The sequence below is a fragment of the Pithys albifrons genome, chromosome 6, assembly GCF_047495875.1.
Source record: "Pithys albifrons albifrons isolate INPA30051 chromosome 6, PitAlb_v1, whole genome shotgun sequence".
Lineage (NCBI taxonomy): Eukaryota > Metazoa > Chordata > Aves > Passeriformes > Thamnophilidae > Pithys > Pithys albifrons.
This window is the reverse complement of record NC_092463.1, coordinates 46,195,654-46,484,011: the sequence shown is the minus strand read 5'-3', so window position 1 is coordinate 46,484,011 and position 288,358 is coordinate 46,195,654. Positions and strand designations below refer to the sequence as shown.

Sequence of the window (288,358 nt, the reverse complement as noted above, 5' to 3'; positions counted from 1 at the left end):
GGACTGCCACACCAAAGCAAGCCATTGTACAGTTGGCTGCAGGTATTAGCCCTGCTGCAGGACCAGGACTCTCCTTCCCCAACTGATATGCCCTTTGTGTCAACCTAGAGTTCCCTGCTAGGAAAACCTGCACTCCTGCAGTGAGTGCTGCCTCAGTTCCACAGAGCAATAGTATCTATTCCAGCACTGACATTTTACACAGAATGTAATTACCAAGGAATGTGTTTCATGATCACACTATTGGGTTTTTTTAAAAAAAAAGCTTCAAAGAATCAGCATGGATTTTTTTCCACAATATGATTTTCATTAGTAATTTATTCAGTCTAGCAGATGCCAGCATGAAAACTATGCAAAGACCAAATCTCTTCCTCCAACTGTAAACATTTACAGATCATATTAAATGGTATTTAGTACTCTGCAAACATATTGTCAACATTTCTATTGAGGTTCTTCCCTAATCACAGTCTGAGAGCTGGCACAGACACGTCCACCATGAAAAGATGGCTATCAGAAAAAATAATAGCAGGCTAAATAGGTTCCTGGCTTAATTAAGACTGGTGTTTATACCAGAGGTGAATCTGGCCTACATGAAGGTAAAACTGTTACAGCAGCTTGTGTGTACCACACACGGAGTTGGAAAGATGATGCTTCCCCAGGGGCACAGCTTTCCCAAGCAGGCTGGGAAGCTTTCTTGGCACTGGATGGAAAGGACCATTACATTGCCGGGCAGAGAGTTTCAAACTTTCATGTATTTAAAGGGATGTAGTTGCACCTTTTCTTAGACATAATAGGAGATGTACGACTATTCTTTAATTTGCATCAACTGGTTAAGTTTGTTCAAGTAGTCCAGAAGAGCAAATATTCCCCATCCAAATCACCATCCGTTCTTAAAACAGGAACGTGTTAATTCTTAAACACAGACCTGCCTGTTAGTCTCCAGCTCAGACAGTGCAAAATCCCTGAACGGGTTAATTTCTCGGACATAGCTTGATTATATTGAAGTCATTTCTGTTTAAACTAGTATCCTAAAATCTCCTTTTCTGTACTTCCAGCCCAATCCTCTTTCATAGCATTTCTTTATACCCCCTGGAATAAAAACAAATCAACTGAATGCTTAGCCCTCATTTATATTCTGTAAAAACCTGCTATTGCAAGCATGTCTTAGCACCCCAGCTTTTTACACGAGGCGTGTAAAGCTGCAAAGATCTCTAAACACCTCAAAATTATGTCCCCTGGGTGTCTGAAATGAAAGAACCGGACTGACTGACATTCTCCATGCATGAAAGGGAGACAGGTGGGCAAGGACACATTCATGACCTCCTATTCTCTTTCATTATATGATCACAGCTTTTTTCAGTGCCTGTACTTTCCCATTTCACATCTGGATTTCTCCATGTGCATTTATTTTCTGTTTTTCCACTACACCAACCTTCAGGGCCAAGCGCCCTCCTGCTTGCTCAACAGTTTCACATTATTTCCTCCATTCTTGTGCTTGGTCCTGCCAGATAATCTGTTCTGCAGCAGACAGTCCCCCCCCCACCCCCCCCCTTCAACTATCTCTTCTAATTCTCTTAAATGGCAGAGCTTCCTTCTCTCTTCCTCCTCCTCTGGAAAAGAGGGGAGGGAAGATTTCGGTAGATGTCACTATCCTACACGAATGATGGAATGATATATCTATACAACGTATACAGACAGACATGCTTTAAATGGGAGTACTCAATGTTGAGTGCTGGCCAGCTCTGTATTTTGTCTATTTTTAAATAACTGATGAACTGGGGTTTCAACTCCTCCGCCTCCTCCTTCTCATTGCTCATTTTGAAGAGCAAGTTTGTGTGTTCTAAAATTACATTGAGATGTGTGAATGATTTCAGCATTGCTTTCATCTATGGCCAGATTAGCAGTAGCAGACAAATCCATACAAGATTCGAAGTAACAAGGGTTCTTTCCTGACCTGTTCAATGCCACAGTCCCTATGTGAAGCATCTCACAATCTGGACTGTGCCTGTGTGTGCACAAGGCTGGTTTCTGCACCTTTTTAAATGACCCTTCTAATTTCATAGAATTAGAGAATGGTTTGGGTTGGCAGGGACTATAATGATCATCTAGTTCAATCCCTCTTCCATGGACAGGGACACCTTGCACTAGACCAGGTTGCTCAGAGCCCCATCCAGCCTGGCTGAACACTTCCAGAGATAGGGCATCCACAGCTTCCCTGGGCAACCTGTTCCAATGCTTACTACCCCCACAGGAAAGAATTTCTTCCTAATGTCTAATCTAAACCTCTCTCTTCTTTGAACTATCTGGAAAGAACCCAAAGGAGCTGAATTTAGGAGATAGTATGCTTGCTCTAAAATGGCAGTCATGGTTTATTGGAAGTCCTGCACCTGCTGCCATTTTAATGAGCCAGCTCCACACTTCAGAGTGCAGCTCAGACACATATATATTATGTATTTGGCTGTATATACATGAACATTACATGGTGTATAAAAGATTCAAAGCTCCACTGCTGCTAGGATATGTCCCAAGCAGCTGTGGGCTGCTGGTGCAGAAACTTTTAGTATGGGCAGCAACAGTAAAACCAGCAGAACAACAAGGAGCTAATTTCTGGTATTTGATTCAATATTTAATTCTGAACATTCTCTACTTAAACAATGCTGTGGTCACTTGTATTGGGTTTCTGTGGCCAGCGAGGGGGCTACAGGGATGGCTTCTGTGAGAAGGTGCCAGAAGCTTCCTCCATATTCAGTAGAGCCAATGCCAGATGGCTCCAGAATGAAGTCCCGGCTAGCCCAGGCTGAGCCCATAAGGAATGATAGCAATGCCTCTGTGATAACATATTTAAGAAGGAAAAAATCCAGTTGTTGTGCAGATGAAAACTGCAGCCAGAGAAGAGCAGTGAGAATGCGTGACCAATGCCAGGCACCGAGGTCAGTGCCGAGGAAGGGACAGGAGGTGCTCCAGGCTGGAGCGGAGGGTCCCTGCTCCCTGCGCTGCTCACCAGCATTCCCTGCTCCCTGCGCTGATGCGGGGAAGAGAAGAGCTTGGAAGGAGCAGGGGGGAAAGGTGTTTTCACGATTTACTTTTCATTCTCTTGCCCTGCTTCTGCTAGTAATTTATTTAATGAATATCCCTACTTTCAGTCTGTTTTGCCTGTGATGGTGATTGTTAAGTGATATCTCTCGGTTCTTTATCTCAGCCCATGAACGCTTAGTTATATATTCTCTGTTCTGTCCAGTTGCACTGGACTGGGCAGTGGCTTCGAGGAGGTTCAGGGTAACTTAACCCCAGTAACTGCAGCGCAATGACACACAGGGGGGTATTGCGGCACTTCCGCGGGCGGGGCCGCCCTCTGCCCCCGGCGCTTCCGGGGCCTTCCCGGGAGGGGTGGGCAGAGGGGCGTGGCCGGGCGGGCGAGGGCGGGGCGAGTCCCGGGCGGGCCAATGGGCGGGGAGGGGCGTGTCAGGGGCGGGGCGTGTCCGTGGCATGTGGCGGGGCCGTGGGGCTCCCGGAGCTTTCCCTGCCATTCCGTGCCCGCGGGGCCGCGCCGGCTGAGCGCCTCTCCCGCCCCGCGGCCGCGTCCTCCGCCGGACTCTGCCACGTCGTGAGTTGCTGGCGGGCGGTGGCTCGCCCTGGGCCTGGGGCGGGGCGGGGCGGGCGGCGGTGCCGGGGGTCCCCGGGCGGGACGCCGAGCGGACGGGGGTTCGGCGGCAAGTAGTCGCGTCCCGGGGAAGAACAGGAGCTCGGCACCCGCTCCCACGAACTGCCACGTAAGTTGGAAGTAAATTTGTCCCAGGAGTTGAGAATACATTTTCGGAGAAGTTGCGGCCCCCCCGCAGCAGTGGCGGGGAGGTGGCTCTGCTCCCCTGCGGCGTGCGGGTGCCTGTAGGTGGTTTTGTTCCTGGGCAGGAGGGAGCGGGGAAAACTGCGCTTCCTTGCGAGGGAGAGAGGTGATTGACTCAGCAAGTAACTCACTGCCCGAGCGCAACATTTTTAGGCCCTATGGACCACCTCAGAGATGCGGTGTCCGTAGGAGACGCTACCCTTATGCGTGGCATCACTGATACGTAAATACATCGTGTGCCTGAATAAATAACATTGAGTTTGTGCAGTTGGGGTTACCCCTGTAAATGGCATCCTGCTTTGTGTGGGATTGTACTGAAATTTTTACATATTTTCCTACCTTAAGTAAAGGTTTTCAGGAGGTCTGACTGTACCTTGGGCAATGTTAACAAGGTGTCAGCTGGAATGGTAGGAAGAATATATACTGCTCTTTGACCAAGGTCTCAAGTACAACATCCTGTGGAGATATCCTATCACAGTAGGTCGTATTCCAGTGGATTCAGCAAATCCTTTAACTTTTTCCTCTGCCTTCCAAACTTTGTTTTCTAGGATTGGTAAAGAAAACTGTCACAGGATCCTGTCGAGTAAAGTGCCTTGATGTTAGCTGACTGAATCCCTGCCAGGCTTGGTCATGCAACACCACTCCTGTTTCCTGATAAAGTGAGTTAGCTGACTGCTTGCTGGAGGAACAAATGCAAGAAATACTGATCGTTTCCACCTTAAGCTAAATTGCAATGCAGCATTGATGAATGAGATAAACTCGCTCATAGTGAGCATTTGGTGCCCTTTATACCTTAAAGGGTTTGTGATTGAACAGTAACTTTGAAAACTAGACTATAAGATGCGTGTTGATTAAGTGTTTCTCAAAAGTGCGTGTATTTTTGTATTAATCCAATCTATCTATTATAATCAACCACTGCTGTGAAGGTTAATGCAGCCCATGATATGGTAATGGGTAGTTTAGAATAAATCTATTTTTATTAGCTTTCATGTCTGTAGTAGATTAGTGCATGTGCTGTGCATGTTTGCTGCTTGGTTGTAGGTTTATTTATATAACATATGTATACACACATGTATTGCTTTAGTACTTTTCTGGGAGAAGTTCCAGACTACATGCCTCTTAACATGTTGGTTAGAACATCTTTATTTTTTGTTTAAATTGTGAATTCCCTGCTGGATTTATAAACGCATCTGCCAGAAAACAGACTTTTCATCTGGTTATCTGCTATTGAAATTCTAGTTGGCACATCCATACAACCTGAAGCCTCTGCCTTCTAAGGAAAGTCTCTTGACACAGACTTTTTGAAAGCTATGGGAGTAATTTGCAAGCAAAATTTCAAGCTGTGGTGGTGAAAAATGTCAGTGCTGAAGGCCTGATAATGTATCTAAAATGTCAGAATGCATACCCTGGATTACAGGGTTAGCTACTGTACTAACTTTGAACTACTAATGAACTACTTAGAAATGTACAAGCAGACTTTTTCAGTTGTATGTTATTGAGTACAGTTTTAAGGGAAAATATTGCAGGGACATTAAGGAATGGAGATGTTTGTTTAAAGCAGTGCACGTTGGAAATGTCCAAAGCTTTGCTTGAAGAAATGTGAAGAACTGATTTGTTTGGGTAGAGTTTCTTGCCCCTTTTTTTTAAAGACATGGATAAAAATTTTCTCCATGAAGCTTTAGTATACAGTTCTGCTGATGTTTCCCCATGCTCTGATACATAATATTAACTGAGTATGTGCTAGTTGTCCCATCATCCACACTTGAACACAGTTTTATAAGCTGAAAGTGCCATTAAGCAAGTTCAGCAAGAGTTTATGCCAGCATATTTTCAGTGAAAAACTGGGGAAATGTAGATGTAGGAGGAAAGAACTTGCTGCACTGCTGCGTACACACCAGCCAGGTGTATTGCGGTGTCTGCTTCATCCTGGCTGCTGTGCATGTTCTGAGTGATGCTGGGCCTATGGCTCAGAGCAGTGGTGGGGATGGCTGGATGTCACGCACATGCATTTCCTTGCAGCTCTCCTCTCCATATGGAGATGTACATCTCCTGTGTGCCTGTGCTGTACAGCCATGCTCAAATCCTTCTGCTTTGACCTGTTTCTACTCTCATCTCTGGATGCCACATATAAGCATATTCAGGCACTGCTAATGCAGTATGTTTTAGATTTATCCTTGCCTTTTTAATTGTTGTTGTATGTTTGATACAAATTTCTAGTACCAAAAGCAATTATGCACTGGGAAAGCTGGGAGAACAAGCAGTCAGTTCACTGACACTTGCACACAGATGCTCAGCTGCTGTGCGTTGCTACAACTCCCTTGCAGAGCTAAGACAATCCACACCAGCTGGCTGTTTGCCCTTTTAATTGTTTAAATTGAGATGAGATGCCTTTATGAAGGAGGTGTTTGTCCTTATGTACACAGCTGATACAAAGTTCATTTGTGTGGTAGATGAGATACCCTTTCTACCCCCTGCCAAACACTGTAATTGTTGGATGAACCTCTATGGCTTAAGCTGCACCCGGAGCTGGCCTAGAAGATCATTGTTTTTTTTTTCCTTTTGCCCTTAGAAGGATTGTGAGGGCAATGTCCCTGCTATGTGTGCTGTTGCTGGATGCCATCTGACACTGTATGCTCTGGCTCAGCAAGGTTGTTTCCCTTCCCAGCTTCCAGCCTATCCTGCGCGTGTAATCATTTGTCATAGCCCTCCTGTCAATGATTCCCAATGTGTCCGAGTGCAGAAAGGGCTCCCCCAGAGGGCTGTTGACTTTGTTGACTGAGAAGCCAAGAAGTCCTGTGAACTAAACTGTGACTGGACCCTTTCCTGCTTGATGGTAGCAAGCATTTAACACATTTGCTCTTCCAGTCATTTCTGGTTCTCTTTCTGTGACTTAGACTTGGAGCAGTCTGTGGGGTTTGTGAATTCACAGCTGTCTAAGGGTGCTGCTGGCACTGCAGGTACAGCAACAATGCTGAAATTTGGTGCAGACAGGACCAGTTGTGGACTTTGGAAATGTTGTTCACATCTCCTCCAGTTTTTGACTGCTAACAAGACAGTCATTATGTAGGTAAGGTGCCCAGGGTGCCTGTGGTACAGCAATTCATTCAGGAAGGGACAGCTTATCTCCAGTATGATATGGGGACCCCCTTCTTCAGGGAATGTCTGCATTGACATTGCAGCATGTTCCTGTGAATTACTTATCCAACAAAGGCAAGTGGAAAGAACTGGAGCAGTGGGTTTTAATGCACAGTGGAACCAACATGATTTCCTTGCTGGTGTGTAGAGAAGCATTTAGCTGAGGGCTCAGCTTTGCTGTTACTGTGATTTCACTGGAATGAGATTTCCTCAGGGCAGTTTTGAATGTCCATCAGCATAGGTGCAAAACTTCTGACAGTCTTCTGTTGCCTTTGCTCATTTTATTTTTCTTTGCTGTTCTAGGCACAGCCTGAAGGATCAGATCTTGGGTTTCAGTGCTGAGAGGTGGGTGTGCTACTGCACTGACACCAAGCTGGTGCTGTGCAGTGTTGTTGAACAGGATGAGACTGAAATGCTGTCACCAGTGGCTGAATTGCTATGGTGTAAAAGCTGGCCTTCAAACTCACTTGGCAGAATGTGAGATCTCTGGAATGACAGTGTGTGGATCTGGATTCTCCATCACATCTTTTCCTCCCATTTCACATGATAGCTTGTCAACTGTTTGGAAAGCACACTGGGCACTTGTTTGTTTGTTTTTTTCCTTGTAGGACAATGTGGTATGAAGAAAGGAACAGAGGGCAGAGAGCCAGGGATTTGGGTACTTGTTTATTTGTAGCCAGCTGGAGTGTCCCCCAGTGCATGCGACAGGACCACAATCCATTTGTACTCTGCTTGAGCAACCAGGTGGTCCTCCATTTGAGCAGTAAGTTAGGTCTGCATAGTCAGTACAGGTTACAGTTTTGTGCTGTTCATGGCCACAGCTCCTGTCGTCTTAGCTTGGGCAGTCTCAGTTGGCTTGTGTCCTCTAAAGGACAACTAAATGTGGCTATGGAGTGTCCAAGCCCCCACAGCTACCTCTGTTATTCCCTAAGAACACAAAGAGGGAAGGAGAGGTTGTCTGTGTACAAGAGCCTTTTATTAGTTTTGAGATGTTCAGAAAGTCATCTTCACAACCACCACTGCTTCTGCTAGCAATGACTGTCCAGGAGAGCATTGGGATTGCCTTCCCTGGGCCCTGTCTGACTCTGACTTGGTGCCAGGCCTGGAAAACTGCTTATGCAATAGTCCAGCAAAACACTTGAGCATATACTTCTGATGTGTCCTGGTTTCAGATTTGTTTTAAAAAAAAAAAGGAGGTGGAGGGGAGTGACTTGATAAAATTTGCATTGAATTTTACATGTGTATTTGTGTTGGATTTATATTTGTTTGGCTTGGGAAGACTTTGCAGCACTTTAACTAAATCTGGTTTCAAATCCACTTAAGTTAAACTCCTAGCACAACTTGTGTGTGGAGACCAGGATGAAATCTCATTAAATTTAATAGGATTAAGCATGTTCTTTTGCGAGTCTTCTCCTCTATCTTTTTTATGTTTGGTTTCTCTGTATTAAAGGATAAACCTTTCTGCTCTTCCACCTCTTTGTGAAAATGCTTTAACAGTCTCAGAGAAATGTGTCTCTGGTTGCATATAATAACAGTTTATACTTTTTTCCTATGCTTTCAGCTGTCGTCCTACTGTATCCAGGCTTTTATTGGCTTTTGCTTCCCCTAAAGGCGTAATAATTCCTGACAGCAAGAAAACAGTTACAAGTGTTTGCATGGTAAGTTTCTACACTCAAAACCATTATTTTTACTTTTGCTCCCTTTGAATGAATTTGAAACTGTTGTAAAACAAGTCAATTAGTAGACAGAAATTTTATATCAGTCAGCAAGAACTGAGCATGTGCAGATGGGTGAGGGCAAAATTAATCCCTGCTCATGAACTGGGAATAAACTGAAGAACAGGAAATAAAAGTAGAAGTGTTATGAATGCCAACTAGTGGAAGGGAATATGTGGGATCTAAGATGAAGCAAGTGGTTAATTGGAGAGAAGGCTACTTCATGCATTTGTGTTACCTCTTAATTTCCTCATTTCTCAATATACACCATGCCCTGAATATCAATATTGATTGTTTTGATTTGTATGTGATTTTTGTTATAGGAGCACTCCTCTTCCACTTCTCCTTCAGCAAAGACAGACTCCACAGCAGGTATTTTTGGATAATCCTGAGATGCTCTGAATGACACACTTAATAAGCATATGCTTTCATAGAAAGAGTGAACTGTCTTGTATTTATGTAATAAGCTGGATTTCGAGAGACTTGATTTTCATTTCCAGCTCTGACTAGTTCTATAACTATACACAAATGACTCAGTCATCTCACACCTATGAGATAAGGGAGGGTTGGTCTATCTGACCTCTACTCTGCTCTTTTGAACTGATGCCCTGTTGTGTTACGGGCGGGGGTCTTTGCAAAGGTTGGGCTGATGTTTTTGACTTAGCAAAGCTCCTTTATACCATCAGTCCTTTTGATGAAACTTTACGTCATCACTGTGTTGTCTTGCTGGCAGTAGCAAGTAGATTTAAATTCCTGTATCTAATTTAAAAAGGAGAACATAGTGGAAAAAAGCTTTCTATTCCTTTTTCGATATGATAAACAAGAAATTGACTTGTTAAGGGGGCTAAGGAAGGAAGTTTCTGATGGGTGAGAAATGCCTAGTGATACTGTGAAATTCTCCATGTCCAAGCAAAGAGTATTTATTCCCTTGATCATAGAATCATCAAATGGTTAGGTTTCAAGGGACCTTAAAGGTCATCTAGTTCAAAATCCCTCTACCATGAGCAGGGATGCCACCCACTGGACTAGGTTGCTCAGGTCCCCATCCAACCTGGCCTTGAACACTTCCAGGGCTGCAGCATCCACAACTTTTCTGAGCATACTGTGCCAGTGCCTCACCACTGTCACAGCACAGAATTTCTTCCTAACATCTAATCTAAATCTCTCCTTGTCCTGTCATTATCTATCTGCCCCTGTAAAAAGTCACTCTTCCTCTTTTTTTTATAAGCCCCTTTTAAGTAGTGAAAGACCAGAATGAGGTCTCCCTGGAGCCTTCTCTTCTCCAGACCAAGCAATGCCAACTCTCTTAACCTGTCTTCATAGGAGAGGTGCCGGATGCAGTATTCCAGGTGAGGTCTCACAAGAGCAGAGTAGAGGGCCAGAATCACCTCCCTCCACCTGCTGGCCATGCTGCTTTTGATGCAGCCAAGGATACAGTTGCTTTCTGGGCTGCAAGTACACATTGCTGAGGCAGGAATTATATTTTCATCTATGATGGGTGTTTCTTTAAGGGTTTGCCAGCAGTTAATATTTGTGTTATAGAAATGTTCTGGCTGTAATGGCCATCTCTGAGATGAATAGATATGTGCTGTCCTGAAATGCGTCACTAACAATGTCTAAGGTAGACATGACTCTAGTGGGCACATTTTGGGTGGTGAAGCCAGCAAGGGAATGCAATGTCATGAGCCTGTCAGTGGTTACATAATTCAATTTTATGCAGGTCACAGGTTCCACTAGTTCTTCTAGACTTACTCTCACACATGAAGTTAAACATGTGCTTTGTGAGTGTTTGAAGAATTACTGCCAAAGACAGATACGCTGATGTGGAAACAGCCGATAATGTTCTTCAGGGCCACTTGCTGCTTGAGTTTAAGAAGCATGTGGCCTGGGCTGAGCTGCAGTGCAGGTGTCTTTTGTTACCAGCTGACTTGATAAGCAAAAGCAGGAAGTTATGTTTGTTTCTATTTAGCAAACAGCTTTTGCTGGACCTGTATATTCATAGATTCCTGTTTGATGCTTTTCTGTCCATTGCAAAGAGAGCAAGTATTTCTAGGCTTTGAAAATCTTGTAATGTGTAGAAGCTGGATGTGTGTTGATGCACTGGAATATGTACAGTGAAGTAGCAGAAGTGGATTTCTGGTGCTGATAAACCATCTTCATACTCATCTGAATAAAAGAGTTTCAATATAAAATATAAACAGAAACTGCTGGTGAGATTGCAGGGTTGTGGGTTTTGGTTGCACTTTTTTTTTCCTACAGGTTTTGGCAATATTGCTAAGCTGTTCTTTCTGGGTGGTATGTTCTGAACTTGGTCCTTGACCCCTCTGAAAGTGGAAACAGATGTAATGCAAACTGTGGAGTAGGCAAGCTCTCCCTTGGGAACTGACTGAAAACTGCAAACCCTTCTACTGAATGAGCTCTTAAGTTATTGCATGACTTGCAACAAATTTGTTTGCAGTATATCAATAAGATTACACCTGCAGAGGTCTCTTCTGGAGTTAAAATACATACTCTAAAATTGTGATGCACAGCTGACTCAAGCGTTCACATTTACAGTTGTTTCTGAGCAAGATATGAGTGCCATCCTGTGAATGTACAGCTGTAACACTGGATTTCATACAGCAATTCATCTGCATGAAAGATGTCTGGATGAAGGAGAGAATTTGTAAATATGTGTAAAAATTTATTTCAGTATTTTGCTCTCATCTCCAGAAAAGTTATTGCTGGAGGGAAGCACTTTAAAAAGCAAAGACTGAAATGGTGGGCGTGCAGTTTAAATGGCTAGAGATTGTTTGATGTTGTAGATGTTAATATGCATCTGTACAGGTAGAGAGTTTTCTATTGTGGCTTGTAGGTGCTGGAGGATTTGCTAAGCAAGATGTGACATGTTAATTCCTCTTCAGGTGGCTGTCATGGAAAAAAAAAAGCAAACAAAACCAACCCCCAAACCCCTCAACACATAGTGAGAACACCTGATCCTCACTGCAGTAGTTTTTTGGCTCTGTTACCTGCTTGAGCAGATTTACCTTGTGCTACAATTTCAGGCATTGAAGTGAAAGTGCTCTCCTGTAAAGTGGTTCAGATGCTGGAGCAGCTGAATGCCGAGACAGAAGCTGGATTTTATTGGGAAGCTGGTGGAGACAGAAGCATTGTTTTCTAGGGCAGAGGAAGCCTTTAATTTTTCCACACTTGCAAGGAAAACTGAAAGTACTTGTCTGCTGGGTTACAGCCAGGCTCTCAGGAAAATTGGTGAATTTAAAGTGTCAGCTACTGTGACAGTAGCTTTCTTGAACCCTGCTGCAGGTGCTTACATTACTTGAGATGTAGTTGGCGGAGAAGATGTCTCCTTGCCTGGCTGAAGCTCATGCTCCCTGTGTATCATGGAATTATTGCTCTGAACTGGGACCCTGGACCTGGAGGAGAGCCTCTCTGATGGAGAGTCTTTCTTCTCCATGGTGGTTCACCTGAACACAATCTGCACTCTGCCTTCTAAACTTCTCATGGTTGGTGACGTTAGGGTAATAATTTGGGTACTGCACATGAAAAGGTGTCTGATACAGGATCGTAAGGCTTACAGCTGTGCTTTCAGGTTGTCTCATGCTTTTCCTAAATGCGTCAGTGTACTATAGCCAAGAACAACAGGTTGTGCAAGTGTTTCATTGATGGTCCCTAAAGCTATCAATAAGCTTTAGTTGCAGGCTAATCATGCTAGATAACAAGGCAAGTAGCTCACTCAGAACTTGTACTGTCAGAGAGGCACCGTCACAGTGTGCTGGTTGAAGCTGATTCTTCTGTACAGTCGTATGACAAGACTTTTCTCTGTTCTAAGTAAATAAACCCTTTTGTAGTACTGAGACAGGTTTTGTAAAACTTAGTCCTTGCTAGATTGTGATTTGCTCTGTTGGCTCTTCCGTTATAAGCCTAAAGACAGATTTCTGTGTGCGGGGCCAAAGTATGTCTTTTAAAGATATGTTTCAGAGCTTGTGAGAAAAACAAAAGAACAACAACAGCAACAACAACAACACAAACAAAAAAAAAAACCAAAGCAAAAAAAACCAAAAAAAAACCCAACCCCAAAACTTTGGCATTACAAAGGAGAGGTGAAAGAGATGAAGGTTGCTGCCCAATATCCAGTGGAAGTCTTGTTTCTTTTTCTTGTTTATTTGTGTTTGAAAGTTGGTGGCTTCATACTGCTGAAGCCTGATGCCCACTGATTGTTTATTTAGAAGGTGAAAACCTGGCCTTAGTTGAAATCTTCCTTCATATTGCCTTACAAGGGTACCTTGTGCCCAACCATACTTTAAGGCTAGGGTAACTAACCTTCTCTGCCTCTTTGGTTTTTGGCTTATTGGAAGTGAACATTGTCATTAGATTTACCAGAACCAACTTGGGAAGTTGGTCTTCCAGCTTCTTACCAGGATGATCACAGCCTTCCACAAAGGACCCTTTTCTGTCAGGTCCCAAGAAGATGCTGGTTCTAAACTGACCCAAAACAGAGAGAGGACCTGAAGAGAAGACTACTGGTCCCCTGACCCATGCAGTCACATAAAAATATCTCTGGACTTTTCTCTGATTACTTTTGGAAACTTTCAAGTTTCTGGATGATTTTAAGAAGCAAATACACTTCCTATTATTTGACAGTTACAATGCCAGAGATTCCTGTCCTTCTGTATGGATGACTCTGCTGCTATAAGCAGTTCTTGGTTTACTGCTAATTGCAGCTTTTGAGGAAAGCAGAATTGGTGCCACTTCACCTTGTGTTTATGTACCTGGCTCTAAAATGATGCAGTTTACTAGTGGGATTTACTGCTGCTTCGTTACAGTTGAACAGGAGCAAGAGCAGATGAGAGGACGGGTGGGTTTAGAGGTGTAAGGCCCCTACAACCAGCTGATAAGACTCTTCATCCTTCAAACTGGACTTGTTAGTCTGATGTCTAGTTCTGAGGATCCTAGACTTTCTTTAAGTATATCAGTGCTGGCCACTTGGGTTCTCACTCTTCTGCATTTATCTCCTTTTCTCACTCCAAGCTTGTGGAGACTGACTGTAAACAATTTGAAACAATTTTGTGGTTTCATAGGCAGGAGTGCATGTTAATTCAAGTGTGAATTACTTCATTTTTGGCAAGTTCTGTGTTTTGTATCTGATGTCTGTTCCACCTGTTGGTTCCTGGCCTGTAACAGTGTTCTGCTGTGATGCTGTGGGATCAGACAGGTTTGTACTAAGTTACGTTGGAGCTGAAGTCTTCAAGACACTCTTCAGAAGCAAGCAGTAGTGTGGCTTTCCCATGTTTGTCCTTATTCTTGTTTTTGTTGTCTGAGTTTGGACAGCCTCAGGCAGTATCTTGACCTAGATATGCTGAGCTCATTTTTGAACCAGGGTGGGCTTATCTTATTGGTAGTTTGACTTTTTTAATTCACTGTTCCTCTCATGACAGGATCAGAGCATCTTTGGCATAAAATCAGTAGCCAGAAGTTTATAATATGTCCAGTCTGTGCTGCTGCTTTTAGGTCACAACTTTTAGAGAATTAACAATAGCCTCTTGCTTTTCTTTTGAGTTCAGGTGTTACAATCTGAAAGAGAGAATGGTTTCAGCTTTGTTTCTTTTCCATGTTCTGTTGCTGTACTGCTAAGCAGAAATTGACTGAGATAAACACAAAGGCATCTGAGGGGGCTTCAGAAAATACCCGTATTCGGTCCCCATCTGTCCAGTAAAGTACAAAACATTTTTCACTTCCATGTCTTCGGTAAAAGTTAAATTGATGTTGTGGTAGTTGTAATTTTTCTTGGTGAGATGCCCTTCTGACTGCCTGTAGGTGCCCTTGATGTTCAGCTAGCCCCATAGAATAGTTTTGGAGTCCTCAGCAGCAGTGTCAGACAGATAGACTTTCTATATCAAGCTCAGAAAGGTTCAGAACCTGCTGCTGCCTGTGCAGTCCCTCTTCCATGAATGAGGGGCTCTTTGGTACAAAGACATTTTACTGGAAAAGCTTTGAGTAGCTCAAACCAAGCTTATTTTACTTTGACTTACTAATCTATATTTGGGCATCAAGACTCAAAACTCCAACGAGTTCCTCTGAAAATGAAGAGAGGGAACCTACAAGGAAGCAGGAGAGCATAGCTGCTGCCCTGCTGCCATGTAGGAGACAAGATACCCAAGAGCTGGGCACTTCTGCAGGTGCTCCCAGGGGAGCCATGGGCATCCATAGAAGTAAGGAAAGGGAAAGATGTTTTTCTTCTAGGTTCTGATAACCCACAGCTTTAAATTCAGGTTGGTGAAGACTTCCTGGCCGAGAAGAACCTACCACAGAGAAGGCCAGCAAGCATTAGGAAAGCTGGTATTGCATTTGGTTCTTTCTTTGCTAGAAGAAATAGACTTGGCTAAGCTTCCCCACCCACCCTGCCCTGTGATTTCCACGCTTTTCAAGCTGTCAAAATCACAAAGCAGGGAGGCACATGCCAACAAACTTGGTTTGGTATCACTATAAATGTATTCCTGGCTTGAGGACTTTAGGAAGAATATGTTGGTTTGTGTCGTGTATTGTGCTTTATGTATAGTGAAAAGCTCCCCAGTATCATATTGTATTGTGATAAGCTGTAGTGTCTTTTTGCTGCATCTTACCTGGGTGATGTTCCTTATGAAGCTACCTTTGTTTTTTAACCTGAATTGTTCACTTAAGAAGAAACTTCTGTAATCTAGTAGACTTCAGGTTGCTTTGCTTGTGAGGATATGGGGAGGTGGAGGCACATATCTTTTGATTTTTATTTTCTTTTAATTTGTATTTATTCTCCATATTCCAGGATATGCATGAAGATCTTACTTCCTTGCAAAGAGAAGAAATAACCAAAAATGCTTTCCTTTCTTCCAGTTCTTTTAGTGCTGAGCAGGAGTTCCCTTTCAGTCATTGCACTGGGACCATGTTTTAGCTGTTTCCAGACTGTCTGAACTTTTTTTTTAGTTTCTGAGCTCCCCACAGTATTGCCTGATGCTTTTGTAGCATAAGGTACCTGCTGAAAGCCGTGCACAGGCTTAAATTCCTGAGCGAAGTTGCAGAACCTTGTGTTCTGGATGGAGATGTCTCCTCTGTTTCTATGGGCCTACATTTAGTGTTACACCTACATGAACCTGCAGTGGAACATAATGATTTCTCAGAAATGTCTGGAGTGAAGGATGGTATTTCAGTGAAATTTAACTTGATCTGTCTTGCCAGGAATTTGCTGACTGTGGTAAAATTCTGCAGGGCAGGAGGTGGGTAGGTGGCTGGCCAAACTTCAACACATTGGCAGTTTTACTTGCTCCAAAAGTAATACTTGGTTACTTGTACCTTCAAGCTGAAGTTGCTGCTTGTTTAAGTGTCTGTTAGCTGCAGACTTGACAATTTGAATTTAATAGCACCGCAGGCACAATTTATTCCTGTGCATGTGCACTGTGCTGGTTCCAGCTTCTAATGCCATCTGTCAGCAAGCATGAGCCACTCTTGCTGCAGAGTGCCTGATTCTGCATGCACTTAAACCAAAATCATGAGTTTGCCTTTTACCCTTCTTGATCAACTTTGGTCTGTAGTAGCTCAATGGCTGCAGAGTTCATGTGTGAACCACTGGATGGTTCCTTTGAGGGTCTTGTTGAAAGCTGCTTAATTTGAAACACATAGTATGAAATGCCCTGCATTTGATCTCCAGTTTCCATGAGACAACACCATGTCTGTAAATTTGCTATCAGCTTCGGGTTCAGATCAGACTGGGGAAGGTTACAGTTGAGCCATAGTACACGTTTTTATTGCTTGGAGGTATTTTTGTTGACGGATTTATTGCTCACTCACAGCTTTATGCAGTTAGTCTTTGGCAGTTCACTTTTCTGTATATTAAAACTAGATTGTTTCAGATATTTCAAATCAAGGCAGAGTTTCATAGATCAAATAGTTGTCTGATTATTTTTCAAGGAAAAGTGTCCTGCTGAGTGATATTTCTCAGCACTGCAGTGGCTGCATGTGGCATTAATATGGGTAAGAAAAGATTGATGGATGGTTGATGATGATTTTGGAGTTTTAGGCTCTAACATTTATTTCCTTGGAGGCAAAGTGTGGTGGCCATGAAGCCTCAATAGTGGACTGTCCTCAGCTATATAATCTATCTGCCTTGTATCCTGACAGAGGAATACAGGTGGGGAACTGAATCAAAGAAAGATGGAAGTGGGTGAAGATGGTAATACTTGAAACAAAACTAACTAAGAAAAAGCACCTGTAAACCCCAGTGCAGATAAATGTGCCTGTTGGGGTTTAACTCCAGCTGGGAACTCAGCCCCACAGAGCTACTTGCTCAATCCCACATGGTGGAATGGGGGACATATTTGGAAGGGTAAAAGTGAGAAAACTCTTGGACTGAGATAGAGTTTAGTAGGAAAAACAAAAGCTGGGTGTACAACCAAAGCAAACCAAGGAATTCATTCACCACTTTCCATGGGCAGGTAGGTGTTCAACATCCCCAGGAAAGCAGGGCTACATCATGTGTAGCTGGGACTTGGGAAGGCAGACATCCCTCCCTTCCTTCTCCCCAGCTTTATATGCTGAGTGTGATGCCACATGGTCTGGAATATCCCTTTGGTCAGTTGGCATCGGCTGTCCTGGGTGTATCCCCCCTGACTTCCTGTGCACCCCCAGCCTCCTTGCTAGTGGGCTGGGGTGAGAAGCAGGCTCATTCCATGAAACTTGTAGATGCTGCTGTAGGTGTTGCAGTGACCTTTCCTGTGGAGTGTGTGTCATGCAGATTGATGGGAGATTCAACCATACGTGGAGACTACACTACAAACTGAAGGAAGTGGTTTATATTTAGGGGAGAAGAAGATGTATAACTTTATTGCTGCCTAATTAAAGTGATTTTTCTTATTGGGCTGTTGTTCTTAATGCAGTATAGTGTAATGCAATTTGTGTAGCCTTTTTGGCTTTGTAGGATTTTTAAAATCTTTTTTATGACTTCTGTTGGGAGAAAAGGCAGCAGCAGACCAAACCTATTCTGCCTGCTGCAGTGAGGAATGTGTTGCTAATGTGGAGGGATGTGCCAGCTTTTCTGTAATACATGGTCAGCTTTGCTGTGTTACACTTTGAAGAACAGTATAGGAGAAGGAATATAAATGATGTACTTCTGGACCTGAGCTGGCAATGTTTTTTCTCTGAATTGCCTTTCTGAGCATGTGTAACTGTGTCCTGCTGTTGAGGCAGGTCAGCCTCTAATGCTCTGCTGCACTTGTGTTAGCCCTAGGTGTTTATTAGCTCCAATTGATTGGTCAGCATTCTAGCCTGGCCAGTGTATCCATGAGATAAGATTCAGGATTTCTAGGCACATTTTCCCTCAAAACTGGAAATGGTAGGGGCATGGAGAACCAGTATTGGGGCAAAAAATGGACCTTTGACTATTGTATCCTGGTTTTCTGAGTAAATGGAAATACTTTACACTGTGTGGATACCTTGGGAAGTCAAAGGAACTGTGTCCAGACCAGAGACCTAGCAATGCATTTTCTCTCCTGTAATCTGCAATGCTTCTTTCTTCACAATCTGATCATTCTTCATTGTTAATAGCAAGTGACATGTTGCAGAAACTGCTTTTCAATAACTTTCTTGGGGAGCCAAAGAAACTTAATGGCTCTAAAGTTGCTGTTCAGAGAATCAAGTAACTTTCTCTGGTCATGCTCAGTTGATGTTGGGTCAGCCTCATGTGCCTTGGTGCTGCCCCTTCTGTCTCCAGGCCTATCTACGTGCGCATCCTGAGTCTTGGAGAGAGGCTTGGTAAGTGAAATGCTTCTTGAGATTACAGTGCAAATTCCCTATCTCCCATCTTCTTGCCTTGATTTACAAAATGAGATGAATTTGTCTTCCCTTGGCAAAATCTTGTTGAATCTTGTTTTTCTAAAGAGAGAAATAGAGCACTTGTTTAGAGGGCTGACAACACATAAGTGTTTTGCAGCAAATGCAAGTGGGAAACAGGCCTTATGTCTTCTCAGTTTGATGGGAAAGGACCATTGTTGTCTGCAAAAGCTGTTCCACCCTTGTTTTCCCAGCTCTGTCATTATACTGAAGCTAAACATTTCTTTGCTACTCTTTGCCTTATTTCATACCTCATTCATGCACACTTATAGGAATGAATTTTGAGGCAGTGTCTACTGGCTCTTTGATGACAGCACAGAAGAGCATGTGTTGTCCTAAATGATTTGCTTTGCACACTTGGTACCTGTGATCTCTAACACCCACACTCCTTCTTGACTTTTTTTTTGGTCTAGTTCTGTATCTCTCTTTTCACCCTGGTGCAGTCCATGCGTGGACCTTGCAGCTGCTTAATCAGCAACAACTGAGTCTGGCTGGGAGGGCATGGAGGCAAGGGGTTTACCTTCCAAAGGCTTCTCTCTGCTCTTGGAACACCACCCCAATCATTGTTCTTTGAAATAATACTCTGATTTTTTTTATTTGTACAAATTCCTTGGCTTGCGCACTGTGAGATCAGCAAGAAGGGAGGAACTTTTCTGAAACCCAGCAGGCAGTGCCCTCTGAATATGTGTGTACATTGCAAAGTCATCAGTCATTCAGTTGTTGACTCAAAGTTATTCTGTTTGTTCTCTGTGAAATTATAGCCACAGATGACAAAGGTGAACTTTGATTTTTCAGAGTGTAGTCTTTTTCCACATTTTATTTGTTGCTGTCTTTTGTGGCTTGGTTTGACTTCTAATTTCCTTGGGGGTGCTCTACAGGTGAAGAAGATAATCCTAAAAGCATGAATTTTGCCCCAATTTCTCAAAATTACTTCTGATAGGCACGGTAGCATCCATCTCTTCCATCATATTGTCCAGACAGAGGGTGATTTCTTGTGGGGATCAACACAATTTGGAGAAAGTTTAGTTAGTGCTGTTCTGGGATTTAGGTGTGTGGGGTGGGTGTTTAGTGGGGTATCTGACTACAGTTGGAGCCATATGGGACTGGCTGGAAAGTATGATGGGAAGGCAGAAATACAGCTTCTTGCTTGTAATAATAAAAGGCAGTTGTTAAGTCATGAAAAGTGATCTGTATAATTGTAACTCTTGTTCTGGATATATGGGATTAGCTAATGTGGAAAAGGCCAAAAAACCCCCCACCTTCTAATATTTAATAATATAATATTTAAATATACATTAATATATGAATAAATATATTAAATGTTTATTAATCTATTTATTGATATATTAATATATAATGTTAAACATTATATTATATGTAATATAATATTTAATATTAGGCTCTAATATTTAATTCAGCATCCCAAGTGTCATCTGTACTGCATTAAGGTATGACTGCATCTGGTTATCCCGTTGCTGGGCTTGGAAATGAGCTATTTGCTTGTCTGACATACTTATGGTCTTTGCATTGTGTTTTTTAATTCACACACTCACTCTGTAATCTGTAAAGGGATTTTTATAACTGGCTAAAGAGCACTGAAAAGTGTTTTACATTACATTTCAATGTAATTTTCTATTGACTGCCTTAGGGGAGATATTATCAGTTGGCTTCTGAGGAGACCATGTCTAGTGAGAGGGGAAGGAGAGACAAATCTCTTGTGTACAAGCTTGGCTAAACCAGTGCTGTCCTAATCCAGAAAAGTTGCCAGGCATTTAGGAAGAGATGCGTCTTTTACTGAGGTTTTCCTTTTCTCTGGAGTTGTCGCAGTCAAGTGGAACCACAATCAGCCATGATGGAAAGGACTTCTAGTGAATTAAGGTGATTGAGGATACAAAACATCTCTTTACATGGGGGACAGATAGCTATGTTAGTGCAACAGCTTCCAGACACTGAGCAGGATCAACATTTGATCTTAGAAATATATGTAATTCTTGGGTTGGTTCAGATTTATTTGTCCTAAAATACTGAGATTTTAACTATTATAATAATTATAGTGCTTATTCAGAGGTAGAATGCTGCTTTATGTGCAGTGTCAAAATGCAATGGAAGATGTTTATTCTTTGAGGGTGGTTAATATAACTACAGAATTATTAGTAAAGGTAGGAAAAAAGTCCTTTAATAAGTGTTTAGTGTTTGTTCTCATTGCTGTTATTCTTTACTAGCTTATTTAAAACAGTATATGCATGTTATATTGCACAGGCAATTCATTCTCAGGGTCACTTCTTAGGCTATAAAATAATGTTTCTTACAAACCCTTTACCTTGAAAAGGGACAGCCAATATAAGCTGCACTCTTTAAAAGGTAAAATTTACTATTAATGATGTATATTTTTTCTTCTTTTTCTGTGGGTCAAATATTGCTTTCTGAATCTCTGCCTGTGACTGGTGAAGTTTGCAAAAACTGCACTTATTTTGGCATGATGTGGTGGGAGTGCAAGTTGACAAACGGTGCTCTGAGGCAGGGTATCTACAGTGTCTGTGAGGGAACCCAATTCACTTCCCTTAACTTGAAGGATTTGGAGCTTACAGGAAATTTTTACTTTCTGTTAGCAATAAGGATCTGCGTGTTCTAGGAAAATCTCTTGTGGGCGGAGTGTTTCATGTCTTCCCTTGCTTTCCCCCTTGCTACCAGTCTTGTCAGCTGCAGTTTTCAATTGTTAATCTACAATATATGCTAAAAGTGACAGCAAGAGCATGCTACAGGCCAAGGCAAACTTGCAGAAGTGCCTTGTAATTTGGAACAGTGGGAAAAGTATTGACATTAGCTTGGCTGAATAACACAAATTAATATTCCCAATTCCCTGACAAAAACGTAGGGCTGCTTTCCTGAGCAGCCAATGCCAGTGTAGCATGTTGCAAAGGCTGTATTTGTGTATTGCACAGGTCATCTCCTCTCCTGTGCTGGTTCTTTCAACTCCTGCTGAGGTGCACTTGGAAGAGCAAGTGATAAGGAATGAGCAGAGTTAATCTGTGCTGTGCATGTATAATATGAAATGGAGAGAGACTGGTGAAGCTGGTGCTGGCTGGACATCAGGCATAGTCTCTGGTACACAGGGCTAGATGGGGCTGCTGAGCTGCCTTTCCCTGCCGAAACTTCTGTTGTCAGGTAAAACTTGGAAATATTTCCAGCTGCCAGGTGCAATCACACAGGCATGAACCTTTGGCTGCACTGAGAAACCTGCCTGCACGAAGTGAGCGTGGGTGCTGTGCACACTTGCTCTGGGCAGAAGGCTGAACAAGGGTGCATGAGCTAAGATCAGCAGTGCAAGTACCCTACAGGCCAGTCAATTTGGAGTTCCCTGCTTTCTGGGAAAGCAGAAGATATAAAAATGCTCCATCTATTTTCAACAGGTAAAATAACTCTTTTTGCTGGATTAAGTAGGCAGAAGGAGACTCTTGAGTTCCTTGTGGAATTTGTAGGGTGACTAGGAAAGCTGAATTTGAGGCACTGCATTTTAGCATTGAGTTTTGTCACCATCTTTGTCTCTTTGACAGTCCAATGTGGACCAGTATATTGTGTGTCCTCTCCAAAGCTTAAGGCAGCTGTTTGTATTTCACCCCTTTTCACACAGGGTTATTTTGAACCTAAAACTGTTGCCCTTTGGGGGGCTTCAGTATATAGAAGAAGGAAAAATTCTAAACAAAAGTTTCATGGTATGAGGCATCATACCATGCAATCTGTGACTCAAAGCTAATAAATGTTGCCTTAGGCTTTGTTGGAGAAGAAAAAGCTCTTAGTTGAATTCTTAAATTCGTAAGTGTAGTTGGGACTGGAGTTGAGAGCTCAGGCTGCATGGATGGCTAAATCAGGGTCTTGTGTGCTACTGATGGCTGTTAGATGTTCTTCACTATATTTATACCATTCACACATGCTGCTCATTCTGTGTGAGAGCTGCCTTTGCAGTCATCACACACATCTTGGAGATGTCACACAAAGTTGAATCTCAACACCTTTTGAAAGCTGGGACATTTCATAACTTCAGGATGAGGACTAAAGCTTGCTTCAGTTAAGAAGAAGAGAGTTGCCCTTGAAAATTACTTAGGGCATAGACTTAAAATTGGTCTGGTTCAGGCTGAACTGTTTGGAGGCTCATAAAGAGCTTTAAAAAACCTCAGAAAAAGGGGATAAATCCAGATAGAAGCCTATGATCTGCTCTGATATCAGTGTGAGTTGCTTCAGTGACTTCAAGGGTGAAAGCCCCTCAATTGGGACAGAGACTCGTGTGCATTGATAATGAAGGAAAGACATTGTCTACTATATTATGTGGCGAAATGAAGGCTTACTGTGGGCTATGGGTGTGAATCTTCATAACTACTGATATGTCTGTGTAATGGAAGACCTGAGATAGTGAGATTTGGTTGTTTTCAATCAAAGCTTCCTTTAGCTTTTTGCAATGAGCAGGAAAAAGCAGAAATCAACCTCAGTTGCATGGTTTTGACTGACTTGGTATAACGGCAGGGCCAGGACTACGGGTCCCCATATTATCAGTCTATTCAAGCCAGTGAAAGGCCTTCTGCTGAGCTTGGGAACAACATTAAGGGCCCCATAATGAGTCGAAAGGCATCATGTCAGTTCTGTCATATGCTTGTGGGCTTTAAGATTGACTTTGTACACATGGCCTTTGACTTAAGCTGTTCTCCATTGGGGCCTGAGGGAAGAAGAGCAGAGTACCTTTTCCAAAGAAAGAGCCTCTCTGTGAATTTGGGAATGGTCTTTACTCTTCCTGCCTCTGCCCCTGTGCTTGTTTGTAGTGTGTAATGGTACTTGCCTGCCTTTTGTACATTTTTTTTCTGTGTCTACTGATAGGAATATAAAATGTCATTTTTTGTTTGGTTTTTTTAATAGGTATATTGCAGTGGATCTGAAGTTGACATAAGAAAGAATTGCTTGTGGGAAGAGAAGCCTATCTGTAAAAGCCAACCCTGAAGATGTGGACTGCCCTTGTGTTCTTTCTATTGATTTCCTTCTGCATATCTGAACACAGTTTTTCTGTCATGAAAGGGAGAGGAGTCCATATAGTGCAAATAAACAGGCTTACAACTAAAAAATACTGCAGACAGGCTTGTCAAGGCCCAGGTGCTTCAGGTGAGGTTCTTGTCCCTTAGATGGAATTCCACCTGTGTTTTCTGTTCCTTGAAGGTTTCAACAGCTCCCTTGTCAACTTTGTTAATTCCAGTTGCTTACAGCCTTTTGCAGTTATGGCTTCTCTGTGCAGCACTGTAGTGCTAAGTAACTTTTGATAGCTTTGTTTAAATTGAATCCAGAACAACTGTTTCCCAGGGCCCTTCTAGCTTCTATAAGAAACAGTATGCATGTGCTCTTGGTGTGCACTGATAGCGTGCAAACAGTGTTAGGTCGCTTGAATTGTAGGATGATTGTTCTGTGCTGCCAGATGTTTGCAAGTAAACAGCTGTGTAGACAGCTGTGCTGGAACGAGCTGTCTTTGCTCCCTGGTATTTATGTGTGTGTTTTCTGCCTTAGAAGAAGCCACGTGCATCCTGCAACCAAGCACAGGGTTAATAAATCTGGCGAGATGAAAGCCTTCTGCTCAATACCCCTGAGATGTCTTTATAAAGCATTAAACTTCTAAATGAGTTTGAGTTGTCCTTATGAAGGTCCCAATCCTACCTAGCCACATGTGCAAGCTTGTAGCACCTAAAACAGGTGGTGATGTTGTGGAGAAGATGAGACCTTGGCTTGGGTGGATGAATATCTGACATTCAGTTGTTAGGAACCTGGTAAAGATCCATTTTTAATGCCCAGTGGTTTAAAACCCTTAGTTTAAACATGAGACATAAGCTTCATAGTGGAAAGAAAGTACCTTTATAAATTGTTTTATTTAGGAAATAAAATAAGAGTGAGTTTGTCTCCCAAGGCACCAGAGCTGTGATGAAAACTCCAGGTTCTGTTTTTTTAGGTGGTAAACTTTTGGCAGATGACACATTCACGCTGACTGTGCTGACACTTTAGGGCGTGTAGCGCTGCATGTTTGTCTGTTGCAGTGAGAGTCTCTAAACACTGTGCACGTGTAATCTTAACCTTCCGATGTCTTGGTAAGGGTAGAAAAGGTGTCATCAGCTGCCTTTCCAGAAGAGAAACGGAAGAGTTGTAGGCCAGGGTAGCACAGAGAGATGTCTTCATAGCTACATTGCTTGGAGAAGTGGAAAAATAACATTCCTAGCTGGTTGAGCACTCCTCTGTAGATGTACTTTTTACCTTTGCTGACATAACATTAGTTACTCTGAGAAGTGGTGCAGCTACCACAGCAGGAAGGGACCTTTTGAAATTCTCTAGTCCAAATTCAACAGATCTGTCTAAGACCTGTTGGAGAGACCTCTCTGGCCCTCAGGCCAATATTTGAGTGCCCTTGTGGTGGAAATCAACTTTTTGCCTTGATGTTGAGTTTGGATTTCCTGTAAATCACCTGCTTCAGCCCCACAGACATCTAGTAGTCTCCCTCGGACTCACTCCAGTATGTCAATACCACTCTTGTAACCTAGAGAACCCAAAACTGGGCAGTGTTTAAAATGTCTCTTCAACATTTCTTGGAGGAGATTTGTTCCTTCCCTCAAAGCTTGGTTATGTGTATGTAGACATGTAGAAAGAAGTTGGTGAGTTCAAAGGGATGCCAGGAAAGAGAGTTGTTGCTGTGATGAGTTTATTTACCTTGTGTTGGGATTTGACTTTCTAAAAGACAGCCTCTATGATGGTTCCCATGGCTAATGGTATCATTGTTCAATGAATGAAGAGTAAATTTCCATGTTAACTCCAAGCACTGACATAAGAGCTGTCTCCTGTGAGTGATGAGATTGATGTCTCCTAAGTTTTGGCTCATTTATTATTTCTTTGCCTCATTAAGACATCTAGAGGAATGCTAGTATTTACATGGGAACAAACTGTAGTGCACGTTTTGTCCTTGCTTGGGCGAGTGAGTGCTGTTTTTAGGAGATGATGGTACCAGAAGAAAAGCAGGTAGGTTGGCTGCAGCTGCTTTCCTGTTATTTTCCCTAAGGGTGAGTCAGGTTCCTTTAAGGTCAGACCTTCTAGATATTGGATGGTTTGGGGTGTTTTTTTTCTGTGGGTTTTTGTTTGTTTGTTTTGTTGTTGTGGGTTTTTTGGAGTTTTTTGTTTTAGTTTGGTGTTTTGGTTTTCTATTTAATTTTTTAATTAAAGCTACGAAGCAGCATGTTCAGTGTATTGTGTGTAGCAATGCATTTTCTCTGCTCTTTTCAGGAAACCGTCACTGTAATTGGTCTGTGCCCTACCAGAACCATTGCATCCTCCTGCAGTGTCACCAGCTGAGCGTGTGCCAGAATGCTGGGGAACAAGACATCAAAGACCTGCTTGAGGGTAAAGCCACGTTTCAGGATCCTGGTGAATCCAGGATCCTGGTTCTTTTGTTTTAAATATCTATTTAGACCTTGATAGGCTTTCAGCTGAGGGAGATGGGTTGTGAAATACCTGCAGGATAATCTGTAGGTACAGTTCACTGGAATAACTATGACCTAAGGACTCCGGCACCTGCATGTGCGGGATGTGTCTTTGAATAACTTGTGCAACTGTTACTGAGTAACAGTTTATCTCCATGTTGAAGACATCATTCATTCAAACCATTTGCATGCCACACACTGTCTTTGTGAAAATAAAGTCATAACATATGTGTTTATATTTTTTTCAGAGAAAGGAAAATGCATTGGCATTGTTTTTTCTGAGATTGCCAGGATTTTGTTCCAGAGTCAACATGCTGCTTCTATAATTAGAGCAGCAATTGCTCATGGTGACTTTCCAGTGCCAGGGTATTGAGTTTTAATTAAGTGATACAATAACAAAAATGGAGCTTATTCATAATTGGGGAATCAACCTTCTAAAGTTATGTTTCAACACATCACTGTACCCAAGTTTAAAAAAGAGTTTGTTCGTGGTTCCTTTGGATTGGCAAAGTTTTGTCTGCAACATTCCCACCAGCCCTGTGATAAGCAGATGGGGTTTATGTCAATATAAATCTAGGTCACTAGTTGTGAAGAAATTATCCTGATGTAAGGAGGTGTAAGTGGAAATTTCTGCTCAGTTTTGAGAGAATCTAAGCACAAAGACTTTGTCGATAATGTGTAACTTTGAAAGCATGAGTTGTCTTCTCAGGAGCTGGCAGTTGGAACGCTGTTCCTGTGGATAATGTGCTTTTGCATTGTAGCTCTCTGCTTGGTTACTCCGCTTTTGTAAAATTAATTCCCTGGTTGGGCAGATACTAGAGGTCTGTGGTAAAAAACCTGAACCAAACCAAAAAACCTTCAAAGAGATTATGTGCAATAAAGTTGGGGGGAGTCTGAGTTTTCATGTTCTTGCTGACTTCAGGGGTGATTTTTTTTTCCAGTTGTACTATGTCTACTGCAGAATATATGTTCTGGATTGCGTGTTGGGGGGTTGAGTTTAGATTTGAGCTTGAGAGTTTTATTCTTACAAAACTCATTGGTTTTGTCTTTTTTAAGAAATTGTCAGCGAGAAATGGAAAACAGTCCTGTTTCCCCACCAAAGCTATCCACAGAAAAAGGAGAGGATGCTGAATGCAGAGGTTGACCGATACAGTGTAGAAAACCTGTTTTCCTCAACTGCTCAGGCTCGCAAGATTCATTTGAGGCATTTGCTTGAGGTTAAGAATGGAGATGACACAATCCATACAGAAAAATCAATTGCAAGCAGTGATGCCACTGCCAGAGCCGTAACAACAAACATCACAAATGCAACTGTCTTCACTACCACTTTAGAAACTGCCAAAGCCTCAAAGGCCCCTGGAACTTCTAATACAGTTACTAAAGCCATGGCATCCACTGCCTTTTCTCCCATTTCTAGTAACATCTCTGCTTCCACTTCCAGCCATGTTGCCCAGAATGTGACCACCAGCCAAAAATTGGGGAGTAGTAGCTCTGTCTCAGTATTGTCCCCTGCTTCTACTTCTGCTCCCCTCGCTGTTATTTCTAAAGCAGTTACTCAAACAGAGCAATCTAACCCAGCTACCACCACCACTACCAATGCTCCCCACTCTAGTAGCCCCACCAATGCTCCCCACTCTAATAGCCCCACCACTGCTGAAGGTGACCTGAAGACATTGACCACCCTCATCCTGCAGGATGCAAGAACACCTTCCACTGCTTCCACTCATGCCATGGCACTCATCCCCTTGGAGAATTCTCCCTCTGCAAATCCACTGCCTGTCAGTACATTGCCAGACCTAAAGTCAGAAGCAAGTACAGCCACAACATCCTTGAGAGAATCAACTTCTCTTCTGGGCTCTACAAGAGGTGCCATAGTTTTAACTACAGCTTCTACAGTAGCAACTACAATAGGGCATGGGATAAAGTCAACATCTGACATTTCTTCAACAGCCATGGCTCCTACAGATGCACCCAAAACAACAGCTTCGGGCCTCACAGAAACTCAGGACAAAGACAATGAGTATCTTCTCATTGCTGCTGAGCCCCTGACTCAGTACTTAGTGGATAAAAGTTCGCTTCTTGCAGTGCTTTTAGTTGGTACGTTTTTTTTCATAACTGTTATAGTTCTTTTCCTCATGCAGGCTTATGAGAGCTACAAGAAGAAAGATTACACACAAGTGGATTACCTGATCAATGGAATGTATGTGGACTCAGAGATGTGAAGGGGTGGGGATAATACAGTGGGCAGAGAGATGGAAAGGAGATGCAGAGTCTGCCTGACTTGTTTTTCTTACCTCTTTGCCTGTAACACAAACTGAAAGTGCTTCCAAATTTACTTCCAGTGCAATTGAGGAGAAATGCCATGTACTGTATTAAGGGAAAAAATATTTTTTATTCAACTGTGCATAAGGTTGCTGTAGAAACATAAAAGAGGAATAATTTTTAACATTTCATAATGCACAATAGCTTTGGCCATTATTTTTCATTGCAAAACAAATCTGACAAGGGGTAAGCTATCATGCTCTGAAAATGCTGTAGTGCTTCTTCAGTGTTTACAGTGCAAGTTCCTTGTGTTTCATTTGTTTCACATGTGCTCTTCAGAAAACAGAGCAAAGGATGCTGTCACCTTTTTTGTGAAGTGCTCCCATATGGCCAGATAAGAAATGTGGAGTACTGTTGCAACAGGAAACTTTTAATCCAGTGTATGTCATATTTCAGTGTGCTTCTTGCTTGTAAAGAGGTCTGTTTACAAGGTATTGTAAACCCTTTTTACTGCTAACCTAAGATATCTTTTCACAACAGAGTGGATTACTGTGCCTCTGCACTTAAATGATCTTATTTTTGTATTCAGTTAATAAATGGGGCCCTGGAAGGGCATATCTTCTTGTGTTTCTGTTCTCACTCCTGTTCCTGCCAGTTCAGAAGCAAGCAAATGGGTGTTTGGGGCTTAAGCAAATTACCTCCACTTGAGTATTACAATTATGGGAGCTTTGAAGACCTCACTGAAAGCATGGACATGTCTGAGAAGATACTGATCATCTTCCAGAGTAGTGCTTCTGTAATTTAAGAGCAGTATGCTGCCAGTCTCCCAGGTATGCAGGCCCACTTACTGCTTATTATCTGCCATGCTTAGAGGATCAGGCTCTGGTTTGGTTTTTATTTTGCATTTCAGATAAGCACAGAGTTCATAGTATTTTGGAAACTTTGTTGCACATGCAGTTGCAACTTTCCTCCCAAGATCTGCTGCTGAAACAATGAGTAGAAAACACTTGACTTTCAGGCAGGTATTCTGTGATTAATATGTCTCATTTGAATGACGCGTACATACCAGTAGCAACATGCTGGATCAAGGTGTGTTCTTGTTTTTGGGTTTTCTTTTAACCATATTGATAACTTCTTTCTCACTTTGAATTAATTGGCTCTTCTTTAATCCTGCTTGCATGTAATCTTGAGTGAGGGTGATAAGTAAACATCTGAATCTGAGCAGCCAAGATTTGGTTTGATTATTTATCCAAATTCTTTGGCTGTTTAGAATTTGGAGGGAGCCTTTACCCTGGAGGATCTTACTTTGTAAATGACTTCATCATGAGCTGGAAGTGCTGTGAAAGGAGCTGCAAATAGCACAAGCAGCAGCAGAGCCAAGGAATTATTTGAACAAAATAGGCTGGAGAGAGTTTCTTGAATCTTACCCAACAGACATTTTGAGGGCAAAACTTCAGCAAGTAGAGTATGGTGAGGAAAGAGATTGCTCTGGAAGCAAGATGACTTGGTTGCAGCATCACGTTGCATTTTGCAGTACTTCCATGTAGACTGCATCTGCATGGCAGTAGATCAGAGCATCTCTCAGGGTAAAAGGATAGTGGGGGTTTGGGAGTCTCCCTCCTTGGAAAGCTTGAAGTGTAAGCCACAAAATTCACACCGTGTTTCCTGGAGGAGGAAAAAAATGTTTGCGGGTCTCAATTGTGTTATATTTTAACATTATTATTATTAGTTGGTTTGCCCTAAGCAGAAGGGAACTGAACCCTGATCACTGCCATCTTTCGGGAGCCATCCATGTACAGCATGTATGCATCAGGGTGCTGGAAACAGCTGGGGAGTTGCAACCTGTTGAGATGCTTGGGATTGTTTTGAGATGGTAGCAGATGTCTGGCAGATGCTGCTCTGCAGCCACAAAGTTTAGAGATTTTTCTTCAAGTAGGGATCTCAGGTTTCACCTTAATTGCAGGTGAGTCACTAACCACAGATCTAAGCATGTGGTCTTTGAGCTCTGCTTCAGATAACTGAAATAAGAGCTGTCTCCTCAGCTCCCAGCCATCTCCCAAGTAAGGAGGTGAGTGTTACTTCAGATTCAGCTCACTTCTTTTCCTCCTTGTTTAGGCATCGTGGTTAAATATGTGCATTTTGATAGGGTAAATCCAGGCAGTAGTGCTTTTCCTTCTAATTTATCCCTGTGAATTCCTGTTTTTAGGTAGTGACTTCCTGCCTAAGGGGTCAAAGTTGTCTGAGCCATTTCCACAAACACAAAGTATGATCATCACAGCTGCAATTGCTTATCCTGGAAATTGGGAAATTTCTGAATTAATTTTGCACTCACTGTGGCCTTCTTTCTTTTGGTCTCTGTGGATCTGTTCATAAACCCAAAGCTGGACACCAGATTCTGTGGAGTGGAAGTTTGCTAAGTTGCATTGATTTTTATTCTCTTCTTTGGAGAAGGGTTAGACTCCTGTACTGATTTCTTGGACAGAGTAGGAAGGGAAGGGAGACGAAAGTGACATTACTTAAAAAAACTCGGGTTTTCTTTTCTGAAAACAGATACTTTTCTAGAAGATTGGTTTATTAAAAACAAATAAAACCCTTCAGGGATAATTTCAGTATGATATAATTACAAGAGTTGGAATTGGGTTACAACTCTATTTACAAGATTCTTAGGGATTTTCTCATGGTCACAGTGAAACTATTACAACTACCTCATGGCTAAATGAAACTACCTCTATAAAATCTTTGTGGCTTCTTAGCAGGTTCTTACAGGAAGAAGAGTACTCATCAGAATCCTTATTTAGTTCCCACAGCCCTGGTATGTTTACATCTAGGTCTCCTCATCGGATACTGGTACAGCCTGTCTTTTTTGTTACTATTTGAGTTTTGTTCTATTTGAGTTACTGCACTTCCAGGTGTGAATTACTTTCTCGGCAAAAACTGAGCTTTTTACTGTTAGTCTGAGCACCAGAATGAGTCTTAGCTCAGTGCATTTCCACACACAGGGTGGAGACCTTTCACTGCTATAGAATCAGAATGATTTGGGTTTGAAGGGACCCTTATAAGTTATTTAGTCTAAGCTCTCTGCAATAAGCAGGAACATCTTCAACTGGGTCAGGTTGCCCAGAACCCTATCTAACCTGACCTTGAATGTTTTCAGTGATGGGACATTTGCCACCTCCTTGGGAAATCTGTTCAAGTGTTTCCCCACACTCATCATAAAAAACTTCTTCCTTATTTTCGGTCTGGATCTACCATCTGTTAGTTTAAATTTATTCTTCCTTGTCCTATTTCAGTGGTACTCAAAACTACAGTGCCAGCTAGAGAAATGTGAAGTAGATTTTTCTTTGCATCCCAATGGTTTTGTCTCATACTAGCTCAGCTGAGGTATCAAAAACCCCAAAACCTGCTGTTTTGGTTTGAATACTTTGGCAAAATGCCACGTATAAACCAAAGGACAAAGCTCCCTTTCTCCCCTCCCTGTCCCTGAGTAAAGGGAGAAGGAAAAAAAACCCTGGAAACTTGCACTTAACTAGTTAAATATTTACACAGAAAAGGAAAAATTAAAATAGACTACAATATAGCATACACCTACACAAGTTAGAAATAACAAACAATAACTCTCCACTCTCCATCGAACACAAATCCCACCATCACCCAGGGGAACTCAATCCCCTGACGGACAGACCCAAGCAGGGAGAAAACTGAGAACAAACATTTTGTTCTCCTAAGACACCACAGCAGCAAGCAGTGGTGGATCCTGGTCCAGGAGAACAACACAATATGTCTTTCCCAGATAAGCAGCCATGAGGAACTGAGAGAACTCCTCCTACTCCACTGTACTTATATTTGAAATGATGTCAGAATATGGTATGGAATACCATTGGCCATTAGAAGTCAGCTGTCAGCTGCCTAACCCAGCTTGAGTCAGCCGATAATCTGAGGCTTACTCTAAAGCCTAAATCTAGGCCTGGCTAAACCCATCACACCTGGGCTGAGCCTGGCCTCTGAAAGTCAAGGTGCATTTTCTGGCTTGTATGTTGAACCCTGCTTGTAAAGATTTGGCAGCTTTGCTGGTTCTGTTTCGTGTCTAGCTACTTGTAAGCATTGAAGAAGGAGAGCAGTGGGACTGTGGGAGGTGGGTTGCATATGCAGTTTTCTAAAGGTCTCTTCTGTAGTGATGACTTGATTCGCAAGTTTGAAGCAGTTATGATTTCTTCTCTACTGGCTCTTTGAGCTGGAGGTCACCAGCAGCAAACATACACTTGGTTGTTTCTTCTCTCAACTCATTGTTTCTGTCTGGGCTAAAATCAGCCTCCTGGAATGGCTTCACTTGTTTTGCTTTTGAGGCCTCAAATGGTGGCACATCATCTGCGTTTCATGGTAGAGTGTTGCAGTAGCTAATAGTATGTCAGGAGAGAAGATGCAACACCTTTGGAATTTTGCTTGCAGAATTAACAGTATAACAATAGATAGGGTCCTACCAAGTTCTCTAGCAGACATCTGCCAGGGACCTGCCAAGAACAACATTCTGCTGCTGTGAAGCATAGCATATCTGATGCATATTGCGTTTCAACCTGTTGCACGGCCTCTTTCTCAATAAAACAGAACATCCTGAAATTAAATTTAGATTAGGTTATTTCTATATGCCACCTCCCTCTTCTTTAATTACCTGTATTAGAAGTATGTTACTGCACTTCTAGAAGTGTGTTACTGCTCTAGACAAAAGAGAAAAAAGGAAATAATGGAATATTAAAACATTTAAAGGAATAATAGGAATGAAGAACTTTTCAACTGCAAATACTAGTTTTCAATATGATATGTAGTGTCCAGAGAATTCAAGAGCATATGCAGAGCTCTTAAGCATGGTCTTTAGAACAGCTAATGCATGTAGTTGGAAAATGCCCAGGAAAGTCTGGAAATGGAGGTATCACGGAGGTTGTTTTCTCTGGATTTGTAATTTTTGGCATCACAAAAGGAAACCTGAGCCTGGCTTTACTGAAACATTTCTAAGGGCTTTTTCCACTGTGGGTTCTCTGACATGGGAGAAAGGCAAGTGTCTTTGTTTCAGCTGGGGAAGAGTTAACTTCTTTAGTAGCTGCTACAGTGCAGTGTTTGGACTTCATATGAGAACAGTGTTGATAAACACTGATATTTTAGTTGTTGTGAGGGCTGCTTTGTTACTTTGTTGCCATTTAAGGTTAAACTGTGACAGCAAATTCATACTGCAACACCTCCACACCAGGGGCAACTCCAATTTTCTCCTTTCCATGGCCTCTAAGTCTCATGAAACTTAATTTCCTTTGTTGTACTTGGCTGAAGTTGGATGTGGGTTCAAAAGAAAATGCTTTCATCTTACACAAAGTATTGGCTTTTAAGATTGTGTTTTTCTAGAACAAACCAGGCTAAAGAACTGCAAAACCTGGAGTTGTACTGACTCCTCCCTGCTAGAAGGCCTGTGTAGCTTAGGGTTAGGGATTGCTTTGACTTTTTTGGTCTTGCTGGATAGCTGGTTATTGTGGAGAAAGCTGGTCTTTGCGTTTTGGTTCGATGTCCTTGTAGTTTCATGTCCTCAGATCTTGTCTTTCTGTGCTGCTGCGCTGAATGATGTATTCAGCGCAGTCCTGCCTTGGCTGAGAAATGCCAGCAGGTTGTGCTGCGGGGCTCCAGAAGAGCTTGCCTGCTCAGAGTCCCGCTGGCAGGGAAACCCCGGAGGATTTGGGAAAAATATCCTCTGCCTGATCTGGGGCTTCTTGGTTAGTCCTGGGTGATGTTCAATTTGTGCTTTGCCTGAAGTTATGTTTGAATTGTGTTTGAAGGAGAGGTCCTTTGCAAGCACGCAGAACTTCTCCAGCCTCCTGCTGGTCCCAATTAAAAAGACTAAAGCTGTTTGGACTGGATTGTACAATTGGTTTGAAAAAGCAAGCAAATAACTTGTCCTCATGAAAAATGGCTAAATATTTTAACCCTTTCACGCTTAGACAGGTGAAATCAATTTTACTGGTTTGAGGGTCACGGATTTATGCAAGTTGCTCCTGTGCTTTACTGCGTGCAGATGACATAGCCAAAGCTTGTGAGTGTAAATACTGTTACATCTTCCACATCAGTCTTATATGAGTAAGAAATGGAGAAGAAAGGAGGAGGGATTTATTCAAGCAGAAAATGATCACATTCAGAAATGACTAGTCATGGCCAGTTAAAAAAAAACAAACAATCAAGATTTAACCAAAATCTACAGTGAAATTAATCATAAATTCTGCTTGCAGGTCTTGAGATTATAGCAACTGTTGCAGAGTAGAAAGTGAGAATTTTCAAGAGTACCTAAAATCCCACTGTTGTGTTGTGATTTCTCTAAGTGCCACACTCACTATACATGTTTTTCTGAACAACATTGCTCATCCTAGGTCAATGCAGTTAACCTGAAGTCAGCAGCTGAATGATGATTAATGTAAGCTGTCCCATGGGACAGAAGTTCCCATGCTCTTGGGAAACTGAGACACCTGCAGGAGGCGAATGGGGACAGCTGGTCCTGCACCCTTGCGGCATCAGGCAATTGCAAGGATATCCTTAGTATGGTGCGGCACCTTCTGTGATCTAGGTGAGGCCAGTGAGCAGATGAGCCTGTAAAGTGCCAGAAAAGAGAGTTCGCTCAGGGAGGAAGCTTTGATGATATTGGTGCACAGGGCAATACTGTTAGGGACCAGCTGAAACCTTGCTGGTGACTTTTTTTCAGAACTAGGTAAAGCCTCTTATGTAGGTATGTGCTAATATGGCCATTCAAGGTGCTCAGGATAAATGGCTGAGGCATCTCATCTGGGTGAATGTGCTGTGTACTTCTGACCAGCTCAGATACAGGTACCTGTTGCTGGTAGAAGATGGCTCTAAACTGATTCCTCCTCTGTACATCCTCATGAATATTGCCAACACTGAGAGATCAGCAGAAGTGCTATGTGCTACAAGCCAATGTCTACAAGTTCTGATCTGTAGGATAAAAGCCAACTGTCCTATCACATTCTCTTGATTGCTGGGTCAAGGTGTATTGCAAAGATGTTGTAAGAGCTGAAGGCCAGTTGTGTTTGGCTTTTCTTCTGATTTATTGATTTTTACATATATCTACATATCTTCAGTATTTACACTGAAGTAGTATTGGGCTATAGACCTTCAGAAAACCATGAGCATCCCTGGTAATGGCACTCTGTAGTGGGTCAATTTTCACTGGAATTTTACCCAGGACCTGCTCCCTAGCAGGTTTTGAAGTCCCCAGTTTCTCACAGAAGGTCAAGCAGGTTCCTGTGGTCCAGAACTGCCTTGGGAATTTCTCTGGAAAGTTTTACCCTCTTCATCCTACTTCAGTCTGCAAAGAGAAGTAGAGACACATTTCTGCAGGAAGGAGCAATCTCGTAGCCCAGCAGTTTGTGACATGCAGTAAGCATCCCATTTTGAAGGAAATGGTGAGCCTCATGAACATGGTCTACATGCCTCTCCTGAATCACACACAGTCTTGGGGTCTGTTTGTAGCCAAACATAAAACTTTTTCAAAAGATGATCTCACCCATTGAAAATCACATCCATGTGAAGTGAAACAGGAAGGGGAGCAATGACTGAAAGGGATGGAAGGCTCCACATGGGCAACAGATGCACATGGCTTGCACTGGGACAACCCATGTGGTTTATTCCAGCTGTGAACATTGGTTCTGCCATCAGCGTGTGTGAGGCTTGGTAGAGGGTGCTTTTTGTTGACTGTTTGCAGTTTTGTTAAGACAGCGGGAAATTCTGGAAAATGTTAGTGAGAGCTGTCAAACTGTGTAATGATCTCACAAGGGAAGGAGTAACAGCCCCACAGGAGTTCAAATCCTTGCAGGCTAATGTAGTGCAGGAAAAATCCAGGGGATGAGCAGGATGACCTGAGAACTCTGCTGTGAAGAAGTAATGAAAGATACGAACTGTGTGCATGCTAAAAGTCAAGGAAGACAAGGCATTCCCACGAAGAGCAGTCCTTCCTTAACTGGACTGGGCTCTTAGTCTTTGTTTCTGAGTGTACAGGATTGCTGGCCAGATGAAGGAGAAATATACATTTGCATGCATTTGTGCAGAACTGTCTGCAGAGGGAATGAGAAGCCAGAATAGAAGCATTCATTGGGATACCTGGTGTTTGTGCTGGAGAGATGTTGTTACTCCATTGACTCAAGTTGCTAGCAGAAAATATTTGGCTTAGCAGATCCATGTAGCAGGGTCATGGAACCAGTTCCTGGTCACAGGGCTGTGTAAAGGTTTGCTACAGTATCATGTCTTTTTCCTAACTTGGCTTTAAACCTCTTCTGATGCCTCTTACTAAGGAGAGAGCCCCTCCAGCAGCAAGGTGAGATTGCCTCATGTCCCCAGTGCAGTGTGTGGATGCCCACTGTGGCTGCTCCTTCCAGCCCACAACATGTGTGTGTTCATGTGGGCATGTGTTGGTCTAGAAACTGTTGTCCCACAGCAGCTTTGAAGTGTATATACTTCACCCATTGCCCACGCAGATGTCACTGCTCTTTTCAAAGGAAAATGCAAGACCTCTCCTGTAAAAAAAGAAAAAGGCCATGTGTGAGATGTCTCTTCAACATTTCTGAATCTGACTTCAGCCCTGTACTCTGAGATTTAGTATTCCTTCATGTCTTGCTATTTCCTGCCTAAAGTGACCAGCAAGGTGCCACAGGGAGACTAATTTTTATTCTGAGATTTATTACACCACAAATCCCCCTTTAGCATTACTAATTAAATCTAAACTCCACTTATCAAATGACCATATACCTTTTGCAGTGCTGCCCTGTGGTATCTGTTTGTTTGGTCTCCCTGGGTTTCCTGGTCATTCCAGTGAGATGAGGAGGTCATAATGTAGATGAGACTAACAATAAACCTGCATTAAAAGCAGCTGCATTGTGGAGGAAGTTTAAACCCCTAAGAAAAGCAGGCTGGGACAGTTTTAATCACAATGTGCTCTTTAATTGAAACCTGGGCTGGAGCTGACCTGCCTACCTTGTGATGCCGTGTGGGTTGGGTGGGGATGCAGCCTGCATTGTTAAACTACTACTATTATATTTACATAGATAATGTTGGTCTCTGACAATGAGAATGATTTTTCTGTGGAATATTTTGGCTTGGGCCACCTATGTACCTGAGAGAGAGGAGATCACATGAGTCCTGGCATGGGTCCTTCTGGAATTTTCTCACGCTCCTGATATGTCTCTGTATCTGAGATTCACTGGGTAGGAGACAAGAATACCTCTGGGGAAGGTGGATTTTAAATCATCTCACTGTGTTCTTTTGTTTATTCCCTAGCTATAGCAGCCTTGTTGAAGGCAATTTTCAATGCAGATCCCTCTCATATTGTGCTTAGGTAGGCTTCACAAGAGAGCCTTGTCTTTAACAGCTGGCTTTGAATAGCACTACTGGAGCTGGACAAGGATGTGGGACAGAGGGAGCAACCTGGACTGCAAGTTGAGGTGAGGCTGAGGTGCCAAGGCAGGTCACTGGAAGGCTGAGACAGCCTCATTCTTTTTTACTCCAAGGTTTACAGTATGCCTGGCCGATACATTTTAGCTACAGCTTCCACTTATTTGGGATATGCTGCAGCATCACCTATTTGAGCCAGCAGAACCTGGAGAGAAAGGAGTGTCTTCAGAGAAAGGCCGTGCTAGTAAGGTCACTGAGCTGATATACTGAAACAGCTTGGGCAAATAAAGATTTGGGTGCTGATTCCATTGGGACCTCCTGAAGTGCTTCCTCATTCATTGTATCTGGACCACAAGCTAAAGCAGGTTTCCTGAGCACAGCTGCTGCTCAGCCCCAAGGAAGGGTGAGCAGGGGCTGCCCTAGTCAAGAAGCAGCTGTTTTGTGTTACTAGAGCCTGATAACAACTTCCTCTTCGCTGTGTGTGTGCTGGTGGCCTGGCACTTGTGGGGCCATAGCTACTGCCTGTTCTTGGCACTGCTCTCTGGAAGATCTGTGTGTGCAGGCAGCAGAAGGGAGGTCACTGATTTTCTAACTTTAGTATCAGGACAGGCTTTCTCCTGTTGGCTCAGAAGAGAAGGGGCTAGAACTGAAAATGAGCTGAGGAGCTGCTGCTGCTTGCATTTGGGTGAGGTGTTCTTGTTCTGTGGCTCTCAGAACTGCATTTACCAGAGTCATGGAGAGCAGGAAAAAAAAATGTTCAGCAAGATACAGAAGTAGAGAGCAGGAGGAAGAGAAGACGTGTACCTGAACTTTCATGTTGAGCACCCTGTCTGTTGAACTTTGGCTGCCTGCTCAGGAAGAATGGTCCTTGCACGGACAGGCTGATGAAGAGCACCAGGTTCTCACACTTGTGAGGCTGGCTGGAGGCATGAGCCTAGACAGCTGGCAAAGCAGCAGCTGTGGGATGGGTGAGAGCATGGAGGGGCAAGTAGCCACACCTAGTTCATCCCGGATACAGCACAGAATGACCAAATGCACTAGTGAACCTCCCTTCCTGATGGCACATTTGCCAGGATGTAGTGCTTGATGTTGTTGCCAGTCTAGATGTAGGTGTACCTGAAATTGTGACTGGTAAGCTGTGTCATGACACAAAGAATGTAGACTACTTGAAGCCAGAGGAGATGGCCCTACTGGCTTGGTGGGTTGGAGCCAGAGCCTTAGAGTCACTTAGGCTCTCCAGTCTTTCAGCATGTTGTGTTAGTGGCACTGACAGTTTCCTTTAGTGCAGGTGCCTGAAAAGGAGTGACTAGTGAATTCAAATGAGAAGAGGCAGCCTTGCTGTTCATGTGCTGAAACACCTTATGGTGGAGTTCCATTCTGCCTCCCTCTGTGGCTGTCACACAAAGGCCAGAGGTATTTTACATCTGGGGACTGAAGAGTAAGAGATGCTTCCTTAATGTTGCATTTTCCAGATTAGCTGATACAGGAATGTGCTACAAAGCACTTAGCCTTCAAGCCCATAAAAAGAAGAAAAGCTGACCAGCCCTCCTATACAATATGAGGTTTATTATTTGATATTTAGTTATTTAAAATATTTTAGTCATGCTCCTCATTGCATTGGGCTGGAAGCATACATATATTGAGAGGTTGCTCATGGCTCTAAGAGCTTGTGACCTGTAAATAGATGTCTTAGTGGTACAAAAGAGAGTGAATATAGAGAAGTGGCAACTAACTTAAGGAGGTAGAGCTGAAGAGTGGTGAAATCAAGACAAGTGGCTGGACTTCTGGTTTCCAGTTTCCTGCTTCCCATCCCAACCCTGACAACACAGCCTCTGTGGTAAGGGGGGATGGAAAGAGAAGCTGTTCTGCTCTAAAAGTAGTGTTGGTTCTGCTTTGAAGCTTTCCTTGAGGCATTGGCTTACTGTCAGAGATGTCAGCTCCAAACAAAACTGTTCAGGACACTTCCTCAATCACTGCAGCAGTCCACATTGGCTGTAAAGCTGAGCAGACTGCTCAGGGTGGTTTGGAAAAGAAACTGCCTGCCAGGAAACATGCCTTCACTTATTGTGAGACCAGGAGAAAATGTTTACAGTGTTGCTGTTGTTTTACATGGGTATTTCAAATTGCAGGAGAGAAAATATGGTACCAAGGCTCAGCATGCCTTGAAAGGACCAGAGATGATCTGCTGAGTACAAGGTCCTAAACCCCATGGATTTTTATAAAGATCTATTTCTAGCCTTCTCTGGAACATGGTTAGCCATGGCAAAATAAGGGGACTTTTCATTGTCTGATATCCCTGTCCTTCTGCCTTGTGTTCAACCTGTGGCTTCATGCTGCTGCTGCTCTGTCAGCTACAGGCCCTTCTTGAGGTGTCACTTCACCAGTTGTTTGTTCCCCAGGGGTTGCTGTATCATCTGTGGTATATTGACTCAGCTATTTCTGCTGCTCTCCTCTGTACTAAATTAAGAGCAGGACTTGTTGGGAGTGGGTCTTGCTTGCTTTTTTACTTTTTCAAACATATATCAGGAACAGATTTTTCTCCAACAGCATCTTCCTCTCTTCAGATGTTCAATACAACATTTCCTTTAAATAATATTCATTTGACCTGAAGAACAGGCTCTGAAAAATGACTTTTGTAGCATTCAAGGGCCCCCTAATTTTGAAAAACCAACAAGTGCGTGTCTGAGCCAGCTCTAAGGTTCTCTTTTCTTGGTGAAGTGCTGGATTGCTCAATACAAGGTGACAGAATATTTATTTTAACTCTTAAATCATGGCAACAGTTGTATTTTCCCCTGCCTACTCACTGGCTTAAAACTAAAAACCAGCTGAACCAAACTTTCCAGAAAGTTTTTTGGCAGAAACCAGAAGAGCAAAATTCCACCTGAAAAGGTTGAAGTTGCCTACAACTGAAAAAAGCCGTATGAGAATAGAGATGAGAGATGTCCACATGTGCTTCTCTTCTAATATTAATAGTAATAAGAGATGGCCAACAAGCATTTTATAGGTACTTCACGTACCTAAGAAGATGCCAAAAATCTGTCATGTTGATAGGTCTTAATGGTATATGGCAGCATTGCACAACAGTTCTTCAGAAGTGGAGAAAACTGGTTCCTGGTGGAAATTGAATTAAGTGAAGAAAACTGTAATTAGTCCAGCTGGAGCATGGCCTGGCCAGTATGATTTTTAAAACTTTGCTTGCTGTGAGCTGTGTCAAAAGTGGTCTATTCTCCACTTTGCATCTTATGTTAAAAAGGAACCTCTGAGAGCAAAGATTAACTGGCACTACGTGAAGGTACAGAGTTCAGCCTGGGAAGGGAATCATCTAGCAAAATTCAAATGCCACCTCTGGCAGCACAAGGTATTTTATTGGCAGCTGTTTATTCAAGTGTTGACTCAGCCTAGCTTTTGAGATCTAACAAAACTGAGAGCCCTAAGGGTTTATGGCCATGGGCATTAATAAAGCAATCTAATTAAGAGATAATTAAGTCACATTTATTAAATTCCTAATTAAGCAGCCAACTGTAAGTTTGTTAAGTAAGAAATGTTCAGTTGGGATTATTCACTTTCCACACCCTAGCAAAACGATAAAATGGGTGTGGAAAAAATCCACCACCAACAAAAAATCCCCCCTCCTCCCTTCTGAAATAGGATTTATATTTTAGGTAGGGTGCTGTGGAGGAAGCAAAGACTAGAGCCTCTGCCCTGCTTGAGATGGAGGGGAGAGTATCCAGAAAGGTACCCTCCTCCTGGGAGTGATTGCACAGTGGGAATGGATGTATCTGCATAGGTGCTGCTCCTTGGGAATAAAAGAAATGCAAATCTGAACACAGGAAGACATCTCTGTTTTTCTTCCTGGTGCCTTAAGAAGCTTGAATTAAACTCAGCTCTACTGTGAACTCAAGGTCTCCAGACTTAACTAAGACCATGGCCAGACCTGAATTGCAGAATACAGTATCTGGCCAGGAAAAAAAGGGATAGGGAAAAACAAGATATTTTGCTACTTCTGTTTCAGAGAGGAAAAATAGGACCAAAGAGGAACTGATGACATACCTAAGATAACCTAGGGACCTTGTAATGGAAAGCTCAATTGAAGACCTCTGAGCAACCCCCTTAAACAACATTTGTTCCCTCTGCACTGTGAAGGCTGCCTTATCCTCCATATGGGACAGTTCTCTGCTTTTACTTTCCATTAGCTTCAGCTATTCTTTGCAGAATCCCAGACAGGTCAGGTTTTCTGTGCTTGAAGTCGACAACAACAAAAAGTCCAGCTGAATTGATATTTACTGACTTGAGAACATGGGAATCCAGAAGAAAAATGTGCCAGTATTATCTTGGGGGTTTTTGTTTGATGATGCAGAGTGGAGGATGACAGGAGAGGACTCCAGCAGTGCCCATGAACCTTGCACAGAGCTGGCGAGGGTGCAGTGATACCGGTGGGTTTGGCCACACCTACGGGAGTGGATGGTAGGCAGCAGCATTTGGCCCGGGGCTCTAGGGCAGACTTCTAGGTGGAGCCTAATAATCTTTCTTTCCTGCTCCTCCTAGCTACTGACCGTAGTCCTGGAAGCTGTTCTGGGTTACTAATTTGCCTCACAAACTGTGTTTCTTTGCTGTAAACTCTTTTGGACCCTGTCACTAAGATATGTCTTGCCAAAGGGTTTAGCTTCCCTCTTTTGTTCATAATTGAAGGGGTGGACACACTCATAGCTGTAGACAGCTGATGTATTTGAACTGATCACAGGCATCTCTGAGATTTAGTTTCCATTGTTTATCTGTCTGATTCAAGCTCCTGAGTTTTCTAGAAGATGACAAAAATGCTGATGGAGTTACAGGAATGGTTAATAGTCCAGGGCACTGGCAGGTGTCCAAGTTTGCCAACTGCTAAACTGTGGCTCAGGGCAGTAAATTCCAGTCCAAGCTATTTGAACACCTGACCTATCTGAGAGAATTTTTTTCTTTCAGCAGTCTCAGAACAGCAGTTGGAGTCAGGAATATGAGATTTCCAGATCAAATGAGGATTATTTTCCTTTCATTCACTCACCATGTCTGGAGATCATATCCTGGGCTAGCATAGATTAAAATAGCGACTGAGGGATAAAAGTGTTAGGCATGTATGTGCAGAGCAATAACCAATTTAGGAATAGTTTGCGCCCCTGTTTTGTCCCTTCAGCCTTTCCTGGTGTCTCTGTCTTTGCCTCCTACTCTGCTATGCATTCCTCAGCACCTATAGCTTTAATGTTATTTTCAGCCAGAGCTGAGTCTGCTTCTTGCTGTCCTGTGTCCAATAAACTACAATCATCGAGTTTCAGACTTTCTTTGGCTTGCATAATTTTGAGAGGCCCCTTGATTCTCACTGGCTGGGGTTTAAGGACAGCAATGAGCTCAAGGTGCTCCAAGACTCTGAAACTCTTAATAGCCCACAGAAGAGAGCTAATGGTGTGGGTGGGCTTGTATAAAGCAGGCTGAGCTCACCAGTCTGGGGCTTTGGACCAAGTTTCCAGTTAGTTTTATGATTTTCAGTATCTTCTGCCCTTCACCATTGTAGAGTGTGCAGGTCAAAGGGGGTTGGCCATGCTGTTTTTTTCTCCCCTTGCCTAGCTCAGGCAGCCTCAGAGAAGATCTAGGTTATGAGGTGAGTTGTGAAGATGACAGTTGGAGTTGATGATTTTAAAGGTCTTTTCCAACCTGAACAATTCTGTCACTGTATGATTAAATTCTGATGATGGAACAGAGGCACTGTGGTGTGGAACAGTTTGTGCTGCTCTACAACTTGCACCTAGTCCAGCTCTAGATTCACCTTCAGACACTCATTAAGGAAAGCAGGTGTGGTCAGATGGGCTTGGTGAAGAACAGAACCTGGACTTAGGGACTGAGACTACGTATGACAGTTTCTGGAAGACTTTTGTTGTGGGATGGCTGTAGCTGGAGCTTCGTGGTGCCAGGTGTCACCCATTTAAGGTGACAAAGCTTGCACATAACATGTAGAGCTGGACTGTGCCTTAAAGCCATCCATTTCAAATCACTTCAGGTGTTAGCATCATTACAAGGTGGATGAATGTAGACAAGGAGGATGTTTCCTTTCATCCTGCCCCTTTTTCCCTTTCAATTATGAGGACTATCACTCAGAGCGGTACTTTCTTGAGCATCTTATATCTAGGTTACATTAGTACCCCTAGTACCTGTTTTCATTTCAGTCAAGCAGGAAAGCAGCTAACACAGAGAAGAGATTTCAGATCTCACAGCTGTTGAGAGTTAGAAATTGCTATAAGGATATGAAGTGCCTGAAAAATGATCTGTCAGTCTGGCCTCCTGTGATGAGCTGGGTCCATAGTTTGATAGGAAGAGATGGTCTTGGACAGCAGCCAGGGCTGTTTTTTACTATTCAACACTGAAACCTTCCTTCGTACAGGCTTGAATTTGCTGTTCTGAATTTGCACTTGCAGAAACTGAGGGATGCTCATCACTTTTGTAGATTTATATTCAGAAATACATAGTCATGAACACATACTAAAAATGCATCTCTCCCCTCCTCCCCTCCTCGCCCCCCCCCTTCTTTTCCTTTTTGTTAGCTTTGCTTTTCCCATATGAATTCTGATTTATAATGCTGCTCTTTCTGATTATTAAGACTCCTTTTCTCTACACCCTTATTCATGCCTCTTTCATAGCCTAAGCCAAAAATATTTGTCTACCACAAGTGATCAATGCCAGATTTGTTGTGTGGGAAGGACTAACAGTGAGGGATAACAAAACAGAGAAAAATTGATGCTTCACTAAAAATAGACCTGCTGCAGAAGGTAGAAACTGCTTCCTTATGTCGAAGCTAGAGGATAATTAATTGAGCAATTGGGATGAATTTGGAAAATTATTCTTGGTGAACCACATCCTTCCTGTGCTCAGTAAGGAGGCAGAATATGATAGAGATTTGAAGCAAGCACAGCAGTGGTGAGAGGATCGGTGTTTGTGGCTGTTAATGACTAAAGTTGCCTGTCCTTTGGCTTTGTTGTAAGCAGCTAGAGCATCATGGTCCAGGGTGATGCTGACAGTTCTTGAGATCTTCCTTTCTGAATCTGTGTCAGTCTCAAGTGAAGCAGGCAGACTTTGCAGAGAGAGGGGACTCCACAAGGTTTTGTTCTTTCTTGTCTGTTTCCCCCCTGTACTTTTCCTGTCATACCCACAGTCTGGGGGTCTGTCACGTATCGTGGCATTAGTCAGTGCCAAACACTGATTTTAGTGTTGAACATAGCAAATACTACTGATCTGGTCCAGTGCTGCTGAAAGTAATTTAGACTTAATTCAGTGTTTCACATACTGGATCAAGCCCTGAGACTTAATCCAGCTATTTTATTTCACATAATTTAATCTATTGTCCTGTAAACCATGCTCTCTGCCACATCTGACAGAAATTATTTTAGTAATATTAATACATCAGATTATTGCAGCCAATTCCCAAGGCAGCACCTGCTGTTTCATTATAGCTAATAGTTTGTTACCTACAAGCACCATGGTTGCCATCACAGGGAAGAAACCCATGTCAGAAATGAGCCATTCCTGCTGCTGGGAAACTGAAAGTGGCTGGAGGACGGGGAGAATGCCCAGCCGAGTCTGGTGCACTCTTCTTTGAAGGCAATTTGCAGTGAGAGCAAGGGAGAAATTATATAAAAAGATCTAGGATAAAGTTAAAAATGTGTACTCCTTTTCTAGTCAGGGCACTGGATCAGGATACTGTGTCCAGCTCTGGGGCCTCCAATATAGGAAGGACCTGCTGGAATGGGTCCAGAGGAGGACCACAAAGATCATCAGAGGATTGGAGTACCTCTCCTATGAGGAAAGGCTGAGAGAGTTGGGGTTGTTCAGAACGGAGAAGAGAAGGCTCCAGGGAGACCTCATTTTAGCCTTTCAATATTTAAAGGGGGCTTACAAGAGAGATGGGGATAGACCATTTAGTAGGGCCTGGTGCAATAGGACAAGGGACAGTAGTTTTTAAAACAAAAGAGGGTAGGGGTTTAGGTGAGTTATTAGGCAAAAATTCTTTAATCTAGGGGTGGTGAGACACTGGAAGAAGTTACCAAGAGATTCCCTGTCCCTGGGAGCATTCAAAGCCAGGCTGGATGGGGCTTTGAGCAACCTGATCTGGTTGAAGTTGTCCCTGCACATGACAGGGGTTGGAACTAGATGATCTTTAAGGTCCTTTCCAACAGAAACCATTCTATGATTTCAGCATGTGACCACTTGTGCTTATTATATCCTTGTCAGTGGTAATGGCAGGCCCTCTAGTTTGAAAAGTATACGCACCTAAACTCATGTCAAATCACCCCTTAATCTTCCATTCAATAGCTTAGAGGAAAACCATGTCCCACTGAAACCAGTAGGTAATCCAGTCACTATTTCAATAGCTTATTTTCTACAATGGTTCCAACTATGTCCGCTGATGACAAATTAGGCAGAGGACTTGTAATGAGGGCAGTACCTAAGTATCTATAAATTCAATGAAACCTCTGGGTAGGCAGAAGTGAAAAGCACAGATTTGTGCCCTAACCAGGGAGGAGGCCTGCAGAACTCAGCAGTGACACTGTCCCAGTATCTGCTGTGCCAAACCACCGTGATGTGGGCTGGCCAGCTGGTACATGTGCTAGACAGATGGTCAGCCTACGCACCATTCTCAACTAGCAGCAAATAATTATTTTTTGCTTGGTGGGCAAGAAACAGGGGAGCTCAGGGATTTCTAACTGTTGAGGTATCACAGTGAACACTAGACATATATCACTGGAAAGAGAGTTGTACAATCCTGCTTTTACCAGAGCAACTTATCATAATCAATGCAGATTTCCCTCCTCTCCTACTGTTGTATCTTTATCAAATGGGCTATAACAATTGTTTTGAATATTCTTACAAAGTTGTAGAAATACTAACTTGGTAAAATGTATAATTTTCTAGGGGCAACTTGGACTCCCCTTGTCTATTGTCTGGTCTACACTTTGTGTTCTTTAGTCTTCACTAACTTTGTGCTTGGCATCTTGAATCCATGGGAGCCCTAGACATGTAGGTTAGAAAAGACTTGATAAAATCATGCAATTCTCCCTGTGAACAGAGGTAACATTAACATGCCTGGACCATCCGGTAGGCTGTGTCTAGAGATCTTGACAATGATCTGTTTATACCTGTTCCTGAAGATCCTACATGAAGAGGATTCTGTATCAGTTGTCTACTATTAATCCTGAACTAACTTCATAATTATGAAATTTTACTGCAATGATTAACTGAAATCTTGCTAATTATAAATGTAGCCTTTTAGATTATTTTCCAGGCAGAGAACAGTTTTAAAAGTTTGTTTTTAAGGTGTTTTGCCATATAGTCCTCAATTTTTTCCCTCTGAGGCAAAAAACAAAGTGTGTTCTTTCTAAATTTTCTCTTTATCATAATTCCTAAACTATCAATATTGTTCATTTTCCTTTAGTTGGATCACATTTTGGGTGAGAGAGATTTGAAAGAGGTTAAAATTCTGCTAAGGTAAAGATCTATAATTGTAACAAACCACTTTAATACCCCTTCAGATGAAACAGTGTCAGGTGCCTTACATGTCCAGTAGTCGATAGGGAAAATATAAAGAATGGAGTATGCTCTGCTTCATAAGGCATACTCATCTTTCAGCAATCAGTGGTTTAAAAACTTCCTGAACTGGAGATTACATCTCTATCATCACATTTAATAGACCCTGATGGACTAATTCTATTGACTGAAAAACAGATTAGACAAATTTTATGGTTATTCTTCAAAGCAAGTGGCGACACTGAGTTCCTCAATTTACGTGCTATCCACATGAAAACATGTTTCCCACAGCTTGTCTCAGACATGTTTGCCTGGAAGTTTAACCACTGTTCCCATCCCCTTTATCCCCCATTAGCTTTTGCATTCTGAGAAATAGCAAGTGTTGTCCATATCATTCATGTTTGCACAGACCAGTGACAGCATATATGATTTTTTTTAAGAACCCAGTGTTCATACTCCTGAAGCCCTAGAACAAATTTGACCTTATCTAGAAAAATTAAGACAATTGGTCAGCACTCCAGGCTCTTGTTCAGCTTGTCGTTTAGCCCAAATCTGACCCCTTCAGCGCCTTGCCTAGTCAGTTGTTCCCCTTTTTGAATAGTTGTGCTTGATTTATTATTTCTCCTCTGTCTCTTTAGAGTAGCCTCTCAGACTTCTCTTTTCTGAACTTTGCTTTCCACAATGCAGGTATTTGTCCTGCTGGTGAAGACCACTGGAAGCAGTACTGTGAGTCTTCACCAAGGGCAGAGCCCTGTGCCCCAGCACTAAAGTCTGTCTCACAAGATATGTACCCAACAGTTTGCGCTGGAGTTGTCTGCTTCTGCTTGGACTTGTCCTGTATCTTTCTTTGCTGGGACAGAAGCAGCAGCCTGTCTTCACAAAGAATCTAAACTGACTTATTTCATCTATGCCACAGAATAAGAGCATGAATAGTTACTGCAGATCAGGTGTCATGTGGGCCATGAACTTTGAGAAGTTGTTATTGGCCCTAGTAGGCCAAAAACCTCTTTCATCCACTTTGATTGGTGGTTCTGAAAGAGAAAGAGAGTATTAAATGCTGGTCCTTGGCCAAATTATTCTGACAATTGTTGCCTCATATGTGGTATTTCACCTTAACAGTTCCATCCAGCTAAACAAATAAGATGATCACTTAAGGATCCAAGTTTTAATCTGAAAATTAAGGATGTGTAAATGTGCTGGGAAATGTGACCCTTAATAAAATAAAAAAAAAATGGAAATTTGTGTTTTCTTGAAAGATTAGGGAGGATTTAATGCAGCAATTTGAGTATTGCATTATAAATCACTTAAATCCTTCTTTGTAAGGACTTACTACCAGGAGCCAGCGACTGCTACCTTGGCACCTGGGCTGTTGGGTTCCAGCAGTTGGCTGTGAGTTTGTTAATCTGTCTCCTGGTACCATCCTCAGCCATGGTGTCCCTGTGCTGTGCTGTGCTGTGCCACCAGAGGAAGATGGAGGGCAAACATCTCGATGGACCTTGTTTGGGCTCTTCCAGCTTCTCTGCAAGCTTTTCAGGACACTGCTGTATGCTGAGGGCTGTTCCTGTGTGCTGCCCCAAGAATGGACAGGTTCTGATGCAGGTGTTGCATGTGTGTGTGCCTCTACATGCTAAGTTATAAAGCTAGATGACCTAAGATTATTAGAGCTCCAAAAAGCCCACAACACAGGTTATCGTAATCTCTTTTCTCTCTGCCAAGCATGACCTGAATTAATGGCTTTGGTAGTGACTGTATAATCTCTAGCATAATCTCCCCCCGTAGAGGGAGTTCTTGCATCTGAACAAAGTAGCATGGCAATCATTTAGAGAAATATAATGACCTCTTCCTGTTCCCCTTTCCTTTCTGAAAATGGTAGGCCTTTTCTATTGTTTTTGTGTGTTTTATTGTTCACTCTTACTTGCATTTAATATATACATTTTTCAAAAAAAGCAAAATGTCAAGATGTGGTCCAAGTGTTAGCAGGGATGGCTCTGCAGGGTTGTGGTGGACTGAAGTGCTACAGCATTCTATACCAGAACAAGCCCTGCTTCATAGACTGTTGTTGGAAGAGCATGTTAAATATATTCTATGGGATTTTGAGGTTTTAGAAAAGGGGTTGCACATTTCATAAGGGTAATGAAAGATCAAGAAGCATACTATGATTGCAGTTTGAAGTCACCAAACCTGGCTTTTATTTTTTGCCTTGACCCATTCCAAAACTTCCTGCAGAGAAGTGTCCCACGTGCTTTCCTCCCAAAATAGAGCACCAGTCACTCTGCTCTTGCCTTTCTGCAACCTCACAAGTATCCTGACAAAATAGGAGGTGAGATGCAGCAGTTACCTGCACAAGTTAATGGCAGATTTTTCAGCAGCTGAAGTAATTGCCTGTGAGGAGCGACAGCAATCTGAGAAAGGATTTTGCCTCCCCTACCAAGTGTAGTGGAACGCTGCCTTGGCACATATGCCCCATGCAGGGGATTCATGAGGGCTGGGAATTACGGCTTCACCTGCACTCTGTAACTTCTGTGGGTTCACATCATCCTTACACAGGCCTGCTTTCTCATTACTTCTTTCACTGCAGTTGTGTTACTGAGGATGCTGTACTGAACCTTTATTCTGAGCTGTTTACAATCCCCGATTGTTCCGTTGCATTAATGTTATCGGTCTGATTCAGTAAAAAAATGAGTTGCTGTACAGATGTCTCTATAAATATCATGAAAAGGTTTTGTTTCTCTTCCTACTTATACTATAAACATACATAGAGCAGCCTTGCATCTATATTAAAGGGTAATAAAGTTGTGTGTAACACACGAAATCATAGGCCAAATATTGGCAACCACATCCTATATAGATTTTGCTAAGATTGGCTTTGATTGTCAGCTGGCAGCCAGAAACTGTCTATGGTTCAGTTATTCCCGAAGGCCACCCACCAGGTGGCTCAGAGGCACTGCAGTAGGCAGATTGGTTGTGGCCACAGCAATGCTCTTGCCAGAGGTCAAGTGAGCATCTCCTGCCAACACAGAATGAGCTGTCCTGATCCTTTCTTATTGATAGATCTGTATTCAGTAAGAAATTAGGAATGCTCTGTGTGCTATGTTACTATAATATTGTCAATATTGATATACTTCCTTCTACTAGAAGAATGCAGGTATTGGGGATTGACAGTAGTTTATGAACACTTGCTGTGTGAGGGTAGGTAGGAGGAAGTGTTTCCAAACCAACCCTCTGGGGGCTTCTGCTAAGAGACTCATCAACTCGTTGCAGTAAATTGGCCAAGGACCTTGTTGGGAGGTGAAATTTGAGATGCTTGTGGATGTGGCTGGGATTGCTGTACTTAACAAAGGTATAGCTGCAGGTACAAGCTCTAGCGAGACCCATGAAGACTGATGTTTGCTTCTTACAGTCTCTAAGTACTCCAGTGAGACAGAGCTTCCTGGGATATCTAAGTGATTGTCTGATTGTCTGGAGCAAGGAGGATGTCTGAGGGGAATGACCTCTCAGATATATGAACTATTTTGTCTGTGTAGCAAAGCAGATGGACTGAGAAGGAGAACCAAGTAGGAATTAGAAGGCAGGAAAGCTTTTTCATTGGCTGTCAGGCTGACAGAAGACTTGCCTTTCTAAGCCTCAAGAATTCCAGTGTTATGAGAATTATTACCTGATGATAGCTTGAAGGAGGGCAAGCCTTGAGCCTTAATACAGCCTGGCTATTCAAGAAATAATGTCCTTAATAAAGGTCTGGTGGGAGAAGAGGTTGCTTTTTTACCTTCCTTTGCTTGTCTTTGATTTCAGACTCTCCCTCACTCTTTTGTATAATGTTGGATTATACTTTGTTAACTTAAATTGCTAGCCTGGAGCTCACACAGTTGGCAAAAATTGGTCACCAAAGCAAGTACAATGCTACTGTTTTCCCCTTGCTGGTGACCACTCCTTCCCGCTATCACTGAGGCTCTTGGTGGCTCAGGTTGCCCTTGTTTGCAGGATAGAAGGAGAACTGAGCAGCAAAAAGGCAGACAAGACCTCAGCTTCACAGTAGCATGTTTTAAAACTCAGTCCAGTCTGAGTGAGCACAGCCTATGTAAAAAACCTTCTCTGTAAAAAGCTGCACAAATCTTGTCAAATAAACAGCCCTGTGTCCCCATTTCCAGACTGCAGCCTGTGGCTGATGGAGTTGAATCATGTTCACAAGAAGTTGCTGCTAAGTCCTTGGCAGTGACTGAGAAGAGCTGGAGGTAAGGAAGAGGAACAGAATGGTAGTGTGGGTACCAGTTATCATCTATAAAAATAGAGCTGCAAAGTACCTCATGGATATCCTAGAACCTGTCTAGAAACCCTGTATGGCAGCTGAGGGCAGTGTAGGACTCAAGCTGGTTCATTCAGAGGTCATTCTAGTTCTTAGAGCCACTTCATTACAACAGTATGCATTGATATGTACTGCTGATGCCTAAACTCATCCTGTATGTCTTGGCTATGTCAGTAGCTTGCACACAGCTATTTTTTACTCTTGTGAGTAGCAACAATTACAGGTGATCACTCACCGGGATTCTTAGAGTGGTTCAGATCAATGCATGTTGCCCCCGCTTTTCTCAGAGTGCAATCTACAAAAATAAATTTAATTGCTTTTGTGCCAGCACAGGCCAAGGTCATGATGTGACTTTCACAGTCAAACTGAAGGGGTCAAATGTTCATTGGTTCACAATGGGGACTAATCACTTTTCTTTGTATGGAAACCTAAAGTGAATTGTCCAGACTTCTTCAGTTTGCAGAACTGGATCTGAAATATCCAAAGCCCAGATTTTCCCGTCTGAATTTTGCCATACTAGTTTTTCAGCAAAACTACCAGAAAATAGAATATAAAGTAAAACATGCAAGAGGAGTGGTGTTCACACTCTGCCAGTTTTTAAATAGTGGTCCACCTGGTGAGATGGTCTAGTACAGTTCAGACAGATTCTTGTGCCACAGTGATTTTCCTATCTCTACTTCAAACCACCCTCTGCAGTCTTTTTCAGAGAAGGAAGAATGTGCTCCTTTGCTGCACAGAAGCTACTTATAGCAATGTTCATGGTGCTGGAGGGTTGTCAGCTTTGCTAAGTGATGGGGCAGGGGGAAGCAGGGACTTGAGATAAGAATAGTAAGTGAAATCTTAAATTTGATGGGCCTGTCAAGAAAGAAATTACAGCTTGGAGGCGGAAAAGTGGTTGTGTTTTGAATTTTCTGTAGTAAATATAAAGTCTGGGGGTTTTGGCGGTAAGGAGGCAGTTCCACCAGGAATGTGTAAGGCTTTGTTTTGGACATGCCTGTCACAGCTGTTTTTCATTATAAGAGAGCAAGAGGAGAACTTGGTGACAAGGAAATCTTGTATATTATGGCAGAACTGGTGTAGAAGATGCAGGAAGGCAGGCAGAGATAAGTGTGGAGAGAGAGGATAGAGCCTGGAGGACACTGGAAATCACTTGAACAGCCCAGGTAGTACCTGAATGACTTTGGCATGAGGTTACCCCTTCTTCCCCATCTCCACTGAAACAACAAATTGCTGACCTCACCTGGCAGTAACTGCAGTGCAGTTCCCCACTGTGCCAGGGGCCGGGTGCTTCTCTTTTCATGGTCTGTGCTTGCTTTTTAAATTATATTTTAAGTTCTGCTCTCAGACCAGCTTGAACTTGTACTGTGGAAGAAGTGCTACTATTTATGGCTACTCTGATGGGTTCGTAATGATTTCTGCCAGAGGAAGTGGAGGGTAAAAGGGGAGTTGAGGGATGTGCAGACAAGTTCTGTGAGTCCAATCTACAAATGTGCCTGTGTTGGACTCTGTACTTCTCTGGATAAGCTGTCCCAGTCATCCACTGGTCCTCCATGTGGAGTATCAGCTTCTTGTTCTGCTGGACGTGTTCAGATAAACTGAATGCAATATGGAATTAAAATAGAAGACAGATACAGCTCAATCCTTTTCTTCCCAACAAGGCTACTGACAAGGTTTGGTGCTGTAACAGTAATACCACCAGTGATGTGTTGGCAAAGTGAGGGGCTAGTGCACCAAAAATGACAGTACTGTAGTCAGAGTCTCACCTTTGAGACAAACTCTTGGTGCATTATCCCAATGTTGGAACAAAGTTGTCCAGCAAGGCTGACAATGAGACATTTTATAACAGTATACTGTACTGTACAGTTTCCCCTGGATGGGACCCCTGTTTGCCAGATTCTGTGCAGCTGCTTCACTGGATTCCAGATGTGAGCCATCCTCACCTCATCAGACTTGGGCTGCTTAGGCTGTTGGAAGGACCTTCCCCAGGGGAAAAGGGGCCATTTCCAGACAGCGCATGTGTTAGTGGAGTGGGGTCAACTACCCTAATGTTATGAATGCAAAGCAGCTGGGCTTGCATTTCTCAAACATGTCCCCCAGGACCAGCCTGTCCATACTTAGCACACTGAGGTGTTTAAGATATTCATCCCTCTATTCTGATGCTTATCTAACTGCCAGTTTAATTTAAATACATGGTCTCAAGAAGTGAATGCTGAAGCACTTCTCAAAGTTGCTCATTTAACAACCTACTCTTAGATTATTCTTTTAGTGTGGCTTTCAGCCTGTGGTTTGTATAAGATCTAGATGCAGCTGCAAGGGCAAATAAGAAAATGAAGCTGTTCTCTTTTGGATCTTTTATAACTTGAGTCTTCAGTGCCTGTAAGAGGGAAGCTCTGTTTTGAAACATTACCTAGATATGGCACTCCTGTAATGGATCCTGTTTGGATTCTCTGGTGCCTAAGATGAGTTCAGGTCCTGCCTCTCCCTTCCTCTCTATGGGAATACTAGTAAGGTTTCTCTCCTCAATGAGCCATCTATGTCTATGAAACTTGTGCAAATTTGATATTGTTGAGCCCTCTATTCTTCTGTCGAGACTGACAAATATTTTTAAAAGATTTCAGGAGGAAAAAGAACATGATGACACAGGTAATTCAAACATACAGTTTTGTTTCTTACTACTTACATATTTAAGACGGCCATGATGTTCCTTGGATTGTTTGTATAAAAGATCAGGATGTTTCACTTTCCTCTTCCTAACTGCCCTCCTATTTTAGACAGAAGTGATGAATGACTTTTACTTCTTCTTGAAGTAAGACTCTTAGCAGTGATATTGATTAGCTTGGTCTTTGAATACAAAGCTGTTTGTTCCCACCTCTTCCAGAGTGGATTGTGACCACAATTTTTAAGCTCTGCCAAAGTCCTTTTGGATGCTTTCTTACAGTTACAAAGCAAATATAGGAGATTTCCTAGTGCAGACAGCAGGGAAATAAGAAGGTCAGAGCCAAAGGCAGCTCTGCTCCCTGTGGACACATTAGTGTGATAATGGGAAGCAGGACAGCCAAGGACTAACCCAGGGCAATGCCAGAAAGCCAGCCTGGTGGCCACCTCTCCTACCAGGGGTTTGGTGTTGGATTCTTATGATGCAATCATGGTGCCAAGAGCCTGGGTCGGGGAAGTCATGGAGCCAAAGTAAATATTTAAGCAAAGGCTGATGAGCTCAGACTGCCTCTCTAACATCATGGCTTCTCGGAAATCTGAGTCCTCAGACCTTGAACTTTTTTAACTTCTGCCATAACAAATAAGTCAACTGCTCAGATGACCTCCTTCTTTCCTCTCTCTTTTCCCCCATTCCCCCTATTCCACCTTTTTTTTTCCCATAGGTCTTGAATCATCTTTATTAATAATTTACAAGGGCTAAAAATAAAGGTGGGAGATGAGGACATTCAGTTTGGGCTGGAGCACAAGGTAAGCAGTGGGCTTTGTGTCCTAGCTCTTGGCAAAGACAGTGCAGAGAGGATGTACCAGCCAGGATGTCAAAGAAGGTGGTAATAAGGCATTGCTGAATTTCAGGAGGACATCTTGAGAGCCTGGTTGTTGCTTCTCTAGGTCTCTCTTCCTTTGGGCTCCTCAAACAGTTTGCAATTCTCAAGAACAAAAGTAGGTCTGGCTTCTGCTTCCCAATCAGCTAAAATGTCACAGGATGTGGCTTCTCTGTTTTAGCTCTCTAGTCCTCTGGGATGAAAACAACTTTCATATTCCAAATACAGACATGTCAGAGAGGAGGCATGGGCAGATTTCCCCACACTCATCTCTAAGCCAAGTGACTTGTGTTGTCTGCCTTTGACCAAGCAGCACTACACTGAGTCCTTTTCACAGTTTCTTGCTTAACTCCCATAGATTTATCGATCACTTGCCTTCTTTTAATTTCAAATTATTCATAGACTAAGACCTACCATTTGGTTTCAAAAACAGGAGTCCTGATATTTTATAGTAAGTAGACTCATGGTCAAATTTCAGCTTACAGTTTTTAGAGGTTTGCAAGTAAACATGTAGTTTTTCTCCAGGTCAAGAGGCCTTACAACTTCTTACAGCCTAGACCTAGTAATGTGTTTGGACACAGAGCTATTTCTCCTTTATAGTTGCTTTTTTCCCTGACGTGCCTTCTTGAGGTTGATTTTCCCCCCACACCCCTCCCCCACCCTACCATCCCAGCCTTGGCAGATAAAGCGCAAGCTCTTTTTTTGCAAGTAGCCACTTTCCACTTTGGCTTGTTATTGCCCACTTGCTAAGAATCTGAATTCCTATTGTGTTTTCTCTTTATTTCCATTTGGTTTAGGGTAGTTCCTGAGTGATGGTGTCTTCTCACAATAATAACAGATGTCAGCATGGCTTTTCTTGTGGTATAGACTTTATAGAGCCAGACAGTATTGCCCACTGTGCCCATTCATATGAACTGGCAGTGCACTGTAAAAGTCCTAGTCTGTTTTTGCCAAGGTCAAATGAAACATTGCTAAAGCCCTCAGTAAAGTCACTGTATGTGGTTCCCTGTGCTTGCCTTGTCTGTCTAAGAAGTCTTTGTCACAAAAACACACTTCATTGGATCTATTTGTGACAGATGTGGGTTGGCTTTTACTGACCTCCTGAATACTTGGGTAGATGTTCCCACATGGGTTGTTAGTTTTGGTTTTTTGGGATTGAAGTTAAATGAAACAATTCCTAATTCTGACTCCTCCCTTTCCCCTCTTCTAAGACAGACACTGTCTTTATAACATTTCTGGAAACCTGCAAGTCCTGCACAAGGTGTCAGATAGCATTGCTGATGGCTCCAGGAGTTCTTCTAAATTTTCCTGGATTAATTTCATCCAACTAAAAACTACGTAATTTACTTATTTTGTTCTTTATGTATTCTAGCCTGAGGTTATCCCTGATATTGCTGATACTAATGTTCTTGCTTGCCTGACCTGTAGTGTTTTTTTTATAGACACTGAAGCAAAAAAGTTCATTGAACAGTTCCCGCTTGGTGCTGTCTAATAAGACCTTTCAATGTCTCTTAATTGATCTGTTCATCACTTGTTTTCCTTTTACTAGCATTATACAAATGCAAGCTTTATCAATTTTTTTCTGTTAGGTGTATTTTACTTCCTGCCATGGCCTCTCTGATTTTCATCTCTATACACCTGTGCCAGCATTGCTTGTAATTTTTATTTCTTTTCTCATAATGCACATGCTTTCTCTCCATGGAGGAGGTTGTCAAAGAACCTTAAAATTTAGTTTCTTTTTCCATACCATTTCTACATTAGGACAGTTTGTGACTTAGGTTTGCATTGGTTAAGGACTGGAGACTCCTGTGAATTTCTTTTTCCATAGGATCTGAATTCTGTTAAAATTAATTCCATGTTCAACAACTTATTTTGCTCTTCTCACTTTTTCCTCTCGTAAGACTGAGACTTTACTGTTTTGTCCTTTTCAACCAGTTTCCTTTCTTGCTTTTGTTTCAGTGCATTTCACCGCAGTCACCATCAAATAGGGAGGACTTTGCTTCTCTCAGTGACTGCACAGATTTCGCCTCTGCAGCATTTCTCCTTGCATATGGCTGAACAACCTGCAGAGCACCACTTGCTCTGAGGCTTTCTTGTCTCAGTTCATCCTTTACTTCCCGTGACAATTACAGGTAATCATTATCATGTTTCAGTTTGGCTAAAGTTTTGCAATTTGGTTCCCAAATTGTTTTCTTATGGCCTGAATTTACCCCAACCATCTCTGCACTTTCTGTCAGATCTTATTCCAATTTACCAGCCACACTGAGGAATTAAAATGCTTGCTTTATAAAATCCTTCAGGGAAGACAGCAGCAAAGAAAACTCAGAAATGCTGGATGGGTGTGTGGTGGAGGGTGGTGAACAACAGCAAAGCTATCTTCAAGACTAGCCTGTTTCTGAAGTGAAGTCAGTAAACTGGAGACAGTGCTGTTAGAAGTTTCTTGCAAAGACCAGTTTTTCATCTGGAGCGAAGAGGGTGAAGATGAAGACATTAACTCAGTCACATCCTCCTTGTTGGCAGAGTATTCTATGGCATTGGCTGAAACAATTGTTTACATCTCATTGAACTCCCACAAGTCATGAAACATTAGGGTTTCCTAAGCAGAGCACGTGTTCTCTATTTTAATTGGATTGAGGCTGTGTTGATACTTCTTTAGTAAAACTATTAGCATTACATAAACTCTTGTGTGTAAGTTCTGATCTCCTGAGTGGTGCTTCAGTGTCACATTCCTGGGCTTGTGTGCAGCTGCTGTACCATTCTGTCCAAATTCTTGTCTAATATCTATTTTTATGGTGCAGATATTGTATTTTTGATGCATATCCATAGTATCGGAGGAAGATGAGTGAAGCTGTGCTGGCTGTCTTGAATCAGCTCCCTGTCCTCCACGTGCCTTAGCACAGCTTCTAGGAGGATCTGTTTGATGATCTTCTCAGGCAGAGAGGTGAAGCTGACCAGTCAGTAGTTCCCAGGGTCCTCCTTCCCACTCCTTTAAAAAAATGGCTGAAATGTTTCCCTTTTTCCAGTCACCTGGGACTTCACATGACTTCCATAACTTTTTAAATACAATGGAGCGTGGCTTGGCAATTACATCAGCCAAATTGCTCAGGACTCTGGGATGTGTCTTGTCAGGTCACATAGACTTATTTATGTTTAGGTTCTCAAGTGGTCTCAAACACAATCTTCTCTTACAGTGGGAGGACTTTGATCCCTGTCTCTGTCCTGCTGCACTCAAGATGGTTGGGAAGAGAGGTTGCCAGTGATGACTGAGGCAAAAATTTGAGTACATCAGCCTTCTCCTTGTCTGTTTTTACCAGTTTGCACCAATCATGTTCATCAGAGGGAGCACATTTTCTTTGACTTTCTTTATTGGCTGATATACCCATAGAGGCCCTTATTATCCTTTGCATCTCTTTACAAGTTCAGCTCCTTGAACTTCCTGATCCCATCCCTACACATACAGGCAATATCCCTATATTTTTCCCAGAATACCTGTCCCTGCTTTCACAGACTGTGCATTTTCTTCTTGCCCTTTACTTTGACCAGCAGGTCTTGACTCATCCACAGTGGTCTCTTGCCATCCTTTCCTGATTTCTTACACATAGAAGTCAGGAGCTCCTATGTTCTGTGGAAAGCATCCTTAAAGATTTGCCAGCTCTGCTCCGCTCCCTTGTCCCCAGGGGGTCTTATTGACTTGAACTTAGGAAGTTTGCTTTCCCAAAATTCAGGGGTCTGACTTTACTCTTTGCCTGACCCATATCCCTCAGGACTGAGAACTCCATCAGTGCATGATCAAGTCTGCCTCAGATCTTGACATCACTGTTTAATTCACTTGTGTTGGTGAGCGACAGGTCTGGTATCGCACCTCCTTTGGCAGACCTATTACCTGGCTTCAGAAGTTACCCTCAATGCATTCCAAGAGTCTCTTGGATTGCCTACAACTTACTGTGCTACTTTTCCAGCTGATGGCAGAGTGGATGAAGTCCCTCCGGCAGTGTGAGAACCCTGATTAAGACTTTCAGCTTCTCCTCTGGACTCTATAGGTTTGTAAGGTGCAAACTATGTGAAGAATTAAACAGATGCAGAAAATCTAGCCCCAAAATCAGTTTAAGATTTAATGTTGAGAGGATACAGAAGCTCACAGAAATAGTGTTGTTGTGTTCGCTTATCACTGTGGATACAGTTCAACTTGATCAGTTCCCCTAAGCTGTTTGCAACGCAAATTCAACAGCCACATGTTGGCACATGAAAGTTTGAAACTCAAATTAACTCTAAAGTGAGAACAGGTTTTGTAGTTCTGTATGACCAAAACTTTGTTAACTTTATAATTAAACTCAGACTCTCTAGAAAAGAAAATGGACATTCTTTAAGTGTTGACAGACCAGTAGGAGCAATAGGCATTTCATCACTTGATTCCTAACTTACTGTAAGTTATGACTCTTCCAGAAATAGTAGCAATGCTTGTCATAACTAGATCCTGCCGATCTCAGTGAGTCCCTTATCACTGACCAGAGCTGCTGACACAGCTGTGATTTGGTTCAGAGAACTCTTTCTGTTTCTGGCAGGACGATGTGCTTTATCCAACAGGAATGAGAGATAAAAACCTAACTAAAGATCCAAAATCGTGAAAAGGAAATTAATGATGAAAAAACGACCGTGTTCGACAATGAAAAGTGCTACACGAACTTGCTATGAACTGCAGGGGTCGGCTCGGCTCGGCTCGGCTGCAGTTCCCCGAGTGACGCTCACCAAGGCTGCCATCTGCAGGTTCTCATGCTATGTGTCGGACCGTCAGGCACACGTCACGCTGCAGCGCGACCAGGGAAACAACTTCATTTGTCTGTACAGGCAGAGTTTCAGCCTTCTGATTTGCCACATAGCAAACTCAGCATAGGCAATGTGCACTTGCAGCCCAGAAAGCCAATGTGTGTTGGGCTGCATCCAAAGCAGCGTGGCCAGCAGGGCGAGGAAGAGGGTTCTGCCCCTCTACTCTGCTCTGGTGAGATCCCACCTGGAGTGCTGTACCCACGTCTGGGCTGCCCAGCACAGGAAGGACACTGAGCTGTTGGAACGAGTCCAGAGGAGGGCAACCAAGATGATTAGAGGGATGGAGCACCTCTCCTATGAGGAAAGGCTGAGAGAATTTATTTTTTCAGCCTGGGAAAGAGAAGACTTAGGGGTGACCTGGTTGTGGTCTTCCAGTACATGAAGGGTCCTACAAGAAAGAGGGAGAAGGACCTTTTAACAGAGCATATAGTGACAGTACAAGGGGAAATGGGTTCAAACTAAAAGTGAGTAGGTTTAGACTAGATACTAGGAAAAAATTCTTTACTGTGAAGGTGATGAGACACCTGAGGAAGGGGTTGTCCGGAATTGTGGATGCCTCATCCCTGGAAGTGTTCAAGACCAGGCTAGATGGAGCTCTTAGCAATCTGGTCTAGTGGAAGGTGTCCCTGCCTATAGCAGGTGGGTTGTGACTACATGATCTTTAAGGGCCCTTCTAACCCAAAGCATTCTATGATCCCATACATTCTTACGTGTTAGAAACAGACCAGGTACTGTTCAAGAGAATGTTAAATGCAATAAATTTGTGTGTGTATTTGTTGGATGCCGTGACATCTACTGATGTCTAGTAATACATAAATCTTAAAGGAAAATTTATCAGAGCCCTTTTCCCCTCAATTACACTGGTCAGCAACTTTCCCCTACAGGTCACTTTGCTTTTATCCCCTCCCTTAATTTCCTTCTACTTTCTTTGGCAGCCACCAGGAGTATGCATTGTAATCCCAGCAAGAACCACTCCCAGTGCTGTCAGCAAGCAGACGGCAGGTAGAATTGATGTAACTGCATTCAAGATTGATTTCAACATCCACCATTTTAACATCTAGATAGTCATGGAATTGCGCCATGCCATAGGGCCTTTCCCACTGCACATGATGGAAAGATTCCCATCTTGCTGGGACGGAGCAAGTCTTGCCTGGTATCTTAACCACCCACAAAATTAGTCAGATGGTAACTAGTCAAGCATGGCTTTACCCCTGCTTACAACATTTTTTTTCCTGAGCAGCTTTTAAAAATAAAAGAAACTTCTAATGCTGAAAGTGTCAAAAAAAATCACCTCAGACTGTGACTTTGCCTGCAATCTGTTTAAGGGACTACCTTACCACCAGGTTGTTATGATACTTTCTACATATCTCAATCCTACTTGGCTGATGCTTTTAATGGTGGAAGTAAACTTTGGCATTTAGGTATGAATAAATAAAACAGTCATGTACTAGTGTCATGTACTACTATTTTCCATGTGTATATCAATTGCAGTTGGTTGGGGTGTAAAGTGAGGTAGAACTTGGCAGTTATATGAATAAACACTGTTTATTCTTCCTTCAAAAAACCTCTTGTTGCTCTACTCAGTACCCAGACACCTGTGCAGTGTAGGGATGTTTGGAGCAGTGCAGGGATGTCTGGAGCAGTGCAGGGGCATGTAAAGATAATCATAGTGTTTTTCCATGACCCATCCAGCATCTGTTCTTGCATCCTCACTATCTTGAGGGCAGTTCTGTCTCATTAATACTGCATTTGGAGAAGACTTCTTCTGTTACCCTTTTCCTCTGTCCTTTAGGTCCCTGTAAGCTATGGAGAATGAGAAGTGCCTTGTTTTACAAACAGGCCTGCTTTGTTCATTGTGCAGATGCAGCTCAGGCTAGACAATGACCTTGCAGTCTGGGGAAAGAAGGCAGCAGAAACAGAACATATTTTCTTGTCATGTTCAAGTTTTTGTTCTGACTTCTCTATAAGGAAAGTATTTTACAACATCCCTCTCTCCAAATGGGAGAGATATGGATTTGATGGATAGACTTCAGTGGATAACAAATTGGTTGGATGGTTGCACCACAGGGCCAATGGCTGAATGCCCAGATGGAGATCAGTGATGAGTGGTGTCCCTCAGGAGTCTATAGTGGGATCAGTGCTGTTTAATGTCTTCAATACTGACACAGACAAAGGCATCAAGTGCACCCCTCAGCAGGTTTGCAGACAACACCAAGATGAGTGGTACAGTTGGAACATCTGAGGAATGAGATGCCATCCAGAGGGACCTGGACAGGCTTGAGAGATGGACCTGTGGGAATCTGGTGAGGTTCAACAAGGCCAACTGCAAGGGGCTGCACTTGGGTCAGGGCAACTCATGGTATCAATACAGGCTGGGGGATGAAGGAATTGAGAGAAGCCCTGCCAAGAAGGACTTGCAGGTGCTGGGGGATGTAAAACCAGACATGAACCAGGAATGTGCCCTTGCAGCGCGGAAAGCTGAGCTGGGCTGCATCTGTGTGGCCAACAGGTTGAGAGAGGTGATGCTTCCCTTCTACTCCATTCTGGTGAGACCCCTTCTGGAGTGCTGCATCCAGCTCTGGGGTCCCGAGCACAGGAAAGACTATTAGACCAGTCCAGATGAAGACCGCAAAAATGATCAGAGGGTTAAAGCACCTCTGCTATGAGGAAAGGATGAATGACTTGGGATTGTTCAGCCTGGAGAAGAGATGGGGAGACTTTTTGTGACTTTGCAATACTAAAAGGGGCTTAAAAGAGAGATGGTGACAGACTAGTTGGTAGGTCCTGTTTCAATAGGACAAGGGGCAATAGTTTTAAACTATCAGAGGGTAGATTCAGACTAGATATAAGATTCCTGGTTTCAGCTGGCATAGAGTTAATTTTCTTCCTAGTAGCTGATACAGTGCTGTGTTTTGGATTTAGTATGAGAACAATATTGATTACACTGACATTTTAATTGTTGCTAAGTAGTGCTTAACGCAATGTTTTTCTGGTTTCCCATGCTTTGCCAGTGAGGAGGTGCACAAGAAGTGGGGAGGGAGCACAGTTAGGACAGCTGACCCAAACTAACCAAACGGATGTTCTATAGCACAGAACATCAGACTCAGTATAGAAGTTGGGGACAGTCTGCCTGGAGCCACTGGTCACTGCTGAGGTGATGGATTGGACATCTGTCAGCAGGTGGTGAGCAACTGTGTTGTGCATCACCTGTTTTTCTTGGGGTTTATTCCTCTCTGTCCTTTTCATTACAATTATTATTATTGTTGTTGGTATTGTTATATATATATTATTTTAATTTAATTATTAAACTGTTATATTTTCAACCCACAAATTTTACTATTTTTCCTGATATCCTCCCCACAGGGTAGTGGGAGGGAATGAGCGAACAGCTATGTGGTACTTATAGTTGTACACTGGGGTTAAACCATGACAATATGAAGGAAGAAATGTCTTACATTGAGGGTGATAAAACACTGGAATAGGTTGTCCAGAGAGCTGGTAGGTGCCCCATCGCTGGACACATTCAAGGTCAGGTTGGACAGGGCTCTGAGCAACCTGATCTAATTGAAGTTGTCCCTGCTCAGGGGCATTGGACTAGATAGCCTTTAGAAGTTCCCATCGAATTAACCATTCACTCAGGGATTTTTTAGTGTTACTTCACTGTTTATCTCTGTGATGACTTCTTTAATGTTTGCTATTATTTTGGACTGCCACTGAAATATTGATGTTGCTTGTAATAAAAAATGGTCCTTCACAACTTTGCCTTCACAGGTCAAAGAAGAGGACTTCTACTTTGAGAGACTGGAGATGGTAATGTTTTTCCTCGTTTGCAACTAAATTTCCATGCTCCCTTTCCTCCCTTTGACACAGAACCTTGATGATATATCTCCAATGCCAAGAATAGCTAATTTTGCAAGCAGCTTTGCAAAGGGATCTGTCATGGAAGTTTTAAAGAAAAAATCTAGCTTGTACAGTGCAGGGAAATACAATGACTGGTGTGGTGGTAGCTGTAGCAGGGAGTGTAGTTGTAACCAGAAAAGCATTCAGAGTCCAAGAATCACCACCCAAAAATCCCACTGAACTATTTTTATGTTTTCAACACTTTTTATGGTGACATGTTTCTCAAGCAGTGTCAGTCTCTCTGTTCCTGAGGTTGCTAGCCAGCAGGAGGCTTTGGGAACAGGCTCTTACAGTTGCTGTCTCGCTTAGACATTGTTTTAAATTATAGTAGTGGAGCATTTGTCATAGGTTTTATAAAATTAGTTTTCCTCTTGCAAACCTGTGTGAGCCATCTCTCTCCTTAAACTCATTTCTTCCAGGAAGTCTCTGTCCTGTAGCACTCTGAACCCTTGGCTTGCAATATCTCCAGATTTCCCTGTATTGGAGTTACTGCCATGTGTGTCCTATTTGTCCCTGTTGGAGCAGAAACTGTTGGCAGATGGACAGATGGGTATTGTGGAAAATACCCATCTGGGAAATGTTGAAAGATTGCCATTCTCTGTCTTTTTCTTTCTTTGGTCCCACCTAGATTACTTGCAGCACTGTCATCCCTTAAAATATGTCATAACTATTTGACAAAACCATTTTTTTTGCAAGCTCCCAGTCCTGTTTGCGGCTGCCATAACCAAACTCACTGTGGTCACTCTACTAGAAATGCTGGGGTTGCAGTTTCTGGTGTGGCATTTGAACCCCGTCTGTGCAGGAAAGTTCTCCAGCTAATGTGTAACATAATGAAATGTAATACAATAATGTGCATAATGTTCTCCAGTTATGTCTATAATGTACCTGTGCTCTTTCACATGGCTGCCTAAGCTTTGAAAATAGTATCTTTCCTTGATATTTAACCTTAAACTTTTACTGAGCATCCTAAACTTTTCAAGCTTTTTCAATCCTTAAAGCCTCCCAATAAGCACAAAGAGTTTTGTACAGAAAATTTAAATGCACCAAATTTTGGTTTCCTTTTCATTATTTCTTTAAGGAGTGTCTATCTTACAAGCCATGGGCTGAAAGACCCCTGATTTTAATCTAAGCTGAAAATTTTGGCGTGCATGGCAGATTGTGCTGGTTTAACTGTTTAATTCATGTTAGAATTGTTCTAGGGCAAGGGCAGAAGAAATGGGAAGAAAACTGCCACACAGACAAAGTTGGGTTGCTGAGATATTTTGGTAAATAATTAGTTTGAACAAATTAGGCTATTATCCTTGTGCAATGCCAGGAAAACTGCATGATACAAAGATATTATTTTTCTTACTGTCACCTTCTTTATGGACAAGAAGGAGGTGATTGGGAACACCTTCCCACTGCTTCAGGCAGCTCAGTGAGTGGCAGTGATTTAGTTTTAAACATTAAGTATTATTTGGCACCTAATAAACCACCTTTTTCAAAGCAACACCTAAAAGCCCCTTGTGGCCTCAGGCCACTATTGGACTAGTTTGTGCTGAGAAGGATGTTCTGAATGGGCAAGGCAGATAAGTGAAGAGTGAAAATACCTCCGGAACAGGACAAATGTGATTGCCTGATGCTGGGGGAGAAACCAAGTGTTTTCTATAGAGTCTGTGATGGATGGACTTGGAGACTAAACTGAGGTTTTCTCAAACTTGTCCTGGTGAGACCTTGACCAAACCCATCCCTTAACAAGACTACTTTGGATTTCTCCTCTGAAGGGGTAATCTTAACTATGGCTAGTGTGTGTATGTTTTTCTTAGTGTGTCTTTTTTTTTTCTTTTTTTTTTGAGGAGGTGAGGGAACCCGTACCCAGATAACACGTTCTTTTATAATTTCTGACTCATTCTAGATTATTTGTAAACATTTTGTCTTGTGATACAGGGTGATAAAGAATAGGGGTCCCTACACATAATTACGCTGAGACTGCTTTCTAGCTGAAAGCTGAGAGATTAAGGATGAAGAAGTGCATTTCACCCATGGGTAAAGGAAAATTATTTTGTAATATGGCCTTAGCAGTATCGAAGAAAAATATTTTGATGGTGTCTTTGTTTCTCACTATTCACTTTGTCTTTCCTTTGCAAAACACCAAAGAGCCTCAGCCTATCCAGATCTAGTAACTTCATCTTGACTAAGCTGTGCTGCCGCAGAGGAAACAAGATCTGTGTCTTGGTGCTGATATTCATCATGAAATGAACATGGATGTCAGCTGCAAAATGGTAAATTCACTTTAGGGGCTTTTGCAGTTGTCATTAAATGTTAGCTCTGCAGGAGTTCAGATACCTCTGGCAGCTGGGAGAGAAGAATACTGTAAACTAGAGTAGGAAGGAGAAATCCAGGAGGAGTAAATGTGCAGAAAACTTTTGGAGCACTTTGGTCAAACCAAGTTTCCCAGCTCTAGTGGGATGGTTGCATTATCCTGGAGGACATCTCTAGGGACTCAGATACAGCCAGGATCTTTGTTTTCTCTCCTACATCTCTGCATGTCCCTCCTTTCTCCATCAGGGATGGCAATGGCAGAATGCAAGAACTGACCTGCTTACCCACTGGCAGGGGAGGACTAGGCTCCCAGTTTGGATTTCTCTCTTTCCTGCTTCCCACAGAAAGGCTCCAAACTTGCTGCAGTTGCCATCACATTATACACAGAAAGGATGAAAGCTAGGAAAATTATTCCCTCTGCTCCTTTTATTGTAGGAGAAAATGAGGAAATGCTAGACTGTGATTTGCCCAGATTACACAAGAAATATTAGATGAAATGGGGTATTGGCTTTACTTTTGCAGTCTGACTTGGGTACTGTGAGATACAACAGTATGTAAAGAGATCCCTCTTTCTTCAATAAGAGGAAAGATAGAACCATGCTTTTGGTATGACAGTGAAATGGGTTCTTTCATTTTTTTCCTTGGTTTTGTTTTAGTTTTTTGTTTTGTTTTGGGTTTTGTTTTGGTTTAAACTGTTTTTTTACTTTCATGCAGAAATGTATACATCAGACATTTCAGGAATATCACAACTTTGCCTTCCCTGGTTTTGCTGGAGGAATTTTTGTAGGGCTGGAGGACAGGTGGAAGGCAGCTTTCACAGCACATGTGTAAGACTCCAGGGTTGCACAACTCTAATTTCCTCCAAACTCTGCTGCAACATATGAACTGAGTTTAAAATGCTATCTTCTGGAGTAATACTGTGTTCCTGGTTGCCAGTAGTTTTGCTATCACTTTACATGAAGGCCTTCAGAGTAATTTTTTTTTAAGGTGTTATGGTCAAAGCCCCAAAGATGTGTTCTGGGATGTGTTCTGGTAAGACTTTCTTCCCTAGTTGCCTGCCTCCATGGCCTGATCTCTCTTCTCATTTTGTTTTAGCTGTGAGTCAGTCTATTACCCAATCTTCTAATCGCTCACATGCTGCTATTGCTCCCTTTTCGTATAAAATGCTGCCAATCCTAGATTGCCCATACAGTTTGACGGGGCAAATAACGAGATAAACAATGCTTGGATGGAGCAGGGATAGCAGCAGCCATACTCCTAGTTTGGTACCTTGGGACCTAAGACCCAAGTGCTGGGAGCATCTGCTGGCTAAAAGAGAAGTTGCTGCTCCCCAGACTTTATAGGAAGACACACACCCCACATGGCTTGGTGCTGGCATTGGAACTACAGGTAAGTCATCTCAGCAACTGACCCCCGATCCTGTTAGGGGAAGGAGGATGGGAATCCAATTGCCCTGGTGGCACAAGGGATTCAGTTGGAGCCACTGAGGCCACCACAGGACAGGCCAGCTCTCCATGAAGGCACACAAACCAGTTTTGTATTATGGCCCCTGAGCTGATGGGGGTTAGGATGGGATACATACACTGCAGCTCCTCACTGCCTGCTGCAAGTGCAACTGTTTCATGTGCCTTTTCTCTGCCTTTCACTGTAATTAACCCCAGTTACTGTGATGCCACCACTGTTGGGTAATTTCCCCATGCAGGAGAGCCAACCCATTGAAAAGTCCAATCACTGTTTTCAGTAAAGAAATCTTTTTTCCCAGTTATTCGTTTGGTGGTAGGCAGGGTTTTTTTAAAAAGATCCAAACGAAACCCCTTATTCTGTTGTTGTTCACACAAAGTTTTGCTTTTAATTACTTACAGCAGCTTAGATTTGGGCTCCAGTTTAGCACAGACCTATGACAAAAGACCAACTTCTGCTTTTCATGTCTTCAAGAAAGTTGAAATTTTTCTAGGTTTTAAATGCCACCTAATATGAGCCCTCCTTAAAAAACATGTTCTTTATACGTTAAAGCAGCAGCAAGATACAGAAGAAAACCTTTTTTCCTTTTGCAGGTCATCTTTAAGGTCAGCACTATAAGCCTTTTGTAACTCCTTGATTTTTTTAAACTTCTTTCTTATCTAAGTTGAATACCACTGACTTTAAAACCAAACCAAACCACTAGACCTTTTCCCCTTGTAGGGGACATCTGCAATGGAGTAACCAAGAGGACCTAAACCAATTCTAGAATATTTGATCCTGGTATTTGAGTTGGGCAGGGATCCATGGAGCACCAAGAAAAAAATCTCAGCTGCTGCTCTAGCACCTACAGCAAGGCAGATAAATTAAGACATGGTCACTGGGAAGTCTGGAATTCATTCACCTCTGAAATGAAATGAAACTATTAAATATAAGATACAATTGTTAAGTACTTTCTTGTAATTTACAGCTCCTCCTCTGAGACTTGCAAAGATGGTTTAAGGGCATGCCAGGCAGACCCCTGTCAATGCCATCTCTGTAAAAGGCCATCTAGCATCTTTTTTTAATTATTGTAAAATTCAGGGGAAATGGAGACTCGAATGAAAATTCTTGACCTACTCAGTTTGTTTAAATCCCTGCGAGGGAGGCAGGGGCAGCATCTGGCCTGTGAAAGGTGCAGCAGTTTCAGTGTGAGTGAGCGCTGCTCTGCCCTGTGTACCTGCTCCCGCCGCTACTAAGGCCTCATGTCACAGGGCAGTCTCTGTGTCTTTCCTAGTGGTAATGTGTTAATAGGAGGAGGTGGCATCCTTAAGGGGCAGGGGGGGAAAGACAACAAAAGATTGTCGTTGAACACACTTTTCTTTGAAAACAAATGTTTTTTTATAACAGTGACTTTAAAAAACATTTGTTTTGGGGAGAGGAGAAAGGTAAAAGCGAACTTCCACCCTTTCTTCTGGAGACAGAAAAAGGGGCTGGCGTCCCCGCTCTTAACTTCCAAATCCCCCCGGGGAAGGTTGCTCTTTGAACACGCAGCGATCTATCTTCTCCACCCTTCCCCACTGGGTTTGGAGTAATTGCTCCAGAGGGAACGAGTTAAAAAAAAATAAAGAAAGAAGAACCTCCTGAAATCCCACCTCCTTCCCGCGCGGCCAGGTGTACCCACGCGTGGTACACGCCGCGGCGGGACGGCTCGCCCCCGCCTACTCCCGGGATGCGGTGCGAGCTGGGATCCTCCATCCCAGCCCCCTCCCTGGCGGCGGCGTGAGAAGGAGGAGGAGGAGGAGGGTCGAGTTGGCTCCAGCACCTCCCCCCTTCCCCGCCTCCCTCCTCGCCGAGCGCAGCGCCCTGAGCATGGAGCCTGCCTGAGACGCTCCGTGGGCTCCGGCGGCGGCGGCGGCTGCGGCGGCTCAACATGGAGGCGGCGGCGCCGCCGCTCCCGCTGCTGCTGCTGCTGCGGCTCCTGGCCGCGTCGGTGCTGCGCTGCGAGCCGGGCTCGGCCGGGGGTAAGTTCGCCGGAGCGTTGCGGGGCCCGGGCCGACGGGGAGGCGAGCGCCGCTGTCCCTTTTGTTGTCGGACTTGGGGAAACTTTGCTCCGCGCTGCGCCGGCAGGGGCGGGAGCGCGGCCGGGCTCCCGCGGGCGGAGGGGACGCGCACATGGGCGAGACGGGGTGGGAGGAGGACGGGAGGCTGGGTGCGGCGTTTACACCCCCCCCAGCCCCAAACTATTCCTCCTCGCCCGTCTTTTCTGCAAAAAGGGGGCGCAGGAAGAGGAGGCCTCTCCTCCCCCTTCCCTCGGGATATATCCCGCTTGGGGGGTCCGGGAGTGAAGCGGTGCCCCCCAGGGCTTGGTCAGGTAAAGGCGCACAGTTGCAAAAAGAGAGACAAAAGTCGCCCCCAGCCCTCCCGCCCCCATTCCCGTCCTTCCGCGGTCCCGGGCAGGAATTTCTCTGGAGTTTGGAGGGGTCGGTGTCGGGTGTCGCTCACACTCTTGGCAGGGCTGGGGAGAGGGTGGGGGGGAAGGCGAATTTGGTGTCTGTGTCCTGCGTGTCCCCCCGCCCGCCCCGGCTCCGTGCTAAGGCTTTAGGCGGGCGACGGCGGGTGGCGCTGCAGCGGGAGGAACCGGCCGGCCCGGCGACGGGCGGGGGTCCGGCCCCGGCCCGGGTCGGGGTGCGGGTGCCCGGCCCGGGTCCAGCCCCGCGGGCGCTGTCGGAGCTGGAGTCCGGCTGCCCCGGACTCCTCGGCTGCCCGCGCCCCGTCCCAGGCACGGAGCCTGACCTTTGCTTTCCCTTGCAATACCAATTCTAAGTGAGTGTGCTAATCCTTTTAAATCACAAATAAACGAGGCGGTGCTCTTCCTGCAGCATCCGCGGGGAGCGGGACGGGGTCCATTCTTCCTCCGTTTTCCCTGCGTGCTGCTCCGGTCTGACTTGGTCTCTCCCAAGACGGGAGGTTCGGGCACCGTGTGTAGGACTTCTGTTTTTTTGCTGCTGCATCTGGTCTGCCTAAATACATCACCCCGGTGCTGCCTAGTTGTTGCTATTTCCTAAGTAGTTTAGAAAACTCGGCAGTGTGGCCAAGGCTGTCAGAACATCACCTCAGGGCCTCTTTTTATTAGGCCACCCACCTTTTCAAACCTCCTGTAATTATTAGAACTGTCATTTAGAGCAAGAGAACCGACCATTTTCTGCTGGCATCATCATTCTATATTTTTAGTTGAAGCTCTCTGTGGGTGTGTATTATGTATTGCTTATTCTGTCAGGATTATGTGAAAAAAATGCCCTTCGTATCTCAGGATGCATCTTCTACACGTTGCCACATACTTAAAAATGTTTCAGAAAACCTGAAGCATGGCTTGTGTCTTTCTGAACACTTATGTTTCTGTAAAGATGTTCACATTCCTGCTAGACTGAATGAAGTTAATGTAGCTTTAGGGGGAAAAATCAACTTCTAGGAATCCTAAATGAAGGCTGATAGTATTCCTTAAGGTTTTCCTCACATTTACTTAACAGACTAATAGAAAGAGATATTTTAAGAAAGGAATAACTTTGCATTTGGAATTCTTAGGAAAATAAGAGTTCATGAAAGAATTAAGAAGTTGGAACTTGGAGTTTGGTTTTCATTCACCTCCTTTTAGAGACAAGTGATTCTTTTAACATAGTGTATGTTCGGCATGAATAATCCTTAGTTCCTTAACGTGCATGGAAGAACTCTTCTACAAATGTACCTTTTTTAATAATTAGCTAAAAAGTCTTGGTTATAAATCTTAATGACATTGCTTTTGTTCTGCCTACTGAGTAGGAAGGTATGTGATTCTTTTGTTGCACGGTAATTTTAAGGACAGCTCATCTATCGTTTTAGAAGGAGCATGGACGTACCATGAGAGGTGCTCTGGTTTTAGTTCCATTTCTGAGAACCCCCACTCTGTAAGCAGATGCCTGACTTTTACCTATTAAAAGTATTTTAATGTGCTTATCTTACAAATATGTAAATACATCTCTGCACATGGGAGATTTGCTGGAACTTCTGCAGGGCTAAAGCTTCTGTGAAGTTTCACATTCTGATATTGAATATTGCAAGCCCACGTAACTTTAGCAAACACAGAGATTGTTTCTGGGAACTTGTTATCCTTTAGTGTTAGTGTTAGGTTTGGCAGCATACCAACAAACAAAGGTTACAAAACCTTTTCTAGAATATAGATGATGTGACTAATTATAAAAAAGTGTCTACTGTAACTTTGCTTCTAGTTAAAAATTAACCAGCAGTGTACAGTTAAAAGCAGTTGTTCCTCTTTTTGTCACAGCAGAAATAAATTTCACTGTTGGTGGTGCTCAGAAACAGCTATAGTGATGAGATTTAGTGTCATGTTAAATCAGTATTTCTTGTGAACATACTGTATTGTATGAAAGCAGTGTGCCATCTTGAGACCGAGGACAATAACTATGTTTAAATTCCTTGTTAGAATGAAGAGAAATAAAGTTACCTATAGTAGCTTCTTTCAAGGAAATCTGCTTTTTTTTTTCCCTTTCATGTTTAACCCAAGGACTATTAAACATTCAAAATGTTTACAAACTTACATTTGTAAGTTTGGAATTTCGCTTGGGAGTTTATATGGCTAAAAACCAAAGCACAGCACTAAGAACACTTGAAGGAAATAGATGTTATTTTCTGCACAAGACCTTTGTGGAGAACTCAAACAGGTACCAACCCAAGACTCAGGAGTAGAGTAAGTATCCTCTCAATTTGTGGTGTTGCCTGAAATCGAGGAAAAAAACTTTCAAGACAATATTAGTATAGGTAAAGTAGAGAGCAGTTCTTTAATAAAGGCTTTCAGGTACACAAAGTATATAGGCTTACAACCAGTATAGGGTTCTTACAAATTTGTAACACTATTTAATTATCCTATCTAATGGCTACATCCAACCCAAGACCGTTTTGCCCCGGTACCACTCTCAGAACTGCCCCGTTCTGGAGCACCCCCAAGGGTTCTGGGCCTTCTGTCTTGTTTTGACTACAGTATGTCTTGTTACTCCAGTCCAGGTGCCTGTGTCCCAAACAAGATGTCCTTGCTGCAATCTTGTCTGTTGAGAAGACCATTAAACAGAAATTAGGAATGTGGCACAAACTGTGAGACTGTTAGAAAATGTTAGCTGCTACCTCAAGTGTGACAGACTATACAGTTATATACAAATCTACAAATATACAAAAATCCTAAGGCGTCAGTGGCACAGGCCAGCAATGATTCAGCTCTACTGTGCAGAATGCAGAACATTTTGTTTAGAGATTTTTGAGGCATGTGGATTATTTTCTTTTTCGCTAGTGTGCTTTCCAACAGGGCATGTCCAACAACACTGCAAGTTCATTTAGGGCAGGAGCAAATAAGATACTTGCTAGGGATGCTGGCTAGTCAAATCCATGTGCTGTTTGGACATTGGGACTTGCTGAAGAAGGCAAAGATGTGCCATCTCCTCACAGGTCACAGCTGAGACTTCTGAACTAAAAAAGTACCTCTGGAGAGTCCTACCCCTGTTGAGTTTGGCTATGGGAAAAATCATGATAGAGTCAAAAGATATTTTTAGCAATTCTTGAGATTTTGTATGATGAAACAGTTGTGGTGAGGGGAGAAAAGAAAATGGGAACTATGTCCCACAAAGTATTGTTCAGTACAGTTGTTTGTTAAGAGTTTATGGGCCAACAATTCTTTTGGTCTCTTTTCTCTTGAAAAAACCCAAATGTGGAACTCACCAGTATCTCATCTTTGTGTTTTCTGTTTACTATTGAAAATATCTGTCAAGCCACACAGTTCTACTGAGAAGCTCCAAAGAGTGTAGGGAATGGGTGGTCGGTTGGTAAGAATGTTAAGTATCAGGATTTTTAATTTATCTTTTCTTTCCTTTATTCTCACTTGACTCACACTTTGCCTACCAGCATAGGCAGATGTAAGGTGTCATTTTGTATTGATGTTGAATCTATGGGCACCTTTTGCAAGCATGCCAGTAACTTGACAGAGGCTTGATTTAAATTGGTGTGTTTGCTCCGGATGATAAAAGGGTTAAAGCAATTGAAACTGCTTTTAAAGCAATGAAGAATTTGTGTGAGTGTAGTGTGTTAGATTAGCTTAATGGGAACAGCCTACTGGGAGAAGGAATTTCTTGACTGAATCAGCTACAGAATTGTCTTCATTTCACAGTACGAAAACTTAGCAGTAAACAAGCGACAGCAGATGCAATAGCAAGTTCTTGGTGTGATTGTCAATGGTCTGAAGAGCTTAAATGTCGGCATGTGTATGTCAAAATGTGCCTGCTTAATAATGTAACAGTTGTTGAATACTGATTGGCACTTTGGCTTTCTGAAGTGCTGTGCAAATTGTAGCTACTTCTGAATATTATTGCAAGGATAGCAGCATCCCTTATTTAACTTTCACACATAAGAAAATTGAGTTTCCCCAGTTTAAGATCACTTACTTTAAACAGTAACAAAAGTTGTCTTTGTAGCAGGCAGAATTTTTGAACTCTGGTCTTCCAGTAGAGACAATAGAGATAAACCAGAGGATTGTTCATTAAATGAAGTGTGCTGTTGCTGAGCTCTGGTGAAAAGTGATGTGACTGGAGAAATGAAGTTGCAAGTGTGTTAGGGTGTAACTCTACCCTCTACTGTGAAAAAGTAGAAAGATGGAAATTGTATTTCTGGTTTTTATTTGCTTACACAAAGGTCTCTTAATTTTCATTTTTTTTTCTCATGGATTCTTGTTAAAGGGTATGTGTTGTTCTGTGAAAGTGTAGTGTTCTTAATTTGGTTGTTCTGTCCTTGTTACAGGATCCCAGTTGGCTTGAGTTTTGTCTGAGAGGGAGATAAATCATTGAGTTACTTATACCTTGACACCTCCTCATTTGGTTTAGAATTTGATAGTATTTTATGATGGTGATTCCAGAGGTTCTCTGTTGCCCTTTCTTAAAGTTGCCTTGACTGTATGTTTACTTTATTTCACTGTCTAGTTGCATTAAATGTGATTCATTCAACATTTATTAATACTACTTTTTGGAAGTGGCTTGTTACATGTGATTGTAAAGGTGATAAACTAGCCCTGGGGGACTCTTGATCCTCAATATGCAAAAATTAGATCAAAGGTAGGAGGAGGCAATCAGTAGGGACAGAAACTTGATTCTAGGTTTTGAATGAGGCACAGATTTTAGCTGACAGCAGTAATTTAATTAAATCCTTGTCAATAACTTACATGCCTTCTGTGGAAATTGCAGTTTTGCTCTGATTCCGGTTTCGTGGATGCTTTAATCAGTCCTTGTACTATTTTTCATTAATTTTGAACAAACACATTACTTTATGTTCTTCCAAAATGAAACTGTTCTAGCTGAACTTAAGAATGGGAAAAGAATCTTTAGGAGACTAGAAATGTAACAAAATGGTGTGGTTTGGAGGTTTTCTTGCTTCCTTTTTTATTGTAAAACTTCACACTATAGAATATGGTTATCAAGACAGTGATGTTGCTTCATTGTATACTTCTGTAAACGGAGAGGAAGATACACCCCCATGCCTGCTTGGTGTACTGGTCTGTGTATGAATTAAAACACCATGGAATGCCTAAGTGAAAATGTATCTTGTGGATCAACCAAAACAAAATGTTTTCCTAAGAAGTACTGCTCGGAGCTAACCAGCATATAGAATGTCCTCACCTACAGCTGCCCTTTGTTATGGCACAATTCTGCTCTTCTCAGTTTCTCTGGGTAATTCTTAAATACCTGGTTTTAGCCTTGCTTAAAGAGATGAAGTGCTTTCTTGGTGAACTCTCTATGGTTTTCAGAAGTACCTTGTTTTTGTTTAGTGTGTGCTCCTGAAGTAAATAGCTGGGTTGTGCCTGGTAGAGGTGAGTGTTTTGCAAGTTTCCCACCACGTCACATCTCCAGGAGCTTTCTGGGTTATGCCACTTGAAGCTTTATTTCTTTGTAGTGTGGATTTTTTCTTCTTGTTTCTCTGATTTCCTAAATAACATACTTTTTATATCTGTCTTTTCAGGTAAGACTGAGGGATGTTTTTTGTGACCTTGAGTGAGTGGTCTGCCAGCTACTTTATTGTTACGAGGTTTTGGTCTGTCTTACGCCCTGTGGTGGACTTGGGCACTTTGTCATGTTTTGCATCAGCCTGTGTAAGCTGTGACATATTGATGTGTAACCAGACTGTCTGATGAAGCTATTGAGGGTTAAAATCGCAGTGTGTTGAATTTTAGAAAGTCTTCTACCTGATTTCTCTAGTTGTAGTTTTCAAAGTGGAACATACTTAACATTTGAGACAAGGTGAGACCTTATGTCTTTACTATTATTATTATTATTATTGTTGTTGTTCAAGGATTATTTCCAAATAATTAGTAAGGGACAGTTTCTAGATGTTTTTGTACAGATACAAAAGTAAAATTTTTGGGGCAAATAATAATTGCTTTAAAAGGGCCATCACAAAGCTGTGCCACTTGGAGTAACTTAGGAAATGTTGTTGCTGCTGTGTATCTGTCTTCAGAATACTGGTTTTAGTTCTATGGTGGTTTGCCCTGGCTGTTTGCCAGGTGTTCACCAAAACTCCTCTATCATTCCCCTTCTCAACTGGACAGGGGAGAGAAAATATAACAAAAGGCTTGTGAGTCAAGATGACCACAGGCGGAGACCACTCACCAGTTACTGTCACTGGCAAAAGAAACTCAACTTGGGGAAATTAGTTGAATTTTTTACCAATCAAATTGGAGTAGGAACATGAGAACTAAAACAAAATTTAAAAAATACATTTCCCTCACTCCTCTTTTCCTCCTGGGATTAACTTTATTTCCAGTTCTCTCCCTTCTGCTCTCCAGTGGCACAGTGGGACATGGAAGGGAGTCTCAGTCACTTCATCACATACTGTCTCTGCTGCTCCTTCCTCAAAAGGAGGACTCCTTACACTCCTCTCCTGTTCCACTGTGGGTTCCATCCCATGTGAGACTGTGCTCCATGAACTTCTCCAATGTGAGTTCTTTCCATGGGCTGCAGGTCTTAAAGAATTGTTCCAGTGTGGGTCCCTTCCACAGGGTGCAGTCCTTGAGGCAAAGACTGCTCCAGTGTAGGTCTCCTGTAGTGTCACAGGTCCTGCCATCAAACCTGCTCCAGTGTGATCTTTTCTCCCCATGGGTCCACAGGTCCTACAAGGAGCCTGCTCCAGCATGGGCTTCCCACAGGGCCACAACCTTCTTTGGGCATCCACCTGCTCTGGCACCGATGTCCTCCTCAGACTGCAGGGAAGTCTCTGCTTAAGTGCCTGGAGCAACTGCTCCCCCTCCTTCTGTACTGACCTTGGTGTCTGCATGGCTGATTCTCTCACACATTCTCACTTCTTTCTTCCCTGCCCATGATTTGCTTCTACACAATAACTTTTTTTCCTTCTTCAATATGTTATCCCTGGAATACTTCCAGCACTGTTGAGGGCTTGGCCTTGGCCAGTGGAGGGCTGGCATTTGCTCTGTAGGACATAAGGAAAGCTTCCAGCAGCTTCTCAGAGGAACCACCCCTGTAGCTTCCTCAGTTACCAAAACACTACCACACCAATGCATCACAAGTTCAGTCACTTAGACCAGTGTCTTGGTGATGCCAGGAAAATACATTCTGAAATAGAGCTATCTTTTTATGTGTTATATATTTCATCACAGAAGAAGAGAAAAAACAAGAGTTTGCCTCTTGGATAACAAACTGTCTCTGCTGTTGACAGTGAATAATTCAAGGAAGAGAAGGAATGGAAGGTTATGAGCTTTATTCTCAGTTGTGTAACTACAGGGGATGTCTATATAACATGCTTAGTGTTTGTTCTTAGCACTTGTAGCTGTTTCTTGAACTTCCCAAAGCAGCAGAATTTAAAAAACAAAAACCTAATTGTTTGTTTTATAGCAGGTGTGACCTTTGACCACTGAATCATAAATTACCCAGTGTTAGATGTGTATCAGTCACTACTTACAGCATGCATATTCTTCAAAGAGCTTTGGAGGCTTTGTGTAACTCATTATTTCAAATGAAGTGTCACTTATAAATTCTGTCCCATTTAAATAAGGTTACTTGTGGCCACCAAGTTTCCTATTTTCTCTGTCACATTTTGCATTCATTTCAGTCATTGAAAATTTTCTGGTTCTAAACCAAGAAAAAGCTCAGAATAGAGTTGCCTGCCCTATAGGAATGAATGTTGACATAAAATATGATATAAACGATAAAAATAGTTTTTATCTTTCTTTACATTTTTCTCTGATTTCTTCCCCTGCTTGAGATTCAGCAGCTTGAATTATAATGTGTTTAATCATCAGTGGTTTTTTTTCCAGAGGGAAAATGTTTTAGCCTCAGAAATCTGTATTCCTGACTTACCTGGCAGTGTCTTTCCCAAAACATATGAAAGCAAATTAAACTGCTGAGTTATGTATGTTCCGAAGTGAGAGCTAAGAGAATGAAAATGCACATGGGTAGCATTTTCCACTTAGAAGATCTGTACAGCTGTGGATGATTTAAAAAATTAAATCTATGCATTATCTGCATCTTCAATAGCTGAGTAAAAGAAGTACATAGGCAAAATTTTTGTCTGTCTGAGTTTTAACAGTAGGTTTTTTACTGTCTGGGTAAAGTTGACTGTTACTTGTTCTAAATATCAAGTTTGCAGGTGTTCAGTGGCAGAAAGTGTATACTCAGAGTTAGACATCTGGACTTAAGCAAGCTGCACAGTGAGAGTAGGTAGGGTGTGGCTAATGCAGGCAAAATTATAGTGAAGCCTCAATAAATTGGAATTGAATTGTTTGCATCTTTCCCTGCCGCTAAAACCTGTATGAACTTTGATTTGCATCTCATCTGGTCTATCTTGAACCGACATTCCATCTAAAAACCCCACTGACACTCAGTGTCAGTTGCGACTTTGGAATCTGCCCAGGTCTTAAGCGAGCTCAAAACTAGTTTCTCTGAACATTGTAACTAGTGGAAGTAGAGTCCTGGTTCATGGCAAGTTGAATACGGGTCAGCAGTGTCCTGGCAGCCAGGAGGGACAACCTTGTCCTGAGAGGCATCAGGAAAAACGTCACCAGCTGGTCGAGGGAGGGGATTGTCCCGCTCTGCTCTGCACTGGGGTGGCCTTGCCTTGAATATTGTGTACAGTTTCAGGTGCCACAATATAAGAAAGATATGAAGCCCTTAGAGAGTGTCCAAAGGAGGGCAGTGAGGATGGTGAAGGGCCTTGAGGGGAAGCTGCATGAGGAGTGGCTGAGGTCACTTGGTCTGTTCAGCCTGGAGAAGAGGAGACTGAGGGGAGACCTCACTGCAGTTACGTCTTCCTTGTGAGGGGAAGAGGAGGGACAGGCACTGATCTCTTTTCTGTGGTGACCAGTAACAGGACCTGAGGGAATGACCTGAAGTTGTGTCAGTGGAGATTTAGGTTGGATATTAGAAAAGGATTCTTTACCCAGAAGATGGTTGGGTGCTGGAACAGGCTCCCCAGGGAAGTGGTCACAACCCCAAGCCTGACAGAATTCAGTAATCTTTTGGATGAGACTCAGTCACATGGTGTGAGTCTTGGGGAGTGTCCTGTGCAGGGCCAGGAGCTGGACTTGGTGATCCTTGTGGATCCCTTCCAACTTGGCAAATTCTGTGATTCTGTATAAAATTTGGATAAATGCACACACACCAGCAAAAATGTAAGTGAGCAGTGGATGATATTTGGCATCATCTGCAGGTGTTCTTGCAAGAGTTGCAGACAACTGAAGTGAGCTCTGTCACTTCTACCAGACCACTCAGTTTCCTGGAGCCAGGGGCAGATTTGCTCTTAGTTTAGAGAAGAGCTGTCCTAGACAGAAGTAATTTCTTAAAAGGTTCTGGCTAGTTTATGGTAAAGTATGCACACGTGGAGGACTGTGAGATTTTGGTGGGCATGGGGTGGCTGCTGGGGAAGTTTCCCACATATGTGTATATGTGAGCATGTCTCTATGTTCTTACATGCTTACACACTTGGTTAACCAGTTTCTCTTGCTGTGTTTTTTTCCTTTCATTCTAATGGTTTTGTCATTGAATAACCTTCCATTTCTGAAAAAAAACCCCAAAAACCCAAAACCACAACCATGCTCTTTATGTAGACTTTAACTCCTTGTGTTGTATGTCAGTACATAACTTTAAGGGGGAAAGTTTCACAGTTGCTAGGTAGGGGACTGGAATTCAGTATACCTGGAATTGTTTTTAGTGTTGTTACCAAAACATGCCTTTAAGTCTGTGAACTCCCAGCATTTGATCTGAGAAAAATGACAGTGATATGTAAATGGTCTCTCTGAATGCATCTTGGAGTTTTTGACACAAGATGCACCTCAGAGTAAATCTTTTCCTGTACATATCCTTTTAAAATAACTATCTAGTAGTAAACCTGCTTTGTTTGACTCCACTGTATTACTTTCTCAATGACTAGTGTTTCATTACAGAGAAATGAAACCTCAAACTAACAGGATGATAGATAGAATATTCATGAAGAGGGAGGGCAATATGCATTTTATTAATCAAATTTGCATGCCTGATCAGTTTTGTACACCTAAATATTTGGCCTTGAATAACCACTTTCCATACCTTTTCCAATCATTATTTTATAATTTCTGCATGTTGTGGCAGTCTCCTGTGTTGGTAGCATTTCTTCTTCTCTTGAAAGCTCTTCTAGGCAGGCATCTTATGTATTGTTTTTAAAACTTTTACCTGCTTACTTTGTGTTATGTTCCTCCCTGCACCACTCTCTCATGAACTAAGATTGCTAAAGGCTGAAATGTCTGTAGGTGGGTAATTAAAAACAGTGGTCAAGAGGGCTCTAGGAAACTTGTTGGGTCACTTCCCTAAGTAGGATGATGAGGCAGCATCACTGAATGAAAGGCAGAAAACTAAACCCTAAACTAAACAAACAAAAAAAACCCAATCCCAAAGCACTCTCCCATTTCTGGCAGTTTGGAAAGGCTGCCTGCTATGCCCTTAGCATGTGGCTCCACTAACATTGTCTGTCCATGACAGAATTGGTACAACTGAAGAAGCTGGAGCTTAGTGTTTGAGGAATGCTTCTTTGTACTCAGCCTAGTGCACAATGGAAAGAAGGTGAGCAGGTAGAAGTACTTTACCCTTTTGGCCTCTGTTGATATTATCTCTCAAGTTACATGGTCCAAATTCAGGTCTTCATTGTTACCTGCAAAAGATTTAAGTCATCTGGATTCATTTACATGGGATATTACCACCTTGACACATCTAGCCTTTCTCCATTCTGCAACAGTAATTGGAATTAATGGAAAATAACTCTGGTTGCTGATCCCCAGGTTGTGGAACTCCTGGCATCTGGACATAGAGCACATCTGGTGCTGGTCCTCAGAGGCAGGATGCAGCCAGCCCAGCGCTTATTGCATGTGGGGAATGATACAAGTGACTTGTTTTCTCTGAACAATGGCTATGGGATCTTTGTAAGCATTGGCCTTTTGCCTGTTTTTTTTTTTAATTTTTTTTTTCCTGAGGAAGTCTGTGTGCAGTGAGAGAGGATGTGGACTACTGTAAGTTCTTGATACAGCTGACTCAGTCCTCCAAGCAATCCTTGCTTCTTGACAATGGTGCTCTTATATATGCAAAATGCATGTTTAAAAGCAACTATAAAGGCTCTTGGTAGATACAGGTAAAGATTCTGGTGTCTTATTTTCGTGCTTTTCTGACTTGCAGGATTCTGTAGAGTCAATGTTGCAGGGAGATAGAAGGAAGTTTTCCTTTTAAAGAGGTTGTACCACACTGCTCAGCTTTGTGGAACTTTCTTGAAGCCTGTTGGAATCGTCTTCCTTGTGCGGTTTATAAGACTTTTGTGGGGTAACAAAACTTGCTTTGTTTGAGGTAGAATATGCATTCAAAACCTAACAGCTATTCCACAATTACTTCCCTGGTGTGCTTGTATTTTGGAATGGTTTCCCCACAAAGATTAGTTCTGGAACACTTTATTATAGTCCTTTCTCCGTCTTGGCCTTGGAACCAATTTCACACTGTGGGTATTGAGAGTGAGTTACAAGCTCATATTACTGAATCTGAGCATCTGCTGGTCACATCTTGATGTAAACTGTTTCATTGTTGTGGTTGTTTATAATAGGACACCTCTCCCCATCTACTTGTTGATAGCCTGTTAGGATCCTTTTGTCCACAGATACTGGTTGCTGAGGAAGGACATCTTCCAAGAGTCCATGAGAACATTTCAGGTCATGTGGCAAGACTGTCCTTCACACAGGTTTCTGGCCCTTGATTGGCAGTAAGGTGGAGGTAGGTGGGAGGACTTGTCCGAATAGACAACAGGAAAAATATTGGTTTGCTTGGGAGGCCACAGTGCAGGACAGGTGCACTCAACTAGTGTAGGATGGGGTAGGAATTTATTCTCTTACTTTTAAATTCTGCTGTTAAATTCTCCAGGTGTTTAGGTCCCTGACAATTAACTGGGAAGAAGCTGCTTTACAGATTTTAATGCTATGCTCGTTGGGAAACTCCAGCAGTGTCTCTTCCTGCTGCACAATGGTCATTGCTGTTGCAAACCAACGTGTTGACAAGATCTCATCACTGGGTCACTAAAATTTGTAGCAGTTGAGAGACGGTGTACCAGTGCTAATGAGAAGCCTTTGCATGGCTTCTGGAGGCTTGGCAAAGAGCTTGATGAGACAAAAATACAACCTGTCAGCCGCTGTGCTCTGAAATACAGCTGCATGCAGAGCTTTCTCCTGTGTGGCTTGTCTTCCACTTCATTGTGAGGCAGAAGCAGTACACCAAATTCTACAAAAACCTCCCCATTTTCTTCAGGAACTAGAGTTTTGATAACTTTTTAAAAAACTGAAATGTTTGTATGCAGGAATACAGCAGTCAAACACAGTGGGAGATATTTAAGCATTATGTGCACACACTTAAAACTCCAAAAGGAAACTTTAGCACCAGTTTGTTATTACAAAGTCTGAACTAATGTTGGCTGTTTATAAAAGGGAATGGACTTCACAGGGTTATTTTCGTATTTAAACTTCAGTAGGACACTGGGAACAGATTACTGTGAGTATTTGAGTAAGTTGTGTTTGCTTAGTCTGCTTGGCAACATTTCTTTTGACTAAACTTGAACTCTCAAGCTATTCAAGTTCAATTTCAAAACTTTGGCCTTCACCAGGGAGGTGTCTGGGGGAAAAAAAAAGGATATTTTTTAAAATGCAGTTATTGATATGTATGATGTCAGTTGGCAGATCACTGTTGTGTATGTGGCCAGAGATGACTGTGTTTTATTATCTTTATTCAGAAAGGCTTTGAAACATGGAACGATAATTTATTCAAAGTCCTGCCATAAATATTGCTTAATCTCAAGAGAAAAATTTTTGCTGGGATGATCCCAAAACATTAACAAATAAATCAGTCTACAGCAGATAGCATTCTATGCCTGTCTTTCTCCTGGCTGAGCATGTGCCAAATATGTATGATCAGACTCTTTGCTGGATACTACAGATCTCCCAACTTCAACTCCACCTGTTGCACTGGCTTCAGCAATCCACTGGCAAAGCAGTAATGGTTTCAAAATTCTTCCCAGTGTCTGAAATGGCATGAAACTTTCTAGTTCTGACAGCTGCAAGTTTATGTTAAAAAAGAAGAATTCCTGCAACTTTTCTATTAGTTATCTCAAAGCACATTTTTCTAAATAGTTATAAAATCTGCACTAACAGAAAAAGCTCTGAATTTCATTTAGCTGCAGTTTATTGTTTAGATTTGCACTCTTCCCCAAAGGCTGATTTGACACTTAAATGGAACTCATCAACTGGTTCTCTTGTTGCTTCCTAAATTCTGGAGAAGTGTTTTTATTGTTTTGTGTTGTTTTGTGTTTTTTTTATTGTTGTTTTAGTTTTGTTTTGTTGGCTTTTTTTTGTACTGTATTTAGTCACAGATCATGCACATGAAGTTGCAACAGTGTCATGCCGTTCAGTGAATTTACTGATTTTTTTAATATTCTAGAGTCTATTGGGAACTTCTCATGACTAATTGTGTTGCATTAAGCCTGAACAAAAAGGAGCTTGTTTGCAACACCTGGCATAGATTAGGAAGAGCCGTGTTTCAAATGGAGTGTTTTGTCCAGTGGATTTAGTTGAAGCAGCATCCAGCTTCATACCACGCTCCATCCAGTGACAGCACAAAGATGTGTGTCCATGTAGTACATTAGGGCTGGAAGTAGCCTCCTTGGTTACCTTGTATATTGTGGGATGTCTTATCCATGCTCAGTTATTTTTTTAACTTCTCCCTTGACTCCTTTTGCCATTCTCCCGCCCTCCATCAAACATATTATTAATAAATACCTGTATTGGAGAGGAGAAAGAGAGAAGCTGCTCTATGATACAGTGTAAAATGTAATTTAAATCGATTTTTCTCTCGGCTAATAAAACTATGATACTAAAAGTTCAAGGATTTAATGGGTCTAACATATTTGACTTTGAAGGAAGGGTAATGCCACATGTTTCTGTGCAATTCACATGTTGCACAGCCTATGATGTGATGATTCTCTGTGTTTTTTGTTTGGGGTTTTTAATAAAAAAAATCTAAACTAAATGTGTTATTTTTGCTAGTCTTTAATTGTTTGTGCTGCACCCTATTAGTGACAAGAATAGCATCTTGGAGAATCTTCTGAGCAATACAGAAATGGAGCATCTGTTCGCATTTATAGTGTGATGTGACGTGAAAGAGGGTTAATTGTATGGATTAACTGTTCTCTAGAGCAGATACATGTTTTCTTCTTTGATGTTGTAGTGTCCTTGGACAATTACTGCATGAGCTGAAGTTTTCGGTTTGAAAGTTTCAGCTTAAGGAGCCTTTAGAAATGTTTGGTGTCATTTGATGTCATCTTGTTACCTCATTAAGTGTGTCTATGTATGTGTGTGTGTGCATGTAATCATGTGTATATAAATATGTACATACATACATACATATATAAACATGCTCTGCATTCTAAGGTTTTATAAAGGAAACAACTTGATGCTATAATCAGTGAAGCACATGCTTGAGAGGTTTTAGATGCCCTAACTTCCTCCAAGTTAAACTTAAGAAAGTTGATGTTTCTCACATGTTGATAACATAGGGGAAATAAAGCACAGCTGCTCACTTCAGAGCTTCTCGGTGCAAAGCAGTGGATGGATGATAGTGACTTTGAGTTACTGGTCCCTCAGTTGATGATTTTGAATCTCGTTGCTGTGAGATGATAACTTGTATTGCACAGTAGTGGTCTACATTGCACGTATTGGTTACAGCAAAAGAGGAAAGAATCCCGGAGTTTTCCTCAAAAATTAATTACTTCCTGTCACCCAAGTGAAGTTTGTTGGTGTCAAGGCTGACCTGTATTGCTCACAGTAATTAATAGAAGACTACATGAGCAGGGAGTTCTGGATTTTAGGTCCCCTTTTTAAAGAAGGGGAAGTTTTCATTTTTATTTCAATAGGTTTTAGTTCATTTTTGCACTAGATGAGCTTGATGAGGGACTTACCTTTTCCACTTTGTACTACTTTCATTGTAATACTGCAGTACTTTCTGTAAGGAGAACTTGAAGGTTGTCCTAACTGAGCAATTATTAGTTACAGGAGCTGCCTAAGTTTAGTATAGCAGTGAAGGCTTTTGCCATCAAGTTAGTGCTTGTTTGGTGTGGGTTTGGGTGTTTTTGTTGTTGGCTTTGTTGGTAGACGTTTTTTTGGTTGTTTTTGAGGAGAAAGCTTTTATTCGTAAAAAGCAAGTGCTTTTGTGGTCTAGTTTACATATAGTTTTTTGAGAAGGCAGGTTTTTCCTCTAGTTTAACAATACTCTGGTTGTTCAGCCTTCTCTTTCAGACAAGTGCTTCAAAGGTTAGGTGGATGCAGGCAACATGTTCAATTTTCTTGGGTTTCACAAATGAAATTTAAGGTGTCTGCTGTTTCTTTTTGAAATTATTCACATAAGACTTGCATTTGGGGCATAATATATTTTCAAGCAAGTCTTCCATCTTTAGTACGCAGGAAAAACAGCCCTCCATTGCATGTAAATCTTTGGGTACTGGGTTCATAAAACTCCTCTACTGTATTATAAGGGAGTAGATGTTTACTTTTGTGTTTGTCATTGTCATTCATACCTGCAGGGAGTTAGTTAAATGCATGTGGTAATTTCTTGCATGTATTTCATATTTATTAACAGTCTGCTGCAGGGTCTTGATTATAAAACGTTGAAGTACAGTTGTTACTTTGCTCACAGTGTGGTAGTGTCTGACATATTGAGTATGCCATGTTTGTCACATTTCTGCACTGGAAATGTGATTTTAGATGTGGGTCATAGCTTTTTGTATTAATGGTTGTATTTTACAGTGCTTTAATAAGTAAAAAAATATGCACATGTTTCATAGGGAGGACAGGATCCAGGACATTTAAACTACAACAGCTGGAAATAAAAGAGGTGTAAAAACTGGTTGTAATAAGCTTACTATGCTTAAAAAGCTTTCACCAGAGAGTGGACACATGGCACTGATACTTAGTTAAGCTATGAATGTGTTAAATGCTGGGCAGTGCATTGCAGTGGTGAGTGTATTAAGTGTATTCTGTCTCTGTCAGACTCCCAGTCTGACTTCTGAAGGATGGCAGTATTTATTAATTTTTCTCAACTGTTGCATATGGTTCAAATAGTTGTTTGCAATATTATTAATCTGAAATGTCCTGGACGTTTTCCACACACCAAGAGAGAAAGGTTCCTGCTGTGAAAGTCCTGGGTCATGTCTTCATTGCTGAAACAGGTGTAATTATGACATTGATACTGCAATCTTGATATAAAATGGCTGATAGAGTCAGTACAACTCCATGCAGCTGATGAAATCTCAGGTGAGCAGAGAAATGACACTGACTTTTTACTTGGTGTAAAAGTTTCTCGTTCTCTTCTGAATTAGCTACCTCAATGTAATAATTACACCTTTCTTTTAGCAATGAAGGCACAGCCAAATAGTGCAAATGAAAGGTGGAGCAAGGGGATACGGTGCATAAAACAGAACGATCAGAGCACTCATGGCCACACATTGCTTGAGTTAATTTTTAGTATAAACAAGTGCACTTTGTTCTGCCTTCCATGATACTGCTTCCTTGTGTACTAATAGGCTTGTGTACTTTCTTCTACAGAATAATGAATAGCGTTTGGACAAAAAAGCATTTAGTTACACTTTTCTAGATGTGTTGTTTTGCAGTACACCTTGTCTGGGCTGCCAAAGGAATGGGAAGATTTGGGGTGGCTGGGACTGCTTCTAAATTGTCCATCATAGTAAAACCTATGCCTTTTTTTAAAAAAAAGAAAAGAATGGTAAGGTAGCTTGGTGGTATGAAAAAGATGTAAGTTACTCTGTCAGTGAAGAAATCCTGGTTATGGTTTTGCTATGGTTCTACTTAGCATATTGAGTTCTTCTTGTCTTGACTGTCCTATGGACTGCATGACCCTTAATACTGTGAGGGCTTACTTTTCATTCTTTGCCTTGTGTTTCTAGACAGCAAGTTTTTCAGCTGTTACAATCCTTCACAATGTGTCCATATTGAGTCTTTCAGGGTGCAAATCTCAGTTCTGGCTTGTAGGTGTTTCTATAATATGATTGACAACAGTTTGTGTTGTGTAAAGTCTGTAGTCTTTGATGCCCCCCTCCCCCACCTCCCCCCCCCCGTAGTTCCTTTACAGGGAGGTTCTGCTTTTGCTCCCCTTTTATAATGGATGTAAGGTTTTTTAGACATTAATTTCCTTTCTTGTTTGGGAAAGGGAGATATGTGTTGGGTTAAAACAATAGTTAGACTTGGCTGTTTATACAGGTGGGGAAACCATGTGTAAAAGAAAAAGGAGGAATAGAGTCTACGAGTGAGCTGGAAAGAAAAGAATAATTGTTTTTATTCTTCAGCTTGCTATTGAAGTTGAGGTGCACCGTAATTTTCTAGTACCTCTCCTACCTTGTGTTTCTGTAATATGAGAGTATGCGACAACATTATGACAGCTTCTCTTGTGTATGCAGTGCAGACAGGTAATTTCATATGGCAATGGGATGTTATTGGGACTCGCACGAAAATTTAAAGAGGTAAATAAGCTTAACTTGAAAAATAAAAGATAACTAATAATTTGTTGTAGCTCTACATGGAAATGTTTCAAAATCTTAAGTTTGGGAATTTGTGCATGGCTAGGTTTATGCTTAAAGCATACAAGTAAAGAAAACCTGTGAATGCCACCACTGTATTATTTTTTTCAAGCACAAAAGCACTTCTGAAGTTTCTTCCCCTGAGCACTGTGTGTGCAAGACACAGCAGTACAGAGACAGTGCTCTGCAGGTCTGTGAGTAGACAATATACTGTCTGCAGCTCAGATGAGCAAAGAGGTTGCCACAGTGCTTTTTATAAAGTCTGTGTGCCTTTTTTAAACCAAGATCCTTGTGTCAGGGTCAGCTGAAGGAAAGCAACTGTACGAACAGTCAAACTGGCAGATTTCAGGACACCAAAATGTCTGTGATGTTGTATGGGACAGGGGAATGGGGAATAATATGCCACTGGGGCTGGGCAGCCATGGGCGGCCAGTGCAACCGCAGAGCAGAACAAAACGCATCTGGCCCAGCCTGATATGAAGGGCATATGTAAATCCAGATCCCTCCTAACACGGTGTAGCTGGAATTTGATTCACACAGAGTTTATGGTTTGCTCTCGAATAGTGGTTTTGTCAGGAGTGTATGTACTACACCCTGCGCTGCCCTGGGAGCTTGGGGAACCCCTCCAGCTGCTCCTCATTTTGCAGTTTTACAGCCTTCCCTCAGCTCAGAGCACCACCACTTCTTTAATATTGTTTTTAGTCTCCTTTTTGGGATCTTTATCATTGCTTACATGTCACACTATCACGTACATAGACATCACACAATTCTGCAAACACGAGAATTCAACAGACACTCAGGAGGGTGACCAGTTAATAATCTTGAGGTGACACAGGTCAGTAATTACCCACAAAAACAACAGAAAAAGAAATATTAAATAGCTCTTACGTAACTTACCTTTTAAGGCCCCAAATTTCCATCATCTCTCAGATTTTCTTCATTTTCAAATAATTATGTGGACTCGATACCTTTTCAAAAGAGCAAATGAGGCATTCTGGGGCTGAATTCCAAAGCTTCTTACACACACACACACATACACACATACACACACACACACACACACACACACACACACACACACACACACACACACACACACACAGAGCCAGCCTATAAATTTAGGTACAGAAGACTGGTACAATCTGCTTTCTTTTGAATATTATCAACACAGCTCCAAATGTGGAGACTCTTTTATTCTGGAGGATTTAGGATGACAAGTGTGTTTTCTGGAAATGGCCTTAAATCCCACATTTTAGAGGGACAAATAACAGATGGTTGTTTTATATTTCTTAATCTAAGCGTGCATTTGTACTTTGTTGTTCCTTGCTAGGGACCATTTGCACTTAGGTAAGGGAAGGAACAATTTCTGCCAGTTTATAACTAATTTGCAATACAGTAGAATTATGAGCAAGCCCCATGCATCTCTATTTAAAGGGAAAATAGTTGCATGGGGAAAACATCACTCAGGCTCTTCTGTCCAACAATTACATGCTACCAAGTCTTAGATTGGTACTAAGGGTCCTTGGGACTTGGTGTTGAAGTAAATACGGTCTCTGTAAGACCTTACCAAGGATATTTGGACTCAGGGAGAAAAATGTGTCACAGCTGTAGATGATGGCAGCCAGATAAATGCTAATAGAATCTGACCTACCCTGTAAAGCAAGAATATCATCAGTTAATGAGCAATATTACCTACATTACTCAGATATAGTCAAGCTAACCATGCACTTTGCAAGTATGTGAACAGCAATCTCATTGAAGATAATGCTGGCATTAATTTGCATTAACAGCAGAGTGCAGGCATGCCCCAAAGAGCATCGCATCCTATTCCGTTACACTGATCACCAAAGGCACATTAAATGAGTTTATCAAAACAGCTGTATTAAATGACATTGTGACACCTCTTTAATTAGCAGTTCCCTCCAAACCTTGGAAGAGTTGATTCTTCAACTCAGTTTACAATATACCGTGATCATTTTAACTTAAAAATAAAGCAAGTCAGATTTTTTTTCTGACCCATATCAACTTTTGACAAAAATGGAAGTAAAATTGGTGGAATCCTGAACATGCTCTCTTTTCTATCTAATCAGCTATTTTCTTAATAGCTGTTTGGGATAAGGCTAATTTATGAGAAGTGCTATGTTTTTGCCTCCACAACATTGTAAACCAGATGATAATAATAATAAAGATTAGAGCATAAAATCTTCCTTTTTGTAGTTCCTGCAGGACAAATGCTCCAGATAACTTGCAGGACAAACACTGACCTTAAAAAGACAAAAGGTGCCATAAGGAATTGTTTTAGTTCGATCAATGTGCTTGGCTAAAGCAGAGTCATTTCCAGCAAGCAGTGATTTGAAAAGCTTGGAGCAGGTTACTCTGTTTATTTGCTGCATTAGAGGAGGTAAATTAAGTATTGTCAGTGATATAAATACAAGCACAACATTCCAGATGTCATTGTCTTAAATAATCCTTTTCACCTCGTCTTCTTCCTAACAAGCTCTCACAAAATCTCAATCTTGAATATTTGACTGAAACATAGTCATGAGACTTGCACAAAAACCAGAACCCCTGTCTATAACATCACACCCTTTAAAGCCAAGTATCATGTGGCAGGTTCCATTTAACAAGGTTGTTTAATTTGGGAATATTCTTAAATGTTAAAAGAAAACCATGCCAATTGTGGAACCAACATTTGAGTCTTCCACATCTGACTACACTTCTGTTCCAATGAATAACGTTTGCCAGCAGCTGAAGCCAGCACATGCTATTTCTGAGTCTTCTTCTGCAGTTTATAAATATACTATACAAATATATTAAATTTTCAAGTTCATATGCTTAGTGGAGATAGCTGAAAAAAGATTTTTTACTTCTTTCTTAAGATTTGTGTCTTTTGGAGTTAACATCTGGAACTGGAAATAAAAATTGGAAACAATTCAGATCAGAAACAAGCATACCTTTGTCAAGCCTGTATTTGTTCAAGTCCTGGAGAAAATTTGCAAGCCAAATTTTCCAAATTATGTAGAACCACTATTTTATCCATTAAAAATTTGGAACTCTCAGAGCTATGTAATTTACTATTACTGGCCAGACAACTGTTTGCCAGACCAAGGAGGAATAAAACAAACTGAAAAAGGAAAAAAAACATAAAAAACCCAGAAAAAACCCTTGCTCCCATTGACATCCAGATTCTAAATACGGGACACTGCAAACTTTTTTTCCGTTCATGGCTTGACCTGAACTGTGATTCACAGCAAAAGTCATGTTTAGTGTTCAAGTAAGTCACCCTTATGTCTACATTCTTCTAAACCAGTTTATGCAGAAGTAGGACAAATCTTCAGTTTCCTCTGCAGTTTTAAAACTCTTCTGAGCATATCATGGGGGTGAGGAGGAATCCATGCCTGCATTTGGAATAACAGCAAAATGTTTGTCATGTACTATGCATCACAGAATGTGAAATATCCAAGTATATTTTTTTCCTGTCACATCCCCCAACCCTATTTTTAAGCACTGCCTCGGTGCTTACGCATTTTGGCAAAGCTCAACAGCAATACCATGTAAGAGACTACTTCAGTGCCACTTCTGCTTATTCTAAAATCAGAAAATACCAAAAATCCCAATGGACTGGCTGTTTCCAATTTTTGCAGGCACAAACAGAGTGCCATTTTAACTCTCTCAAAGAAAACTGGCATGAGTCAGCTGAGAGCTTCAGTGTGGGTTGGATATGGTAAACTCTTTAGGGAATTGAAACTAGTGTCCTATGGTATTAGACAAAACACAGATGTGTACTTTAAAGAAGCCTTAATGAAAATGTAAAACCTTCTCACTGGCAAAGCAATGCAAGTTTGGTTTTGCAGAATCGATGCAAAGAGAAGCAGTATTTGAACAGGGTGGTCTGGTAGAATGAGAATCATCTTGAAAGGGCAGTTGGCATGTGACTGCCTTCCTTGTATCACACTGTTGTTAATTTAACATAGGGGAGGTTTGGAGGCTGGCTGTGATGCAGTCCAGTGGATCACCTGTGCACTGTTTTGGCACTGTGTTGGACTCAGACATCCCAGAGCAGACCTGTGAAGTATCACAGAATCACTGAATCAACTAGGTTGGAAAAGACCTCTGAGATGATTGAGTCCAACTTATGACCGAACACCACCATGGCACTGAGTGCCATATCCAGTCTTTTCTTAGACACCTCCAGGCATGGTGACTCTACCACCTCCCTGAGCAGCTCATTCCAATGCCCTATCACTCTCTCTCTGTAAAGAATTTCTTCCTAATGTCCAACCTAAACCTCCCCTGATGCATCTTAAGACTGTGCCCTCTTGTCCCATTGCTAGTTGCCTGGGAGAAGAGGCTGACCCTCACCTGGCTACACCCTCCTTTCAGGTGGTTGTAGAGAGCGATAAGGTCTCATATGAGCCTCCTCCTCTCCAGGCTAAACAACCCCAGCTCCCTCAGCCACTTCTCATGGGACTTACGCTTCAGTCCTGTCACCAGCTTTGTTGTCCTTCTCTGGACAGGCTTCAGCACGTCAAAATCCTTTCTAAATTGAGAGGCCCAGAATTGGACCCAATATTCAAAGTGTGGCCTCACCAGTGCTGAGTACAGGGGTGGTCCTGCTGGCCACACTATTCCTGATACAGTATTGCTGCCTCGTTGTTCTTAGAGAACAGAAGTTTTTACTGCCCTTGTGGGGTTTACTGTCTACATTTAGACTGGGATTTTCACTGTACCTTGTGAGGTTTGACCATCATCACTGAAGTTTAATGGAAGTTGTCAGTTTAACCTCCCTTGGAGTTCAGTGCAGGTTCTAATCTGCAACCAGCACCAAACTCAAAAGTTGATTTGTAAGATTGGAGAATGCTCAGTTTATCAGCCATTTACAAAGTATTAGTTTTCAAAGGTTGTTGTTGATATCTGTCTTAAGCCAAAATGCCCTAATCTCCAATAGATGGTATATTTGTATTTAAACTGTCACAGGCATTGTGGTTCTTGAATAGCTAATTGCAGCAGAATCCTCAGAACAAGCAAGTTGTTTGAACAGTATTCTGCTTTTGGAAAAAGCCCGTGTATATTTTAACCTCTGTAAAATGCTCAGGTGAGAACCTGGAAGTCAGGAAGAGGTGGGAGTTCAGACTGCAGAGATATTATCTGTTCAGCATTAGCTGGTCAGGATTGCACGAGGCTGCAGACTGTTTCTCTGAACAGAGAGAGAGATTGCCAAGAATCAGTTTTGCAATAATGTCTAGAAATTTCCCCTATCAAAACAGACCAAATGAAAATTGCTCTATGCTCTAGTGAATCACGTTCTCCTCCAAATAAAGTTTAAAGTGCTTGCAAGTGTTATCTGATGAGTATCTTTTCATAAGTTGATGTGTCTCCAAATCATGACTGATACTCTGATTTTGCTTAGTTTTTCAGCAGATCTCTAAATATGTTCTGTATGTTGCTTGGTGGTCCCTGTAGTGTTGGCGACTCACATGGACTTGGCCATCCTCCTTCCAGCAGCTAAAGCTGTTAAAATAAGATGGAATTTGTTATTCTGTGTAACCAGTTTTACTATTGCCACAGCAATATTAAGGGCAATCCGAGAGAGCCATTGCCTTGTGCTCCAGGAGGGGCATTCGTGTGGTGTCCTTAATGGGTGGTCTGTGGGAAAAGACAGAGAAGTTTGAGGAGCCCTCCTCTAAAATAATGTGTCCACGGAAGAGTGATCTTGAACACATGTAGCTTGCTTCAGGGATCTGCAGAGATGGAAGTGCACTGAATTGTGCATACTGAATCCAATAATTTCGCTTTTTTGATATGTGAAATTTCTTGAAGTAATATAACTAGAAACAGGACAGAACAATAATGAATAAGTTCAGATTGTGTTACTGGAGATTTTAAAAATACTTAATTGCCATCCAGATAAATTGAACAAATCCTAAATTTCATAATTTGTGTAAAGCACCTTTGCTGGACTCTTTCATAGCTTTCTCTTCAGAAGAATACTTTGTCATCTCTTGACTGAGAGAAATGAACTAATTTGTGCCAATGGAGTTGAAATGGTATATAATCAGAGTTAAAATTTGTTGTTACTGCTAACATGATTATTTAAAAACTAGGCAGCCAAACAAAATCGGTGGCTGAAGTAAATCTCTTGTCTTTCTAAAAACCCTGTCGTTATTGGGGCGGGGAACCTTATGCAATCAAAAAATGTATAAAGATCCTCAAGAGACTTGCTGCTTGTGTATTTAAAGAATAAAAGACAGCTAGCAGTTTATTTAACAATATTTTAATATTGCTATTGGATAAAGCTACTGAATTCATCTGCTTCAACAGGGAAGCAAAAACAGTGATGTAAGTTACTGGGAGAGTTTAAAACTATTTTGTGTGAAACCTGGCATAAATACAAGCAACTCCAGACCCCCTTAATGATTTTCAGTGAAATGGTGTGTGAAGTTCAGTCCACTGAGCTCTTTTTTTCCTTTTTCCTTTTCCGTTTTTGATTTCAAGACACACAAATGAAACTCTTTAGTTTAGGCAGGAATTAAATGTACAAAAGCTGTACCTGGGGAATGGCTATCCAACTGCTATTAAAAATCAACTGTTGGAAGCAATTCTGTAACTTCTTTAGTGTGCTCCACTATCTTCAGAGTATGTTTTTCTCTGCATCACGTCTGCATTCTCTTCCCCATCGATGGAAGCCACAAAGCCTAACCTGATACAGGTTTTTTACTGTGTTTTCTCCACTGGTTAAGAAGAAATGAACTTCAGCTTCTCATAAAAGCATTTGCTGATTGGTCTGTTGTTTTACTATTTTTTTAATCTCACATCCCAGCTCCTCTCCTAGATGAGAAGAAGCTTCATATGTTTTCTAAACCCACTTGAAATTTTTAAAGTATACTTTATATGGACCCTTTCCAGCTTGCTTCTGCTGAACCAGATGTCCTTTAAACTTACATAATTTATTTACATAACCTTCCAAAACATACTTGTGGCTAAAGCTGTGTCACTTCTTATAGGTACATTGATGGATGAACTGCCTTGCTTTTACTGTAGCTTGATGGCAAATAGATCACTGAGATCCTGTCTGTATTCTTAGCATTCTGCAGGGATGCTCAAGATAATACTTGTCATATATAAACAAGACTGTCACCAAATACATTTTATAATATGGAATACTAATGCAGATTAGATTACTTTGCACTGGTATATGCCTGGTGTGAGAATATAAATAATTTAAAATATGGGCTGATAAAGAGTAAAGTTTACAAAAATTGCCTGGCACCTGCTGCACACAATGTGTGTAAATGTTGGATATTCTTAGTGGTTTAAAATAACACTCCTGTCTCCCCCTGAATTTCTGACCTTGATTCTAACTAAAATCAGATAAAATGGAAATAAATCCCCCTTGTTGGATAACCAGAACACTTTTGGAAAGCGAAGTTCCTATCAAATGGATTGAGCTGGAGAGTTAGAGGAAAGGGATGTAATGTGGGGAAGTGGTGTATTTTCCTTGTGAAGTAGTACTGTAAACCAGCCATCACTGACAGGATCAACTCACAGAGAGAAGTCTTAGCCAGGTCAGGAGTGAAAAGCTGAGTGCACCATGGAGACTTCTGGCAAATGTCTTCAAGTGCTTTGCTCAAACATGAGGAGGCTTCACTGCAGTGCATTTTAGTAATTACTACCAGAAGGAAGGGTATGTTTGTAGTAGATGGAATTGTTTTTCAAAATCGTTGGGCTGAAGTACCTCCTCAAGTTCTTCACTAAGGGAGTGAAACCACAGAGCCCTGATATTTTTCGGTCTTGTGCCCTACAAACTGCTACCACCTACCTCTGTGTTGCAGCAAGAATATTCTATAATTTAGTAATTACACTGGGTATTCACCTTAGGCTCAGTAATGTGTTTTGAGGATGACAGCCATAGCCCTCTATTCTCTAGAGGACTCTACCTGGCAAGTTTAAACTCTGGTTGAGTATATGCAGTTAGTGCAGGAAGATCAACGTTTTGTCTTACCTTTTGAAGGTGATGGTTTCAGATTCTGTGCAGCAGCAGCAGCAGCAGCTGCTGCTAGTAAAAATGACAAGGGTCCACAATGCAGAGCTTAGAGTATTTCAGAGGTAATATTTTTTCCCTGCTAAATATATAACAGTTATATTATAAGAGTCAAACTTATGTGTGTCTGTGGGATTTGTACATGCCATATTCCCTTCTTGCCTAGGAAGTTGTCAAACTGGGTTTTTTGGTTGTGCTTGATTTTAGCAGACAGGTTTGGCTAAACTCTTGATTACCTTCGTCTCTCTTCTATGCCTGATTTTCTCCTTTTTTACATTCTTTCCTGCATCTTTATGGCTCCAGCAGCGTGTGTGTCTTCACGTGTGAATTTCTGGCTGCCATCAGCTGCTGTCTCTTTCTCCTTGAGCTAAGCCATTAAAGATAACACTCAAAAGGGTGACAGCATATGGAAGAAGCCTTATGCTGAGTGTTGTGGTTGCCACACCTGAATGATGGAATGCTGTCCAGAGGGACCTGGACAAGTTTGAGAATTGGACCCATGGGAATCTTGTGAGGTTGAACAAGTGCAAGGTGCAGCACCTGGGTGGGGGCAAACCCTGGTATCAGTATAGGCTGAGGGATGATAAACAGATTGAGAGCAGCTCCGCTGAGAAGGACTTGAGGGTGCTGGTGGATAAAAAACTGGACATGAGCCAGGAATGTGCACTTACAGCCCAGAAAGCCAAGTGTGTCCTGGGCTGCATCTCAAGTAGCGTGGCCAACAGGTTGAGGCAGGCGATTCTTCCCCTGTACTATGTTCTGGTGAGACCCCACCTGTAATGGTGTGTCCAGCTCTGGGGTCCCCAGCACAGGAAGGACATAGACCTGTTGGAGTGAGTTCACAAGAGGCCACCAAGTTGAGGCCTGTGAGGAAAGGCTAAGAAAATAGGGATTGTTCAGCCTGGAGAAAAGAAGACATCAAGTTGACCAAATTGTACGTGAAAGAAACATACAAGCAAGGAGGAAAGAGGCTTTTTACAAGAGCATGTAGTGACAGGACAAGGGGGAATGGCTTTAAACTGAAAGAGAGTAAGTTTAGATTGGCTATTAAGATGAAATTCTTTACTGTAAGAGTGGTGAGACCTGTAACAGGTTGCCCAGAGGAGTTTTGGATGCCCCATCCCTGAATTGTTCAATGCCAGGTTGGATGAGGCTTTGAGTAACCTATTGAAAGGTGTCCCTGCCCATGGTAGGTGGGTTAGAACTAGATGCTCTTTAAGGTCCCTTCCAACCCAAACCATTCTTGATTTTATGACATCCAAGATCTAAGCCTCCTTATCCTCCAGAGAGTTAGAGCTGGACAAGAGGGATGATTTTGTGTTGTAGAACTGGTTTTGCCAATTAATTTATAGCTGCTAGTCTTGTTTTTGCATAGGAGCTGGTTTTAAGTGCAGAAAACTGATGCATGCTTACTGCATATACTGTTTTAGAGTTTCTGTAAGATGGTATACCCTTGGGTGCAAAAGTTTTGACACATTTGTTTTTCACTATCTTGTGTGCCTGTGGCAGGGGTGTGGAGAGGTTTTTGGTCTTTGGTAGTAAATGTTTTTGTGATTTGGAACATTGACTGCTGCAAGAATTGTGCTATTTTCTCTGTCCAGCAGTCCAGATGGTTTAACCACAGAGGTCCCCATTGCAACTGTCCTGTTAAAAATTGAAATGATATTTAAAATATAAGCTGATGCACATACTGTAGTTTTGGATGGCTATTTTCACTTGTATGCTTATTAAAATGAGATCTTCATTTTATGTTTTGTACCAGGCTCCTGAGATCCTCAGTCACTTTTCTTAAAAGCACAGTTAAGCCTTTCCATGACCTTTAGCCTAGTTAACTGGTTTAAGAAATGTTAAGTAAGGCTTTTCTCCTGTGCTATACATAGGATTTGTGTTTGTTCTGTGCTTCTGGTGCTTTCAAGAATAGAAATCATGCATGTGCCTCAGTGTTCTCATATTTTGGCTTTAAGGGGAAGGAGACAAAATGTAGGCATATCAACAAAATATGAAGCTGTAGTATAAATATAACTTTTCAAAACTCTTGCACAACTTGTCTTAGAACTATTGCAGCTTTGCAGCAAACCAACAACTGATGACAAATGCACTGTTGATTATCATTTATGATCATCTCAGTCTTAATATGTATGTTGAGCCCTGTCAAACCGGTTTTTAGAAAACTATTAGTGAAACTAATAGCAAAGATCATATAGTGCATTTTTGAGTTGTTTGTTCCATGTTGCTTTGCTGGTGCTAGTGGGTACCCCTGAAGCAGTTCATAAAATTTAAGTTCTCTAGATTGGATTGCTATAATTAAAACAATGAAAGTTAATGACTGAATTCAGGAGCAATGTGCTGGCTTGTTCTTTTGGAAGGTAGTTAAAGGTGGGCAGTTGTCACTAGACTTGCCATACTTCTTTCAGTTTGTTTTTAGTGGAGATGGATGTAAGGCAGAGGAAAAGAAAGATGATTACTGCCTTCTTATGTACAGAGGAGCCTTAAGCCTCAGTGCATTAAAAAATGCTTTTTATATCACTTATGAATGTGATAGAGATGGTGGTAAGGGAGATACAGTAGTTGTACTAAAACTGATTCTGTTTGTAGTGGTTAACCAAATAAATGGTATGAAAGTGTACAAATCCTTCAGTCTTATATTGTGTCTGCACAAGACAATTTTCCCAATTCAGGAAAAACAATTAAAATTTAGTAATTGACCACAGACAAGGAACAGAAGATTTGCTTATGAGCATTCAAGAGATGAAAAGCAAAACTGAAAATTGAACCCTGGCTTAAACTCTTTCAAGTTTACTTCTTACTAACTGGGAAAGTTGAAAATTTGAAAAGTTCTGTGAACTTTTGTTGGGACGTCTTGGAGGTTGTATTTAGTCAAAGCTGCAGATTTACTTTGCCTGCTAATGAGCCATCACATTGTGACCTGAAGTGATAAATACAAGGTCATGGAAGCAGAGCATTTAATTGCTCTTTGGACTTTTGCTTTATTTCTAAAGATGGGGAACACAGGGTTTCTTCAGCAGCATTCTAGGCAAGAATTAGTATTGAGAGCAGTTACTTGTTTTGGTCACTGTTTTTTGTTGGAGTTTTTGTCTTTCTGTTGTTGGTGAGTCGTTTACTTGTTTGGTTTTTTCCCCCAACCAGTGTTGGTTTAAAAGGTTTCTGTAATAATTCTTTATAAAATTTGAACTACATATAATAGGCTGATGGGAAGTAGCAGTGAAGTGAATATAGTTTTCAAAATCAGAGTTCTGCCTTATCTTCTTTTTTTCCAAAGTAAATTGCATACTTACTTGTTCTTAAAGGAGGTAAAGTCTGACCAGTCTCAATAATCAATCAGTTTACATGAGTGTTTAAGGCAGTGTGATTTTCCTGCTGGGTATTTGCAGCCAACACAATGCGACTGCACTTCAATCAGGACGACTCTGAAGCACAGAAGTGACAGAGAACATGGTGGTTAATGCGTTGTCTGTAGGCTGTTGGCCTACTGTGTGCATCAGTGGGGAAGAAATCTCTTGAAAGGGAAAGGGAGCTGGGATAATGCTGATACTGATTGGATTAGACATTGCTCATGTCTGATCTATAGTTAAGAAGCTGTTGAGTTCCTCTGCTGTTGATTGGACTTGATATTTCAGGTTCCTTTTTCCTCTGTAGTAGCATTAATAATGGCTTCAGCATGGAAATGTCTAAATGAAAACTCATCTATTCATAGCCCTCTAAACATGTTTTGGGGACAATATTTTTTTTTAGAATTTCTACTTAGACTTTACAGTTTTGATCTTTGACTGAATATGGGGCTGGTTTTGTGAGGCAATGTGCATACCTTGAGAAGTTCTCTGCCCAAAAGAATTTGTGACTTAGAGGCTGCTAACATCAAACTTTCCATATGTTCAAATGATTTGGTCCAGTGCCCCTTAAAATAGACATCATTATGGGGAACCAATGAGTAGCAGGGAACAAAAGGAGGGCTTGGCATTCTACACATTTTTTTCGTCTGTTTTCAATAACTCACCTGTTGGACTTTCATGATACTATTCCTAATGCTTTTAGAGATGACTGAGAGAAGGACTTGGCATGTTGAGAAGTGCAGTAGGAAGGATACTGAGACTTCATTTCTTAACAAGTAATTCTCCTCAAGCTGTACAAACATTCTTGAGTTAAATATTGTAGAAAACAAAGATATGACATAAACATTGATGGTAACAGTTGGTTGTCTTTGCTGTTCAAGATCCTCACTAAAACTATGAGCTGATTTAAATTTTCCTTATTATATCAGCATAGTGTTCCTCCAAAAAGAAAAATAAAACAATCTTTTTCCTGACTTGGGGGCAAAAAAGTCTGAATTTTTATGCATGTTTTTGAGTTCATCTGAAGTTGAATTGTAGATTCTAACTGAGGTCCTTGGCCTGCACATAAATACATAAAATGTTCTCAAAAATGTATGTAGCTTTTGCTTGTGTGGTGGCACACACACTCTCCAGTGAGAACGTAGCCAGAGTCGAATGCACCAAAAAGGCAATAGCATTTGACAGAGTGCCGCCATCACAGACCTGCAACTGGGACCCTGTATAAACTGTCCTATTTTAAAAGTCCAGGAGGAATTGAATCTGTGAGTCAATATCAAGAGATAACTCTCACGTATTATATACAATAACATGAATTTGAAGCTTAAGGTACTCTATTCTGTGTGTTGTTCCTTGAGTTGAGTGGCAAGTGATTGAACCTCTGCGAAGTGTGTGTGCATTGGAAGGAGCATCACCAAGTGAAATGGTTATATATGAAACTGAGTCAGCAGTTGACTGGTGTAGAACTCCAGCAGCTACTGCTTGAGTTAGAAGAATTGGATGAGGATTGGGGAAGTTGGGGAGCCTTTGTCCTTTTGCTCTGGCTCCTACCTCTTTCAGCTAACAGCAGTCTCCACAGACTTCCACAACCCAAATCATCGTCTGTCTGCAAACTGTGTCTTGAATTTCTCTTTCATTGCGGTGCTGTAGAGAAGACAGTAGTTCTGAAACACTGTCACAGTTATTGCCATCTGGGAGGGCACTTGGTAGGAGTATTTCAGGGTCTTGTGTCTAACGCTATTAGCTTCCAGCCTGCTGCTAAAAGGCATCAGAACTTGATTTCTTTGTGTTGTTACTAATTCAATTGGTTGACTGCTGCTTTTACACCATGAAGACTTAATTTGTTCTAAATGTAGGATTATGGATCAATAGAAGGTATTATCAAAGGTATTATTGAAAGGTCTCAATTTGGACTCAATTATGTTGAAGACACTAGTCATATCCTATAAATAAAGAATCGGTGTTCCATCTGTCTTTTACCCCTTTGACATAAGGAAGAGGCTTTTGGATATTGTGCCTTTTTCTCTTATGTGAAACAACTTTTGTACTCCATGCTCTGCTAATCTGGGAAAAGACATCCTCCTCTGCCGCATACCGTCAGTGCTCTAACATCTCTAGATGCCAATAATACTAATATATTTTTATTTTTTTTCTTCTGTAGCATCTCCCCTTCTGCTTTTTGCCAACCGGCGGGATGTTCGGCTCGTGGATGCTGGAGGCACGAAGCTGGAGTCCACTGTGGTGGTCAGTGGTTTAGAGGATGCTGCTGCGGTTGACTTCCAGTATTCACAAGGCATCGTGTTCTGGACAGATGTGAGTGAAGAAGCCATCAAGCAAACTTACATTAACCAAACTGGGAATGTGGTGCAGAATGTCATCATCTCTGGTCTAGTTTCCCCGGATGGCCTGGCGTGTGATTGGATTGGGAAAAAACTTTACTGGACGGATTCAGAAACCAATAGGATAGAAGTAGCTAATCTTAATGGAACATCTAGAAAAGTCCTCTTCTGGCAAGACCTTGATCAGCCCCGGGCAATAGCTTTGGATCCTGCTCATGGGTAAATATTAATTCGGCTTAAATGCTTAAATGGATACAGCAGTGATTTATGTTGAGTTTTTAGTTCTGAAAAGAAAAAGAAATACAGCTTTTTGTTTCATTTTATATTTTCCCAATGTACTTTTCTCAAATTCTGTAACTGAACATATGTTTGATCTTAAATATTTTGTGGCAAGTAGTAGCAGCCCAGACACTGAGCCAAAAAGAAAAATGCAGCTGTTCTTAGGTGCCAAGCCAAATATTCACTGGGTATAATTAGGTAACTTACTCCATTGCACTTCTGAAAGGTAATTAATTTTCCAAGCATTTTTTGTTATTATTTTCTCAGTTGTCTTGTCTGGTAAGTGAACTTTGATTTGGTATGTGATGTCTGTTTAGTGTAGATAGCAAGTTATGTAAATCTGCATAAGTTCATACAAGAATTCTCACTTGCTATGCTCTGGTAAACGAAATCAGGATATTTGTATGTGATGATGTTGAATAACCATGTTTGTGCCAGCAAGTAAAAGAATCCAGGTGAAAACTGTTTTTTCAATACTGTAACGTGACCGGGTTAGGAAGTAATGAGAGCAGAATGGATGTGTTACTTCTAGTGCTCTTGAAAATACTTGTGTCCTCCCCACCATTTTGCATGAACTGTGTGCTGTCCCTGTGCACAAATAGTACTTTGGGCCTGGCATTCACTGCAGTGATCATTGAAGGTCTGCTGTGCTAGATGGACCCTGGTGATAACGATGGGAGAGGAGTGATGTGCACTTCTCTTGTGTGCACAGATCCACACAAGTGAGGTGGTTTGCCACTAATCTGCTGCCATTTTCACAACACTTTCTCAGAGATCACTTTATCTTCCTCTATGATATATGTAGGTAGGTTTCTCACCTGTTAGAAAATCTGGTGTCAGCTGATACTTTCACTGAGTCTGGCCTCTTTGCAAAGTGATGCTGAGCTAGTACAAGGGCTTAGGATAAGCTGCAAGTATAAAGTAGTTTGTGGTTTATCCTGCTCAGGGAGACAGAGAGTTTCTTGAGAAACTACCTACTTCAGATGTGTGAGAAGTGAAAATTGAAACTAAGCAACAAAGGGTAACTTAAAATTGCCGTGTCAACAACAGCCACGCTACAGACTGGAACTTTCTCCTGTTGTTTTTGCAGTATTTCCAGGATAAAACTTCCCAGATGAATGTGAGGAGTTACGGGTACATTTATGATTAATACGTAAAGGGTGTGTGAGTACTAAATGAAACTGTATGTACCCAAAGAAGCAAAATCCTTAGTTTTGTCAAGTGCTGGGAGCTGCCTGTATCCTTTGGATAACTGTGTGAAAGGTACAGCCATCATCAGTGAAAGGGAAAGTGGAACGCATTTTTGAACGAAAGGACTTTTCCTCGTCCTCTTAATCCTGCCTTCTCTACAGATGCCTTTAGGTGAAAAGAATTCTTCCTGTAGCAAATAACTGTATGAAGGTATTTAAAATAAATTAACAGGAATCCTGTGGCATGCAAGTAATCTATGCAGAATTAATTAATGCTGAAGAGTCACTTTAGATCTAGAGTTCAGTAGTATATTTAAAGAGAGAATATGCTGTTGAGTATTTTATGATGAGATAGATCAGAGAAGGTGGTATGGAACTTTCCATGAAATGCCAGTGCTGGGTTGACATCTTGAAAATGGATGCAGTGGATGCACAGGATCATCCCCAAGAGTCACACTGTGTACCTGAGAGTATTGTCCAAATGCATCTTGAACTCCGTCAGGCTTGGTGCTGTGACCACTTCCTCTGAGAGCATTTCTAAAATTTCTCTTCTTTAAGGCACAGTATGAGACACTTGAAGATAGATCATCTGTGAGTCTCTACTCTTCCCAGAGGTAGTAAAAATCATTAATTGTTCAGGATTTACTGATGCTCTGATACATTATCATAATTAACAGATGGCTGCTTAATATGTAACATGGCATTCCCATGCACATTAAAATGTTGTTGCTGGATCCAGGAACATGGATCTTGGATCTAGGAATCAAAGGAAGCAGAACATGCGATAATCCAATTCTTCTTCCCTGAAGTGAAGGGTAAACTAAGCAGAGCAAAATCGTTCTGCAAACTCGCTAACGTTTTGTTTTGAACATTCAGATCCTGGTCCTGGTATAGGTTATGAGAGGCTGAGTTCAGATAGTGGAGGACATGAGGCTAGAATTCTTGGCATTGTTTTAAAGAACATTAGCATTTGTATACATTCTTGCTAGGTAGACCACTGAATGGGAATTCCATAGTGTTGCTGGTTTATTAAGTTTGAGTTTGCAGCCTTTCTCAGTTTTCAGGACAGCAACTTTGAGCAAAACTGAATTTATTGTCAGTAAAGATTTTGCTCAAGCTCAGCTGAAGAGGTAGCTCAAATTCTGTGCAACGTAGTGCAAAGAACCTGAATATCATGAACAGGGAAGAAGCATGAATGCATTTCAGAAGCAAATTTTTATCATGTGTCAAGGCAAGCAGCCTTCAGTTTCCTGGAAAGAAATTTTCAAAAGAGTGAATGAATGACTAGCCAAAACAAATTACTTTATTTTCAGTCCTGTCCGGAGGGTCTTAGATCTGAGCAGCCTGGATATTATGTATATTGTCAAGGCTCATTAGATTCATGATGTATAAATCTCAAGGCTTGCTACCTTGTACATGTAACATGAGGCTCTGATTTTGAGAAGCTGTGCTATATCCATAATCCTCATGTCTGATTTTCACTAAGTGCTCAGTGAAGTAGTTAGTTCACAGTATTAAAGCCTACAATGTATTAGAAATACTTACTTTGGTTAATGTGAATCTTAAATTTGTTCCTGGTTGTATGATGGCTGCTGTGTTAACGTTTGAAGCAAGCTTACTGTTCAAGATTAGGTTGTATTTTTTGTAGTTTGGATTATTCAATAGACAATAATGCTTGAGAAATTTCTGCCCCTTCTGTTTGCTGAAGTACCAAGAACTGAAACAGACATCTGTGAAATGGTTATTTTTAAGAAAAACAAAAATTGCTTGCCCCAAGAAGAGGCATACTGTCTTGTGGGTTTTTTGGTGTGGGTATAACCACATTTATTGCTTGATGTAGTCACTGGGGTTGTTGAATTTGCCATACCTGAGCTAACTCTGGGCGGTTTGTAGAAATGATGTTCGTAGAAGAGAAGGTGCAAGGAACTTTGAATTGGTTTGACTTACCGAAGGAAAGCTGCAAACCTCTCTCTACACTTCCGCCCTCAATTTAGTTCTTAAAAAGTCTTTCATGAAATGGTGTGGGTCTGTTGGGCAGAGGCAGTGCCAGTGGACTGACTAGCAGTGGACAAGTGCTAGTTGTCCACTAGCACATTAAAAAATGAATATGGAAGGGACAGTTATCACAGTTAGAAAACTTTGAAATCAGAATCTAAAATTAAATGCTTCAGATGTGCCGAGTTGTTAATCCAGTGTTTCCTCAGTGTCACAGCAAAACTGTGAATGAGACCTGTAGCTGTTCTTACATAACTCACAACTGTGTTTTTAGCAGCACTTCAATAAAACTGCAGTGGTGTTTACTGATGATTCACTGAGACTTTGGTCCCACACAGCAGTATGCCATGGACTGAAGGTTAAGCTTGTTGGCTTGCTATGTTGAAATTTCTGGGATCTGTATGCTGATGCCTGATCTCCATGAGCTGCAGTGGACTGAGGCTTTGACTATTTTGATTCTAATAAGTGTGAATGATGAAATGTTTTAAACAGTGTCTCATCTGATCTTCTTTATTATAATTGAGAGGAGGGGGCGTACTGAATGAAAACTTAATACTGCTGCAAATAATGGAGGAGAAAAACATGAAGCATGGCATGAGTAAAGACTGCACTTTTTAACACTTCTTCCTCTGACTAATGGCTACTTGGTTTAAATGCAAAGATGCCCTGGTTTTGAGTGAAACATGATTATTGCTGCTTTGAAAGCTAGAGATTAGTTTATATCCTGTGTGCCTCTAGTAATTAATTGCAAGTAGAAAATTATATTGAAGCTCTTGGTAAGTTATTTGAAACTCTGTAATGATGTGAAATATATGAGTAGAACAGTTGTTTTCTTAAAATGGAAGAACAGTACTCAGGCATAAAATTGGTTAGGAGCTGTAGTCAGTATCTTGGTGTGGCTGTAATTTCTGAGAGTTGGAAAGCTTTTGGTATGCTGTGTGTCCAAATAGCTGCAAATGTTCTTATTCATAAGAAATTTGAAGTTCTTGAGGGAAGTGTTTTTTACTTCAATTTTCAGATGGGGGTCCTTGATGGTGACAGCCTTTTCCTAAATGTTTCATTGGTCTCTTGCTTATTTCTCCCTTTTCCTACTCATAGATACGATGGAAGGCCATAAATTATTCAAAGACCTTTTGCTTCATTTGAGAACAGAGTGGCCTGTATAGAGATGACAGAAAAAAAGGGATTTACTTCCCCCCAAAATTGCATGGGGAAGAGGTGGAAATATGTAGACTTCTTAACAACCCCGTTGAGCTCCCTCACCTGTTAGCACCCTTCGTTTGCTACAGGTTCTGTGATCTCCCTATCCTGAATTCTGGAGACTGATACTTGTTTGCCCTGTACATATTAAGTAGTTTGGGAACTGTGTTCTTACCTTTTAAATTTCTACACCATTTCTTAAGGGAAGAGAATGAACAACAGGATGGCTTTATTGATCAAAGTGCCAGTGTCTGTTGCAGTGGTTTCTCAGGTAAAATCAGGAATGTAGCTTTGAGTGAAAGCTGGGATTCTCTCTGATTAGATTACTTGAAGGGTGCAGTTTATAGCTGCACAGGGTGGAAATCATGTCATATACATGTTGGTCTGGCTGGACTGGCACCATTTTGTTTGTCATGAATGGATTGCCTGGTTTAACTCAAAACATGTTTTTAAATTTTTTTTAATTAAGCAATAGTATAAGCTCAGTATAAGCTCTGAATTTGCCCACATAACCTGTTGAAGGTGTACTTAGAGTTTTGTTTGTTACTGTGTTTAAAATTACAAGCATACAAATTAATGTGCTTAGATTGCATGCCTTGACAAATTCCTGGCTCTAGTCTGAGTGTACCTTTCCCTAAACATTGTTAAACTGCATCAGCACACTGAAATGTAAAATGCGTTGGCTTTGAGCTAAATGTTTAAGGAGTTGTGTGTTCTGTGGACAAGAGAGCCAACACCTGACTCGCACAATTGGATTACTGTTGTTCAATATTTGCTGGACCACATGTTCTGTTAAGTCAGTACAATGCGTAGATATAATTTCTTGGACTGTCCTGATATGTTTCAATTCAGTGTTCCTTATGGAGAGAGGACGAAATCTAGTTTTGAGTTGAGGTAAATGTGGTTAAGTCTAACTCACAAGCTGATGGAGAGTTCAGTAGTTCATTCTGCACTTTTTGATACGAGGATACCCTGAATTTTGAGTGTCTGTAGTGTGTCTTAAAAGGGGTTGAATGTAGTGAGATTTGGACCATTTTTCCCTTTCCTAAAATAAATCACGTTTTGTGAAAGAAGAAGGGGACTTGGGGTCACTCTGCTGAGTATGAGCCAGCAATATGCCCTTGCTGTAAAGAAAGCCAACAGCATCCTGGGCTTCATTAGGACTGTTGCCAGCAGATCATGGGACGTGAACTTCCCCTTCTGCTCAGTGGTGGTGAAACAACCCTTCTAGTAAGTACTGTGTCCAGTTCTGGGCTCCTCTGCACAAGAGAGACACAGGCATGCTCATTAAGGGACTGGATCATCCACCGTAGAAGGCAGGGCTGGTTGAGTTGGAATTGTTAACCCTGGAAAACAGAAGGCTCAGGGGATCTTATCAGTGTGTATAAATGTGTGATGTGAAGCAACTAAAGATGATGGAGCTAGACTCTTCTCAGTGGTATCCAGTGAAAGAACTAGAGGCAATAGAGACAAACTGAAGTAGAGAAAACTCTACTTAAGTGAAAGAAAAATCTCCACTGAGAGAGAATGATAAATCACAGGAACTGCTGGCCCAAACAGTTTCCAGCCTTAGAGATCTCAGAACATGACTGGATGAGTTGTTTTTCTGTTTTCTGTAGTTTTTGCATACGAATATGCTGGACATTGTTTTGGAGGGAAGAGTGCATAATATGAAAAGCATATGCAACTTCTATTTTTTTTTCCCCCCGGAAAATCCTACCAGTGCAGCTTGTTTTTCCTAATGTATCAGAAGTATCTGCAATAATACTGCATTTCAAGTTGAAAATTCTCTTCCTACTCCCCCAAGCAGTGTTGCAAATACCTCCTTACTGCCGTCCTCCTTCTCCAGCTTAATGGTTTTGGAAATGTTCTTGAGTCCCTTTCTCCAAGGATTTTTTAGCTTCATGCTGTCATGTAACCTGGCTGTTGAAACTATACTGAATGTGTGCTTGTCTAGCTTTGAGAAGTTACTAGGGTGTCTTACTCCTTTCTGTATGGGTGAGCAGGGAAAGATGTACTCTTTCCTTGCAAGCACTTCCAATAATATTTGAATATCCATTGGCTGACAGGCAATTATGTCTTTCCTTTTCATTCTCAGTTGCCAAATAGTATATATGTACTACATATGTGTATTGTATATGTTTTAAAAGAATAAATCACTCAGAATAAAAGACATTTTAGGAAAACTGTAGTGGAAAAAGATGGCTCTTGAGGGTTTAGTTTGTGTTGCTTTAAGTACATGTTTCTGAATACAGATGATTGTTTGTAATGGTTACCTGCTGTGGCATATTGTAGGATTTGATGTAAAGATTTTTGTCAGAAACATCCAGGTCTCAAAATTCAGTACTTGAAAAAAAGAGGTAATTGGAGTAAGTAATTTGCAGCTTAATGCCATGCAACACAGCCATTCTTTTTCTCTTCTGTAAACAATCAGAGCTATTTAATTTCACAGTGGAGTTTTTGTAACTTTAAAGGTGGGATGGGGGAAGTAAGTTTTAAATGTGCAGGAATCTAAACTTCATAGCAATTTCCTGTAAACTCCTGTTTTGTGCCATGAGCTTGTATAAGTTTTAGAACATTGTTGAAATTGGAAAAGTTTGTACTGATTCATATCATCTGTACAACTCACCCCTTTTGTGTAAGCAGGTTATGTAAGGTTTGGCAGCTGTACCGCATTTTGGGAGATGGAAAAACTGTTTGGGCAGTGTTGGCTGCTTTTTATTATGTCTGTGATACCTTCCAGCTCAGACAGCTGATCGGCTGCTCTTTGAGGGCACAGTGATTTCTAATCTTTGCACAAAAGATGACAAGAGACATGAAGCACCAGGAAATAAGAAATTACCTACAGCTTTAAAGCTGGTGGGAAATATGGTTTTCATCTTGGTTTTGCTCCTGCACCTGAGATTTCAAAATGAGTTAACCAAACCAAACTAAAACAAAACAAAACAAAAAAATCCCACTGGGGTGCAGTTTGCCAACTTCAAAATCTGTTTATTTTTGCTAGGTGGCTTTCAATCCCATTCTTCTGATAGGACTGAAGCAGCACTTAAGCCCTGATTCAGTGTGGTAACTTATATGCCAAAACTCAGTGACTTGTTGACTAGGGTTGAACTGCCTTTCTTTAATTAAGTTGTGATTGGACAGCTTGGTAGTGAAAATTTGCAGCTTCTGCACTCAGTAATAGAGCAGTAACTGAATTTTATGAACTCCATTGGGTCTAGTACTTCTGGCTACTGGATGATGGACTGGAAGGACTGTTAGTGGTTGTGTTCAGAAGGAAGTATTGCATCTTTGATGAATCTTTGGCTTTTACTCTGCTTTGTTCCTGCTGGTTTCTTTGGTGTAGGAAAGTGCAATTCAGTGTAGGTACAGAATTGGTGCAGTTGCTGTGGAATTAGATGTCTCTTCTTTCCCCTGCCCCTCCTTCCTTTTTGCCTTGAAAGTCTGGAGTTAAGATAAAAAAAAAACAGTAAAGGGAGGAAAGCACTTGAGCATCTCTGAAGACTGAATATAGTAGCCCATGAATTTGTCCAAGGTCTGCTGTTTGCTCAGTGCTTCTGTAGTGCTGTTTGGTTGGGGTTTTTTAAGAGTATTGATTTGTGATAGCTGCTTAACAGTGAATTTTGCTCACCCTGTCTTTTTAAATTATTTTTTTTAGCTCTTTAGGAATTCATGTTTTCATTTTCTTTTATAGCCTCAGTGCTGTTAGACGTTTTTAGACCTGTAGCAATCCAAGCAGGATACAAAACTCTTTAGATGCCAAATCTCACTCCTAAAATGTGATTGCTCTAATGTGTACAAAGATACTGGGTTTGATATTTTTAACTTCTTAAAATTGTTATGGTATACCCTGGCCCAGGGGTATTTAAAACTCTCTGATTTACATTTAAAAACACCACCACCACCAATAAAATCGACCAAACAAAAAAACCTACCCAAATACTTGCCTTAGGCTCTTCATTATTATTCGGTGTGTGTCTTTTCAACTGGCTTCCAAAACTGGGAGGCATAATAGCACAGGTAATACTGGACTGAGATACTTTGCATAGTCTACTTCTTTTCCTAAAACATTATCTGGCCTAAATACCCTTTTTTTTTTCTTAATAGTGAAATGAAAAGGATAGGAATTTTTAATGTTCTGGACACCAGCAAAAAAGGTTATATTTAAAAAACAAAAAAACCGGTCCTAAACCATCATCCATCTCAGAAACATTGATGATGTCTAGACTGTTTGAAAACGCTATTTTTTTGCTGAGGTCAAGAAGAGATATGGACTCTTGAGCATTCTTTAAAAAAATAAATTTCAAAAAGTCTTCCCCCTCCCCCCCCCAATAGAAATAATATATCAATTACCACTTCAGGCTCCCATATCAGGGGTAATTTAAATCAGGTTGAATTAAATCAGTTTCTCATATATAAACTGTTATGACATACAGACTGATTGCTTTCTTTGAGAAGCCACTTGGAGCTTTTGGCCGTGTTCTTTCCCTGTCCATAAAGGTCCAGTCAAAAGTAGGAACTGTATAAGAATTGATCTGCTTGGGTGAGAATTGATCCTGTGTCCTGGGAACTTTTGGAAGATGCAAGGCATAATGGTTTCTGCTGAACATTACTAAAATCCTTAATTGTTGTTTCTATATGGCTCTTTCTCTGATGAACCTGGCTAGTACAAGCAGATTTCAGTATTCTTGATAACTAATCACATCAAGAAATTGCCCCCAAAATTTTCACTTGTTACTGTTAAGTAAGTTAAGTTTTCAGTGCTGCTTTAGCTTACCATGTGTCATTCTTTCTGTGATAACCATGGATTTTTTTTCTCTAGGATTTATAACTTGTGCAAAAAAATGTCTGTCTTCAGCTTACTCTGAGTTTAGGGTGTCTCAGCCAGGACACTGTATTTAATTTGGTTTGAATGAACTTTGTCACTCAAAACAGAGGAGAGCAAAAAAAAAAAGGGAGAACGTGACGCTTTGTGCATTCTTAAATCCCTCATAGGCATGCAGTTACAGCATGACATTTTATGGCCTATTAGAGTCCGATGTTCAGTGTTGTGTTGTGCCTTGTGCTGACCAAAGAATGTCAGAACAGCCTAGATGTTACTGTGGGAGAAGAGGGGTGAAGAGAACTGCTCTAGCTAACTGTAGGGTCCAAGGTGAGCAACTTACCTAGCGGGAGTTGATGAGAAATGCCTCTTTCTCTGGGGAAGCTTCATAGGTGGCTTCAGCTGGATGGTTGCTGCCTCGGTTTGCTCCTTCTCTTTAAGCAATGCTGCTGGGGGACTGCTGGTCAGACTGATCATTTGGTAAGGTAGCTGAAAGGTTTTGGGTGTTTTATTTTTGTTTCCTTGTAGGATGCTAATGTCAGCACCAGGGCTAGGAACCAGGGCTAGGAAGTGCTCCATTTCGCAGTGACATGGTTTTAAATAGGCTTACATAGAACCAGAGATGCCCTCTTCTGATGCAGGGACAGTTGGTCAGCTCATCTCTTCTTACAGATGTCCAAACTCCCAGTTCAGGGTCTTGATCTGTTAAGACATCCCTAAACTAGAGCCAATTTCATATAATTCATGGCAGTTCAGCACCTGTTGCCTGATGAAACCTCATTGAAAAGGGAAGGAGGTTAAATAGAGACAAAAATTGTATTTGCATTCTATAGCTTAGCATGCTTTCCTGTGATGGACCATAGGGATTCTGTGTAGCACACAGAGGGAAGGAAACTATTGCCTCATTAGGTGCTTTATTACTGCAGAGACTCAATATACTCTGGGAAGTTCACCAGGAAGATCAGCTTTGGGGATTGCAGAGACACCCTGCAGTCAGGACAAGGTGATGACAGGGTATGTTGCTTTAAAAATGTCCAACTGAGAAAAGTGCTTTGAGAGAATGCTGCCTACGTTAGATTGTTCTGCATGTTGTCTAAATGCATATTAAGGCTGCTAACCTTCCTTTGTGGTGCAGTTACTTTGCTGATACCATGCAGTTTTAAACCTTTGAATGGCACAGGCACTGAGCTTTGTACCTCTGAATGAGCTGAAACGCGGAGATGTAATTTTCCTGTGACAAATTTGTGTATGAATTTGAAAGTACTACTTTTATGCAGCAGTCTTTGTGTGGCCATGGGTAAATGCACATCACCTATGAAATTAGGCAACAGAGTATTTTTGAGGAAGACATTCTTGAGCTGGAGCTCCTTTAATATCATAGAAAAGCCATGAGGACCCTTTAGCGTATAGACTTTTTTCCACTCTTCTTCATCTGAATGTGCTGAGCTTTAGGACAGGCTGCAATTTTAATGGAAGGCTTGAGGAGAGGAATTTTGTGCAATGGTAGTTTTGAGGATGTTTGGTCATCCTTTTTATTTCAGTTTACTGTAAAGGTTTAATAGGCCTTAGCTGCTTTTATGTCATTTGTTTTTTTTGCATTTAAATAACTGCCATAGGATTTTTTTTATTTTGGTCTAACCTCCTTCTTAGTCTGCATTTATATATTTCAATAAGTATATATTAATAAGTGTGGGCTTGTCATAGCCCTATGATATGATGGCACAAAGTAACCTTTGATAAGCAGACTTTTCTCAATTCAACTGTTTATCTTTTTCTGTCTTTATTCTTGTAGAGTTGGATGAATATGGTGCAAGCTAGTGCAGATGAGCTGGATCAGAGGACTGATTTGCTCTGACCAAAAAGAGTATTTGGCCACATCGGTTTCACAGTCTGATTCACCAGTTGGTTGCGTAGACAGTTTTTTTTATGTCTGCTTTTCTCTGTCTTCTGCTGTTTGTCAATAGCTGCTTCCCCACACAGTTTGAGTTGCCACAAATTACAGACTGACTTGTTAAGGAAAACCAAAATGAGTGGCAATTTACATTCATAGGTTGTCCTGTGAACTGGGACAGCTCAGTTACTGCTGCTGCTTCTTCAGGAGCAGTCAGTCTGTCCTGGCTGCCTGAGCTGAGAAACTTTGGGGAAATTATCTGGGGACATGATTCTGCCTCAGCAACTCTAAAGTGAGCTGTGTCAAAAACCTGAGGACTCATCTGCATGAAAACTTTACTATTTCAACTAGAAAACTTGTTTTACCCTCACACCCTCAGCTGTATGTGTATTGCGACTTAAGTGAGTTATTTCCATCTGTCTATCTGTATTGTTACCTCTATCCCCTCCTTTAGAGGGATAAACATGCTAGGGATGATATACAGTGCTATGATCAGAATGGTGTAAATAGGTTTTGTGACGGCCCTGAACTGGAGGTGTGCCTGAATGAGTGTGTACTGTGTCCATGGGGATCAGAACGTTTTAAGGTTGAGTGGGGCGTGTGCTGTGGGTAACTGTACAGCTGCCTGTCCCTCCTGGGCTGAAATGATGGCCCCAGCTGCGTGGAAAGCAGCTACAGAGCTACTGCAGTTTACAAGGGGGATCTTTTGTTGTGAAGGGGAGGCAGTCCTGCTGAGGAACATGACAGCATTTACAAATGTAGTCCCCCCCTTCATCCCCAAAGTGGACAGCATTCTCTTTCATAAAAAAAAAAGCATGAAGCTTTTTGTGTCTATATATGTTTTCACTATCCACATTTGTTTACTTCCTTTTCAGTTCCTACTGTGGTTGATTAGCCAGTGCTGCCTTCTTCAGGGGTTCTGAATGTCTGGGATAATCTAGGTTGTGAAGAATCTGGCTAAGCATGGGTTGTGCAAGGCTGAATAGATGCCTCTCTACCATGGTTTTCTGGTGCTCCAATGTTAGGAGGACTTAGCTTGGACGCAGCTCAGTGCACTCACTCAGGTGGTGCCAGTCTGGCACTCCTGTTGATCTAATACAGCTCGAGGAACCTGGTCCAGTCCAGTGCACATACACCTACTTTTGTTTGAGGGCTTGCACAGGTCAAAGGCTTCCTGACCTGTGCCCCAAATGGCTGTGTTGGCATTGGGAAAGCAGTATCATTTCTCTGACTGGCCTGAGGTAGCTGTGCTGGGAGTTGGCTGTGTTGTGTTTGCACCACTGGCATGTTGAATTTTCAAGCTGGATATATGATGCTGGGTAATGTTTACCAGCTGTGAACTGACTGTCGTCTTCTGACCAGACAATTTCTCTCTTAACTATACAGTCTTGACCATTCATGCAAATGTTGTGTGATTTGCCACACTTTTATCTGGTCCTTTGTGTTAATGTCTCTTCAGGCTACTTAAATTGCGCATAGGAGGGAAACTGGGACATGGATAGAAAAGGAAACAAAATCAAAGAAATTAATGTCTTTCTCTGCATGGATTAATTTATTTGTTGACAGAAACAAATTTCAGGGCACTTGATTTTATTATTTTTTCTCTGTAGACTTGCAGAAGGAAGTTAAGCTGTGGCCATTGCCTTCTTGTGTAGGTAATTAGTTGCTTCAGAATGTGATTTAGGATATTAACTGGCCACACAAAGATGATGGTTATGACAATCAGGTACTGCCCAACATTGAATACATTATACAGGAGCAAAGCTTGTGAGAGATAATCTCTTGATGGACTACTTTTGCACCCTGTGGAACTGGATTTTGTTAAAGCTTTGGGGACAAACATTGGTGTCTGTACACCGCTCTGTGTATATACCATTACAGGCTTTGCAAAGAGCTGCTATCCCCTCTGTTCCTAAAGCTAACCAGCATGTATTGTGACTTAATATGTCTATGTCTTTTTCAGATACATGTATTGGACTGACTGGGGTGAAACACCCAGGATAGAACGGGCAGGAATGGACAGCAGCATGCGAAAAATAATTGTTGATTCAGATATTTATTGGCCAAATGGACTCACGATAGATCTTGATGAGCAGAAACTTTACTGGGCTGATGCAAAACTGAGTTTCATTCATAGGGCAAATCTGGATGGTTCCTTTAGGTAAGTTTTCTTTAGTCAATAATATGGTGTAAGTTATTTCTCATTTCCTGCATTCATGTTGAACTGAGACTTGTTTTTCAATGATGTAGAATAATTATTATTTTTAAATGCAATTCTTAATAGCCTTGCAAAAAATAGCCTCGCATATTATAAAAGTGGTTTTAAAAGCAGGACTATTGGTATCAGTATTTCACGATAGAGTGATCATAGCTTTCTTATACAGCAGGATTCTTCATATCTAGGCTCTTATTTGTCTTGAAAATAGTTGGAGATGTTACCCTTGACCCTAGGCAATATAACATTTAACTAGTGACTGAGATTTTACGGTATTGTTAATGGGGTTTTTTCCAACAAAATACAGACTGATACACACTTGTCCTTGGCCCCATCCAAAGATGTCCTTTATGCCATGTCTATTAATTAATCAAATTCAAATTGATTCAGTCAGCAAGCACTTAGGAAGCAGATTTTTCTAAAGGTTGATGGAAAGCACAGTATGGGAGTTGTGTTTGGTGGCTCCAGTCCAAGTGTGCTGTTGAGTTTTGGCTTTTGTAGACACAAAGAAGTGACACTTCAGACAGGGCAGACTTAGACATTTGAGATTACTTCTTCAGTGCTGTGCAGCGTTCAATGGGCAAGTTGTGTTGGTCCTGAAGGATGAGTGTCAGATGCCAGTAAAATGTTCTGCCAAAGCAATCTCTGCATCGTGGTCTGGTTTTGGTCTTTAGACAGTTTAAAATGACATTTTCATTTTCATGATTTCATAACATTTTATGTGTTGATAACATCATTTTGCCATGGTGAAAATGTTGGAGGATTATTTTATACAGTTCTGTGTAATAAAATAATATGCCTCCCCCCAGAAAACACTGCATTTTCCATGGTGTTTTTCTAGGTTTTTTTACGGAGATGCATTCTGTGCCTGATTTTCACAGTCATAAAAGAGGAATAGCAATATTGACATCCTTTATAAAATGCTCTGAAGTTCCTTTGAGAGTACTATGTAAGAGCTAGATAATGGTGGCATTGTAAGTGACAAGTACTGACTGACAGTCAGAAGTACAGACAAGGGAAAAGGCCTTTACAGAAGGCAGTGGTAGCTCAAAGGCTGGCTGCACCTTCATAGACAGAGATTTTCATATAGCAACATGAATGTGCTTGTCTGATTTGGGAGTGAGTGGCAGAGTGTAAGGTTTCCAGGCTGTTTCTGCAGTTATTGTGCACATGTATGGCCAAACTTCACGAATGAAGATTTGAGAAGGGCTCTCCCCATGTGGGGGTGTGCCCTTCCAGCCTGCGCAGCAGATTTTTACACATAAAAATTGTATAAAATTTACTTACACAGATGTGTAAACCTTAAAGTTGTAATTGGCAAGTAAAATCTATTTCTGCTCATTTTAAGGCAGAGAAAGGCCACCTGAAAGGGAGCAAGCCTTTAAATACGTTAATTCCAGCATCTGTCCAAATTAATTTGGGATAGATCAGTGCACGTGCACCATCTTCCAAGCAACTTTTTCTGTTGAACTACAATTCAAATAGTATTTTATGAAAAAATAATGTATTTTGCATTAAAAAGAAAATTGGCTCACTCTTGCATATTTTGCTCAACTGCTAGAGTATGTAAATGCATGTTTGAGGTCAGGATATTCCTGTACAGGGTGTACTCTGAAAGCTCTTGTCTAACTGCACGTGAACATTCAGACATTTTCAAATATAGTATCTTCATGTCATGTAGATGTGTATATTTTGTTTTGTTGCCCTGTGATAAAACCTTCCTCTTAAAGTGTTATGCATGTTAATAAAATACTATAAGATTGATCTTAATTATAACTCCTTTTAAATGAAATTTTTATTTATTCCATTTTCCCTTCCACTAATCAATGTTTGAAACAGAGGTCTGTGATGTTGGAACTCTTAGATGCTGGTGTCAAGGTAGACTTCTGTAATTGTTCAGACTAGATGATAAATTTGGAAGTTGCTTCTGTTCCTTAAACGTGGAGTAAAATAAGTTTCACTCATATATGTCAATAAAGAACTATGTGATGTTTCCAGTGCTTCCACCCCTCCCATCCCAGAATCAGTTCAGAATTCAAATAAAAAGGAAATTTGCATTCTGTCTGGTGGATTAATGTTACTGAAGCAATCTGTATCTTGTATCTTAGCAAGCTTCAGTTTGCAAGCACATTGGCTGGAACTGTTTCAGGGGATGTAATTACAGGAGAAGGGAAGATTTGATATCTAAGAATGATGAAAATAGGGTAATACATAGTGGAAAACAGCTGTTATGATATTAGAATACAGCCACTGCTGTTATTAGTTAAGAAGAAGCAGCACAGGTGAGAGTGGGAAGAGAAAGTGAAATTAGTATTAGTATTTATTCTATTGTGTTTTATGGTGAAAAAGTAGTGATATTTGAAAGGCAGACATTTTAGAAGAGTTTCAATTTTATCTCTAGAAGAGAAAGTTTATTAAGAATTTTGTTTTCTTTTTTCTGTGTTACCAGCTTTGTACATGTGTATGCCGATACTTGCTTGCATGTGTCAGGCTGCTTTAAACTTGTGCGTGTCTGAGTATATATCAAGAATTTGGGGGATACTTTTTATTCCATTACACCCTGGAAAATACAAATAAGTGCCTATGCTGTTCAAAGTGAAACAAAATCCTTTTTCTGACAAATGTTAGCTGGTTTTTCTTTTTCCTTAAATCTCCAGTTGAAAAGATTGAATGCAGCTCTGAATATAGGTATAAGAAAAATAAGTTCATCACTTTCCTTCAGGATGACATGGAGACTTCAGCTTTCTCCAAGTTGTGTAATGAATAACTTTGAATACTGGATTGTTGTGTCATAACACTGAAAGGTGTGGGCATGCTTTGTGTATACATAAAATGGATGATTTTTGTGAAAACTGTATATGTCAGGTGTTGACTAAGGAATTGCCCAGTAACTTTTCTCTGACTTAATAAATGTCTCCAAAACTAGTGAATTTAAATTTTACAAGTTGGGGTATCCTGTGAAAATGTGTTGGAAATGTCATGTATTTTTTGGCTTTCAGTTTAGCTAATAACCACTGTGAAAGTATATGTGTTCTCAGAAGTATGGCTGAGTGAGGTCATTGAAATGTGTCTGATTTGTATTAATTATAAACATTTAGTCTTAGAAAAAGTATGTGTGACCCTTGCTCTACATTAAAGAATAATCTGAAAAATATTTGTGTCTGCTGCTGACAAAGTTAAAAAGGGCTAATTTAATGGCACTGTAATTTCTTCCTTTTTCTACTACAAGAGAGGACTCAGTGCAACTGAAATTCTGGGCAAAGATGTCCTATAATGCTCTAATGGGAGGAGTACTCTTCACACTTAGGTTTCTTTGAGAAGTCAGTTGTGTTTGGGCATTTGCACAGCACCTGAAGTTAAAGAACTTGAGAGGTCACTGTAGAACTGAATCAGATACTTTGATGCTTTGAAACCCAGTGTATTTGTGTCCTTATTGCTATGAAGGTATGAAGCCCTATTTTACATTTTTCAGTTTGCTGTCACTTTTAATTGCCAGGTGAACCTCTTGGTCCAGTGAATTTGTTAAAAGATGGCAGTTCCTATACGAGTTTTTACAAAGCCAGGTTTTATTCCATGTGGTAACAAGTGGAAGCAATCCATTTTTCATCCCTACTCTTTCTTTCACCTAGGCAAAAGGTTGTTGAAGGTAGTCTTACTCATCCGTTTGCTCTGACGCTGTCTGGGGACACTTTGTATTGGACAGACTGGCAAACACGCTCCATCCACGCCTGTAACAAAAGGACGGGAGAGAAAAGGAGGGAAATACTGTCTGCCCTGTATTCGCCGATGGACATCCAGGTCCTCAGCCCAGACCGCCAGCCATACTGTATGTTTCACTTCTCCCTGAAACTTTTTGCCTGATTGGTACTTGTCTGTCAGGAAACACTTTAATCATAAAAATGGTTAGTGTGAAGTTTTAAAGTTGTGCACACTTGTCAGGGGATTGGTTGCTAAAGGTACTGTACCTTTCCTTGAAAATTCCAGCCTGAATTGGGATGAGCTCACTCTTCATCCCAATTGGTTACAAAATCCAAAATCCAGTGCAGTACTTCAGTGACTTCTTTTGATTTGGAAAATCTGGATATCAATGATACTGACACACCTGGCGTATTTTCCATGCCATTATTTTAGACAACTGCAAAAAGTGCCTAATGTGACTTTTTTTTTTTTCAAGTAAGTAAAACTATCACAAAACATGTAATGTTCATATTATGCTTGCAGTCCAGACTTGATCATGTTTATCTTCAATATGTACCAAATAGAGTGTGAATGTTTTAGTATGGAAGGAATTTAGTTTTGACCTTCTTTATGAACATACATGTGCTTCTATTTTTTCTTTATGTTGTATGATGCTACTTCAAAGGAAGTCACATGTAGAGTATTTGAGTAAGGCTGCATGTATTTTGTATGTGCTTGTGATTCCGTGTGACAGTTGGTCTGAGGGTTTTTTTAAGATTGTGAGAATGGGACTTAAAAGCAATAGTGTAGAAATGTATAAAATTGAATAGCTCTGGGAAGAATCAGGTCTTATTGAGTGGAGATACTCTTGCCATTTGGATTGGCTTCTTTATTTATGCCAGCTGTAAATTATGCTTCCCTAAAGATAACGTTTGTTATTCCAATAATAGGATGTGAGTGTTTCAATATAGAATGTGAGTAAACAGGCTTGAAAGTAAGCAAAAGGAGTTTGGAGATTATCTTGGTGATGGAACACATGCAAGTTTTCATTGAGGTTGCTGGGCATGCTCAGCACCCTGGTTTATCTCACAGCTCCAGATAAGAGTTTGTCTATGCTGAATTCTTGTAATTGCTTTTAGCTCCAGGAATGTCCTAGCCTTGGGTCCTAGTATTTCTGAGTCAGTCACAAAGAAAATATGGCACACAGGGAAATAGTATATGCTGAGAATAGCTCAGATGCCACTGACTTCATTAAGATCAGTCTTGGATTCCTTCCTCACCCTTTTTTTTCCTCTGTGACTGTCAGTGGAAGTAACAAAAGTCAAATGAGCTGTAAATGTTGTGCTTTTATATTGAAGTAGTTTGGATGATTACTCAGACTGTAATTTTGTAGAGATCTTGCACAACTTGCAAATAGTATTTGTAATAAGTGACAATATTATGCATAATTATTTATGATTACAGTTTCATGTCTTGCTGCTATTTTTTCCCAATCTAAAGAGATACGAACATTCAGTTGTCATGTGTCCATGCCTGTCCTGTACACACACGCTTTTTTCCCAGCATGCAGCACTACTGTAATGTAGGAATTTTAAAAATTGTTACACAGAATCACACACAGAGACTGTTCTGAGTTGGAAGGCACCCACAAGGATCATCAAATCCAACTCTTAAGTCAATGGCCCACATAGGGGATTGAACCCATGACCTTGGCATTACTACAACCAAGTTTTAGCCATTATATTTTCCTTTTTTTCATTGAACTGATCACCCTACCGGTTGCTTACATCTCAATTCAGGTGCCCCGAGAAGTAGGATGCTGAGAGGGGGGTGGGAAATCAAGCAATGTGTGTTGTGATTCCTCTGTCTTTTAGCACTAAAGCTTGTCCTAGTTATTTGGGATCTGTAGTTTCTTCCTCATGGAGAAAAGAGGGCTTTAGGCCTTCCAGAAAAATGAAAATAAATCTTTCTGGTTTTTTTCAAGTTCACACTCCCTGTGAAGAAAACAACGGTGGTTGCTCCCATCTGTGCCTGCTGTCTCCAAGAGACCCATTCTACAGCTGTGCCTGTCCCACTGGTGTGCAGCTAGAAGATGATGGCAGGACATGCAAAGCAGGTAGGAGCTTGGCTTTTCTACAGTCATGGTGTTGGCTTGATTTGGGTTCACTGCTTCAAAGCTGAGCCTTGAGGAAGTGAGCCAAGAGGAGCTGCCTGATACACTGAAATGCATCCAAACCTCCCACCAACCTATGAAAGATGGTAATTTTTATGAACTAAATTAATGCCTTGTAGAAATCAAAGAATTTTGACTGTGTCTAGTGTTGCCACTTCTCTGTAGGAATGAAGTAATATGTGGAACCCATTGCTGACAAATTTTATTAGACGTAAGTTAGTGTAAGATATCTTTCCATTCAGACAGTGGACAAACTTCTGCTCCCTCCCAGTCACTGTCCAGTAGAATCACTGATACAGAAGTGGTGGCTGAGTTGTTGAGATAACTGAGCTAAAGTAATGTTGTTGGTGGCTATTGTGTGTTCCTGAGAAGTAGGACAGGCTTATATATTACCAGTAGAAAGCTGTTCAGAGAAAATAGCTAGAGTTATGTGCTTTAATTGAAAAGAACAACATACCCCTAGGTTGGATGAGCCTCCTGGTATACTTTGAAAACTTGGTACTGTCACTGATCAGGAAGCCTCTTTTGAAAGTGCATCTTATGAAAGCAGGCAATTAACAGTGATGCAGTGGTAGGACAGTGGCAGGCAAGGTTTTAGAGAATGTTCTGCCAACTCAGCTGCCTGTCTCCATTGCAATTTCAGATGTAGTCAAATACTGTAATCATTTTCTGATGTGACTTGATTCCTCTGTGTACTAGAGCAAGCATAAAAGATGCCTTTTATTTGTGAATTTGAAGCACAGTTTAAACACTGAACCTTCAGAGTTTAAGGGCCAGCTTTATTAACTCATCCTGCTGTAATTGGAAGGCGTATAAGGTAGTTCCTGCAGCTGCTGAAAGACCTTTCTCTTTACTTCTTTCAGCTTTGGAAAGTTTGCCTTTCAAACTTTTTATAAAAACCTTACTGAATGCTCAGGACAACCTTTTTAGACGTTCATACTGACCTCGTGTTTCTGGCAGCAGGAATGAAGGTCACCCTGCTTTTGGCATTTTGTTGGATAGCACAAGCAGGACCAACTGCTTATACTGTGCTTTCACCTTTCCATTGTCAGGCCAGACAATCTGCCAAAAGGGTGTTCTGTTAAAGAGGGCAAAAAAGTGGGATGAGAACAGGAAGTCTGGTTTTGCATAAGAATGTGGCCTTTTGATTCACTTTTATGGATTATTTCTTTCCCAAGCTTCACATTTTGTTGTCCTGTCTGCCTTATGCCAGCATCCATGTGCTACTCTTTCCCATCTTATTAATTAACTCTTTGCTTTCTCTGTTTCCTGTAAAACCTGTGGCAGATGTACTTTTAACAAATCAAACATTCCTAAGTGTTACACACATTTGTTAGGTGTAAATTCCTCTCAAACCATATTTAAGTCTCTATTAAGAGGAATCTTTTTGTGTTTGCTTCCACAAAAAACCAACCCAACCCAACCCAAATGTTTCTGTGACACTGAAATCTCTTGGAGATTTAATTTGACCCTGATTTATTGTCTTTCCATTTGTGTTGGGAAAGGTCATGATTCTGTTTCCTTTCTTGAACTTGAAAGCAATATGTGAAACCTCTTGGTAAGGCAGCATATGGGTGATTGAGGTATAGGTGTATTTGCATGCTATGCAAGCAATAGATGGTAAATGTGGCATCAGTGCAATTGAAACAAGTGTTTGGCAGGGGGAAGCTTTTAGTGGTAAACTGCATCAGCACTCCCTTGTTATAGCTAGACTGCTCCTATCTTCTAGTGCTAAATTGAGGCTCTAACACCAGGAAGAGCCTGATGTCCATCTATATGAGATAGCCCTCTTCTGTTCATGACTTCCAAGTTTACCATAGTTTCAGGGAAATGCTTCTGGTATTTTGAAGCTAGCATGAAAGAGTAATGCCTGGAAGTAAGGGCAGTGCCAACTAAAGTATATTCTTTTAATAGACTATGCATTGCTCAGTATAGATCTAAGTCAAGGGGTGTATGGACAATGTTCTTGGTCATATGGTTTGGTTTTAGGTGGTTCTGCAAAGAACAGAGAGTTGGACTCAATAATCCTTATGGGTCCCTTCGAGGTCAAGATACTCTATGATTGTAAGTAGACTGAGTAACATCTTCTCCAGGAAGGGCTATAAAAATGTAAATGATCTTCTGCAATAGCTGAAGACAAAGAATCTGGCTGCAAAAACAATAACATAGTAATGGTACCTTGGCTTCTGCTTACACTGATATTATTACTCAACTCAGAAAAAGTAAATGCCCATGTATTGTGGACAGATTTATAAGCTGATGCTATACTTGGCGGTGCTCAGTAATGGATTGCATCTGTCAGGGGTCTCTTCCTAACAGCTGTGCAAAAATTTCAGTAGGTTAATATATTAAGGACAAATATCCAAGATTACATTGACTCCTGCTAGTGACTTAAGATTTGACAAAGGGAAAAGTATAGGGCAGAAATAAAGGAAATTTGGATATTTGCATTCCTTTGAAGAGCAGGACATATTAGATACTGCAGTTGAATACAGCTATAGAAAATCCTCTGGAACAATAACAAGTGCCTGCTTCAGGCCCTACCTGGCTGAATGGTACTATTTTGGTTGTTAATATATCTCTTTTCTTCTGTGACTTTTGCTTCTTTCTGTTTTTGTCTTTTGTTTGTTTGTTTTTTTATCAGATGCTTTATTTTATACATAGACATGTATAATATTTCTTAGAAAACCTTTTGGAGTTTAAATTTCTTAAACCAAGAGCTAATCTTGAGATGATAAGTTGAGTGAAATATGCAGATACGTGATTTGTCTATTTCATACAACACAGCTCCCGTAATTTTCGCTGGGACCAGGAAATGCATCCAAGATACTATCTGGATATTTTTTGAAGCCTTTTAGTAACCCTAAAGTGTTTGTAGTTGTTATTTTACGCTCCTTACATTATCCCGGATGAAAGAGGACCAGCTTTATCGTCTTGGAGTAAATTTACCTAGAAGTTAGGATAAGAATTTTTTACCAACCAAAAAAAAAAAAGATATATATACACACACTCAGTGTTTGCTATAAATGCTCAGGTGCAGGAGCTGTTAGTGTTTGTATGTCCCAGGCTACCTGTGAATGACCTGCTGATGTAGCTGGCAAGTTTGACATTGATACATGCACCTGAATTCTGAATTACCTTGGTGGCTTCTTTACACCTGCAAATCTGCATTTATAGAAAAGAGGGTTTTCGCTGCTGGAGATGTAGAAATTAAACTCATCCTGTACATCAGTGTGAGCCTTCCTTAAAGCCAACATAAGAGCATGCCATATATTTAGCTTTAAGTATAGTGTGAGTCAAACTTTATAGAAGTTACTCAGTGTTAGAACCTTCTGCTAGTTAATCAGAGGCAGGAGGTTGGAGTAACAAGGAGAATTTCTTCCCTCTCTACTCCCTCTCCTCATATGTACCTCAATGATAGGTACTTCCTATAAATCTAGTTTGTTTTAGATATCTCAGTCCAGGTGTTTAACTAGCCAGCTGCTTTTTGCAGTAATCTTGTGCCTGGTATGTCAGAATATAAGTGGCCATTTGAGACATGGCACATTGACCTCAGCTCACCAGAGATGAATTTCTCCAGTTAAAAACAACCGTTGTTTGCTTGAGAATGTAAGAGCTTTGGCTGTTGAGTCAATCTCATGTGGTGGTAGAAGCTGAAGGGTTTCTGCCAGGAAGGTGTGACTGCTGTAGTTTCTCAAATAAAAATAAAAAACTGAAAAAGCCCTGAAATTTCATAACTGGAGAAAAATGTGTTAGTTTCAGTGTTTGAAGAGTCAACTTCCCTTATCTATCCTTGGTGCTGTTGTTGAGGCAGTTGATTGGAGTTGGCTAATATTCCCAGTGTCTTATTTCTCCTTTCCATTCTGCACATTCCAAAATAGGAAACTGTTTTTGGAACCTCCTGGCAAATACTGCAGGGTGATTATACTGGGAATTTTTATGCAGGAGATAGTATGGTTTTGAAGGAAGAAATGTTAAAGTGCTTCCTTCACATCTTCTGAGTGTTTCGTGGTGCATATCATATGTTTTAAAAGTTTTGTCTGCGGTTCCTTGGCTAAGCAATCTTGAGCTTATTACAGTAACTAAGCCTCCAAGCAAGACAAGCAGGCAGACAAATACTTTCATTGTGAAGTATTTATCTCATGCGAATTAACCACCAGAGAACATCTCTTTGCTAGCATGTTTTCCTGATTTATAAAGAGGAAAAGTATGGACTAATCCAGACTTTCTGATTAAGTAGATGAACTGCTAATTGGAGATGAACAGCATCTTTACAGAAGGGAAGGGTTAGGGAGACATCTGTTATCTGGTATAATTGCTATAGAATCAGCTCTTTCAAGTACCTCAAAAAGCTTCTGACATTGTGTGAATAACCTAAAATAACTGTCTGGAGTCTTCCAGCACTTGGGGGATGCTGGAAGAGAAACTCCACATCAGTAATTAAATTGATTATATTCTGGCATTGATGTGCAGCTGTATTGGAAAGCAGTATTTATGTCCTAATCTGTTTGTCATGAAATAAAAAGACAAAAAAAAGTATTTTACCTTATTTCTTAGAAGCTTGACAACTAACTGGATATCTCTGTCTCCCCCTTGCTAGCTCTGTGATTGAAATGGAACTGTGGGAAAACATGGTTTTTGGTTGCAAGATGTTTTTTACTTGGGTGTCTTCTGTCCTGTGTGTGATGTCTTGACTACTATAGGGAGGACTTTTTCTTCACTCCCTCTCTCCCTATTGCACTTTCAAAGGTGTGTTGTACTTGCTTTGCTTATGAAGAAATTGTCAAAACTGTAAGTTTATAAGTAAAAACTGTCTAGCAATTGGTACCTGAAGAGTCTAGGAAATCTGGAGACTACCTCTTCTGTTCCTACTCCATTTCATAAAAATTTTATGAGTGGTTTTTTTCCTCTTTCTTTTCTCTGTAAATGTTGTGTGTTTTCAGCCCATTTTCCCCTTGGTTTTTTTAGGGTATTATGTTGATGATTTTATTTGATTTATACCAAAAGATTGCATTGCTTTCTATTCATAACAACTTTTATACTTCTGAATGGAGCGTACGTTGTGTAGCGACAAAAGGAAATTTCCTCATTTGGAAATGTCCATATTTATAATTCCATTGGAAAAAAGCCAACATGCTGTAAAAGAAGAAAGAAGAGGAGCATTCTTGAAGGTCTGCCATATTATCTTCTAGTTCTGTTGGCAGTGGTTTTCCTGGGCTAGCAAATGAAACTTTATTTTCCAGCTTTGTTGGTACGTGTTTCAAATAGATGACTGCTTTCCAGGACTGAAACACTGTCTAGTTAGAGTTTATTTTATGTGTGTTTAGAATTTGGGTTTTTTTTGTGCGTGTGTATAGAGGAAAAAGGAACACTCTCCCTTTCTCAGCACTGTTAAGTCTCTGAATTGAATCTGGTTTTATGCTGCAGAAATACCACACCCTGGGTCTGCACTGAAAAGGTTTATATGTAAGTTTGTTATCTTGCATTCAGTATGTGCTAGCTACATACACACATAAAGTTGCCTAAGACCCAGTGATAACTTGTTAAGCTGCTGCAGTTTGACTGCCTCTTAAGCGCTGGGTGGCCAAGCTGAATTTTGCTATCAATGCAGCAACAGTAAGACTGAGGTGCTCCCTAGATTTGCAAACCCTAATTTGAGGTTGTTTGTATCTTTTTTGTTTGCTTGGTTTGGTATTTTTTGTTGGTTTTTTTCCTTGATTATGTCAGCTCAGGATTGAATTTTCTGTGGCTCTGTCATATTTGGAACGTAAATAATGCTTAAATTTCAAAGCATTTTACTGTTAGGAGCCGCAGAGAGGGCCCCGGGGTGTAAAGTATTTATTTCTCTTTGTGTAAAGGACAACAGTGCAGAGAAACTTAATATTTTCAAGGTTTCTTGGTGAGTGGGAGCTGTCTGTGGATTGTAAAAGAACTGCTGTATTTGTGCTCAGGTTTGGTGGGTTTTTTGTTTTGTTTGTTTGATTGGGGTTTTTTTATTATTAACTATGTATCCTGTTGAGTTGTAATGATTTTTTGATCATTGTCTGTATATATTTTAAAGTGTTACTGCCAAAACTCTGTTTAAGACAAAGTAGGTGGTAAAGTGGGTGTCACTTCTAAAGCTGGCGATTCCTTACTCTGAGCCAGCAGTTTTGTACCTCCAGCAGAGAATAGGTGCATGTAACCTTAAAACCCCATGCTTTACAAAGAAAAAACACCATCCAAAACCTACCCTTTTTCTAGCGGTGGGGATTTCTGACAGACTTTTTCTTGACTCATCCTTTTCCTATGGCTCGCTATGACCTGTTATTAAGAATTCTGTGCAAAGGAATGTTCATGTTTTTGTTAATAAAGAGTAGAAGCTGGGACTATGATATCCATAAGGTAACATTTAGATTTACCTCTTAACATTGACAGCCTTCTCTTCTCTTTTTTAAAGCTTCTAAAGTTATATATGTGTGTGTATATACACACATATATATACATATACATATATATATATGTAAAAAAAAAGCAGACCTCGGGCTGAGGGGCAGTGCGCAGTAAGACTTAGTTGTTCAGGTGCTTTCAGGTCTTTAGATGAAACCTCTGTATAAGGGCAGATTTTTTGCTTGGTACAGCGATAACCAGATGATTGTGCTGATCTTTCATTCTGGTACAATACAGTTATACTAATGCTATTTTGAGTAAGTCTTCCTAAGAGCTGTCTGATCCTCTGTTGGTAGTAACTTTACACAGCTTTGGGCTCACAAGTGTAGTACCAGGCATGTACAAACTCACAGAAGCTCTGTCCTAAACTAGAATAGAGTAACTATGATTTCTGTGTTGCAACAGTTTTTTCTGGAAGAAATGTTATTTTTTTCTTAGTCAGCCACTTTGTGCTAATGATCTTATCAGCTGTGCAGTTTAACTAACATTCCGTTTGTGGGATCTTATTTTAGTGGCTATATGAATGTGTCAAAACTGTGATTTGTAGATATTTTTTCTGGTTCAGGCAAAGCAACTGTTGAGAGTCTGCTACTGAGATAATGGAAGAAACAGTAGGCAATAGGTTTTTCACTGTAACATGCAGGCAGATATGATGTAATTTATGAGTTACGTAAGTGCTCTGGTATTTCCTTTCTTTGTCACAAGCGTTATTTTTCCTTATGCCTGCTTACCTTTCAATGAAGTCAAGTCCTGTCTGAATGTGACCGCTCAAAACATTTTTTCAAAGAAACTTTTCCTGTTTCTAGTTGTTGGTTGCATATTCCCACTGCCCTCAGTCCTTGGTTTTGAACTGGTAAACCTGATGTGCATTGCATGCTCAGTGTCAAGTTGGAGAGTACATCAGCAGCCTTTCACAGCCCACCACTATCACACAGGAAGAAGCAGTGCCGTCTTCCTCTCAGACTGAGAGAGAAATAAAGGCTTGAACTCGGATGCATAGTGCTGTTCATGTTGCAGCTGACTCCATGAAGGTATCCAAGGAAAATATAAAAAAAGAGTTTTCATTTATTTCTAGGTATTGCCAAAGTTGAACTCCTTAAGTATTGATGGTTTCTGAGGAAGTTGAAGGGCAGGAATGGGGTTTGACACAGTGTTGCTGATTTAAACCTCTCACGGTCAGTCTCATTATGTCATTATGCTTGTGGTGTGAAGAGCAGCAGATACTAAACCCTTGTGCAAGATGCCACAGTTCTGGAAAGCTTGTTAAATAGCATGGCACTGTTGCTAGTTTTCATATGCTTCATACAGAATAATGAAGTTTTAGCCCAGCTCCCTTTTTGCCATACACTGAAACTTTGCTAGGTAATTCACTGTATTACAGCAACCAAAAAAATCCCTTGCTTTTCTGTTAAATCTTTTTAGTTTTCAAGAGTGCTGTGATACTGCTGTACTCAAACAGCTTGTAAAAGAGTTGCCTGCGGTCAAAGTACTTTTAACACACTCTTTTAAAAAAGTGCTTACCATTTTGTTCTTCGGAGAAGAGCTAAAAGCTTTCCCATTTTTTACAGTTTATCTGATTTTCTCCCCATAAATGTAGAGATTTCTGAAGTTGCTTATGATGAGACTGAGTCTGTACATGCAGGTGCATGCACATGCATATACATAAATCTGGGGGATGAGTCCCACAGTAGATCATTGTTCTAGCCTAACTAGCAGGCAGACAAATGGGAAAGGAATAGCATGGCATTTTCTGGCAAAGATTAGCAGAGGCAGCCTCTGCAGTCTACATGTTAGATTGGGTGAATAAATTAGAGCATTTGTTACTGTATTATGGATGTCTTGTTACTTGTCAAATGTGAAGGGGGCTAAGGGAAGAATAAAAAAACCCTTGTCAGGCTGGTGAGATGGCCTGTTTTGCTGCTGTCAGCTCTGCAGTTAATTTTACAAATAGAATGCAGTCACCTTTTCTAGAACTGAAGGATGAATTTTTAATAACAAGAGCGCAAACCAGCCAAATCAAAGTGAAGACAATATCCTAGCACAGATAGTAAAAATAGTCATTACTGAGTGGTAGAGAAAAGCATCACATGTAAGAGTGATAATCTGTTTCTGTAGGATCTATTGATTGCAAATAGAACATACAGTCTTCAAGAAGCGAGAATAATTATCTTGAACAGTATTGTTTTGTTTCCTGTTCTGTTTGGGTGGGTTTTTTTTTAGTTTATTTGGTTTTTTAAATTCAGATATTGCTCTGATGCCCTATATCCCTGGAAGTGTTCAAGGCTAGGCTGGATGAGGTCCTGAGCAAACTGAGGTAGTGGGTGGCATCCCTGCCTGTAGCAGAGGGGATGGAAGTAGATGGTCTTTCCAACCCAAACCATTCTATGATTCTATATTAACCAAAACAGTTTATCAGCTTTTATGGATATTAGACCTGCTGAAAATGTCTTTTGAAGATCTGCAGAAATCTTGTGCTGAATTAAAAAAGAAAAAAAAGAGTAGAGAAAAATCATTCAAAGTTTAAACTGGTCGAAAAAATTGAAAACAATTTGAATTTATGTCTTTTAAAATGCTTTCTAAATTGAAACTTTAGAGGGACCTAGTTCCTTCTGAGTGTCTGTTCTGTGATTTGCATAGAAAACTTTGCATATGCTTTTTGCTGAAGTTTTTGGTTGCTGCAGTTGTGATGTTGGAATAGCTTACATTCCTGCTCCCCCCAGAAAAGGCTTTTGTTCATTGTGTGGTGTTCTGTATGACCATGTTGTAACAGTTAGCAATTCTGTTGAGAATCTCTTAATCATGTGATTAGAAAAGTGACTGCAGTGAGAGAGGTTTTTCAAGATGAGGTTAATTAAATATATGCCATAGCACTTTAGCACTAGGTAAACAGCTCACTGTAGTGTATTAGGCAGGTTCTAGGGTATCTAGGATAACACTAGGCAAGTCACAGCATAACATTTCTGCAGCCGTGAAAACATTCCTACCAACATTAATAATCAAAATACCTCCATGATACAGATAAAACTAATGAGCCAGACAAGCGTGTTTGTCCAGGTTTTTAGAGGGAACTAATGTCAAGTTCTCATCTCTTTATGATGTGCTCAGAGCCTGCTGCCAACTCTTTCTCTCTAGCAGAAATTTGTTAATGGAGTCAAATACAGTTATAACCAACACTTCAATTTTAAACTACAATGTAATAAAAGACAGAGGGTTTTGCACCTATCAAATTACCCACTGTAATTATCTTTTACCAACTTTTAAGCAGGTGGTGTAATGTAGTGATATATGCCATGGTAGCATTTTCTCTGTTCATGTGTTTTTTAATGTTCAAGGATGCATGTCTGTCAAGAGCCTTGTGTAACATTTGTATACTATTAAGTATCTCTACACTGGAAATTGCCAGGAAGCAAGAACTTTAAATTGGCCAGGTAGCTAATTTCCTTTACTATTTCTTTTTCCTGTAAGTCTCAGTTAGATGTATGTTAGAAAATAGAAGAAATTACCAAGAGGTATCCAGTTCAACTACCAATAAAATATTGTCAACTGAACTGAAGATTTAGGTTTTTGTTTGCTTGCTTGTTTGCATTTGTTTATTTGTTTTGTTTGCTAGCTCAGCAAACAGAAGTTTTCTTCTTGTTTATTTTTAGCCATGTATGTCCATGGGACAGAACAGAGGTTGGGAATATTTCTACAACAGTGTTTGCCTACAGAAAAAGTCAGAACAGCTGAATGTGTCAGAAACAGATTGTTTTTGTCTGTTTGCAGGAAGTTTGTAGTCATGGTACAGTGGATTCGTAGTGTCTGGGCTGTCATGGTCCTGGTCAAAATACTATTTTCTATGCAAATGAATGTGTGGTCTTATGCACATCTGAACATATGACTGAGGTGGATGAAATAAAGTTGAGTCTCATTATTGTTGCTGTGAGAAAGTTAAGACTGTTTTGGTATTACTTAACAAATTTTAGAGGGTATTAACAGTGTCTTTTAGCCTGTTGTCTAGTCAGTGTCTCTAGACATAATCTGGGCCTTAGACTGGGTTCCTTCCTCTGTCTCTGACCTTGTTCACAGTGACCCAAGGTGAAGCTGCAATCCCTTGTGTGAAGAGGCAGAACATATGCAGTTGATTCTTATCTGTTTGTTCCCATGCAATGAGGCTTGTAATGTTGATTGTCCTAGAAATACATGTAATATGAGTAATTGCTGTGTTATCAGTTGCTAGGCAGGTTTTTTCATGGCCCTCTGCTTCATACTACTTACACTTCAATATTAAGATCATGATTGCAGACACACAAATATGGTAGAAACTCAAAAGTTAAGGATGATATGAACTTAAGTGCTGTTGGTGTCTGAACAGCTGCTGTGCCATTTCTTGAGTATTAACCAGCTCTGTTGGACCCCTCTTCCCTCTAGAGTGTGTTCCCATGGGATTCTTTCAAGAAGGTCCCCGAAGAGGTCAAAGTTAACTCTTATGAGGCAGGACCTTATTCATAGCCCTGCTTCTTTATTGCAGGATCTTGTACTGCACCATCTTGTCCCTGCAGCCAAGACTGACCCCAACATTCTCATCCCCAAACAGTCCTTCCTTGTTAGTTAGTACAAGGTCCGGTAGCCCACCTCTACATGATGGCCTCTCCATATTGTCTATATTTTTACCTGTTTTCCAATCCAGAGATGGCGTCATAACCCCAAACTACTGTTCCTGGGGTGATCCTTGATGGAGAGAGTGAGAACAGCAGCACAAAGTATGGACTGCTTTTGTTCCCAAATGGCATTTTAAAATAGCTGCCTGGGAACTGTCTCACATTTGCTGTGCTCTAAAGTGCTTACAGTGAAGTAGTTAACAGTGTCACCTTTTCTTCATGCTGTTTGCTGTGATAGATAGTTAATCTTTCAAAGATGATTTGCTGGAATCTGCATCTAGTAAAGAAGCATGGTAGAAGAGGAGGTACAAGCTTTATATTAAACTTGTGTCCACCATGGTGTTTAAGAAAGTGAATGATTGATTGATTTTTCACTGTTCAGGAATTAAACCAACATAATTTTAAAATATCAAAATCTGGTTCAAGTATCCCATTGTTTTTATTTAGTAAAAGTGCTAAAATCCAGGACATTCCCAAAGCTTTTGAAAATGAATACTTTTGCTTGTAGTGCCTTCTATGGGTTGCTGAGGCCTGTTGTTCCACAATAGAAAGGTTACTAGTTTTGCTGTATCTGGAAGAGAGCAGAATTTTCAAGCATAAGAAACACTCTTCCTGAAAACCTGGTTTTATTTTGCAATCTTTGAAGTTAGAAAATCTGTATTATGGATGTGTGGTAGACGTCTCTCTTGCTTTGCTTTCATGAATATATGGGCTTCCACTCCTCCCTTTTTCTCCACAGGATTTGTGAGTTGTGAGTTGTTGTTTCTCTCCTTCAAGCCTTCCCTCAAAGTTTGTTGGTGCAAGTGATGCTGTAGTTATCAAACCTTGTTTGCTGACACTGTGACCAGAAGGATCATTCTTGCTGTAGTCCCTCCCTGTGCCAGAACAGGTGTTTGTGGAGCTCTACAGGTCTGGTTGTTAACCTGGGCCGATGACTTTATTTCTCTTGAGTTAGTTTTTGGTTTTTGTTACTGTGGTGTGTAACACACAGCCATGCTGTGCTTGCATGTGAGAAATGGCAATACAGGAGTGAGAATAAGCAGCCCGTGGCAAGGAGAAGAGCAGCGCTACTTCATTTCGGGAGCTGCAATAACTTGAGGAAGTTTAAAGTGTTCAGGTGATGTTAACAACAGTGCTTTTCTATATCCTTTCTTTTATTATACACTTGCAGTCTGGGCTCTATTTCTTTTCAGGGCTTCTGAGATATTATCTGGAAACTAAGCCCCAATTTCCAAACCCAAAAGCAAAGTCAGCACCCATAATTAACAAGAATTTGGTTTTGATGTGCAATAGATTCAACTTCTGAGTCTCCAGAACTCCATAAGCACATCTAGGTGTGAAATATCTCTAGAAGAGTATTCTCATGGGGCTCAAAAGATAGGTCTCATGTTGGCCATTCTCATTCAATCTGGGCTGTTGGTTGGAACTGGAAGTTGCCGCCTCCTACTGGTGTTTGCCGATATGGATGGAATGAAACAAAGGACTTCTATTCAGATTTCCAGTTTTGGAGTGTTGCTGAATAATAAAAACTTCTTGTCAGTTTTCAAGCTACAGGGCATCAATTTAATAACAGAGTAGAAAAAAACCATATTGCTCTTTTTGTACTGAAGCATATGTGGGTGAGTGTGGGGAACTGAATATTTAGTGTGTGTCCTTTTGTACTAATAAAAGAAGCTGCCACTTCAGTGTCAGACAACACTGAAGATTCCATTTGTCCTTGAAATGTACTCCAAGTTGTTGTTTGGCACCATTTCCAAAGCACTGAAACTTAGCAGCAGGGAGGAAGAAAAGAGGAGAGAAAAGAACAACAATCCTATTGCCTTAGAATTAGTTTTGCATCAGCTTTGGCCAGATGATAAATACTTGTTGTGGTTGTGCCTTGCTTTCTTGTTGGGCTGTCTGGAGCAAATCATTAATGAAATTTGTTTACAAAACATTCTAGTCTTCTGATAGCCCTTTTCATTTATTATGTAGGGTGTGTGTGTGAAAACTGTCTAATGCACTGATACAGCTAGTGGGAAATTTGACTGAGCAATTCTGTGTAATGTGATGATATGTTTGGACCTGCACCCACTCAACTTGTTTATTGATTAGATTATAGATAGAGATTGATATGATCCATATTAGATTAGGAGGCTGGGAGAAAGATGCTGTCATCGAAAATACAGACAACTCTATCTTTTAATGAAAAAGTTTGATGTCTTTATTTAAGGAAATCTCCTTTTCTAGTGACACGAGCTGTTTACAGCCTGCTGTGCTCTATTGAAATTTTCACATCAGTAGCAAGGGAAATGATACCGTGAATGGTTTTCTCCCCAGGTGCTGAAGAAGTCTTGCTGCTCGCTAGAAGAACTGACTTGAGGAGGATTTCCCTGGACACACCGGATTTCACAGACATTATTCTGCAGATAGACAATATCAGACATGCAATTGCCATAGACTATGATCCTGTGGAAGGCTATATCTACTGGACTGATGATGATGTCCGGGCAATCCGTCGAGCCTATCTTGATGGTTCTGGAGCACAGACTCTGGTAACCACAGAAATCAACCATCCAGATGGTATTGCTGTGGATTGGGTGGCAAGGAACCTGTACTGGACTGATACTGGAACAGACCGCATTGAAGTGACCCGGTTGAATGGGACATCGAGAAAAATACTTATCTCAGAAAACTTAGACGAACCTCGAGCCATAGTGCTCAATCCTGTAATGGGGTAAGTTTTGTGTTTGTTGCTAGCCCTGTGGGAGGTCTTTGGATCCATAGTATGGTCTCCTGAAACTGAAAACCTACAAATTGTGGGATGGTGTGTGCACTGTTTGTCAAATATTCTGGAAATAATTGGTTTTCTCTTGCTTCTTCTCTTTAATACTGTGCATGTAAAAGATGACTTTTAAATATAGTCTTCCTCTGTGAACCTACACATTGGGTGTTTGGTTGAATTTTCTTTTCTCTGCATCTTCAGTGTTACTATAACTAAGAAAGAATTGGGCCATTGCACATTTTCAATAGTTTAATTTATTTAGTGCTCAAAGTTTATATTGTCATTGCTGATTACAGTTCAAGTTGGCTTGTTTTCTGCTGTTGGGGAAACAGAAAGTAAGTTCTTCGAAAAGCACGACAAATCTTGACAAATTTTTGTCTTACATGTTGTGTACATGAGCTGTTTCTCCTTTTTTTTTCACAGCTACATGTATTGGACAGACTGGGGTGAAAGTCCAAAGATTGAATGTGCGTATTTGGATGGCTCAGAAAGGCAAGTTCTGGTGAATACGTCCCTTGGTTGGCCCAATGGCTTGGCACTAGATCTGGAAAACAACAAGCTTTACTGGGGAGATGCAAAAACAGATAAGATTGAGGTAAGTAACAGAGCACTTTTTGGGTGCATTTACAAAAAAACAAGTCCTATTCTCACATGTGGCTTTATGTCTTGGATGCATTTATCCATTTTTGGAGGAGTCTTTTGTTTCATTAATATTATCATGATAATTAGCATAACAGGGCATATTTGAGAAGAAAGGAAGTACATTACCGTGGTTCAGAAAACTGCAAGAAATTTAATGTTTCTTATGTCTACATTGCTCTAAGTGTAATTTAGAAATCTCTGGTTTTACCTGAGGCTTTTACAACAAATTGAGACACTTTGGTAAAATCTGTTTAAAAGATGTTTTGACTTGTCTGTGGTGCTTGGAACTACTATCTAAAGTTGCTGCATGCAAAAGACTTGATGGAAGGCTCACATATGGGAGCAGGTGGATGAGGGAGCCCTAGAGAGCCATATTTCAGAATGTTAATGATTGTGTGGTGTCCAGATTTATGGACAGGAAGTAATTTTTAATGTAGTGCCTGCTTTGAAAACAATGTAGGCATTCTGTGACTGAATTTGAAGAAGAAAATTTTTACTTTGGTCATGGCATGTGAAATGGATTGAGTTTTAATATTGTTCGGGGCAGCAGCATATGCAACGTTTTTAGATAAATAATTTAGGTAAATACATTTTGAGGAATGACTGCTTTCCAAAGGTTTTGCCCCCAGGAAAAGGGGAAACAAGACTGTCCGCTAGCTCCAGAAATTCAGCTTCAGTGTTTGGCAGTAGCTAATACTGGCTTGATGACTATCAGAGTGGTTCTGTGTCCTCTTACCTTTCAGCCTGCAGGACATTCCAGATGCCACCTTTTATAGCCTGGACCAAAGCTGTGCCATGTGTTTCATGGGGTTAAGCAATCTGCTCAGTCTGTCTCGCTCATTGTAAGGCAGCAAAGCCAGTGATACTATTTGATTTGACATCAAGTTTAGGAAAATCAGAGAAACCAAAGTAAGGGCTTTTTATTCACTCAGTTTTTCTTTTGCTTGTTATACTTCCTATTTTGCTTCTCTTCTATTTGCAAAAACATAGAGAAGAGGGTGGTTCACTTGGTCTTGCAAACAGAAGATACATTTTAGATAAAGTGGATTGTGACATCTGTAGATAATGTTCATTTCTACATACTGTGCAACTGTGTTTTAATTGCTAGCACAAAGAGTGACATCTCCATGCTCCTAGCAATGGATTCCACTTTTTCTTAGATTAAAACAGGTGTAAATATTCTCATTTTAGATATTCCCCCCTCTTCTTTTCCTTTTTTGCACTTTTTCTCCTTATGCTTGGACTTTACTTTTGTTGGCTATCACACACTCCTTCTGAGGCTGTAGTTAAAAATAACTCAATAGGCCCATTTAGGATCAAAAATAATGGGGAAAAAAAAAGGTGTGTCTGCCCAGTGTTAGGAAGTGTGCTGTGAAAAGAGTCTATTGTGATCTGTTCTGGAGTGGCATGAGTAAAATGGGACTGGCATGTTATCAGTAGAAATGGATGTCAGGTGTGTATTGCAGAACTTTCATTAGAGAACAAATTTTCATTTTCCATTTTGGAATATGTGCCAGTCACATTTGTGTATTCTACTCACTTGGGAAGGAGCTGTGGGACTTGAAATTACTGACACAGCTCAGGTACTGCTCAGTTTGAGGTTGGTTTCTGGTAGAGCTTGCTTTCATTAATACTCCTCTACAAGATGAAAAAACTGCTAAGAAAATATTTTAGAATAGAAGCATTGTCATGGATTGTATTTCACATTTATTACCCATCTTGCTATATTTATAACCTAACAGTCCTTTTCTTGAGACTTTGTGTTTGATAGGCTCTGTAAATACTCTAGATTTTCCCAGTAAACCGTAGTCTGGTGGCCCCAGTACACACAAAACCTCACTGCATGGTGTGTGAGGTGGGGCATTTCCACTTTCACTTGCTGCTGAAGTTATTCAGCATAAACTCATTTTCTCATGCTTGTGTTCTGTTGCCAAGAACATGCCATTTAAATGGCTTGCCAATGCTGTTGGTGTCTCAGTGATTTGTTCTGTGTGGGTATGTGTGTATGTTGCATCCACAGCTTGTTAGAAACAAAAATCAGCTGACTGCAAGTCAAGGAGACACATCTATTTTGTATACTATGGTTGACCAGGCTGAATACTGGGATTTTTCTTTTTCCCGGTGAGCGCCTAAAACTGCCTTGAAGGATGCTACTGGATAAATTTAGTTTATGTTAAAACCAGCATAAGTGGGAAAGTAGATAGTAAGCTGTAACTCTTATTTCATAACACATTAGGTAGCAATAAAAAAGAAGCTGCTGATGTTTTGGGTGGTTTACTCTCTTGCTACACTGCAAGGGGAGGGAGTTCTTGCTTCATCTAAAGCGACATTCAGATTTATGCTGAGTGCTCCTGAAGAAAGAAGTCTTCAGCCATTTGGCTCCTACGTAGTTCAGAAAATTTCACTCTGCAGCTGCACTCTCCTATAGAAGGCAAATAAGGTTCTGCCTTGTCTGTGCTGAAGGTGGGACCCCAAAGATATTAGATGGTAGTGAGAGGGACAGTGGCTGGGCCAGGATACTGCTCTGCATTGAAGCAGTTGGCTGTGAAGGTACTTTACTCCCATTGCCTTTTTTTGCAAAGCTGTTAGTTTCTCTTGGGCTTTTGGAGAGCTGTCACTTGGCAGTTTTCTCAACTGCACAGCCCCAGGTTTTCTGAAGCAACTGGAAATTTTCTAGAGACCAAAGGTCTGCAAAACATGTAAATGAGAAAATTCCCATCTCCACTGTTTTCCTCTGTCCCATCTACTTTGACCTGCTTCAAAGTGTCACAGCTCACTGTGTAGATATTGCAAAACAGAATAAACTGAAACCATCATCTCTACTGCTATACAGAGTACGGTTGGTCTTAAAGCCCCTCAGGAAAGAAGTAAAATTGAGAGTGATGCCTGATGACGTAAAAAGTGCACTCTGTAGGCTTTTCTGTAGCTTTCTGACAAACTGCTTTTAGGTGAGAATTGGTTTCATTACATGGCATGCCTTCAGCTGCTTTCCATCTAGAAAAAGAATGAATATAGCTTGTGCATATTTGTATGTATCTCTGCTTGGTGTTCTGCTCTGATTTCTGGTATTTTAGGTCTTCAGAGAGTCATCTTACTCTCACTGGAAAGGCCAGCTCATATATAAAGTTCTTAAACAATGACTGAACTTTATACAGCTTGGAAATTTGATAAGTTAAAGACATCTCTCCTATTCTTCCTGGACCTCAGGTTTGAAATGTACTTTAAATATCTCTGGTTTGGTTGGTCAGTTTGTTTCGGGGATGGTTTTGTTTTGTTTTGGTAACACATTTTGACACTACTTTTGGATGCACTCTTCTACAGTTAGAAAGTCACTTGTAGAGCTGTTCAGGGTACATCAGGCATCATCCTGTACCAGGAGGTTGTATTTTATGTGTGTGTGTAGAGCTTCACGGATTGAAAACAGCAGTTACCCTTTCCTGTCAAAACCCCTTTTCTAACCTTCCCATCTGCAGCATTCAGCTGCAACACAAAGGGCCCAGTCACTTTGCAAGCAGTTTGCATCCTGAAGAAACCATTTGGCAAGGCATGTCAAAATTTTGCGTGACAGGAGCCTAAGGGGCTTTCACTGCAAATTTGGCACCCTGTGGTAACATTGTTCCCAGGTTTTAAATTTATATTTTTAATTAATTCAACAAAGTATATGGTAGTGAAAAATAGATGGGAAATTTGAGTTGTGTCTGTCAATATCATGTGTCTGTCCACACAGTTTCAGCTACAAGTAAAGGGCATGGATTAATCCAACTGATCTTGGGGTTTTACTGACAGAGAAAAGTTACTTTCCAAGAACAAACAGGAGATTAATAAGGATTACAGGGTTCCAGCAGAGAGAGAAGCAAAGACCCACGTCTATAGTTTCCTAATTCTCCCTAAAAAAATGTTGTGGTAACCCAGGTTTTCCTATGTATTATTTCTTCAGTAATTGCTAAAAGTGCCTACGGTATAATTGCACAATGAGCAACTATGAAATTTTCAGATGGCTGTTATTATCTGTGCATTCTACTTAAGCTTGTGCAATATTCCTGGAATGAATGTTCTGCAGACTATCCCTTCTGGCAGCTTCCCCTCATCCCCTCCTCCCCTTCCCCTCTGTTGACAAATGTCCTTCATTTGTTTTTTGTGGAAGTTTCATAATCACATGCAGTACTTCTTTGCAAGTTTATGGGGTGTAAGTCAGCACCAGATGACAATCTTGGAGTTCACTGAAATTTTTTTTCAAGTTACAGTTATAAGGGCTGTCCTTGAAATTTAAGGAAACAAACTTTATTATTAGTTTGTTGTTGATTATATTATGCATAAATAGTCTAAAAGGGGACATTTGGAACAGTTTACAACTTAAATAGGAGTAGGATTTGTAGAAATCAGTTGTACTGGGGAGAAAACAATTAAACTAATTTAAGCCTGCTCATTCTAAACTAGTCCAAGTGTACTTCACATATTACACTTTGTTTTCCAGTTGTTTGACCTAAAAAATGCAATGTTTAGTTTATACATGAGACATTTTCTCATAACTGACACATTTTTGTGTGTGTGTATATCTTTGCATTGGCATTTTTCACCAAAGAATTTTACAAACTATGTAGTGTAGTAAACTACTTGGAAGATATTCTTGACTGATTTATTGAAACAGGTAAATCTCTTAGGGAGAACAACTAATTTAAACTTATTGCTGCATGCTAATTAGATACAAAAATCTCAAAGCATTATTATCTGTATTTCAGAAGACCTAGTTTATATATATATTAATGTTAGTAATCCCCACACCGCATGTTTGCATTACAATAAAAGAACAGAAAAGTTAAATGGATATAGAAATAAGAAATACAGGATCCCCTTGATCAAAGGAATGGATCTAAGATCTCAGATTGATCTAAGTAGGCAGGTGCATTAATAAATCACTTCAACTGATGATAGTGAAGGAGACTTAAATTCAGTGATTTTTTTTTTGAAACTTCTCAGTGACGTTTGATTTGATTTGGTTTAGAACTGTGGCAAAGAAATGCCAGCTACAGTAATTGTTATAAATATTATTAATTGAGGTTTATACTGTGATCCTTAGATGAATTATCTATCTATCTATCTATCTATCTATCTATCTATCTATCTATCTATCTATCTATCTATCTATCTATCATCTCTCTTGCTCATGAATGTTTTACTACATCCTATGCTTTTTACTGTTGATAAATTTATAAATTATACCCTTTCTGAATGCAAGTGCTACGTATCTAAAATGATATGTATCACATTGTGTCAACATATAGTATGTTAATGTTGAATAGCACATGTTGGAATTGGACTAGCAAACCATGTATTCTCCCCTGCTGTTCACATAGCTCCGTTCAGCACTGTGTTCCTGCAGCCTGGGCCGCTCCTCTGAATGCTGCCGTTGGTGTCAATTCTGGTTTTTCTGTTTGCAATGTCCTACCCTCCTGACTGGGATTATGTTTCTTGCTGGGGAGTGGTATGTGTACGTGTTTTTTACCATTGGGTAGTTTTTGTGTTGAAGGTTGTGTGTGAGGTGTATAAACGTTATATAACCACTACATTTTACTAACTTTAAATAGCTGTTAGGCCTCTGTATTGCTGTGTGTTTTGCTTGAAAAACCAACAAGCACGAATGCTGTTGTAGGTGGATGGGGTTTTTTTGTTTCAGTTGAAGAGAGCTGCTCATCAAACATTATCAAGTGAGACCTGTGTATAACCATCTTTTAAGGTTCTGAAGGGGAATAATCTTTGCTAGTGATCTTGGAACCAGATTTTTTGCCAGGAGCCACATAGTCATTGTAGAATGGATAGGAGGAGTCATTTGGAGAAAGGACTATCTTAAAATGTTGTCACAGGATTCTGGCAGTTCTTAGACTTTGGTAAGACTGTTGACAATTTAATTGTGTTTGCTTTTCCCAGAGGAACTTTAAAGGGTTGGAACACAAACCTTCTGGAAGGAAAGAGAGCTGTGTTTTTGACCAAAACAGATTCTACTTCTACAAAATTATATAAAGCCTCACAGGGTTGTGCACCTGTAGGAAGACAAAGGAAACCCCTGGCAGCTAGGGAAAGATGATCTTTTATTCTCTCTTATTCAGGAATCCCCACTCTCTTTTCTGCCTGTTGGCTGTGTTCTGCTTGCACCATCAGTCTCAGATTCAGGGTCAAGAACAGGCACCTTAGTTCAGACTGGCAGGGATGTTAGTGGATTCTCAGCTTCCTCTGCTGAAAGAATGAGAGTTTTCTGCTCATGCAGATTAGGAATTGCCTTTCCTGACTAACTTGCTGCCATAGAAATAATGTTGCAGTAGTCCTGCCTTGTACACACTAGCTGGTAGTGGGGAACAACTGCTGAGATGACATACAGTCATTGTGATGTTCAGCAGGTCAGATGCGATGATTTCAGATCTTAATGGTTTCTAATAAATTTAGACTCTTCTGGGTGTGTTACTAAACTCCTATCTCTGGTTCAGGGTTTCCTGGTGTGGTACTACCTCTTTCTGGGACACAAATATAGGCAGCCTCTGCTTGTCAGCAAACAGTGTCCATGTCCTGTTTAGAAGCATAAAGTTCCACTTTTCTAGTTACAAGTTCTCTGCTTACTGCTTAATTAGAAATTTCAATATGTTATTTTACACCTTGCACCACATGAGCTTTGTTTGCTTTTAAGAGGACTGTTACCAAGTGTGAGAGCTGTTGAAGAAAGTCAGATCCAGGTTCAAAAACGAGATGCGTTAGATCAGAACAGATGTGTCACACTTTTCTGCTCTAAGCTATGTAGAAGAAAGTGTTCACAGAGCAGAGAGACTCATTGACCAAATGGCAGAAGATAAACTTAGGAAGGGGAATTTCCTCCTTTTCCATTTCAGTGTTAGCTACCAGCCAATGTTCTGTCTGAGCTCTGAGCAAGTCAAAGGTATGACAGTATTGAAGAAGAAAGTATTTGTTAAAAGGAACACATCTGAACTGTGGCCAGTTCCATCTTTGTGTTTGGTAGTGCTCTTGGAGATATGTATAATTTTCCATTCTTCATCAGTCTTGAGTAAAACTTTTTATGCTGCGTTGGATGGGATAGGATGGATGGTATAGAATGGGGAGTGCCTCTGCAGGTGGATGGTGATGTAGGCTTAATTAGTCTTCCCTTTATCACCTTTTGGCTTAAATGCAGCAGCCTAGTTGACAAGGGTTGTGGAGACTGCGGTCCTCAATGCATGTTCCGTGTCTGCTCAGCAGCATGTGGTGCCATGAGCACATTCTAAATTATTTAAGCTGAGATTTCCCTGATAACTAAGTACAAATCAAATTCAAGATGCCAGTTCTTTTCTTCATGGTCTGGGCCATGCGCATGGAAAATGCAGCTACATGTCTGAAGTGAAGACTGCTGTCTGGGCTACCGTTGAGCATAAATGTATTTTCCACAATAAAGGCAAATCTTTTCTGCAGCAAAGAGAATTTTTTCTTAAGGGTTGTGCTGAGATACTGGATTTGCCTACCCTCTTACCCCTTCTTCAGTTTTCAGGAACTGAAAAACATCAAAAAGTTCTGTTTCTCTGTTCCAAGTGCAAGGTTCATATTAGCTGATGTTACCTTCAGCATCATAAATAATCAGAAACGCTCATTTGTAAAGAAGGAGGCCAAAACCAGCCTTGCAGCAAAGCCTCATTGTGTAGAAGCAGTTGCAGCTCCAAGCAGACGATACAGGAGTTCGTGTGGCCTTTGTTAGTCATGACAGTTCGTGCACAAGTAGAAAACTCTCAAATAATGTTTTGCTTGAGTGACCATCCTATGGAGATCCCTCCATAGGATGCTCTTGATCAGGGGTTCTCCTACACTTTTATATGCCCAGTTTCAAAGTAAAAAATCCACAGATGTTGGCAGCTGCTAGTTTAAATGCTCCCTTGAGTCTTACCACAGTCAAATTTGTACCAGTATGAACTTACTTTCATCTACAACCATTTGTGATTTATTAGGGTTGCTGTATTGTCATAAAGACCTCTAAATCTTGTGGATTTTTCCGGGAACTATATTGTTTTGTACTAGTTTTTTAGAGACAACTTAAAAAATGAGCAACTGACAGGCAGCTTCTAAATTTGGTCTTTGTGGAGTGCTCAGGAATGACTTCTGTATGTGCTGCTTTTGCCATATTTATCAAGAGGAAATCCTGAGGATGTATTAAACTATAAAGTTGAAGAATAATTTGAGTTTTACATGGTTGGGACTCTCCTTTCTCCCTGAAGAATTATTTTAGGCTATCTGATAACAAATCATCCTTTTCCGCTTGCTAGGGAGAGAATTCTATTTTACTTCCATTGCCGGGATCAGCTTCCTGTACTTAAAAGGGGGATTTTGTGGTGCAAAGGCTTATGCATCCATGAAGTGTGGAAATGAGCTCCCATTTATGAGAACCCAATGTATTTTCTGTAGCAGCAAAAGTAAATCTTTTTCCAGTTCCTGAGTAAAAGGTGGCTTCTTTAGAAATTGGAGTAACTTGGAGTTTCTTTGTAGCAGGTAGAATAGTTGAGAGAGGTTTTACCTTAGCAACTTTCTCAAGATTACTTGCTGTGTTGTTTGCCAATATGAGTAATTGTCTTTAAATAGTTTAAATACTGTTGTCTTTATGCTTTTGTTTTCCTGCTTTCTTTTGTTCTTTTCCAAGAATAACACTGTTTTGCCATACAGTTTACTGCTAACCTAGAGGGAAGGTGATTTTTGCTGTCCAGGATTTGTGATGCCATGAATATTATCTTAAAGCAGTGTTGAAAGAGACTTATTTCTCTGATATTTTGGGCATAGTTTGTCAATGTGCACAGTCTGCCCTATCGGGTAGGGTGGTTTGTCACCATAGTGTGGGAACTAACTTCACTGGGAAAAAGCCCTCCCCCTGCTCTTCTTTGAACCCACTGGGGAGTACATCTTGGTGTTTAGTGGCATTAGGTGTGTACTTTTCAAATGAAGAATGCAGAGTTTTGTGCCACAAACACAAATAGTGGGACCACAGCTGCCTATTCGTACAAATTTCTGCAGTTTTTGGTTGTGAAGCTTGTGAACCTGGATGCTGTAAGAAACAGGAGACTTTGTATGATGGGCTGGCTTGTTAAGGTTCCTGTGTTTCTGAAGAATGTACACTAAAAATAAAGGTGTAGAACTTGCTTTTCATGCCATGTCCTATTAATGAAATTGTGGAAGCTGTCAGTACCATTTTTGGATTCATATCATCCAGACCTAACAAGAAAGAAATCTAACAGACATACATGACAGCCACCACTAGCCTACCCTGGTTCTCCCAAGGTCGCCTGCAGTGGTGGGAAATTTTTCTGGTAAATGTCGGTAGTACAGATGAGACCAAAGGTTTTTGTGTCTATTTATCCTTTCTAAAATTTCTTCAGTGCACTGATGGGATAGCAGTCACTCAAAGGAAGACTTCCTTTGCTTGGCTTGATTGACCAGAGTCATTCTGTGGGAAAGGATGCTAACTTATTCTAAACTGAAGGTGACCCTTGCCTTTCTGTGAGCAATAAAGACATAAGAAGAGGCCCAGTTAGGGTTCAGTGGAACCCCCACAGCCATCTGCACACTTCATTGGCAGAAGTGGCTTTCACTTGAACTTGCATTTGACAAGTGTTTTCTGTCTCTTTCTCATTCAGAAGGGTCCTTCAAAGCCAAGTAATTGAAATGCTTTCAGCCCTCACTCCTTTTTCTCCTTCCCCCAGACTTGCTTAAATTGCAGGGCAACCAGCATTCAGTGTTAAATGAGTAAAAATGCATGTGCTTCCAAACTTGCACTTTCTTTCCTTCCCATAGGGAAGTTTCTAAGCCCCCCCCCCCCCCGCCCTTTTCCACACTCTCAGCACCAGCTTCATAAAGGAGAAGTTGGGGGGGAAAAGTGTTTCTCTTGCATGATGCATTGCCATTTCTCTCCCTCCCTCTTTTTTTTCTTCTTCCTTTCTTTTTTTCATCAGGCTGGACTTTTTGAAATGAAACACAAATCAGGTCTCTGGAATAAAAGGTTGTGAGTATGCCTTGTGGCATTTGGAATGAGGCTATTCACTGCCTGAATGACTATAAATAGAAAGCAAGGAGCTGCGTATTTCTCAGTTCAGACTCCCTGCAAAGAAGCGCCCTTCCCAGTTAAAGGGTGACTTTTTGAAAGAAACCTTGTTCCTTGAGCTGAATTGAATTGCTCCAGGAATTCTACTCCTTGCAGCTTGCATAAAAGATGTTAATCTCTAATTTATTTCTCCTTTTAAAAGACAGCGTCCTCCATCATAAATGTCTATTGTTAGCCATGTTGCCAGATATGCCTATCTTGTCTGTACAGAGTTGCATGTAAAATAATTCTGAGCGCAGAACAAACATTGTTCTCGGCAATTTTTGTGCCTGAAAGCTTTCATTTTGGCTCAGGGCCAGCTGTCGGCTCCCTTTTTATCTGGTATTCATTCTTCAGTGAGAAGGCTAAATTAGCAGCACTCAGGTTTTTGTGGGTCTTTTTTGAGGTTTTTTAGGGATTGAGGAACAGAATGGGGATTGCAATTGATTTTTATAATAAAAGATGTGATTCTCCCAACACACTTGTGATGTTGCCGATGGTGAGAACTCCAGTAGCTTACTGTTGCAATCCTGCAGACAATTTGTTTGGCTGATCTGGCTGTTAAAAAATGCTGATAAATCTCCCGTGTTGTGCAGTTATGCAAATTTAGTGCAATAATTTTTCTTCGGCCTCCCCTTTTCAGAAGAACTGTAGTAGTGAGGAAAGAAACATAGTAGATGGGAAGAAAATGTCTGACAGGTTTGTGAGTTGGCAGTGTTGAATATCCCAGCACTCAAGCCTTTGGATTGACTTTTTTTCTCTTTCCTCTACTTTTTCTCTTTTCTCCACTTTTTTCTTTTCTCTTCCTCTTCTCTTTTTTTTTCTTTAAATTTTTTTTATTTTTTGCTTCTCCCTTTTCTTCTTCACCTTCCCCTTTTTCCTTCCTAATGCAGTGGCATTTTGTGTAGTGTTACTGTGAGAACTGCTTCTTATTTTCTCCTTAGACCCTTTGTTTCACACTTTTTTCTGCCTTCAAAAAACTAGCAAGGACAGTCTTCTTTTCACTGTTCATAGTTTTGAAAGAATGGATCTATAGATTCTTTGCATTGCTCTTTCCATTACTTACAGATTTCTTTGTTTAACAAAAGAGTTAAAAGTTTGATGAATACCTAAGTTTTTTAAAGCTTAGCCTGTGCATAGTTTACAGTGGTTTTTGTGTTAGTGGTAATGTAAAAATGAGAACAACAGTGAACCAACAGGAAATAAGGGGAGCAATATGTGGTTCCTGTTTGCATTTCTAATATACAGGAGGAAAAGCAGAAAAAGAAATGTGCTCTTCTGCAAGACCAAGAAATCAATTTCTGAGAGGTCATCAAGCAGTCTAAGGAGATAAGAGATTATATATTTAATTTCCCTGTGGTTTTCTAAATTGTAAATTTTTTAGCTTAAAACTGATGGTCAGCGTCACTCAATGCGATTTTTCATAGCTGGATACGTGAATATCAAGCTTCATAGAGAAATATATTCAAGTTGACTGTTTCCTTCTCATGATTCCAACTACTGGGACATCTTGATCCTTGTCATTTCATCCTTGTCATTTTACATCTTGCCTGTGTGCTGGTTTCTGTCTGGGATGCTGTATGTTTTCCTTGTCACCTTTTGTATGACTGATGTTCCCTACGATGGGACTCTGCTGTCCTATTGTATTTGCAGCTGGTGGAGGTATTTCCCTTGGGAGCCTCACGTGAGCCATGGTATGAACACACTGGCCTCTTTTTCATCTTGCCTTGCATCTAATGATTTTAGTCCAACATTTAAAGCTGCCTTGAGATGTCACCTTCCATCCACTCACAGGTGTAAAATTTGCCTGCTACTGTTCCTTTCTTAGATTCTGTTTTTACAGTAATTTTTTTCCTGCTTCTTAATCTGAATTGACTTTGCTTTATGGCATGTTTTACCTTTATAAATCCCCTTGAGCAGAGCTCTTCATTTAGAAAGACAAATGATTGCTCAGATTATATTTTGCTTACTATTTATCTAACTTGCCTTTGAGTTCTTCACTTAAAGTTGCTTTCTAGCTAAAAAAAAACATGCAGTTTTTCTTAGATCAAATATTGCATTGACTTATTTTTAATTACGTTGCCCCCTAGCTCATGTTTATATGAAATTTTGGATCATGTACTTTTTTAACTTATCAGTAAGATCTTTTTACATATATAATTAGTATATTTAAAATAGTTATGTGTCTATCCTGTTGAAAAGTAAAACATCATGATTTGGCAAGCACAAAGTGCTCCACTCTCCTAGCTATGAGTCTGATTTTATTCCTTGATAAAATATCAGATGTTTTTGGGGAATTTAAGGCAGGAAGAAATTGTACAGGATGGACATAATTACAATGTAGATAATTGCTTCTAACATAAAACTGGCCTCTATTTAGTCTTATGTATTATTAGTATTTTAGTCTTATTTTGAATACCTGAAAACCCCATTGCTGTCACCGAGCAGGTAAAGCACTGGAGAGGCCCTAGTCATGAAAACTGTGTCCTTGGAGAGCAGGCAGGTGAGATTGTGTCAAGGAGAGTAGCACTGGTTTTTATTCCCCTTCCCTGAGGTTTCTCCTTACCAGGCTGGTTAAAGCAGTAAGGTTGTGGACCCAGCTCCCGTTTCTTCTTTCATTCCTACAGTGAGTCCAGCTGTTTAATCCCCTAGCAGTTAACATAAATCTACATGAGCAAAGTCCCCACTTAAACCCTTGTCCTTGAAATCATCTCAGAATGGATCTTTGATTTATCAGATAATCAGAATTAACAAACTCAATGCATCTGTTTCACTCATGTCTGTGATGAAAGATCCAGTTTGGTTTGAGGCCTCCTGCCCCTTAGTCAGGTAGCACTTAGGGGGGTTTTACAGGTTGTTGCTCAAACAGTGTGGATAGTCAGTTTGCACCACCAACTTCTATAAAATTGAAGATCGCTCATAAAAGGCAATGATGCTCCCTCAGATTGTTATATTGAGACATGTTTCAGTTAAGTGAACTGCTTGGAGAGGGTTAGATTTGGGACTTGGGGCAGGTCTACAATCTGGGAGAGTTAAGAGTGTGGAAGAAGTTCTGTCCCTCAGCCTATGCTAGAGCCAGAAAGGTCATTTGCTCCAGAGAGCCCCATCACTCCTCCTTCCTTTGGTATGAGGTGTTCTCTGCAAGTGGGTGTTTCTAGCAGAGCGGCACTGGGAAAACTTCCTGCATAAAGTGGATCTCCAGGGGTCAAAGTAGGTTGTACTTGTGCTGACTTGATGCAAGACCTTTGGCTGAGTGTTTTGGTATCATGTGTCCCTGCAGTGGAAGAAGGACAGTGTATTCCACCTTGCTGAGGCCTTACTAATTTAAGGTTTGTGAAACGCTACATAAATATGAGCATAGTGTTGCCAGGAAATGAGGAGATTTAAGGCGTCTTAGTAGAGTGCCACAGCCTCTCCTTCGGCCCCTGTTCTTTTGTCCCTATGGTTTGACTTATGGTTTAAGTGTTCTGATCTTGTGAATCTTCTGATCTTTGAGGAATTACCAGCAGACTAAATGTCAAAATTCCTCTTTGTACAAGCCTTTATCAGCAGGCTTCTGGCATGGCCATATAGGCAGCAAAAGCAATGTCGGCTTCTTGTTGGCTTTGGCATTTTGTAGTTGTGCTGTTATGGAATGTGGGTCTGTAGACTTTGAATGGTGATTATGCATGTACAGGATCTCCATGACAGTTCTACCTTGTCTGTGCCCTGTTTGTTCCCTCTATGGAGACAGTTCATAGGGAGGAAGAATCCTATGTGTTCTACAGAACCAGTGCACTTGATACTATCCTTGTGTAGTCAAAAACTTCTCAAACATGGTTTTTTTTGTCTTCTGAGATGGGAAGAATCTACAAGATAACTGGTCTTTGTTTTCCCTTTATTTTTATAGTTATCAATACCTCTTGATTGTGCTACAGTGTATGAAAATTAATGCTAGATGTTACTTACCATTTTTAAGAACATAGTAAAGGTCACATAAGTTTGTGCCTTCATTATCTATTTCCTGACTTTTGAAAGTTTGAACCTGTGATTGTAATAAGGCACCTGGTAGCACGGGACAGCTTTGACAATGCAAAGTTGAAGCTGTTTTTGTGGGTGAATATCCCATCTTATCAAAGAAGTTGAAAACTACTAACAAGTGATTCTCAAAAGATCAAAGATTGCCATTGAGGTTTGGGAAGGGAAAGATGGGCTGAGGTCAGAGATAATTTGCTGCTACAGATTGATAATAAAACACAAATCATTTAGTGTTGGAGCAACAGACTAAGTTCTTAAACATGTCAAATTAGGGTTGTCTCCACAGTGGAGTAGGATACCTTATGCTGTAAACTGAGATAATTTTATTTTTCTGCAAATTACCCTTGGTATGAATATGCATTTTTTCATGCCAAAACAAGTATTTGTACAAAAGGCATAGGATGAAGAGGCCCTATGAATCTATGTACTGTTACCACCAATCAAGTTTATGCCAACAGATGAGACGCGGAACAGTTTATCCTGATAACATCCAGGTCTTTGCTCATCTGTGAGTTCTTGAGCAACTAATCCATTGGTAAATCAACTTGAGAACCGCTGTCTTTTTCAGCCTTGGTGCTTTAAAGTAAATGGACTCGAGCTTCTCCATTAGAAACCCCAGCAAAGTGAAATGAAATTCATTTTAGTAAGTTCTCAGATTTCTTCTACTTTGGAGAGGTGAGTACTAGACAAGCCAAAGGTGTGTCGCTTGTCAGCTTCTCACCCTGGTATCTTTCCAAATATGTGTGTTAAAGTTTTCACTCTAGCTTTTTGCAAGGATTTTTGTCTCCATGTTGCAGCTTCTTCTGACAATTCCTTAGAGAACCAATGGAGTAGGCAGTGCCAGCTGTTCACGGTCAAGGGCTAAAACTCAAGATACTGACATTAGGATACAGGCAATGGAATGTCATGGGAAGTCTCATATTTATGAGCAAACCAGCTTCAGCTTCCTTTTTGAGAGGAGTTTTCTCTGAGTATCTAATAAATTACTATATAACAGCTGCATAGTCCAAGCATTCACAAAAATTTGAAATATTTTTCATGTGGAAATGGCAAATTCTTTCATAAGAAGAATTGGGGTTGGACATACTGAAAAAATCCACCACAGTATTTTAGTAAATTATTTGAATTTTTTACTCACAATTGACATAAAGTTGGCAAATGTAAACACTGTGATCCAAGTCAGGAAACTGTCTTATCCCTAATACAAACAAACAAACCAACCTTCCCTCTATCCAGAGAACCTTCTCAGATGATAAGCCATCAAGTCTAAATACAGTCCCAAATTTAAACAGGAAACTATTATTTTTGTAGTCACAGTGTCTGCCTCCTCCCATGTCCTTGTGCTCAAAAAACACGTAGGTTTCCAGTAGACCCATAGAACAGTCGTTAAAAAGGCTATTCTTCTATGTCCACCTAGTATTTAGGGGTAAAAAAAATCATTATTTTGGTCTGTTTAGGTACTCTGTCTTGTTTTCAGCCTTGTTTAATAAAACCAGGGGAAGAGGTCCTCCGTGAGTCTGTATCTCTGCTTACACACAGGATTCTCTGCAGCATCCCTGTGACTTGGCTTGTCATCCTTGCTGACAGTGAGCTGGGAACTAAGGCTCAGTCATGGTCTTAAGCCATTCTCTGTACCAAGTAAGATGGGCTCTGCTGGGGTTATCGCAGTGCCAGTCACATGGGGCTGGGTGAGTGTCCTTCTGTCCTTACCTTCAGCTCCAGTGAGGCACAGTGCCACCTCATCTTGGGCAGCTGGGTCACAGGAGAATGATATGCTTGAGTCCTGTCCAGCAGCAGTACCGGGAGGTTTTATTCAGATGACATTTGCATTCCTTAAATAAATGAGCAGTTGCAGTAGCTTTCTTAGTGTCTGAGGAGTGCTTAGAGGATGTTTTGCTCACTGGGTCAGAGAAAGGCACCAGTTTTCTCACACACACACATGTGAGTGGAGTGCAGTTCTGGCAAGCAGGAGCATCCAGGATCTTCATGTGTTAACTATGAGCCCAGCCCTCTTCCTTCAGTGGTTCTGCAGTGTATCTGACTGTGTTCAGAAAATGCTGAAAGGTCTGTAAAATTGCCTTTCGTACCATATCTGGAGTATTACACCATTGCTCTTTTTACTCTCTACTTTCACCCTCATAGTTTCTTTCCACTGTGATGATCATGAACAACTAAATCAGTCAAAACATAATACTAAATAAATGTGAAGAAACAAAGATATACTCCAAGCAGAACATCTCTTTTAAAAATGAAGCTCTATAGAGTCCACAAAGTGTTTTGAAAAAGTCTTCTCCCATTGCAAGTGGCAGATACTGTAATTTTTAAAGATCCTCATATTAAAAGTAAATGTTTAAATGATGCTAGGAGGAATTTATGAAACTATAATGATCATAGCCATTGCAGCACACTCAAAATATCAGCTGAAAAGCAAAACTCACTTTGGCAAGACAGATTTAACTTGCCAGCCTTTTGCATAGTAAGACCTGGTATGTGATTGGGCTTAAATTTGCATGGAAGTGAGGCGGATCAGAAACTTCATTTAAAGGTGGGTTTGGGGTTTTTTTCCAGAACAGTTATCTCTGTCTTGAGTACCAAGTCCTTGACCCTGGAGATTAGCAGTGAGGAGATACCATTTTTCTATATTGTGGAGATGTAGTTTCATTCTTGCCTCTGGCATAAATGCCTAATTTCAGGAGTCCACAATAATTTGCAGATGGGCTTTGAGCCTCCTGAAGGGAGAAAACAGTAGTGCTGTAGTTTTGTAGTCTTGGCATTTGTAAGTACAAGCAGTAGCAGAAGCCATACATATCACCTGGCTTAAATTTTTTGTATTCCTTTTAAAAATGTGTTCATCCAACCCTTTCCTTAACTTTGCTTTTTCTGCCCTCTTATGCACTGTCTGTCAAAGATGTAAAAGTTGTATGTCCTTATTTCTGGTAATTGCTGTGTGTTATTTTCAAAATGTGTGCGTGGCAGTATCAATCTGGAGGCAGCAGTGGGTCCTGTGACTTTACTAATGCTGCATTAACTATCCATGTGACCTACAGCAGTGTGTGCTGGTCTCTTGACTGTTTCCTTGCATGCAACGTGGGGATAAGTGATAGTTTTCTGTACAAAGTGTTTGGATCCGTGGATGGAAACAACTGAGAGAGAGGCTAAGCACTGTAGTTTGTGAGTGGAAAATTGACCTCTGGTTAGCCTCCCCCTTCTTCTAAGTATACACTGTGTTTTGTTTGATAGTGGAAATCTAATCCTTTGGGAAGCACAAATTCCTATAACAGCTCTGATATGTATAAATAAACCCATATTCCTCATTACAAACAACATCAAAGCAAACACAGTATGGATTAAAATACACAACCCACCCTCCTCCATACTAATATGCAGCAATGCAGAGTTCAAATGAAGCCATTAGCAGTATCTCCAAGTATTTGGCAAAAGCAACCACACTTGTATAGCTACAGGCGATGAAAGTCCCTACTACAAAAAGGGAGGGACAGGGGGAGTAGCCTGCATTGATCTAATTAGTCAATGAAGCACAAAGAATGTAAAATCTCATTAAATATCACCAGAAAAATTTGGCTTGAGAAGTAAAGAATATGTAACTGATTTGTCCATGGGTGGGTTATTCGGGTTTTCGAATCTTCCAACACCAAACACGATTCCTGAAAGTGTATTAGAACCACACACACACATATGCTTGCACACACATGCAAATAAATGTTAGTATGTACATCTCTGTGTTGATACATGTCCACATGCATACATGTAGCCAGATCCTGAAACTTTCTCAGCCCTTACTCAAAGTGTGTTTTCATGAGAAGGTTCCTGATATGGATAAATTGATGATTTTTTTTTATTTGATTGCCAGTCACAGCCTGAAAACACAGTGTGTGCCTGATCCAGGATTACTAAACTCACATCCTGGGTTTGTCCCACTGCCCCAGGCAGTTCAGCTCATGCATGTAACAGCTCTTCTTCCCAAAGATCTGCTTAAAAATGGGGACTTAAAATGACTTTTTGTATCTTGATTTTTGCTCTTATTGTTGAAGTTTTCAGAGATTCACATTACATTTTTTGAAGTTCTCTGAAACCCAGAACACTTGAAACATTTATATTAGAATTTATGCCAAGATTCCCTCCCAGTCAGTGTCTGTCAAGAGCTGAAGATTTAAGGAAAATGCCAAATAAAAGTTACAAACCCTCCTCCCCCCCCCAAAAAAAAAAAAGAAACCAGAAATACAAAAGCAAAAACAACACAGGAAAAAAGAAACACAACACCCAAGGAACCACCCACCAAGCCCCAAAGCTAAACAGAAAAAACAAAAGGGGAGAGGAAGGAATAGAGGCACTGAAACGAAGAGACTAGTTCAGTCTTGCAGGTGGCCAGTAGCAGGAACAAAGGAAGAAGTCTTCCCACTCTATCATCCCCCATTTCTTCCACACATAGAGTAGAACATAAGGTTTGTGAGTCTCCAGAAGTTTGTAGAATCAGGATGGCATTTGGAGAAAATTATGTGTGTTATCAATGCAGGTGCAATTAGTGATTTAGCTCAGGATTGCAGGGTTCATAATGTTGGCTGCGTTCCAACTGCTGAAGTAACAGTCTCATTTTTGTTGGCCACTTTTGGATCTGTCACCCTGGTTCTGCTTTGCTTCCAGTCTTTGAGCTCTGCTGTGACTCAGGTTCTCTACCCAACTCCATCTTTTACTGTGGTTGAGGAGGTAATGTGGATCACAGTTATATCAGCAGTGACTTCGTGAAGAGGAGAAAGATCTTGTGACCCTCAGAAGTCAAAGTGAGCACAGTCAGATCCCACAGTTCTGACTGCATGTTGCTTGCAGTAAACTGGCAAAAAAATCCTGTTCCCTTCTCCCCAAAACAAGAAACAGGTACCTGCTGGGCCCTCTCAGAGACGACAAAATATCCAGGTCCCATCTTGAGCTCTTCCTGAGATGTCACCACAACTTGCCATGTTAGAATAGCATCTAGAAAATGTCAAAACTCTGTATTTAAATTTGAGCCTGGATCTGCAGGAAAAAAAAAAAGGTGCATCTGTACCACTGACAGTGTCACTAAACTACCCAGGGGTTACTGATGTTCACCGCTGCTTTAAGAATTCTGTGCTCTATGGGGAAGGACACACTGGCACATAGAGGAGTTGTAGTGCAAGGTATTTTCTGGAACTAAGTCTCTGGGTCCTCCCTCGCCCTGTCTGATACATGTCCCTGTCTCAGATCATTTTTATGGGACATTGGGCAGCCATATTTCAAATACGTTTATCCGAAGAAAGTGTCCAAGTGTCAGCTCACACGTGTCCAAGTGTCAGCTTTATTCTTTTTTCTGAATATATGAGTCAGCTTCCTTTTTCCGAAACTCAGGGGATTGAAAATAACAATATCACAGTTGAAATTGCATTGTTTTTTCAGTCTGTATCAGAGCAGAAGTCTGTTAGGTGGTCTTTGGCTTGCAACTTGCCATTGACATTGTTCTGTCAGAAGTAGTGAAGGCACTAGAAGTGCCTCGGTGGAAAATACTGCACAAGGTAAACTGGTGAATTGGTGTATAGAAATGAATTCCTTTCAGCTAATTATAAATAAATAATAATAATAAATAAATAAACCTCCTAAACCAGATGTGCAGGTGGACATCCAAGGACCTGTGTTTTTGATGAGGCTGGTCTCATCCCTGGAACACTTATACCATTTCATTATGTGCTTTTCACAGCAGCTATAAAGCCAGGAGTTCTGTGCAAGGTATGAGATTAAAAGGATAGCTGGAGCTAAAACAGGAATGCTGAGCCATTTTTGGAACAGGGGTAGAATGCTTCACAAGTGTGGAGGCCCTGCCCTTTGAGCCAAAGCCTAAATCTAACTTTAGAAAAGAAGTTGAGTATTTGTGTTCTTTTTCAAGCCTGAAAATTTGGTGGAGATTATCATAAAAATAAAAAACATTGGCAATTGCTGAGGTTGCTAAATGAAAGATTACTAGCTGCCATGCAGGGTTGGCAGAGAACTCTGGTAAAGCTAGAAGGGGTGTCTTCACAGCGCAGTAATGTGTTTCAGCTGGTACTGGGAGCCTAATACTTAGAGCCCTGTAGGTGGCATGTTTTCCAAAACATGAACCTCTGCCATCATTCTCTGGAGCTGGACTTGATCCTTGAGTGAGAAACTGGAGGGAATGATTTATACTCATGAACTATGAATGCAGCACAGTGTCTTATTCTGAAAATCTGGTATGCTTTTGCAGCAGACTCCTTAAATGAAAAGGCAGAAGGTAGCTGTCTAGCCTTTTTATGAGCTGCTTTGTTTTAAAGTTGGAAGAATGAGTGAAATATTAGCCGTGGTATGTTGAGGAAGACTGCATCTTGACTACGCAATGAAAATAAAGTGTTTGAATACTTGCTCAGTACAGTTTGCAAAGAGGAAATAGTGAGTACAACACCAAAATCAGATGTTACGCTTCTTTTTTTGTTGTTTATTCCCTTGTAAAAATAGACCTTTTTGAGGAGAAACACTTTTACATTGTTCACATGTGTATGCATAGAGGAGGAGAATAAACTTACAAAGACTGGGGGAAATAAGTCCTGTAGTGCAGTGAACAGGGCACTGAAAGCCAGTGAAACCATGGTCTTTTGTTAGGAATCCCCTATCCCCAGTCATGTGCTTTTTCTATAATTTAGCTCACAGGGCAGCTAGGTAATTTGCTTTCATTAACCACAAGCACTAGGAAGGGCAAACATAGAGTATGCAAATACTTCCCTGAAATTAATGTAAAGTAAGAGGAGGATACTGATATATCTGAGAAATATTTGTTAACTAGTAGTCTGTTCTCTGACATTTCTGATACCCATGTTGCAAACTAAGGTCACAACAGTTTGCTGAACCCATGCAGTACCAGGAAATATATTTGTTTTTCTCTTTGGTAGCAGTCTGTTCTTGTCAAGAGGTTTTATCATGACAATGTTAACATGACTTTTAGATCCAGGGCATCCTTCTGTGAAGTATTCTACTGTTCTGATGTATGGCATGCAGGTTTGCCCGACTACTTCAACATCTCAGATTTTTCTCATGTGTTACAGTGAGTTTTTTAATTCAATTAAACCACACAAAATGAGAAAAAGTCTTCTTTAGATCTGTGATAGTACTGCAGACGTTCTTCCTCTTTACTACTAAATGATTCATCAAGCATATGAAAAGATGGGGAACCATGAAGAGAAATAAGATTTCAAGAGTGGGTTGTCACCTGTTGTTGCTTAAGAATATGAAGTGCAACTATTCTTTATCTTAATCTAATTAAATCAATTTAAAGAAAAAGAAACTGCAGATAATTTTTTGTTGCTCTCATAGTTATGCTTGAGACTTACTAAAATAATTGTGCCAAAACTGGGACTGAAGTTTCATGTTTTATAATAGCATTCCTGTTTTCAGAGCTGGCAGATTGTCTGTTCACAATGCATTCCATATGTGCTGGAGACCACAGCATGAAGGGATTTACAGGATATAAGTTGGAATACAAATAATGGAGGTGGGAAGCACCCATCTCTCCTTGTTTTTTAGAACAAAAGGGCTTCACAAAACAGCAGTTGCACAGAATCACAGAATGGCTGATGTAGGAACCTGTACCAATGCTTGGTCACTCTCACAGTGAAAAAGGTCAGAGGGAATCAACGTGTGTTTCAGTCTGTGCTCATTGCCTCTGGTCCTGTCACTGGGTATCACTGAAAACAGCTTGGCTCTGTCTTTTTTACACCTTTTCCTGCATGTGTTTACATTCATTCGTGAGATTTCCCCCTGAGCCTTCTCCGGGCTAAAGAGACCCTTCTCTCTCAGCTTTTTAGCATAAAAGATATGTTTCAGTCCCTTAATCATCTTCGGAGCCCTTTGATACACTCACACCAGCATGTCCAAAACTCTTTTCTGCTAAGGATCCAGGCACTGGGCACAGTACTCCAGGAAAAGCCTCACCAGTGTTGAGCAGAGAAGAAGGATTGCCTCCCTTGACCTGCTGGCAACACTCCTAATGCAGCCCAGATTCCCATTAGCCTTTTTTGCAGCAAAAGCACATTGCTGGATCGTATTCAACTTGTTGTCCATCAGGACCCCCAGCTCCTTCTCTGCCAAGCTGCTTTCCAGCTGGGTGGCCCCCAGCCTGTGCAGATGCCATGGGATTGTTCTTCCCTCAGTGCAGGACTTTGCAGTTTTCCTGGTTAAACTTTACATGGTTTTTGTCAGCCCGATTCTCCAGACATCATGTAAAACCTTGGAATGAACATCCAAACACAATTTAATTTCAGCTAAGGGATCATAGGATTGGCAGAAGGGAGTTGAAAGAACTTTAGACATATTCTGTGTAAAATTGTGTTTTATGTAAAGTGAGTGACCATGTCATTCACCTTACCATAGAAAAGGTTAAATAAAAAAGTAGTGTTATATGGGCCTCAAGTTTTACATGACTGTATTGTCCAAGAATAATCAAGAAAAATATGTTCATGTGATGCAGAATGCATTATACCCACAAAACTATTGGCCAATAGATTCAGTTCTTTACTGTATTTCTGGCATTTTAAACAGTTTACACCATTCAGTTGTTTTGAAAGTCCGAAACTGGAATGCAGAAGTGTGTGCAGTGCTTGTGTCTCAGAGTGGCTCAGTCTTAGGTTGCCTTTCTACATACAGTGTTTCTTTGACTAGACTTTAATCACACAACACTATAGCTGAGAGAGGACAGGAAAAGTTTCTGGTTTTATGCTGAATCAAATCCTTGGTCTCACTGCCTGTACAGACACAGAAATGAGAAGGAAATGAGAATGAGCTGCAAAGGCTGATGTGTGAGAAAGTTTCTTGAACCATCTGTTCCAGTGGTTTAAAATGATCCTGACGTTTCTGGGCTATTGTGTAATAAATTTATAATCTCATCTATGTTAAGAGAGGTAAATGAGCATCTTTAACCTTTACTTCTGGCTTCAGTTTTCTCAAGTATGGGAACCTACATTTACCTGGTGAAGACTTAGCACTTCCCATAGGTATCTGTTGAACAATGCGGGTTTTTGCAGCTCTTAATCCAAAGTAAGAGAAGAATCAAATTGAAGAACTTTTTCCTAGGCATATCAGATAGTTTTGCACTGGTAAGAAGATCCAGGAGAACCAGTTTCTTGTCTTCACATACCTCTTTAAGAAGTATGCAAAAGGAACTGAAAATCATCATATACATTTTTAGGGGTATTAACTTGAAAAGAAATAACACTGTTTGAATTACCATACTTCCTTTTTTTCTTGGCTGAAAAATGGTAAGATCTCTTTTCTTTTTACACAAAAATATTTTCAGGAAACATTCTTTGATTATGTAACTGTTTTCACAGAAGCAGCTGTTAGATTCATTTTCTAGTAGAATATGATTTCTTTTCTAATACTAAATATCTGATTCCTGAATGGACTTCTGTGAATACTCCTGCAACATCTTACATCTTTTAATTCTGCCACTGAAATCTTCTAAGCTGAGAATAGGCTTCTCTCTAATTCCTTGTTTAAAAAATGGAAAACAAAAGTTTGCATTGCCTTCATTCTGTGTTACTGAGATGAACTTTTTTCTTTTTGTTTTTGTTTGGGGTTTTTTTGGAGCCGTATTTGGGGCATGACTGGCATAGCTAGGTTGGAATTGAACACAGGAGAGATGAGTACTTCTCTGTTACTCAAGCAAGATCAGAAGTGATCCAGCCCTCCTCACATAATGACTAAAATTATGGTGTCCATCCCTCAGGACCAGATTAATGTTTTAGAATTCAAGGATAATTTTGAATATGTGAAGTTTGACTCCTTTATGAAGGATGAAATAATTATCTGTAACGTATGTTGATTAAATTGCCTTTAGGATCAAATTAAACAAGCATATTTTGTTTGTGAATCTAAGTATTTGTGGCCTAAGCCCTTGTTCAGAAGTAACCTTTTTTGTGTGATTATTTACTATTTTTGTTTCAAAATAAAGGCTTATTTCAGGAATTTCATGCAGAATTTTAGATTTTTTGTGTGTTCTCATAGGCAGCTTACCAATCATTTCTTTAAGCTTTTTTATTGTTGCCAGAAGTTCCAGCAACTTTAAATAAAGCTCAAGCATTTGTTTCTGATTAATTGAAAGCTTTCTCTTGCAGTATTGGGAGGTACACTGATAACATGACTGCAAATAATTTTGTTTAATTTAGAATACATGGTTGTATGCTGCTTAAAAAAAAAAACAAAACAGAGGCACTGTTGTGCATTTATTCTCAAAGGTTATGCCATGAGCAAGTGCAGTGGTAGGGATATGCCTCTATGTTACTGAATCAGATAGAAGTTGGTCCGAGTTGAATGCTGTTGCGCTCGCTGGTGCATATGCCTATCATACATGGTAGAGTTTCTCCAAAGCCTTTGATGTTGTACAGCATTGGCATTTGTCTCCAGTTCTCCCTTCCTTTTCACCTCTTATTATCTCTTATCTATTGAAAATATTATGAAGTAGAATTGTCATGTCCAGTCTAGATGCAAACTGTCTATACTACTAATGAGAGATACAGCTTTGGGTTTGCATTAATCAGTTCAGACAATCTATCTCTCTTCTTACACTTGAGACTTGCATTGTTTGAAGAGACATTTGCAAGATCTCAGCAAGGAGCAGTGAGTGTAGCTGATGATCTCCTGTGGTCCCCCTCTTTCATTTGAGAGCCTGAGTCCTGATAAAATCTCATACTTGAGTTCACACGCCCCAAGGACTCTAATTTGGGGATTCTTCCCTTCCTAATTAGGATCAGAAGGTAGGAAATACTTTCCTCATATGACCATTTCTAGTCTTTCTTTCTAAGTCATCTTTTATATCTTGTTCCTTTCAGGACTTCCTATTACATTATTGAGTTAGAACTTTAAAAAGAGTATCTGTGCTCAGGCCAAGGTCCATCTGCTCCTGGTTTCTATCTCTGACAGTGAACCAAAACACGTATCTACAGAAGAGGAAATATGTTAAAATGAGGTTTTGTCCCACTCCAGTGTTTGCAAGGTTAAGGGAATACAGGACAGAAAGACAAATCTTGGAGTGCAAGCAGGTGGAATTGTTGCCTCCTCCACAAGTTCAGGGTGAAAAAAATGTGCTCTTTGCCCTGTGATTAGTCTCCTCATCTTTGACATATAATAATTTGAAAATGAGCCTGGAGTTTTGGATTTTAGTTATTGCGGGATAAATTCAATAGTTGGCAGATTACAGATGAGATTGGTATTGGGTCCATTTTTGTTGTGTGGTTTTGCAGTCATGCCCTGTGGGTGACACAGTTGCATGTACGGATTTTATTTTGCCCTTTTTACCTGGGATTGAGTGTCTTCAAATAATGCTGGTTTCACAATAAATACGAGATTTTGGGATGTTTGCATAAGATTGAGAGAGGACAAGATTTATGATTTGTTTCTAATCTAATGTCTGCTCTCTTAGGTAATATGATCTGCTATATAATGTGTAAGTCATCCATTATTTATGTATTTATTATTTTAGAATATGTGCTTTGATTTTAAACATCAAATCACTCCTACTGTGTCAAAAGGAAGGAGTTCCTTCTGTTACCCAGAAAGGTGATAGATAGATAGATAGATAGATAGATAGATAGATAGATAGACAGACAGACAGACAGACAGACAGACAGACAGATAATAGACCCTTGCCTCTATTACATTGCTGAAGATGCTGTTACACAAGTTCTTTGTATCAGTGCCTGAAGGCAGTCCAGGCCCTCAAGAGGGTATTCCTGCTCTAGCATAGCAGTCTGTTCAGCCATGTGGAAAAACAGAGCAGGGAAATGATCTAGCTGAAAAATAACCAACCAAGAAGGTGTATATTTTTCAGTCTGATATGTTTTCTGCCACACAAGTAGTTGTGCTGACAAGGCAAGAAGGTGTCAGTGTGAACAGGAGAATGAGGGGCCAGAGACAAAGTGGCATCTGCTTGAACTGGACTGAGTAGCACTGCTTGTCAGGTTTTAATCTGTGCTCTGTAAAATATGGTAGCTTGGCTTCTTTCTTCAGTATTGAGGAGCAGTTTGAATGGACAAGGCGGGGTTCAGAAAAGAGGAAGACATTTTATTCGTCTTGTTACGCATGTGGACAGATAGCGTTTGGAGAAGTATGGTGACCTACATGAGGGTATATACTGAGATTCATCTTTGAGCTGTAAAACCAAACCATCTTCTTGATATCTGAGCTAGCTGCTCAACTTCAAATAGAAGGGACTCTTAGGTACTTTTCTTTTGGAGGAGAGCTCTTACTTGTGATCGTAGACCAGCCTCATAAAGGCAGAGAAGCAGCGTGCAAGGTGCAGTTGACTGTAGCTAGCTGCCTGAAGATGTTGTGTATGTCTGCTCTTAGCAGTAGATGCTAAATATACCTCTACCTCTTTTATTTACATATGTGGGGGTGCAGGGAATCATGCCCTAAGAATCTGTCTTGTAAGCTAACAGGTTATCCTAAATTTCAACTAAACTCCTCTGTTTAATATTGGTTTGACCTAAGCAGCTCTTCATGAGCAATCTTACTTGGATTTACTCTCAGGAGCCTTTAGCATTTCTCACCGTGCTGATTAGGTCTAGGGCCAAGAAAATAAACTGCATGATGTGGACTGAAGAATCTCTGTTCTCTTGAGTGAGATCAGACCTGCATATGAACCTTGCGGAAGTTATTTGTTTATCTATTTATTTGTTTTTCTTCCAGTAAGGGAAACATATTGCAGATGAGCCTCGCGTGAAGGGTTATTCCACGTGGCAAGTGCTCTCACTGACCTGAGCATGGGAACAGAGGCACTGTCACGTGGTGAATTCAGTGTTAGGTTGGCCCTAGAATCTCTGACACTTAGTGTTGCTTGGTGATTCAAGGCAGCTTCTTTCCTGTGCCTCTCTTGTCCAGGATGGTGTTAATTTTCCTTTTTCTTAAAGTACACTGAACTCATGTGATAAAAAAGGTTTCTAAGAACTGGGGTGGGACAGTTAGATCAATTGTGAGATTTAGATAAAAAATGTGATATTCTGGGCAATTCAACCGGTGGTCTGACCTCCAGAGAGGACTGATGAAGAGAGAGCAGTGTACTGGACCATCTTCCTGAGTTACGTTTGTCCCACAAGAGACTTTGAATTTTGGCTGCAGAAGTGGTGGCACCCTCCCAGTGTGACACCACAAAGCATGTTCTGTACCACAGTAATTGGAGACAGGGCCATCAGGTGTGCAGGACTTGGTGTCCCATGGCAAACCTAATGGGCTGAACTCCTGAATGCCTTCTGATGGTCTGTTGGTCTTGCCAGGCTTTGGCCTGAGAAGGAAGGGTAGCTATTTTTTAAAATAGATCAAGATTGTGCTGGACAAAAGTTAACTGTTTTGCCTTTTTAGCCATTTGCAGAGACTGGAGATCATCTGGTAACTACATTTTTTCAGCAAACTCTCTGAATGTTCCCTTGCATGACTTATCAATATTAATAGTGTCTCAAATAACTGACTGATAGTGTTGCTTATCCCAACACTGTGACAGTGGAATGCCAGCAACTTATCAAGGCATGAGGTCTTGTTATCTGTTCTTTCTGGAGACACATTTCAGTTGTGAGAGGGCTTGCATGTGTCAGCACTACCTGGCTTAGTTCTTCAGGAGCTAGCAATGGAGTAGTGTTAGCACAGTATCTTAGCCTGCCCTCTGTACAGCTCTTGATACTCAGCTAACTGGGCAACCTAGTCTGTGTTTCTGTGCATGGCTTTGTTGACGTGCACACTACATGGTAGTATGTAAGAATGGATTGATTGGATTAGAGTGTAGTGTTGTGTTCTGTAAACAGTACAAATAGAAGGGAATCATGATCACCATTTGCTATTTATTTCAGCCAAGAGGTTTTATGAGATGAGGAACAGAATGAATATTTGTAAAGACTCCTTAGACTTTCACTGCCTCCTTCCAAGGAGGCATTGTATGCCTTTTTGTTGTGTATTAGTATTTCATCTTTTAATGAGAGAACTTTGATTCAATTTCCAAGGAGTAACTAAGGCAGGTACATGAGACTTGGCTAATCTATTATTAAATGAGGATAAAAGCATTGCATTCTTCAAGGTGTAGTGCTGTGAATAGATGTCAACTAATCTAGGGTCTATTCTTTTAACCTTTGGCTTGCCATGAAATTTCCATGTGTGACACTTCTGGTGACTTAGAGCATAAGGAATTCATCACTGGACTCTTTACAGCACTGTATGTGCCTGGCACAGTGTTAAGAGGGTGTGAAGGGCTACAAGTGACTTTTGATAATTGCCACCATGGTGAGGTTAAGAAAAAGAATATGTTATGATTCTTCAGGGCAAGACTAAGAAGCTGAGTTTTGAGCAAGAGGTCCAACTGTGCCGGACAAAACACTAGCGGTTTAGTCTCAGTTTACTGTGGACAGAGGCTGACTGCATGAGACCCAGCATTGTCTGGCCATGAGAGGGGGTCATGATTCGATCAATTGTTCAGGGACCTCTCATTGTCTGTACCATAAAAGATTATTTAAAAATAAAATCTAAGTTCCATGTGGTTTTGGGTAAGCAGGCAAGAAGGATAGAAATAGGAGTAGTACATACTGCATTTAGCTTAATTTTTATTTCATTAGAAGTTAATGTTAGCATGGTAATATTGGACAGGATGCAAGTTTTTTCTTTGGAAAGATTGACCAGTACTGTTGCCACTTTCTACTTCATGATTCAGTGTAGCTGTTATTTTTGGCATCCTTTTGACTTTTTAAGAAATTCCAGTTGGGTACTGAAATTGCTGATTTGTTTTTTGGACTCAAAAGTTTACCACAAATTTTTTTCTCATATAAAGTTCATTCTGTTTTTTTTTCCTTTCCTTCATGTTGTATATATATGAAGCACCTTATAAATGTGCTTTCAGTCTCAGTATCATCATCAGGAGTATAACATAGTAAATATTTATATGATGTGCTATTTCCACAGACTTTTAGCTGTCTGCAGAGTTGGGAAGATACTTGGATTTGGAAAGGAGAAGGTAAAGATCTTACAGGATTATTCTAATCCATTTGAAGAAATGGGAAATCAGGAGCGAAGTTAGAAAGATTAAGATACATGAGTTTTAAAAATACGACAGTAACAAATTTAAATTCTTCTTCAGCTTTCCTGTATAGTTACCTAGAAGTTGGAAAGGCGTATTGTTTTCATAATGGGTGTTAGCTAAACTTCACAGTTGTTGCATACCCTTTAAACTTGTGGTGGTCAACATTTGAGAATGAAAAGTATTTACAGAAGGTAAAATTTCCCTAAAGCGCATTAAATAAGCAACCTCTGCCTAAAAATAAAACAAATTTTTCCATACTTTATAGTCTAGCCACCAGTTGCCATAAATGATTTTTGTATTTAACTTTCCTATTACTTTTTAAGTAGTTTTGAAGTATGTGACCATATTCCTGGTTATGAAAGATAAGTTACAGAATTGACCAGCTGCACCCTTAATCCTCTGATATTCTGTAAGCAGAAAAAGGTTCTGGAAATGTCAGGCTGATGTAACTCATGGAGAACATTTATGTTTACAAAACATGAGGTTCAAAATCACAATCATGTTAACACAGCTTTTCCAACAAGAACAAATTTATCAACTATTTCATTTTAAAAAGTCTGTCTGAAAACGCAGTGTTCTCTCTGGGACTAAAAGAATTTTGGGAATTCCTAAGAAAACAGTAGGTGTAATGGTGATTTGATATGGAAAAATTAATAGATCAACATTGCAAATAAATAACCTCTTCAAATGGTGGTGATGCGAGTGCAAGGATAAGAATATATTTTGTTTATACTATTCCCAGAGAAAATGGGAGATTACTATAGACTACTATTTTTTATCATATAGATTCATACTCTATTGCATTTGTCATCTTCATAGGTGGTTGGGCTGTTTCGGGGGTTTTTTTAGCAAGTTACTGCTTAACTGTCTTCCCTTCGTTTGTAAGTGTAGATTTTTAATTTAAATGAAACAGGCGAAAGTATTTAAGAAAGTGTGCTGGAGTGACTGCATTTGGAACCAAGTTTTAGAGTGTCCCATCAAGAAGCCAACATTGCTAGATTGTTCAAAATTTTATTTGTAAGGGTATCAGGAAAAGTTTGAGTGCAGGCTCTTTTAGCTCTTTGGTGTTACACACCACCTTCTTTGCTTTGCCTGTCCGAAGGACTGGCATGGCTGCCCTACCAGCCACAGCAGAGCAGCACCACAGCTGCAAGACAGAGCCAAGCAGCAGTGTGGTTTGCCATTGCTGTCGTGCTTTAGCTCTAGGAGGCTGTAAAGGTAGTTGTGAAGGAAGATTGCCAAGAGTACTGACATTCAATAATCCTCTTTGGAATTTTCTTTCCTGAGCATCTCAAAGTGGCTTTTGTATTATGAGTGAAAATATGATCCATCTGTGTAGCCATAGTGAATTAATTACCTGTCAGGCTATGTCTTCAACAAGCTAAAATGACATGTTCTACACTGAGAAATGAGAAAATGTCTCTTAAGAAAATGAAAAGAATATGTGAGAAAAGGGTGGCAATGTGTCGCTCACTACACAAATTTGCAAACAACAAATTGTTACTCACAATTCAATAGGGGTGTTGCACTCACAGTATTGTATAGGTGTATTCTCTGTGTTTTCTGTAGGTGGGTGATGATAGTTTGCAACTGCAACCAACCTAGCAGTGTAAGACCAACCTAGCAATGTCAGAATTCAGAAATTACAATGTAAATGTATGTCATCATCAAAAGTTGCTGAAAGAAGAGCCACAATAGCACATGTAGCAATAATCCATGAGATGTAATAGCAATAGAAGCCTGATGAATGTTATTTATGAGGCAGCTTTTACCAAGTAGCCAAAATATTGTCAAGGGGGATAGAAACTACTGACAACAATGAAGAATTGCTTTCTGAATTCTCAAGTCTTACTCAAGTGTTTGAAGCAACAGTTTGCTAAGACACTCAAGCAGTCTATCTTTGTGGAAAATGACCAGTAATGTTTGTTGTCCTACCATCTCCCTTTTTTAATATATGGGTTCTGGTATTGTTTGTTTTAATATTATTCATTTTTCTGCTTGCCAGTGTCTGCCATTACATGCCTAACATTAATGCTCTTCAGACAAAAACAAAAAAAAAGAGTGCACTTTTATCCCAAAGCATCGATGAAAGGTGGCTGTGTTTCAGCTGTTGGAAATGTTAAATGGCTTATACTCAGCTGAATATAGACTGTGATACAGACTGCTCACAGCTGTCTCACTCCTCTCTGTTTGGGGCAGGCTTCTTTATCTTTCAGAGTTTTCTTTGTCATTCCATTTTTCTTTGTCTTTTTCTTTCCCTGTTTGCTTTTCCAAGCCACCCACATAATTTGTCTCACAAGTTCTTTCTCCAGCCAAAGAAGACTGGGCTTTGTTCACTTGAGATGCCATTTTAGAGTCTGCTGATAAGAATTGTTAGAAGCCATTCACAGAATTCTCGATGTTGGATGGGACCTTTGGAGGTCAGCTGGTCCAAGGGCCATCTGGAGAGGACTGCTCAGGGCCATGACTTCTGAATAGCTCTAAGGGTGGAGACTCCACAACCTCCTTGAGCAACCTGCTCAGTTCTCAGTCACCCTCACAACAAAAGCATAGCTTTCCACGAGATGCACAAGAGAAGAATCACAGACCCACAAGCGCACCACAACTTTCCTAAAAATATGTCAGTCGTCATTTTACTGTTGCCAACCTCCTGTGTCTGGTGACTGCTCACATAGTAATGTGGCTCAGCCCAAGAATTGATTTCTGTTTGACTACCTCTTTGTCTGTAGCAATTGAATAAATTTTGTTTTATCTTAATGAATGAAATATATGAGGAAGGTCTCTGAGTTCTCTTTGTTGTTCTGTCAAAAGATGTCCTGTATCCATGCTGAATAGATGTTTTTTTCACAGAGGCACCTGAAGTATAACTTGACTACATGAATCATGCTGATGTGTAGAATTTAATTGCATTGTTTTACTTTAATCTTCTTCAAAGAGCCAGGAGCTTTTGAGTGTTATATTTAGAAATATTTGTTAATCATTTTGCATATATTGCAGCAGCATATAAAAAAAATCTCACCTTATCATGTTTTTTGTGTAATTCAGTTCATTAAGGCGTTTGATGTTGATTTCATTTTACCCACAACAGATTTTAGCTGAGCTTGGCAATGCCTCATTAGGAGATTTGTCATTGAAGTCTTAAGACTAATCAGGGGGTTTCAGTGTGTGCAGCTGTTCAAGGGGAGCTTTCAGTGTTTTGTATGTAAAGCACAGCAGTTTATCCAGTGTTGTGTTTATCCTTTGAGATCCGTTTATCGCTTAGAGAGAGAATGAAAACCCTGAGTAGAATAAAGCCTATTCTTGTCAATTTATGCTAAATTATAAGGACTGCACCTTAAAGACTTCCCTTTGTCTGCAGTTGGCAGATACTAAATGATGAGTTAATAATAGTATTTTATTATTTGTGCTGCTTTAGTGAAAGGAGTAGTGCTTTTGGCCATATTGTGAGGCCTATTAGTAGATTTTTATTTTGCATCCTTTTGGTTTCTGCTACTTTGACAGAGTGGAGCTGGATCTCTGGTAAGATGGGTGGCAGCAAAATTTGAAGTTAAGACTATGTACTTGTGCCTATATTGAACTTCATGTGACAGCTCGCTGTGCAAGCTTTGCTCTGGCTGCTACTAGAAGATAGGCTCATGGTTAGTGCTTCCTGCTTGTGTCACCATGAATTAACTACCACTAAGAAGACTTGATTGCCCATGGCACAGGAAAGTCCTCCAAGTCAGAGCTGCCCTTTCTGCATGCAAGGGAAACCTGGTTGGATTCGTAAGTGTTCTGCCCATAGTGTTGGGGGGAGAAATGTTTGGGAGAAGAGAGCAAACACTTATTCCATCATTTTCTTAGCCAAAAGTTAAGCTATTAAGCATTTTATTGCTGTCTGATTCCACATTTTGGACCTCCATTCCCACTGTGTTGAGCAGCCATATAGTTTGGGAGTGACACAATAAGGTCTCGACAGAGCCTTCTCTTCTTCAGGCTGAACAGCCACAACTCTTAGCCTTTCTTTATAGCAGAATTCTTCCAGCTCTCTGATCATTTCTGTGGCCCTCCTCTGAACCAGCTCTCAGTCTTCCTTGTACTGGGTCCCCAGAGCTTAACAGAGTACTTCAAGTGGGGTCTCAACAGAGAGAGTAGAGGGGGAGAATAACCTCACTCGACTGCTGGACATGCTGCTTCTCTAGGCAGCCCAGGACATGATTGGCTTTTGGGGCTGCAAGTGGACATTGCCAGCTCTTGTATTTTCTGTCATCCATCAGCACCCCCAAGTCCTTCTCAGCAGTGCTGCTTGATCCATTTGTCCCCCTCAGCATGTATTGCTGTGACCCAGATGCAGCACCTTGTACTTGGCCTTGTTGAACCTTGTAAGGTTCCTGAAGTTCATCAGCTTGGTGTTGTCTGCAACATTCACAGATGTGCATGGATTTAAATAGGTGTGTTTCTGCATCTTTGGATCCAATCTTTGCTGGTATACTTTAGTCAGCAGCTCTGACTAAAGTGTTTCAATTATACTTTTACTGTCCATATCTGTAAAAGGAGATGGAAATGTGGTAGTTTGATCAACATCCTGCTGATGCACTGTTGTAGGGGAAATGGTGTCTTGTTCACTTAGTGTGGCACCAGTTTGGCTCCAACACCTGAGTATGCATGATGAACTTTTGAACCTGCAATATTGCCTGTGGGATTGATAGCGTTCTAAATAAGTGAGCATTTGGGGTTTGCCTGAACATGATGTAATGACATAATTGCAGAACCATTTGGCTTTTAACCGCAGATACTGACTTTTTTTTTAATGTACTCTATATAGCTTAACAAAATAAAAAGATACTAATATTCAGTCTCTGCCACTCCATCAAGTATTAGAACAATCGTAAGTTGATGGGCTGACACAAAACTCCCCTGAAACTTAGTTTGCAGGAATGCCAGTGTTATTTTTAACTGTCTCCAGCAGGAGGCTTTTTTTTCTGGGAGGAATTCAGAGGTTTACCTTGCAGCCTGTGTTCAAATTCACATAGGCTGGAGATTTAGTTTTAGTGGAGATTTAGTTTTTAAATTTATTTGGATATCTACTGTGTGCAGAAATGTACTGAAATTCACATGCTAGTTTAGAGGTGGTGATCGTAATTGGTCATGTTGAAAACATAAATTTTAGGTGCTTCTGCTGTTTATTGTGTATGAACAGAGCCTTGCAACTCTATTTTGTGGTAAAAGTCATGGTTGATTTTGAATGCCCACATTATTTAGGCATTTAATGGTTAAATATTACATTGCATTTAAGTTATAAATATTTATAATAAGAAATAAATTTTGCTCAAACAGCAATTTAAAAGTCAGGGGAATAGTGTTCAAATTACCATAGTCCTTAAAACACAAGACAATAGAAGCACTGCATGATGAAGGCAATTAATCACCTGCTAGGTACAGTCTGAATAAAAAAAATTCCAAATAATAGTAAATAGTAAAATAATATTCAGTAATTTCTAGCAAGAAATAGAGTTGTGACTGGAAAATAAATTCTTCTAAGTTGTGGGTTTTTGGTTTGGTTTTACTATGGTAGTGAACTGATGCCCCTCACAGTATAAAATTTCAAGCATCTTAAAAATAATGTATATATATTTCAGCTACCAATTGCAATGGGATGTAGAGAAATCCTGAGATTTGTCAAATAAATATTTCCCCTTGATTTTATAAATACACACTACTTCTTGTGGGTAAGAGATGTCTGAATGATTGAAAAGTTTATTGCAGTTTGTATAGTAGGTAGAGGTGAGTTTAAATGTGTAGCATGTTGACATTTTAAATTCCCGTCTTGCCCAATGATTATTGATCAGAGTCAGACTATATCTCTTTCCTTTCGCCAAGCAAAATTGAGTAGCATAAGATCATTGTAGTAATTGGTTATGAAATAATTAACCAATAGCATATATACAGACACACACACATATAGTTGTGGAGCTTATCCCATCTCCAAGACCATTTTGCTTTTTCTATAGCTTTAGGAATACAAATTTATATAAGGTAGTACTTATTCCTCATCCTGCTTATCTCAAGAGTGAGAAAATGTAATTTTTTATGGTATAAACCCCCCAAAATTTCAGAAAGTGAAGATTTTACATGGCCTTGTTGTGCTCTGAAAGAATTCTGATGATCTCTATTCCCCATGATTGAGGGCTGGAGATCACTCCAGCAGTCCCTTGTTACTGGGGAGACAGTTGAGTAGTGAGACCAAGATATGACTGGTGTTGAAAAATCCCGACTCTCACTCCCATCCCCAAAAAGCACTCCCTCTGCAGTGGTCTTTGCAGGCTTGAACTGATGCAAGTTAAATTCAAGTTGCTTAGATTTTTCAGCGGAGACACGAACCACTTTCAGTCATGTCATTTCATTATATTTCACTTTTACCAAACCTAGAGGTATTTTCTTTTTAAAGGAGCATGCTGGGAATTTCAGGAGGTTCTTGCATAAAAGTTGCTGTTCCAAATATGATTCATATTGCCATGTTAATTGTATCCACATTAGAGAAGATTATTTTTCCCTATTTCTTGGGCATTCCACAGGTCATAAATGTTGATGGAACAATGAGGAAAACTCTCCTAGAAGATAAGCTTCCGCATATATTTGGGTTCACACTGCTGGGAGATTACATCTACTGGACTGACTGGCAGAGACGAAGCATTGAAAGAGTTCACAAGATAAAGGCCAGCAGAGACATCATTATTGATCAGCTGCCAGATTTAATGGGCCTTAAAGCAACAAGTGTTACCAAAGTGTTTGGTAAGTATGAGCAACATAGTAGTCTGTAATAGTTTCTAGATGGGCTCGGTTTCATGAAACAACTGTTGACCACTTGTAATGAGAAGAACTATGGTCTGATGTATTTCAATAATTTTAAAGGAAAATTGCACCTTCTGTTTCTAAAGTTTGGAAATCCGGTGTTGCAAAAAAGTGTGGGATTCCAGATTGTAGTGACATTTGACATGTCTTCCACAGCTTCCTCTACACTCTTTGTATTTCTGTAAGATTTTTATTTCTGGCTCTATGCTAGAGCAATCATTATTCACATAGAAATGCTCCATTTTCTGTTGCTCTTTTTTTCCAGTGCAAAGTCACAGAGATGTTCAGTTAGCAGAATACTTTTCACTGTATTGGACAGTATGGCAAAGTCACTCGACAACATTGCCCCGAAGCATGTGGCACTTAGACATTAACTCCAACACCTCAATTATACCTAAATCTTAACAATCAAACCTTGCCCTTAGCATGGGATCAGCAGCTGGATCTCTGCATTCTTCCACTGCATCTGCTGAGAGATGCAGCCAGTGTTTTGGGTCCTCTGCTGGCATTCTGCAGTGAGTGTCACAGGACCTCCTGGCCTCAGTAGCTCATGAGAGGTGTGTGTTCACCACAGATTTTTCTGCTGGCTGGAACACTGGAGTCTGGGCATAACAATAAACAGATTCATTGGTCAGCTGTTAAAATTACTGAGCATAGTTGCAATGGAATCATATAAAGGAGGTTGTCAAATGACACCCTGACAGTACATGGATTTCCAGCCTTTCAGGAAGCTGCACGTGAAGAATAATGAAGTCAAGCTGCAAGTTATGTCATCAGTCTGAAATATGTATGCCCTAAAAAGGGAAAATGAGAAGAAACCTGGCTGAGACTGATTTTGGAGATTTGTTGTATGTGTGGTAACAGTGTTTGAATACCTAAATCCTTGGTTCCAGCAGAAGGAGAAAGGCACTCATTTATCTGTTGATCCTTACTTTCCACTCCACATTCCCTCCCCATCACACAAACATATAAGTGTGAGATTGTGGTGATCTTGTTGGAACTGTTTCTGCTAATGAAACTTCTCAGCTTTAAATTAAACAGCTAGGAAAGAACTGCAGTTATCCAGCTCTTTTCTCATCCTTTTGTATCACTGAACATTTGTAAAAACTGATGGTTTTCAGAGAGATACAAAAATGGAGTACTTGGCCAAAAATAACCAATTGATTGTCTGCCTTCAATGAATGAATTAAATCTTTGGGGAGACAAGAAAGTTCTGTTTGTAGCTGATATTCATACAATAGGAGAGATCCAGCTTTATAATCCTGGGTAGAAGGAAAGAATCCATTTCGAATGCCTTTTTTTTTTTAAGAATTCCCTGATGACAACCCATAGTGTTAACTTATTTTGTAAAATTTTATGGTGTTTCTGCTCAACCTCCTATGCTCCCCTGTTCCCTTTACGTTGACAATGCATTAATATCTATTTTGGTTTGTTTGTATGTTTTAAGGAACTAATTCAATGCACTAATGCCTGTTTTGTTTTGGGTTTTTTGTTTTGTTTTTGTTTTTTAAGGAACTAATTCATGCGCAGAGAACAATGGAGGCTGCAGCCATCTATGTTTCTTTACACCCCAGGAGACCAGGTGTGCCTGTCCCATTGGCCTTGAGCTGTTGAGTGACATGAAGACTTGCATCATTCCTGAAGCCTTCTTAGTTTTCACAAGCAGAGCAGCAATTCATAGGATTTCCCTTGAAACCAATAATAATGATGTTGCTATTCCTCTTACTGGAGTCAAGGAAGCATCTGCTCTGGATTTTGATGTCTCTGATAACAGAATCTATTGGACTGATGTTAGTTTGAAGGTATTACTGACGTGTGAATTCCTTGAATATAAAGCCACAGAGCAGTTACTTTGATCTAACAAAGGTCTCTGTTACATGATCTGTCCTGCAGTTGCTAGTGTTGTCATTGAATTGCATCCAAGGAGACCCTTGGAGATGAAGACAGTTGCATTGCTGAATGCACAGTAGGGTGACAGGCATCTTCCTACTTCAAATAAAAACTCAAAAGTCGTGCCTGCTCGTACCGAATGCCTGAGTCTTGGATGCTGGATATGTTGCATCCATATATGTATCTACTCGTGAAAAGCTGTTTTCATGTCACATAGCAGAGTAATTTAAACGCTGAGCTTGGCAGACCTCTGAGCTTTCTATCCTCTTTCAGTTTTGACTTGAAAGACAGTTGTAGTCAATGTTTGGCAAGTGAACTTTGGATTGGTTGCTGTTAGTCTGTGGCTCCAGTTTGGCACAGAAAAGGCCAGGGAACTTGTCTAGTCTCCTTCACACTGTGTTAAGGGCCCACCTGCCCCCAGTTCTAGCTCAGTGTGTACAGCTAGAAGTTTCGACATTTCCTGTGATGTTTGGTTCACATCCAGGTGCGTGCTGAAGTGAGTGTTGTGCTCTTCATCAGTGTTACTTAGCTTTTTGAAGTGAATTATGTAGTGGTAGACAATTACAGATTCACTTCACTGTAACAACATTCTTCTATTTACACTCTTAACAGGTTTTCCAAGAGCAGTCTAAGTTTCCTTGCCATAGTATGGAAAAGCTCAGTTTTAAAGCCTGAAGGGCTTGTGCAGTTTCCATAGCTTTGCTATGAAATCTAATGAAGGCTGTGCTTCAGCAGTAATGATGCTGCTTGTGGTGTGGATACCTTTCTTTTGGAAGGGGGCCAATGTAATAAATTAGTGTAGTGCAGATACAGTTGTTAAATAAATCACACATAAGCAGGAGTTATGGTCATCTTAACCATTTGTAGTGGAAAACACATTACTTCACCTGTATCAGTGTGTGTATCTCAGTCTCACACTGTGCAGAAAACGTTTTGTTTGTGGCCTCCTGAATTATTCATCATACTGTATTTTCACATATCAGGTATGTCTCAGCACCTCTGGGTTCTCATTCCCTCTTGTTCCCCCACATCCTGCCTCTTATCAACACGTATTGTAGCTTTCAGAGTCTATTGTCATGTCCCTTTCCTTTGGTGACCACCACTTCGCTGATCTCGAGCCTCTGGGTTTTTTCAAAACCTGTACCATGTGGCTTCTGGTTTTGACATTTACCTTTAAAAATATAAAATGTCCTTTACTGTTATATATTCATTTATCAAATTATTAAGAAAGCAATAGCTGAAATGTTGGCAGGCATGTAGAATGATTGCTCAGTGTTGATAACATAGGTGGTTAGTCGCTCCTGCAGTTACTGTTTACCTGGGTATTGTTTCAGTGCTCCTTGTTATTTATATATGACCTATTTATATGTGTGCAGTTCTTGCCTTCTGACTTGCTTTGCTGAGTCTGCATAACTAAAATGTAGATGGCATCAGCAAACGCACTCCAGGTGACTGATTATGAGAAACAATTTCATTTAGAGGTCACCAAACTGAGTTGTGTTTCTGAGATTTAAAACATTACAGTGAATTAAATAATTCTGTGCAAATAGAAGAGAGGGAGAAGGGTGAAGGAAGAATCTGCAGCTACATACTTTTTTCTGAAAATCAGATGCTTTTGAGATGTCTTGGTCTGGTCATGAGAAACCACCAGCTTTCTGTAAATTCAGGTGTTTTTATCCCAGGAATTTCTATATATTTTTTGACAACAGAAATTAATTTTTTAAAATGTAACAATGGCTGTTTTTTTTTTACTGATTTCTTTTTGTACCCTAAACTTCATAATCATTATTCCTTTTTCGTTGCAGTTGGGTATCCATAAATGCTGTAATATTTTTGCACAATTGTTTTCCAGACCATAAGCCGAGCTTTCATGAATGGGAGCTCTGTTGAACATGTGATTGAGTTTGGGCTAGATTATCCCGAGGGAATGGCTGTAGACTGGATGGGAAAGAACCTCTACTGGGCAGATACTGGGACCAATCGCATTGAAGTAGCCCGCCTGGATGGACAGTATAGGCAGGTCCTTGTGTGGAAGGACTTGGACAACCCAAGGTCTCTGGCTCTTGATCCTACCAAAGGGTAAGGGACAGTGTTGTTTTTCAAAGCTTTGTGTGCACATTCTTGTATATGACAAGTTACTTGGCAGTTTATATAGCTCTGTTTCTTCAGAGTCTTTGAAAAGAGAGTAAATGTTCCACAATCCTGTGGGTTACAATGAAAAATTAATAATTGTAAAAAATATTATTGTTCTGCCTTTGCCTAAAAAAGTAGTATTATGATGCTGCACATAACCACCTTAGTTATTGGGTTTTTTTTAAGAGCTGAAAATAAATTTAGAAAAGTCCAAGCGTGCAGCTAAACACAATCATACTTAGCTGATATCCTCTTTTTGTTCCACTTTTCATTGCAGATACATGTACTGGACTGAATGGGGAGGAAAACCAAGGATTGTTCGAGCGTATATGGATGGAACAAACAGCATCACCTTGGTGGACAAAGTGGGGCGTGCCAATGACCTCACTATTGATTATGTGGACCAAAGGCTCTATTGGACTGACTTAGACACAAGCATGATTGAGTCATCAAATATGCTCGGTAATCTAGTGTTACAGTACACCAGCCAGTACAGAAGTAGGCACTGACCATAGTAAAGCAATTGAATAATACAGAATTTGAATGATAGAACTGCTATTAAATCTCTGTATGAGGCTCACCTGTCTGTAGTTCCCCAGGTCTTCCTTTCTACCCTTTTAAAAATAGGAGTGATGTTTCCCTTTTTCCAGTCACCATGGATTCATGGCTTTTCCTTCTTCATGGAGAGTGGCTTCTCAACTACATCAGGCAGTCTCCACAGGACCCTGGCATGCATCTAATCAGGCCCCATAGACTTGTATCTATTTGGTTTTATCATGTTGTGCAATGTCTTTTCGGTTAGTAGAATAAAAGGACCCAGGTAGACTTCTAGCAAGTGGGCTCAGCAGTTAAGAAAGTGTTGATGGAATTGGTGTGTGGTATGCAGTGCCAATGTACTTGCCAGGATAGATCTGAATAAGTGTTGCTGCTAGAAACATCTACCCCACCAGCCATGAATGAAGCAGTCCTAAGTGCATGAGTGAACACTGTTCCAGCTTAATCTTGGGCATTGTAAACATTACCCAGGAGGAGAAAAGTCACTCTTTGGTGAGATTTTCCTCCATCTGCTGACTATGAAAATTCAATTATACAGCTTACCTCCTTTCTTCAAAAGAATCCTTCCCCTAAATTCATCACTGTGGACCAGAATTGCTCTAAGAAGTACCTGAGAGTGTGAAGGATATCTCAACCCTTAGCTTGGAGAATTTAGATTCCTGAAAGTTACCTGGGGAGGTTGCCTCTATATTTAGTTCTGGTGGTTTATAGGGAAATGACTTCACGTTCTGGTTTATGTGTGTGTTATTCTTTCTCAAGCCTTAGTCAAATGGAAAGTAGAGCAGAAATAAAAAGAGGTGTTCTGTAGAATCTATCATTAGATGTGTGGTTGAAACAGAAGGACATGATGCTGACAAAGGCTACATTTTCATTTGATGGCAGAGATTCCACAGAGGTTTATACTTGAAAATGTCTAGGAAGGCAGTAGTTTACAGTAAGACTATACATCAGTGATGCATCTCTGCCAATGGCCATGCTCTAGAAGGTGTTAAATCTGTTGCAAATGTTGCAAACTGAGCCACTGAGTGTGGGAATATTGAGATTTCTGCCAAACAAATGGTTTGCTAAAGTCTCAGGATAACTATGTTAAATTACACTGCAAAAGATTTCTGTTTCTTGAGTGAAACACACTAATATCTCATAGCTGTTTCTCTGTGAATCTCAAGTTTGTTGTTGCTTTTGTGCGTAATAATTTATTGGCCAAAGTGATTACTGGAGCTGATAGTATTCTTGAATGTGTTTTCCAATGTCTATTTGGGACGATAAGCATGAGATATATAAAGCATTATTTATTTAAATTGCAATACACTATCACAGTTTCAAATTGCTCTATAAGCAAGAGGGTATCGGGAAAAGATTTTTGAATGCAACTGTTTACATTCTCTCCTGAGTAGATCCTGCATAACAAAGAATGACATGATACTGATTTGGGAAATGGGGTTTTATTTTGAAAATAAGAAAAAAAATAGTCTTAATGACAGTCACACTCTTCATTTTATATCATGGGAGTTGTCTTTTAGTTGCTTATCCTTATTTTTGCAGGACAAGAACGAGAAATCATAGCAGATGATCTACCTCATCCATTCGGATTAACCCAATACAGTGACTACATCTACTGGACAGACTGGAACCTTCATAGTATAGAAAGAGCAGACAAGATCAGTGGAAAGAACAGGACACTTATTCAGGGCCATCTGGATTTTGTGATGGATATATTGGTCTTCCATTCTTCACGTCAGGATGGCTTGAATGATTGTGTGCAAAATAATGGCCATTGTGGTCACTTGTGCCTTGCCATACCAAATGGATTTAGGTGTGGCTGTGCTGCTCATTATACCTTGGATCCCAACAGCAGGAACTGTAGTTGTAAGCCTTTTTGTTTGCTACTATGTACTTCAGTGCTTTTGGCTCCCAGAGGGTTAAAGGGAAGGGATCACAAGTCCATTTCAAAGGTTCTAGCTTTAAAAGTGATCTTTAAAAATGAGGGCAGAGTATGAAATGTTATGGCCATTTTTGTGACATGAAGTAGGCATGAAGATTTGTATTTCAAATCTTAGCACTGACAGTGCTGCCAAGTCTGATCTTTCTTGTTTTACGAGAAGTGCTTTCTAAGTGATTCAGCTGTGTGACTGAAGCTCTCCCACTCCTTACCTAAGTGTTTAGGTGGGTGGAAGAGGAATTATAATCCAAAAATGTCTTTTTCTCTTAAGTGTTTAAATTCAGCAAAAGTAACATCCAGTAAAACAGCCTCCTAAGTCCTGTTTAGTATCTTTGTCAGTGATCTGTACGAAGGGACCAAGTGCCCTCTCAGTTTGTAGACAACACCAGGTTGGGCAGGAGTGTTATCTGTTGGAGGGGTAGGAAGGCTCTGCAGAGTGATCTAGATGGGGTGAATCACTGGGCCAAGGCCAGTTGGAAAAGCGGTCGGAAAGCTGCCCAGCAGAAAAGGACCTGGGGGTGTTGGTTGACAACCAGTTGAACATGAGCCAGCAGTGTGCCTAGGTGGCCAAGAAGGCCAATGGCATCAGGGCTTGTATCAGGAACAGTGAGGCCACCAGGACTACAGATGGGATTGTCCCCCTGTACTTGGCCGAACCTTGAATCTTGTGTTCAGTTTTGGGCCCCTCACCACTAGAAAGTTATTGAGGGGCTTTAGGCCCGTAGAAGGGCAATGAAGCTGGTAAAGGGTCTAGAGAACATGTCTAGGAGACTCAGAGGAGTCCCTGTCACTCTACAACTACCTGAAAAGAGGCTGTATCAAGATGAGTGTCAGTCTTTTTTCTGAGGTAGCAAGGGATAGAACCAGAGGAATTGGCCTCAAGTTGCACTGGAGGAGCTTTAGATTAGGTTTTAGGAAAGATTTCATCACTGTAAGGGTTGTCAAACAGGCTGCCCAGGGAAGTGGTGGAGTCACTTCCCTGGAACTATTTAACTGTATTGCCCACGGTCACTGGTGTTACTTAAATTCCACATGGGGAACACAGTAACTTTATAATAACAAAAGGAAATACTTTCTGGATGAGGATGTGTGTATTACCCTCTGGAAGTACACAAAGAAACATTTTCAACTTTGTAGCAAAAATCTCCAGTTATGAGTTATCTTAATTTTTATTGTGAATATAAGTGTCTCTCTGAGATTTTGTTCTAAATATTTGTCTTCTGAGGGGATATATTTTTGTGAATTGCATTTTCTTATGCATTCTATTTTGGCTTGTTTCAGCCCCTGCCAGCTTCCTGTTATTTAGCCAGAAATCTGCAATCAGCCGGATGATACCAGATGATCAGCAAAGTCCAGATATCATCCTACCTATGCATGGTCTGAGGAACGTCAAGGCTATTGATTATGATCCCTTAGATAAGTTGATCTACTGGGTGGATGGACGTCAGAATATTATAAAAAGAGCCAAAGATGATGGCACTCAGGCAAGTTTACATCTTGTATATAATTTTGTGTCAGTCTTTTTCTGTGCTTTTTACTTTATGCTTGACATTCCCCTTCTATCCAGTGCGCCAAGGGATTGTCATTTTAAACTACTCTTGTCAGCACTTATTCATGTCTATTCTATTTTAGGATTGTGATTTTAATTTATACACAATGAAGTGTAACAGAATAGAGTACATCATATGTATCTGAAACATAAACCTTGAATTGCACTCTTCAGTTAAGGATGGACTTCCAAGTAAGGCAGACTCACTATTCATACTCAGGACAGATAGACTGTATTCAAAAATGAATAATGTGCATGCCAATTGTGAGATGATAATGTTGTCATCATTGTTAAGCTCTCTCAGAATGAAAACCCTCAGCTATCCAAGCTGTAGTTAAACCCTGAGCTAATGCTGAGTTGATGGCTGTGCCAGATATATGTGCATGGCTTATCCACATGCTTAATGGCTTTAATATGTTGGGGACATTCCTTTTTTGCACTAGATATTCAGTCAACAGTGGCAAGAAGTGAAATGTTCTTCCAGGCAGTGTTATGTGTTAACATAATTTAATTCCTAAATCAAGGTAACAGATTCTTTAAAAACTACAGTTTGAATAAGAATATAAAGCAACGTGGAGAATGGCCAAGTTATATTTTTCTATTTCTTGGGCAGTTGTATCTAAACAGTGTGACATATCAGTGGAAATGGACTGTTCTCTTTATACATCTAGCAACTCAGAGGTTTTAGTTGCCTTTAAAGGTAGAGATGACAGTTTTATTTTTTGGCCATTTCTTTTAAGATCAGGAGTAGACATGTTGGGGTGAGCAGCTAGCTGGGTTCCTGATAAATTCTGAAGAAGTTTTATTCTTGCTTTTTAGGATTATGCTAATTTTTCTAGTCTAGCTTCTCTTTGGTACTTCTAGGTTCTAATAGCAATGCAGGTTTATTTGCTCTGTGATTTCTTCTACCTTGTCCACACACCTTTGAAGACACAAATCCCCTGCAAGTTTTGACTTTTGAACCTTCACTAATTATATTTACTTAATTTAATTACACTGTGCTATTTGCAGATGATGCATATAAATTTCGTATCTGGTTAATGTTACCTTTGATTTCAGGAAAAGAATGATTTCATTGCTAGGCACACTGTCAAGACAAAATAGGGTTAAAGCCTTATGTAAAAATAAAAAAAACCCTGTATATCAGTAAGCTTAAAACAAAATTGTGGAAATACAACTTTCACAAGTAATACTGTGTTGGATGGTTCATTTGACTTAAGCTGAGCATGGAATGGTGTCTTCAGCTTTCTTGACCCATATGAACTCTTGCTGGTACTTTTTTGTGTTTGTAAGGAGAGCGCCACATTAAGGCACTTAAAGAAACCACCACTTTCCCCTCACCATTATCATGTCACCTTTGAAGGCTACTTTGGTGTTGGGAGTCCTGCCAGCAGTATTACTATCCCAATGGCACTGGGATGGGCTATATGCTGGTGTAGCCCGTGTGTTGTTAAACAAACAACTAAGAGATTATTTCCCTTAACGAATTTTTTTTATATGCTCTAGTGCTCTTCATAGAAATAAAGCATTGAAGTCCATGTTAGTTTTCAATATGGAGTTGAAAGGTGTAGTAAATTGTAGATGAGTTAGATTGAGAAGATTTGAGGGTAATGATTCCAGAAACTTGGCAAAAACATCAGTTTTTGTAAGGACCATCTTCCTGAAGACATGAGAGTGAAAGCAGGTAATGTTGTTAGAAGGGGAGTGAGGCAGAGCTGTAGCCATTTAGAAGATAAGCAAACAGAACCAACTTTCCTTTAAAGATTTTGGGTTTTAAGAGAAGATGAGAGTTAAAGAAAATGAGTATCTATGACACTACAAATAATGAACTAAGGAGACTTTGGCAAAAGATAGAGATTAGTTTACTAACTATATAACAGTGCAAGTCTGTCCAGAAGGCCGTCTGGTTTCATGCATTGCTTAATTCATGTGTAAACATTCACTATTGCTTTATGTGCTTATTCCAGCTCCTTAGCGTGCTATGATTTTATCATTCTTCTATCTCCTGATAATAAATAATACTTCCAGAGGTCCCCATAACTACCTTCTGGGGAGTTTTGCATTATGTTACAGATTTTGTCCAGATGTTTTCCATCTAATCCACAGTTTGAATCAAACCTCTTTTATTAAGCTTTATCACTTTATCATTTCTTATATTTGTTTCCTTGTGGGTGGGTTTAGGTGTTTCTGAACCATCAGGTAGGTAAACCATGCTTTCCTGTGCAATCGGTGTTCTTCAGTCAATAATGAGAATAATTACTGGAAATTGTTCCACATATGTTGTCTTGCAGCCTTTCACTGTGATGAGTACTCCAAACCAAAGTCAGAACCCGGAGAAGCAGCCACATGACCTCAGCATCGATATATACAGCCATACCCTGTACTGGACCTGTGAGGCCACAAATTCAGTCAATGTCCACAGGCTGAATGGCGAGTCAATTGGGATGGTGCTGCGAGGGGAGCACGACAGGCCCAGAGCCATTGTAGTGAACGCAGAGCGAGGGTGAGATTCCTTTCTTTACCTTGTGCAGCTCTGTGTGTGTGAATCTTGTGCTGTATCTATGTATTTTTAAAAGGAGAATTTTTGAATATTTAATTGTTCAGGATGTAGGTGACTGCTTGTTCGATTCTGGCTTTTGAAGGTATCCAGCTTTCTCTTCCTTTTTTCTCCTTTGCCACTGTTCACACTGCCATGTGTGAGCAACTAACAGAGGTGAGGAAAGCAAAGTAAGACTACCTTATCCTGTTGTCTGTGTGAATGCACAGCCCTGCCACCCAATAGGAAAAACAGGAGAGTTTACACTCTGTCTGTGTAACTGACACTGGGAATCTGTCTATTGATCATCATAAACTTGGTCATCATAAAACAGATGTTTACAAGGGGAAAAAGAAGGAACTTCGCACATGATGCAACTGTTCCTGCTAATGTAGTAGTATAATGTTTAAACAAACATTTAAGCTGCTTTTGGTCTATATGTTTTTAGGTTAATTCTGCCTTGGTGTGTATCTTAAAAACTTCTGAAATTAGTTGAAATAGGCAAGATGCACTAGAGTAATTTCCCACAGGAAGAAAATATTTTATTTTGCTGTAAAGCAGCTTTGTTTAGATTCAGCAGATGCCATCTCCACTTCTGGTAGTTAATAGCTTCATTCTTACATGTCAAAGATGGTCCTTTACTGTTCTCTTGAAGAAGTTAGATGCTTAAATCCTAATTTACTACTAAATGGCTTAACATATGCTGGACAGATGTTGAATGACAATATTTCACAACTACATGGATACAATAGTACCTAGGGACTCTGTCTGGAGCATATATAGGATTGGTCTTTTATACCAGTGTACTCCGCACAGTTCCAAAGCTGTTGTGGGGAGAAGAGGGATTAGAGGAAAGATTCTAATCTTACTGGGACTAAGTCATTTGGTATAGTTTGTATTTATAAAAGCTTATCTGCTTTCTCCATTAAATTGGGAGTTTGTTGATTTCTAAAACTCTCAACTTTTGTAGTCAGGTTTTCAAATTATTTAAAGCTAAATCCATTTATAAATTAAAGGAGGGAAAATGAGGGAGAGAACTATGCTAAACACTGTGACTGTCTGGGAGAGCTGAATGAGTGAACTGTGTACTGAGCAACTTCTGCCGTGGTTCCAGAAATCCCTCCTTCCATCTCTCCCTTGGCTGCAGGTTCTGACTGCTGCCTTCCCTCCTTGTGCCATAACGAAAGAATATGCAGCAGTGTAATCCACTGTGTTAGAGAGTTTGCCTGTGTCATTCACCACAATAAAAATAGTGGACTTTTCCCCTAGGGAGTTTTCAGTTCATCATGTGGGTGCACAAGCCTTTTTTCTCTATGCAGAAGGGGTGCAGAGACTGCTTTTGTTTGCAGCTGAACTGCCTTAGACAGATATAAAGAATTCGTGGAACTAAGACATCCTAATTTGTTCACCTCTGATCTTTGCTCCTCTCGAGTTTGGTAAAAACTTCTTGCTGAGGAGGAAGGTAACCCAGAAAGAAGAGGAGATGGACATTAATTTCTTTTGTCAGAAAGAACTTTTGAATTTTGCTTCACAAATGGGGACAGCTTTACCCAAGGAGAGTTCCAGAAAGTCTGTGTTAATCTCCTACAACCCCCACCTCCATGGATGAGCGGTGCTGCCCGCGCAGCAGGGCTGAGACATTTTATGGCCTGGTGACAAATGCTATTAATTTCAGGCTGTCTCACTGTGTCAGTTAGCAAATGCCTGTTTCTGCAGCTGACAGATCTGGATCTTTGCATCTGGTAGCAGCAGTCACCCCAGTAATGCCTGTGTAAACCATTCCCACTTACAACATAGAGCCTGTGTGCAAAGGTGAGTTCCCTCTGTCTGAAGGTCTCAGTTAAGAGTGTCTTTGTTTTCAGGTACATGTACTTCACCAACATGCAGGAGCGAGCTCCCAAGATTGAGCGTGCAGCCCTTGATGGCACAGAGAGAGAAGTGCTTTTTACAACTGGGTTGATCCGACCAGTAGCATTGGTGGTTGACAACAAACTTGGAAAACTTTTCTGGGTAGATGCAGATCTGAAGCGCATTGAAAGCTGTGACCTGTCAGGTATGTGGTATGAAGTTAAACATTTGCAGCAAAGTGTCTGCGTGTATAGGCCATCATTCCCACTTTGATGCTGACCCTGGTAACTTTCATCTCCACTGTTGCCAGTTCTGTGTAGGCAGTCAGGACAGCAATTGTGGGTGAGCTCCCATCTCTGATGTAATTGGAATAAACATGTCTGTAATGACTGACACTCTCCAAGAGAGCCATTTGGATTCTGTTGCGTTCTGAAAGCAGCTCCTGCAAGATGACGTTTAAATAGGTGTTGCCAGTCATGGAACCTCTAAATCATCTGCCTTGTGCCCTTTTTTGTTTTCCTTATGGTTTGAAAAGTTTACATACTGTTCAATTTTTCTTTCTCTGGAGTTTACAGCTTAGTAAATCAAGATAGCTTGAAAAAAACAAACAGAAGGGACGCCAATGTTTTTTTCTAATATGAGTGATAAGCAAGCTCATCTGGAATACCACAGTTGAAAGACAGTGATGTCAGCTCATTGCAGTTTTCCCATATTAGTAAAATAAAGCATTAATTCATGTCCATAGCAATAAGCACCTCATGGATCTTAAGAGAGCACCTTTCATCATTGACTTGATAGTGCTGAAGAAGTGAAGAAATTGGCTCCCTTATCTGGTAAACAGTATAGCACAAAGGATGCAATGGCCCTGCTTTCTGACTTGTGATTTATTCTATCATCATCATCATCATCATCATGATTCAAGAAATGAAACCACCAGAGGAAGTGCAGACAGAAGTGAACTCATGTGAGGGAATAGAAGCCACAGTGATTGGCATGTGTGATAAAAGGCTGATTCTGCAATTTTGGTGGCTCTTCTCTTCTTGCCACGTAGCCACATCCTTCTTTTCTATTGTAGTGTAACAAGGAACTAAGACAGGAGAAAATGGTTCAAGTTTTCACAAGGACAGTTTACTTTTGAGCACCAAAAACTGATTAAAGGTCAGACTGGGGTCTCTTCTGCTAGAGAGGGGATAAAAACACTAAGATGCAGATGGGAAAATAAAGCAGCCCATGTCTTTCAACAGTTATCAAGCTACTTAGGGGAGTATTGTCAAATTGCTTGTGCAGCCACAAAACGTCCAATCCAACAATTTACAAAAATTTGTAGGACAAAAAAAGGTACCAGGTATATAATACTTTGACCTACAAAACAAAGTACATTTGAGATGAAAAGGTTGACAGAGTGGGACACATAACATAAAATTCATCAGAAATACTGAGAGGGTTTTGTCTAATGGTAAAAGAAGTGTTGTAAGAGGACATTGAAAAATAAAATGACAAGATAGAAAAGCTTCATGTTATGCAGATATACTGAAGTGGTATGCAAGAGAGAGAGAAGTATCAAAAATATTATGTGGTCACGGCTAAAGAATCAAACCTTATGGTTAATGTAAAAGCAGTGGAAAGCTACGGGATTAAAAGAAAACAGAGTTTGTGAACTAGATGAAATATATCATGTAGCCAGAAAACTATGATTGTATTTGATCCAGCTGAGCTCACTGTAATTTGATTCACTGAGCTGTTAGTTTTTAAATGAGTTAACAGCATATTTTTATTTTAAAATCCTTTGCAGTCTTGCATCACAACGTCAGAAGACGTTTCACAGGCAAAGTGATGTTGATTAAATTACTTCCTCTATACAGTATTTTCTTAGCAAAATACTTTAAATTGGACATATGTCTGGAGAAGTTTTATAGCATAAACTAAGGCTGCTGAATAAATTGGACCAAACTTGCGTATAGTATCCTTCATGCCAGTTGGACTGGTCTAGATACCCTTATTTCATTGTAGACTTGGGGAGATGACATGGTTATGGAGATTTCTGGAGTTTGCACTGCACTCTGATTATCTGCATCCTGCTAAATCATGGAATAACCTGATATTATTTCCAATGCTTAACTTCCAGAGAGGGCTGAAAGAACTATAAACCTGTCTAACAGTTTTCTTCACAAAGTCTTTTTTCAGTTGGAGTTAAAGTTGGTTTTAAGCTCTTTTAGTTTAAAACCATTGCCTATTGTCCCATCATTATCTGCCAAAAGTCACTTTCCCTCTTTTTGTATAAGCCCCCTTTAAGTACTATGAAAGGCTGCTATCAGGTCTCCACAGAGCCTCCTCTTCTCCAGGCTGAACAACCCCAGCTATCTCAGCCTGTCTTCATAGGAGAGGTGTTCCAGCCCTCTGGTCTCCTTCATGACCCTCTTCTGGACCTGCTAACAGGTCTGTGTCTTACTTTGCAGGTGGTAATTTCATGTGCAAAACTAATAGAACCTGTTAATGTTACATTCTCATGCTTGGATGAGCTCTAGATAATTTATGCAGCAAATTAGTGGAATCTGGTTCTCAAAGCATTTTTATTGTGTATCCAGATTTTATAATCTCATTTTGTGTAGATATTAAAAACTTACATTTTTAAGTGCATTCCAAAATGAAGTATGAGGGCAGAAGCAGCACCAAGTTATGATTTTGTTTTGATTTTTCATTTTAAATCAACTATATCCAGTTATGTAAGCATATGCAGGGTCAAAATGGTTTCTGTGAATTAATAGAATAATTTGGAATCTCTCGTTCACCCTAGAAAAGCATAACAAAAGCAATGAAATCCCAGCAAGTATAGGGTATCACACAGTAGAAGACTGCAAGTAATTGAAATAAAAAGCAGTAATGAATGCATTTTTATTTGACCTGATTTTTACACATTGGCTTAGAGCATATTTTTACACATTTTTGTAAAGCAGAAAACCTGAGCATTTGATATTATTCCTATTTTAAGACCATACCAAGTTACATAAAGTTTGGTTTTTCTGGTTGGTTAATGAAGAAAAGGGAGAAGGTGAAGAAAGAAGTGTAGCTGATAGAATATGAGCTTTTCTTTTGTGATCATGTATCTGTGGTTGTCACATAGCCTATGACAAGGCTCTTGCTTTGCATGATGGATGTGTTTCATTTGAGTAATGGCAGTGAAACTAATTGATTGTATTTCACTCTTGCTTGTAGATTCCAACAAAATGAACTGCTCAGTGTCTGAATGCATTGTAAAAATGTTGGCCTAAGAGCTGAGTGTGTATCAGCTTTTAAGGCTGGGTCACAGTTGCACATAATGCATTTCAGCGTGAGGCTGATCATGTCTTGCTGACTAGTCAGCATGTGCAAGGATGAGCTGTGTTTCATATTGTATCTGCTTTGTCCACATGACATGGCAGCTGGTTGCGTTTACCTGAGAGGAGACTAAACAAGCAGAGCCTTGGAAGCAATGACCTTACAGCTAACTATTTGCAAAGGTTGGGTTGCTTTGGGTTGGGTTGTTGTTTTGTGATTTTTTTTTAACAAATTATTGAAAAGTTGACTGGTGTACAACTAGTCATTGTTTTTTGTTGATCTCAGGTGCTAACCGTGTGACCCTGGAGGACTCCAACATTCTTCAGCCTATGGGACTCACCGTGCTGGGGAATCACTTGTATTGGATTGATCGTCAACAGCAAATGATTGAGAGAGTGGAGAAAGTGAATGGGTACAAAAGGACTAGAATTCAGGGCCGGATAGCTCACCTAACAGGCATTCATGCTGTGGAAGAGCTTGATATGGAAGAATTCTGTGAGTTTATTTTAATATCTGATGTGTCTCACTCTTGGTTATTGTCTCTCAAAGTCCTCATCCAGCTGAATATTGTAATAATATTGGCCAGTGGGCTTCAATTAAGCCATTGAGTGCTTTCAACTTGGCCAGTTGAGATCCTGGATGAGGAAGAGAAACAAGTTCCTTGTTGTTCAGAGGAGTATTGCTGCACAGCTGGAATATGTGACATTGTAGCACTTAGCTACAGTCTAAAAGCTACTTACAGTTATGGTTGGTACTTTTATAAGTACCAAGTAAAAAGTCTTGGAAAAGCCTTTAAGAAGATACAAAAGGATTGTATAGGCTTTTTCTCCAGGCGTTTCAGACTTCTGTGTGAAATATGACTGATTTGACTTGGCAGAATGGATGATGTAAAAGCCTCCAGCGAGGGAGGGAGAATAGGAAGGAAGATCCTACAATGAGTTGTACCATGGATGTAGAATTTCCCAAAAGAGGTGGAACATTTTAGGTGCTCCCTTCTGAAAGGGATCATGCATGCAGAATGTTCTTTTTCTGGACTAGTGGTCCAAGTTTCTGTGTTCTGAGGGAGAGTACAGAAACCTCTTAAAGCAGTCACTCCTCAAAGTGACAACCTACAGCTCCTCATGCTTAACAGGAATATAGAAGGCAATATAAAATCACAAATAAAATGTGGGAGACAGAGGACTCTTTCAGCTTGTTGCCTATGATGAGTTGTCTTATATAGGGAGGGTACATTTGTGTATAGTGCTTTAATTTTCTGCAGAAATTTTTCCACTTCACAACAAACACTCTGTGTCACATACATTAGTGTCTGCAATGGCTGAAATTACCCGAACTTCCATATGTGGGTAAATTGTTACAAATAATGTAGTGTAAGTATTTAAACTGTGTTAGAGTCTATATGCTAATCATGACCTAGATGTTCTTTTTTTCACAATACCCAGTTTGTCTTTTTCTGTGCCATTTCTCATATTTTTTGTATATTTCAAAGGTATTACTGAATGAAGCAAGAATTTTTTCTTTAATTCTCAACACTGTTAAAAAAAAGTTTATTTTACCCCATTTGTTTGTTTAAAATTGGCATTTTGGGTTTTTTTATGGCAAGAGTACTGTTTCTTTTAAGTCACTTTGAAAGGAATCCTCTTTTGCAGCTGAAAACTCTTCTGCATAGGTGATTTCTGTTATAACAGGGGTGTGAAAATACATATGCACACGTAGGTCTATATGCATGCACTTCTGTGAGCAATTCATGCCTCAAACACTTTTAAATTAATAAATTTGTTGAAGGTGCAAGCAGGTTGCTGAGAAGCCTAGACAGGTGGAAAACAACTTTGGCAGAGAAATTATGATATCTGTACTATTACTTCCCCATGGAAATTCTTGGTCCTTAGCAGTAGTAAAGAATGTAGTGAAAAATTCAGTATCATCAGAAATAACACAGGGTATCCCTCCACAGATTGCTCCAGCAGATGCTCAACTCTCAGCCTGAATAAGCAGGCAAGAGACTGGGCATCTTCTTACTCTCTTGGGCTAGGGCCATCAGACAATGACCTCCCTTCTGTGGGACTGTTTCTTATGCACCTGATGGTCATTTACAATGGTGCTATCAGGAGGTCTCAGGTGCTCAGTGCTTTTGGGTAACTGAGAGGGAACACAACTATATAGCTTCCTATCTTTAAAAAAATAAACTTTATGTGCCTATATTGCAGTTTTGTGAGTAACAGGGAAATTGACAGGCTAGATATTAAGACCTCTTTAAAGCAGAATTGCTGAGAGTTTTAGGAGTTCTGCAGTGACTTATGTTAATTCTTGACACCTGTCCTAGAAATGCAGGTGGAATATCTAGGTACGATGTAAATGCAGCCTTCTCAAATCTACCTTTTAATTTCTCTTCACCTCACCTCCCAAATTTTTTTCAGAAATCCTTTAAAGATTTCCGTATCACAGAAGCATAGAAAGGTTTGGGTTTGAAGGGACCTTTTAAAGGTCATCTAGTTCCAACTGCCCTGCAATTGGCAAGGACATCTTTGACTTTATCAGATTGCTCATATCACTGTGACTGGGAGAAATGTAGTCCTTATGAAGTAGTAGATCAGCTTTTGAGCATCAAACTGAAAAATCCTGCGTTTATCTTCCTAATAATTTGTAGTGAAATTTTGGTTGCTCAAACAGAAGTTGTTTGCAAGTGGTTTTTGATTTTGCTCTATCTAGGAGTAGTGATTATTTCTTTTCTGCTATGTAATTCTCTCTTGTGTGTGTTTCACCAGCTGTTCATCCATGCTCCCGTGACAATGGTGGGTGTTCACACATCTGCATTGCCAAAGGGGATGGAACTCCAAGGTGTTCATGCCCTGAGCACCTTGTGCTTCTACAAAATCTCTTAACATGTGGAGGTGAGTTATGTTTGACAGTGTTGCTAATCAATTATATCAGAAAGGTGGGAGTTGATGTTTGCATTCCAGTCCAAAACGTGGATTTATACACCATTTTCCTATACATGTTGTGTTACATCATGTGTTAAATTAACCTTTGATTCTCGTATCAGCTGTTTTCTGCTTCAGGTTTTGGGCATATGTGACTTTTCATTGTGAGCAGAATATTCTTGTTTGACCTTAGAATACTTTAATCTTCTACTGAAGTTATTATAATTGTATGATGTGACAGGTTTGTACCTGAAACAAGTGCTTATAAGATGATGTTGCCTCAACCTGTGATGAGCTAGCAGCAGAAACTGTGCATATGATTCCCACAGTATGATATTCCAGTCTTTCAAATTAATTTGGCCTCAAAACATGAAACAGTGTACTGGCTAGTTATAAAATGTAGGCTCCATTGCAGCTCTTTTTAATTAAGGTAGCTCTCCTCTTTCCACATGGTGGACTTTTCCTCTAGCCTTCTCTTTCACGATCACAGGCTTTTTGAAAACTGTTACGCTTGCAGAGGCTCTTCAAAGCAAAACAAAACATTGCAGTTTCTTGGTAGGCATTAAATCTTAAATCATTTGACTCTGTTGGTCCTCTTGACTCGTTTCCACGTATTTATTTTGCTGTGTGTTTCATTTTCTGGCTGAACTCTGACCTCCCGTGGGACATTCATTTCCATGATAAACTGTTTTCTTTCCCATGACCACAACACACCATGTGGTTTTGGAGTAGTGGTGGTTACATTGGGGGCAGGGCGGATCAGTCTAATTATACTCCTTGCTGTAGTGTTGTTGCACAACAAGGCCAGCAAGAGGATCTTACATTCCCTTTCTTTGTATCTTCAGCTATAAATCTAAAAATTCAGGCGCCTCCATTTCAGTATCTGGGTTTTTTTATTCTAAACCTTCACTATGCCTGCAATTACTTTTTAGCCTATCTTGTCTGCCCTAGGAACAGGCGCTAGCCAATGTTTCAAAATAACTTAGCTTTTTGGCTGGATAACACTTGCCCATGTACCCTTATGAATGCTTTTGTCAAGTTTTTAAATGTGAGCTTGTGCTTGCCAGTTGCAACCATAATGCAACATTAAATGTGGCTTTAAATGCAGAAGTAGTAATCTGTCTGTTGAATTATCTAAACAGCACATTCATATCAAAATTTATTTTAAGAGTTATCTTAATGTGTGTATCTGGCACTTTTATGTTACCTACTGCTGCCAAGCCACTGGCTATATTTGTAATTCTTATATTGCTACTCCAAATAAGCATAAATGACAAACTTAAAAAATCATAATTTTTTCAAAACCCAAGCACATTTGTATTTTTATTGACATTTTGCTTTTCAAGCTCTTGATTATACTTGAGTCTCATTCTTGAACATTTCTCCCTAATGAAGGACACCAGCACTTTACAAATTGCTTACATGTAATTGCATAATTCTAGGATTTTTAACACCACCCTTAGAAGAAAAACTGCTCATACAGAAGTCTTGCCATTGGTTACAGCTAAGAAGCTTTCCTGAGGCTGGGTTCTTTGTCAAGTCCATTCCTGAGGCTGAATCTTAACAAAAGCTCTTTGTATTTTCAGAGAAGTGTTGCTATTCATTCAGTGTCAGAGCACACCTCCAGCTTGCTCTTATTGTTGTCATAGAGAGTATGTGATGTGGTACTTTGTTAATCCAAGTGGTAAAGCATCTACCGAGAGCATGAGCTGGCAACAGCAGCTCTGGGGACTGGTGACTGCCTCTGTTAACTGATTTAATTACATCACAGGGTTTGGACCCAGCAACTTTTGAAAGCAGCAGACGTGTGTCTGTCTGCTTCCGGGGTGGTTTGAGATGGCCTCATCATTTTGACCATAACTAATTGCTACTGATAACAACTGAATGGACTTACACATTGTCTGTTTCTTTCACTGATACTGAGGGTCAAAAAGTGTGTGCTAACTTGCTGTATGTAAGAATTTGGAGCATGTTTTGCAATAGATTCTGGATCTGAATTGTCTTTCCCTTCTGACATGCTTAAGAAAGCAGCTATGGGTGCCTTACTACAGCATAGTTGTTGCATCTCAGTATAGGGTTGTAGCTGCTGCCTAAAGCTGTCAGTGCATGAATGCAACTTAAGCAACAGTATGGATGTGAAAAGAATAATACCCAGGATCTTGAGGTCCAATGAAAAGTCAAATTTGAAGGAAGTCTCAGCTTTGTTAGGTCCAACAAACAAAAATGGCTGTGCACAAATTCCAATGTTCTGTCTTTATAGTGAAAGAATATAAATTTAAGTCTGCTCCTCAGACTACTCTCCAAACCTTCACTGCCCTGCTGCTCAGAGACTTTCCAGCAAGAGGACTTAGCTTAATGTGCAACAGTACTTGACATAATTTTTTTATCCATTCATGTTTATCAATTCATACCCGACTGAAATTTGTGGAGAAACCACAGAAAAAATAGAAAAACAGATATTGTACAAGTAGATATTATGTGTTTTAGGTGTATTCATTGCCAATTAACCCTATGTGTTAATTGATCCAGGCTAATGTAATTGTGGGGATTAGAATTATTTAGAATGTGACTTGCAGTCAGAAACTGAGCATTCATTTGAATTGATGTGTATGACAGTGTCTTCCAAAAAGTGGCTGGCTGTTAGATCCAAAGAAAGTATTTGTGGGATATTTGTAGTTCCTGTCCTTAGTTCACTGCTTGACTGCTAAAACAAACTTCTTAAATCAGCACACATCCAATTTTTGTTATGAAGTTGGTAAAATTCATTCCCTGGGCAAAATCATGTTTTCCTCTTTGCTGGAATCTTAATATTGTCACAGAAAAACTCCAGTTCAGGAATAAGTGTTCTTTTCTTGAAAAAAGTGTGCTTTTCTTGTCACATTTTTACTCTATTGTAAGGGCTAAACTTGAATATACAAATGTGATTTGTTTTCTCTTTGTCCAGAACCTCCAACTTGTTCCCCAGACCAGTTTACCTGCGCAACTGGAGAGATTGACTGTATCCCAATGGCATGGCGGTGTGATGGATTTCCTGAGTGTGACGACCAGAGCGATGAAGATAGTTGCCCCATATGCTCTGCGTCCCAGTTCCAGTGTGAGAAGGGACAGTGTATTGATGCACACTTGCGATGTAATGGAGAAATTGACTGTCAAGATAAATCTGATGAAGCAGATTGTGATAGTAAGATCAGTTTTTCCTGAACTCGTGGTTCTGACATAAGCATTCATTTGAAATTCTAACTGTTCTTGAAATATATAGCTACAAGTCCTTTTTGCTGAGATAGAGGTTCCTCAATATAGATAAGAAATTCAGCAGTTATTTAGCAAAGTTTTATTATACAGGTCTACATAAGATAGTATGGACTGCATAAGGTTTTATAATATGCCAAGTTACTTTATTTTCTTAACATGTCAGTTGATCAGCCACACTTTGTTAGTTACTGTGAGAGATTGTTGTTGATTTGATCTCAGTTTTGCCTCAGCGGAACTGATTTGATAAAGAATAGGGAGTTATTGGAATCAGAATTTCATTTTAGCCCCACTGAGTAGGATATATAACAAGAAGGAAGAATCAGAGATATGCAGACTTGCAATTTACCCACAGCAGCAAAGAAGGTGTTCTGATGCCTACCTGATCGTAATATAAAATGCACTGTGCCTTCATGTGTCACTTCTATCTGTTTTCTTAGGAGATTGAAATGCTCCCATGCTCTCAGTACTTAAATCTTTTCTTTCTTTCTGTGCAGCAATTTGTCTACCCAATCAGTTCCGATGTGCAAGTGGCCAGTGCATCCTCCTGAAGCAGCAGTGTGACTCCTTTCCAGATTGCATTGATGGTTCTGATGAGCTTATGTGTGGTGAGATGGTCTTTTCTTGAGATTTAAGTGTTGTGTTCCGGCATAACATCCTACATGCCTATGCAGACCCCTGGTCTTTGCAGAGTAATACCCTTTCAGGGAAGCCCAGTGAATCTCGGCCAAATATTCTGACAGTTGTATTTGCCTGCTAAACAGAGTCATGCTCTTCCATTGGTCTGTGCAGCAAAAGAGCTTGCAGCATGGTGTAGCAAGTCTGAAGTGCTATTCTGTGCAGGAACACAGTGGGGGTGAACTGAAATCCCAGTGCTAGTTCAGATTAGTTCTAAAATGCTGTCTGGGATACAACATTGTCTTTTTTAGATGGGTCTTCAGAACTATACTTAGGGGAGCCTGATTCAACTCTGCTCAGTGCTACCACAATTAGGTCTTAAATGATTGAAATGGGTCTTCATGTAGACATCAGATTGTCCACTCTGGAGTCTCTTTGTGGAACTGGGTGTTCTGTGGTTTCCCACTTGACAGAGGGAAAGAACTCAAGCAGGGAATAAAAATGATTGCTACCTTCTAGATAAGAATCTTGCATTCAACAGAAGCTAGGTTTGACCAAAATGAGATTTTTGTGTTTTAAAATAGGTATTTTGGGAATGTGTTTTAATTTTGGCTTTGCTGTTTTCTAGTATCATGGCTGAACTAATCTGACTAGTTGAAAGCTAAGACCCTAGCTGACATAAAAGCTGGAGGGAAAGCTTGAGTCTTTTATGAACTCTTTCTCTTCTTACAACTTTATTAGAGGGGAAGGGGTCTATAGCACATAAAATTGATAGGCTTTGGACAAGTTTATTTTGATTTTTTCACTTTTTGAATATATCTTTTTTTGTGTGTTAAAAAATAAAATTATGAATGTGTGAGTCACATGGGGAAAGTCATTTTCCCTGAAGAACATTGCATCTATGAAAAACACAGAGGTGTCAGGGTTATCTGGCAAGAATTTTGAATGTGCTACTCATAATCAGGGAGAGATACAATGCATAGCTCAACTCAAATACCTGCAGCATTTTTATTGCTTAATAGTGGGTATATAGGGGAGGGAAATGACAAGTAGAAAGAATTTGAGAGATTCTGGATTTCGTTTTCTTTCTAATTTGTAAGGTGGGTTTTTTGATACCAAGTTGTATTTTAGGAAGAGCTGTATTAGCTAGAAAGACACACCCTGCTTAATACATATTGTGGCTTCCTTACTGGTAATGTTTTTAGTTTTTTTAATGATACTGTTACTCCAAATGGCGTTTGAGAGAACAGATTCCTGATGAAGGACTTAATATTTATAAGCATTCTCTATCTTTGACTCACAGCCTTTGGAGGGGGGAAAGAAAAGGAAACTTGTAGGCTGTTATATCAAGATGATAAGGAATCCTGTTACCAGATTAAGTGCTAGACAAAAAGTAGAGTCCTTTGCTCATGCTGCTTTATGGAGGGGGAGAGGAGTCATGAAATCTTGCACATTGAATCAGAATATAAGGATGCCTGAGTGTGATGCAGATACTTTTAAAGATGCTGTGTGAATGACTGTGATCTGATTTGCTGCATGAGCTCCAGGACAACAGCATATATACTGCTTCATGTTTAATGACCTCCTTTATTTTTTTTCTTCTCTCTTTCCAGAAGAATCGAAGCCAGTCTCAGATGAGTCACAGCCACACAGTAGTGCCATCGGTCCTGTCATTGGTATAATACTGTCACTATTTGTCATGGGAGGAATGTACTTTGTTTGCCAGCGAGTGGTGTGTCAGCGCTATGCTGGGCCCAATAGTCCTTTTCCACATGAGTATGTCAGTGGCACCCCTCATGTCCCTCTTAATTTTATTGCTCCGGGAAGTTCTCAACATGGTACTTTTACTGGTAAGGATGCTAATCTTATTGTCTGGATTTTTACAGATCACTAAGAGATGTAGAGTTTTCGAAGAGCAGAAATAAGATGTTGTTCCTCTGCTCAGTGGTTTTGGGATAGATTTGTCATTTGTGTCAGATACCTCAGAACTATTAGACAGATTTGATTAGGCATCTTGCCAAATTTTCAAAAACAATTTTCGTGCTAAGCTGCATCTGAACAGGTGTCTGTCTTTTTGATAGAAAATGTACAGTATTTTGCCAGCAAAAACATCCTTTTTAGATAGTTTACTCAGGTGTATACAATGAACCTTGGTATTTGCATAGTATTTCTTATGTAAGGCCTAAAGTAAAATGGTATGAAGAGTAGTGAATCACATGCAATATTGGAAACTGAAAATGCATGTGCCATTCAGTGTTCTAGTGTGAGCTCTGTTGAATTGTTCTTTACGTCTTGTACTCAGTTGTCCTTCTCTCTGTCCTGTCCCTCAGAGGTCTTTACACAGTTTTGTCCTGTCTGCTTAGGATGGATATATTAATCCACAGTGGAAAGAAGCAGAGTAAAGAAGTGAAGCAGCTTAGCTTACTGTAATGCAAGAAAGTACAACAGCAAATGTGGAAGAACCCAAGGGGTCTGAGTGGGGTTTTGTAGTCTGGCTGCTCATTGCCTGAAGTGTGATGAAAACATCCCCTTCAGTTTAGCACATCTCTGAGACAGCTTTGCTGTTTGCTTTTGGACGAAGTATTAATTCTCTCTCTGTCTCAGTCCTACACCTGTGAAACTGCAAAGCTTCTCTACATTGCAAAGGATTCAAAGTATCCATTTGGTGAAGTCCATGCAGCTACAATGCTGGCATTGAAGGAGAACTGAAAGTATAAATAAAAGCTCAGGACATTCTTACATAAGAACCCAGAAACCTCATATAGACATCAAAGTAAACACTTAAATGACATACCTCAAATTATTTTACAAATGTAAAATATATTTTGCATAGAGGAAATAGCAAATTCCTAACTACAAAGCCCTGAGAAGAAAGACTATCTCTTCATATTGTTCAGGAAGCTGGAAAGTAAATATTTACCTGTAAACTTGCCAGACAAGAAATCCATACTTCAGAGTGCCTGGAGTCTACTTTTCATGTCAGCTGAAAATCAGGTAGATGATAAATACAATTAAAAGATGTGGCACTTCTTCATATTAAACAAGCTTTTGAGATGTGCTAATTGTTGTTTTCTTCTAGCCGTGGCTTTGAAGATACCCAGATACAACTGAGGTTTAGCCTTTCTTGCACTTTAATGGTGTGGCCAGCTCTTCCTGTTTAAATTATGTTACTCTCCTTCATATTTGTCAGGTTTTTTTAATCTATATTGCTGTGACAAGTTACAACAGCTGAAAATATTATTTATGTTACTTCTAAAGAAAAGGCATAATTCCTAATACCATGGCATTTCCAAGACAGAGATATATAGTCATGAATGATGATTACAAGTAGAGTTATTGTGCTTGTAATATGTATTTCCTGCATCTGAGAAAAATTCTGAAAACTTCCCAAACTATGCTTTTCCATTAGCTGAAAATGAATTTTCTGAATTGAGCATATATTGGAGTAAAACAGATTGGAGAATGTTCTCTTCCCTTTTCCTTTAACCCAGCTTTCCTTCCTTTTGTCTCTGCTGATTTTCAATTTCAGCTGTGATTATTTTCAATAAAAAAGTTGGGTTTTGCAGTTGTTCATGCACTTGCAGTTGAATTTCTCGGGATGGAAATGAAAACTTTGAAGGTCTGTAGCTTGTTTTTCTTGGGCAGTGTATAATGCTTTTGGAAATGCATAGGTTTGTTTAATCAAAAAATTTCTTAGTTAACAGTTTGGGTAAAAAGTTTGAATCAGCTTTTCAGGAGATTCCTTTCTTAGTGTGAGAGTAGATTGTGAGGAGTTCAGTGCTGCAGTGGGACAATAGGTGGTCTGAGGGTGGGAGGTTTTCTTTACAAAAAGTGGGTGTTCCTTGTAATCCCAAAGTCTTTCAATAAAACATTCTTTCCAAAGTGACAGCCATTATTATTGCACAGGTTTGCAAAGCTATGGATTTGGTTTATGTTTTGTATTGGTGGATAAAATTATGGTTTACTGAACCTTATTTTCCCCTCTGCTTCAATGCAGGCATCTCTTGTGGAAAGTCCATGATTAGCTCCATGAGTCTCATGGGAGGAAGCAGTGGTGCCCCATTGTATGACAGAAACCATGTTACAGGAGCCTCTTCGAGTAGCTCATCCAGCACTAAAGCCACTTTCTACCCACAGGTATGTCTTGAAAGTATACTTGTGAGTTAAGTATCTCCCACTGCAGAAGTAAAGAAAGATGAAGATTTGTGCTGCTAAATAGAATGTTAATAACTGTTATTTTTGGCTGTTACTGTTTATGATATACGGGCCCAGTTCAACACGCACTGAACCTCCCAAAAGGGCTTTGTTATAGTCTGTCAGGATTATACAGTTTTATATGGTGTCCAAAATGTTTTGTTATTAGAGTGATACTCAGCTAGTTTGTTCTTGGACATTTGTTCTTCCCTTGGAGATGCTACCTCTTTTTCTCTGTAAAGTCTGATGTCAGTAGCCCAATGACATTTTGCACTGCATAATGTTGCAGGCACACATGGAATAATAAGGCAAACAGGACGCAACGGGACTGGAATGCAAACATGTATGAAATAAGCTCGACTGGCTGGTTAGATAAAGTGTCCATTGTTGATTCAGAAAACCAAGTGCATGCACTGGGGGAAACACTGGTACAGCAGTGTAAAGCAGAAGTTACTGTACTTGCATTTTTCTGCTATAATTGAGCTCCATTTCTGACTTTTAAGTGTTTGTAGTGACAGAATTTCAGTCCCCATATCACAGTTTCATGAATTCAAAGATGTATAGCAAAACTGGAAATTCTCTGTGAATATGTAGGAGTGACATTAAAAGGTTACTGTTTGCCAGCATTTTGTAGTGATACTTTTTTCCTTAGTGCTTCTGAACAATACATTTGCTCTTACATTCACACAAACTGCCAGAGTTGATCTGCCAGCTATGCAGGTGATTTTTCAGTAGTATTGAGTCAGGAGCCACATGAATGTGTGGGTATACATGCATTTGTGTTTACATGTAAACTGTTATGCTATATGTGGGTATTTTGATTGATAGTGTTTCAACAAGTGACAAAGGTGCTCTGTATCCGCTTTAAGAAGCACAGAGTTGGAAAGGAGAGGCTTGTGAGCTTATATCTAGATAAGGTAAAATTAGTTACTTACTTCCCACATTGTCTTCTCTGTGAAGCCATCAAGAAGCTGCTCACAGCTAGCAGACATTTGGAACTCAGCAGCCCTCCTCATTTAGCTTGTCTCGTGTTTCACCAGTGTAACATGCTGAACAATTTCATGCTGGTACCTGATTGATATATCAGTGCTATACTAAAGAGGATGAACAGAAAAACACTTGTTTTAATAAAGCCTCAAAGAGAAATGAAGTCTAAGAGCTGATCTGCCTGTGTGATTCTATGGGATCTGTGTTGGCCAAAAGGTCAACTCTTCCATTTGATTTCTGGCCTAAGCTAATCTGGCTGTTGCTGGGAATTCTTCTTCCACACTTCACTCTGAACTCTGTCAGCCGTGGCCTGCAGGGATGGTATCAGCCTTTCCTTCATGTTGAATTCTTAGAAGGAAGCTAAAGTTACATTAAAGTTACTGCTTGATCCAAACCTTTTGGTAAGTTTTGCCTGGTAGCTAATTACGTGGATTTATGTGAATAATCAAGAGAACAGGTCTGAGAATCTAGTTGTCTTGGCTTTTTTGTTTTGCTTTAACACATCTTTGTGGTACTGAGGGATGATCCAGTGAGTACAGCCTGGAAAAGAACCAATGTCAGTGAAGTTATGCCAGTTCATATACATAAGAAGCTGGCCACAGGCATCCTGACTGACGCTGTTTTCTGTATTTAATCTTAACATGAAGTGGTATTGATTCAGCTCAGGGTGTTAGTAGTGGTGAATCCAGAAGTAGCATGCAATGCTCCTCCAAGGAAGAGGATTTCTGGAAGATACTGCTGGGGCAATTACGCATTCCTCACAGCTGGCAACAGGTGGTATTCAAGCTTGTCACCCCTCACATGAACCTGAATGCAAGGCTTGTCAGTATTAGTAACAATGGGCTAAACTCAATGGTCCGGAATCATTTTGCTGCACAGTGAAGACTGAAACAACTATCTCCACTCCAGTGATTTTAGAGTATTATAATGGGAAAAGAGCAGAGACAGAGGAAGAATGGGCACTGTGGCAGGCCATGACAGGCAGGACAGGCAGTGTACTAGGTGCTCACATCAGCAGTAAGGCTCGATCAACAGCAATGGAGCAATTTTCCACACTGGAAGGGATGAATCGTTCTCCTTGGGGTTAGGCCAGTGTCCTGCTGGCCATGTCAGGGGTTCTGCTTCCTCCTAGGGAAAGACAGCTAAATTATTTTGAATCACGCTAAACTTTTTTCTTGTTACCAGCAACCCTGCACATGCACACATAGGCAGGCTATAATTATTTTTCAGCTTGTAGGCTTTTTGCATTGTAAACTGTGCCAAAATGATATGTTTACAGAACAACAGTAAAAATGAAGCATTCAGGGGCGGATGGAGTTGTATTAGTTACAGTAAAGGAATTTGGCTTCCCGACCCTGCTACTGACTGGGGGTATGTTCAAGGGCTGGGAGTGAAACATACCTTTTTTTCCCATTAGCATCTGCTGAGGATGCTACCAATCCTTATGGACAAGGAAGTGCACTAAGGTTCAGGAAAACTGGGTCTACTTCCCAGCTTTACCGCAGTCTATCAGCATAATACTGGATGTGGCAAAGAAGAAAATTCCCTATACTGTGAGCACTTTGGAGACCTGCACTGTACCTAAGTCCAAAGTAAAGTCTTGTAATCAGCTGCTCTGATCTTTAAAAATGCAGCAAGGAGAATAAACTAGGATAAGGATGAGTGACAGGGCGAAGACATAAATTGAATTTTAAGTTGTATAACTAACTCAAAATTTCACACTTCTTTTTCCTGCTCTTCCTAGATCTTGAACCCACCTCCTTCCCCAGCTACCGATCGCTCCCTGTATAATGCAGAGATGTTTTATTCCTCAAACATTCCTTCAAACACAAGATCTTACAGGTACAGTTCAGATAAAAAAGGTTTGCTAAATCTTCTATTGATCTGCCTTTAGTTTTGGATCTTAAGCAAAATGTTCTTGTTCAGACTTTACTTTGTTTAAAAAATCCTTTCCCTCTCTTAATAAATGACCATTCAAATTATGTATGTTATATTGCTGTGTAACAGTCACTTATCATCCTGTGTAGAAGTTGATGTTTTCTGTTAATTTCCTCAAGCTTATCTTAAAACTCTTCAATGAGTCAACCTATTTATTAGTGACTGAGGCAAATGGTCATGGTGATCTCCTCTGGCTGGTTGGGGGCTGGAAGAATGTGCTGCTGGCTGAGGATAGGTATGCCATTCAAATCTCACACAGTTCAGATACTTGCTGTTGGCTTTCTCTGAAAGCCTGGATTAAGGCTCACATAGTATTAATGAGCAGGCATCTTAGCTGAGCAGACAGAGCTGTTCATTCTCAATCTCCTCCTCTTTTCCCCAGATTGCAACTCATGCCTGTGCTTTTTCTTTTTTTTTGTTTTTTTTTTTTTGTTTTTTTGCAGGCCATACCTTATACGAGGGATAGCTCCACCCACAACCCCATGCAGCACAGATGTTTGTGACAGTGACTATACTACCAGTCGATGGAAGGCCAACAAATACTATATAGATTTAAATTCAGACTCAGACCCTTATCCCCCTCCGCCCACACCTCGCAGTCAGTACATGTCGGCAGAAGAAAGTTGCCCTCCGTCTCCTGCCACGGAACGAAGCTATTTTCACCTCTACCCCCCTCCACCCTCTCCTTGTACAGACTCTTCATGACCTCAACAGAAAGAACTTTTCCTGTAAATATTTTAAAATATGAACAGATTGAAAATATATATTTTATGATTTAAAAATAAATCTGGGTGGGAATTAAACAAAACTAAATGTGAATAAAGGTGGGAGGGATGGGGCTGTGAAAAATTGTACAGAGGAAGAATATTTATAAAATTGATTTTTTTAACTTAATTTCCATTCTTTTGTGCCATATTTGCTTTTTTGAAGTCATGTAACTGACTCTGTCTCCAAAGGATTTGGGGAGGGAATATTGAGACTTTCTGCATTTTTAAATCACCTTTTTACATGCCAAGTGTGTGTAGTTCTTTTTATTAATGAGAGACAAGAAAACAGTGACTTGTGGAAGGAGGAGGCATCTAAAGAAAGATGCGGGTTTATTTGTAGAGAAGAAATACACATTTAAGTACAGTTGTCAATATCATCCCTTCACCACCACTGGGTGAAAACATGCATGATCATAACCCTTAGATGCTCCTGTTTGCAAGTAAGCTGAATGCTTGCCAGCAGAACTTGTGTGCCAAGACCTGAATTTCAAACCTCCTCTCCATTTGCTTAGCATTGAACTGAAAGAATGCTTCTTTTGGCCAAACCTTCCAGCTAATCTGAACCCACAGGCATCATGTCCTACCTCATGTCAGTACCACTCTGCACATGGCCAATTCTGTAACTGATTCAAGTTAAATAAGAGAACCAGTCCTAAAAAACAGTTTAGTTCCGATCAGTTCCCCACTTGCCTGGGTGAATGGTAGAAGAACCAGTTGTATTGACCTGTGGGTGAGAGCAAAGGTCAAGTTTAAAGTGGTATTTTAAGCTAAGAGAAATGCCCAACAAACTGCAGATTTGGTCAGACTCACCATTTTAATTGTAATGAAACCAAGCTACTTCATCCTTCCTTGTGAAGCTTTGATGACTGTCTGAGAAGAGCCTTTAATAGTCAGCTGCTTCTCAAAAGACAGTGCTAGTTCTCTTTTTCCCAAAAGCCCAGTAATCACTGTGCCAGGTGTCTGAGATACTCACCTGCATTGATTTGTTCAGAGAATTGCTTCATCTCTTAATGTCTGTTTTCCAAAGTGGAATGATATGGTCACTTGTATTAGCATCAGAAAAGCTGTTTGGGTTTTAATTAGTGTTTATAGAAAATGGTATCTGCATAGCTAAAGTTTAAAAAGCATTCAAACAGTTCAGTCATATTCCATAAGAATTTGCCACAAAATTCAGATTTGGAAATAGAAAAAGAGAATGAAGGAGGGAGAAAAGACAAATACTCTTCCTATTTGTATTGAAATAAAAAATATGAACTAATATAAATTGCTATAACTTAAGGACATCAAGATCAGCAAAGTGCTTGTGTTCCCAACTCCTACCAAAAAATCCTTTGGGAATGGGGGAGCTAGAATCAGTCCCTTTCAAATTCAGAAGATAAATTTTTGTTTTGATTGCTGTTTTGCTGTAGCAGAAGGGATTGGATATTGTTATGGCACTTTATAAATTCAGCACTGGTGATGTTAATGTGAGTGCCTACTTGGGACATCTGAGGAAAGTTCTAAATATGCAAACTTGCACCTGTTTCTGCAGCTGCTGAATAGCAGATGTGTTGGGCCTTTGACAGCTCCTAATATTGATGGCAACAATGAAAACTTTCCTTGTTTGAATTTAAATTGTACCTGGGTTTGGGTCTTGGAGAACACAGCACTAGAGTTTGAGAGTGGATTCTTTCCTCATCCCCTATCAACATTAGTAGTTTTGAAGTATGCCATGATGGGCAAGGTCATAGTTTGTTACTCCTGGAGTGATTTGGCAGATCTCTGAACTAATAATTTGGTAAAAAAAAGCAATTCTCACATGATCATGTTTCAGTTAGCTAAATTAGGAATATAGATCCACAGGATATTTTATGAACCACAGCAGGCATATAAAAGAGTATTTGTTCTGCATTAAAGCAGTTGGTAGTCCAATTTCATACCACATGTAATTTTTTGCATGATAACTATTCACTCTTTATAATGAATTCATTAGTTGTTTCAGTTACAATTCTAGCTTAGAAACATACCACATTAATTTTCCTGTATTCCTGTGACAACACTGGATGCAAAATTACTTCAATTTTTTTTTTCATTAAACCACTGATCTTTTTTAAGAGCCACAACTATAACAATTCTAACCACTTTATATGAAGATTTATATCCTGTTACAAACCTTAGAATTGAGTCCAAGAAAATTATCATTCTCGCTGAGAACTAAATTATCTTAAGAGTCACATTCTTTTGGAGCTTAGGTATTCAGAAGGAAGGAAGCACTTGCTGAATGGGGTAAATTAAGTGTACATTTTTATTTCAGTTGAACATTCATAGCCTCTTGGTGCTGATGTCTGCTGAGAAATTGCCTCTTCTGAGGTATTTAAAGTCTGGGGACCAGAATCAAAGCCCCACACTGCTCCATAATACTGGCATTAAAAGCCTCTTCCAAAAAAAGATTTTATACCAATTTAGCATCTTTACATTTAAATACTAAGTATTATTTTTGATTGCTGTAGACTATATACTTTAAGAGGATTACTGCACTCCTGGTAATAGAAAAGACTGGGAAGAAAATCTGAGTGACAGCAACTACTTCTCTCCAGAAATAAACCCACAGTATCCTTAGTGGGTTTTACCCTGTGAGCTTTCAGGCTAAAACATAGAAAATAGGTGCTATTTTCTAAGTCAGGATGAGAGAAAGAGCTTCAGGGAATCAGTGAATGTGTATGAGAAGTTGTGGCAGTTTAGGGATAAATAGGAAATATGTGGCGGGAATGTTATATTTTTGTGAGGTTTAGGCATAGTTTTAATAATGCAAAAGTTTTCTATGAGAAAGTTGGCCAAAATATTCTAAGAGTTTTACCCTAGGAACCTCCAGAGGGTGCATGTGATTTGAGTAGCTGTGTGAGCTTGTGAGTACTTGAATCAGTGTTTCCAACCACTATTTTCCAAGCCTGTTATGACTGCATATTAGCACTTGAAACAACTCAGGGTGTAGTACAGAATGGTGTCTGCAGAGCAGCTAGTAATGGAAAAATGATGTGGTTGATTCCATTTACATTTAACGGACAGATGTCCTAGCAGAGAGCAGCTCACCTCCCTTCCAGTGCAGTCATGAAAACAGCCACTTGTCATCTTCTCTGCAGAATTTGTCCTGTCTGTGGGGCAGATGTAGCAGCAGTGTGAAGCTGTAAGGTGAATGGACAAGTCATCATCTTCAACAGTGAAGTATTGTGTAATTTCAAGGAAAAGTTTTGTATAAAGTATCACAGAATTATAGCTGGACTTTACTTCAGCTCAACAGGTCAACAGCCCTGCACCTTTAAATTTGCAATGGAGGTCATGAATTTGTTCATTATTGCTGGATGAGTTTGAGGAAACTTCATGAACACTATCCCAGCACTCTTACTTAGATTTCTTGCTCAGATTTCTTGTCTGGACAGATCACTAAAGAGCATTTAGGCTAAGATTAAGACAAATCTGTATGTATGACAAATAATGTTTTCTTGAGGATAGTGTGATACAAAATGCTCCATGTCTAAAGATGAGATTATACCATTATCAGCATTTTCTAAAGAGGAAGGCAGAAATGAGTGGAAAAAAATTTCTTTTGAAATAGTGGGTTTGATTTTCAGTAAGAAACCTTCATTTCTGTGGTCTGCAAATGGTACAAGCACTTCCCTAAATGTTCTTATTCTTTTCAAAGTAACAAAATGGTCTCTTCCCTCAATACCTGGTCTACACACTTAGGATGGACTTTCTGGAAATCTCCATGCCTGTTTACCCTAGATCTATTTTCCATCTGATATCCAGGAGGTCATATGCAAGATCTAGGACTCACCATGTTGTCCCCGTTTGATGCCAACTGGAGCCTCTAAAGCATGTTGTAATACTTTACAAGTGTGCTCAGTTAAACTTCACAAGTGTTGTGTGTCCTGTTTGCTTCAAGCATTTTTGGAAGCAGATCTTTTCTGTCAGTCATGTTGTTGGCATTTATGTTGAGTCAGTCCAAATAAGTAGCTGTGTTTACTATTGTACCACAAGTGATATCCATTAATGTCAGGAAATGAAAACAGAAGGCAAGCATGTTCCCAATAATTAATAACACACAAGATTGCCTGGCATGGAGCCCTGAATTAGAAGTAACATATTTGTTGTTACAGTGCTGAAGGACATTTTATAAATGTCCATGCTTGGACAGAGCCTTAGACAAGCCACTGTCAAGGATGATAACTGTTTCCAGATCAGTCATTTGGTTGTTTCTATGTTTGTTATGACTCCGCTATGAATTTTGAGTTCAGTCCTCACTGTAAATTTGGCTTGTCTGTAAAGAAGATTCATCAAAGGCTGAATCCTAAACTATGAGAGGTGTCTGCTGTTTCTGCTGCTGTTCCCTTAGGTACTGCAACACTCTCTGATGATCATTATCTGTAAAAACCCCTTTCTTCAGCCGCTGTGGGGTTTAGCTAAACAGCTTAAGGAATTTACTACATGTTAAAAGAAATATGTAGAGATTTTTTCAATCCTGTCAGGTCTTCTAACTCTCCTTCCTGAGAACACTCCAGCTTTTGTAAAGGGTGTTTTTACTTCATTTGATTGTTTTAAGGTTGGCCAACTATGCTGTGAGTATTTTCACAAGGGATCATATCCCCTGTATAGAAAAAATTTAAAAAAAGGAAAATTTCTTGAAAATCTTTGTTAAGCCTGCTGATAAGAATGATGGAAACCAGTCTGATATTTCTTCTGCATTCCACAACAAAAGCCTTCAAAATGCCTTGTCCTGACATAATGACAGTACTCCCAGCTACCTGTAATGGCAAGCTGCCACATCCTGGCTGTTCCAGCATAAACCACCGCCCTTGTTGCAGCCCAGCTCTGGAGTCGGGCTAGGTTCTCACCAGCCAACACAGAATCCTACTGGATAGAAGACCACAATGGCAATTCCTAAATGGGTCATTTTATATTGACAAAATACATGCAGAGAATGTGCTTAGGAGTAATATCAAAGGAAGAAAGCAAGTTTGACTGCTACAGTGACAGACTAATTCATTGCCATTCACACCTTTGAAAAGCAAGTACTGCCACTGATGCACCTTTCTGTAAATAAGAATTATGCTACTCTTGGGACAGCATTCCTGGGGGAGCTGTGTTTGACAAAGGGAGCGATATTCCAGTTTGCTTTGTACAGAGATCCTGCAGTCTGTAAATAGTTGTAAATGGAATTCATCAGCCTGTGGAGATAAAACAAAAGCTGTTGAAAGCAGGGGAACTGCTTTGCTGTTGTACGTGAAATGTGGAGGGCATAGTAAACAAAAGTCTAACCCAGATCGCTTTCTTACTTACCTACTTGTATTGCAAGTGCTGCTATTGTAAATGTACAGGAATATACAAAGAGTATCAAGAATTTTATGATATAACCCACACATAATCTTTTTATATTTATATTAAAATGTGTATTCTGCGAACAGCCTAATAATTACAGCTTTATATGTGTATCATTTTGTAGCATTTGTTACCTCAAAAGACAACCAAACCCAATGTTTCAGTGCCTTGTGTATTTTAAACAGATTAATGTATAAACTGGAGAAAAGAAATGTGTATTTTACTCTGCTGGTTTTAACAAAGCTTTGTATCATTGTTAGGGTTCTCTTCAGTTAAAATGCATACAACCGCAAGTTGTGGAACTAACTGAAATCTTACAACTTCAGAGATTTTTAGAGCATGCATGTTTTGAATTTGTAATATATTGAAATTTCTCTCAAACACATTCTTTTAAGGTAACTTTGATTTATGTATTCATATCTATTTCAACAGAAATCCCTATACCTGTCTAAAAAACCGTAGCATTTTTAAAAATAAAAATGCCAGTAACTGATACTTACGTATCTGGGGATTAAATTAATGCTGTTTTCAGCATGTCACCATTTTCATTAGAGTCATACAGTCTTTGTTGCATTACAGAAATTCTTTATCAATTATTTTTCCAAGCATGGCCTTCTAGTATACAAATGACCTGGTAATACTGTCATAAAAAAACCCCTTGAAACTTTGAGGCTGTCATCACATCAGACTATTGTATGTTAACCATTTTCTGGTCATGAAACTGCAATGTTTCTTTATGTTAACAAAACCAAAGGCTTGTTTGAAGTAACTGGTATTTTGTATAAATATTTGTACAGATAACAGACTCTGTATTTGTACTATAGATTATGAGGATTTTGTTTTATAATAAATACTTCAAAAAGATTTGTTTAGCAGCCCTTTTTATGAGCTAAACTGTTTTTATCACCTACAGTAGAGACAACCAGCCTTAACACAATAGTTTCAGATATTATTTAAGATAAGGGTAGTGTTGCTTTCCCCTTGGTTTTAATTTTAAACTGTACAACAGCGGCAAAAAGAAGACTGGAAAACCAATCACCTTTAGAATTAACTACAGAACTTAGCATAAGTTTGTCAGCATCATGATCTCTAAAAATGGTTACACTCCTTAGACACAGTCTCAAGTGTTTTGACCAGACTACAGATTTGTATTTCTTTTTTAATTGTATGGTATTTTTTAAATGGAGACTATTGAATGTCAAAGTAAACCTTTAACTAATGGCTTCTCTCTCTCTATCTTTTTTTTTTTTGAACCTACTTGAAGACTAGTTTAGTCTAGCTTAGTCCTGATTTCTGCAGTTAATATTGGTGGTCTCAGATTTGTGAGATTCACCATTTAACCTGGAAGTCAAAATAATTTTTAAGGGAGATATCCTTTCTCCTGCATACTGGTTACATGAAACTCAGAATGAAGTCTTTGTGAGCAGGTATCAGCAGTCCTAGTGATGTCTACTTTCATTTCTTTGGGCTTTTCCAGGGTAGAAAAATATTTAGCATATAAATTCAGGGACATGCTTGTTTCCTACAGAATTCTCTCAGATTTTGTATTGTACTGAACCAGAAAATGTCCAAAGATTTTTCCTCTTAGCCATGTTAGCCTTGCTAATAATGCTTAATATAAATGGAGCCTGGACCCACTATATAATGATTGCCTAACCCTAGTGATTTATACCATCACTGTGATTAAGATGCATTTGTAGTAATCTGAAGTTCTGTTGTTGTGCACAGCCCAGAATAAGCCTTCCATTATACTACTGTGTTATAGAAGTTCGACCAAATTACCCAGAAGAACTGAAAGTTTCTTGGGATTTCATATGGCTTGAAGCAGAACTCCTGGCTTTAGCTGGGCTTTCTCTCCTGAGAAGATCTCAAGGTCTTCACCTCTTGGAGCAGATCCTGTCTGATGCAGAGGCTGGCTGCAGGGAGGTGTTTGATACGCGTATCCCACAGAAGGAATACAGATTTCTGCATAGCATAGCTATCATTCCTGTTCTTCAAGTGCCTTAATCCCAGATGATTCTTGAAACCAGAGAAGACAGTATTTTCTTTTCACTCCAGAAAAGCTTGCTCAGCTGTCTGACTGGATCTTTGTTGTAGTCTTCCACGCTCACTGCTTACAGATTCCTTAATGTGTTAATTTGGAAAAAAAGCTCTGATATATCATTGGTCTGAATGGAATCTGAATATGTTCCCAGGACCAAACCTGTGGTCACAGGGAAGGATGTCTGATTCTAAATCCCCTGGTCCTGATCTTTTACAAAATTGCCCCAGCTGTTTTTGTCCATGGCAGGGCAGGTAAGGTGTTTGGCTGATTTCATGTAGCATCACTGAGGAGTCAAGTGAATAACTAGTTTCATCTGAATACACTAGGAAGTGGCTCAAGTGGTTGAAATGCATTCTGCCACAGCTGCACATCAGAGCAGTGTTGAAGCTGGCTGTGTTACAGACCCTGAGAAGGGTAAGTAAGCATGAGTGTTACAGGTTGACTTTCGCTGGCTACCAGGTGCCCAGCTCTATCATTCCCCTTCTCATCAGGATGAAGGGATGAGAAAACAAAATAGAAAAAAACACTCATGGATCAACATAAAGATAGTTTAATAAAGAAAAAACAGGTTATATGCAGAAGCAAATGAAAACAAAAAATATATTCTCTACTTCCCATCAGCAGCCAATGTCCATCTGTTTCCCTGAAAGTAGTGTTAAAGTACACACGGCAGTTGCTCCAAAACACAAACATCACAAATGACTAGCGCCCTCCCTTTCTCCTCCTTTCTCTTAGCTTTTACTGCTGAGCAGACATCATAGGGTATGGAATATTCCTTTGGTCAGTGTGGGGTATACTCCCTCCCAAGATCTTACCCGCTCCCCAAGCCTACTGGTGAGGGGGAGAATGCTGGAGAGACAGCCTTGATGCTGTGGGAGCATCGCTCAACGTAACCAAACCACGGGGGGTGTTACCAATACCAATACCTTTGCAGCTGCCAAAGCAAAACACAGCACTGAGGGCTGATATGGGGAAAATTAACTCCATCTCAGCCAGATCCAGTACAGTGAGGTAACTGTGGCCACATGCTGCCAAAAAACCAACATAAGAGTTATGTGGAGAAGAAAGTTCTTCATAAGAAACTAATGGTTTTTAGGACAGATATTCCCCAGATATGTTTGCCTTCCAACCCCCCTATGCTCTGAGGGCTTTTATGCAGATCGTCCTTTAGTGAGAGGCCAGGATATGGTGGGGCAGCTTTTGGGGCAGCATGTGCTGCTGTGGAAAGCAGGGTGAGGGAAGGCCATCAAACACACAGGCTCCATGGTTCTTTCAGGAAGATCAAGCTGCAGCAGCCCACCCGCAGCCCTGCGAACAGCACAGAGCAGCACACACCACAGCATTCCACACACCAGTGCAGGTGGGCTTTGGAATCTGCTCAGAAAGCACAGACAGGAAGAGGGTTGGTGTGTACAGGAGCCAATGCTGTTGTGGTTTTAGGCATGACGAAAGGCACCCTGTCTATAATTAAAAGACTGGAAACAAAGGTAGCATTTGAGAAAGCAAGGCTTGATGAGCCAGGCTAATGGCTGGACTGAATATATTGCAGAAATGAGCAAGGATAGTAACTCCAAGGGGTATTGCCAGATCAGCTGGCTGAGATCATAGCTACAGCGAAGATTAAGACAAGCAATTTACTTGGGTCTACCCAGTTTGGGTTTTGATGGATTCCTAATCGAATACAAGAGCTGGAAGAGGCAAGGCAGGGTCAGGATAAGGTCTTGAATTTCCTCTTGCAGTTAGAGACTGGTCTTCTGTCTGCAATTAACGTGAATAGTAGGCTTGAACCTAGAGTTAGCTTCTGGGATAGAAAAATATCAACAGTTTACACATATCGTGGACAGCCTGTAAAGACAGGATCTCAGCTTGCCCTAATTGATGTTAATGCCTTCTGTTACAGTTTCCTGAAGGCAGAGCTACTGCGGCAATAAATCTGACTTAACAGATAGCAACAACTTTAACACTTATTTAGGGAGTGATGTTTTTTACTGAACTTTTCATGGACTAGAAGGGTATAAGAAGGACTCACAAGAACAGCGACAATGCTTTCTCCTGTATTTTAATTTGGCTTGGGCTATTGTTACAGGTTTAATTAGGACTTAATTCTTGGATGATTTCTCTCATAGAGATCTGAATTCCTTCTATGTTGTAGGGAAATAAAATCTATGGTTATGTTCATTTCACTGTAGGCATGTACATAGGCAGACATTAAAAATAAAAAGCATTCAAAATAGAATTTGAGAATCACAGACTCCAAAAGTTTGTCAGTTCCCACAAAATGTATAGGCTGCAGCATCAGGAAGGGTTCATATCCTTAGCTTCTCTTCTCTGTTGTAGGTTGTTGTACAAAAACCCAGGTACTGAGAACAATAAAGTGGCAAGAGTTCAGTTGTTATATTTCCTGGAGTTAAAGTAGGGAGAAATGCTTATATAGGTGAGATGAGGTACCCTCAGCTTGTCCTGCACAGCAGCTGTCTATCCTTTGCCTATAATTACAGGGAAATGATAAGGTTTAGCAAGTGAAATAATGAATCTATTGTTTGATTCAGTAGGATCCTGGAGCAGGAAGAGTGCTGACTGATAGTGCAACACATCCGGCCTCTCAAAACTTTAGTTTCCCTGGCTCGATATTAATCTAAATACTGAGAACTGATCTTAAAGAAAAAAGCCCAAAAAACAAAACCAAACCAAGCCCAACACCAAGCCCAACACCAACACCAAGCCCAACACCAACACCAAGCCCAACACCAAGCCCAACACCAACACCAACACCAACACCACCCCAAAAAAGTCCCCATTCAGCTAAACCCTTCTTTTTAACTCCTGGTATGCCACAGGAGCCAGCAATAAACTGAAGCCCAGGTGTTTCACATTTCTCAACCTTAATATTACTCCTAACCCTTACAGGAAGGCTGACAAGGAATTCTGGCAGAGATGTGAGTATTTTGTGGGCTCTAATCCTCATTCTTCCTCCTGTGCTCTGGAGTCTTAACAGGTGTATCCAGGAAATACTGAAGTATAAAGTTAGGGGCAAGGTATGCAAGCAGTCAGAGGACCTGTAGGTTGCACAATTCTACCTGGTTTCTGGAGAACAATGTTTCTTGAGTTTGTTCACATACAGCATTCATCCCCTGGGTAGAATTAAACAGTGTTCAGCAAAATTCAAAGTTTGAGAATCTAAAATGTAGAGAGTGTACTGCTGTATCTGCACAAGATGAGGCACTACACTTAAATTGAAAGCTAGACTAAATGGGAACCCTCTTCTATTTCCTTCTAGATCTGTTCAGAGGACCAGAACTAAAAATCAGGAATTTGTGGTGGATGAGATTGAGGAATATGTGTATTCTGTCCTAAACTGGGCCTTGTGAGAGACAGTGTTCACTGAGACAAGTATTTTGTCTTGTTGAAGTTGGCTTCTTGTTTCCACCTACAGCTAAAGGTAGGTTTTGTGAATTGAGCACTTGAAGATTCTAGTTTATTTCCACATCCTGCTGGATTTCTAGGGATGCAGACAAGAAGGAAGTGCTTAGAATCCCTGGAACCACCATCTTCAGTCTTTCTCCAGAAGTGCTTCTCAGAGGTCAGGTCTTGTAGAGACAGTGGTAGGTAAAGGAGCAGAAGCTTTTCACTCTTACAACAGAAGATTGGATTTCACTGCCATGACTGCAGTTAAGGTTGGGGAAGAAGGACCTGAAGAGGCATAGGACAGCTTTCCAGCTTGCTCACAAAATAAGGAGGATGACAGATTTTAAAGGAACAGCATCTCCTCTTCCAATTTTGCTAAAAAGTTACTTTTCCTCTGGCTAAAGAACAATAAATTGCAGTCATTTTCAAAGGGATTTTCACATCCTTCATATATTCCATGTCATTCAAGGTTGTTTTAAACACTTTGAGTTACATCTTTGGAAGGTGGATTTTTTTTGTTTGTTTCTGTCTATGGGTTTTTTTTATTTTTTAAATTGGAGTGGTATGTTCTAACCCACGTTTTTGTCAACCACTACTGGTTTTAAGAACCTGTCAAATTATATTTCTTAAGATTTACAACCAGATAGGATTATTCTGTGGTATTTCCACTGTAGGGGTGATATTCTCTAGCCTGTAATGTAAGAGATTAGACAATTCATACTTCCCTACCACATGTGTGAACACAGAAATATCCATCTTTCAAAAATAAGTCTTCAGTGTCTAGAAAGACTGCAGTCCTTGGTACTACCAACAATTTGCCTCATTGGAGTGAAGTGGTGTAGTTAGAATCAGCTTAAATCTTACATAATAACTGGTCCTCTTTCTCTCTTCTTTACAAAGCCAGTGTCTATCTGTGATCACAGAATCATAAAGGTTGGAAAAGACTTCCAAGATCATTGAATCCAACCATTACCCTGGCACTGACAAGTTTACCACTAAACCAGGTCCTTAAATGCCACACCTGCATGTCTTTTAAATACCTCCAGGGATAATGACTCTACCAATTCCCTGGGCAGCCTCACAATCCTTTTGCTGAAGGATTTTTTTCCTAATATCCAATTGAAACCTCCCTTGGCACAACTTGAGGCCATCTTCTCTCATCCTGTCACTTGTTACCTGAGAGAAGACACCAACCTTGACCTCATTACAATGTTTCTGGACTGATCCGACCCCCTCAAGCCTCCTTTTCTCCAGGCTAAACAATCCCAGCTCCCTCAGCTGCTCCTCATAAGATTTGTGCTCCACAGCCTTCAGCAGTTCCATTGCCATTCTCTGGACATGCTTCAGCACCTCAATGTCTTTCTTTCACTGAGGGGCCCACAACTGAAACAGTATTTGAGGTGTGGCCTCAGCAGTGCCCAGTACAGGGGGACAATCACTGCCCCAGTTCTCCTGGTCACATCTTATGGGGAAACATCCATGTTAAAATATACAAAATACTTTAGAGCTTAACGCTAAGCAAAGCCACAAGGTGGCACAGTCATCTGCCGTGAAGAGCTGCTCACCAAACTTCATTTCCCTAAGGAAACTTAGCTCCAGAGCTGCCCTTTTCAGCGAACTATCCTGTATCTTTCCTCCACTGCATTAGATTTCATAGAGTAAACATTGATGGTGGGTGTAGCTCTTCTGAGAGTGAGATTTTTATTATAGAATAAAGCCCTACTATGGAAATACTTACATGGCAATAAACATTTTGCTGCTATTGCTAATTATTATCAGCCCTAGAAAATGTAACTGTAACCACCTCTTTTTTGCTGGTGGAAGCAACATCGCTGCTAGGCAGCAGTTTATTTGGTGCCTGATTTCAGCATTGATATCATGAGACTTTGCCAGATTTTCAGAACTAAGTTAACCAATCTGTTTATCTCTTTATTTTCGTATTTGAAGGGAAACATGGAAGGTATGGAAATTCAGAGATGAGAATGAGGAAAAGACAAATTTCCAGAAGAAACAAATAATGGTTTGTTGGGCTTTTTTGTGGGGGGTGGGTGGATGTGAGGGGTTGGGGAATGTCCTTATAGTAGCACAGTAAAAGGAATTGTCAGCACATCTCTTTTCCTCTCTTCTTCTCATGAACCACAGAGTATGTACAGACACTTGGAGCTACTTTTGTTTGCTGACTGAGTACTGTTTGACAGCACTCTCATATAGACTGTTTGTTTTGCTTGTCTCTAACTTGAAATGTGCCAGTGCCCAACCTGCCCACAGACAGCCTGGTCCTTTGGCCTGAAGCAGTCCATGTTTTGCTGTCTACATCTAACAGAAAGACAGCCAGCAATGATGTATCTCTTATTTAGTGTTAAACAGTTCTCACAATAGATCCTTGATGTTGTTGAAAATAGATAGCTATCTGTCTATATACATTTGCTTCCCTGTCCCCCACTTCTATACTGTTCTTTTTATTTGATGTTATGTACATAAAATCACTTCACATATCTCTCTAGATCTTATTTATAATTTCTACATATGCTTAGATGTGAGTGCTTGGAAATCCTGGGGAATTAGCTAACTATCCTTGACTTTGTTCAATTGAAATCAATTTTTGCTTATATCCTGAGTCAAGCCAGAGTCCCATGTGGAAAATATACATATATTCCCTTGCTTATCACTTCTGTACTACCCCTTTTTCGAGCTTTGCTCCTTGCCACAGGCTTATATGGCTGTGCTGAGCCTCCTGTCTTTCCTGAAGGCTTCATTCAGGGGACAGATCAGGCCTCAGAAACACAAGTAAGATTCGAAGATTGCTGCAGGAGCTGGCAGAGCTGGAAAGAGCTGGACTTGGGGCTGGGTGCTTGCAATTAATCTGTTGAAGCAAAGCCTGCTCCAGATTGTGCTGTTTATCAGTTGCATAAGTCCAGAGTTTAGTTCAACAAGAACAAGATCAACTATCTGGAGCTGCTTTTCTTCTTTCAGAGAGCAAGGACTTGCTTTGGGTGGCTTTACTTTTTCTAATTAATGAAGTAACTGAAGACTTGCTCCTCCTTGCATGGGAAATCAGAAGTTTAAAGTGTCTGTGAACTTACACCCTGTGCATGAGGCATATGGGAATGCAGCAACTTAATACTTCAGTGGGAACATGTAAATAGATAGAACTCAGTGTTTACTCCTAGCCCCTGTTGTTAACTCCTTCTGTGTGGAGGCTTTCACCATCAAACTTCTCCAGAAGTCTAAAATGCAACCACAGTGTGTCAGCATGGTCGTATTCTCGCTCCATCCCATAAGCTGAGGTAGCTGAGCACCTCCACCTGGACTGCTGCAAGGGGAAATGCTACACTTTGACTCGTGTTGGACCATCACTAGCAAGAAGGAGCAGGAGTGCCCAGTGAGAACTGATCTCCTTGGCAGTGGCTTGGACTTACAATGCAATAGAGATGCATTTCACTAATTTTTTTATTATTTCTTTCCCAATCACTGTACATCTTCCCCTGCCCTCCTCAGAGTCTGAGACAGAGTGATTATATTCTTGATCAAAATATGCCACCTGCTGTTTGTCTGAAGGGAGACATGTATGGTCAATAAAGCCAGTGCATAAGTTAACCAAACTAGAAATATACTTGCATTGCAAAACCAGCCAAAGGTTCTGGATACTACAGGTTAGACTCTGCTCTTTGCCACTGTGCAAGAATCACCCTGCAACACCACACCCTTAGAATCATAGAATCATTAGGTCTGGAGAAAAACCTCCAAAATTAACTAGACTAACCACTAGCCTAGAACCATCATATTCACCATGCTTGGGTGGATCCCATCAGGGCCCACAGACTTGTGTATGTGTAAGCGGTGTAGCAGGATGCTGACAGTTTCCTCCTGGGTTATGGTGGCTTCATTTTGCTCCCCATCTCTGTCTTTGAGCTCAGAGGACTGGGTACCTGAAGAACAGCTGGTCTTGTTATTAATTACTGAGGCAAAGAAGGCATTAAGTGCCTCAGCCTTTTACTCACCCTTTGTCACTATTAACCTGCAAATCTGCCATGGAGCAGCAAGGCCAGAGCCTGGACAACCTTTCAGACTACCACGATACCATTCAGAGCCAAGACATGTAACTGGCACTCCCTGGAAGAGTCACAGTACAATCAAATACCTCTGCTGCCTCCAGCTGAATGTATCTAACACAGAGCACAGAAGGGCTTGGCCAGGACAGGACAAGCAGCTGTTGAAGCAGATTACAAGGCAACACTCAAGGTCTGCTTCATGAGAGCAGTGATAACAGAGGAGGCCTCTGGGAGGAGGTCCTGCCTCTGTCAAAGGGAAAATTCTGAGTGGAGAGACTATAACCTGCTTCAACTTTTGGTCAGCCCTAGAGTGGTTAGGCAGTTGTAAGCGGGCAGCAAGGTGCCCCAGGACTTTCCAGTTGGTACCTGGGTCTGGATGGCTTTTGGGACTCTACTGAGATGACCTTCTGTAGCACAGAGGCAGAACAGCAACCCCCTTTGATGTTGTGTGTGTAGTCCCACTTCAGCACCGCCTCCAGGATTATCTGCCTGTTGCTGCAGCGTGCTCCCATGGTCCTAAAGCAGCCTGCAGGGCAGCCACGGGGGCCTTGAAGGGCTGGGAGAGAATGTATGCTCTGCAAAGAAGGAAGGAGGGAAGAAGGGGTTAAAGGACAGAGTGGGGGACGGGCTACAGTTAGCAGATGTCCAGTGCTGAAAAGTAGGTCACCTATTTCTGCCTGGGGGGCAATTTGAAAATCAACACTACATCAATGCACAAACAAAGCCGAGTAATACAGCAAGAAAGTGCCTTGGAAGCCTGACAGAAATCCTTCAAGTACACACATAGCTCCTCTAACACACCATACACAGCTATTAATTATGGCTGTCCAAAAAGAAATGTATTTTTACCTGCATATACATATATACAGTCACATAAGAGGAGGGGCTAATGAAAAAAAAACCAAATGAAAAATATACAATAAAAGCAGAATTTCTGTTATTACCAATGTACAAGTCTCAGATAGATGTGAACTTAATTCCAAGTTTTTTTCAGCAGAAACCTTGTGCCCATTATTTAAGTCTAGACTCTCAAGACTAACTACTAACTCCTGTTGATGCCTTTATGAGTCCTTGGAAGAATGATCCTTGCAAATACTTCAGAGGTTTTGGTCCTTGGTGTGCCTGTGTCTCTCTTAATATAAAACGTTTAAACAGCATCACTGAAGCAAGCCAGGTCGTCTCTGCAAGGCATTCCCTAACTTAAATGTTGAAATTACATGATTAATTAATTGCAATCATGTACACTTCTCAGGAACCTAACCCCATGCTGTGGGGGCTGCTGCTGGGGGTCAGGACACATGGGATATGGAGGAGATGAAATACGGAAAGTCAGATGAGGTTCTCCAGCCAGATCAGGATAGAGTAATTCAGTATTTATAGTCTCTAGTTTATTCAGGAAAAAAAATTAATTTGAGGACAAGTTCTAATTGACATAGAAGCAGCGAAAGTATGTAATCAGCACTCCTGACTCTGCATTATCACCAAAGGATGAAAACTGTTGGACTCACTGCACCACAAACGATCTTTCAGGTAGGAAAAATTAGACTCATTACTTTGTACAACTTGTTCCAAATACAGAATATTTCTTAACTTTTAAGAATTTTTGAAAGTGTTAATGGGAAACTTCTGAAATATTTCAAATCCTGCAGAAAACACATGGGTGGGGTTTTTATTTGTTTGGAAGTATCACCGAGCAGTTATCAGACACTCTTCAGAGCTCTCTGAGACAGGATGTTCCAAGCCCACTTTGAAAACTCTTATTTATTGATGTCCTTCTATTTCTTTCACGCCAACAGTGAAAGTACTCTTTGAAAAGAAGCCATCAGATGAAAGGCTCAAGCACAGGATTTAAATCAGCTACTTAAAATCCAGAGTTGACAGGGGCGGGGGTCATGAGGTCTCTGCAAGGCAATTCCTTTCTCTGAGGTGGAAACTACCTGCAGTTAATTGCAATCACTTAGACTTTTTAGGACCCTAATCCCTTTAATGATCACTCCTCATCTTTGCATACGAATACCATACCATGAGGGCAGTAGGTTAGGGTACATAGGAAGAGAATGAGGCTGAAATAAAGAAAGCATCTTCATTTTCCCAGTACTGTGAAGGTAATTTCTCCACCTTGTTTTTAATTTGCTCATTTAATCAGTTATCAAAAGATGGGTTAGCTGATCATAGTCGTCCTTTCTGGCCTTGAAACAGGGAAACATCTCTTCCCTTTGTTCCTTCCTACTCAGTGGATCAATGAGTTAAAACCAGAGTTTGGCTCTGTATTTCAAGGTTGCAGTACTTAAACCGTGTACGAATTTTCATCTTGGCCAATGTAGGAGATGTCACATCCTTTCCTGCAGTGGAATTGAAGGGGAAGAAAGAGGAGAGGGAGAGAAGAGGAAGAGAGAAAAAGAGGGAGAGGCAGAGGGAGAGGAGAAGAAAATCATAAAGCAAAAATGAGCTGCAACTGCTGCCTGTGACATGCACCTGATTAGATGACTATTGCCTGTGTTTGCAAGTTTTCCTGGGTAACCCAGGCTGTTTCTATCACCTCTTTCAGTCCCATGCTACTGTTTCACAGAAGCTCAGTAGTTACTAGGCAGCTGTATCTTGGCTGGTTGGGAAATGACATGATATATGTACTTTGCATGCTTGGAAAGGACCTTAATTTTCCTAGGAGAAGTACCATGAAGGTAATTTCTGTAACTTGTTTTTCCTCTGTGCTAGTTTAATCAGCTTAGCTATTAAAAGATAACATGGGTTTAGGACTATCATTAGACTAGAGTGGTCATGTGGTTATGCTGGTAATTAGCACTGCTGCTGAACTCAGTGTTACTTTTTTTAATAGTTAACTACATAAAAAACCCAGTACCCAGTGCACATGTAATGAATCAAAAGAAAAATGAACACTTCCCCTCTTCCGGAATCTGTATTCCACTACTTGTCTACCAGCTTTCTTCTCTCATTTCTCATCTGTGATATTGGTATGTATATTAAAAGCATTTATCTGCCTGAAATGGGATTAAGACACTGTAGTCTAAAATTGCACTCCTGCAATCCTCCTGCTCAGCTGTTCCGTAAGCTTTAAGGTATCAAAAATCCCTGGGAGGGCTCTGAGAGGGCCAAACAGCTGACACCTGAATCATGACACAGAAACTCTGTGTTACTTGGCCTGAGTCCCCAGGAGTTCAGTTTGGTCAGCATCCCAAGTCCTAGGCTTACTTCCAGGATACTGGACTCTTCACAACTCGAGTCCTTGGGTATGTTTTCCTTTGAAGCACAGCTGTAGGGAAAAGAAATGGAGATGGGTGCTCCTTCTAGACCATGGTCATAATAAGGCTGCAGGATAGCAAGTTCCCATTCCCTTCACTCACCACAGGAATTTTAACCTGCACCTCTCAAATGTACCTATAACCACCAGATTACAAACTCTCCTGGGGTGGGAATGGGCTGCCAGCCTCCTGTCAGGTCAGTTAGGACCAAAGAATGATGAGTAGTGCCATATCCCAGTCATCGAAGGCAACTTCTCTGTATCTGCTCTGGGTGCTGCAAGTGTATTTTGTCTGGTCAGTGTTTAATGGATATTAAATTAAGTTCTGCTCTCCTTTACCCCTAGACTTTGATTTTAGCCTCAGATGTTTGTTGGGAACTAAAAATTATTTCTTCTGCTTATAGTACACAACCTGTTTTATTATTAGAGCATAATTCATTTCTGATGTTAATAATTGATGTGACCAGGTTTTCTACTGTTCCCCATAATTACTAAGTGCTATATTTGAATGGGAGATAAACATCCAACCCTTTTATCTAGACAAAACTACCCAAAGGCTCAAGGGAAACCATTCTACCTATATGTGGCATCAATGGTAGCATCATGATGATTAGCCTTCCATTTCTGCACCCTTTTTACCATATAATAAGGTACAGAGTTTCCAACAAATTATGTTGAATTTCCTAGTGCTGCACAAACGGCTTTTGACCACGCTCTCACTGGTACATCACTGTTTCCTCTGCTCTTTTAAAAAATGGATGGGAAGAAATCAGTGCTTTGCCCATAGTGCTGCCATACCTTGCCAGCCTTCAGCATCCCCTCGGAAAAAGTGAAAGCCATCCTACCAAGAGGAATGGGGTTGGAACAGCTTTTCTGTGCCACCACCCCACTCTTCTGGCCACGCAGCAGCCTCACACAGCCTGCATGCTGGGCTCACACTGTGCACTTTGCTGGCAGGTCACCAAAGCTAGTAAGTTCTGTCTGCTTTTTGCTCTCAGCTGATATAACAAGGTTGCTAGTGTTGAGCAGGTGGGAGAAAACATGTGAGGAGAGAAGAGGATGACCAATAGTGATAAAAGTGCTCCCATTGTGATGGAAGGGGGATGGTCAAAGTACTCAAGTAAAAATAACATAGATGGATACCAAAGTTTCCCTCCATGCTTATGCTCTTTCCATCAGGGCCACAGGGATGGTATGGAGGTCCTACCCTACTGCCCAGCAGATTTGTCTTAGAAGGGCTAATAGGATCAATGCTTGAAATGAGATTAGAAAACTGAATTTGAACATTTTGTTTCAACTAAAGGGATTAACTTGTGGGTCTGGTGCAGCCAAACATCCACGTTCACCCTCAGGAGCATAACCACGAAGTCATTGTTCAGAAATGCTCCTTCTCTCTTCTTAAAGCTGCTTAGTTTTCACAATTTTAATAAGATGTTGGGCTAAACATTCTTCTCTCCTGAACTATAAGAGGAATAAAAGATTTTGTAAGGTTTATGTTTAAACCAGAGGTGGTTTTGTCTTGGCTGACCCTACTCTACAAATATTAATTCAATGTTAACACAGTTGAGGACTCTGGTGCAAGGCACCCAGTTGTCCCACTTTCCCTGTGTCTGTTTCCTACATGTAACTCGTTAGTGCTCAGAAGACTGAACCTCAGGCAGATTAAAAGAGGATAGGCTATGATATAGTTTTCCACCTGAGATGATCAAACAGCCAGATGTCAGCAGTGGGAAGGTCCATCCTGAGATCTGTATGCAGGTGCTCCCACTGGTGCTCCCCTGTGCCTGCAAAGAAACCCAAGTGTGCAAGCTGGGCAAACTGGAAACAGATAACCCTTAGCAGCACTGCCAAGCTGGTTATCTGTCCCTCGGGGAGGTCCCTCCTGCCCTGGAGGGACAAAAGGAAGACAAAACACTGGCTACACAAGAGCAGCAGCAAGATAGTGGTGAAATGCTACTGAAAGGGTACAGTTCTGTCTCCCTTCCTCTGCTGTCACATCTAGCAGTTGCAGAGCCGTGGGATGAGCTGGCTTGGCAGGCTGTGCCAGTGCTTGGGAAGACAAGCTTGTTCTCCAAGGTGTGGCAGAGCTGCTGAGTCACAGACACCCCTAACAAACGCTCCCCCGGGCAAAAATGCAGTGGAGTCTACCAAACCCCACCAGCTTCTGGAGGCAGCAGCAGTTCTGGCTGAGGGGTTTGTGGTGCACAGTGTGGAAATATGCTCAGCATTGTTTGATGGGGTGATGGTGACTGAGCAGGCTGATTATTTTTTTTATTTGCTTTTATCACTTTATTCTGAGCAAGTGTCTTACTCGAGTGATTAGTGGAATCCATCAGAAGTGGCTGTCTCTGGAAGTGCTCCAGGCAGCAGACATCAAAAAGTTAAGATACTGACATTTGCAATGCTAGCAAAACCCCTGAACACCATCAAGTTCAGGTAACAGACTATGCCTAAAAGTTAGTTTCCCTGACAGCAATAAAATACTACAGCCACTCAAAGCAGGCTAGGGCTTTGTTTCTGATTTATCTATAATCACAGATATAAGAATGTTCTGGAGGTCTTCAGATTTGCACACAAGTCCCAGGGATAAAGGACTGGAATTTCACTATTTTGCCTCTGGTTCAGCTTACTTTGTGACTCTGGTCAAGTCACATAACCTCATTTCCCCTAACTGTTCAGTAGTGTTTTGAGATCCTCCTTGTAGACATGAAGTGTTTCTATCTTGATGTAGTAGTGTCCTAGCATTACCAACTTATATGGTAATAGTAGTATCACTTGGACAGTTGTAGTTTTAAAAAATAATTACACAAAATTAAGATTTAGAAATATATTGATAGGAACTCTTTAAGGTAAAAACAGGGCCTGTGATGTCCTAAACCTTTCCAGATTTGTGATGACAGTGATAAGACCCTTGAAAATCAGATATGTGCCAGTGCAAATATTATCCCATTCCTTCTGAGTTGAGATGCATCCCTTACTCTCAGGGCACATTTGCCCAGGACACAGAATGTGTCAACAGCTGCACAGTTTAACACTATTTAGTTGTGAAGGCAAGTTTTATGTTTACAGAAACTACACTACATAGTTAACTATTTTACTGTTGTAGCTGTTCTATGCTTACACTATTAATCCTCTCTCCAGATACCACCTCGGGTCATTGCTGAAGGTTATAAATCTGATCATCCTTTTAACAACCTACCTGCTTGTTCTGAGAGTGCCATTTAACATTAAACACTCCTTTATCCATTATTTAGAGCCATTCTTTTCTGTTAACTCTCTGCTCACAATTTCCAGTATCTTTCCTATAGAATGGCACTGACAATTGATGACACAACCAGAACAGCGTCTATACACTTTATATTGTGAACTCTCCATTTGTTGTGGTTAGTGCAGGTACTCACTGCTAGAATATGCAAGTGGCATGACATAAACAAAACCACCTCCACAAAAGGCAGACACAGTGAAAGGAAAGAAAACAAAAAGGAGACAGACAAAATGCGGAACAAATACAGTCTAGAGAGCTTTCTGGATGGAGCACCAGCTGAAATAATGAAAAAAGAAACAAAGTCCCATTTCAGGTTGATTGTTTTGAGGATAATTTTTTTTACATATTTTACTAAATAGATCTGCTTGCATGAAAAAGAAAACAAAAAGCAGGCTCTACACTCAGAGACCTAAGTGTGTATCTCTGTGTATCAGCAAATGCATTTCACGCTGCTGAGTTTTTCCTATGTGTTTGTGACACATTAAGATCACATGTATCCATAACTGCTTTAGCTCCACTAACTTATTCAGGCAGAATAAGATGATCATGTGTCTGAGCTGGCAGCCAACAATCTCCTTCTAATGGAAGCAACCCAGTGGGCTCACGGCTTGGGGAGGGCTTCTGTTCACACAGGTTTTGTGAAATAAGGATGTGCCATCGTATACTGAAGGGGAACATGTGCCAGGATAGCTCTTAGTAGGATAAGCAGGATGCAGCTCAGTGTTTGGGAAAACTAGGAATGCCTACAGAAAGCACAGGAGCCAAAGCTTGGTCAACTGGTAGGAAGGACTTAGAAACACCAAGAAAGTTGACACTGTGGCCAGCCTTTTATGCAATAGGCATTATAAAACCAAGCATCTGAGCAGCTGGCAAGAGTTTCTGCTGTGTAACTGCCTGGACAAAGCACAAAGGCCAGGCCATGTGTTAGCCTGTTTGCAGCTTCTGTAAATCTTGTAAACCTTTTCTTTAGAAACATGCAACTTAACCTATTTTTCTGTATTTAGAGGAACCCCAAGCTGCCTATGTCTTTGAAGTTCTTGGACAGAATACCATGGGGAAGGAGAAGATGTGCACTACCTCTTATGTGCAGGCAAAATTCAATCCTTACTCTGAAAAGGACACACACAGATAGGTAAGCACACAGCTTTACCTATTCCATTGTCCCTTTGTCCAAAACCAAAAATAACAGCCTCCCATTAACATCCTACTCTTGTAGTCTAAGATTTAAGACCACTTCTAGCTTGGCTCACTGTTTCTCTCCTGAAAATGATTCTGCTTTCTGCAGCAGCATCCTCAATATTTATGTCTCTTTGTAATACCAAAACCATTGTTTTAATGGGAGCAGATCCGCTGATTGATTTGCAGTGAGATGTAAATACAGCTGTACTGAGCTTTGTCAGGTGAGCATGTGAAAGATGCGATGATACATTATTCACAAGTGGAGTTCCTTTATCCTAGACTGCTGATATTCATTATGAAGCCAAAGAAACCTATTTTTTCCACTTCCTTAGGTATATGAAATAAACACAGCTCTACCCTTCAGTTTTCATGTGCTCTACATGAGGTGCCTGCAAGAACTACCCTGTCATGAAACTACCTTTTAGTGCTGTTGTTTGTTTCGCCATTGGAAATGAATAAATAAGCTCTTGCCTTAATCATAACAGTCCTCTGTTTCTCTTCTTAAGCATATTATAACCAGTAACTATCAGAATGAATATATGTAAATATAAAAAAAAATCCCCTCATATATGATTTACACTCATTATAAAACAGAGGTCTCTGCCACCGTTCACAGAAAGCACAGCTACACTCCTAATGGGAATGGAAAATATTGGCATGGCGGAAAACTGGCTTTGGTGAGCCACAGCTACACCATATCCCCCTCAGCTACTTGCTTATACACACTGATGAAGAGCTGCTAACACTGTGCTCTCACTGTGCCTTGATGGAGCAAGTCTCCAAGAAAGGGAGTGTTTTACAAGTCCACCATGTCAACTGACAAGGAGAACAACAAGCCTTCCTGGCTCTGTTACTACATTGGGAAAAGATGGAGAGAAGACTGGAGGCGTGGGAGCTGGAACTTGTGTTTTTTGCCAGCTGTGGGGCACAAGAGGCTGCCTATTCAGATATTTGTCACCTGAGTTTTTGAATAAAGGACCTTGCCACTGGGTTTGGCCAGCCAGGGTTGCAATGCTGCAGCCCCAGCCAGCACACTGTGGGGGACAACCAAGGAGGCTTGTGAAAGCCAAGGTGCAGTTCCTGTCCTAGCTCTAACACACGTCCATTCTGGAGCACTTTGGTCTGGTTTAAGTCAGATACCAGGGAAAGGTTTTTCAACCAGAGGGTGGTTGATGACTGGGACAGGCTCCCCATGGCAGTGGTCACAGCACCAAGTCTGACAGAGTTCAAGAAGCGTTTGGACAATGCTCTCAGGTACATGGTGGGATTCTCGGGATGTTCTGTGCAGGGCCAGGAGTTGGACTTCATGATTCTTGTGGGTCCCTTCTAGCTCACAGTATTCTATGATTCTATGTATCAGCAGTAGTGTGGCCAGCAGGACCAGGTCAGTGATTGTTCCCCCGTACTTGGTGCTGTTGAGGACACACCTCAAATCCTGAGTTCAGTTTTGGGCCTTTCACTGCAGTTGAGGTGCTGGACTGAGTCCAGGTCAGGACAACGGAGCTGATGAATGGTCTGGAGCACAAATCCTATGAGGAAGAGCTGAGGGAGCTGCAGTCATGTAGCCCGGAGAACAGGAGGCTCAGGGGGCACAGTATCGCTCCTACAACTGCCTGAAAGGGGTTGTGGCCAGTTGGGTTTGGGCTCTTCTCCCAGGTGACAAGTGACAGCACCGGAAGAAGCGACCCCAAGTTGTGCCAGGGGAGGTTTAGATTGGATATTAAGAAAAATTTCTTCACTGAAATAGTGGTCAGGAATTAGAACAGGCTGCCTAGAGAAGTGGTGGCATCATCATCCCTAGAAGTGTGGATGTGGCACTTGAGGACAGGGTTTACTGGCGAGCATGTCTGGTGGTGCTGCTTGACGGTCGGACTTGATCACCTCAAAGGTCTTTTCCAACCTTGGCGATTCTGTGGCTCTATAAAAGACACGCTGCCGGATTTTCGGCGGTGTTGGAGGCCCCGTGATCGGCCGCACGGACGGTCAGAACCCTGCGCAGCGCTGCGGGACTGCCCCTCCGGGCCCGCCCCCCGCCCCGCGCGCCGCCGCTCTGTTACCGGGCAGTTTAGAGCCCGCGCGCGCCCCGGGGGCGTGGCCCCGCGCGCGGGCCAATGGCGAGGCGCGGCGGGTGAAACTGCGGGACGGGCCCCGCCGCGGCCTCCGAGCGCCTCGGGCCCGGATTGGACGGAACGGGTTTATTTTTAAAAGGAACTGCCTTTTTCCATTGGCCAAAGAAGACGCCGGTCAGGGTGACGTCGCCCTGTTGCCAGGTCGGGCGGGAGGGAGCGCGGCGCACCCGCCCCGTGCGCTGACTGGACGGCGGCAGCCGAGGGCCCGCCCCGCGCGCGGCCCAGCCTATCGTAGCCGCGCAGCTGCGTGAGTGACGTTGGCCGAGCGGCCAGTGAGCGGCTGAGCTGGGCACAGCGCCCAATAGAGAGGCGCGGCCCGGGGCGGGGGCGGTGCCGGGAGCGGTGATTGGCAGGCAGGGAGGAGGCAGAGGAGGGCTCGCCGGAGCTGCCATGTCCGCCATCTTGGAGCGTCGGTGATGGTGGCGAGCGGAGGTTTTCCCGCCTGAGCGGAGGCACCCGGGGCCTGTGGCGGGGAACGCGCTGCCGAGGTACGGCCGGGACGGCGGCAAGATCTCCCCGCCGCCGCTTCCAGCGGGCCGGCGCTCCGGCGGCGGCTCCTCCGAGGCGGCGCGGGCCTGGCGCCCGCTCAGCGCCGTGCGGGGGCTCCGGGCGCTGCTCGGCGTTGCCGGGCCGGGGCCTGTCGGGGTCGCCGGGGCCGGTGGTGCGCGGCCTCTCGCCCACGCGCTGCGGGCCCGGAGCGGTCGGGGCGCGGCTCGGGGTGCGCGGGCCTGGGCGCGGCGGGAGGCCCGGGCCCCGCCGGGGGAGCCCGGCCCGCCCCGGCCCCTCTGCTCGGGGGGCTCCGCGCGGGGGTGGCTTCGTGGGACTTCTGAGGTGGTTTTTTTTGTTTTTGTTTTGTTTTTTTAACAAGGTAGCTTCTATTTAATTACAGTTTTTTAAAGAGCATAGCAGTGTTTGGGTAAGCTTTAACTGCTGTTAAACGCGTTTGGCAGAATCTCATTTAGAACCTGCCAGTTTTTCTGGTTTTGTTTTGCTCTGGTTGCTAAGAACTTTCCAAAGTGTAAGAGGGAATTAGTGTTACAGTCTATCTAGTGTCATATGACTCCGTCTTATATGACATAAGTGCATTTGAGGCTAAAGATCATCTCTGTCAGCATAAACGTTACTTAAGTCAGAACAGTGGGGTACTTTGAATGGGTGTGTTGCTATTTTAAACAAGTGTTCTGAGTGGAAGAGTGGAGAAAACTTAGGAGTAGGTGGATAGCTTTAGAAAGAGTTCCTTGTGAGATGTTGACAACTTAAAAGTGAAAGTTTGTGTTACTGCTGGGGGTATTAGGTTTTAAAACTCCTTCAGCAGATTGAGTTTAAACGTGCTCTTAACAGTACAGTGTCTTTGGGTTGCACAAATACCTGTGTGCTCCCTGTTTCAGTGTTCCAGAGAGATTGCTGAAGTTACTTGAACTCCAATGACTATTTTCAGTGCAACAGACATTCTAGTAAGAGTCTGATTGCTCAGCTCTGTGTTATGTTTTCAGTGGTAAGACATGGAATAACTGTGACTCACAGAAGTCTTTATTTTACAAATGTAAAATAACGCTATAGAATTACCTTTAAATATGTAAATTATTAATGAGAAATATTAATGATTAATGCCAATGTAGTATCGAGTCTGCATATTTTTCTTTACAGTTTGTATTTTTAGGTACTTGAAGTTCACTTAAATGATTTGTTTCCTCCATCTATGATGTGGTGACACTTACTTGCTTTCTGTGTGAAAAGCAGAAAGCATCTGCAGTATTGAATCTTGCACCTTCTAAGTTAGTAAAGGAATTTATTTTCTGATACTAGTAGGAGATTCTGTTCTGGCCAGAACTGCTGATGAGGTCTGTTTACCACGACCTTACGGAAAACATGGAGTTAAGTGAAAGTTGTAGTTCAGAAATTCCAGAAAAGCAACCTGTTTAACAGGAATGGCTTTTAGTTGGGTAGTGCATTACGGCTTCTTTACAAGCAAGTTAGAGTTGTATGTGAAGTGCTCTAAGTGCAGTAGCTTTTGATTCTTTTAAATATAAATCAACTGGCTGTTATTCCCTCATGGAATTCAAGATACTAAGTAGCGTGTTTGTCTCTTCGCAATACTGCCTGCAAACTGCTCCCTTCTGTTGACTTGCTGAAGTGACTGAAAGTGACTTTTTCCTGCAGAACGTTTCTGCCTTATCTGAGATGATGCTGTAGCCTGTGTAGCACTCAGAGAATCAGATCGTGTTCTAAGAGTGAAATTCAAATGAATCAATAGAACGGAATCTGAATTTAGCAGTATTAGAGCAGAAAATCATGTATGTAGTTTTAGTACAAACAGATGTTCAGAGAGTGAGCTCTGTTGTTATGGCTCAACAGCTTTGCTTCTCTGCTCAGCTTAAGCTTGACATGCACATGCTGTGAAATGCTAAAGAACTGTCTCAAAACAAACCAGCATGGTATTGAAACAGTCAGAAGAGAGAAATGCTTTGAGGAACTGTCTGGTCCACTCTCCTTTCTATCCAATAATGTCCTGTTTTGTAGAAGTGCTTAAAAGGCCTTGAAGTATTTACTTAACTCTGCAGTTAAGATTGCTCTGTGTTTCTATATGGATGTAAGACCTTGTTTCAGCTTCAGTGTTTCAGCATTACTTCAGGACATCTTTGTAGGCAGGAGGCTTGTACACTCCCTTCTCATATAACTGGGTTAATATATGGCCTTTGGAAGTTATGGTGGAAACCATGGCTTTTCAGCTTGGGCAGAGGAGGTGCTGGTATGAGCACAGTGCTCTGTTGTGGTAGGAGGGTAGGATGTCTTAAGCATCTTGTCTGCCATCGAAATTTGTCTTTCATAGTAGCACCTTCACCCGTGATCCTTGTGATCCTTAAGGCTACCGTGTCCTCCTTTATCTCATATGCCAGGTTTAGGAATAGCGTGTTATCTCACCTTAATGTCTCACATCCCAATTCTAGAAGACCAGATGTCTTGTTTGATTATCCTCAGATGTGGAGCCACTGTTTTTGGCAAAACTTTTCCCAGTAATAAAGCAAGTAATGGTAAATGAGAAATAATATCTTGCTTACGTCATCTAATTTTGTAAAGTTGGAGGAGGAGAACAAAAAAACTTAGAAACTAGTGATCACATTTAGTCCTGATATGTTCAGAGTGGGAAGCAAGCCTGGAAGATCAAGCAGAAAATATATAGAGAAAATGAACACCATGTTGAAAGCTCTGCACAGCATGTTTAATTGTTTTTGTAGCGTGTCAGTGTGCCAGCATCTGTTTTAGAAACTATATGCTACTAAGCAACTAAAGGAGCATGTTTTTCTACTCTTGGATAACATATAGAGCTCTAGAGCTAGTTTGGGACACCTCTCAGGAAATGGAATAGACTGAGTTGAGAGGATTGGGAAGACATTTGGTATAAGCTGTTATAACCTTGTCTGTTTATGGAATAATTCTTCACACAATATTGGCAAGATCTGTTAGTGTGAAATACAAGACTCTTCATGACCTTTTTTATTTAGTAATTTCCATAAAGTGCCAGGAAGCATCTTTGAAGTGGTATATGTGATCTCGAATGGGTGAAAAAGTTCTCAGTTAATACTTTGATCTTTTTTTCTTCATGCTGTTAGTCTGTATAGTCATCTCCTAATTCTGTTATATGGGTATATCTTTTTCTCTTAAACTTAAATTTGAAATGCTTGATGACAAATGTATGGGATGTGTTGAATGCCAGCAGTGGAAAAGATATCGAAAGGGCATCAGTGTACAGCTCTGTGGACTGGTGGAGCTGAAGGGGTGGTGTATCTTGTTAGGCTGAGTGCCTGTGAAATGCATAGTGGGGATTTGGTTAAAAATGTGAATGAAAGAAGGCAGAATTGAGTAAAAAAAGTATGTGTGCACAAGCAGAAACTACCCTATAGTGAGATTTGAGGGTTGATTACTTTCTTTCTATCGTTCTTAAAACCTTGTCCTATTTCATTTTGAATGAGATGCTTTTAAGCATTTATGCACAGTCTTAAGTTGCCCATCTGCAGGGAGCTGGAGTTCATGGCCTAATGGTCTCAGTCCTGTGGCCGTCAGGTCTTGTAGAAAATGAGCCCTGGAAGACCAAAGGTCACCTCTTGTCAGTTGTGCCAAAAGATGCTTGAAGAACACTAAAGCCTTTTATGATGGCCAGTTTCTGTGTGAGTCTTGAGAAATGGCCGTGTCGTTTCCCGTTTGGTAATGAAGCATAGTGGGATGGAGGATGGAAACTTCAGTAGTTTCTGAGTTAAGTATGTCCTAGGATATAGCTATTCCAGCACTGGAAGCATTCTGATTGATAGTTACTAAAGGGAATTCTAGGCCTCCTATCCCTCTTGTGCAGCAGCCAAGTTCCTCTCTTGAGTGACCATTGGCAGTATTTCTAACTGGATCCTAGTATATAAAATAACATCTTTGTTGGACAAATTTAACTTCTGCTGTAGATTTTTGGAGTGAATTCCATCATTTCCCAAACTGGTAATAAGGGAAAGGTGCTTTCTGTAAATGTACATTGTGCTCCTTTAGAAGAGCAAAGCGTAAAAGCCTCGTCCTCAGTTGGGTGTAGCACATTTCAAAAGCAAGTTTAAAAGCTTCAGGAAGTGCCTTATGCAGTGGCTGCAGGCAGTCCCAGTACAGGTGTGATTGCATTTCTTCATTGTACTCTAACTGGTTTGGGCGTTTGCATTGGAGCAGAAAACAAGGCAGTAACAGACTTTTCTAAAGGCTTGTCTGGCTACAAATTGATGTTACTTCGGTGCCGCTGGTGCTGTGAGAGGATTATCGGGTACAGCCTCCAAGGGGCAGATTTTTGCATCTTTGTAGCAGAATGGTTGTAAAGTTAGTCTTTCTCAGAGAAATGGTACAAATGCAATGCTATTTGCTTTTTTGTGTAAGTATAGTAGAAACCAGGTCTTATTTCTACTATGCTTAGTGGGGGGGGGGGGAAGTGTGTGTTGTTTGTTTTTTTTTTAATTTTTTTTGTTTGTTTATTACTAACAGATACATTAGGGCAAAAATCATAGGTAAGACCTCGGTGAAAAAACTCTTTCTGTGATGTGAAGAAGTCAGGCTCTCCATATTCTGGCTCTCCATATTGTGCTCTTACTTAACCATGTGCTTACTACGACTGGTCTAAAGAGCTCAGCTGAAAACTTCAGGTCTGGTTTGAACTGGAGTAATTCATGTTATTTCTTCTGTTACTGTCTTGACAGACTTGCTGGATATCCCAGTAACTCTGGGAGCTGACTCTTCTAGAAAATAGTAAGTGCTGGGTTACATTTGAAAAGTTCAGCTGCTGTCACCAACGTATTGGAAAAGGATGGAGAGTTTAGAGGCAGCTGAGACAAAGCTGTGGTGGTGGCCGGATGTGTTAAGTGTCTCTGCCCATGGCAGCTCTGAGGGGTGGTGGCATTTAAGGTGTTCTTTCCTGCCTGTGAGGGACGGCTGCAGGAGTTCGAGTGAGCTGCCTGTGAAGTTGTCAGTCCTTCCTCTTGGCTATGACAGGCAGACATTCATCAAAGGATCCTTCTCTGTAGGTACTTGATGCTGATGATGGGCTCTTTGTTACAGCTTCAAATCACATTTAGATAGCAAGGAGTTGTTCACTGAACGCTGTATTTGGTTGAAATTTGTTTGATAAAGGAGGTGGATAAAGGTAGTAACATTAATGAGAGGTCTGCATTTCTTAATAGCCAACATAAGAAACTAAATGTGCCTTTTCATATTGTTTGCCTGTACTTTAAGGGCTAAGGCTCTCCAGAGTCACTTACAATACAAAAGTTTGTATAAATTTTTCTGATGTGTGACTGAGGACTGAACTTGCAACTTTGCTCTTTCTCAATCCATTAGTGTTTGATTGCTTTAATTGCTCAGTAGTTGTACCAGGTGCAGTTATCTTAATATTGAAGGCAAGCAAGAATAATTCTGAATCTCATCTGGATGAGGAGTGTCTGTGGAAAAAAGATTGAAAGTCTGGAAAACCCGTAGGTGTGGGTGTGGGTTTTTTGTTTGTTTGTTTTTGTTTTGAATTTATTTTGGTTTTGCTTTTTGTTAGTATTTTCTTTTTGTTTTTTTTTTAAATACAGGAAATGCCAGCAGGTATTTTTCATTATAGGAAATATGCTGCTTTTTAGGGCATAACAGAAAGCAATGATGTTAATACATGTACAATAGTTGTTTCTTTGAAATACACTGGTCCTGTCTTCTCCACCTCTGGACTTGGGAATTCTGAAGTTTAGTTTGCAGTCCTGGCCGTAAGGCTGGAGATCAGAATGCAGTGGGGTTGCTTTCTGTCCTCCCATGTTGAAGTTGTAGCGCCATGCAGCCAAGAATAAAATTATTTATAGATGCAATAAAAAAATTTGTAACTGTGATGCTGATCTCATCTTTATGAGAGGATGGATTATAGGTTATCTAAATGTCTATTTTTGTAAAAAAAAATTGTTGGAGGTAGTGAAGATGGAGCATGAATGTTAATGTATTCTCTGGGAATGTGAACTGGTGCCTGTGGTGTTGAGTGGTGGAACTACTAAGCAGCAGAATGCAAGTAGAAATGGTAGATGTTTTACTGTTAAGTGGGTTCTTGCAGATAAAAATGTGGTCTCAGTTTTACTATAGGAGAAACTGCAACCAGCAGCCAGAGAATCTGCCCCTCCAAAACTAAAAGCAAACTGACAGTTGTAAATAAAGTAAGTTAGAGAGAGGTTAAAGTAATTTTTTCTGGGGTTTGGTGGGTTTTTTTTTTTTTGTTTTGTTTTGTTTTTTTTTTTTTTTGTTTTTTTTACGTTGCAACTAAACCACCTATCAAGTCTTTTTTTTAGACTTTCAGGCATTTCAAACTAAGTTAATTTCTCTGCCACTCGCCATAGTCATGACTTGACTTTTTGGAATGCCAGTAGGGCTGTCCTGACAAAAGTCTGCATGGAACCCTAAATGTTACTTGAAAGGATAGAAGACTCAAGTTCAGGTTTTAAGTAAATTGATTTGTAAGTTTTCAGCTCAGCCAAAAGCCTCCTTAGGCCTCTGTATGTAATGCTGTTATAAATACGATTTTAAGTTCTGAGCTTGCATTTGACATGTCTTGGTTTCTTTGAAGGTTCCTTCTTCAAATCCCTTGAACAGGCATAGGGCACAGAACTGTCACTGTAGTTTTGTGTAACTGTGATCTATTGGCACAGTTTTCAGCCTTGCATTTTAATTAGTTTTGACTGTGTATGTTCAGTCATTCCTAGTTAGTCAAGTAACAGCTGAGACTCTTCTTGCAGCAGGAGAGAACTGTTGGAAGGTATATTGGTAGTTAAGAGAAGGAACTTGTAGAGTTGCTCAAAGCATTGTGGTTAACTTTTGTGTGGTAGCCCTGTCTTGAAAGGGCACGAAGGAATGATAGAGGAAACAGCCAGTCAGAATAAGTCACTGAAAGCACATTGTGTCCCTTACCTGTGGCATATTGCTTGAATGGCTTGGAACTCGTAAGCGCAAGAATCTACTGGTGCACTTGTGATACTGCACAGCTTATGATCAATTCAGTGTAAAAATGCAGAATTAAGTGATCTCCCTTTGGAAACAGTACTGTTAAGAGATGCTGCTAAGGCTTTGAGGTAGACTTACCACTTGCAACTGTGAGAGAATTTTGAAAGGCACTCAAACAAATGTACTCCTCTTACAGTCTAGAAAGAGGCACTGAAGAGGAAAGAGAAAACAGTGGGTTTGGCTTCTTTTTCCCTTAAAAGTAGGGTTAGTGTTATGCTTGGAAGAAGGTGGCTTACTCTGTTAGGCAGTCTTAACTTTTCTAGTGTTGTCCATCCGAACAGAAGAGTTCCATGGTGAAGACATAATTCTGTTCAGTTGAGGCATCAGAGGCATCTGTGCCTGAGGAATGTGCTGTAATTTCTGTGTGTATGGCACAGTGTGGCAAAACTCAGATTACTGGAGTGATTTGCTCCAAAATATAAATTGCCTGGGTAACCAGGGAATGAGAAAGAAATTAAGTTAATACTATCTTAATAGCCACTTCAAACTTATGTGCAAAAAGCCTTCTCAGTGATCTTTCATTATTTTCCTGGGTTTCTAATTTCTTTTCTAGAACATAGTTTTGCATATGCCTAAATAAAAATCAGGGCCATTCATTAAACTTACGTAGGTGAGACTTGAAATCTTCTCATTCAAAGCAGTATTTTCTTAGTTTTGTTAGCTGAGTCTCTCAGGAAAGGAAAATCATGCCTTTTTAGTGCTCATTGTTTAAAAAACATTGGTTAGGGTACTTTTAGCATTCTGTATTACAAAAAGGGGGTGGTGAAATGTATGTGGAGGATATTGAATCACTATTCACTTGTCTTACTCTTTCAGTGATGCTTTAACCCAACTGGTTGGCATCAAGTACTTAATTCACATTTCATATGTATTAAAATATTTTTGTTTTCTAAGTACTCACCTTCATCCTCAGGATATCTGCAGGAGTGGGGGAACTGTTGTATAGACTATTTCCCCTGAATATATGGAGTATGTTTCATGAAGCAAAGTAGTGTGTTCTTCCTTGGTGAAAGGTTCAACTAAAGCCAGGACACTGTCACTAAACTACAGCAGATTCCGTGTGACACTAAAGCTTTTTTCTAAATGCAGATCCCAAAATCCAGGTAAGTGAGTATGCTAAAGTAGCATCACTTCCCTTATATCCAGGTGCTGCTACTGTATTTAATTTCTTTTGCTTGACATTGGAATAACTTCTCTGCTTTTGTCCTAGGAATTGTATTGAGAAACATGAAAATTCAGGGATTGTAGAAAAAAGTGTAGATGGGGTTAAGCTCTTTAGTAAGTCAAGTTAGTAAACTTTATTCAAGGGTAAATAAAAACAAAACATTTACTTTAACTTGCTTGAATTAAGGATTAAAAGAGGAAATATCTTCAACTTTTCTTTTCATACTGTTGGACCTGAACACTCTTCAGAGTGTTGGGGATTCCAGCTTTGAGTTTGAAAAGCACAGCATGGTTGTGATGCTGGAATTAGGGGAATATGAGCCTCTGTATGAATTTGGGGTGGGCTGATTAGTTCTGTCACTCTTTGCAAGATATGGAAGCACAGAAATCACAGGTAATATTGCATTTAGTGACTCATTTCTTGATAGCTGAATTAGAAGAAATTGAGAACTCGAAGCTGCCAAAACTTACTTTAGTTGTTCTGTAAACCTTAGTATGAGGAAAACCAGGAAGATAATCTTGCCCACAGCCTTTAAGTGGTGCAGTTCACGTAACTTGGAATGAAAATGCAGGTTACCTGAAAAACAGGTCCTGGAAACCTCTAATGAAAGCGAAGAGCCAGGCAAGAAGTTCCAAACTGCTTTGGTTTTAATTTTGCAGTTGCTATTTTAATGGGAGAGTCCACTCCAGTTCTGGCAGCAGCTCCAGTTGACCCCGGAGCTGCAGAGGCAAGACACTGATGGGCTCCGAATTCCACTTCTGAACTGCAAATGACCTTAAGTATTCCTTTTAGCAAGACTGTGATTTGCATGAAAAAAAGAAAGCTAATAACAGACATGAATGCACTGTCTATACAGAAAGAACACTGGTGTCCTGGTTAGAAATTGCTGAGGTAGCTTTCTCCTGCCTCCATGTATTTTTCATGTGCCTTAGAATTTCATTTGCGTCCAACTTTCAAGGTTTAATCCACAAGGGAAAAAGGAGAATGACCTTGGAAAAAAAACATAAATCCAAACCCGTGCTCTCTTTGATCTAGTACTAGTGAATAGAATGGAATGAATGCTTATAAAGAAACCTCTGGTAAGATTCAAGCATCTAAAGTTCAGACTGTGTCTTTAAGTTACAGTAGTTGTTTTTTAAACGTTCAAACAAAAAAGTTAAAACTTTACTACTACAGTCAGTCAGTATTACTGTTTTTTTTACATTTCCAGAGTTAGTACAGGAGTGCAGGACTCAGTTACCCTTGCAAATCATCTGGTGATTGAGACAACAGTAGAACTAAAGTGTAAGTAAAGCTTGTTAGCTAATACTTAAAACAGAATTTACCATGCTGTTGCATTTCATGTGAAGGTGGATCCTACACTGGATAGCTGTGCCTTGCTTTATTTTTTGGTTATATCAGATAATCGTGAACATGGATGTGTTCCTAGTTTATAATGATGAGTCTTCATAGTTTTATATTTGAATGAAATATTTATACATGGCAATACTTCCATCCTGCCTTTGCTTGTTACTTTCGGGTCTAAATTTTTGCTGTCTTCCACCATGGCATCCTTGCTCCATGATAGTACCGTGTTAATGTGGCTGAATTATTGCTGAATGTAAGCCATTCCTGGATAGAGGAAGGTCAGATTCAAATAGACTTGAACTTCATCTGGTTAGTTAATTTTAAGGAAAGCTGCTATGGTGGTGGTGTGGGTTTTTTGTTTATTTCTTTGGTTTGGTTTTTTTCCTTCTTCGCTTTATCCATAATGCAGCTCCTAATCTGTGCTGCGGAGGAACGGTCTGAGCCAGTAAACCATCTCTACCACCAAGTGGAAGTAATTCTTTAAACCATCCTGCAGGTTCTGAGGCAGACTGGAAAGGTCCTGATTGACCAGAGCAGGCCGAACACCCTTCACAGGGAGTGCTGTAATATGTGCACTGCAAGTATCTTGTTAATTTTGATTGCACTGTTGTTTCTAGTTACTGTGCAGTCCTACTGTATTGAGTTCAGAAGGCAGCTGTTCTGGTGCTAAACTGTGGTATTTAGACTCTGAAGTTTTCAAGCAAAGTGGAGTAGAGAAATAACAGAAAGACATCTTTTTTAAGGGGAGTAATAGTGGTTTTCATTTGGATAGTTCTAGCAATTGAAGTCTGTGAATAGTGTCTTAAGAATGTGTGAACTCTTTAAAAAAGTACTTTAAGCTTAGCAGGCTTCTAACTCTGTTTCCACATGACATGATTGAGACAGTGATGTTCTCTCCCTTTTTGGAGCTCTGCTTCTGACCATGGGTATGCACTTAAAATGCTGAAATGATAACTCAGGAAACTTCTGTAAAGCAAACAGTCCAGGTGACTTGTTTGCTTTTTCTACTCCAGTTAATCTCTTGACTCACAAGGGATTGGCAGGTCTGTCAGACACACAGACCGGAAGGTCTACAGATGAAAACTGTGTGTGACCTTTGTCAGTGTATTACATTGAACTTCAGTTCATGTGTATGTTGGTTACTAAAATAGCCTGAGAAATTATCTTTAAGATCCTTTCTGACCCAAGCTATTTTTTGATTCTGTGATCTTTAGATTGACAGAGACCATCTGTTAAATCATGGGAAAATATCAAAAAACAGCTTTGCAGACACAGGTCTTTAACATGGAAGGTGTAAAGTTAAATCATTGTTCTCTTTGGCAGGATACTTGAAATGCTTTTGAGGTGCATGGTTTAGTTTTTTTAGCTGAAGATACGTTTGTGACACTGTTGAAAGGCCTTCTCAGCCAAATATTGAGTAGTCACTGACATGAGTTAATAAACATGCTACTGATTTTACTACCCTTCTTAGTTCCTAGTACTTAGACTTTATTTTCCATGAGCAGTATTACCCATGATCCCAAAAGAAACCAAAGTATTGTCTGTCTTGCTTGGAACCTGTGTAAAAAGCAAAATTAAAAATCCTCTCAAAGTGGTGGAAAGTGAAGGTGATTCTTCTATTAGATCTTCATTCTGCAGCTGCTACAAACAGCTACATTGTAAAAAACATCAATTGATAAGATGCTTATTCTTGCCTATTTTGTGTTGATTAAAGCACGGGCAGGTAAGTGTCACTGAAGCCAGTTAAGGGTGTCTCATTGAGCTCTTTAGTTCTTCCAGCGTGAAGCAAAGTAACATTAAACTATCAGGGATTTTCTTAAGGGTGTCTAAATGCTGTCTTAATACAGCTGGTTACTTTGGAAGCCTGGATTTGGTCTGTATTGGGTTTTCCAAATTAGTCTGTTTTCACAGTGAACGCGATTGAATTGCTTACAGATTTATGCTGACATCACTGGCATTCTTAATGCTTATTAGTTTATTTCTGTGCAGGTTTGTAGATAAATTAATGTAAGAGAATAGTCATATTATGAGGATAGGGAAAAACCTACTGCAGAAGGATCTAGTAATGGGTATTTTAGATCTAGATCTGAAGATGTTACTTCATGGGTTGGCTGATAGTTTATAAAAAAAGTCTGGATTTGTGTTAGATTTCAGGCAACTGCAGATTATAAAGGCAGTTTCATTTCAGTGAGGCAATGAAGTTTCTCGAAGTGGAATGTTTAAAGTTAGTTTAAAAGTAAGTCAGTCTTTCAGATGACAAACTGCCTTTGAATTTATTTTCAGTGTATGCTCTACTGAACTGACTTCTTTCTAGCAAGTTTCCTTTCTCTGTTCATGTGTTGTACTTGCTGCAGAACAATCCTTAGTGTTCATGCAGTTGTTGAGCTATTGAATAGAACTTGTTAAAAGTATTAAATTATAAATTTTTTTTTGTCATTGTAGGAAGAAATCTGCTTCATCTAATTCAGTGCTAATTCAGTCCTGCTAATCTGCTAATACTGTAGATTGAAAGATTTTTTTGCTGTTGCCAGGATACCCTCTAATGGGCAAGGAGCCTGAGAGAATACAAAACATTCTGATTTTTTAATTTTAAAATCTTTTGTGTTTAACAGGTAAGAAACTATTCAACTTCACCTACAGCAATAGATCTAGCTTCTGCATCTATAAGGCTTTATCCTAAAGCATTTAGAAACTACTTGAATTTCAAGTTTTTCATGTTCCTGGTGTGCCACTGAAGTCTTACCTGATTTCTGTACATTCACATTTACCACCTTCTAAGCTACAGTTCCTTCTGCAGTTCAGGCTTTGTGATCATTCCTTACCTTTTCTTGCAGCTTTTTTTTTTCAGACTGCTTTCTAGCTGGCTGGTTTGAACTTTCTTTTAATCCACCCTGCTGTTGCACTCACTATGTTCTTTCTCCACCCTGCTTTGGTTTACTATGGCAGTCAAGGGTCACCGAGACACACTGTTGTGGATATTCTGTTTGTTTTACAGTGTTTTGCTTTTTGCCACAAGTGAATCTGCTGCCCAGCCTACTTTGGAAGAGTTTCAAAGCAAATGTGTTTATGAACTGTCGTATATTAGGTATGAATGATATTTACCACTATAGGTTATTATATTGAAGTACAGTAATACCATCTTCTGCAACTGAATTTCTTCTACTAAACTGCATGTTTAAGTGGAAAAGTGCCTTCTGGGTAGCCATGCGTTGTTTAGCTTGCTTTTTATATTATTATTATGGAACTCTCTGCTTTTCTTGGTGTGTAGATGTCTTTGTTTTCGTTTAGAAGCTAATTGGGAGAATTCAGAATAGGAAAAATCTTAACTGAATTCTGTGAGCAGTGAATATTTTTGTACTTCTGAACAGTTACGACCTCTTGAATTTTGGGGGATTGATATTTTTGTGTAAACATTAGTTTGGACTTACATACATCAGCATGTCAAAGCTATTGATTATTGGGGCATTTGGTCATAATGGGGGTGGTGGTGGTGTATGCACATGACCTGTGTGTGTATATATATATACATACATATATATATGCATATATATATATATATATATATATATATATATATATGTGTGTGTGTGTGTGTGTGTTAAAATCACCTAGATAGGTGACATTGGAATGTGTCCAGGTGGGTTTTGAATGTCTCCAGAGATGGATACTCCACGGCCCCCCTGGGCAGCCTGTTCCAGTGTTCTGCCACCCTCAACATAAGAAGTTATTCCTCATATTGAGGTGGAGCTTCTTGTGTTTTGATTTATGACCATTGCTCCTTGTTCTGTCACTGGACACCACTGAAAAAAGTGACACCATCCTCTTGGCACCTGAGATATTTATATATATTGATGAACTCCCTTTCAGTCTTTTCTTCTGTCTCAACTCTGAACTGTTCTGTAACAACAGGTGGCTCTCCCTTCTTTTGCCTGATAGGGGGATAAAAGTCCCATTTAATAACCTGCCTGGAGATGGAGTTGTTAAAGGGAATGTTAGGGGATTACTGTGTTCATATGGTTTTCTGGAATGTTTTTCTCACAGTCAGGAAAGTTTGCCACATGGTGTCTCCTACTAGCATTTCTCTCAAGAGGAAAGTACAGTAGTAGTTAGGAGAGGAGCACGTGTGCTGCAAATGAGTGTAATGTCTGGAAGTAATCCTGTCTTAAACTTCAGCATGCTTATTGACTATTGTGCAGTTTATCTCTTGTATTCCAAAGCATCATTTGTTTACCTAGGAATTCTTGATGGTATTTAGGGGAAGATGCAGTTTGTGAGACTTTACCTGCACATATTTCAAAGTGCTGAAACATTATTAGCTTTATATACAAGGAAGGCTCCCTCAGTTTGTGAATCTTAGAACTTATTGGTCATAAGGTCTTACTAATACATGTAGAGGATTGTAGAATGGTTCAGCTTGGAAGGGACCTCTAAAGATCATCTAGTCCAGCTGTCCCTGCAGTGTGCAGGGACGTGTTCAAATGAATCAGGTTGCTCAGAGTCACATCCAGCGTGACCTTGAATGTTTCTGGGATGTGGCATTCACCCTCATTGTTAAAAAAAGAAAAGTCTTCCTTATCTAGTCTGAATCTAGCCATTTTTTCATTTTAAAAATTAAAAATTAAAACCATTACCCCTTGTCCTATTACTATGGCCTTACTAAAAAGTCTGTCCCTCTTCTAAGCCACCTTTAAGTTTTGAAAGGCCACAATGAAGTTTCCCTGAAGCCTTCTCTTCTCTAGTCTCAACAACCCCAATTCTCTCAACTTTTCCTTGCAGAGGAGGTATTCCACCCCTCCAGTTGCTTCTGTGGCCTTCCTTTGGAGTCACTCCGACAGGTCCATGTCTTTCCTGTGCTGAGGTCTCCAGAAGTGGCCGTAGTACTGCAGGTGGGGGGGCTCACCAGAGTTGCTTTTAGTGCAGCTCAGGATATGATTGGTTTTCTGTTGTGGTTATATGTTGCTGACTCATGTCCAGCTTTTCATCCACTAGCACTGCCTTGTCCTTTGTCACACAAGAGACCTGCCTTTGGTGAAGTCATGCTGACTGTGTCAGATCACCTTCCTGTCCTCAAGGGGCCCAGTGTCCCTCAGTGTGCCCTTCTGTGCTGTGTGCCCCGGCCTCTCACCATCTTGAGGGTCTTGGCTGGTTATATATCCCACATAGCAGGGCCTTTCTTGGACTGGGAGGGCCAGGAGAGGACAGAGGAGTCCAGATGTAGTTGGCAAAGTGCCAAATAAGAGAGCAGAAAGCATTTTTACAGTTATTTTAAGATTGTTTATTGCCCAACTTTGAAAAGAGCTAACGAAGCAGCTAGAAAGGACCTTAATGGTTCAGGCCAGCTTGTCTTTCTGTAGGGCTGCCGTCTTCTGAGGGTTGTTGTGTTTGGAGGCTGTTCTGACAGGAGGGTGCTGACCTGGTGCTCCTGTGGTGCCTTGGTGGAGGGGAACCCTGGCATGATGTGGTGGTGGCAGGGAAGCCATGCTGGAGATGGATCCATTTCCATCTGTTCTTCTTGATCTTTGGGTGGTTCTGCCTCTATGGGTTCCACATCATCAGTCGCATGAGTGATGGCCATCCCTGCCATGTGGCTGATGGCGCTTCCACTGTGATGATGCCTCTTCTTCCTCTGCATTGCCTGCAACTACCCATCTTCCTTCCCATGTAAAAGTTGGCAGCTGCTTGCCTTGCTCCTGGGGGCCCTGTTTGTTTCAATCATCCTTGAAATCTGTGGGCCTTGAAACTTAGCAAAAAACTGAGGGCAAGCTGCAGAGGTGCCTGTATTAATAGGGCCTGGAACAAAAGGCAATGAGGGGCTTGTGACATCAGGAGGCCACTGTGGTGGTGATGTATGTGGCCAAGTATGGCTGTCCTGGGCGTTGGGGATGTTGTGACCTGCAAGATGTCCCCATGGAGGAGAAGGAGGGCTAGGTGGATTGAGGGCCCCTTTCGGTGGGATTGCTCCCCTGTTCTTGCTGCTGCTGCCCCTTGGGTGCAGGGCCTGCCCTCCGCCTCCCCTCATGTGCCGAAGTTCCAGCCTGCTTTTATCCCATGTTTGGGTCCCCTGGGTGAGGCAGTGGCAGCGGTTTTGCAGAAGGGTTGAGGATTCTTGTTAACCTCCTACTGTGCAGCCCCCTGTGCCTGACAGTGGCTGAGAGAGGGATGAAGCATCCAGAAATCCCACAGTGAAGCAAGAGGTGCAGTGAGCCTGCACAAGGTCTCCCAGCCTTCCATTAACAAATTGTTGGTTGGTTTTTTTTCCCTTTCAGTATCTCTTCTAGTTTGATATGCCCTTAGACTAGGAATGTGCCTGGTATTAGAAGTACGTATTAAATGGTTGAAATAAAGTGTTTGTATTTTCTCTTCTATTCACTTCCTATTGATTTCAAACCATCTGTTGGCTCCTTTCGCCATGAAGTTTCTTGAAACTTCACTAGCTTATAATAAGGTAAGTAATGGAGTATTTATCAGAATTTAATTTCTGCTAGGTCTCATGTTTGTGGCAAGAGCAGGCTCGTCTGACATGGAAGAAAGGCTACATCTTGTCTAACATTCACTTGAGCCTTGTATTCTGTGTCAAATTCATCTTACGTTTTGTTTAAGAATTGTAACAGCTGTACCATGAAAATTCTCCTGCATTACTGCTTTTATTGTTTTGTGATTGCTGGGTGCAATATAAAGAACTGTAACTAAATCTCTGGACTTTGAACAGCCACTTATATCTTTCTGACTAATAACACTGAATAAACCTCACTGCTTTGATGGAAAAAAAATTTCAGATAGGTTATTGGGTAAGTATGGTCTCGTATTATTTGAAATATTTAGAAATAAGACTAAGGAATAGTTAAGTGCAGAGTCTTTACACTATGTAAAAATCATACTATTTTAGTGGGATAAATTAGATGAAGAATTCCGTATTTTTCACCTGAACTCAGTGCAGAAAAAGCAATATCAGAGTGTTGCTATATAAGAAAAGATTTTCTTCCATTCATACAGTAGAAAAGTGGAAAATTGAATTACAGCATAACTATGTTCTTGCTATAAATTACCATTATGGAAAAGAACCCCAAAACTGAAATCCAACTAAATAGACCTATGGAGTAACTAGTTGAGTTATGTTGAGATGGCAGAAGGGCGTGCTTGGCATTTAAAATAAATCTCTTCATGTATTTAAATGTCTTAGAAGATAATTTACCAACATTTTTCATGATAAAAGCATAAGAATTTATCTTCGTCATTAGTTTGCTCTTACTCAAACCTGCCTACTTACTTGGCTTTTAGAAGGCAAGAAATTGTTGGGATTGGAAGTGCTTTTATCATTAAGAAATGGAAGACCATTTTAGAACCTCTGATGGCATCAAGGACTCCTTTGGTGCTTGCTCTTCTTGCATCCAGCAACTAGGTTGTCTTGTGAATTGCTAGATGGGATTTGTAAAAACCTGTTTTGCAGGAGTGGGCTACATCAATTAATGTGTTTTAGTCCTGGAAGGGTTTGTGGGTGCAAGAGTAACTGATGTTTTTCTCCATCTGTGTACTGAAATCAACAGTTGAGTTCTGAGTTTGGGCTTGGGTTTTTTTTTTCATTTTTGTTTTGTTTTGGTTTTTTTGTTTGGTTTTGTTTGGTTTTTGTGTGTTTGAGTGTTTGTTTTTTTCAGTAATGCAGTCCTTGTTACCACTCTGTATGTTGCATTTCTCAGACTTCCACATATCATGAAATTTTCAGCTTGACACTGATACACCTAAAACTTCTCTTGCTTGAAAAATGAAATGGGGTATTGCAGTAAAATCTATGAGGTTCCTACCAGAAGATGCTCTGTGTATATGCCTGTAGCATCTATCTGTGAGGTCAAACAGCCTTCAGCTGTCTGCTGAGATCCTTCTAGTTTCCCTTCAGAACTGGTTTCGATGCCCCTGGTCTGCTTGTAGCTACTAATACTCAACTGTTACGTGAAAGTGTGAGGTACAAAGTCAGAAGTAACTCACTATAAAGCAGGTTCCTCATGTTTGTTTGACCTAAGTATGATGCTTGAGAGTTTAACTCAAATGAGCAGCTTACTTTAATTTTCTTGTTTCCTGAAAAGACTTTTGGATGCCTTAAAGACTTGTTAGTCCATTTGCAAAAGGTTCAGTATAGGAGGCATTGTCCAAAATTAAACCATATGCTTTCCTGACTGGAATTCACATCTTAGTCTGGTAGCTTGAAAACAAGAATGTCTCTGTTCAGGAAAAGTGTTTGATAGCTGTGATCATTTGAAGCTACAGAGGAACTTACTGGTACAACTGTTACCAAGTGTGTTTGATGGAGGTGCCACTTAAGCACTTCACCTCTAGAGAAAGCCAGGGACTAGTTACTGTTAAAAATACACAGGGTGTCCTTTACTTCCCCTCTAGTAGGAAGAAGATTTCACTTTGATTTTTGGGCTGAAAAGATGGTTTCTAAGCTTTATTTCTTCCCTTTAGCTAATAATAAAAGTGAGGATTCCATTTACCTGTATCTCAGCAGTTGACAGGCTTTCTTGGCTTTGTTGAACTGCTCTTTTCCTTTCAGATATGAGTCCTTGGAATGTTACTCAGCATCCATTCAGAGGAGACTTTCTTCACAATGTTATTTTTCTGGATATTATGTGTTACTTAGGATCTTGAATTCTCATAGGTTGTGCATCAGCAAGTTGGTGTAAACTTTTGTAAATACTGTTTAATGAACTGGATGCCAGACTTACTTACTGGAAAAAACTGTCAGAAATTATGGAAAACTCGCTGAAGTTACAAAAGACAGTCAAGTACATGAAATGGCTTCACCATCTTTAACAAATTTTTTTTCCACATCTGAGAGTTTTTAACATTATCCTGGACTATTTTGCTTCTCGTAGTATTTAATCTTGAGCACATCTCGGTTTTGGTAGTCTTTTGTACCTTGCATTAAATCCAAATGTGTTTTTCTACTCACATTTACGGTGGAGTAACATTTGACCTGTGGAGTTTTTTGTAAATTTGCAAGTAGTGAAATTCTGGGAGGAGCACACTTGTTTTGTGGACAGAAAGTGTAATTCCAGCTCTGTTAATGGGACTGAAAACTGACAAAGCAGGATGATAATTCAGAATTTCAGAACTGGTAGATTTTTAGGGGGAGGGTAGAACAGTACACTCTTAGGACAATAGCAGTACTGTGTTTTGGTTTTAAAACTTCATTCAAAGCTATAATAGGCTGATTCTAGAATATTGCCAGTGGTAATGCCTCAGAAAATTCTCTTCAGGGTTCCTGGACTTTCCCTTTGGCACAGTTTATGTTGTTTATTTTTCCTTATTTCAAAGGACCTGTGCTCCTGTTGAGAAGTGATGGAATAATCTGTGGCCGGCACCTGACATATTGAGGGAACATCCCTAAAAGAGCTTTCCTGGGAGCCAGTTTGTGAAATAACGCAGTAACATGTTTGCAGTAGTATGCCTCTTTTTCTCTTGTTGCTATTTTCTGTTGTTGAATTTCTCTTGAAATAAGTAACTGAGAAATACACTGAATACTACTGAAATGAGCGTTAATCACTACAGAGATAATTTACATCTGGAATTAGTGTTTATAGTGGTTACTCAAAAAGATGGTATTTTCACTAATTGGGGCAAGGGGAAGGGATTTGATCTACTTTCTAGAAGTTTAAAAATTCCAAGCACAAAATATCATGGGACTTTAATAATGCATTACCTTCACTTGCTTACAGTAAGTTTGTGTGTAGCCTTGCATACCCACAAGCTGGTGTTTTTTGTAATAACTAATTTGATTTAAGCTGATTTGTGAGATCAGGTGTGTTAAACCCTTCTTGTAAGTTTACTAACACTTCTAGTACAAAAACGTTTTCTTCTGCTTTTTAACTGCTTAATACTTGCCTGGGATCTCGGATAATTAAAAGTACTGATACTACAATTGAATTTCCTTATTGATTTGGTTTAACTCCCATATCTTTAAACAGAAAGTGGTGTAATCTAGGGGCAAGTATGTATGCTACAACTTCCGAAAAAAGGCAAAGCAAAGTAAGGTGGTATTAAGTTATCAGTATGTGGTGGTGGTAAAAGCAACAATGAAAACCCTAAACACAATTAAATTTCTCCATAGTCAGTATACGGAGCGTTTCAGTATTTAGCCTGAATACGGGAAATCTTGCCAGTAAAAAGATTCACAAAGGTTTTGATGGATCCTTGGACCTGTATCTGTTTTCCAAACTGCTCAAGTCCTAAATTTGACATATCACTGCTATGAGTAGCTGTAGTGTGCATGCTGAATCATTTTTAACTTGGGAATAAGTGCTTAAATGCTACCTTTTAGTTTGCAAAAGAATTGGATATTTCTAGTCTTACTTTCAGGAGTTTTTTTGACTATAAGACTAAAACATAGCTGAATTATTGTCTTTAAGCTTGCTCCTGTATACAGCTTACAGTTTACAGAAGTGTTCTTGCTGAAATAATACTATTCGCCAAAATTCTCTGCCTTAGCTACATGTCCTCACAGCTGATGTTGCTAATGCAGTACCTAATATATTGAATTAATCTTTCACTCTTGGAAAGCAGTTACTAAAGGAGCAAAAGATGTGTTTGTTTCCTTATTTAAGAGTGCTCCTCAAAATCCTGCTACTCTCAATTGTGAGGACAGGAAAGATTTTTCTTACTGTTTTTTAATATCTGTAGTATCTCTTTTGAAGCCACTTGAAATCTGTGTTCACTGAAGACCAGTTAATATTGTGTCAGAGGTCAAGTGTCATGTAAGAGCCCTGTCCTTGGGGCATCAGGGAACTGAAACAAATGCATTTATTGAGTTTAATGAGAGGTGAAAGCAGGAGTTTATTGGAGGTATTGTATACTGATATGCTCTTTTCTGATAGCATAGTTGTCTCAGGAACAACTGTTTGCAGAATGTCAGAGAAACAGCATTAACACATAGATGGGAAAGCATTTCATAGGAAAAGGTGAAACTGCTCCTCCCTGTGCATCTCTGTTAAGAGCTTCTTACAATGATTCAGTGGTTGGGGCCACTGTCCTTTGACATGTTTGTGCAACACATTTTATTGTCCTGTGTTGTTCCTCCTGTGTCAAGTTTGTGGAGGCAGGTACACTGAGAGGAGATACTGAAATTAGCTCCTTCACTTTGATGTATGCTGCCTGCAAGTTAAGTTTATTCCTCTACCTTTATTGGTGTTTTCTTCAGTTGTGGGGATAGTACTGTAGAGCAGTTACACACTGTCCATTGGATCGTCTCCCAGCTCACTTAATTACTGAGCAACTTGTGCAGAATCTAAGACCTGGTGCACAGACTAAAAACAAAGATTGGGAAAAGCAAATTCAATACATTGAAAAGCAAAGTTATACTTTTTTTTAATGCAAATCAGTATGTTCCTTTCGTGTAAGTAAAACGTGCCTAACTTTATCTTTGGATGTTAGAATAATGGCTATTGCTAATACACTGCTATTCTTCTTAAACAGACCAGCATGTTTTGGAAATTTGACCTCCATTCGTCATCGCATATAGATACACTTCTAGAGAGAGAAGATGTAACACTGAAGGAGTTGATGGATGAAGAGGATGTTCTACAAGAGTGCAAGGCTCAGAATCGCAAACTTATAGAGTTTCTGCTGAAGTCAGAATGTTTGGAAGACTTAGTTTCATTTATTATTGAAGAACCACCTCAAGACATGGATGAAAAAATTCGATACAAGTAGGAAAACTTTTGGGGTGGGGGAGATTTGGAGGGTGAAAAGAGGACTAACTTAATTTAGTGGGTTTGATAGTGTACTTTGAATCTCTGCATAGTACAATACTGGTATCTTTTGGAATAAGTTTATTTTGAAGATGCTTTGTGGAACTTGTACATAAATCATTCCAATACTTGCATATTTTTTAAATGGAAGCTTCTTGTCCACAGATGCTTCCAGAACGAATTGCTGTTCAAAGGAGGTGCAAAAAAAATTCCAGCCAAAACTCACATGAAGAATCTTGTAGTTATGATTAATGAAACAGTTGAATGAAAATCCCCATTTGGGTAGTATAGTTCTGTGGTTAGGTTTGATTCATTGATTGGTGAGATGTTTTGAAGATGCTTATTAGAAGAACTGTAGTACTCCTTGGAAGAGTGTAATTACTGATATTTTCCTTTCCTGAGTATGGCCATGACTTCAGCCGGCCTGCTGAGAAGGTTCAAACTCAAAAGTTGATCTGGCAATTCATATAAAAGTACTTCTGCCACTTTTGATCCGTTTTAGTGTTTTCCTTGTAGAAAGCTGCTTTTTGTTTTAAAAACATGTGTAAAAAATAATGTGAAATAAGCTACGCTCCTAGTTGTACAACTTTATCATTTGTAGTAAACCAAGTGCTTCTAGTAGAGTTTGAAGTGTAAGCGTTTTTCACTTAGAAGCCTTAAGCTGCTGGTGCTGTCAAAAGGACCCTTAGTGTGAGTGGGTGACAGTACTGTCAAATACAGGAAGTTACTGGTGTTCGTGCCCTTGTGGTTTAATTACTCAATGTTCTGACCTGCACTTCTGTTGTGAAGCAGCGCTAGCTGGTTTTGCTGACTTTGTCAGATTTTAACCAGTTCACTGACTTTCTGTGTATACTGGAAAATCTGAAGATACACCTTTTGACCTCTTTAATACAATCCCTGTTTTATTAGAAAGGGGGAAACATACTCCTCCCTCACCACTGTTGGTCCAGTACTATCAGTCTGCTTTAGCGCCTTCATAACTTCTTTCCCTTTGAAAAAAAATGTGGCTTCTGAAATGAGAGGTCAGTACTTAAACAGATGGACGTAAACAATAGATCTTAAAAAAAAAAAGTTTGCACTTTCTCCACTTGCCTAGTGGTGTTCTGTTGCTACTGAAGAATAAAGTAGTCTATTTCTTGAAAGAAAACAGAGCTTTGTAGGCTTAATGTGCAGTTTTGTTACCTTGTATTAGTTTATTACTGTAGTGCTTAAAGGCTTGGTCAGAAGCCTTTTATTGGGTTCTGCATTCAGAGCTGGAAGTGTGACAACTCCGAAGTGATGGATAATTTTCTTCTTTTCCCCAGATACCCAAACATATCATGTGAGCTGCTTACATCAGATGTCTCACAGATCAATGATCGGCTGGGAGAAGAAGAATCCTTACTTCTAAAACTGTACAGCTTCCTTTTAAATGAATCTCCTCTAAACCCTCTACTGGCCAGTTTCTTCAGCAAGGTTTTAAGTATTCTTATAAGCAGAAAACCAGAACAGGTAAATGTTTACAAGCTCACCAAATTCACAAATGCTCTGACAAAGCTGTAGTTCTCCACAATTTGCTTTAACAGTACATGTTTGAGGGATAGCAGAGTTAAAAGAGCACCATCAGCTTCCATGATGCACACAGGATTAGAAAATACAGTTGGATTTGCATTAATTACTGTTAGAGGTGAAGGTAAATTACTTGAACCAGTGAGAGTGGGTCTAACTTGGTGTGAAGAATTATTACAGAACAAAGTGAGAAATGTTTGGAGACCTTGCTCAGAATTGCTGCTGTACCCTGTTCCTGTGGCCCAATACTGCAAACAACTGTAGTGACTTGACTTTCAAACCTGAGATATTACTTGTATTATGTCAAGGCTTTGCTGTGATGAGTTTTGCTTGCTAAGCAGGGTTGAGAGTGATTTATATCCAAAAGAGAAACTGACTCTGCCATGAACTAGAAGTAGGTTATGGTCAGTAAGTTGGGCTTGAGAGGAAACCCAGGACATACTGCATATAGTTTGGATCTGCCCCATGCCAGTTTTGCTACTCTCTAGCTGTATATTATTTTGTCTTGTCTTGTAATGCAAGCTTTAAGTAGCAGAAGTGTTTAAGAAGTTCTCGTCTATTTTGTCTGTTAGGTAGTAGAGAGAAACTAAAAGTAGTTGGTGTAATTTATCATGTAAAATACAGAGAAGCAAATACAAGTTTGCTTTTTAATTTCTAGATTGTGGATTTTTTAAAGAAGAAGCATGATTTTGTAGACCTCATTATTAAGCACATAGGGACCTCTGCTATCATGGATTTGTTGCTCAGGCTACTGACTTGCATAGAACCTCCACAGCCCCGGCAAGAAGTGCTAAATGTAAGTAAAATTTCTCAGAATTTTTGTCGAGTGGCTTTTCTTCTGCTGGTTTTACTACGTTTATTTCTTAAATGTGCTGAAATTAGCTGTGTGGGGGTTGGTTTGTTTGTGGAGTCTTTTTGTTGTTTTTTTTTTTTCCGCTTTAAGCTGCCAGTGCTTTTCCAGTGGAGCCCCTGTGCTGCTGGGCCCAACTTAGAATGCAAGTGGCTGGTCTCCTCCCCAGGCTTTAATATCTAACTTACAACTGACAGATGCAATTTGAAAATGTTTTGGACCTTGCTGAACATTCTTTGGCATTGAAGTGTGTTTTAAAATTATACCTAAGGCTTTGTTTTTTATTATGGCTCAGAAACACTAATTGTACTTTTTCCTTTTTTCTGAAGTGTTGTTAGTCCTTGTTTAGAAGTACTGACAGTAGTGTGGTTTGGGGCAGCTGTCAAAAGGCTATTTTCAATTTTGTAAATGGATTTATTTCATTCACTTGAAAAAAAATTTATACTAACATCCACAAACACTTTTACAGTGGCTAAATGAGGAGAGAATAATCCAGCGGCTTGTGGAAATTGTACATCCGTCTCAAGATGAAGATGTGAGTATTAGTCTGTCATTCTTCTGGGTCTGTCTATTCAGCTGTATAACATGCTGTTAGAACTTTCAGTTTTACTGTTTTCTGCTTGCTATTTTCAGGATTTAAATGTGGTCATTGGAGGGTGGGTGTGTTGTTTTGTGTGCCTCCCTGCCCCCTTTTTGAGATTCACGTCAAAGCCTTATGCATATTTGATGTTTGAAGAATCAACTCTTAATGTTTTGCTACCTTAATACTGGAAGTAGATTCTTGCCTCATACCTCAGTGGGGTTTTTTTGTCTTGTTAAAGTCTTAGTTATGGCAGAAAGACACTGCTTGAATATTTTTTGGGTAGGAGTTACTCTTGTCCATGTTGAAACTTTCAGGTGTTGTAATTGAAGAATTGTGGTCCAACATGTTATTACTCTTGTAGTGAACAGCTGTGTTCTTCTGTTTCAGAGGCATTCAAATGCATCACAGTCCCTCTGTGAAATTATTCGTCTCAGCAGAGACCAGATGCTACAAGTACAGAACAGCTCAGAACCAGATCCATTGCTTGCAAGTTTAGAGAAGTAAGTTGGTTTGAATTTCTAATTTTATTCTCACTTTGTAAAAAAAATAGTTTTTAACTTTTCAACTTCAAAACCTTCAGAAATGGCAAGCTCTGCTTTTAAGGTGAATTTTCTTGTCTACCCATAGTCTGTTTGTCTAACTTAAAATCACTTGGCAAGTAAGCAGACATCACCTGGAAGACTTTCTTGTGGGGACATGGGGAAAGAGATGTCTCATTAAGTATTTCCTGTGCTGCCCAGTTTAATGGGAACTCACGTATGGAGGTCAGCTTGATACTGTGCAGACTAAACGTACAAGACTTTGACTTTGTTCTGTTACTTGTTTTAAGTTAATCTAAGTTATGGTTCTGCCAGAGAAGATCCCCCTGTACTCCCTTCTCCCTTGTGCTGGTTATAGATTTAGGTTTATTTTGATATTACGACAAGCTGAACCAGGTTTTTGATCTGACTGAAAACTTGCTTTTTTATATTTTTTTTTTTCATTTTTTGTCAGATCAAAAAAACAGATCAGTGGAAGGAATAGAAAAATACGATTGAGGCATTGAGAGTGGGGGTGATTTGTCCCAGTGGTACCTGCCAGCCTGAAATGGCTGTGGGTTTTCTTGGTATTAATCCCAGTATTAATTTTACGTGGGCAAAGGATAGCTACTTCTGCTAACAGCTGTATCCTGAAAGTGGTGTTACCTGATGCCAATGCTTTTCTTTTCAGGCAAGAAATCATAGAGCAGCTCCTGTCTAATATTTTTCATAAAGAAAAAAATGAATCAGCAATAGTCAGTGCAATCCAAATACTTTTGACCCTTCTTGAGACAAGACGACAGACGTAAGTGTCATTATTTCCCTTGAATTGTGCCTGCAGCAGCAAAGTGTCTTCGTGTACCTTGACTGAACCATTTCTGTAGACTGTTGTAGCTGAAGGAGTCAAAATGCAGACCAAGTGATTGTGGCTGGTGTTACTGCACTTTCACCAAATGACTGGTCTTTCTGCAGTTTTTTCGGGAAGCTACTTTTAAGTACCACTTGACAGATCAGACTAATTACATTTTGTCAGTTTCTGATTAAAAGGATTAGTTTAAATATGTGTAGTGCCATGAGTGAGTATTGATTTCTTAAAAAGTTGTTTGTAATGTTATTATATCTTCATTTGGAGAAACTGCTGAACAGATCTCTCTGGTACATTCAACTTATGTTGTTTGGGATAGACAAATGAAGCTATTCATCTGCCTCAAGAGAGCAAATAAAACTGTTAATTTTTAATCTTAAAACTACTTCTGAGATTTCAAGTACAATAAACCTAAAAATAGGGCTAGTGTTGGGGAAAATCTTGTTCAACTATTACTTCACTCTTGATTTATATGTGTAACCCTATGTTTTGGCATTTTTTTGCCTCTTCATTGTTTTCACATCCTTTCAGAACGGGTATATACCCCAAAGATGTTTTGCAACTAATTTTGATACTAATTATTAGATTCTGCTTCTGTGTGTTTTAGATTTGAAGGCCATGTAGAGATCTGTCCTCCAGGAATGAGTAATTCCACATATCCTGTCAACAAAAGTGTTTTAGAAGCCATAAAAGCAAGACTTTCATCCTTCCACGAGCTCCTACTTGAGCCTCCAAAAGTAAGTGAAACCTTGTGTTACCAAATTAATTGAAGCAAGATACTCATTATGTGACTGTATTTTAGGCAGATTATAATAACAAACAAAACCGAGTCTGACAACTTTAGGGTGCCTCCATTTTTAACAGAGAGGGCCAAAGTGCACATAAAGACCAGAGATGTTTGGAAAATACCTGATAGGGGGTCAGGGTAATATTAAAGTTTATTTTAGCCTAGAGAAAATGAGAACTCAGTTTCTGAATCCACAAGAGAAATTAAAATGCAAAGAAACTGTCTTAAAATTGTTGTAACAACATGGCAACATACAGATCTGTATTACAGTAAAAGCAGAGTTGCATAAGAATAGCCAAGCAGTTTCTAATGGTTGGACTTACTGACTTGAATAAGTCAGCTAGTGAGGTTATCAAATAGGTTGCTCATTTTCAGCACTAGTTAAATGAGCATCCTTAAATATATTTCTTGTTTAAGAAATGAACTAAATGAACTAAGAGAATGTCAGTCATCTTTTTTCTGCTGCAGGGATGTCACTGGTCAGGCAACAATACGACAGCCAGGGTTACAGAAGGGAGTAGTGGTCTCCTTGCCAAAATGTGTTTGTGCCTTAAGATAGGAAGATATTTTCATTATTAATTCCCCTGTTCATTTCATAATTTCCTACTGATTCTTCTTTTTGACTGGCACTGTGACCACAGTTTTGGTTTGTTAACCAGCTAAAATTAAATAAGACACCAGAGATGTTGGTTGCTTAATGAAATTGTTTCCAAGGATAGGAAGTTAGGGTTGCTGAGGCATTATAATATATTTAGAGACTGTCCACCCAGCTGTTCTATGCATATTGTAGCAATCTAGACTATAGTTGGATTAATCAGTGAGAATCATTTCTTAGGAACTATGTCCTGATTCCTTTCAAGGTTAAATAGAATTCACCCACTTGACAATCATTTTTACAAAGTCATTGTTTTCATGTGGCTGTTTTTTAGTACTTCTTGTCTATAGTTTTTTGCAGGGTGAGGGTGAGACAGTTGTTCAAAGACTGGTGGCACTTCTCCATCACTGTGTGTAGTGAGGGTGAGGTGATTGTTTTAAAAGATATTTTAATGCTTTTATGTGTTTACCTTTCTTTTACAGAAAAGTGTCATGAAGACAACCTGGGGTGTACTGGATCCACCTGTGGGAAACACACGTTTAAATGTGATTAGATTAATATCTAGCCTTCTACAGGCAAATACAAGCAGTGTGAATCAGGAGCTTATAGAACTTAACAGCATAGGTGTAATACTGGTGAGAATTTAATGCTGTCTTATTTATTTTTAAGAATTGCTTGTTAAGATCTTACCTGGTTTTTCTGTCACTACAGATAATTTTCCAGTCTAACTTTTCAGCACTTTTGTATTGTGTTTCTACTGCTTGGTTTAAAAACTTTCAGTACTGGATTTTACTGTTAAATTAATCTATCTGTGGTCAGTGTTTTCCTATGGTCACTTGAATGGTTCTTATTTGCTGCACCTTCATAAATACATGAAGTTATTTTCTTAATAATCTTATTTTCACTTACATGTTCTCAAGTTTTCAGCCACATTCAAAGCTTTACTGCTGTTTTCATTCTTTACTTAAGTTGTTCTCTCAAAATGCCATTTCCTCACTTAATATGTGGCTCACCAAATTGTATCTCAGCACTGGCCTATAAATGAGCAGTTATTCTTGGTAGCTGGTATGCCTTAAAATCTCAAAGCAAGGCATAACAACAGGTAACTTGTTGCTCTGTGCTAATGTTCTTCGAGTACTTCCTACCTCATACTTGCACTATAGCAGATGTATTCTTTGTGTTTAGGTTCACACAAGAAATTCAAATGATGGTATTGATTAAAACGTAACTAGCAGATCATGTAGAACTTAAACTGGTTTCTGAACATGTCTTGGTTTGAGCCTATGACAGAACAATATGTAAAGTTTAAGTAGGCAGTTGCAAACTTAAAGCACTAATAATAGTGTTTCTATCCCAGATTCTTTTAGTCCAAAATCCTCTTTTCCTGCAACTGATTAATGCAGTACAATTGAAATGTTGTTTTCATCTCAAATTTTCTTCACAATTGGGTTTGCAGGTAGATGCAAACTTATATACAAGTAGCTAACTTCACTGTAGCCAAAGTTTTTCCTAGGTCCATTGTCTAAGGGAATGTATATGCTATGAATATTTGCATTTTCTTAAAATTAGATTGTTTTGTAAACAAAATTCAGTGAGGTTTGAACACACTTTTCTGTTGCATGTTTCACATAAGGAAGAAAGTAATTGTAGCTCTGTAAACTTCCGTACTTCATGATGTTTATTGAAACAGCTCATGTTTTACTGTGCAGACTTGCCTGTTAGGAAAAATTATGGGAAGATGTCATTAGTTAGTATAGGAGGACTGAAGGAAGATTGAACAGCTTTAGCTGTACTTGGAATGAGACTAAGATTGTTTAATGCTGTTCCTGTTGCTGCATGTATTCCCATAACTCATTTCACTTTACCAGTGACAGAGATCTTTTGCAGTAAGTAGCCTAAAATAACTAGGCCTAAAGCTTGAAAAAAAATCTTCCTATGTTTAAAACAAAGAAATGGGGAGAAGCAGAAACATGACAAAATGAATGATTCGTATTGTACCTCAACCTCAGTGTTTGTCTTGTGCCTTGTTAATAATCTTAAACTACATCTAGAATATCTGAGGTAGCTTTCTGTAATAGAAGAATAAAATCAGTAGATGATGAGTTCAAAACAGGTAGATGTGATTTTGGAAGGAATCTCACTGAAGTAAGAGCACATTTATAAAATGGTATTGTAGATGCTAGGAAGGGTAAGTGAACTCAAAAAAGATTAATTAGTCAAGGACTTCTAAGGTTGTAAATAACCCTTCTGAAATCTTGAGACTTTCTGGGCTGCAGGAAAATTTTAAGTGTGAAGCATCATTTCTCCCAGTCTTTGTAGTCTGAAAGTGCTTTACTGGTGACCCCTGCAGCAAACCCAGTACACCTGAGTTCTTACTTTGATCCAGTATAGTATTCCTTGAGTTCAGATAATGGCAAGGACAAGAATTAACATTTTTGTAGGTCACATTTTTTCTTGTGCAATAATATGTAGTTAAAACTTGAAGAATTTCTCCCAGTGTAGTCATTTCAAAAGATTTGGTGGGTTGAGACTGTTGGTTATGTTTAATGAAAAGGTCTTGGTTTGTGTAAACCTCTGTGAATTTTTTTCTCAGGACATGTTTTTTAAGTATACATGGAATAACTTCCTGCACACTCAAGTAGAAATCTGTATTGCATTGATTCTTGCAAGTCCTCTTGAAAGCACGGACAATGGCACAATTACAGATCAGGATTCCACTGGGGACAATCTCTTACTGAAACATGTAAGTTGTGTTTTTTGTGAATCTCTTGAATTTTCCTGTTTCCAGGCTATTGTAGCAGTTATTTTACATAAAATATACTCTAGTTTTACTTAAGGTGTAGAACGAACAAGAATATCTTTCTGGTTTTGCTTAAAAGTCAGTTCAGGGTGTTAAACCTGAAACTACCATTGATTTTTGTTGCCCCAGAGTGAGCATGTATGCAAAGCTGCAAATACTTATTTTCCTTGAAGAAGTTCCTCTTATTTTTAAGCATTAAAATTGCTATTTCAATAGCTTTATACTACTACAACTCAGCACTTACAGACAGGAGTAGAAATAATATAGGTTTAGCTTCTTGGTTTCTGATTGTGGTCTGATTGCTGCTTCTGAATTTTAAATCCACTAGTGACAGATCCTGAACCTGAAATTAGTTGTCTTGTGGACTTAAGTATCAACTGTAAAATGTATAATAGTGTTGCACTTTACCATTACTGAGCATATTTTGCTTTTTTGCCAGCTCTTCCTTAAGTGCCAATTAATAGAAAGAATACTTGAAGCGTGGGAGATGAATGAGAAGAAACAGTGAGTAATTAGTTTTCTCATTCCCTGCAATTGTCTACATAAGACTTGAATTATGAAATGAATGTATAACCAATTCAGAAGTGATCTGGCCAGTTCTAAACTCACTCGTATGTTGGTATTTGAATTAAAGCTTTCTCTCATACCTTTTGTAGCATTCTAATGCTTTCCCCCCTAACCATTTGAGAACACAATAGTTGTCATTCTTGCCATGTATAACATATTACTATGATCTTCAAAATTTACCCATGTTCAAGTACAGAAACATATTGTAAGTTTTGAGAGGACAAGGAAATACTTTTCCCCAGTAAGCTATTGAGAATTACTTGTGAACACATCAAGGCATAGCACATACTGGGAGCCATCCAGATGCCTAAGTAGTTAAATCCAAGTTCTGAGCAATGGAATAACTTCTAAAACTAAGTGTTTAAAAGGGTGTAAGTTTCAAGGAGCTAACATTGTCTGAAACAGCTTTTGTAACAGGTGAAAAAACCTCAAGTTTTCCCCCACGGGGCTGAAATGGTTCTGAAGGCTCATAAGTTTGGCTCAGGAGATACTGAACAGTAAATGTTAGCTCTGACTTGTCAAAATACAGAATTAACTAACTAGGATAGGGTTTCTGGTTTGCTGGTGTGTTACTTGAGACAGTGTCACTCCTCTTCACGTTCTTGTTCCTATCTTACGTGAATCAGATAGTAAATACATGGCTAGTGTAACTAACCTGGCAATAAGGATGCTGAAGAGGGGAGTACAGAAAAAAGGAATGTGACTTGATGTAACCATAGGAGATGTGCTCTCCCCAGGGTCTTCTTTTTCACATTGATCCTCCCGAGGTTATAGAGAACTGCCAACTTTTTCAGCAATAAGACTCATAAGAAAAGTTATTTCCATAACTCCAGCCGAAAACTTAACTTTTACTTGGATAAGATATTCTTGATTAGTGCTTACCATATGAATGATTTAGTTACACATTTAGTCTCATGTTTGCAAATACTAGTAAAGAAAATAGTGTTTTAAACCTTCATGCTTTTATCTGTAAGCAGATTGTTGTAAGTAATTCACTCCTTTATCCAATTTTATAGAGGTATGACCCCAACAGTTAAAGATAAATCTTTATAATATAATGGATTTTTTGCTTAGCTGTTTGAGGAAATGGTATTTCTTTAGTCCTTTTTTATTCTATCACTTAATATTATTTCAAGCAGCTCTAGAAGCTTAAGGGTGACTGCTGGTAAAAATCTGATGTAGTGCAAAGTTGCTTGATTCACAGGGATTAATAAACATTTACTAACAAGATACATTTGTATTCCACACTTTTTCGCTAGGCAATGACAAATCAGTCCCGTTTGTCAAATACAAACACTCTTTATGGCATATCCTGTATTAGAAACTATAACCTTTGCCATCGTCTTGGAGCTTTTTGTTTTGAATGTACTTATTACCTAAACAGTCAAGGGAATAAAACAGGAATCTCTGTCAAGTTGTTCCTGTAAACATTATAATAGTTGGATTTGTGATATCTTGCATTGGCATAACATAATTTCAGTTACGTCATGTTAGATGATGATGGAGGAAAATCACATCATGTGGTTTGTGTTTGCATAGCATAAGCTACTTCCTGAACTGCTGTCACTTGATGAAGGTTTCAGTCAAACTCATTGGAGGTTTGTGTAGCCAGTTGAGTGGGTCTTTCTTGGTTTTCATTTAAAACACAAAACCTTAAGGTGATGCAGCCAAAGTCTGGTTAGCTTGCAGCTAAGTGATAGAAAATCCGTTCAATTTGGACCTCTCATTAATCACTGTTTGGTCAGATTTAGAACGGTTCCAACTGATAGTACGTTCTATCATCTGATAATTCCTGTTTCTGCAAAGCAGTACTGTCGTAAGAAATATACAGTTAGTCATGTAATTTTACCTTTAATTAGCATGTAAATGACATTCCCAAATTTCAGGAAAGCAATGGTCGTAACTGGACATGCTTAATGCAATGTTAAGAAATTCGGAAATACTAAAGCACATTTAAGAATCGTTTTCCCTTTTGATCATGGGCTCAAAGCTCTGAGGGAACGTTTGATGTATTGGGGTTCTGCAAAATACTCTCAGCATCAGAAATTTCCTAAAAACTGTGGATCTGTTGCAAATTTTGTTGTTATTTTGATAATGCTGTACATTTTTCTTTCTACATACACACACAAACATTAAAGTATTTCTGTTTCCCTTCTGGTACTTTACATACTTGTTAAGTTGCCTAAACTGGCTCTGTAGTGACACCAGTTGATACCGTCGGTTCTTGTGTATTTTTATGAACCTTTGGTTTTAAGATGCAACTCTCTAGCTTGAGAATCCCTCTGCTATTTATCGTATGGAACTTCTTGACTGTGGTAGTGTTTTATAACAAAATACAGTTGCACAGTTACTCTGAGTATGGGCAGTTGAATTCCTTTTGTCTCTTGCAGGGCTGAAGGAGGAAGACGACACGGCTACATGGGCCATCTGACAAGGATAGCAAACTGCATTGTGCATAGTACAGACAAGGGGCCAAACAGCACACTAGTCCAACAGCTCATTAAAGGTACTGTTTAATGGTCTGAAGTTTCTTTCCATACCTTTCATTATCAAATGCTGAAGAAATTAAATTAAAAGGTAACTATTGAATAAAAGAAGAACATGCTGATTATTTCTGAACATTCAATTTAAAACCAACTGTCCTTGAACATGCTTAAGTTCTTGCTTTGTATTTTTTTTTCCAAACAGTATCAAAGCTCCCTGAAATAGATGCAAAGACAGGCCGACCTGCTTAATTTGGACTTGTTTGCTAGATGGAGTAATTTTTATGGATTTAGGAGGATGTATCTATTCTTACTAGTATTTTTGATTGAGCAAAACATTTGAAAAATTAAATGATGCTTCATTGTTGATAGTATTAAATTGTTTTGGGGTTTTTTTGTTTCCTGTGCTAGAGCTTCCAGAAGAGGTCAGAGAGCGATGGGAGACATTCTGCACAAGCTCTTTAGGAGAAACTAACAAGAGGAATACGGTGGACCTGGTAAGTAGTGATGGATAAAGTATGAGAATTGCTGCTGCTTTACTTGGGCTCTGTTTTCTTTTTGTCAGCAGCACTGTCAATCTTCCAAAATACTGTGTACTTAGGAGAAGGCCATCTAGTTGCTGAGCCATGGAATTGATAATTCTTTAGTTTATTTTTAAATAAAGCCATATCATTAATACTTTGTACGGTCATAGTACAGAAATTTGGTTTGTAGTAGCTAATCCCAGACAATCTCCAAAAATGAGGATTTCTTTACAGCTTCAAGTTAGTGTCCTTGAAAACTCCTGTCTGCTTGAAGAGTACAACTAAAAGTGCAGGAGCTGGTGTTAGTAACTTTATCTACAGGATGTACATGACTATATCTGTTTAATGGGAAAATGCTGCCTGCATTCTACTGCATGTGGTGCTGACCTTGCTTTAGTCACATAACTCTGTATACTGTTGTGCACCTGGCACGTTCACTCTGCACGCAGCTGTAGTGGTTACTTTTAGAAAGCACTAAACTTAAGTGGAAGTATGAAGAGGTTTTGTGTAATCATGTTAGACATACAAGTTTAAGAGTAATCACTTGGAGACTTTAATAAGCAGAGGCTGTTTCCAGTGTCAACAGACCAATTCATGCATTTTAATATACCTGACTTCTCCAGCAATGCAGTGCTTTGCAGGTGGCTTCATTAATTAAGTTGTGCTCCTCCTATATTAATTGGCCTATAAAACTAACAGATTGTTGCATTTGCAATTTCAACATAATATGGTAAATGGAACGTAATACTAACAAGTGTCAATAGAAACAGTAGAAAAGTCATCTGAAACTGTGCAATTGGACAGAACCAAATGATGTACATGAGGCATTTTTTCTTGAGTCTATGACTGCAAAGAAGTGCATGGTGGTTGTATGTTAATGTTATTTTTCCTCTGGTCAAGACCAAGAGAAGGATTACGTAAAGAGAAAGAATTTTAGGCTGACTTATAATAAATAATACTAATGAGCTCTTTAGATACATAATCATTTGCTTGGGTGTACTTGATGTAACAACAGTAAAACTTCATCAAAACTTACCTTCACACTCTACAATTTTCAGTAGAATAGAAATACGAAGCATTAAAACAGTTTCTTTTGTCTGAAATGCCATCTGGAAAACTTGGTCTTGGAATTTCGAAAGTCAGGATTTGTTTCTGCTTGCCTGATTGATTCTCATGAGTCTTGGATTATCATTTAGTTCAAGATAGTCAGTAATGGACAGTACAGTGTGGTGTGGAAGATGCAAAAAGATCTCATAGAAAGCTCAGCTTACTATTTTACTGAGTCAGGTTTAAGGTACGGTTATTAATTTGGTGTATCCTGAAAGCACAGCTCCACAGCATTTCTTCCCAGTCATGCTGTCCCCCATACTTTCAATCTGTGCTTTGCCCTCTGTGGATTTGTCCTCTCAGGTATAAACTTGGACAATTTGGTATGTCTGAGTGTTTTAAGTTCTTCGGCAAGTTCATGAAGACGTCCTGGGTTAAAATAACAGCTTAGCAGAATAATGTTCATACTTAAAAAATCATACAGTTCATGTAAAGTGCAGATTTGCAATGTCCCCCGAGGAAGATCTCAATCACATGTATCTTAATTTTCTATGAATTAGCCTTATATTTCTTGTTGGGTAGATGATTAGACCTATTAACTTAGTCCAAGGTTTTTCTGTGCTAAGCAAGATGTTGAGCAAAATATATCAGACATGACTAGAATAGTTTAGCACACAGTCCTGATCTCAATGATAGAACTGTGGTTTACTGTTGTACTTTGGTGTCAGCCAACTTACTGGATTTACTATGGTCTCACATACTCGTATAATGTGAGATTCATTAAAAAATATGTAACTGACTTGTCTGTGTGAAGGCTGTGGGAATAACTGGTCTTGGGAGTACTCAATGCTGCAGTTATTTGGTGAGTAGAAAAGAGAGGTATTTTACTATAGTGGAACAAGGTATGTCTCCTGGAGTTCCGTGTACAATAAAGTGCTTCTGCAGCCATGAAACTATTTTTCAGTTGTTTGGCAGAGGAAGGTAGGCTGTACTTCACTAGGCTTGCATACTTACATTTACCCAGATGAAGATTAAATAAATGTTGAGTAAATGTTGCTTTTCTCTTTAGACAAGGTGCATTAATGATGCTGGTACAGTAAAGAATGATACACAGCTGCTAATGCTGGGTTTGTACTAGAGACTCAGGATAACTTGGGATGCATTATAGCATCTTCCTGGTATTACTCGTGATACTGGAAGTTTGTGAGGTACACCTAAAGTCTAGGTGAGGAGAATGTACCTCCCGAAGCCTAAAAATAATAGCCTACAGGACAAGTTGTTGATATCTGCCTTAAGAATTGCTATGTAGTTCCTTTCACTTAAGGATATCCTTCTCAGTGTTACCAGAAAATAAGGCAAAAAAAATCACTAATAAGAATGAATTATTTGTGGGAAGTACCAGTGCTGTGTTAGTGTTAGAAAGGAACTGAGCTGAACAGTGAGGAGCAATAAGAGTTACTTGCTGCAGTTTTCAAGTGGGCATTCCTACTTCTTTCTGTGGCATCATTATGCCATTAATTTACTAGGGTGAAGTAATGGGAGTTTCTTTTCAGATGTATTCGTCAATAAATGAGCTGTCAGGGGGATTGTGAACAAATGATCTTTAAGGTCCATTCCAACTCCTTAGCATTCTGTCATTCTGTGATCTTAGGTCTTAATGTCCTTTTGGTTGCCAAAGGGAGATTTTTGGGAGAAGACACTGTCTAGCCAAGAGTCCTGATCTTGTTTCTTTTACAGAAGTAGGGGCAGGATTTTTACCAGAGGTGATCTTGTTCATTAGTGGTAACTAAAACTAAATAAACAGCTTCTTATTTGGGTGTCTTGTGATGGTAGAAGGATTAAGTTTATTAACTTTTGTCTTCTCAAAATGTTCCACACAACAGTAGCAGCATCTAAGGCAGCTCACATCATGGTATGGAATGCATAAGTGCCTTGAAGTATGCAGACTTTGACAGAATATTTCCATGAATATACACTGAGTGATGGCCTTCAATGGGCTTTGTCTGTCATTTGATGACAGACAAGAATTTGGTGCATTGCTGTTTCCTCCACTCAGTGACACTTTTAGTATTGATATATCAGGTTTTCTTCATAATTTCACTGTCTTGAAGTGAGAGTACTTGTAGCTTGCCAATTGCAGTGCAGGGCTGGATGGTAGATGTGCAAGATGTAAGATCCCAATTTTTTTAAAGTATTTTTCTTTTATGCTTTTTCCTCTGTTAGTGTAACATACTTCGTTGCAACTTTCTTCATTTGTCTTGCACATTCATCCTGACTGTAGCATTCTCCTTTAATGTTTGTCAGAGTATAGAAAGAAGTTTGCCTTGTATGAAGTCTTATATGTGTTTCAGTACTTCTTTTGAATAGACTTGTATTTAAAAAAATATAGGAACAATCTGTGAATCACCTGACATTGCTTGAGAATCTGTAGCATGAAATTTTTAGGAGTGTGAAAAATAATGCAGTGTATTATAGTGTAGTATAAACTTTGTCTTCTGTGCATTTATTTTTACTAGTTATCCCTCATAAATTATGTCTTAAGTATCAGCTGCTTCTGGTGTTGCTTTAGTTAATTGCTGTCCCAAACTAAAATTACTTTGAGTGCTGTTCTGATTGAAAATGAGTACTTCTTATAACACTTTGCTTGGGTGGCAGTGCCACTTAACAAACTATTCTCACTAGTTACTTGTCATATCATCAAAAAAGCCTCCTCTTCTTTCATTCGTAATGTTTAAAACAGTGGCTGCTGGGGCAACAACTCCAAAGTCAAAATGTAGGCTTTGTCTCAGTTTTAGAAAACTGTCAGCTGCAAGACTGTCTTTTTTATGTTAAGTAGTAATTTTGAAGTAGTCAAAATCTTTGGCTTCCTGTATGTGATAATGCTACGGAGATATTTCAGGGACTGTTTTATGTGGTATTACAGTTAGTAAAACTCAATAGTTCAATTTCTTGTTTTGATACAAAACTGAAGATTCAGCCAGATAGTGTGAGTGTACCTGAGTATCTGTTATATGCTATGCAAGTGACCAAATTTCTTTGTAGGTTACTACCTGCCACATTCATTCTTCCAGTGATGATGAAATTGACTTTAAAGAAACTGGCTTCTCACAGGATTCTTCGTTGCAGCAGGTGAGTTGAATTCTTAGAACAGCTTAAGTTGCCCTTTCTGTAAAAGCAAATGAAGAGATTTTTTAAAAAAGCAGAGGAACTTGTATTTATCTTGCAAGCAAATGTAAATCCAGAAAGTTTAAAATAAAACTTAGATGGGTGCATGCACACAACTGTGTCTTATCAAACTCTTCGATTCTTTCACTGGTGGTGAAAGGTGGGAGCCGTGTGGCACAAGATTGCCAGTAGGTCCCTCAGAGAGATTGCATTACTTGGCTGGGTAGCTAACCAAAATCTTTCAGATCACACTTCCAGCTGTGTAGTAACTACCTAATCTAAGACTGGCTTTGGTATTTTATGCATCTTCTATAGTTTTATAATAAGTAATTGCTTGTCTAAGTTTGAATTGTGGGTGGTGGCTCAAGTTTTAAGAATCAGATGCATTTTTATCTGACTAAGTGCTTTGTACATGTAAGGTGCACCTGAATGAAAACTTTTTAAGTTGGGTGCTATCTGTAGCAGCTCTAGTGAGAAAGTAAGATCTTCTAATATCTCTGTGCTTTTCATGCATCCCCTTAGTGACCTGCTGTGCCTAGGCAATCCCAGCAGTTCCAGGTAGTTAATCTGGAGAAATGCAGATGGTCCAGTGCTGCTTCTTTCAAGTTTGTCCTGCTGTATACCTCCTCTTTACTTTCTTTTTACTTCAGTTTTCATGGTGCCTTACTCTAAACTTGAGGTTTTGACCATTCTTTTCTTTTCTTTCTATATTCACTGTGTTCAACTTTACCACCTTACTGTGTCCCTTCAGCTACTGCGGGAAGAAACCAAGACAGTTGGCATGACAGCTTTATTCCCCATAATATCTTAGCATTGGCTGACTTTACACATGGAAATAACATTATTAAAAGTCCCTAGAGAATGTGCGATAATTTAGAATTTATAGTCCTGGAAATAAGAGACAAAAACTATTGTTATGGATAGGAGAAGATGCCTACATGTCCCTTAATGTGTATTTGTCCATCTGCTGGCAGCTGACACTGGCATCTTTATTTAACAAAACCAACAGTTGTCAGTGACACTGCATTGAGATGTAAAATGTTGAATGGTTTTGTTCCTCTAGGTATTTAATAGATGCTGCTGGTGTGTGTGCCTGAGACTGATACTGCTAGTGATAATGACATGATAAATATGCAACTGTGCTTTAGTATCTATATATAATCTACTTTTCTGGTTCTTACTATTTATAACTTCATGTTATTTTGAACAAAGACAGCTTTTTCTTTTATATAGTGTCCTGTGTTATTTCACTGTTTCTTTGGGGTATGTTTGGAAAGGTGCTCATTAACATGATTAAAATACAGATTTAACATTTTTTTTATTGAAAGCTGCTATTAGTGTTGCTTTCAAGTTAGTAAATGTAAGACAGGTTGTAGTTGATGTTACCATTCAAAATTCAAAGGTTAAGACTAGCCTTTCTCCTGTCCTTTTATGTTTAGTTTAGATAGACTTTATTTCTTTGGAGCAAAATGGGCAAATAAATTTTAGAGTATTATTAGAATCATTATATCACTGTCGTTGGTCCTGGGGTTGCCAGGCCTTTTCTGATTATCAGATGCAACAAATGACGTCCAATTTTATTGACCAGTTTGGCTTCAACGATGAGAAGTTTGCTGATCAAGATGACATCGGCAAGTGAGTATCACATTTTACTGGCTTTGGCTATAGTCTCGTGAGCTTTCTTACTCTCTTTTTGAGTGTGGTTTTACTGATGATAAATTACAAGCATTTACTAATGTGAGGCAGTTGCCAATCAGTCCTATCTTTTTGTACCATCTGTGTGCATTGATAGAAGCATCTCTGAAGAGCTTGCAGAGGAAACAACAGTTAATCTTTCTAATGTCCTAGTTGTCGCATCATTGAGAACACAGTGCTTGGGAATAAAAAACTAAATTGTATCTCTGCTTTTGAAAGCTATGGCTCTTCGTTGACCTGCTGTTGTTCTGGGGCACTTCAGTTTTCTTTGTCTCTCAAAGTAGTTTTTTTCCCCTGCTGAACCTACATACTGGACCAGATGAATATCTTTACTTCTATCTTTTCCTGGAAAAAATGATAGGAACAATATGTCTCTGAATGTACCTTTCTTTAGGGGACAGTAAGGAAGGGCTTTGTGAATCTACCTTTGTCTGTAAGGTCAAGGCAATTTAGACTTCCTTCTACAAATACCGTAAAAGATGAGGAAATGAGAACAGTCTTGGACAGGTTAAAAAAAACCCAAACAAGCAAAACAAAAACCAGCACACAATAAAATACACCTCCCACAAAAACTGGTATCTTTCCTCAGTTTTAAGTAAACTGATGCCATAAATGGAAAAGGGAACAATGGAGGTTCTTGCTGATGAGAGAGTCGATTGTTATTTTTTTAAGACTTTGTGGTTTGGGATGCAAGAATGTGCAGATAAGAGTGAAAAGCATTACTTCAGGATGGTTTTTAGAAGGGTGTTTTTATCATAAACTAAGACATGTTTAGAAAGTGATGGCTGCATGGAGCTTGTGCATGCCATCTGAGAAGCATTTCTGCCTTTTTATACCACATAGTCAGCTGAGATCAAGATAAAGTAGAGGGAGTAACTTGGGATACTCCTTAACTTTATTAGAAGCAAGTGGATTTTGGCAAGGTTAGGAGTTGGAATTCCTTTAAGTTCATGCCTTTGGAAGTCTGTCTTGGTAGAAAGAACACTTCTTGTTTAAGGAAGTCTCTTGGGATTTGTGGTAGGCACACTGATGATGTACTCATGACTAGAATTAAGCTGTAAATAAGGTTATTTTAAAGTTACGCCTTTTGTGCAAGAACCAATTACACTTCCAGTTACCTGCATTCTGCTGTACTGTAATTCAGATGGTAGCTGGCATAGCAGTTCAGTTGCACTTGAAACTTAAGTTCCTTTAGGCCACTTGGCTTTTTCCCTCCTTCATAATGCATTTAGAGGAAGAGTAGTACGTGCTCTACTGAATGTACTGCTAGACAAAGAATGTATTGACTCTTCTGCAAGTCTGGTAGTATTTTGTATCTTTTCATCCTCTGTTTCCTTCTAAAACACATCCTAGAGATTTAGTTTGCCTAATGACATATTTACTAAGATATGTTCGTAATTACTTTAGTGAAACTGATTGATAGCTTAATATGTGAAGATGTATGAAGCCTAATATATATTTAGTGTTAGGAAAAATATTTTGGTGATTGCTTAAAAAAAACACTTTGGAGAGGTTTTTTGTTAGGAAACAGAACTTCATATTACATTTTTCACTTTGTCACCTCCTGTTGAGAAGGTCCTTTGATAGAATAGTGAAAACAGAGTATATAAGAACTGCTAATGTGATATTTGCAGGATTTGGAGCTCTATCATGGTAGACCATAGTCAGGTTAAGCATTCTTTAGGCCTAGGCTTTTTCCAGTGCATAACAGTACAGTATTTGAGGTTTAGGTATATAATTTCAGTTATACTTGTTTAGTCTTGTTGCCTCTTTATGGTTACTGCAGGGTAGACATGGCACTGTTTTGTGCTCTTGATTAAAATATTTACAGTTAGAAAAATCTCATGAATGCCAGGCCTCCTCCATGTGTAATTTGACTGTTTTGTGTTGGAAACTACTGGCTTTAATCTTCTGTATTTAGATTATTGAAAAGCAGGAAACCAAAGAGAAATTTAATGTCTTCATGTCGTAATAGAAAATCTTGTTTTATTAAATACATCTGCTTTTTTCTTGTAGTGTTTCGTTTGATCGGGTCTCGGACATCAACTTTACCCTCAATACAAATGAAAGTGTAAGTATGTGTTCCAGTGCTGTCAGAAGAATGACTGTCTTAAACTTTGATGTGACCTCAAAGTTTTGGGGGTGGTAATATTTGCTCCTTTTATATGTAATCATTGGAAAATAATTACCCTACCCTATTCCTGTATCATGTGAATTTTTAGTTGGAAGACACTGTTACTGTTCTTGATAGTCAGTATTAAGTGGAATTGCTCCTAACTTGAGTGGCCAGGTTTGAGACCAGGCTTAGGTTTGATTTGTGCAAATTGCACACATGTATTTTAAGACTAGAAGCTATTTCAATCTTACAGTGAGATTATAGCGACAAGAAAGTAAGAAGAGAGACTCTAAACCTAGATATTCTTTGTTGGTTGAGCTGAAATGATACCCCTTACAGAAAATAAAGCTGGAATACTTGGTGATCTGGCTATCTGGGAAGCATTTCGGTGTCATTCCTATATCCTGTTCTTAAACTTGATGGAAACTCCTAACTGTTCTTTGGTCCGCTCACCTTGTTAATAGCCAAGTAAAACAAGCAGCATTGAGTGTTTTCTTGACAAACTTTAAAGTAAGACATTCTGGTTTTCTTCTGCTTTTAGAGAAATATGTAAAGTTCTCTTCAGGATAGTAATATATTTTCATGATGGTTACTAATGTTAAGTAGAATGATCAATCACAAATATGGATTTTACACTTTTGCTGTATGTAGGGCAATATAGCCTTGTTTGAGGCATGCTGTAAGGAGCGGATACAGCAGTTTGATGATGGTGGCTCTGACGAAGAAGACATTTGGGAAGAAAAACATATTGCATTTACACCAGAGTCCCAGAGACGTTCCAGGTAAGAAATGTGTTTTCATCCAAAGAACAGTGTAGTCAGCCTGTAATAATGTACCTGTCCTCTGGTTCAGTCTGGCTGTTCGTATAGATTGTCCAGCATAAATAGGTATTTGCGTTCTGTGGAGAAATGGCCCTCAGTGTTTTGCTTTCCAGCCGTAATTTGCAGAAGATGCACTTCAGCCTTTGTACCTTGTTTTTTTTGTTGTTTTCTTGGGGGAGGCAGGTGGGGGATTTGGGCTTTTATTGTTTGTTTGGGGGTTATTTGTTGTTTTTTTGTTGGTTTTCTTGTTGTTTCTTTTCTTTCCTGCTGCTTGTTTTTTCCCTCTCCTTTTAAACCTGCTTAGCCACTTTTGCCTCAAATGAGGCAGCCCAGCTCCACAGCTCTGTGCACTGGCCTGTCCTCTCCACAGTGTGGTTCTGGACAGAGGAAAATGCATTGAAGAGAAAGATGGATTGAGGGGAAGGGGCATCTGGTCCTCAAAGCTCAGGGCTGTGCAGCCTCCTTCAGTACCTGTTGAAAGCCTCTTTATGTGATCAAGTGAAAAATCTTAAACCTTGGGGTTTTTTGAGAGAGAAATGAGAGGGATACTAATAGGTAAAAATTATACCTCAGGTAATCTGTCAGAAAAAATTGTTGTGGTAATTCTCTTCAGCCTCAAACACTCCAGTATTTCATACTGCCCAGGGTATGATACTAAAAGCAGAATTTAAAATGTCTCTTTGTCTTTGAAGTTCGGGCAGTACAGACAGTGAAGAAAGTACAGATTCTGAAGAAGAGGATGGAACTAAACAAGACTTGTTTGAATCACACACCAATACAGAGGACAAAATGGAAGTAGACTTAAGTGAACGTATGTAGCTTTTTTTCCCTACTGCTCTGGGTTATAGAGAATTGTTAGATACAGCAGTCTGATTTTGTAGGAGTTTCCTTCTTTACTGTTTTTATTCCAACTGTCTTAAGTAGTCTTTCCCACTTGCAACTGGGCATGCAAATATTGGGAAGTTTGAATTCCTTACATGTCTTGAATTACTTACTGCTTTTAATATTCATGTTGCCGGTCTTCAGGAGGGGAAAAAAGAAGAGTAATCAGAAAGGGAAGGATTAAGTGTACTGATTCCGAAATACTGAATTCAAAACTAATAGATCGTTAATCTCCAAACCTGAAAGACGGTGGTTTTTATTGGAAGCCTTTCAGACCAACTTTTCATCTAACAATGCTCTTCGAAAAGATTTCCCACAGAATCTAAGTGGATTTGCATTGTTCTGGTTTCATATGTGAATGAAAGGTGCACATCAGGAGACTCTTACGTGGAGTCTTAACTGGTGTAGTTGTTTGAAAAGTTTTCACATTCACATCAGGACTAAACTGGCTTTAGTTAAATTGGCAGTGTCTGTAGGTAAAAGCCCTGTGTTTATCTAGACTGTAAGGAATTAAATGAAAATAGAAGGAAAAGTTAAGGGTTTTCTTTTCTTTTGTCAGATTGGTGTCGTTGGCATCTGTGTGTCAAACAAGTTTTGATCCATGTGGGTCTCCTCCCATATCTGCCTGGGTTGGAATTTCTAATTGCTAGTCAGAGCTTCCTTTTCAGCCTGTTTTTTTGTATGTAAGTGTTAATGAAAAACATGTTTCCCTTGGGTAGGTGAAGTATTTTGAATTGACCTATCCTAAATTAGATGCTATTAAGTCACAGTTGCTCCAAAATTTATAATACCAATAAATATTTTAAGTTGTAAAAAGACTTAAACTTTTCTGAAACTTAGCAGTGGTGTTAGTGCATGAGAAATTATTTAAGGAAATTGAAAAAGGGAAAACTCTTCAGATTTTTGTTATTATACAAATTAGTTTTGAAAAATGGTAACATGTCGATGTTAAAGAATAAAGTGGGGTTATACTTGTGATCTAGTATGATTTAGTAGGTTTGTTCTTCAGATAAACTTTATCTTTTTTTAGCAGAGTACTCCAAGTTACTGATCTTAAAATTCTGCCTTACTAGCAGAATTTTCCTTTTAGGGAATGCATCCATTTTTTAACAGGATAATAGAGGATTTTTCTGCATGTCCTTTGAAGCCTTTTTAGAAATTTTGCTTTCTCTTTTTGGAATGTGCAGAGAATCAGTGTTGTTAGGCTTATGTGCATTCATGATCTTTATTTAAATTTGTTCCTAATGAACTTCTTGATGGTTTTTCAGCACCTAACTGGTCAGCAAATTTTGATGTACCAATGGAGACTGCACATGGTGCTAGTCTGGATTCTGTTGGGTCTGGTGTGTGGAGTACTGAAGCACCTGTGCCAGCAAAAGAAACTGGCTGGGCTTCATTTTCTGACTTCACATCCTCTTTGAGGTAAGAAAGTTAGTTATTCAGGGTAAAGTTTGGTTTCCTTGGGGTGTCCAACTCTACACAAGCCTGTGTTGATGATGTTCTGGTGGAATTTGAAGTGGATGGAAAGTGTCCAAAGGGTCCCATGCATTCTAACAGCATGTCTTTGTATGATCTACCTCATAGCAGGCTTTTGTAGGATGGGTGAATATTGGTGTCATTGTTTAAGGGTTTTTATGAACATTTGGGTCCTTTAATATTGGTCTCTGACCAAAATGTGAACTGTACTTTTATTCTTTATTTTTTAGTGTAGCTTGAACATACTGAAGGGTTGACAGTGAACTGTTGAATGTAAAGGTCATAAAATATCTATGATGATTCTGTTCTATGGATGCTAAAAAGAAAATAGGTTTGAGTGTTTGGTTTTTTGGAGGTGGGGAAGTTTGCTTTTGGTTTTTTTGAAATTTATGTAGCTGAGCAGTTGTGACAACTGGGGTAGGCAAGTTCTGCACTATTTTGACAACAGTGGAGATAATGCTGTTCTTTCTTGGATTAAACTCTGCACAAAAAGTAACTGAAGTCTTGTGTACGTACCTAATCATGTAGATGTAAATTTTGAGTTGCCAAATATTAGCAGTCAGGAACTGATTTCTTCTCAAATCAGAAGACTTTGCTTTTCTACATTTGATTTTTGATTTTCTCTCTGGGCGTTTAAACAGCTCAGATACAAAAGTATGATTTTTCCAGCATGAAACAGTGTATTTTTTCATGCTTGAGGCAGGTAAATTGGTAACCAAATTAAGGGTTTAGAAAAAGAAGACCTGGAGTTGCCACATTACTGGTTAGAAAAGTTTTTCAAGTGGCCAAATCTTGTCTTTTGAGTTCCTTAAGAATGAAAGACTTGTAGCTGTACTGAATATACGGTTATGTAGTGGAATCAGTTTTGTAGTGAAGGATGACTGCATTGGCAGTCTCAACAGAGAACCATCTTTCAAGTTGCAAAGAGTGCATTTAAAAAATCAGTTAAAAATATTTCACTATTACTTATAATCTAACCAAATCAAACAAGTAAAAATAAAAGGACCATCCAACATCCCCAGCTCAGTTCTGGTGGATTGTGTGATACTAAACTTCTATTTAGCATGTCTCTCCAAGAGTCCTGCAAACAAATTTGCTGTCTTTTAGTTTCACTGGAGTTCTAGGCCTTACAGCTTTGATTGAGAACTAATACTGTTTTAAGAACACTTCATTCTGCTATTCAGATATGTTTCTAAAGCTTTTTTACTGTATTTGAAGCTCAAAAGATTCCTTAAGAAGTAATTCTCCCGTGGAAATGGAAACAAACACAGACCCAGGCGATCCCTTGAGTGCAAATGTAACTGCTATTGCAGCACAGCTGGAGAGTAAGTATGCTGCAGGCACAAATGGAGATTGCTGAATTGTAGGAGTTGTACCTGAGAAACATCTCCCTGAACTTTAAAATTTTAGGTTTCCAGAGGTCTCTTCTCTGGTTCTGATGTTATTCTGCCTGGTAATGAAAGTTACCTTTCAAAGAGTTTCTGAACTACTTAAAATAGATTTCCAATTTAAAACATGAGGCACTGTTAATGTTACCTCTAAAAAACCTACATATCACAAACAGAAATGCATTACAAAGAAGCAAAGTTTGTTCTGTCAGGGAATCCTCTCACCTCTGTCAGCACTTAGCTGAGCTGATGCCCAAGAAGAGTGGGAGCCTCCAGTCTTGTCCTGTGTGGCAATAGGGCAGTAGCCTCAATGTGTTCAAATTTCTCCTTCCTGCTCATTCATTTCCAAGCCATCTTCACTATGCACACACTAATTTTTTGTTCTATGTATATAAACTGGTTAAAGGACAAAAATATTTTAATGAACTTTTAAAGTTATATATCATTAACAGGCAGAACAAAAAGTGCAGATGAGAAGTTCAGGGAGACTGGACTTTCCAAAGGCTTGTCTGTGTCAAATTTGTGCTGTGTGGACTTGTTTCATGAATTTGACTGTACAGAAAAATAACTCTTCAGCGTAATCCTACTGAAGTCTTGTTTAGGCAAACCTGTTGCAGTAACCATTGTCAGTCTCAATCACTAACGTGGCTTGTAAAATGAAAAAAAAAGTTACAGACTGGCTTTTTCTTAAGCCATCTGTAAGTAGTACTTATGCTCTCTATATCTGTGTGTGGCACTTGCAGAAAGGTGACTCTAAAGAAGAATTCAAGAAGTGAACAAAATTGCAGAAATACTGTTCTGGTTATATTGGCTTACATGCTTGCTTATGAAATAGAAACATAGCTAGCCATGTAGTAAACTACTACTGTTTATACTTGTAGCTCCAGGAAGTGTTGCTATGGAGGCCAGCTCTGATGGAGAGGATGATGCAGAAAATGCAGACAAGGTAACTGAAACAGTCATGAATGGCAGCATGAAGGAGACACTGAGCCTAACTGTAGATGCTAAAACTGAAACGGCTGTTTTCAAAAGGTAAGAATACCTATTTACTGTGTTCCCACTTTGTGAAGTAAACACTGCTGATGGAACACTGTCCTTAGAAAAGAGTTCTTTGTATGTGGTAATTCCCGAGGCTTTACCTAGAAACCAATCAAAGTAATGGTTTTGAAATTTTACTTCTACTTAGTTACTGTAACATACAACTTTGTTTATCAAGCCTTAGTTTCAGTGGAAGGTTATTAGTGGAAGACTGACTCAACTTTTGACCCTGATGCACATTATTGTGCGTTTTTCGTGTACAGTTCTTAATTTCATATCAGAACGAAGCTTTTTAAATTTTGCACAGAATTCTTACATTTGGATTGGAATTTCATTCTTCTCATCCAGAAGGATGGAGGACAGAAGTTGAAGGCCAGCTGGGCACTGCTCTTGAGAGCAGCTCATCAGACACTTGGGGTGATCACTGTTGGGGTTATGCATGATGGTGTTGAATCTGTTCTGGACTATAGGTGGCACATAGAATTCTAGAATAACCAGAAGAACAACTCCTAGAATTTGGTATCTTCTGATACCAGGTGCATGATTCAGGAGTAAGTGTCTTACAATATGATTAAATTCTATATTACATATACCAGCATTTTGATCCTTTTATGAGAATAAAGCACATTTCAGTTTTGTCTACTTAATCCCATCTACTAACGTCTTGTGATTTTAGATTATTGATAAAGTGTTTTTTATTTAGTAGCTAATACTTATGTAGGGAATCAGAGACTACAGTCTGACCTGCAAAAGTTTTGCCTTTATTAATTGAAGCTGGTGTGTCCTGCCTCCACCTTGATCTTAAAATAATTGGAGCATACTTCTAGCATTTTGACCCACAATCCTCTTGTCATTCTTTTAGAATAACTTCCTAGTATCTGTCCCTCTTCTAGCTTTAAATATTGAAAAGAAATTGTTTGTCTTTCAAGTTTCTTAAAAAAGTCCAACTGTTTGACTTAAGTAGAAAAAGCTTTTCCAGTGTTAGACCTTAAATTGCCTGTCATTTCAATGAATTTTACTTTGTCCTGTTAGTGGTAGTAGATAATTCCTGAACCATCCAAAATGAATAGAACTTGAAATATAGCAGCTTCCGTTCACTCTTGCTTCCATCGTTTTGATTATCTGATTGACTTAACTTTGGATGTTTTTCAGTACAGAGGAGGGAGCATTTATGACTGCACAGTGATTATAAATCGAATGGCATTGATGGAGGAATTGAACCAAACCAGTTTAGAGAAGTATTGGGACTTTGTGCAGACTGATGTGACATGAAACCATAGGCCTTGCTGATCGAATGATAAATGATGCATCTGCTGTTCATTTTATTCTGTGTTTTGGAGAATGTGTTTATATGGTCTTCACTCTTAGATGTTAGATAGTTATAGTTTGATCTATTTATCCATGGTGTCTTTAAACTTCTCCTCAAAGTGCTTTAGCTCACATGCGCTTTGAAGTTCTGTGACTTCTTATACTGGTGCAAAAACTAATATGAGGAGACAGCATGTGGTGGGAGTTCCTGCCTGCCTTCATGGAATTACCTGGTTGAACTGTAGTTAAAAGGGCATAGAGGTGCAAAGGGAGGCAATATCATAGAATTGCCCAGGTCAGAAGGGACCTTGAAAGATTATCTGGTCCAGTCTTTTGTGGGAAATGGAGCCCAGATGAGATTATCTGGCACTCTGTCCAATTGCTTCTTTAAAACTTCCAGCAATGGGGACTCCGGGATCCTGATTTGGAAAAGAAATGTTAAGGAAACATAGAAGGGGGCTCAAAGATGAGGTCTTAAATACCGAGACTGTTCTACTCTGATAGAGAAGTGTGGCCTCATACTGAGCAATGCTCAAGTGGCTTTTTTGAATCAGTATGCTGGGTAAAGTCTAGATTAAGGGACAATTAGAGTAATGAGAGGAGGTCCTACTCTGGCCTGTTCACCTGGCAAAGTGGATGCTTCCAGACTTCAGCTTTATCTAGATTTCTGTCAGTAGAAAATTGATGATATTGAAGTCAGTGTTGAGGGGAGGAGGAACATTATAAGCACAGTAGTGAATTTGTGGAAAGCTGCAAAGGACAAAAGTGTGACTTCTGAACTTAGTTCAGAATGAAGAATGGGAAGGAAGAATGCTAGCAGAGACTACCTCTTTAAAAGTAAAAAAATTAGGACACCACTTGTGATGGTGATGGTGACAAGTATTTTATTTGGAATTAATACAAGCAGTATCAAGACAAATGAGATGGGCAGATTAGTTGGGGAAAACTTGATGAGAGATTGCAATGCAAAAGACAGTATTTTTACAGGCTCTGCAGATAGAAGGAGGAAAGAGAAGGATTCATTGAAATTTAAAGGATCCGTGGAAAGGAGAACTGTGAGAATAGGAAGAAAACCAACAGAGGAGATTGACACTTCTTGCATAAATAGATTTGTTGCCACAGAGGTATAAGATTGATGTTTGTGTCTACTTCAGAGCTACCTTATAACTCTCTCTTGCAGGTATATATGGTCAAATTTGTATTTCAGTACACTCATAATGGTGTGACTGAGGTGGAAGAGGGTGGAATAGAGAGGCAGAAAAGCTTTGGTTTAGAGGCAAAACAGAAGCTTTGTTTGCTAATGACTTCTGGGGCTTCCTGCTTACATAGTAATGTCTTATATAGTGTGAGTGTACTGCTTTTTCACTGAACTTTGATTTTGTCTCCAAGAGGAAATTTGTGAAATAGATTGGGCTGCAGTCATGTAACCCATGTATCATATTCACTGTGGAGTTATTAGACAGTTTAATATCTAAGATGGTAATGAGTTAATAGTTCTGCTAATATGTTTCATGGGCACATTTTATTAATGCCAGTTTCTGAGGGAATCTTGAATTTCTTTTATACTTTCTTCCATTTTTGCATACTTCTGGCTTCAGAGTGTTGAAATCCTATCGGTATGTATAGTCAAGGATCATGGCTGTGATTGTTCCCACTTCAGGCATCATGCACATTCCTTATTTTCTTTCTGATCTTATTTTCAATAACTGTGTCCTGCCATTTTATCCAGTCAGATTTTAATGGATGTAAACACCAGTGCATCATTAGGTGTTTGTGAAGTCTAGAGCCATGTGCTTGATCTTCATTTTTCAATCATAACTTAAAATCCATTTGCATGTGAAATATGGACCCGTCTCTGTTTTCTCTTGTTGCCTGAAATTCTCTATAAGTAAACATTAAAGTAAATAAATTAAATTACTACTGTTTTCTTTTTTACTTTTTGTTCTTTTTTTAAGTGAGGAAGGAAAATTGTCTACCTCGCAGGATGCTTCTTGTAAATATGTAGTAGAAGAGAATGCAGAGGTTGCAGAAGAGGTCCCTTCAGCTCCTCAGCCTACTAACAGCAGTCCAGAACAGAGGTAACTGCACACAAGGAGGCTTTCAATCTTCTAAATAGCAGCTTGTTTTTCTGATGGGATTGACCTAAAGAGAGTGAGTTTAGCTCAGTCTAAATGTGTACTTACATAATTTTTAAAAGTTACACTTTCTGTTGATTCTAAGACTCTTGAGTCATCAAAATGTATTTGTCTTGCAGGGAGTTGTAAATATCCCCATTCTGTTTTGTGACAATATTTTCAAGTTAGAATAGTGAATTGATGCACAGAACTCTACTGCATGTTCTGATTATGCTGTATGCAGGCTAAAAAGATGTAAGCATGTTTGAAAAATTTAGTCTTTTTTCAGACTTGTTTATGAGCCAGTATGTGACTAGCTCCTTTCTACTAACTTTCTGCTCTACATAAATCTCGAACTTCATCAAGAAGTGGATTCTAATCAGGAAAAAAACAGTGGGAAACCCTGTTGAAGTGGGAAACCCAAAAACTCTCTCACAGCCTCTTCTGGAGGTATTGTCCTTATCAAGACCATATTTTTTTGATGCCGATAAGCATTAAAATGTAGGGAAGAAGTCTTTGGGTACTGGGTAATTACTTTTTGAGCAAAGATGCTTGTCTAAACCAACAGAGGGCTCTCAGAGCTAGCAGTTTGTTGGGTTGCTTTTGCATTGCAGGAAGTCTCAAGGAACTACTTTCATTGAAACCATGTAGCTTCATCAAAGCTCAGTACTTTCTCTAAAGGTGGCTGTCGCAGTAGATCCTCATAAGCACAGTATAAGTTTCAAAGTTGTGCTTTTGGGGCTCCATGTATGTATGACTAGTGGAAGGTGTCCCCTAGCTGGGTCTCTGGCAGGGGCGAGCAGGAGTAATGTCTGCTGGGAGCCCAGTTCTGTCCTGGACCAGTGACTGTCATGCAGACTGTCACACTTCTGTCCATGCAGCACTTGTTTCTTACCTTCCAGGTTTCTCTAAAATGTTTGCTTTTGTCTAGTGCTGTCTCTTTTCTAATATGTACATATGTCTTTAAAAAAGTGTTTTTGTAGCTTAGCAGCCAAAGACTTAGCTAGGGGGCTCCTGCTGGTCATGTGCATGTAGAGCACGGACCCCAGAGTGGTTTCTATGTGATGTCCACCATCAGAGAACAGGAGTTACAGGTAACTTTTCTCCTCTGTGGTTTCAAGCAGTATTTGCAATCTTTTAGGGAATCTTCAAATGTATTCTGTAGACTTGCAATGAATGGAAGTTGAGATTTTTTTTTTGCCCTTGTTGCTTGCATATTTTTAACATTTTCATGCACTGATTTGATCTCTTTGTGCTAGTCCAGAGCAACTGAGCCTATGTTACAGTAAACTTCTCTATCTAGATGTGTATATACTGTTACTATATTCCCTTTTTTAGGTTTGCTTCTTGTTTTCCTCTGTGCTTCCTGAACTTTTCATCCTAATGGACTGTCATTCAAAGTGTTTGTAAAATGGCTTTTCATAGATTAGATTAGTAACTAAAGTAGTTTTATAAGATGCTGTTGTTTTTCTGTTGTGTCTCCTGGTATCACATTTTGCCTTGCAGAATAAGATTTGAATAAGTATCAGGAGATCAGGAATGTGCTTTTTATTAGTGATTCTCTCAGCGATATCTCAGAGACTACTTAGCATACCTGTTAATGAAGATCAGACACTTCAGTGGTGTGCTCAGTTAATTGAGTGGTATGCTTAATTAGGCAGTAAAGACTGCAGAAGATAAATGGGATGAGGATCTTATTAGCATGTTTCCTCTTTTCAACTCATGAATTATGCTACACATGATCTGGGGTTGGTTTTTTGGTTTTATTTTTATTGTACCTACCTGAATTCTTATGAACTTCTGTTGTATACTTACATCTTTTTTTGGCTTCTTAGGACTGATCAACACACCCATTTAGGAGAGGCATCTGTTAATGGCCCTGTATGATATGTGATGTCTGCTACCTTGGCTGAAGAGGAAGAACTGATGTCCAGGTGTTTGTTTCTTGAAGATTTCATCTAGACCCTGTTGAAGCCAGTCACTGCTGCACTAATTTCGCAAGGAATCAGGACCAGCAACATTTATATTCTAGATTTTAAGACATTGTACAGAAATTCATAAGTGTAAAAATATTGCACATTGAAAAATACCAATAATTTTTGCGTATGTTTATATTGTATTGTTCTAAATAATGGGGGGCCTGTGAAATAAGATCCTGCTACCCATGTAATGATGACAGTAGTGTTACTATAGTTAAAATGGCTGTAAGAATAGTTTTATAAAAAAAGTGAATACAAAAATCTAATGTATTTGAGACATAACTATTTGACGATTAGTGTGACCAAAGTATTTAGCAGTTTTCTTACATTTTTCACCTTGTAAAAAAGAAAAAGAAAATTCATGTTTTTTCTGAAACTGAAATGCCCTATAAATGTTATTTTGGTTGTTTTAGCTTACAAAAGTGATTTAAATAAGAATTTTTTGGTGTTCAACATTTTACAACAAGTTTTTTAATTGGTAATTGTTTTCTGTGTTCAAAACAGATCAAAAAATGTAAGTCTATTGGTAGAGATTTTAAGTATTTATTGCAACAGCTTAGTTGACAAATTGATGTTACTGTAAAGCCATATGTTCTGTTAAGTCTAGTTTGCTTGAAACAAAACCTTACAGGTGAAACACTAGAATATTTGGAGTGCACATGGCTTGTTGTGTTTAAGTGGTTCACCTGCCTTTTAAACAGTTCACCCAGATTTAGTTTAATACCAAGCATTATACAATGGAACATTTCAGAACAATCTGCGTATTTAAAACGCTATAATCCTTTTAGACAAGTCAAGAACATGAAATGCCCGTGCTGCTAATGTAATTACAGTACATGCATTTTAAAAGTAAATAGTGTTTTTAATACAAATTTTGGCAGCAGAGCATGTTAATTGTTAATTTCACTGTACTGATCTGTGTGAAGCTTTCATTTGTATGTTCTAAACCAGTTTTTTCACAGCTGGTTTGTGTATATATATAGTGATTATGGAAACTAATTCTGTGTAATTTATAATTTTCTATGTCAGTGTAAAAATCCAACAGCCTTCTCAAACAAACAGAAGCAATATACTGTATATTGCCACATTGTCTGGTGAAAGGGTTAACATACTCCTGCACTTTTAGATGCAAATCCATTTTTGTTTCTGTAATATCCATTTATTTTTTACATCATTTGTTTTCCTGACCAGTATTTAAAGCCAAAAGGATACTCTAAACAATGGCCAATGATTTATTTTAGAAGGCGTCCCAAGCAACGTGCCTAAACATTACATTGCATACAGAAATAAAAAAGCCCCATGTGTATGTCATTGCCCTTATTGCTTTCTCTCTTGGATTTTCTGGAAAGTTCAGTTCACTCATCATTGGAAATTTTTACAGACTGATCAGTTGTGTAAAAATTGAGGGGAAACCCCACAATATCATAGATGAAATTGATAACTATGGTGGCCCTTTTATTTGTATTTCATAAATGATGAAATCCAGTCACTTTCTAAGCTGTTTCTTTTTCAGTTAGGAATTACTTCCAGGTGAGTTTGACCAAAAACGTTTTGTATGTTAGCTTTAAAGTTGGGAGGTGTCCTCTTGTCACATTCTGAACTGTTCTTGAACAAGTGGTTCTGGAAACAAAACTGCTCATTTCAACACATGAATTGCAGTCAAGTAGAAATTCCAAATACAGGTCAGCAACATGTTGGTTTACATAAGTTTGATGCTTGTAAGGAGTAAAACTTTTGTACTTTCCAATGGAGCTGTTTGTCCCTTGCTATCAAGTTGATTTATCTGGCTCTACATAGCCATGAAAGCTGGAGAACATAGTAGTTGAAACTGAATTTCAGCCCTGTTGCCTGCAGTTTCAGCAGTCTTCTAGTGTTTATCCTTCTGCTAATCAGCTGTCTTATCAGTCCACTATCCAGTTCACATTGAGCTTAAAAATTGAAACCTATTTTCTGTCCCCCCTCCATTTCTGATAAGTGCTATCAGCTGAGTGGAGATGTGGGAAGTGCTGAGTGGAATTCACCCTTCATTGTAGTTTGCTGTCTAACTAAAGGGTGCATTAGAAAGAAACTAGGTTGAATTACCTAAAGCTGATTTGAGGGTTCTTTGTTACTGTTTATTGTTGATTTTAATAGTTTCTGTGGAAGGTGAGATTTGATGTATTCTGAGCTTGTTTTGAGGAAATGTAGGGTGCATTTTACACACTAGTATTTGTACAAGGAATCCTGAACTTGAAGGGAAAGCTTTGGAGGTGTTTGGGGGTGATGGACAGGGTGTATGAGTGTGTGTACACACATACATGTACACCCCTTCTGCCGTCTTTTATCAACTCTGCTGTTGATGTGCTGCTCATGTAGCCTTACAAAGGTTTGAACACTGGGAGAATCCTGAGGGGCTGTTTACCCATCCTGTTCAATCCACTTTGTCTTGCGTGCAACGGAATTTAAGTCTTCTTTATGAAAAGGTATTCTAATGCATTTGCAACATGTACTAAAGAGTAATACCTTTGTACAGGTTTGAGTTCCTACAGTGTATTTAGCAGCAATTGCTAAGAAACAATCTTAATTTCAAGGGTTTATACACTGCCACATTCACAGTGCTCGTCGAAATTGGCGAAGACTCGGTCACTTCAAACTAAGGAGAACAGTGATGTCAGTGGATATCAAAGGGCAATGGATTTAACCCTCAGGACTTCGCTGGTAAAGGATCTTTGCTCAAGCAGGAGTGTGTTTTGAAAGTGGCTAGACCAGTAATATATGCAGTATCTCATTGCCTCTTCACACCTGGCAAGTAGTAGATGAATCATGCTTTCTTGCCCAGCTAATCCATTAATTTTAGTTGTAAGCCCTGTACTAGATTTATAGCAAGATTACTCCATTTCAGTAAAAGTAGAAGCCATCATCTTGACTAACTTTGCTGTTGATTGAGCAGGCATTCACCCTGTTCAGTGAGTTGACAACGCAGTCACTGAGAAGACAATAGGGTAGTTGAAAAAATCTGATTGTCATTGCACATGCAATTCAGTGTGACCATGCTCTTGGCAGAAGTCTACATTTTTGCACCTCTTAAGTCTTGTATCTACCTCTTGAAAATATTGAATTCTGTGTTGTCATCTGCGTAGTTCTGTGGAAACCTATTGTGACATGCATTCTTTGTGTGAAATCCGCTAAAGAGTTATGAAAGACTTGTGAGGGAGATGAATCAGTTTGTTACTGTCATTCATTATAAACTTACCTGCCTGTTTAAATTAGAGTTACTTTCCTTGGAGGTTATTTTGTTTTCTGACATATGTCTTAAACAGTTATATCAGGAAGTATTTTCTGTATATAACTGGCTCTATCAATAGACAATAACTTCAGACTGTCTCAGAATAAATAGTGCTTTCTTGAGTGTAGTATAAGTGTTTTGAGTTTCATTATAAAAGTGTATTGTTTCCCAAACCATGGTGGAAAATGGCAGTTATTGCAGCAGCAACAAACCTTTTTTTGGTAAAGTTTTTAATATTTGTCTTTTAGTTTCTGCATCTTACTTGCTAACAGGTAAGGATTTGGCATCCTTCCATTTCATTCTTGTTTGAACATGTAAGGTTAAAGCATGGAGGAAGACTAAGGCAATAATTTTTTTAAAAAAAAGTATTTTTAGCAGAAAAATAGAGGCAACTTCCTGTCTGCTTTAGCTAGGATGGTTCACAAAATATTTTGAACTTGCTTACACCTTGCTTAGCTGTTTGTTTCAAATTGTTCCAGGCTTGTGATTTGCGCAGTGTTTAGGCTTGGTTAATGACTTGTATGTAATCACACTTCTCCTTATGATTTCTCAGGGAAATCTGTGCTACTTATTCTTCTGCCACAAGCTGAAGCAGTAACGAGACCTGAACTTTACCTTGTGTTTTGCTATTAGTGTCTTTCAGAATTTCTCTCAGATGAGTCTGGGCTTAGTGTTTGCATATTTTTTGATTGAAGAGGGGAACTTTTTCTGTATTTTTATCTTCTCTAAATCAGTCAATACCTTACAAAATGAGGTAGGATCCCTTTAGTTTATTTTCCTGGCCATAGCTTAAATGCTGTAATTCTGATTCTGGGGCATTCTACAGAAGAAGCATTTCCCCTTCTCATTCTGGATCTCAGAGGTGTGTGTAGTGTGGGTGCTTTCCTGTGGTTTGTGTTCCCTGTGTCTCAAAACATGGATTCTGAAGACTATTTTAGATCATAATTGTTTGTTGGCGTACAGTAAGAAAACTAAATCTTGCCTAGCTGTGGTTGAGTAGATTTTATCCCTCATGTCTCATGAGACTCAGTTCACCCATTTGTACAGGGAAAGTTTATCTGGTTATCTGCTTACTTTGATGTGTGGATAATAATTAGTGATTAAATTGGTGATTTATTTTCAAGGAACTAACAGACATACTTCATTTTTCCAGTTGGAACCTGGGCCTGTTATAAATCTGTTGGATCTGCTTTTGAACTCCACTGTGTGCTGCTTTCCTGTCTTTCTTAACTGGAAGCGTTCTTCCATTCCTCACTTATACACCAATTATCTGTCAAAGGTTGTCACAATTTCACTTTGGGTAATGCACTAACCTGGTTCTTTTGCCAGGACACTGAAGCCTGACTGCACACATTGCAAGTAAAACCTGCTTTTCCTTACACCAAACAGAATTAAGTGTTGGGAAAATCCTTTGCTATTTTTCCAAATAAAGGAGTTGATTGTCTTCTGCTTATTCTTGTATCAGACAGAGGCACGAGATTGCAAAGATTAGCCTCCTGATTCTGCTGGAACTCAAGTGACCTTGTTTCTTTTGTTGTTGGGAGTTCTCCGCAGCACCTTTCTTCCTGTATCTTTATAGAAACAGTTGTTATTAATGCTGTATTTGATAAAAAGGCTTGTTCTTCTGTAGTGCCTGCTAAACTATCCTGGAGTCTGCTTTCAGGTGGCAAGGGCTCTGCTTTGGAGGGAGCCATAGTGAACTGTGCATACTGGTGAGAAAAGGGAGTAAGCAGCAACTACAAGATATTCATGGGACTGCAATCCTGTTGTTCCTCTAGTCCTTTCAGACTAAAGTAGTTTGAAGAGATAGTGGGGCTGAGGAAGCATGCCACTTCTTAGTGCTGGTACTGTTCATGTTTGGTTTGAAGTACTCTGAGGTTGCTGAACTTGGGACGTGGTGGGTGACTTCCTGATAAATGAAATTGTTTCAACCAATTGTTTCAATCAGTTGTATCAATTGTTACATGATTCACACATAATTCATGCTGATTGCTGTGTCCAAACACTTAGGACAATTATTAATTAAACTATAAGTGAATATAGTTTCACACCTGTGTGCATACACATCAGTGTGTGGGGTGTCTTGTCTTACCATGGCTAGCTGCCGTACCCATGGGGCATTTGCAAAGTGCACTCAACTGTAGAGTACTAGGAGGAAGAGATACTTGTGTATATGGTACAGCCCGTTCTGAAGCATTTCAGGCTCCTGTCTCTGCATATGTAGATGCTGTCAGACTGAATGTATCTTAATGGGAGGAGAACTGGTGCCCCTGGTTTCTGAGGCAAACTTCAGCATTTGTCAGATGATTTTGTTGCCTGTTGCCTAAGTTCCTGTGGAAATAGACACTCAGAAACAATAATAATGGAGAAAGACAGATGGTATACCTTTATTGAAAGCTTTCAAGGCACACCTGAGGTCTGCACACAGACATGTGCACCCGTGACCAGGGATGTCATGGCTTTTGGAACCTCTCCAGCAATTACATATGAGATACATATAACTAACCATGCTTCTCATTTCCCTCTGTGCCCCACCCATAGGGGTCTTCAAAACTGCCCCTTGGAGAAGTTCCAGAGCCTCCAGGCTGCCTTCTGTTTTGTCTTCACTCTATCTACAGGTGGTTTCTCACAAACATGACCTTGGCAGGGCATGAGAAAGCTCACGAATCTATGAGGAAGAGTTTTAGTAACTTCTAATACCGCTTGATGTGAGAGCAGCCTAGGAAAATCCATACAATCCCAAAAATCTACAAAATATTCACTAAAGTCCTTAGGCATCCATTTCTCTGATTTTCTCATAGTCCAGCTACTTGATATATTTGAGACTTTTTGCTAATATGTTTATAACTTCCCAGGCAATAGTTTATATTTGTGATCATTGAATTGCTACTGTCCAGTTCAGCCAAAAGTGTAAGCCAAAGTGTGTGCTGTAAATCTGTTCTGCACTAAATTCTTTCCCATACAGTAGTGAGGTCTATCTGCTTCAGCAACTATTGCCAAGAACAGTGTGTTGTCAAGAACACTCACAGGTTGGCTGCAGCTTTGCATCTGATGTTGCCCATGTGTAAAGCATCATAACACCCTGGCTGAGAAAGGTAAGGTGTGGTGGAACAAGCTTTCAGCTGCTCTAAGGAGTGGCCTAGTACATCCTGAAAACAGTCCAAAGGAAATAAATTCACCTGGCTGGTTACCTGCTACTCTTTAGGAGCTTCCTGGTCTCTGTTAAAGGAGCAAATTGCTTGTGTCTTTGCATTAAGTCCAGGAACAGTGACTATAGACAGTGCGTGCATGACCGGTCCCTAACCATCTCAGTGTCACATGACTAGGCTGCCCAGAAAGGGCTTTGCAGATGACCCAGCTCTGAGGCAGTGTTCTTCCTATGGTAAGGCATGTCCAAGTGGGAGTCTCTAGTTACAACAGAATGGAGTAACTGAGAGAAGGACTTTGGCTGTAAAACCAGGTGCAGATCAGTGGTTATGTGAGGCTGGCATTTGCACCCTGTAGGTGTTTGGTGCTCTTCCATTTAAGCTATTCTTCAACATCCTTTCCTTGTAGGACTAAGCATAGGCTATGTGCTGAATGAATAACACCTTCCCTCAGTGAGAGGAGTAGCTGATACTTCTAAATGCATTTTGGTGCCAAGTGTTTGGAAAGGAATAAAAAGAGCAATGTTGGGGTGGTGTGACACAGAAACTACATGATCTAGTTACACTGAAACATATTTATTAGGAGCAAGAATGTTCATGCTCGTGGATGTGAAAAAAGGTTATAGGTAGGCAACAGTCCAGTGTAAAGATAATCAGTTGCAAATGTCAAGATACTGGCTTGAAAGAAAGCAGGTAAATTGCAAACTTCGAAGGTAGGGAAGGAAATTCGAGGTTCTTAAGCTCTTAATTTCTCTTTTTAATTGTTTTAACATTTCAGTGGGTTAGAAAGAAAATCTTTCTAATAGACTGCTGTAAACAAGAATCTCTGAATGGCCTTATGCTTCTGGGAGAATTCAAAGTTCATGGCCATGATGCCTGTGTCAGGTTATTCACAATGGGAAAGGATTTAAGTTGTGAGTTACAATAGAAGAAGCAAATACACACTAATGAAATCCTCTGAATACGTTGCTAATATGAAGTCAGAATTTATACTGATTGTGTGGGCTGACTATTACATACTGAAATCTGACCCTTAGGAATGTGAAGATTCAGGAACTCAACTGATTGCTGCTGCTAGACAAAAATGGTAAGGTTATTAGTTTTCTATTAACATCAGTTAAGAAATATTTCTTTGTCTAGGCTTGCTATGGGGACTGTGAATTTAGTCTTTATTTACACATAGACAGTATGACTGACAATATGGCATGTTTGAAAGTGTAGTTAATTTTAAAGATTCTTTTTATTTGTAATTGATAATAGGTGTAAAATTCATAAGTGCCACATATTATTATAAATCAAGGCAGTAGATCTGACAGAAACAAAAAAGCTGTTCTTTCCCTGTATCTGAAGAGTTAAATGATGTGGAAAAAAAATTTTTACGTCTTCTGTCTTAGCTTACTAGATACCCATACTGGAAATCAGATTGTTGAAAGAGCAGAAAGTAGGTACATTACCACATCTACAGTATGATTCACCATACTTACCTTTCTTTGGATATCAGTTTTGTCTGCCCCAACAAAGAACTAGGTCAGAACTGCTTAGTTTATTTCTAGTAGTAAAATGAAATATAAGGAACTTGAAACACTGGTTTTGGAGTCCCTTAGCAACCGAAAACTCATCTAATGCTGAGCCTTTTGGTTCACACTTCTCATAGCCTAGTTTCCCTTGGTATATTTGGTTATGTTGTTTTTGTTTTTTCCCCTCTCACCCCATTTAACCCCCTTGAGCAGGCTAGATCAGCTTGAACCCCGAGTCTGTGACATGTTACATGAACAACTCAGTTTAACTTGACTTATTTACAGCATAATTCTGGATCATCAGTGCCTGAATTTTTGCTCTATTTCTCCTTCCCACCCCCTTGCTCACTTCCTGAGCATTTACAAAATGTTAGAAATCTAAATAGGTTGTATTTTAGCTCTCTGAGATGGTGAAGCCTACCTGTTTAAAGATTGGACAAGGGCCTGTCTTAGCTGCAAGAGGACAGTGCTGTCCTGGGCAGTGAGGAGAGGCTTGCCCAATACAATGCACAACACTGAAAGGGCAGCCAAGTCCCCAGATTTCCAGCCCTCATGGCTGTTAAGGCTTGGCATGAGACTTAATTTGCAGCATCCTCATGCCCTGCAGAAGTTTAGGATTAGAAAAGTTCAATTGGCTTTGATAGTAGTAGCCAACCCTTCTAAACCTGAGCTGCACAGCCAAGGTGCATCATAATCCAAAGGGAAAAGATGACCACTCATCCCATCCATGTAATTTTTTCCCCACTATGCATTTCTACCAACTTTATAAGGATTTAAATGATTCTAAAGCATTTCCGATAATATATTTTACTACTGTCACTATCTTTAAAGGAAGACATTTGTTTAAAGAGACAAATTTATTTGTAACAGATCACAGCTGTTAAATAAAAATATGAATGCTTAAATGGTTTTGAGATTAAAGCTTTTGTTATTTTGAATCAAGTTTTACAGCTG

The 288,358-nt window shown here is 40.1% G+C and overlaps 3 protein-coding genes across 12 annotated transcripts; all 3 read left to right on the top strand.

Moving 5' to 3' along the window:
- The first annotated feature begins 3,477 nt into the window (after positions 1-3,477).
- Positions 3,478-28,925, top strand: C6H11orf24 (chromosome 6 C11orf24 homolog). 5 transcript variants are annotated; one of them, XM_071559472.1, is made up of 7 exons: positions 3,478-3,601; positions 4,390-4,500; positions 7,280-7,321; positions 8,538-8,634; positions 9,015-9,063; positions 25,840-25,956; positions 27,093-28,925. In XM_071559472.1, the coding sequence occupies exons 2-7, from the start codon at positions 4,472-4,474 to the stop codon at positions 28,256-28,258; spliced, it is 1,500 nt and encodes a 499-aa protein (XP_071415573.1). In that variant the 5' UTR covers positions 3,478-3,601; positions 4,390-4,471; the 3' UTR covers positions 28,259-28,925. The 5 variants fall into 5 exon arrangements, with proteins under 5 accessions (XP_071415573.1, XP_071415572.1, XP_071415574.1 ...); XM_071559471.1 differs by having other exon boundaries at positions 3,478-3,767; XM_071559473.1 differs by lacking the exon at positions 7,280-7,321 and having other exon boundaries at positions 3,478-3,767.
- A 40,504-nt stretch (positions 28,926-69,429) lies between these two features.
- On the top strand, positions 69,430-208,086 carry LRP5 (LDL receptor related protein 5). Of its 2 annotated transcripts, none has more exons than XM_071558698.1 (23): positions 69,430-69,592; positions 101,293-101,689; positions 114,811-115,008; positions 118,692-118,888; positions 120,725-120,856; positions 134,302-134,698; positions 135,170-135,341; positions 171,141-171,357; positions 172,930-173,219; positions 175,160-175,386; positions 175,718-175,902; positions 177,538-177,861; positions 179,216-179,418; positions 181,775-181,986; positions 183,882-184,072; positions 187,468-187,677; positions 189,948-190,073; positions 193,048-193,284; positions 193,850-193,960; positions 195,587-195,820; positions 197,968-198,107; positions 200,896-200,993; positions 201,533-208,086. In XM_071558698.1, the coding sequence occupies exons 1-23, from the start codon at positions 69,502-69,504 to the stop codon at positions 201,792-201,794; spliced, it is 4,851 nt and encodes a 1,616-aa protein (XP_071414799.1). In that variant the 5' UTR covers positions 69,430-69,501; the 3' UTR covers positions 201,795-208,086. The 2 variants fall into 2 exon arrangements, with proteins under 2 accessions (XP_071414799.1, XP_071414798.1); XM_071558697.1 differs by having other exon boundaries at positions 195,584-195,820.
- Positions 208,087-226,909: 18,823 nt separating this feature from the next.
- PPP6R3 (protein phosphatase 6 regulatory subunit 3) lies at positions 226,910-282,868 on the top strand. Of its 5 annotated transcripts, XM_071558691.1 has the most exons (25): positions 226,910-227,032; positions 245,899-246,025; positions 248,053-248,285; positions 249,632-249,818; positions 250,534-250,671; positions 251,195-251,260; positions 251,696-251,808; positions 252,518-252,631; positions 253,299-253,428; positions 254,556-254,708; positions 256,667-256,816; positions 257,313-257,377; positions 259,831-259,946; positions 260,335-260,420; positions 264,537-264,623; positions 266,197-266,294; positions 268,371-268,425; positions 269,122-269,252; positions 269,984-270,102; positions 271,442-271,595; positions 272,868-272,974; positions 273,919-274,069; positions 276,982-276,999; positions 277,339-277,461; positions 279,333-282,868. In XM_071558691.1, exons 2-25 carry the CDS (start codon positions 246,014-246,016, stop codon positions 279,382-279,384), a joined length of 2,658 nt encoding a protein of 885 aa, XP_071414792.1. In that variant the 5' UTR covers positions 226,910-227,032; positions 245,899-246,013; the 3' UTR covers positions 279,385-282,868. The 5 variants fall into 5 exon arrangements, with proteins under 5 accessions (XP_071414792.1, XP_071414795.1, XP_071414796.1 ...); XM_071558694.1 differs by lacking the exon at positions 245,899-246,025; XM_071558695.1 differs by lacking the exon at positions 226,910-227,032 and having other exon boundaries at positions 245,918-246,025; positions 266,248-266,294.
- Positions 282,869-288,358: the final 5,490 nt, after the last annotated feature.

What these genes read in the sequence shown, in the direction of transcription:
- LRP5 (XM_071558697.1), top strand. Translation starts at nt 69,502, where the DNA reads ATGGAGGCGGCGGCGCCGCCGCTCCCGCTGCTGCTGCTGCTGCGGCTC. An exon ending in TGAGTCATCAAATATGCTCG is followed by an intron (nt 175,903 to 177,537) that starts GTAATCTAGTGT and finishes TTATTTTTGCAG; the next exon opens with GACAAGAACGAGAAATCATA. An exon ending in TGAAAGCTGTGACCTGTCAG is followed by an intron (nt 184,073 to 187,467) that starts GTATGTGGTATG and finishes TGTTGATCTCAG; the next exon opens with GTGCTAACCGTGTGACCCTG.
- C6H11orf24 (XM_071559472.1), top strand. Translation starts at nt 4,472, where the DNA reads ATGCAACACCACTCCTGTTTCCTGATAAA. An exon ending in TTGGGTTTCAGTGCTGAGAG is followed by an intron (nt 7,322 to 8,537) that starts GTGGGTGTGCTA and finishes CTATGCTTTCAG; the next exon opens with CTGTCGTCCTACTGTATCCA. An exon ending in CAGTTACAAGTGTTTGCATG is followed by an intron (nt 8,635 to 9,014) that starts GTAAGTTTCTAC and finishes TTTTTGTTATAG; the next exon opens with GAGCACTCCTCTTCCACTTC.
- PPP6R3 (XM_071558691.1), top strand. An exon ending in CCCGGCAAGAAGTGCTAAAT is followed by an intron (nt 250,672 to 251,194) that starts GTAAGTAAAATT and finishes ACACTTTTACAG; the next exon opens with TGGCTAAATGAGGAGAGAAT. An exon ending in TATTGCAGCACAGCTGGAGA is followed by an intron (nt 272,975 to 273,918) that starts GTAAGTATGCTG and finishes TTATACTTGTAG; the next exon opens with CTCCAGGAAGTGTTGCTATG.